Raw genomic sequence first — 267500 nt, 5'->3', positions numbered from 1 at the left:
CCCCTTTATTTTTTTAATTATATGCCTTCTTTTTTTCTGGAGTCATATTCTCGACAACCTTACCCATACACAACGACTCCTACACACAATCTTTTTGCTTAGAATTGTATCTCCGATCTAATATAAAGTGCTCACGTCTGTGTACACACGAAATACTCATATTTTCCTAAAGTATCATGAGTGGTCCTACGCCTGCTTCACTTCCCTACGCTTACCATGTGTAGAATTCATCTCCAAGCAATTAACTGTTCATTAGAAAAAGTTCATAAAATTGGTCACTAACATCAACATGGACTCATAAAGTGCGATGAACAGAAAAGTAATAACCGACATGATCATTAGTGAGTTAATGACTGAATTACGCAGTTTTTGTCTGCTGTAAAAATAACTATCCCTACACAAATATGACCATCTTCCAAATCTTGATATATCAACGTAGATTTACTCAGAATTTCTAATCTCACATCAGTGTTTGTGTATATCATTGCTGATTGTGCTGTAAGGAGAGTGAGGAAATAACTGTAGAGATAAAAGTATAACACTCTACAATGATAGAACAGTATATCTTTAAAAGACAATGAAGATTTTATAAAAGAAAGAATGCTTAAAACATTACGCGCATCGTTCTCAATTATATTTTCCAGTTACTTGAAACGCTCAATATACATCTATACATACATCCCACCATACGTTAATCCAATGACACACATATATATATATAATATATATATATATATATATATATATATATATATATATATATATATATATATATATATATATATATATATAGAGAGAGAGAGAGAGAGAGAGAGAGAGAGAGAGAGAGAGAGAGAGAGAGAGATGGTGGTAAGAGAGCTGATCCGCAATACTCCTTACCCAGCTGGAAGTAATGGTTAGAATGTTTTTTTTTTTTTTTTTATCCAAATCTGGATTCAACAGATAAAAGTGGAAGCATCATTAAAAATGTCAGGAAATCGATAAGTTAAAAGAGTTCAGTGCGCGAGAGTTGTATTTAATCGTATACTAATTATATGGATTACGAAAAAGGCCTATGAATAAGGTGTTGAGGGCGATAACTGCAGATGGTACGATACCATCTGAAAGATAAGAGAAGCTGCATCCAGATCGAAGAGTTTTAAAAATGAGTGGCGAACTGTCAATACGAGTGTAAACATAAGTGAGTATATTTGGGTACATGGCAGCCAGAAAGATGGTGGAAAAACTAAAGTAATTAATTTCATTAACTGCAACTGAATATGTGAGAAGATAAATCACCCAATAGGTGAGGCAAGGATGATGGCAATAACTGCAAAAGGTTTGAAAGACAGGTGTGTCAATACCGGAAGAAGTTGGAATGAATGGACAGTCATGAGCCAACTCTCCTTAATGGAAACATGCAAACATATATTTACATATACATTTGGCTGGCACAGTATTTTCTTGTATTTTCTTCTAGCGCCAATGCAGATGAGTTATCTATAAAACACTGACAACACTTCCAATATCTCCAGCACTTCCGTGATTCAACAAGGCTGCAGTTTTGATAGTAAAAACTGCTACTGAAAATTTAGCAAAAATTTCCATGTCAGAACGTCTGGAGAAATCATTTACGAAATAAGATGCATTACCAGTAACAATGTTTTGTTTTGCTACCAACTCCTTGGTTACCACCACTTCGATCACATTAAAAGAATAACTAAACAGTATGAACCCATTACTGAAAGCTGCACGTGTGTAAGAAGCCAGTATTGGACATTCAGAAACCATAAGTGCATCCCATTTCCCATGATAATTAGGAAAATGAAATATGTATATCAGCAGCAAAGAAATTAATAAACCAAAACAGATTTCGATATAACTATTTAACAACAAAATCTGAGAGGCCGAGAACCTCACAACTCAATCATTTCAAATGGCCAATCTTCAAGTCACACAACTTTGTTCCTTTCCTCCGGGGGCATTTCTTTAAGCTGTGCTCTCAAACGATAACTAAATAGAAAAATAAAAAAAAATTATGAGGGAGGTATTTTCTTACTAGCTTCTCACCACGGAAGGGCTTCCCTTTGGCTTTCAGTTCTACTTGCACTATTCACAACTTTTTATTTTATTTTTTTTTGTCATTTCGTACTGGCTGTCAATATCTTGTTCATATAATACACAGGCACAAGATTTAAATAGGTAAGACTGTCTAAAGCATCGAATATTTATTAGCGGAGACGTTATGACTTTCACAAACCGAAGCGCCCGCTCGCAAACATGCATACATAATTATACCCTAAAATAGCAAAACAACTGTTTACCAACTTTTTAGAGGCAAAATCTAACACAAAACGTTGCTTTGAATGAAATCGGTGAAAATGAGATCATCACCGAAAATAATGTATGAAGTACGATTTATAAGTGTGCACACACATTATATATATATATATATATATATATATATATATATATATATATATATATATATATATATATATATATATATATATATATATATATATATATATTCTCACATCTGGACCGGATGACGGTCTTTCAAATGTTCCTTCCCAACCTTTTGCACACTTCCTGCTACCTTCTTTACTTCACCTACTCAATCATTTCTCTCATCCTAAAATGCCATGGCATTTGATTTGATTTGCTTTATGACTCGTAAAACTTGCGTCACAACACCTATGTTATTGATGCCGTAATAAAATTTAACAGGTAAATAAATAGATAAATATATAAATTTAAAAGGGGTTTCATATAGAAAATCTCTAAAAATATATTTAATCATATCTGTAAATTCATACACACTAATTATACATACTGAGTATTTGGTTTAAAATTTGTTGAGGCCCGCCTCTCTCATAAAGATACATGTAACTGCTCTATATGACAATCCTCACGGAGAATTATAGCTAGGATAAAGCGTCCTTCTCTGTCACGTCCCCAGGACAGGAACCTATGTCTCATATTCCCAAGACTGGGACATTCGACCAGCAAATGTCTCCCAGTCAAGGGCACACTAAGTCACTGCAGATTGGAGGATTTTCACTTGACATCAAGAACGCATGAGTGAGTCTTGTACGTCCAATTCTTAGCCTGCACAACATCGTTTCTAGTCTCCTTGGCGTATAGGGATATGACCAAGGAGATATTGATGACGTAATACTGCGTATTTTTTATTCGTTGCAATAATTTCCCATAAGGACTGCCAAACCTTTTGAATTTTCTGACCTACTAGCGGACAGAAACCCCGATATGGAATTAAGTATTTTCTGGGTTCTCGGGAGGTGACTGCTGACTTAACAAGTTGATCAGCTTGCTCATTCCCAACCACCCCAACATGGGAAGGCACCCATCAAAAATTTACTTCTTTACCTCTTCTTTTCACAAAGGCAGCCATTCCAGAAGGTTTAAAGAGTTAAAAGATTCCAAAGACTGAAAAACACTTCTCGTGTCATGACATATAGTAAAACTGTTTCCATTACTTTAAAGACTTTAAAACTGCATGCAGTTCTGCTGTTAAAACAGATGCCACAGATGACAATCTCCCGCCTTCTTTCTAAATCACTCAAAAGCCAATGCCAGCATCTGACTTTGAGCCATTCAGGAAAACTGCTACGGAGTTATTATGTTGCGAGGAACCATCTAAAAATATTGAACACATTGCCTCAGCAGACATTTCTGTCTTTGAGAGTTAAAATATTTACAGAATTTTACATCTGGTAGGTTACGGCAGGAGGAGGAGGAGGAGGAGGAGAGAATAACCAAATACCTAGCTGGTAAAATCTCTGTCTTAGGGATGTTTAATTCACGGGTTATAAGGTTATAAGTTTCACTCTCAGAGCAAATGGAGGGGGTTGCTTGGGATGAAATTTATTTCTCTTCCACACGTGACTGCGTGTTGATTATTTCTATCTTATTCACTCAGAAGGGATAATTCGAATGAAATGCTGCCAATTGGGTCACTGCTGAGTCGGAAAGTTGGGGAAAACTCGCTAGTATGCAAGCAGTTAGCTTACCCAGGTAATTCCTTGGGTGCAGTTGCTCTCAGGTTCAGACTTCTTTTAGACTTGCATGGCCTAGTGGGCAGCATCCTTGCCTTTCAATTGAAAGACCTGGGTTTGATCCTGATGTGAGTCAGAAATTTATAATATATATATATATATATATATATATATATATATATATATATATATATATATATATATATATATATATAGTTAAAAAGTTAAAGTTCTCCTGGGCCTCTGTAGGCTCATAGGGCAGGCAGGCTGATCTCCTGTTTCTTAGGCCAACAGCCAGTGGGGGGCAGGTCCCAATACCTGTGACATGTGGCCAGTGTGTTGCTAGGCCCACTGTTTAACTCCCCAGCGCAAGGGCTGGTACCTATTCTCCTACTGAACCTCTGGTTTTTCAGACCACTAGGCTTACAGGCTGCCAGGTTTTGCAGTGGCTCAATCTGAGCCATCAGTGAGCAGCGGGATTTGAACGCCGGCCCTCTCAACTGGTAGCCAAGATTCATACCAATGCGCAACCACAGAAGCATATATATATATATATATATATATATATATATATATATATATATATATATATATATATATATATATATATATATATATATATATATATATATATATATATATATATATATATATATATATATATATAATATATATATACATATATATACATATATATATATATATATATATATATATATATATATATATATATATATATATATATATATATATATATTATATATATATCATATATATATATATATATATATATATATATAATCAGTGAAAATGTTTACAGTTATATATACTGACTTGCACAGGAGTTCTGCATGCAAGTATACTCAAAGTTGACATCAGACAGGTACTATGTGGTAGTCACTTCTGAGCATTAGAAAAAGGATTCCACCATGGCATGATCAGTAATATTTAAATGAAGATTCACCGGTTTTCCTCTATCCCTCAGTACCGCTGGCATACTCATACATATTGTGAGAGTGACGTAACAAAAACATACCTTTTACAAAAGCCATGGGTTTGAAGTCTCTAAATTATAGTTTCACGAATAAACTGTAAAGTATTAAAATAAATGTTCTGTGCATCTTTTAAATACTCGGTTCTCATACTTTTGTTACTTTGTATCTTATGCATGACTACAGTCAACTATCTAGTAACTTCACATATTAATGTAAATTATCTTATATATAAGCACAAAATATTTAACTTTATCCATAAGGATCCAAGGGATGCTAATAAAATTCTGCATGAACTTAAATTTACAGTTTTACTAGTTTGAATATGACATGCTCTAGAGAATTCCGACATCCTAACCAGTTTAGCTCTTAAAAAGACGTGGCCTGCTGTTCAACACAGAGACCAGTCTCAATTGACAACCGGAAGACGTTTTACTAACTGAAGTCCATACGCCGATTATGACTAGAAAACTATCTTTGATGAATTTAAGAAATAGCCTGATTTACAATTAAAATTGTTACAACGAAGCTTATAAAAACACAGACTAAACATTTTCCTCTACCAGTGTGGAAAAGTTCTTTATGTATGATTATTACCATATCTGCAAATAACATAAGCCAGAGGTACTCCTAAATGGACACATTTTTCCCATACCAACATTAAAAGTCTGTGCTTAGAAAACTTATTACGAGTTACGAGTCTATATAAAGGCCATATAGTCATTTCTCTCACTTGAACATGTTCACTTAATATTAAAAGTAAATGAGGGGGCTTAACATATCTATACAAGTGAAACACGACTTTCCATAAAAATACTCTTAGGCTGAAAGGAGTAAGTACAGGAGCCTGAGTGACTGTCAAATACACCAAAAGGAAAAATGGGGTTTCTTCCAGTGTGACCAAAATCGTGCCGCCTACAAAAAAAGATAAGCCTCTTAAACTAAGTAGGTTGCAGTCTATACAGCCATGTGAAACAAGTTGTTTCCTTTTACAAGTTATTCTTTTTTCGCCTTATTTTAATTCTGTTTATTTATTCTTTGCTTTTGACCCTGTATAACGTTCCAGTTTAACAAGCGAATGAGTAACAGTAATATCCATAGTAATTAGCGACGATAATTAGGAGGAGTCCCCTAATAGTTGATTGTTGAAAGTTAGGCTTAGAGTGTTTAGTTTCTGTGATGTGAACGTCTCCTATTATAGTACTAATTCACGATAATCAAACTATCGTAAACCAGCAGCTCAATTATTTTTTTACTGACACTAATGAAAAATACTCACTCTATTGACGGTATTATCACTTGCAATAGCCTCCAAACAAACTAGTTCCACTTTGTACCTCCTCCGTCCTTATCTTTAGTTCTGGCACTTGAACAAGATTAGTGAGGATTAGTTACATACTTTTGTGGCTGATATTCATTTGCGGAAATTTTCTTCGCTTCTAATGACATAACATTCATAAGTCTTTCTGACAATATACAAATCTAAAGACGTTTTATTTTACTTTCCTATTCTACAAGTGCTTTCCTGTGTTTCACTAATGCCAAGTTCTCTACTTTTTTTCTTTTTTTGCTAATATCCACTCACCATAAAAAAATTGATGGGAACAAAGCTTTTCAGTCTGATATAACGCTCAAATTTACATTCATTCGAAATTTCATTCTCTCCATTTCCCATACATAATAGCTGCTACACCATCACCTATATTTCGGTCAAACTTCTCTTGATTCAACTCTATAAAATTTCACTTCGTTAAGAACTTAAAAACACACGCCTAGATTTCCACAGTCATCTCTCTGTATAATGCATTTTGTCAAAAGAAGTGAGCTTCATGGAGCAAGTCTGAAAGATTTCTCTGCAGTTCCTTACATATTTAGGTCTGAGTTATGGCCACTTGGTCTTAATTCTAAATAAGATTTACCTTTTCCACAATATTATTAAACCTTGCTGGGACAGTAGTGGCATGTTCAAAAATCCTGTTTGCACTGACATACTTTTGCACAGAGAACATAATCCATCAACTTTTCATCAAGTAATTTACACATTTAGAAATCTGTGTTTTTATAAACTAAAATTTCCAAAATACTAACACATACACGCATGTATAAAAAATCTTATACATAAATATGAATTTCTGTCGCCTATACACGCATCTTCAAATATTAGCCACAACTATCGTTTCATGTCGAATTCCCTTTACCCTGGGAATAACACGCACACGCACACACACACACACACACACACACACATATATATATATATATATATATATATATATATATATATATATATATATATATATATATGTATGTGTGTGTGTGTGTGTGTGTATATGTATATGTATATGTATAATATATGTATATGTATATGTATATGTATATGTATATATATGTAACGTATATATATGTGTGTGTGTGCGTGTGAGTGATATTCCCAAGGTAAAGCGTATTCGATATTAAACGATAGTTGTGGCTAATATTTGGAAATGCGTGTATAGGCGACAGAAATTCATATTTATGTATATAAGATTATGTGCACACGGGTGCGCGTTTGTTTACAAATTCACAATTTCTAGCGCGACTAAAAAAAGAATAAGATTCGAATGTAAAACGTTTTTATACTATAAACATATCAATGGGAAAGTAATACAAGTTTACCACTCTGCTTTGAAAAGTGCGTGTCTGATGGATATCCCCATAGAAAACCTACTTAAAAGTTGTAATAAAATTCTTTAAAACATTTATAGTAACCTTCATCAAATAAAAAAAGTGCCTGTCGCAACATGTACAAGTAATATTTTCAGCAATAAAAAAATAAATTTTTGCAACAATGGTATATACAGGCAAAATAACAGACACAAAATCCTAAATTATCAGAATGATTACTGACGGGTGTTCGTCATCCTCATAATAATAATAATAATAATAATAATAATAATAATAATAATAATAATAATAATAATAATAATAATAATAATAATAATAATAATAATAATAATATTGCGTAGCAAGACCCCGTTCAATATCAACGGTTGTTATTGCTCTAAAACTAATCCACGGATTGTGCTCACGAATAGGCTTTCCGGGCATTTTTTCCCTTCCATAAAGCGGTAAACAATTGAAAAGTAAATATTAAAAAAATATTCTCATAGAGCCTATTTATCATCATAACAAAATACTTTCAATGCCTAAACGCTGCTGCTGTTAATAATAATAATAATAATAATAATAATAATAATAATAATAATAATAATAATAATAATAATAATAATAATAATAGAATTATTATAATTACTACTACTACTAGTACTACATTAAAAATTCTTTAAAGTAATTTGTATATCTAATGGAACATTTAAAATTGACCAAAACCTTTTACTCGTATCATAATAAAAAATAAAGAGTTGAAATTTATAAAGGCGGGAGATCTCGATAACCAGATCAGTTACCACCTTCAGCAAGAAATACTCTGGTTGATGAATAGGAGTTGAGCAAGCTCTTGAAAGCTACCAGCTTCACTATTTTTAAATCTGACCTCTTTTGTGAGTCTGAATTAATTTCCCCGTTGGTAATAATAAAGACACAAGTACATTATAAGGAAGCAGAGCAGATGAGCACACAGAGGTAATTAAATGGGAGGTCTATTGAAGGTAAATGGGAATTCTATAGAGTGCAGTTTTAGGGCTATGACACAACAAAGTATTGTGTAGGGGTATAAATCAAGAATAATTGCCAAAGAGAAAGAGAAAGAGAAAGAGAAGGAAAAACAGGAGCTCATGAAATGTCTGTGGTGAAACTGAGGGCTCTTTAGGATATTTATTAATGATGACGATGCTAGAGGTGCTGCAACAGCAGGGCTCAAAATATCTGGAAATTTGAATGTGTGAAGGACAGGAAATGACTGGCAATGTGTACGGTAACGCCATGTTGATAATAAGCATCCTATGCAGATATATAAAGTAGGTGTCAAAGAATTCTGCACAAAGTTCATCCCAAACCTCCCAGTGCAAAGGTGAATGTTCAGTGATGGTATAATTTTCCTCTGAACTCACTCACTATAAATAGTTTATTCGTGAAAACAACTCTGCATAATAACTTCAGTTTTTCTCCTCTCGATCTTGCCGCTGAATAACTTCGCAATATCAATATCAATATGACATGACTTTGTGCTGTAATGCAACAGGGTCGGGATATTTCCACCAGATGATTATTATTTAGACTAAATAACCCCCCAAAAAATCTATAGGAAATTAAGTTATTAATTTGGAAAATATATTATAATATGAGAATCGTCGAATGTTCTTCAAATATACCATTCCTCTGCTCTGAAATGCAGTCTCGGTGACATTAATCTTTTCATTCATGGCCACAGACTGTCGAAGAGATATGCCTGTTTAAGGGGAACACAATACACGAAGAATGACCTTGCCACTTTACATTACTTGTGCAAACTACGAACATGCAACTGCCATCTACACTGCCTGGACAGACATACAGAGAGAGAGAGAGAGAGAGAGAGAGAGAGAGAGAGAGAGAGAGAGAGAGAGAGAGAGAGAGAGAGAGAGAGAGAGAGAGAGGGAAATTTTATTTGAAGTGATGATACATAAATTTAGCCATAGATAAGAAAGCGTACGTTAGGGGCTGCATGTTATAATGTGAAGCACATTAGAGCTCTCTTTTACAAACAAATCTAAAAGACACAATTTATATTTACATATTATATATATACAGATATATATATGTGTGTGTGTGTGTGTGTGTGTGTGTGTGTGTGTGTGTGTGTGTGTGTGTGTGTGTACGCGCAAGCATGCTGGCTAGTGTGGAGTACATGGCCAACAAAGACAGAAGAAAAAAAGGAGCGCGAGATCTTGTGTCTCTATTCTACTATTACAAAGACGGCTTGGTTTTACAAACATCTAAGATTAGAACTAAAAGGAGGTTATATAATCATTTTAAACAAAGCCCATTACTCTTGGGGTAGGTCTTCAGGTGAAGAACAGCTAACCAAGATGATCTCGCGTAACTGGATAAAACAAGGAGGGGCAAGAATACTCTCACGAATTACAGATATTTTTCCTTTTTTATTCTCTTTCAAACATCTTGGGCAGAATGGGGTACGGAGTGTATAGACCTGGCCTCCAATTAATGGTACTTTCCCTTGTTAGCTATACTGAGTCGATAAGGTTTCGGAAAATATCTTCACATATTGTAGTACTGTGAGACCAATCAATTCGTCATTTTCTCACTTAGGTGTAAAAATAAAAGATGAAGGAATTATAAGACAAACCTTACAAGTGAGATTTGTTTGGATGAGGGAGAGGCTTTGAACGAACAGGTGAGAGAAACAATAATTCCACTGTAAGGATTCGAGGGGCATAACTTTACCCGGTTTACCAGGGAATGTACAACAAATGACACGGGAATTTTTTTTTTTTTTTGGGGAGGGGGTAAGAACACTGTGGGTTTAAACAAAGAATAAGGGTTACAGATCAAGCATTCATCCAATATCATGGAAAAAGCTGGGGAAAATACTGGTTAAAAGTTGTATGTGGTTTATAATAAAATACACCCACATGAAATGGGGAGATGAACTACGGCATAAAAGCTAAGTTCTGGAGCGAATCAAACTTTTAACGATGGAAGGAAAGCCGTTATTTAAACAACATGGAAGAGTGACCAGTTTGGTGCTGAAGTGAGTCTGAAACAAGATGTGCTATAATTACATGACTCTTGAATAGTCTTAAGATAATGAGTCATGAATGAAGGGTGGAACGGTTTTTGTTAGCAGATGATACACTACTGATCGAGTATAGTGATGGTAACAGGGAGATGGCAAATGATGGTGTAGGAATGTAGGAACAGTTGTTGTTTAATAAGCATCTGGGAGTAAGTTCAACGGATGATGATAAGATGAGAGTAGAAGGAAGTCACAAGTTAGATGAACAAAGGTTACAGTGTCTATGGAAGTCATGGTTGCATGTATAAAGGGATTGTTAGACCAAATCTCCTCTGGAAGTGAGGTGTCAATGTTGAATGAAATAGAAAGAAAGATTGAAGCTGTGGAGGGGAACTGCTCGCACTGTATAAGCAGTGTAAGAATTGAAATTATCAGAAATGTGGAGAGTCGGATTAGCAAAAGGGTTGGCATAGGTGGAACGATGGATCAGTGGTTTAAGATGGTTTGGTAACAAGGAAAGAATGAATGGTGAAAAAGACTGGTTCTCAGAAGTTACAAGTTACTAGAAAGTGCTAATTTGATAGGACAGGAAATGAATTTGAGGAAGGGCCTTAATATCCAAAAAGCTTGAAAGTGTATGCAAAATTAAAGTGAATGGTGCAGGTATTCAGGATCTATACACACGTAGGTGAAAATTTTCTGCAAAGGGAGTTCATCCACAATTCAACAGCTACAGATGAGGCAATAACTAGTTTATTACTTTTTCGCTGGAGCCACCCCTTGATGGGGGAAGTTTGCCTCATGTTTTTACACACACACAATATATATACAGTATATACATATATATATATATATATATATATATATATATATATATATATATATATATATATATATATATTATATTCAGTTGTATGTATTTGCATACTTCTTCGCAATTATTATAAATAAACTTTATATACAAACGCACTGCACAGGAGCGTACATAAAACATTTCCTCATCTCACATCCATCAACAAACACTGGTAGGCGAAACTAGAAACCACTGTTACATCGAAGTTCGTCCAACCCATAATACTCATTCAATCTTTCGATCGACCACAAACACAACATCGATATCCTATAATGATATCTAATACGTAATGCCTCAATAGGTTTCTTATGAGATGACGTTAGCAACCTTGAGCATAGACTGAAAACTCAAGAGTTCACGTTGTATTCAATCGTTGCAGAGCCAGAAGACAGTAAATGGTAGTTTCCATTAGAAAAAGTACATATACTCTCATAAACAAATAGTTATTTATTTACATAAATATTATGTAAATAACTGCGGTATTCCCACACCATACCACAATTATTTATCCTTGATTCAGAGCTCGAAACTACTGTAAAACTTTTATTACCACGATTATCCTTCTCCTTATACATAAGAAACGTACGACCGTTATAATATCAAAACAAATACCATTAAACTCCAGGACAAAACACTTATGTCATCATTTTAGGTTCACATTCTAAAATCTCACCCCAGTTTCGTATATACCATCACATACAGTATATTCCTGCTTTGGAATATACTGCTTATTATTATTAGTGTTTGCTTGAGAAGCAAACACTAATAAATATACTTATACCCAAGACTCATCTGCCTTGGCCAGTGTTCGAACCTGGATACCAACTGCTAATCAGATTTTGTACTTAGAATAGATATCAACCCATCTCCACCAAGACAGCTGATTGGCAAGTTTGTAAAACTCTGGTAATTATGAATATTTGTCACATATATACGCAGTTTCTTTTACATTCATCAATATTAAACAACAAATATTAGTTCACATCGAATCCACTGCACTTGGAAATGACTTTCCCCAAAAAGAATTATTGTTGATAAGTGCATCTGTCCGGGCCAGGATCCAAGCCTGTCCCTTTCATTTAGAAACAATGATGGTCGACTTCGGCCATTCAGCTATCAAGAGGTATAAGGTGATATCAACTGTGCTGTACACATTCCTATCGAATTCCGGTGCTGTACTTGGAGCCGATATCAACCCACCTCCATCGCGACACCTGATTGGTACATTTGTAACAATAGCTAATTATGAATTTCTGTCACTCAGATAAGCCTTTTTTATATATCTGCAGATATCAGACTACAAATATCATTTGTTACAAACTTGCCAATTAGCTATCATGGGGGGAGCAGGTTGATACAGATTTCAAGTTCAGAACCAGAACTTGACAAAACACGAACAGCAGAGTCGATACAAACGTACTGATAGCCGAATGGTTAAAGTCGACTGTCTATCACTGTACCTGAACTGAGGGTACCCAGGTACGAATCCTGGCCTGGGGCAGATGCGCTTATCAATTACAATTCCCCTTTGAATTCTTTTAAAGTGAATTCGATAATAAATAACGTTTATTCTCTTATTATTTGTGAATGAAAAAAAAATTCCACGCCTGTGTGACAAAAATTCATTAGTTTTATCATGGTGGAGATGGATTGTTATTGTTTCTAAGTACAGAACCTGCATTCGACAGAAATATGCGCAGCAGAGTCGACATCTTTTTTATATCTCTTGATACCAGATGTTCAAACGTGACTGATTATGATACCAGACTGTTTAAGCGTGACTGATTATCACAGTAACGAAGCTAAAAGTCACGGTTCGATATTTTTTATTTAATTTTTGCGATTGTGAAAAAAGTCGTTTGTGTTACATAAAATCAAGAATAATATATCTATCTATCTATCTATCTATATATATATATATATATATATATATATATATATAATGTACATGCAAAACGTGCATCTTGCAGATATGTCAAGTTTCAAGATTTGCTCTGGAGTTCTCAGAGGTATGAATGCCTTGTTTCATGGCAGTATGGATGAAAACTGGTGTTGTCTATGAATGACCATCTCAAATAAGTCACCTTTCTGGTCAATGCAGAGCTCTGCACACCGTATTTTAAAACAGTATCAGGTAAAACAATAACCTCAAAACAAAAATCCAAAGTCAAACTGTAACTTACTCTCTGGGACAATTTTTAATTGAGCTCTTACGTCAAAAAATATTTTATTTTATCCCTTTCTTCCCTGGTTACTTGCTCAGAATAAAACAATAATCTCTAAAAGATCACACCACTTCTAGTCAAAATGGCTGAAAAACTCCCCAGGACTCAGAGACCATAATTATACTGATACGAAGACTTCAAAATTGTAATCTTTCAGAAAGCAATACTTCACCTCAATTGATATTTATTTATTTCCAACCCTTTACCACAGGAGCTCTCCATGGAACATTTAGATTTGTATTCTTTTTTCTATAACTTTTTATACTTGAGTACCCAAACCCATCAGATTCCCAAGGCAAGTAACACGCTAGTTGTGCCAGAATACAAAACTTAATGTCTGTAATTGTACATAAAGAAAAGCAACTCGAAATCTACTGGCACAGTACTTACTTCAATATGAAAGTGATAACCAAAAAATAAACTCCATTCAAAGGTACGGTGACATGCAAAACTGAAACGGTTTTAAGAGCAAAACTTGAAATGCCTCATCAAACCTGCTTCGTGTGCAGCAGCAACTAATAAGAAACAGAATAATGATGGTCAATTTTATATGCAAAACTTTAATGTAAATAAACTTGTTCTTATAATGCGACTGTACAACAGACTTATGCATAACTTTATATATAACGATCAGTTTTTCACAAGCTGTAATCATATAACTTTACTACAAAGACAAACATTAATTATAATAGAACCGTGTGTTACAAATTAAAATTGCTTTTCATGCTGAAGATGTATACATGTGTCCATCTATTACTTTGAGAAACATTTCTCATTTCCCTAAATTTATCTTCAGGGTTGATATTTTGACGGAAAAGGCAAAAACTGCTACTCTGCTGCTGAATTTATTTACCCTTGTACCAATGGCTGTTTCAGCCCTAACCCATCGGGGCTATACTAAATACAATCCAATATATAGGAGATTGGTAAAAAAAAAAATTCAGGATTTATAACAGGAGTAAAAATTCAAGTTAACAAATAATATCACAAATCTGAAAACACGAAAATTAATAAGCATCACAGGAGACAGATATAAAAGGTTTTTGATGAGGCTCTGCAAGACCAGCGCCTTTGGTTTTAATGAGTCTTGAAGGCTTGAAGCCTGATGGACGGGAAAACATAAGCAGAGGACACCTGATTATTCAAAACAGGCTGCTGGGTGTGATGCTCAATTCTTCATCATCACCAGAAGCCCATAACCAGCTTCCTAAAAATCGTCAGTATCTCTAATAAGATATCCCAAAGGAGGTCTTTTTGCCACGTAGATTTACCAGGCGTGATGTATGGCCCCATTATTGCAATGAGCTTATAGTGGCCTCTTGAGAGTTGTTGTCATGTGGTTGACTGAGCTTAAACGGCTTACAGGCCTAACTTGAACATTTAAACTCGTAAATCATTATGGTTCTAGACTCCCTGAGTACCCTTGGGGTACTCTTCATCACCAAGGGCATTTAATAAATTCGGTGGCTGAAGACTCTCAAGAGACTTTCCCATAAGGTGCTTTTAAAGTCTAACAGTTTGCAAGTTTAAATGTTTAGAAAAAACATGAAAGCCTCTTGATATAAGCTATAACCGGCACAAGACAACCCTGAGAGGCGATTACAAGCCCATCACAATAATAAGACCATATATCAACATTGTAATAAATAAATAACAAAAATCCTCCTCTGAAGAAACTTCACTGAGATACTAAGCTAGTAAACCAAGAGGATAACTATGGGTGGCTGGTGTTTGTGGTTGCAAAAAGCGTCTTAATACAGCTGTACTCAGCTTCGTGTTCTCCCTTCCTGCAGACGTTACTTCATTCCTTAAAGCCAAAGGAGTTGGTCAAGAAGGAAAATCTCCCAGATCTGTCTCCAGTGATGTTTTTTTATTAATTTTCTTTCTCCGACTTGGGAATTTTAATTTCTCAAACTCCTTTTCCTAATATTTAATCATTTTTACTGCATTCACTCATATACTGGAGCACAGTTCCATCGTAAATTTAGTATTGCCTGATGACAGCCATAAGTCAAAGAATTAAAGATCTGTAGGCGCAGAATAAATAAATGACACAACATAGTAGTTTTTCTGTCTTTTCTTTCATAACTCAAAACTAGAAAACAAGAATAGGCTTCACCCCAACCAACGAACAACTCGAATGAAGAGCCTGTCCCCTGAAGATAAAAAGGATAGTTATCCGTTCTCTACTCTGGAATGGCAAAACTACATCTAAACTAACTGAAATAATCACTACGACAGCAAACAAAAATGAATACCAGACTGAATTAAAGTACTTCTGTAACTGCCCTGGCTTTCTAAACTTTGCCAATACCAGTGAAAAGCAACTGCAATGATAAAAGAAAAAATATCATATTCGTACCCCTCCGTGTATCCATGACCAACGGCTGTAAAATGTCCGAGCTTTAAAAAAGGACCCTTAATGTCGTGTATCATTACAGTTCACTGCCAGTCAAGCGAATCCTTTGAAATATTAATCAATATACATATAACATTTTTTTCCATGGACATATATTAAGATATGAAAATTTTGATGTTACATGCAAACTGCATAAACTTTCCAACGTAACTACATAGAAAACAGCAGGATGAAAGTCTCAAAGGCTTAAAAATATCCACATATTAAATAAATTAAATACCGAATAATGAAAAAAAACTAAAAGGATAACTCGTCCCTGATCACGAGTGTATACGCCTTTTACCCCTACGTATTATTAGATATCATACGTAAATACCCTTTATTGAGTTCACTGAAGCGGATAATTCTTATGTAGGAATTGCCAATGATCAAAACAACCATTGCAAATTAGCCTCAGCCTATAAAAATCTCAATAAGTTTATATTAAAAAGAGAGTAAATTTAGACACTCAAAAAGTCTGACCTTTTCATTTACTATAATAATTCACTAACGTTACTTATGAATCTACTAATATCGGATCGGCATTTTATGACAAGTTCCGGCGCCGAACAAGACTATCAACAGGAGAGAACTATTTCAAGAGGACACTTTAATATTTCTTTCATATCTTCAACATGCTTCACGTGATATTCAATGCGTTCTCACTTCATCACTGATTCCATTCTGCAGGGGATGACAGTCACTTACAGACATTAATAAAAGGCTTTCTTTAAAGCACAATTAACTCATATTACCTAACATTTAGAAAAAACAACCACTAAAGCTACGGAAAATGTGAAACCCAACTCACAACGTTAATAATTGCTTTAAGCACGGGGAAAAAACGTGTACATTTACTTTCTTGCGAGCGCATACATGCATTTACATACATACATAAGCACCCACACACACACGTATACATATGTATACACATAAACGTATATGTATTTACATACAGGATAGGAGAGAGGTCGTGGTGCAGTGTGGGTAGTAGGGTTCGATATGCTACTGATGGACTACTGAATGAAACAGTGAGTGAAATGGAATTTTTACTGCACAGGGGTTCATCCACTTTCAAGTATTATGAAATATAAATACAACAGCAATTTGTTTTTCTCTCAGAAGCACACTTTAAGGGGGATGATAAAACCTCGTGTGTGTCATATGTATGTATGTGTATATATACATACATATATATAATGTATGTATATGTGTGTGTTATGGATCCTGACTGGTTTCACCTTTTTTTTTTAGTAGGAATATGCAATTTACCTGCTGGGGTGACAGTACAAGTGACATAGTCAATGGGGTGACAGTACAAGTGACATAGTCAATGGGGTGACAGTACAAGTGACATAGTCAATGGGGTGACAGTACACGTGAGACAGTCAATGGGGTGACAGTACAAGTGACATAGTTAATGGGGTGACAGTACAAGTGACATAGTCAATGGGGTGACAGTACAAGTGAGACAGTCAATGGGGTGACAGTACAAGCGACATAGTCAATGGGGTGACAGTACAAGTGACAGTCAATGGGGTGACGGTACAAGTGACACAGTTAATGGGGTGACAGTACAAGTGACATAGTCAATGGGGTGACAGTACAAGTGAGACAGTCAATGGGGTGACAGTACAAGTGAGACAGTCAATGGGGTGACAGTACAAGTGACATAGTCAATGGGGTGACAGTGCAAGTGACACAGTCAATCTGACAAAAACAATAACAAGTCTGCATAAAGAGGGGTAGCCCTAACCTAATTTATGGCCGGGTGTGAATATTCATTAACATACCTTGTTCTGTGTGCACCTGGATCTCACAACCATGCTTATTCTTACTGCCATTGTGGTCAGCCTAACAACATTCCTTATAATCTAAACATTTTACATATTTCTTTTGAAGTAACATGATTTATATTATACAGGTTGATAGCCATATTCTTTCCACAACTTTCTTTTACAAAACTGAGGTCTGGTAATACTTTCCGACAAAATAAAAATTGCACTGTTATTCGGGTGATAAGTTTATACATTATTATGCGGTTCTATTCATTTTCCCCATTGGTTTCCGAATTCAACAAGATGGATATTGTCACATTACTTAGTTGGAATTTAGGATACGCATCCTTTTAAATTGTCGAGAGTTCTTTTTCTGTAGCATTATTGTTCTTTTAACTCTATACAAATGGAGAATACCTTCAAAGTATTGTTGCACTGCAGTACAAGCAGATTTTACGTGCTAAATGTTCCTGCTATAATCACAAAAGAATTTTTAGCTTCTCTTAGTGTAACGTCTAATACAGTACAAAGATACTTTGATTTCTTGACTGTATTCCTCTTTTCTTGTATTATGTCTTCATAATATACAGGCTTTATACACGTACTGTTCTTTAAAAAAAATCAATTTATTGCTGTGACCAGAATAAAAATGTACAAAAGCAGAAATATTGGTTAGTTTTCTTCATATAATAAATGAAAAACCATTATCACCAATCCAAACCCTTTATTAAAAACCCTTAATCAAATTACCTTCAATAATGCATTAACTTTGCTGTTGTGATTACAATTTACAATGTCTATGGTAATCTCATTTTATTTTTGTACATCACCTGAAAGATCAAATACAATGACGAAAGCTAACAAATATGATATATTAATCTTACATATAAGCGATTATGTAGAAATAATTAACAAACCTTCGTGATGAATATATACAAATAGAATTAAATATAAATCCCACGGTGTGAACTGCAATTTTAACAAAATGGTTAACTAAACAGAAATCAAAATTTTATTATTTTATAGAAACGTTTCATTTTTACGCTATACGCTTGGACTTACAAAAACATAAAAATTTACAACAAATTTTTCCCGCTACGCCTATAATTCAGTTTTACCCTGCTTTATATAATTTATCAAAAGGATGATGATATTCTCAACTTATTGGTTGCTACGATTTCGGATCCTAATACAAAAATAATAGTCTTAATTAAACAATGTATAGATTAACACTGATTACGTCTGGCGAGTTAAGGTGTCTCATTATTCCCTAAATTGCCTTTTGATGGTTTTTTACAATTTCGACCTTGGTCATAAAAAGTCTGAGCACCTGTAGTTACTTGACAGCTTACACTGCTTTTATATTATATATATATATATATATATATATATATATATATATATATATATATATATATATATATATATATATATATATATAATTTTTATACATATACATATATTCATATATACATAGTGTACACTGTATTTACGTATACACATACATATATACAAAAACATTCAAATTTCAACTTCTTTTAAGACCTGTGTGAGTGCACTGCTATTGCCTTGGCCTGTCATTTGAAAGACTAGGGTTCAGTCCCGATGTGAGTCAGAAATTTACTTCTGTGAATATGTTCTCACATGTCCGTTATTTCTATGTACTTGTGTGTGTATGTATATGTATATGCATATGCATATGTATATGTATATATATATATATATATATATATATATATATATATATATATATATATATATATATATATATATATACACATACATATAATCAATACAATGAATGAGCAGCAAAGCCCAAGCACTTTGCAATTCGGTGACAATCACTTTACTCAAAGTTGCACAGACACAACCATTCTCTTTCCCTGAACTCCAAAGGAGTTAAAACAAGACTACCATTAGCCTTAAGGGAGCATCTCAACCCACCAAGGGGTCGACAAAACTTCAGAACTTCCTAGTCCCTATGTAGGCTATGTGTTTGCTGTTGGAAATTTCCAGCCTCAGTTGTTTCACAACCATCTACTAGGCACTTCTCTGCCTTGAGACACAGTGCATTAGAATCCTAATCCACTGGAACTTTCTAGGGCAGCAGTGGCGAGGCAGTAACACTTACTACCACCATATTACAATATATATCAATCTACTGACATGTGCAAGTGTATCAGGTGGCCAATTTTGTGGAAGTTTAACTGCATAAGAAATTCATCCATGATTCAGCATTTGAGGAATGAATAACTCAGTGTTTATACTTTCAATCCCTAGTAACATGGCTTCAGAAGTTGCTATCCTTCCAATTCCCAAACAGTGTTCTTGGATGACATTAATAACCCCATGCACAATTACACCCAGGCTGTGACCGAACACGGTCAACTGACCATGTGGTAAATAATTCGTTAGGTTAATATACATGTATGTATATATATGTGTGTGTATATATATAAATGTGTCCGTGTTTTTTTATACGTTGTAAAAAGTTTCCAGGGAAACATTTGAAAATATATTAAACTTCTAACTCGAATCTTAAACATCATCATACCGTACAGTTACATTTTCACGTATGAAATTCTTTACGTCCAAGTTATTAAATAAAAACATATTAAAAGCAGTGAGAATTTCCAAAAGGAACATTAAATTATCTATGCTTCACAAGATTACAAAATACGTGAAGTAAAATCTAAAAATCACAGCAGCCACGAGGGGATCTTAGTAACAAATAATACTGAAAAATGAGTCCTTTTCAGGTAACAGCATGACTACAGTAGAGTTGAATCTGAAGTTCAACGTGAATTAAATTGTTAATGACCACCATAAAACATAAATTTAGCAGTATTTTGTTACTGCAAAAAGAAGGTATGTCGCACAGTGTGTGCAGAATCAGTCCTTCCGAAATCTATTTAAGAGTGAATGAATTATGAAATTTAAACTGCAACGCCAAATACTGGTCAGTTTGACCCATTCTGTGCTTAAGATAAGTGAAAGAGGGTGTCAGAATAGCTGGACACTATGAAGAGATCCAGAAAATAAAGAGGTACAAAGATCTAAAGGTGAAACTGGGAGAAACCAGATGCACTACAAATTAATCGTTAGAAAGGCTGGACAGCAAGATGGAAGAAATGAAGCGCGAAGCGGGAAACAAGGTAAAGTAAAAGGTCAAAAAGTGGGAGCACCCAAGGGTCGAAGGTACCTTGGAAGCACTTTACTAATGCCTGTAGGGGGTGCGTTCACGGCATTGCCCCACTAAAGAGCGAAATGTGGTACGCTCCATTCAAATCCGATGATTGATGAATCCTTCTTCATGAAATGTTTGCAGATTTCACAAGCAAACTTTGAACCGGCGTTCCCCAACATATAGAACAACAGCGCGTGATACTTATAGAAAATAAAAAGATAACAGCAAGTCTCTGAGTATCTCTGCCCTAAAAGAATCTAAGTTCACATTGTACCCTTAGGTAGTATTTGAACCACACATTTACCTCCGGATCGATTTCCTTCAAGGTTCTAAGTTTCTCATTATGATGAACTTATTCTTATCAATTTACGAAATGGAAAAATTGAGGCAAACAAAATTTATGAGAAATGAACACTCACGCATACATGCAGATGAAGTAATGCCTAACGTAATTAAACAAGCGTACACAGCACTTCTCTTTACTAATAATACAACGCATGTAAAACTCTTTGTTTCCGGCCAGATTCATAAGAAATGCCAACAAGTCATTTCCTCGGGTGACAACCAAAGCCAAGGACAAAGAATGGGGACGGAAATTATGGACGACACCTTAGTACTTCAACTAGGGTATTTTTTGTTTAGCATTTACTAGTCTTCCCGTATCTACTGTGAAGTTCGGAGTTCCTTGGATCTGTACAACAATGACCGTGGCTGTAAAATAATGGCTACTTGTGGTCACCGCTATGAAAAGGTATCCAATATTTACAAGAAATGACATGTTATAGCACAGGGTAATTCATGTTCATTATATCCCCTCATACAATAACAAAAAGGTAAGACTTCTAAACTCTTCTATCTTACTGATAAAGACGGGTAAGTATTTGTCTTTATCCCTCCTGCTGATAAGAAATGATAGCATTTATGTTGCTTGAGGAGTCATGTAAAAGCCAATCATAGCTAATAAAACGGTTTTCACTCTTTTCAGTTAAACATGTATATATAACATTTCTGTAACATATATGAAAATCTCGACCATTTTTAAATCGCCTCGACAAGAAAAGACCATAACGACTATACGTGAATTGCACTTGAAACACTGTGGAATATCACTAATAGAAACCGAATATAACGAAAAAAAAAAATGTTGACTGCGAAAAAATATTCAACCACATTTGATTTGTGCCGTCGACGGAAAAACACAGACAACTGCGCCTCATAGGAAACTAATATTGTGATGTGACCTACCGATAAATATTGGCAACTCACAAGTAGAAAGAACGCAGGATATTTCAGAATCATCCAAGGCAAAATTAAAGGATGGGCTGCAATACAAAGTGAAGGAAAACAGGCCACACATCGGAAATGAAGACTAAGAAACTTGACACGTAAGTTTTAGCCATAAGAGATATTGAGAATCTAGGTTTGAACTTTTTAGGTGTTCAAGATATTATAACTAATATTGTTCTTTCAGTATTTTCAGGATTATCAAGATATGATGAATATTATTATGTTATTACTGTTAGCGTTATGACCATGTAAGAAAGATAATTTTATAGCAGTACAGCGCGTCCGTCTTCTTTCTAATTTGATCAGGCAAAAGATTGCAGATTCATTCAAACAAGCTTTCAACCACAGAGAATCATACACACCTTTAGTTACGATTTGACATAGGATTCAAATACACATCTATGCTACAATTTTTGCAAACCATTTTTGTGAAGGCTTTTCAGTGCAGTAAGACACGATGGAAATTCTTTTGTTTGCACTAACTTGCAAGGCACCGGTCTAATTTGTTTCTACTGTTGACAAAATTGAAACGAGCAATTCATCATTCTAAACAGCGACTCTCTTTAACACTCAAATCATTCTAAATCATCTAAACAACATTCGTAGTCTCTCTGCGCCGAACTCTCATTAATGAACCCTCTTGTGATTAATAGGATATTTTATGGTAAGATATCCATGAAAACTAAAATAAATTTTTTTCTCGGGATCCATGAAAACTAAAATAAAATTTTTTCACCCTGAGAAATTCAGTGATGGGTATGTATGATGAAACTCATATATTCTTGACTCAAAGCTGGGCTCGAGTTTGTATGTAACTTGTCTCATCCTCACTCTTACACGGTTCTCTCTGGCCCAGAGAAGAAAAAGATTCGCCTTCAATAAAAAAAAAAGTTAAGTATACCTTAGTTTAACCAGACCACTGAGTTGATTAACAGCTCTCCTAGGGCTGGCCCGAAGGATTAGATTTATTTTACGTGGCTAAGAACCAATTGGTTACCTAGCAACTGGACCTACAGCTTATTGTGGAATCCGAACCACATTATAGTGAGAAATGAACTTCTATCACCGGAAATAGATTCCCCTTATTCTTCATTGGCCGGTCGGAGATTCGAACTCGCGGCCAGCAGAGTGCTAGCTGAGAACGGAAGCCACTCTCACAACGGATCGACTTCAATAGCATGAGCGAACAGTGTGTACGTAGAATGAGTATTCACAATGCTAATCTCTTCGGTGAAGGTAAATGCGAGTTGCTCGAAGACAAAAGTAATAGAGCAGATGTTGCAAAGTATTACCTAGTTATCATCCTCCTAGAAAATTTGAATCTGAGTATGATCGTTAGGAATACGTATATCAGAGGGTCAACAAAGTTGGCTGAAATATCAAAAACGGTCCAGGAGGGGAGACTACGATGCTACGGACACCTCTTGTGAAGGGAGGAAGACCATATTGGAAGGCATGCTATGGAGATGGAAGTGCAGGGTAGAAGACAAGGAAGAACAAGAAAAATGGAGAGACTGTGTGTTGAGGGAGGACTTGAGAGAGTAGGGACTTGACGAAGCAGAAGCTCGCCACGGCGACTCCGTATAGAAATGGGACTAAGCTGTGGTGATGATCGTTGTATCCTGCTGGATTCTGATAAAGAAAAATTCGTCGTCAAATCTGTTAGATAAGAATGGATAAGCTGAACGTCCCTTAATGTCGTCCAATTATTCTTCAACATTATCATACAATGCCACCCTGATAACGAGGCTAGAGTACAATTATTTTTGATATCCCAAATTTTAATTAAAAAATTATATAAAACAGTGCTTAGCATTGACAGTAATACATGAAAACCCAAAACAAAGATGAACAATTCCGAAAAAATATCAATATCCTATGACCCAGACTTCTACTTGAGAGGACGATCAACTTATGGATCTGACATAACTATAGGGCCCAAAAACAAATTAAGGCAAAGAACCACTCTGTCTTTTCGTTATTTTTTTTTTTTTTTTTAACCTTCTCTTGTATATTTACTCGACTTCTTTGTGCATTAGGTCACTCATATAGTGACTAAACTGTTTCCTGCGCAAGTGATTTTCTCCCTTCAATCCCGAATGTCATCATATAGCTACTTCACTCCCCAATGTCATCATATAGCTTGAACTACAGTACTACTCTACAAAGTTTATTCTTACGTCATCATATTTCCGCAGGAGCTGAAGTCTCCCGTTTCCTCACGATGTTTCAAAGGAATTCATGTATACAGCCAAATGTCACGCGATTGAACTTTTAAAAGAGCTGCACGAAGTCTCGCAGACTAGAAAACCAGACATTGGATGACGATGAAATTGATTTAGCTATACGTTACTTTAGTCGGTTTCATCTCATCTGTCAACTCACGGGTGAAGATGTGGCACCTGAGCATTTGTAACTCGTGACTGGCTTTTTGCAATAGATATTAAACATTTTTCAGTAACATATTTGACTGTTTATGTATACAAGAACCCTAACACCACTTTACATAAATCATGAATATTACGATTTTTATCTACAGTATATCTATAAAAGCACAAGAAAAAAGAGCTTGTATCACACAGTCTATTTATATCAAACTAAAACGAACGGTGGCCTCTTAATATGCTTTTTATCACTGGTATAGCTCTGACTACACATAGACCTGTCCTTACAAAGGGTTCAGATCACAAGATTTCCTTATCAATCAAACTTTACGTGCAATTTCATTGCATGAATCTGCAAATAACTTTATTACGATACCAAATGTGTGTCCACGTCTATAAACTGGAAAAATAACCTTTAATGATGTTGAAAAACAGAACACGCGAACAGACCTATGACATATATTCGCCCGATATTTTATTTTACTGCCCTTCCTTTAAGCACAATCTCATTTGATATCAATAAAATTTACGCTCTTATTGTACCCTTTATTTACTTATTCTATCTAAGTATCGTTCCAATGCCTTTAAAAAAATGTGGAGGCTAACCTTTAACACACACACATACACACACACACACACACACACGCACACACACACACACACATATATATATATATATATATATATATATATATATATATATATATATATATATATATATATGTATGTATGTATGTCATCAACACACAAAGGATGATGGGGAGCTCAATGATGTTTCAAACTTCTACTCGATAACTTATTTGACAAAATACACCTAAAATTGCCCAACCACTTTAGTATTATAACGATTTGAATGCTACAAAAAAACAATTATATAAATATGCAAAGTATTCTGAAGAAAAAACTGCAATACCATTGCCATGCACTTGCTAGAATTTCCCGCCTTCCAGCCAATATTGCATGTTGTTTCGAATATTAGCCTACTTCATGTACTTTAAATGCAAGAAACTGGTGAAATACTTTTTATTCACCCACGCATAGCCAGATGTCTTTTTATTAACCTACCACGAGATAATACACAATTATCGAAAGGCCATCGTTCGTTTGTGTTTGGTATGTGTAGACTATCTGACAGAAGTTTGTCTTTCATGTGCTTGTATTTTCATACTATCCGCATGATTATGATCTAAATAAAGCTGAGGGTTCTTCACTATATATATATATATATATATATATATATATATATATATATATATATATATATATATATATATATATATATATATATATATATATATATATATATATATATATATATATAATATAAATATATATATATATATATATATATATATATATATATATATATATTACTAGAGATATTTTTATTATAGTAAGCCATCGATATCCGAAACACTGATTTCAGCCAATTGAGAACTAGCTATGCGATTGCCACATTTACCAAAAACCTACATTTGTGACTGGACAGATGGAATGAAATAGACTACTGTAAATCTGCCCAGTGATGGCAATGGTGCAGTTCTTACATCTCCGTCGATTAGAACTTTACAACAATCTTTATCAGAATTATTTTTTAAAAAGGACCAAAAAATATAATGACAAATTCAGAAAACACAACAGCTATCTGCCAGGGAGAACTTGGTCACTGATTACAAAAAAGAAGAATATTTCTACTTGTTCAACAAATAAACCAAAGTAATTATCCGTTAGCTATGATAGCTATAATAAGACACGATACACCAGCCCAATGAAGTTTTTCAACGCCGTGTGTTATTATGCCAAAGAACAACAATGCTTCAGGTCGAAATATTTTCATGAAGACAAAGGTCCAGCACATATGTGCACTGTAAACGTAGGAATTTGTGCACATGCTCGCAGCATACGACCTCTTGCAGTGTTTAGCAATCTCGCAGGTGGATGGAATGTGACCTGGACATCTGATAATTCAGCACTACTCGTAGTCACCTTTGGATTTCTGTATGTCAGCAACACGTGTTTCGGGGCGGATCTTTCCATCTCTGTTTTGGATAGAAGCTTCTATAACTTTAATCCGGTTATGAATCCAAATTATGGAAGTGTCTGGAGGTGGCGTTCGTTCGTTCGTTCGTGTGTACCTAGTGAAGGGTTTTGTAGGGCAAGTGTTGAGAGTTTTGTGAAATATATTACTTTGCTGTGTGAGAAGCGGTGGTAGACAGACATTGGAAATTCCAGGTTCTGATTCCTTGCTGAAAGGATGTTTCGAAGGGGGTGAAAACCATAGTCAGTCATGGTATATAGCCACCTAAAAACCGAACTGATGACGAAATACACTCAGAGAGTTATTTGGAAATAGACTTGGATAATGTGGAATGTTTAGGGGACTTGGAGGGAAATGGGCATTAATCTCCACACATTATGTTTTCTTGCAACTGTTTAGTTTTGCTTTCAGGAATATATTATCTAGCAAGCATAATTTCGTTTTACATAAGTTGTTGTTAGACTCGCATAATAAACTTTATTTTTTGTAAGCTAGGTTTTCATTTACATACCTTAGAAATGGGAACAGAGTTCAGAGAGAGAGACAGAGAGACAGAGGTCTTCAAGGCCATAGCTACCAGGGTGGCAAGGTAAGTGTTCCCCTATCCTAGGTGTCTGGGGGGGGATAACATATACGACAATATGGTAAAATGACAACTTATGCAGAAGACATGAAGAAACATATTTGTGCTGACAGACAAGGGATAACAGTATTTCCTCTGCTTTACTGGACATAATTTTCCATTTTCAGGTTGATACAACACTCAGCCAAAAGGATTTGTTGTTCAATTCTTGTTTTACAATACTCTAAGTGCTACAGAGAGAAAAGTTAGATTAACATACGTAAATTAATATGAACACGCTTAGGATTTGTGACAGTCACCTCTTGAGTCAAGCTTCTCCCTACATTCCAAGGCTTGATGCAAACAAACAAACGGAACTCCAACACTGTCATTCTTGCTTCTCCCTACATTTGGAGGCTTGGTGCAAACAAACAAATGGAATTCAACACTTGTCATTCTTGCTTCTCCCTACATTTGGAGGCTTGGTGCAAACAAACAAATGGAATTCAACACTTGTCATTCTTGCTTCTCCCTACATTTGGAGGCTGGTGCAAATAAACAAACGGAATTCAACACTTGTCATTCTTGCTTCTCCCTACATTTGGGATTGATGCACACATACAAGTGGAATTCAAATGTCATTCTTACTTCTTCCTACATTTGGAGGCTTGGTGCAAACAAACAAATGGAATTCAACACTCATTCTTGCTTCTCCCTCCATTTGGAGGCTTGGTACAAACAAACACACGGAATTCAACACTTGTCATTCTTGCTTCTCCCTACATTTGGGATTGATGCACACATACAAGTAGAATTCAAATGTCATTCTTACTTCTTCCTACATTTGGAGGCTTGGTGCAAACAAACAAATGGAATTCAACACTGTCATTCTTGCTTCTCCCTCCATTTGGAGGCTTGGTGCAAACAAACAAACGGAATTCAACACTTGTCATTCTTGCTTCTCCCTACATTTGGAGGCTGGTGCAAATAAACAAACGGAATTCAACACTTGTCATTCTTGCTTCTCCCTACATTTGGGATTGATGCACACATACAAGTGGAATTCAAATGTCATTCTTACTTCTTCCTACATTTGGAGGCTTGGTGCAAACAAACAAATGGAATTCAGCACTCATTCTTGCTTCTCCCTCCATTTGGAGGCTTGGTGCAAACAAACACACGGAATTCAACACTTGTCATTCTTGCTTCTCCCTATAGTGCAGCAGATAATTGCATATTTCATAAGAATCGTTCAGATAGTGAAACATGCATGAAATTTTGCACAAGTGCTCTTTTAAAGTTCCTCTATCAGAAAAGGGCGCTGGCCACGCAAAAATTTAATATGGCGGCCAAATTCCAAGATGGCGGCCAGTATCGACAGATTTTGGCTAATTTTTTCACTAGAATGGCATGTATTTGCTTCTAGCAATATGGTAAAGCTCTTCCATACTATTTCTTGTGAATATTATGTTTCTGTAGCTTCCCAGTACAGTTTACCTTTAAATATGGGGCTATATGGCTGCCAAGAAAAGGTAGAAACAATAATTATAATGAGAAATAATGCCCGTTCAACAATTATCGTTTTAAGCATGGATCTTGGTTTCTGTGGTTTTAGATCCTAATGAGGACATCTCTTTCGAATAACTCATCAATTTTGAAGGAAAATTAATAAATGTAAAAGAGTGTATGTCTGCACACAACCAGGGCACACTGGTGACATCACTGCTGTGTAACTCAGCATGGGGTTCAGTGCCAGCTAATCCAGCTTTACTAATCCTGTAGTCTTAGACTAGTAGTTGTAGTATAGTTTCGTTTAGTGTCCCAAATGCTTTCTAACAGCCCCAGACCAGCTATAGTTAGATAGCCGCACCTGAATAGACAGGATGTGCCAGCGCGGGAGAGCCGAGCCAAGGGTATGGGGGCTGTACATGATGGTTCATGTACTTACCCGGATGGTGTACAGATCACACGGGACTTAAATGGCACTGGATGAATGATCGGGCTAGGTGTAGGGAGACCGAACCTAGTTGAATCCCATACAGGAATGTGTGCTTTGTTTAAGGTGGTAAAAGGACAACCCCTCGGCCTTAATCAAAAAAGTGAAATCATGGCAGAATGTGATGCCAATCAATATTGAGCAGTAGAAAAACAAACTGGGTTTGTGTTGTCTTTGTCAGAAGGACAAAAGAGGTGAGCACTTGACATCACCTCCAAGTCATCATGTCCTAGACCATGATGGGTACACAATGCTGGCAAGGAACATTCCCATGTTCAGTGAAATTAATGAAATGCCACTGATAATGGATCCAGCAAGGCTGGATGAAGGTGATGGCATAGAGGCCACTCTCAGGAAAAATGCAGCAAAATACCATGTGAACTGTTGCTTGTTGTTTAACAACACTAAACTGGACCGTGCAAGAAAGCGACAATCCAATGACCAGACCAGCAACACTGAGACTAGTCGTGCAAAACTGCGCCGAACCAGTCATGACAATGAAGTTTGCATTTTCTGTGAGAAAGTGGCACCTGCATCTGATCTCAGACAGGCTAGTACTAAGGGCCTTGACTTGAAATTGCGTGAATGTGCAGAGATACTTAGTGATGGCAAGCTCCTTGCTAAGTTGACTGGTGGGGATGTCATTGCACAGGAGTTTAAGTATCACCATGCCTGTCTTTGTGCCCTCTACAACAGAAAAGGTCCTACCTGAGGAGCCTTGAGAAAGACCAAGGTAGCACTGAGTCAGAATCAGATGTGTATCCACTAGTTCTGTCAGAACTGATGACATACATTGTTGAAAACAACCTTTGTTCAGATGATCCAGTCACATTTCGGCTGGCAGATATTTGCCACCTCTACCAACAACGTCTGGAACAATTAGGTGTAGAGTCACCAAGTGTAAATTCCACGAGACTCAAAGACAAACTTCTGGCAGAAATTCCAGAACTTGAGGCTCATAAATCTGGCAGAGATGTATTACTTGCATTTCAAAAGGATGTGGGAAAAGCACTTGCTCAATCATCTGATCTTTCAGAGGCAGTTATCATTGCTAAAGCAGCAAATATTCTCAGAAAGTCTATACTTGATCATCAGTCACGGTTTGATGGCACATTTTCTGAGGCTTGTGTGCGAAATTCTGTGCCTCCTCTCCTGCTCCAGTTTGTAGGGATGGTTGAGCATGGGGCTGACATCAAGTCACAGTTACGATTTGGAGCATCAAAGTCAGACCAGGCCATTGCACAGCTCATGCAGTTCAACTGCTACTCCCCCGATACAAAGAGGGAGCAACAACTCATAGACACTCCAAAGACAGAGAAACACCATTCCCAGTCTACATGGGACTCTCAGTCTATGCCAAAACCAGGAAGAGAAACCTGGTTGAAATGCTACATCAGTATGGCCTCAGTATCTCTTATGACAGAGTACTGGAGGTCTCTGCACAGTTAGGAGATGCCACAGTTAGCAAATATGTGGAGGAGGGTGTGGTCTGTCCCCCAGTACTGCGAAAAGGGTTGTTCACCACTGCAGTGATGGACAACATCGACCACAACCCATCTGCAACTACTGCCACTACCTCCTTCCATGGAACTAGCATCTCCATATTTCAGCACCCCACCAAGGAGAACACTGGACAGGAAAGACAGCAACTAAAGTTTGCACCTGAGAAAGTGAGGTCGGTGCCTGAATTGCCGGACACATTCACAAACATCTCACCAGCTTCCTTTCAAACAAAGAACCCTGTGCCACCAAACACTGCAATACCAAAGCCACCCACAGATATCTTGGGGCCACAGCTTGCACTGGAGTATCAGTGGCTGACAAGGTCATAGTCACCCAGGAAATAGATGATGCAGTGAATCTGACGTGGTCAGCTCATCACGCTTCAATGAAGAGAAGCCCAGAATTTGAAGTAACCATAACTTCATTGCTTCCTCTCCTGCGTGATCAGGCTCATTTTGTTGCTACGATCAAACACGTGATGCAGAAAGTGCAGGATGTCACTGATTTTCTGAACCCTGGCCAGATACCCATAATCACAGCTGATCAGCCAATCTATGCCGTAGCAAAGCAGGTGCAGTGGCAGTGGCCTGATCAGTATGGCGAAGACAAGTATCTGGTAATGTTTGGTGGTCTGCACATTGAGATGGCAGCAATGACATCTCTTGGTACTCTTCTTCATGGCAGTGGTTGGACAGGAGCTCTGGTGGAGGCAGGAGTTGCTTCAGCTTACCAAATGTGGATGCAAAGCAGGCTGTCGGGAAAGGTGCAAGTGCTACAAGCTGGGTCTTCCCTGCACAGCTCTGTGCACTTGCAAATGTGAAGTCTAGATAAATATTGCCCTCTCTTCAGTAGATAATCTAGCTTGAGCATCCAACGTGTCATGCTATGCCTACCTTCTTATCCTCGAATTTTTCAAAGGTGTAGGTTGAGAGACCTATACATAGATTGGTTGCGTTTAGTCCGTATTTCTCTTCTTTTCTTTTTATGGTTACAGTCTTAGACACAATGTTGTATGTGACCATACCATTACTATTTCAGTTGAAAATAGCATATTAGTTAAACTGTCTGATCACATGAATATACCATTAAATAAAAACAGTTGGTCTCTATGTCTGCTAGCGCTGTGGAAAAAAAAAAAAAAACTTTTATGGCAACCATTTTGTACGCCATCTTGGTTACAATTCATTTAGTAAGGGGTTTTCAATAAAATGTGTGGTATGGAACATTTTATAACCTAAAAGTCGAGGTTTAAAAAAAAAAAAAACTGGCATATTCCATCCAATAGATGCTCCCAAACCAGTGAATCTCAACATAGATGGCGGCCATTTTGAAAAATAGCCGCCATCTTGATTTTCAGGTGGCCAGCGCCCTTACTAAGAGAGCGTAGTCTTAGGAATGTTTGTGCCAAATTTCATGCTTGTTTCACTATCTGAACGATTTTTACAGCAATCTGCTGCACTACTACATTTGGGATTGATGCACACATACAAGTGGAATTCAAATGTCATTCTTACTTCTTCCTACATTCGGAGGCTTGGTGCAAATAAACAAATGGAATTCAACACTCATTCTTGCTTCTCCCTATATGCGGAGGCTTGGTGCAAACAAGCAAACGGAATCTCAACACTGTCATTCTTGCTTCTCCCTGTATTTGTAGGCTTGATGCAAACAAGCAAATGTAATTTTAACACTGTCATTCTTGCTTTTCCTTGCATTTGGAGGCTTGGCGCAAAAAAGTTAACGGATTTTCAACCTTCTCATTATTGCTTCTCCCTACATTCGGAGACTTAGCGCAAACAACAACGGAATTCAACCCTGTCATTCTTGCTTCTCACTACATTCAGAGGCTTGGTGCAAACAAACTAACGAAATGCAACACTGTCATTCTTGCTTCTCTTTAGTGCATTTGGAGGCTTGGTGAAAAACAAACAGAATCCAACACTGTCATTCTTGCTTCTCCCTACATTCAGAGGCTTGGTGCAAACAAACAAACAGAATTCAACACTCATTCTTGCTTCTCCCTACATTCAGAGGCTTGGTGCAAACAAATACACAGAATTCAACACTCATTCTTGCTTCTCCCTACATTCAGAGGCTTGGAGCAAACAAACAGAATTCAACACTCATTCTTGCTTCAACAGAATTCAACACTCATTCTTGCTTCTCCCTACATTCAGAGGCTTGGAGCAAACAAACAGAATTCAACACTCATTCTTGCTTCAACAGAATTCAACACTCATTCTTGCTTCTCCCTACATTCAGAGGCTTGGTGCAAACAAACAAACGGAATCCAACACAGTCATTCTTGCTTCTCCCTACATTTGCAGTATTGGTGCAAATAAACAAATGAAATTTCAACACTGTCACTGTTGCTTCTCCCTACATTTGGCGGCTTCATGCAAACAAATAAACAGAATTCAACACTGTCATTCTTGCTTCTACACACATTCAGAGGCCTGGTGTAAAAACAAACGGAATTCAAGTCACTCTTGCTTCTCCCTACATTCAGAGGCTTAATGCAAACAAAAAAACGGAATTCAACACTACCATTCTTGCTTCTCCCTACATTTGGGGTCTTGGTGCAAACAAGCAATCAGAATTTCAACACTCATTCTTGCTTCTCCCTACATTCGGAGACTTGGTGCAAGCAAGCAAATACTGTAGACTTCAACACTGTCATTCTTGCTTCTCCCTACATTTGGAGTCTTGGTGCAAACAATTAATCAAAATTTCAACATTCATTCCTGCCTCTCCCTACATTTGGAGTCTTGGTGCAAACAAGCAATCAGAATTTCAACATTCATTCCTGCCTCTCCCTACATTTGGAGTCTTGGTGCAAACAAGCAATCAGGATTTCAACATTCATTCCTGCCTCTCCCTACATTTGGAGTCTTGGTGCAAACAAGCAAATAGAATTCAACGCTGTCATTCTTGCTTCTACCTTCATTCGGAGACTTGGTGCAAACAAGCAAACGGAATTCAACACTCACTCTTAACTAGTGGGTATAGGAAATGGATTGCTTACTGACATCCTCCTGGGTCGTAAAAAGAATGTACAATTTTGTCTTGCTTTTATAATCCTGATATCATCAAAAATTTTATAAAGTGTGCTATAACGATACATCACTCAGTAGTGTTTGAAAAACAAAAGCTAACCGATCATCAAAAATTGCTTACTTCCAATCAGAAAACACATTAATAGTGAGAATAAATTGTTCTACAATCAGTAAATAGTACAAGAAAGGTTAATGAACATAACAAAATTTAGGATAATTCATGCAAATAGAAATGTAGTATCGTAAGAGATCGAAGGCCTGAACTGATGGCAGGATTATTTAGGAAACTTGATGAATGAGGAAAATGGAAACGAGACTGAACTGAATGATGCAAGAATGAAAGTTTGAGCATGCTTGTAGAGAGGACTGGGACTGTGAAGGATTTAAGTAAGGCAGTTAGTAAGGGAAAAATATAAAGACATCAAGTACAGATGAGATTGCAAGCATGTTGCTGCAGTAACCTGGGATAATGTGATTGAGTGGCTGACAAGGTTGGTAATATATGTCTTAAGAAAAGTTTCCACAGGAATAGTTGTGAAGAATAACTGTTCCCTTGTCTAAAGGCAAAGTTGACAAAGCCAACTGTAAGAATTATATGGCTACATTACTTACTTAGCATACCAAGGAAGTTGAATAGTATGATTTTGGTGGTGAAAATACCAAAGATAACAGTAGGATTGATAGAAGAATGGCGTGGGTTTAAACATGGAAGATTGTGTGAACCAATTATATTTTTTGTAAGAAATATTCAGGGGGGCTTGAAAATCAAGGATAAAAGTGTATAGTATGTGAGCCCAAAAATAGTTTATGGCAGAATTAAGAAAGGCAACACGGAGGAAGCTGAGGATATATGGTACAAATAAATAAGATGTTAACGACGATTTAAACTTTATACGATGGAAGCAGCATGTTATTATGAGGCAGACGGAGTGACTTGCTATGTTTCCATGGTTATTTAATACAATTATGGAAGGAGTGATGAAAAAAATTTGAGAGAGGTGCAAAGTTGTGAGTTAGATAGCTGTGAATGGAATGTGGAACGGCTGATGTTTGCAGGTACTATAGTACTGACTGGGATAGTTGAAAACTACCGAATCTAATGAGTTTGATAGTGTTTGCAGCAGTAGAGAGTTACGGGTAAATGTGAGCTGCAGTAAGGTTATGAAGGTATAAGCCCTCTGTATAGGTGTAGAAAGTGACTGTCGTTATAGATTTCTGAAAACTAGTTCATCCATAATTTTGCAGCTAAAGCACGACTGGATCACCCTGTGTTTACACACACACACACACACACACACACACACACACACACACACACACACACATATATATATATATATATATATATATATATATATATATATATATATATATATATATATATATATATATATATACACAAACACAAGCACGTATGTATATATGTAATTTGCCTTATTGAGATGGTGCCTCAAGCTGTAACTTTTCCGTCTCCCATCCAGTATTCTGGATGAGGTTGCTACACCCCCTTCATTGCCACACTGACTGGGATTCTTTGCAGCTGACTGACTACTTGATACCTGACTCACTGTATAGGTCAAAAAGGCATTGTGGGTAGCTAGAACCGAATATTATCCCTTTATCCTTTTCTAAAATTTTCATGCTGATCTTTCCCAAGTAAGATTTTACACACACACACACACACACACACACACACATATATATATATATATATATATATATATATATATATATATATATATATATATATATATATATATGTGTGTGTGTGTGTGTGTGTGTGTGTGTGTGTGTGTGTGTGTGTGTTACAAATTCACGTCAACAAATCCTTCACAACTAAATGATCTAAATTACATCAAAACAAACTATCCCAATGTCAGATTCAGTCTCCAATACAGTCATAATAGATTAAAACAATATTATTACATGTTTTGGTGAATATCTAGAAATAGATGTCTAAGGGAGAAAGGTAAAATGAAAAGTGGTCACAATATTATTCAAATACGTTTTCCCCATTTCTTTTCCAGTTTGGAGAAGTACACCACTGTGGCTGTAAGAGCCAAAATCTCCGTAGAAGTCGAACAGAGAAAACGCCTTGGGGCTTGGGGAAAGAGGGTCCTAGTGCTCGACGGGACTACGCTTTACGCTTATAAAACAAAGGTAAGAACTCCCGTGGCTTTTATTTTTATTATTATTTGGGTAACCATACTGTGAAAAGTAGCGATAACGTAAGAAGGACGCAACAGTAATTCCCTACTCCAGGGACGTTATGTACCGTCCCAAAGCTCAGGCCAGGGCACTTTCATTTTGCACTTATATACAGGCCTGCAGTTCTATCGATGTTAAACACAGGGTTACCAAGAAAAAAAAATATACACACACGCAGACAATGGGTTTTAATTCTGTAAGATTATTCCTATTATTATTCAGCGAGAGCATATCTTTTTGTTACTGACAACTAAATACTGGCTGTAAATATAATCCACACAGTTAAACTGTATGACTATGGAAAAAATAAATTACAGTACAATACAGTCCACCATATTACAATAACTATTGATCATCAGACCAAACCTAAAGATTCGCCTTTATTATAAGCCCTGTGGTTATAAGGAACGCTCCAATCATTTTAAATTCAAATTACGACAAAACTACCGAAGAAAGCATACATTATAGCAACAAAAACCAACTTTACCTCCTACAGCAGCAGAAAAATTCAATGCAGAAAATTTGGTAAAACTCGACAAAGACTGAAAAATTAATTATCATATTCGTTGTGATGAAGGAAATGAAATACTGTTACGAACTGACAGACATAAGAAGAGTGTTTAAGTAGCAGCGGATTCCCTGAGTGCTTGTGTGCAGACAACCTCACGGGCCAATCCCATCCTGCACGAGGGCACAGTTACAATGAGTTCTGTGACTCTTCCGAAGCATGAACATCAGTTTTTATTCAGTAATCTATAAATTTACAAACGCATTCTAGCACAGTAAAAAAAAAAAAAAAAAAAAAGTTATAAAATTGCCGTTAAAATAAAGTAACTTCTTCCTCAAACCTTTATTCTTCTCTGACATAATCACAGCTTGCTCGGCTAGGGGAGAGATTCAGTTCCATTTCAGTGTATTTGATAAAGGATTAAATTCCCTAAACTACCGCATCAACCACATTTCTTACCGCAGTGGCGTTACTTCATCCTACGGAGAATGACCACATTAAAACTCCATAGATGTAACTTGTCAAGGAAGTATCGAAAGAATTAAAACCTATGGATACGGCTATATATAAAACTACAATATGTATCTATAACTAACATTATATATATATATATATATATATATATATATATATATATATATATATATATATATATATATATATATATATATATATATACCAATATGTATGTATGTAATATATATATATATATATATATATATATATGTATATGTATATTATATATATTTATTTATTATGTACGTAAATATATATAAACATATATATATGTATATATTCCTGAACGTACATGCAGTGTGTATGTACATATTTATACGTGTGTGCGTGCAATATAATATTCATGTTCCAGAAAGTTTTGTTGCAATCAACAAAGCTTTTGCAGACATTAAGCATAAGAATATAGAAGCAGAAATACAATAAACAAAAAAACAACGTATTCAGTAGTTAAATTTCACGTATCAAACATGATGGAAAGTGATGAATTTAGAAAAAGTGATCAGTCCTAAACCTGCTCCATATAAAAATCCTCTGCGTATTTCACCAGATAGGTCACGGGTGATACATCAACCACCCCAAGCAATTCGGGCTGAGAAAAACCTACGTGTAAAGTAAACGGAGCTTATTAGATGGCTGGAGTGTACTCAATTCCGTCTTATTTATGAAGCTCTTTAATGAAATTATGACTTGAAAGCACAAAGTTTCTGTAGGTTAATATATCATCGATTTTATATTTAACTTGGCAAACTTTGCAATCCATGGTAGCACTGTGTTTAGGCCTTAAATAGGTTTTTACGAAACCTATTTAATTTTGTGGGTAAGGGGCTAAAATACATGCAAGCAATTATACTTTTATCCAATCTGTCGACGAAAACAGCAAGGCAACAACAGAGCACAGTACAGTATTGGACTATATCTACACCTAGTTTTAATGCACTTATGAAAGTTGATATCTAAGACGCAGCTGCTCTCGCTCTCTCTGTCTCCCTCCCTCTAACAATATTTTGTTCACATGTAATTTCATTTTTACTGAACCAGTTCTTTTATCTTTTATTTTCAATCGACTAGTTCTTTTAAAGTGGCATTGAACACCTGAAACATTAATATGCTTATACCAATAAGGAGGTTTTCGCTAACACGTAATGATCTTCAATTTGCATATTGTATACCTTTTTGCCAGTTTCATCTGATCTGATGAATATTAAAGAGAAAATTTAATTATTATAAATGGACCCATACTTGCATTCCAGGGTGTCTCTCTCTCTCTCTCTCTCTCTCTCTCTCTCTCTCTCTCTCTCTCTCTCTCACACAGACACACAATTTTTTTCGTTGTTTTATGCTCAGTCTCATTCTCCTACTACCTCCCTCTTCTCTAGGGAGTGTTAAGCCGCAATTTAATTAACAAAAGTAGTGTTCTGCTGCATTATTCATTCCCTAAACCTATAATCCCGTTAATTAACTATATTCTTCACTAAATTATTGCATATACGACCATTCGAATAATAAACGACAAGACTATCCTACATGAATCAGAACACATTGGTTGCCATGGTAAAGTCAGGACACCTTCCGCCCCGATTAAGTGACAAGATTCCAATCATTCCTTACAATACATGCTGTGAAACAAAGAGCATGTGGTCGCAATTAACACCAAGTGTTATCAAATGTTTATATTCATCAGGCACAGTGCAAATTGTGTAAAGCAAATCATGGAGTGAGAGCATGGTATAAAATCTTGGGTTTACCAGTGGCCCCTACCCCACTTCTATAATATTTATCTACAATAATATAGCTGGCTGTGACGTCTTTGTGCAATCGGGGGATGCCAATGCACGCACCAACAGTATTATCTTTTCTCTAACCAACAATCGTGTCACTAGTGAGATACTAAAACTAACAGGGATCCTGAAACACTCCTCTGAGGAACAGCAGAAAAGCTAGACCTTGCCTAACGTAAACAGCAACCTTCTTGCCACCGTACGCGATATCAATTACATATATTCCAGCACTTGAGCAACTAGTTGCATCTCCAAGGACAATCGAGAAGCAAGTGTCAAGATTCGAGGTACAAATGAGGCCATAAGGATCACCATTTATACAACCTTCGGAGATAAGCTAGAGATAAGGATAGATACTGGATTGCAGCGACTTGCAATCTACACTTGCTCATTCAGTTGGATTTGTTTATTTAATGCCTTGGCAGGTGCTGGTGTGTGAATACTTTGCAACTAGATCAACCTGAAAAGTGACGTTAATACAAGACCTTATATATAAGCTTCGAGTTGGTCTTTGAAAGCGGTATACAGTTTGTTCATAGAAGATAGGAACCCACATTACTAAATAAGCCTTTTAAAGATGTGATAGTTAAAATGATCTTGACAATATTGTAGATTATATAAAATGCTTTTAAAAAGTCCACTTCATAACGAATACATATGCTTTGGTAAGGTAACCTGGAGTTAACTCTAACACGGTCTTAGTCTATGTATGCAGTTATATTCACGCCAACCTAATTAGCAATAACAATGTTATATTGACCATACATACCACTGGCCTCTAAGGTACGGATTCCAAGTCGTTTTCTGCAAAACGTAAACACCACCAGATCATACCAGGACCCAGCTCATCTCTTCAACATCTCTGACAAAGAACAGAGGATAATTCATCAAGTGTAACTTGGACACATTCTGAGGAAGATTACCTTCTCTTCAGAAGATAAATAACTAACAGCTTCAGTAGTAGTAGCACCTAGTTCATATGAATGGGTCCCAGCATCGAAACTAGCAAGGCAATTCCATTTTACTGAAAGAGAATAATCATGCATTGATGAAGAGAGAGACGGAAAGAAATATCTACTGTATAAAGCTAGTCTCTTATATATGAAATCATTGGCTACTCTGTTATTGAAACGCACAGATAAGCAAGGCACATGACTGAGGGTCAAAAAGGCTGAAAATTGGTATCCCACAAGAACGGAGCTAAAAACAATTTTTATCGAGGGGATGGCTTGGAAGTTGGAATTTAACAAATACTGATCAAAATGGGTCATATAATTACTCCTATAATAAGGGACCACATGACGTGGAATGGAATGGAATAGAATATGTGATTTAGGCATAAAGCCAAGCACTGGGACACATGACTTGAGACTGATCTCAGATTATGATACAAATTCCCTTTTTTCAGATGATAACATTTGCAAGACAAGGAAAGAGGTTATTCAAAACACAGCATTTGGTTGATATGTTACATGGAAATTTTCAGACAGTTTATAAACCTGGATCCAAAGTTGTGATTAATGAATCAATGGTTCCATTTCATGGAAGGTTATCCTTTAGAAAGTACATCCTAAGAAAAAAGTCTTCAAGTATGGATGCAAAATATACAAACTGCACTTCTGGCGCCTATACTTGGAATTATCTCGTGTTTGTTGGTAAACCAGCAAATAGCTCACCTTTTAATCATATAGAAGCAATGGTAAGCCAAGTGTCCAAAAATTTGCAGAAATGCAAGAGAACAAATCTATGGAGATAGTTAGTATTCTTCAGTTGCTCTAGCAGAATGTTTGCTAGATCAAAAAACCTATTACCACGGAACTATTAGGAAACAACATTGCTACCCAAAGATTTTACTACGGATAGACTGAAAAGAGGAAAATTGACTAGCACCAGAGAATAGGAAAGGAGTGAACCTCTGCAACTGGAAGGTCAAAAAGTTCTAGTTCTAGAACAAAAGCGAGGACTTCGTCTAATTTCAGAATAAAAGAGGAAAGGAATCTAAGCAAAGAAAAGAGATGTGTATGATCATAATGGTTTCTTAGTAATAACATTCTTGCACTTGAATACTGTTCTTAGGTAACACAGCTGTTGCGAATGCCCCGATATTATACAAGAAGTCTTTGACGGGAAAACTGTACACGTCTTCGACTTCCAAAAATTACCCATCCCTTCCTTAGTAGAAGATTCTCAGACTAAAACTCCTAAAGCAGGGAAAATGCAGTTCTGCATTCAGAGGTCAACCAATTCATGCCTTGCAAGACGCTGAAGGTACTGACAAAAAATCTCTGAACCTTGCCAAGGATGTTATGAGATTTTCTCGGGTAACAGACTCTCTGACATGCCCATCACAAGGTTTATATTGCGATTCATGTGAAAGAAATCCATTTCTATGTCTACTTTTTTAAACTGAAACAAGATACTGGAAATATGTGAAATCGCAAACAATGGAGATTTAATATGATCAAGAAAAAGTCCTACTTTTTCAAGCATTTATTACTTTGATTTCATCTGTTTTATGAAAAATTTGTAAATAGAATTGCAATATTTAGTATTTTTTTGTATTAAATATTTTGTATAAAATCTTCATTAACTAAATTTGTAGGCAATTGCGTCATTTTTATTTACAGAAACTGAAATTTCGGTTACAAATGTCTTCCATTATTCATTGAAAGGTAGATTATGGCGCTTTAAACCCACAATTTTCTTATATATTTGAAGTTTTTTGAGATAAAGAAATCAAAATATTTTGGGCACTGGTGGGTCACCAGCAAGATTCTCGTTTTTAAATGACCCACAGGGGGGATCACTCAGCAAGAAACCTACTGATCTACAAATAGAATTGAATTAAATATAAAATTTAGGCCAAAGGCCAAGCACTGGGACCTATGAGATTATTCAGCGCTGAAACGGAAATTGACAGTAAAAGGTTTGAAAGATGTAACAAGAGGAAAACCTCGCAGTTGCACTATGAATCAACTGTTAGGAGAGGGTGAAAAGTAAGATGGAAGAAAAAGAATAAGAAAGGAGGTATAGGAAAAGGAACAAAAGGGGTTGCAGCTAGGGCCCGACGGCACGCTGCAAAGAACCGTAAGTAATGTCTACAGTGCATCGCATGAGGTGCACTGACGGCACTACCCCGCTACTATACCTTGGGAAAAACGTTCACCAAGGTTATTTAAGGCAAATGCACCCACAATGACTTTTCGGGTTGGTCTACGGTAAATAGTAACTTAACGCATTCGATCATAATTCGAACCGTAACCATTTCAAGTTGGTACATTAAGCCTCAACATTTTTATCTATTTATTTTTGCAGCATAAAAAAATCAATCATCTGGTAACCAATCTTGCCACTTGCCGATGTCATTTCCCTTTAAAGTAAGCATTACGATTTGCTGGCTTTGATTTTTCCATTATGTTCCCAAATTCCACCATAAATGTGTTTTCCTGATAAGTAAAAAAAAATCCAGTTCTAGCTACCATCAGGATGGAAATTGGGAGCTACAGTTCTATCAGCTTCTTCACAGGCTGTTACTACTGTAACTAGATGATACTGTGTGTGTGTGTGTATGTATGTATGTATGTATGTATATATATATATATATATATATATATATATATATATATATATATATATATATATATATATATATATATATATATATATATATATAGTGTATATATATATCAAAATGTTAGCAATGTTTCTTCGATTGGCAAATTCAATCCTATGCAGGAATAAGGACACCAGTGCTAAAATCCTTAACACTTTCTTTACTACTATTGGCAACGTTTAGGGAATTCTCTGTCCTCCTCATTTTGCTGAGAAGTGAAAAAAATACAGAATAAACAAACGTAATATTAAATATATCTGTATAAAGATAACAGCATGTAGGAGACATGCAATGTCACGGATTTTATATTTACAGTAAGAAAATAGTTATTAAAACAAAAGAAAAAAATTATCCAAAAATTCACTGAAGTTAATTATAATATATATATATATATATATATATATATATATATATATATATATATATATATATATATATACATATATATATTACCACACACATTCTCCTCTTAAGAAGAGGCGATGCTGGAACAGTACAGCCCTTCTGTTTCTAAGCAAGTCGTCTTGACACGAACAGGTGCTGGTAGACTCATATAGTTAAGTTAGGAGCGATCCAATCCAACAAATGTGATCCAAGCACCACTGTACCACAGCACCCATAAGCCTTTTGTCCTATCAGGTGTTAGTAAAATTATGTTTCAGTCCTACTTGTGTCTCCTGAGGTGCAACTGCACTCTACATCCCTGGTGGTGGTAACCCCAGTTATCGAACTTCTGGTACCCAATTCACTGAATAGTTCAAAATGGGCACAATGGGATTTAACGTGAACTTGAATTATGCCCGTCTTCACCCAGGAGTCAAGCTTGGGTAACCCTAGTAATATACATGTCACTCAATTGGCTGCTAGACTTGTTTCCCTTCCTGGCAACCTGGCCAGGTCGCGGAGCTAGCAACTAAATCCCTAAGCAAAAACATCATGACAGAGATACATAGCAAAGAATTAAACCCGTCGAGAAAAAAAAAACAAATATATACAACTCAGCCTTTGCTTGAGACTCAAAACCATTTCTACGAAAAACAGTTTCAGACCCTCTAACCTAATTAATTTTTAATCGACAGATTAAATAATAAATTCACTATACTATAAAAAACATGCATAATCAACTTAAAGCTAATAATTTTCCATGAGAAATCTGATTACACAAAGAAAGATATTCCAGTACATAAAATAATAAATTATAATTCCGCACTGAGTTAACTAAAAAAATTCACAATTACCAATATTTAATCAAGAAATTATTACACTAAGTGTTATTGTGAATTATTTTCCAAATACAATCATTGAAGCACTGATATGATTCGCAATTTCCCCCCAAAAAATCTGTGTTGGAAAAATAATTTTTAAAGTCACACTTTTTCTTTTTTCGTAAAAACTGAAGACAAAAAAGAATGTGCTTTCTCTTTCCATCTCTCAGGACAAAGGTTAAACATTCCTTCTGGCCTAAAATTGGGAGCTCCAAAATGAGGTCGTGCATGATTCTTCTCTAAAAACCAGTTAAAGAACAAGAGAAAGAGGTATTTAAAAAACGAGGTTACGCTATGCCTTTGCCCTGTGATTCCCTTCCTGCATTTTCTGTGGCTTCTCAATCCGCTTAAGAGGGATCTCCACTGAATAACTGGCTGACTTACTTACATATTTTTGGAAGCTAAGAAGCATGAAAATAACCTATTCGGCCTGCTGTGCCAAAACTTTAATTTTTCTCAACTGTTACTTTTCACTTGAAGAAATAAAAGCTCATTTATATGCCTTCCCTTAGTTCATTTCAAATTAATCATGAATATCAATCAACATACGCTAATTTCTACTGCTGGCCTCTGAGCGAGTATTTGGCCATTGTGCTAGTGTTTGGCAACAACAGTGTCTAAAAAAGAATTGCTAGTAACAGGAAAAGTAGAATCAGGAAGGAAATACTTTTCAAGTTTGGACGGCAGAATGTTAAAGTTGAGTGAGGAAGGCTCGTTTGCTTCTTGCTCTGGTTTCTCAGAATGGTGAAAGACTTTGATCGGCCCTGAAATGAGCTGAGTTACCACTAGCAGAAGAACAAATGCTAATGCATAGTTGCTGAAAGGTTATTTACACGTAAATGGAAAGGGGTAACAGACTACTAACGACACCGAGATTTAAAGCAAAAACGTCATGTGAAATTTGATATCAATATGCAATGAAATAACTACGAGCGATTAAAAAATTTCTTTTACGTGCATATGGAAATCTGAAAAGGTTACTATGTAGAACAGTATTTTCTAGAAACTTCGGTGGATCTCAGATAAAAAAAAAACTCAAAAACAAAGAAACCAAAATACAAGAACAACTCAAAATATGAAAGACGAGGATGTGGATCCGAAAACTGCCTGGGGATAGGCACTCATTATATGTAACCGATAGGTATTAATTAGAGTAACTGACACATTTTCGCTTATAAAAATTTTACTTGCATGAGGTGTGAGGGTGCCACCTTCAAGCAATGGCCCTTACTCCCCGAAAGTACATCACGCAAGACTGTTTTCCAAGAGCTCAAACACAAGCATGTGAACCTGGATGTTGTCAGCATTATCAAATCCACTCTGGTGCGGCCATGTTGGAACCGCTGAACACACACACACACACACACACACACACACACACATATATATATATATATATATGTGTGTATATATATATATATATATATATATATATATATATATATATATATTATATATATATGTGTGTGTGTGTGTGTGTAAATACATAAACACACACATATATATATATATATATATATATATATATATATATATATATATATATATATATATATATATATATATATATATGTATTTATGTATATATAAATGTGTAAACAAAAAAATTATTAAGATAAGAAAAAAGTTTATACATAAAATATCGCAATATGTATCTACTTTGGTTATTAGCATGTGGTCTTGTCCGATAACTTTCTAATATATGCCTAGCTGTTATATAATTGGAAAAGGAAGATGTCTTACCTAGATCCAGGTCACTTTAGTACACGTTCAACTCGTCATAAGCCATTTAGGATTAACCAAGTACATTATGATCTCAGTTTAAACAAGTAAAAAATGCGCCGAAGTGTCTTCGGCACAATCGAGTTTTCTGTATAGCGTATAATGCTGTATGAAACTCTCAGCCACACCGTGTAAGTGCAATGCATGGGTTATACATAGACATTATGGAAGAGGGCTAACATTTTCAGTTATGTCAAGATGACTGCAACTTTTGACCATAGATGGATAAAGAAAAAGTTTTCAGCTGGTGAAAATGCAAACTGTGCTGAAAACAGTCAGTCATTCCAAGTCAATTAACGTCAGGATGACAATAATCTCCATAGCCCATACAGTATTCTAATTGCCCTAATTCTTTTTAACCTAAACACAAACTTTACTATTATAATTGACAAGTTCATATAATCACCTTTTCAGAAATCTCACAACTGAACACGAGTTCAGAGGTCTGTTATATTATAAGAACAAGGAAATTCAGCTATTACGCCTGCACCGAAAACTCTCAAGTATGCAGCACACGAGCTGTAAAAATTTCTCCTGTAAATGTGTCCATTTCTATTAGCCCATACAGCACATTTGTGTTTACTCTTTGTTAAAAGGATACATAAGAGAAATGATTGGTAAATAAGATTTGATGAAAATTTAATTCTTCTTAACCAAAACACAATATTATATTCATCAGGCCATCTACTCAAGATTTATTCTGGGAGAAATCAAGTTGAGAGAAATCAACGAAAATTCAAACAGTTTCCACACGAGCTGTACAAATTGCTCATTCAAATGTGTCCATTTCTCCTAAAATATTAGAATCTCAGACTGCCGACTGATAAATATGAGTCAAATTTCTATCTTCTATTCTATCTTTCTTGATATCATGCAAACACGGACGCAAAATTAGAAAGGAATGGTGCAAATATCAAACATCATCCATCGAACGCTAGCAATTCTAAGCCATTTGTGTAAAAATATTGTGAATGTGTATATGCCGTGTATATATATATATATATTATATATTCTATTATATATATATATATATCATAAACATATATATAAATTAGAATATATATATATATATATATATATCCCAACATAATATATATATACATATAAACACTTCCACCAAACGCATTATCAATAAACGGTTGACATTAATTTTTGCTGTTACATACTGAATCTTACTGCTTACATTTTGAGAGAAAAATTAGATATAAATTTGGCGTAAAAATTTATCCTCCCTCGGATCTGTTAGTACATAATTTTGGTGAACTTCAACTGAATTATTACTGAATATCTTCGTCAAGGTTGCTCAAGTTATTTTGATTCTCACAGGGAGATGGTGGAAGTGTGGGTGGCTGGGCAATTGCTGGAGCTGATGTCCATGTCAGGCGAAGCGGTGACTCGAACAGGGAAGATGGACGGCATATTCTCGTCATTGCTCGTCCTCCGGTATACAAGCTTGTTTTTGCTTTCTCAACAGTCTACGAACAAGCCAGGATGATACAGGTATGTATATCAAGTTAATTTACGCTCTTAATTTACACCAATATAAACATTTATTTTACATACCTTCATCCCACCACAATAATGAAAACTTAGGTTTTTACAGATACCATTACCTGATATGGTTCATTCTTAATTGCCAACCTTTCAACTGAAAGTGACATGAATGTTTCATGAACTTCCTAGTACCTGTGCCGTTTAATTGGCATATCAAAGAATTTTAGCTGTCAGGGTTCTGCTCTCCCTAATTTATAACTTGCCAAGAATTACGAATTTTAAGGCTCTTGTCGCAAAAGGAGAATTAAACTCAGTTGAACAATCCAAAATAAACCACATTAATGAAGATGGCATTTGAGTTTTAACTACAATCATTATTCCTGTTATGTTCAAAGACCAATCGGACGAGCAAACAAATGCCTTTTTCTTGCACAGGCCTGAAGAAAAACGTAAAAGAAAAAGAAACGGAGAAAGGTGGGATTCATCCACGATGGCGGCAAGCAACCACTTTTTAAGGAAAGAACAGTTTTAAGTAACGGAAAGCAAAAGGAAATGAAAAAAGTACTATACAATTGGATACATTCCAGCTACTCCCAACAAGTTCTTAATTTCATCATTTAATCCGAAATATCTGAAGTTATCAAACATTGCAGATTAACTCATATGAAATCTAGGTCTTAACTAGAAAAGTATTTTGTATACAAAACTTCAGTCCATTAGTGGGCAGCTGACTTTCTGGCCACAAAGTCTGCAGACCCTTGCAGCAGTAAGCGTCACTAAATAATTCTGAATTAATGGATGCCTCGGTCTCAAGAACTTAATTTGACTGGGCAGCTTGTACAAGTCCTGATTTTTAGCAAGGTGGCTCCAACATAAAACAAGTAAAAATTGCACCGAAGTTTCTTCGGGGCAATCGAGCTTTCTGTACAGCGTACAATCAAAACACCGAAAATACATCTATCTTTCGGTGGTCTCGCTATAATGCTGTATGAGCCCCGGCCCATGAAACTTTAACAACGGCCCGGTGTCGCCTGTCCTATATCGTTGCCAGACGCACGATTATGGCTAACTTTAACCTTAAATAAAATAAAGAATACTAAGGCTAGAGGACTACAATTAGGTATGTTTGATGATTGGAGGATGGATGATCAACATATTAATTTGCAGCCCTCTAGCCTCAGTAGTTTTTAAGATCTGAGGGCGGACAGAAATAGTGCGGACGGACAGACAAAGCTGGCACAATAGGTTTTCTTTTACAGAAAACTAAAAAAAAAAAAAAATCTAATCCAAAGTCCTTCCATATGTCACCTCTTCAATAAACACAACAGTACAGAGATCCTGATTTTCCAAAGCAACAATAGAATTAGTTATGCCAATAGTGAATTCCATTTTTAATTAAATAGGTCAAAATTTCCCAGACATTAGATTGTTATGCATTGTTTGCGCTATCACAATAAAACCAATTCTAAGCTAATTACAGTCTAGCTGGTGGAAACAATTCATAAAAATCAAACGAAAGTCCTCTTAAAAGCAGTAAAACTACACATAAAAATTCAGAATCATGGTAATGCCCTTCTCTTATGACCTTTATAAAAAGGCCAAAGAGATCATTCTTGTCATTGTCACAGCAGCAGCACTGTAAAATTTTAGGTCAAAGACCTTAAATCTTTGTCTACCTCAAAAAACATTTTAAAGTTACTAGTAAAGCAAGACTACAGTTTAAATGGCTGAAATGATTTCTTCCAGATTCTAATGTACTGTCACAGAAATATCAACCATAGGAAAATTACTTATTAAATTCTCAAATCTTGGATTAGCATGTATAATAAAAAAAAAATTAAGTTAATCTTTGCTCTTCCACCACTGTCGTGTGCAACAGTATGGAGGCTACAATGCCATTTCGTCCAATATCAGCCCACATCAGTCATTAGAACTTGCTTCACTGTTGTAATAGCAGTTCAAGACATAATCAATAGATTTTATAGCACTAAGATGGGTAGTAACCATACAGTTCCCGTAACTGCAAGAAAAGTCGGTTCCTAAACTATATAAAATGAAAAATAGAAAAAAACTGTTGTCCTGAATAGAAAAGTTGAATATTGAAAATCAACACCGTTTTGAGCTTTAAACTTCATATATAACACTTAAAAACACGCATTAATTTTCCTGGTGCGCTAGAAAAATTTCAAATTCTTGTATATATGCAGGAAACCGAAAAAAAGGCATTTATAACACTAACTCGACCAGGTTGGTATGACATGAAATATATGTACTTGAAGCCAATGAAATATATGTGCTTGAAGCCAACAAAATATACTTATTCTGAACATACAAAAATTCTGTATACAACAACTGAGAACTAGTGTTTTCTGGAGAATAACCAAATTTTTTGCAAAAAATACTGCTGAAGGATTTCATTCATATGAAACCACTTTGCATTAAATAAAATGCTAAGCAACTCCAGAGTTTAGTTCTAAAATATCTAAAATCTGCTTTTCTTGGTGAAAGGCAGTTCGATGACCACAGAAGGCATCCTGCAATACAGTTTAAATGCCGTTTAAAATTCTTGATTAAGTCAGCCATCAAAATTTTTCAATGAAAAAAGTGTCACGTACGCATGAATGTGCCCTCAGTTTCAAAACTATTTAACACCCTCATAGAATATAGATAACATCGAAGGGAAGAACAACATTAGCAAGTTAACAATATTATCGTCAATACTACTATTATGTTTTAACCAATCACGCACAATGCTCATGCATTCAAACTACTCATCCCATTAAAATAAACTGAAAACAAAATTTTCAAGGACTACCATACATAAACATACATTTGATGACGTTGGCATTCCTTCCCATTCGCGGGAACATAAAATAAAGGATTTTAATTTTAATACTGTAACTTACTAACCTACAGTATATTCCCAGGGCCTTGAAATTTTCTAAAAAAAAAAAAAAAAAAAAACATTCCCTACACTCCCAACCCCTTAATCCCCATTACGCCAACGGGACAGAAGCATCATTTCATCAGTGTCCTTTTATTTATTTTGAGATTTAACAAGTCAAAACAGAAGGAATCTGCATGTTAAAATGCTCTGATAGTGCAGAAACAATGATTCTTGGAACTTATTTTGTGGGAGATCTTGCAATTTCTTGGTTGTAAACCCTATTTATTTTTCCTTATCACCACCAATTAAGTACTGAAGATCCACTGCTATTTCAAAGCACTAAACTGTGAACTAGCACAATCACCTGAAATTTTATGTTCAGACATACTAAACCATAGAACATAGTGGTTTTCAAGCGACAGTTTTGGCAGCTTGGAAAGAGCGTAATAATGTTCAAACGTACCTGAAGAGGATTTATTACCGTGCCCTAAACTTTCATGTTTCAAAATATTGCAAAAAGTGGTATTTGCTTGGCCGGAGTGGGTTCTCTCTCTCTCTCTCTCTCTCTCTCTCTCTCTCTCTCTCTCTCTCTCTCTCTCTCTCTCTCTCTCTCTCCTGAAATGATGTGGGTGGCTATCTTACCGGTAAAGAGTACGTCCACTTTCGTGTATAATAAGATATACATACAAAACCACCTTTAGTATTATTTGAATGTCAAAATAGAAGGGGAGTAATAATTTGGTTAATTTACTTAAGTTTCAACAATGATATACTGTAGAAGACAACTTTTTTATCAGAGCGAATAAGTACAAGAAAGTCTTTATACTACTGTACCATGAATTACAGGAATAAATTTTTTATACTACTGTACCATGAATTACAGGAATAAATTTATCATAAAAAGGATACCTGGCCTTGTAAAAAGTGATTCATCATAGTCCTGTTCTATAAATTATTTGAATACGCCTATGATAAAAAGAGCCTTTGAAACATACAAAGCATGTCGTTATGCGCTTTTATATATATATATGTTATAGGTTTAGATCTATGAGAAAAAGAATACCTGGACCTGCAAAAATGGTGCCATTATTACAGGCCTATGACACAGATTAACTGGCTATGCTCATTACTGCTGCCTGTTTATTTAGAGAACTTTTTCCTGTTAACATCATAATTATTGCATAAGAAATCGGACGCACTATTTACTGACCAGTAGGTTAACACGGCATATGTGTATTATTATTGACGCTGTCGTTACGGTTTCTTCAAAGTTATGTACATCCTAATTTGCTGTTAGTAATTGTTCAGTTTTACTAAACCATACAGCACGAGTTGCAAACACTACATTATTAACGTCCTCCTTCACAAGGGCAAAGAAATTCTCATTCATTTAAATATAATAAAATTCTTAAGTGACATGCGAGAGCACCAGTACAGGCGGCAGTCCGGTGTTTAAAGAAATCATTTTGGAAAAAAGCAAACGAACTTGACCTACTTTTTAATTCGGGAATTACAGTCATTATAGCCAAAACTATCTTACATTTCGACAGTGAAGGATTTAGTCTAGTATTAAACACGACAGTTACACTGGGGAGAAGAAAAGAAATAGAAGAGGCAAGCTATTACATTTTTACAAATTAGATTTAGTGGGGTGTGAACCTTTTTTTTTTTTTATTCATGTCCGCGGTGTTGGTAATAGATCGTAAAAAGCTGTTCCCTTTGTTGCCCACGTTAAAGCGGACCTGTCCGAAAACTTCACACGAACACAAAGATGTAAGCATTTGAGTGAACATACAGATATTAACCGAAACATACACACACACATATATATATATTATATTATATATATATATATATATATATATATATATATATATATATATATATATATAATATATGTGTGAGAGAGAGAGAGAGAGAGAGAGAGAGAGAGAGAGAGAGAGAGAGAGAGAGAGAGAGACTTTTAGTGCGCATGTTATATCAATTACGGATTACGTCGTAAAACAATGCAGTTTGGGTGACAAAAACATTAGTGATTTTACTCTCATCAGAACATTTTTATTTCACATAAAGTGTTATCAGTATCTTTTTAACATCCTTTCAATGTAAACGGCAGTTTTCCATTGTTTCAGGCATTATCGTCGTCTGGAGCAACTGTCACTGGACTGGATGCAATCATGCTTCTGAAAAACTTACGTCAACAACAGGAACAGGAACAGAAAGAACAAGAGGAAAGGAACAGATCGCTAAATGCCCAGACATCTGCAGGACAAGAAGATCAGGAACATACGTCAGAAGAGCAAGGTCAGGAGGGACTGAACAATGGCGAACCACCTCTGGAGGATAAGGAAAATGAAAAACCAGAAGAACTGCAAGAAATTGATGAATCGATCTATGATCAAGGAACAGGAACTGTGACAAACCCTTTATATGTCTCTACCGAGGACCTAAAGAAGGAAAAGCAAAATCACCTGGATGATGTTTCATCACCCATCTCGCCTTCCATCAATACTTATACGGCTTCAGACTCTGGGGAATCACACTTCCCGGGAGCATCGCCCGACAAAGATTCAGAAGACAAGGTTAATCCTGTTCCTAAGCCACCCCGGGTGAGCGTGAGTGAGGGAAGCCCTATAAGCAGCTCCTCAGTGCCTGATAGAGCTGGAAATGAGAAGAGTGTCTGTAAGACAGAGGAGGAAGCCTCATGTCAACAGTCGGACTTTACAAGTGACAGAGTGCAGCAGTATCTGTCAAGGGATGTCATCCCAAAACTTGTAGTGACAGAAGGAAATATTCTACATGATTATTCCTCAGAGTTCAACAACAAAGAAAATTTAAGTGAAAATACATTAGCAGAAACACCGAGCAGTTCTCATTCTAGTTCTGATGAAGATACCGAAGGTGAAGGTTTTTATGAGGTTAATCCTGACCCTCAGGAAGGACTTGATCTTCAAAAAACAGTGACAAAAACAGAAGACAGCAGCTTTCAAAGCCAAGATTTTGAAAATAACTACGTTGAATTAGTTAGCAAGATGAAGTTAGAAAGAGGATTATCCATTGAATCTAACAGTGGAGGATCAATCATTGAAGTTGAATCGCCCGAACGAATGAGGAAGCTTCTGGGAGATTCACCACTCAGCGATGATTCCATCAAAAGTCCATCGCCAGATAACGGGCCATGTGATAAAGAAACCTCTAATGTGCTCTGCAGTGACAGAGGGTACAGTGGTAAAAAATATAAACAAGGAGAGCCAAAGATTTCGGCGGTGTCCGACGACGTCATAAGTGATAATGACGAAAGGTTTGAGCAGTTATACCAAGAATTAAGTGGAAATGGTGACATTGATACACAAAATAATTTGCATACTAAGGATAACATGATTAACAACACTGCAAACACCATTCAGAGCCAAAACCTCTCAGTAGATGACGCAGTAGATGACAATCCAAATGGCAGTGCAGAAGCTGCAAATACAGAAGAAAATAAGGAAGAAGTCAATCAAGAAAAAATGATTCAAGAGGCGGCCACAAACGAAGACGAGGAAAATGCCGCAAGCACAAACCTCAAGAGAGTCAGTTCCATTATCAAGAAGAAAGGAGCTCCTAGCACCGGGAAATCCAAAAAAGTTCAGTTTAACTTAGACGCAACTACAATAGGCAACAAGGCATTCGATCCACCACCATTATCAGAGTCAATAACGAAGAAAAAACCAGATGACGGGCCAACATCTCCAGCTAAGAAAAGGGGCATTTTCTCTAACATTTTTTCAAGTCCCTCCAAAAAATCAGATGCGGCACCTCCAAAAGAAGAGGCTATAAATAAGAAGAATTTATCATCTAAAAAAGAGGATATCAGCAAAAAGGATCTACCTTTAACAAAAGTGGACGCTATTAATAAGGAACTATCTTCAAAAGTGGAAAGTGGCAATAAAAAGGACCCACCCTCTCCAAAACTAGATAAGAGCGGAATTGTCAAAAAGACACCTCCAGCCTCTCATGGAAACTTGAAAAGGCAGCCAACAGTCGATTTAACAGCCCCATTGATTATTGCAGGTAAAATAAGTTTGATTACTTTCTTATATAAATAAATACGGTTAGCGAAATTATCTTTATATAAAAAAATACGATAAGTAAAATTCTTTTATATAAATAATATTGGACCGGAATATTTGGCAGCGCAAGGTTTCATACTACAAATCAAGAAGCTATTTTATAGTATAAACTACTAATAAGATCTAATTTCAACATCAAAAATTCAAGAAACATTTCATGCTCATGGTTTTACGCACAAAAAAAAAAAAAAAAAAAGGCAATATTGCTGTTGTGAAACTTTCTATATGAAAAACTCCAGATCACTGACAATACTCTTGATATTCCTACAATAAGCTTATGGAACTACAGTAATTATTATATTTGGAAGGGGTGAAGAGTCAGGGGCGGTTCACGTTTAAACCCATCAAGCTCGACCACAGACACTTGTTCATGGGACTACTCTTTAAAAATTTTAATTTGTTTTGCAGCAAGGAGATAAAACTGTTTGTTTATAGCAACTTCGAACTGGGCGAAAGGTTTTTTTCACCCAATTATTTTCCACCCCGGTCTGAATCCCGAGCGAGGATTAATCAGTTAAAACAGGATGAGCCCCTGTAATCTGAGCAGTGAATTTTCTACCTGATATTTAGTAGATTGTAGAGGGCTGCTGCTAGGGTACAGAAGGGCATTGGGGTAGCAATCCTTTTTTTCATTATATTAATGGACAATGGAAATAGAACGCTTTGAGCTATCATCTCTTTAGTATAAAAATGCATATGAAAATTTATTATATACATATACAAATACATATGCGTACATGTGAGTGAACAAACGATTTTTGCCCAAGAGAAGTCTCCAGGTATTATGTTTTTATATTTTTTCTACTTTTTTCGTAAGCACTTGGAATGAGGTTTCTACCTTCATGGTGAATTAAACTGAAACCAAAATCAAATATCCAAAGTTTTACAAACCTTTAATCAACAATTACACACCGCATACAAGTAACAGGCATAATCCCAACTACCTTGTAAACAATCTGTAACCTGATTATTTCATTCTAACACCACACCGCCTACGCCAGTACAGCACACTTAGTGATCCTCTCCATTTTCACCAATTCATCTTCTTTCATGCTCTTTACAAGACAAAATCTACTCTGTGTACAATGAACCCCCCTTTTTTAACAATATTTTCTTCAGATCGGTATTTTTGCGTTTTTCACAATTTCAGTCCTTTATTCCACATATGCTTCAATATTTCATTCAACTTGATCTTTACCTCTAAAGCCCCTTCCATTATCATACTTCTCTTCCTCGAAAAGGAGCTGACGTAGCAAGTCTTTTACACTTGAAAATTTTTCCTCCTCCTGTTCCACACCTATGGCAATTTCGTTTCTTTGTAAGATTCACCTACCCTACTGCATAAAACTTATTCTAGTTCGTCACTTCACCCACACTAACATTAATATTTTTAAAGTTCTTCATTGGAGGGGTGGGTAGAGCTCTCGGCTAGCACGCTGTTGGCCCAGCGTTCGACTCTCCAAGCAGCCAATGAAGAATTAGAGGAATTTATCTCTGGTGATAGAAATTCATTTCTCGTCATAATGTGGTTCGGATTCCACAATAAGCTGTAGGTCCCGTTGCAAAGTAACCAGTTGGTTCTCAGCCACGTAAAATAAATCTAATCCTTCGGGTCAGCCCTAGGAGAGCTGTTATCCAGCTCAATGGTCTGGTTAAACTAAGATATACCTTTTCACTTATCTTCATATATTAAAATAGCTAATATTCTACTTCAGCACAATCTTCTTTCAACCGCTTGTAGACTTTCGGCGGTCTCTTCCAACAGTTTTCATTAATACCAATAAACAATGTAGTACCTTTATCCTTTACCACTCCAGTTGCCATTCATATTGTCTCCAACACTAATCCAACAAACTTTTATCTATATAAACTCTTCCCCACCGATTCCCTGCGTGTTTTTTATATTGTTATACAAATCAAAAGAGAAAAACAGGCAACCTTATCTAAGACCCACTCGCATTTATTCCCAGCCACTATGCTGTTTGGTCAGAAGTCATTAACCAATAACATCAACATTACACTTAATTCACTTCACACGCTGTGATTCTACCTATTCTATACTATGTATTCTTGTCGAACTTTTCCATTAGTCAATCCTCTCAAAAAAAAAAAAATTATAACACACCCGTTATACATACATGTAATTCTATACACAAAACCCTCCCTATTACCCCTCTCCTTATCATTCCTTTTAACATCTACAATATTTCTTGTTTTTGTTTAGTTTACAGAACATCCTCCCCTTGACCCTCCAAATGCAGTAAGCACATTTAGTTCCGATCAGTAATTCTCTATCCTTACAAACTTTTCATTTATACAGAGGGAGCCAGTCACTCATTTTTTAGCTCATTCATTCATTTACATTCTGAATTCATAATTATTTCTTCAACTGTTCTATGCCATAATTTCTCACAAAAAATAACTCTAGCGATCTTCGACCACCAACATATATAGCCCTCAAAATAATTCATGACCCTCAAATGTCTGTGCAAAAAGCATAAACATATAGAAAATATAAATGTGTGCGTGCCAAAACGAGACGACAGGTCTAACGTCTTTGTGAAAAGAGGAAGTTAAGAAAGAACCAGCAAACATCCGCCTTTCACGCATGATTCCTTTCCTGAAAGCATTCTTAGGTCTTTGGGAAGACCACAAAAGGACCAAGGTAATTAGCTGACTCCTTTCTGATTATTACGAAAATAAACCGAACCTGTTTTTCAGGCAGCTATCCCTATCAGGGTCCATTTGATTGAGGTTTTCATTGATGTTTTCCACATCCAACCGTAAACTTCATTTCTTCCCTTTTTCTTCCAAAAGCCTGACCCTTTAACGTTATATTTCTCCGAATACAAACCTTGTAACTGATTCAAATTCTATTAACAGCAGCTTGTTAGTAATCAGTTTATCACACCTTGCGTGACACACACACACACAAAGGAACATATAGTACTTATCTCTTCCGAGTTAACAGATTCCTTTCAAATGTCGGCTCACAACACACCAGAGGATTCAAATCAACAATCATCTTTTTAATCCATTTTTTACAGTGGCAGAGCTTGCTTACTGGCACTGGGATATGAATATGAGATCAAAATCAAGGGGATGGAAAGTAAGGTTTAATGACAAGGACGTTAGGGACTCCATCCTAAAAGCCTAGGACAGATTTGAATTAATTTGCACGTCTTGGCTTCACTAGTAAAAATAACAAATGGTATTCCCATTACGGTATGTTGAGTAACAATAACTTAAAAAAGCTAACTCACCTAACTTATTAAATTAAATGACGATAATTAACGGTCTCAAACACCAAACTACCAGTGCACACTAGAAGTATGGGCTTCTCTGTAGGGAAAGATGCAGATCATCCAGGTGCTGTAATAAACATAATGACTGTCATTTATGCCTGATTCGGAATAATCACCTCAATAAAGGATCAATTTCCTTGATGAATTAAACATGCTATCATCTCTCCCTAGTTCTGCAGCAGCACTGTGCTACGTTATTAGCATTTGTCTATTAACCATGCATAAAATATATATATATATATATATATATATATATATATATATATATATATATATATATATATATATAATACCTATGGTTAACAGAAACAAATACTAAAAATGTAGCAGTGCTGCAAAAATATAATATATATATATATATATATATATATATATATATATATATATATATATATAATATATATATATATATATATATATATATATATATATATATATATATATATATATATATATATATAAATATATATATATATATATATATATATATATATATATATATATATATATGTACGTCCTTCATTACTTCCACTTCCAAGAAAGTTAATTTTGTTCACTAAGCATTTTCGCAGATCCGGTTAAAAATATACGAACACACTACTCTGGTGTAACCTAACTGCTGGCATCAACGAAAAGCTTAATGCGTGTTATTTCCGAAGAATATTGCCGACTATCTTCAATGAGTGACATTATGACTACTAATTGGAAAAGCGCCTAATCCCACCATTAAACATGACGCGCACTTAATTAGCAGCACGGGTGTTCCCCCCGACACCTCCCTACATTCTTTCGCCATGATTAATCTCTTTCTCTCCAACAGGATCCGTGGAGATGGGAGGCAGCATTAGCGGGAAGGTCTCCCCCAGACGCATTGAGGTACGAGATGGGCACGTGTTGGCGTTCATGCCAAAAGCAAATTCGCCGACATCAAGACTGTCTCTCGTCGGCCTCTCCGTTACCCCCTTGGTAGGAGGTATACATTCCAATGCGTTATCTCTCGCGAGAGCTAATCGATGCATGATGGTCATCAAGGTGAGTTTTCAGAGTAATGACTGTTATCTGCTAATGCGCATCATCATTAGATACCAGACAAAAACTGATTATTCGGTTAATTTAACAGATCACTTATCTATAACCTTTAATCTTTGTGAAATTTAAAAGGGAATTTAGTGTACACACAAAAATATAGGCTAGCTATATATATATATATATATATATATATATATATATATATATATATATATATATATATATATATATATACATATATATACATATACATATATATACATATACATATATATATATATATATATATATATATATATATATATATATAATATATATATACTTATACATACATACATATGCATGCATTTCCCCTCAAAACAATCTTTCTGTCCATACACTTTCCACCATCCGTTGTCCCCGTCATAAAAACTTTTCATCGCCCTAACAATCTTTTATCTACATCATACATATGTGTGCCACATACAGCGCTTCCCTTTACTTTCAAACTTCTCACACAGGAAAAATATCATAAACACTTGATCCATCTATACACTCTTCATTGTTTAAACTACCAATGTTCTTCCCCTGTCAGTCTTTCTGTCATATCTGACATTCTCAATCAAAATCCTAACCAACTTCTTCCCTGGTATACTAAATTATGTTATGCCCCTACCATTCTTTGTCTTCTCTGTTACCTCTACACGTACACAAAAAATCAATTATTCCACTCACCCACTCTTTCAAATCTCTATATTTCTTCCAGCCAAACCTTAAACGGCCTGGTAGCCCACTTTTTCACACTTCCACTAGCTTACAGTGGAGTCATTGACAACCCATCAACTCTCAGTGCCTTTATGATCTCGATAGTCCAGGAAATTCTGAGGTTTAATACATCACTATATTTAACTAAATTAGTGAAGTGATTTAATCATACTAGACTCACAAGTTGAATGGTGGTCACAAATGCTGGAGGCCATTTCCCTTGACAAAATGTTACCAGTTCGACTGGAAACGGCAAAGATATCACTGGCCCTGGACTTCAGTGTCATCATGTTCTGGAAAACTTTATTCGTCCTACTTTTAACCCTTACATAAAAAATAAATCTACTCTAAAGTGTACGGGTCTTTGAACTACTGTAAAGCCGAAGAGATGAAGCTTTCGATTCATGAACATTCAGCCATAACCTTAAGTCTACAGGATACTAATCTAGACAATACTCCATACCCAAGTAAAAGATTTTCCAGTTGCGTTTTATGTAGTCCTCATGTAACTTGCAGTAAGAAAACAAAATTTTTTTAGGCACTTGAGAGAAAACCCAGGAAATAAACACATTTTACTCACTGACAAATAATATACCTAACTCGAAGTTTTTGCTATGGGGGACTGTTTAAGTGCAACTGTGGCTAATTTACTATGTATCCTACCATAAACAAAACTACTGTGCATTTCAGGGTCATGTCTAATAGATTTTCGTCGATAAAATCTTACCAAAGAATCGGATATGGATCGTATTTTGGAAATAGCTATTTGAAGCCACAGCCTAATTGGCAGAAATATGCAGTGATGTCCAATGTGGATAATTAAGGCACTTATCAGAGTAAATCAAAGAAATTTAAAGGGATACAGCTAAATATAGTAAGCACCCAGAGAGAGGCTAGTTGTGACGTAAACTATGACATCAGACGTAATAGCTGGGTTCCCAGTGGTATGATAATGATCGTGGAAACACAAATATTTGACCACCCTGTACAATACGCAATACCCCGAGTAGGATATGCAATAGTTATCGAAATTCTATTTTCTCTATTTCCATCGGAAGTTCTTCACTTATGGTCTGCTCAAAGCTCAAGACCCTGATTCACAAAAGGACGGCTTAATCTTAAACAAACAACAGCACATCATTTTACATAATTTTACATTACAATATTTGTTTTTTTTATTTCATATTTCCTTCAATTTCAATAAAGTTCAGTATAATCAATGGACTAGTGGATTTTAAAATTTTAGGGCATAGCCCAAGCGCTTGGACTATGAGTTATGAATTTCATTCAGCACTACAATGTAGTTATGATTAAATGAGATATATAATCAGAATAACTGAAAATTGAAAGAATAAATAACTTCAAACACCGGGAACACAGAGACTCACTGATAACCACTCAACAACTCTACTGTAAAGCAAACACTAGTGTCAGTTTCAAGTAAATGAATCAAGCGTATAGAAACAATAAAACTAACACAGAGGCACAAAAATAAAATAATGAAGGGGGAGTAGTGTGCTCTATCAAGCAATGTGGATTTATTATGGGACTGATCACGCATGAAGGAAGTTAAGGTTGGAACACTTGCGTTATGTTACATTCATTTAGCAGGACTAAGCAGGTACACGTGAACCGGAACTTTTGAGGAGACAATATGAAGCAACGGAAACTCCAGGGTAACGATGGTTGTTTTCACACAGTGTTTTACTATAAGACTTGGTGTAAATTTAAGTTAAAGGAAACGTGAATGCGCCATGGAACTGTATTAAACAATTAATATTCTCATTTGATGCACATTCCCTTATTGTACTCTACTTACGAGACATGACTCATCAAAAAGATGAGAGAGAGAGAGAGAGAGAGAGAGAGAGAGTGAGTATGCAGGGTAGGTGTCTGAGTGTGTGAAACAATATAAGAATTCCATATACTATACTATTCCTACTACTACCAACATGTGAGTCTTCATTCATAAAGTATATGGGCGAGGTGTCTAGTAAAGTGCGTCATACCACAGTATCAATGAGTGGAAGGTCCTTCAGTAATTACGTTTTATTAGCCTCTATCTACGAGCCTGCTAGATTTAGCTGAGTTTCCCTTTAAATTTCTTTGATTTACTCTGATAAGTGCCTTAATTATCAACATTAAACATCACTGCACGTTTTGCCAATTGGGCTGTGGCTTCAAATAGCTATTTCCAGAATACGATCCATATCCGATGCTTTGGTAAGGTTTTATCGACGAAAATCAATTAAACACGGCCCCAATTCACAGTAGTTAAAAGAGTGCTCACTACGGTACATAAACCACTCTTGTACAAGAGGTACAAGGAAGATTTTTTGGTCCTGAAGAAAGAGATTACTCTCAGGGTTTCCTGGAATACTTGAACACAAAATGATCCCAACTTCAAATTTATTTACCGTACATGAGGAAGAGAATAATGATGAGGAAGAGGATAGTACCTATAAGAGCAAGAAAACAACACAAAATTTCGTTTTCTACCACGCTAACAGTCCTAGAAAGTAATTTGTCTGTCACCTTCATGCCACCTGAACTTAGAAGAGTCTACATTTACAGGTTTGGGCATGAATTTTCAGTAAATATTAACATCATACTTTACTTAAGAGTTCTTCTGTGACAAAATTACGCTTCTTAAAATTATTGGTTATCCAAAGGATCTCATCTTCAACAAATGTAGAAAATTCATGAACAAGTTATTTGTTACCACAAAGTCAACTTTCACCGTTGAAGGAATGCCATTTCATCATAAGCTTTTATTAGTAATAATAATACATGTGATTTCTCAAGAATCACTACAAGTAAAGTATTGTCTGGCTATTCTCCTGACATGGATTTCAAGATTTTTTTTAAATCGAAAATCCAAGGATCATTTACATTACTTCCCCATGTGGACCCCAAGTCCATGGCCAGTAGCCTACTAATACTGCCCCTTAAGTTGAATTGGTAACATTCTAATTATGAAAATGGGCTCCAATATTCATGCCGTTTCAACTTGTGAAACTGGTATGGATTTACGTATGTTTTTACTACCTGAAAGAAGCATTTTGATATATCAACAATCTGAATTTCCCAGACCATCAACATCACAAATAAGAAAGCCACCTTGAACAGTCAGTGATCTGCATTTTCGTTATTTTTATTGCAACGTGTGCATGTGTGGGGTGGGGGTTGTTTCCTTGCGTGTGTGGGGTGGGGGTTGTTTCCTATTTGGTGCCTTCATTTTAGCTTTGTTTGTGTTCGCTTTTCAAATTCTAAGATTACAAACATTTATACATATATATATATATATATATATATATATATATATATATATATATATATGTGTGTGTGTGTGTGTGTATATATATAATATATATAATATAATATATATATATATATATATATATATATATATATATATATATATATAATTTGTTGTCACCTAAAATTTTACATGCCAACAAAATGTTTTGATATCAAAGGAAACATTGCTTTTAAGTTTTTAATTCTAATATGCATATGCATAAGTGTATATATATATATATATATATATATATATATATATATATATATATATATATATATATATATATATATATATAGGTCATTAATGAACAATTAACGCAATTAATTTCGGCATCTGTGGCTGATGTAATGTCTGATTTCACCTTCTTTACAGCTATCTACTCGTGAAGAAATGATGCGATGGATTAACGTCCTGTCTGATGAAGTCATCAAGTTGACCCCCGAGACTCAGAGAACAGGTCTTATCTTGTATCCATCGCCCCAAAAAGAAGTTTCAAAGGACCAGAGCGCAGAGACCTGCGAGGACAGCAAAGAACCCCATGAAATGGAGAAAACGGCGATTAAACATAACTTTGCAAATGGATATGCCGGAGCGCAAGCTGAAAAGGTCAATGCTAAAAACACATATTTAAAGAAACACAATCAGCCTGAAGATGAAGTAGCAGTTAATGGCAATACCTCTACAGCTGAAACAGATGAGGACACTGGCGATGGGTGGTTCAAAAAGAAAAAGCAGAACGTTGTCGAAGAATTCGAAATGAATGAACTGGAGAAAAAGGAACAAGCAAGAAGTGCCTCGATTAAATCAAATCACCAACATCACGAATTAGACAACTTAAAAGCAGAACATTCTCAAGAAGAAAAAGACAGTGTGAAGACCAGAAAAATTAACAAACTCAATATACATGAAATTTGGAAGGAGCACAAAGATACAACGAATGAAAAAGAGATTATCAACTCCCCTACCAGAAGGCAGAGTTTCGAAAACAGACAGCACCCACCTCTCAGACGCCTTTCTGGTCAGGATCACTTTATAAAAACAAAATCTGACGGGAATGATGTGGTAGGAAATCGCCCTTCAATCAATAATCCCGCTAAACGGGACTACCATGCAAACTGCCACCCACCACTAGAACGGCTCAGCAATCGCTGCCGTGTTCTGAGTGCAAGTGAATCCAATCTACGAAAATCTAGTGAGCTAAAATCATACCATACCCAAAATCTACACAGGTCTGGAAGTGATCTAGTACTGATAGAAAAACCAAAAGAAGCCAACATTAACTTGGATACTGGCACAAGTGATGCCACAAATGTTTTAGTATCAAGCCGCATAATCCGTAACCAGCCGTACATCAATAAAAGTTTCCACCAAAAGGGGCCATCGAATGGAATGTCACCAGCTGGTAGCCCACCTCATAACCGCTACAAAAAATCTGTCTCTTACGAGCCTCGGGAAGTAGAAATCATTGAATCTAAAAAGACAGACAGCCAAGAACTCCGAAAAGTTGATGAAGTACAATGGTATGAAGATAACAAACCTACACAACAACATTTAGAACCATCACAGGAAGACTTGCCTGGGATAACCTGGTCAGTAGCTGCTACAAGGGAAAAGTTTGAATTGCTTTGCTCCGTAAGTGGAGAGAATAAAAGTGGAAAACTCACCACAAAAACACCCATATCCCGTAAGAAATCTGTCAAGAAGAGGCGATCCATTGAAGGTGTATCTGGAAGACGATCTAATGCTCGATGGAGTGTAAGATCCTCTTCACAGGAAGCCAATGATCTGTCTAATTCTTCAACAACCTTACCAGCACACATGCATACCAATTCAGTCTCTGACCGCACAACTGGCAATACAAATGCTTCATCTTCCTCAAATAATGCTTATGATTTTAAACTCCCACCTGTCCGAGATCTCCGGAGAAATTTTGAGAAAGATGTCACAGATAGTTCCGATTCCTTTTTAACTAACTCTTCTTCTTTGGATTCAATAAGCGATGCCAGTACATTTAATGACACCAACAATTACGCAACAACACAGGAGCCTTCGAGTCCCCTGAAATCCCCTTTGCGACGCACACAGAATATCCTTTACACTGCAAACAGCCAATGTTCCTCACCGGAACCTGAATTCATCACAAGTAAGTTCATCAACAGCAGACCTAGGAGTAATATTCGAGAAGAGGACAAAGGTATTGTCTCGCGCTCCCTTATTAATCAAGTAAACCCTGAAAGAGACAGTGAAGTTGTTATTTGCTGGAGAGGACCCTACATAGCACAGGTAATAGTTAATCACCATCATTATACTAAACTAATTAAGTATTTCTATAACTATCTATCTACATGTTTTCTATTTATATATTTGCAGAGGTTGTCATAACCCATTAAGAGAGAATTGTTAAGGATGGAGTGAACATTTATACATGATCATTCACGGTGTCTAATTTTCAACTGAACTTTTCCATATTTTATCTAAATTCTACCAATACATTGCTTATCATATAATAAAATGGCCTCAATGTCCTTGAAAAATATTGGGTTACAAGTCAGCATATAAGAACAACATTAAATTTTCACAGGAGAAAGGAATGAACACAAACATGGAAGATAATGAAAGCTGCTTGACTTGCTGTAGATACTGTACTTATTCACTCATATCTGAAAACTGTTAATATACACCTGCCTCCTCCAAGTGCTTAGTTTACTGCATGTGTGTCAAATGTGTACGTTTTTCCATTTTATACTAACCTATTAGCTTATCTTTTGTACCAAGTTGGAAATACATATAACGACAGAATTTGCGCTTGGCAGGACTCGGACTCGGGCCAAAATACTGACCAGAGTGAGGAAAATCCGAAAAAGGACCGGAAAGAACGAAAGGTTGTAATAAGCAAAATTTATGATTATAGCCTGCATTGCTACTTTTTTTCCATATGCAGCTTGTCTTCACCTTTTAAACTTTTTTGCACGTAATGTTTTGTTTCAACCACCACAAGCTGCCACACCTGCCATTCAGTTTTAACTTTTCTTGATCTTGCATGCAAAAGCTTTTAAGTATGGTTGCTAAAGATGGTACTTTTACCCTTTCGTAAGTGCATCGCTCCCGTTCACTTTTGCTCTCTCTATTTTCTTTAATTTCCGAATGACAAGAAATTAAACGAATTTCTAATGAATGAAAGATAAAAACCACTGAATACTGACTTAACTACATTTCCAAGGAATAGGTAAGTGTATGACTGATTTATGGTACTTTTTAGAGTATTCGGAGATAAGTGTCGGCAAAACACCTTCCACACAGCAACACATCCTGCCTTCGTAAATCCGTAAGCACTACTACTGCAATTTAAGTCATCAACATATCCAACCAAGATGGTCTATTAAGTTTTTTTCCGGACAATATATTTTACTTCTTGTGTTTTAAATTTCAACTGGCCACCGTTTTTTTCTATGTATCATATAAATTCCGGTCAGTAAAAGAATTCCTATTTTATATGATGAAAACATTATACAGAACATTGAATATGAGAAAACATTAATCATTCGGTTATTTTCTTGCAAACAGAACCGTAATTAGCACTGCAAAATCCGTTCAGTATCAAACATACATTAAACTCCAAGAACATCTGTATGGTTTAAAGAAAAATATATATTCTGAACTGGGGTCCTTTCAATTGCCACTTCAACATACTTCCTTATATCTGTACCATGGCCATAGCCTCATCTTCTGCTTCCGTTTTTATTCTATTTGCTTTTGAACTGAATATGCTTCAAGCCTTCAGAGACCATTACACATGGTATAACCAAGACCTAAGCCTCCAATATCGAGGATAAACCAGCAACTGATATGCAACAAGACTAACTTTAATAATGTATGAAAACGTGTTCGAAACATATTAAAAAGTTATCACTCTCACTTCCGTGTTTTACGGAATCGTTTTATATGAATGTGTACTAAATTGGTAGCTGAAATTTATTTTGAACTATAAACTGATTTTAAACAATCACATAACTAGATATGGCAAATTCCTAACTAAGTTCAATATCTCCATTTCCTTTGTTGTTAAAAGAGCAAAATCGCCAAAAGCATTATACCTATTTTTCGAAGAGACTAAAACAATAGATACAGTATTATCTTGAAGTGTGCATTACGTTCTTTGCTACTGCCAATGGAGAGTCACTAAAGCAAGGGAAACTCATATATGAAAAAACATTTTCTTTTCGAAATAAAAAAAATATCAGTAAAGAATCAAAATTCATTTAGTAATTTCTTCACGACAACATTAATGCAGTCTCACTGTAAAAACTTGACGTGACTTTGCGACATAAGAGATGACTGGGGCAACGCGAATCAAAATTAATTTTAAGTGGGCAACGCGAATCAGCATTAATTTATCACTAAAAGCACCTCACCTTCATAATTAAATTATTATCGAGTAATTGACGTAAATCGATCAGTCCCATTCGAAATGGCGTAATTAAATATGGAAATATTCTAAACTGGAAACATTTCAGTGAGCATCGGACCCTCTTTCTCAACGCTTCTATTCTGCTTACGCCCTCAAAGATTATTGTGTGTGGTATCACTATGACATAATCACTTGTTATTGCTTTCATGTGCCGTTATTCGTGTTCTCTCTTTGCCAGAGAGAAGCATTTCCAATTTCGCTTCCTTCGAAATGTACTTTAGGCTTGAACAAGGATCCAAGATTTCACTGTATGTCATGGAAAGGCGTCCTACTGTTATAAAAAAAAAAAAACCACAGCTCTTCCAAACTAAAATAAAAAAAAAATAATCGTGATATATTTATACACGATATAAAGCTCAAGTCGAAAGGCAAGGCAACTATACCTACTACACAATTAATAACAATTGCACAGCTTTGGGAGTGTGGATACAAAAATTAATTAAAGAGAACATTGTTTCACGTTTCTTGATTTCACCACTTTCTGATTCGCGTGCAGTAGTTTAGGGGAGGCCATTAATTCTTAAAAAATCAAAATATAAAACGCCAAAAGTAGCTCACAATTTCTGCATACCTACAAGGCTAGAAATATACTTACTGGTAGGCTATGCGCAAGACCAGTAAATGCAATTCTCCAATTTCATGTAATATAAATCATTAATATATATATATATATATATATATATATATATATATATATATATATATATATATATATATATATATATATATATATAAAATGATGCACATTTAACGCTAGTTGTGGAAAAACGAATTCTCAACTCCTAGACATCAGCATAAAATACATCTATATTTTTATAATTTTTATCAAGCTATGGAAATGTTGACTTGTTAATACGATGTTATGTCCTTGTGCATCATTAGTATTTGCTTATTACACACAGGAAGCAGAACAAGCCGTGTTGTCCAACATCAGCAACGCCTTCTTGGCAAAGCGTCGTTTACTGTCCAGAGAAGTAGCCGCGGCCAGAATACAGGAGAAGCTGTCTGCGTTGGAGGAAACCATTTGGGATATTCAGGCCTCCTTGGCGGAACTTGATAAACAAACTTCGCCTATGAATGCCAAGTAAGTTCCACCTATTTATCCTCCGTTTAAGGTTGGCAAAACTGCACAAAACTACCTATTGCCAATTTTTTCTTTGCTGCAGGGGTGATACCAACGCTATATGACAATAGCAAGCCATTATTACATCTACCAGGTGTTCTTCTGGGTCATATATTACCTCAATATCACAACCCTGTTTTTTCTCCCTTTGCTGGATTTGATTGCACATGTGATTAGAGGAGTCAACTTTTGAGAGAGTGGTATACCTAAAATTGCAAGCAAACTCAGTTTAAGATGTCAGAATGAGACAGTAGGATAAAGCATGTTATGCTAGGCTCAAGTGGTTATTGAGGTAGCCAGTTCAAGCAAATCGATGGTGACTGTAATACACAGGAATTTTTTTGCCGATGATTACACCATAAACATATCCACTTAAGTGCAAAATACAGAGGTTATTTGGCCTAAATATCAGGTCGAGTCAGCAACTGGATCTCGGCCATGGGTTAGGAGGAAACACACCATATAAGTAATTATATAGGTAAAAGATACACCATAAGGAATGTGTAGACATCTCTAATTATTGGAAAGCTGCAGAGCAATTAGCTTGTAACATGCTAATAGAATTCCCTTGCAAAATAAAATTAAACCCTCTTGAACTAGATGTTTGTGAACTAAAACTCCCGCCACACATCAATTCATGGACTTATGGAGGGAAAACTTCATGCAGTGACACCTGTATTTAACAGATATTTCTACTAAAAAAAAAGACGAGGAAAGTATAGCAAATGAACCAATCATAAAATAAGTCCTTGGAGGTGTGCCTTTGCGCTCATTAGCTGGTATATTACAACTCAGAGGGCCATGGGTTTCCTTGAGTATGACATACAAAGAATTTGGGGATTCCTAACCTTGGAAGTCATGTGGAAATACAGGTTAGAGGCCTATACTGCTTGAAAAAGATATACGAAAAATTTTCCAGGACCCAAGATTTGTTCTAAAAACAGAAGGCCTGGAAAACGATACACCTCACTTCAAAGTATCATCTTAGGCTAAGTTCCTGTATCATCTTAGGTTAAGTTCCTAACTGTACCATCTTAGGCTAAGCTCCTACACAATCTCTCAATTTGCTAGGAAACTGGGGTCAATTTCAAAAGCTCAAAATCTTGCCCACCATGCAGCTGAAAGAGGATATGGGTCTCATTTGATTATTTTATCTCAAATCATTCTGCTTATAATTGTGACAGCTACAACAGAATCACCTTCCAGACTACGACTATACTAGCTGACAGCAAACTAGGGGTTAATCATTCACTTGTGGCTTACAGACTGTTTCATGAAACTTTAAGAAACTGCTCATCAAAACTTTCTTTTTCTCAGTGTGATGAAAGTTCTAACAAAGTCTAAACAATTTTATTCCCAATACGTTTTAGTCATTATTACTACATAAATCCTGAACGTTACCACTGAGAATTCTTGCTCTGCAAAAGGCTAAGATTACATCTTCAGATATTGAAATTTAGCAACATTTACTAGTCCCTGTACTGATTCACATTACTGACTTGAGTACACAATGATACTGCAAACTGGCATAACTGTTATATTCCTTAGGAAAAAACTATTGGGAAAAGAAATGTGCTCACAGAAGAAGCCTTGCTACTTTATTTACAATAATATTACAACAGTGAAACCTCCTACATGCAAATTGCGCCCGCCCTCCCCCGCCATCTACAGATTATATGGATCAAAGACATCCAAATTGAAATAGAATTGAAGAGATTCCCATTGGATTAGCAAGAGTCCATCTAAAACAATCTGAACGTCATATATGTAGAAATTGACAAATAGGAAACTGCTACCATAAAATAAATACAGGTGCACAACTAAGGAAGGTGGTTAAAAATTACTGACCAAAATTAATCTAACAAGCCTCACCAGGTGACAGGATTGTTCGTTCAACTAGAACACAGCTGCAACATACAATTTAAAACAAAAAATACCCCCTTAGCCGATTACAGGGGAAAAAAACAATATCCTGGTCTTGAATCTTTTGAAGAGATTGGAAGACTGCCACTTGCTCAGGTCAACTGAGTGAATTTCTCAGTAGTTGTTAACCATCTTAGTCAAACAAATAAAAATCCCCTAGAAATAAACTTTTTATCGTGTGTGGCCTCCAGTTCATCACGAAATTGTTTCACACTATAAGCTTCATTACTGGTCTGTTTGGAGGTGGGTGTCCCTCTTTGTGATTGGCTTGGTACAAAATTTCAGGAAAGTGTATACTCACTGCAGTGAGGACCTAAAAACCAATTGTTTTTAATAGAAAGGAACTACAACTCTTTTAGTAAACCTCGCTGTTATAATAAGACATCCATGAAAGATGGATCTTATGCTGTCCTTTAGTACTTTTGGACAGATTCCACAGTCCCAGCTGTAATGAGCTAGACCTGTTCAGAATGAATTCAGCCTGTACCAGCCAACGATGATGTCTGGTAGAGTTTTCACAGCCTATTGTTTCTGTTACTGCAATTATCTTTCATCACTGCTAGGACTCTAGTTGGACCTGAAATAAACTGAGTCTGAAAAAGTACTATGGGCTGTCCACCAGCCTAATGCAAAGATTTTACATTTACTCACAAAAAACTGATCTGGCCACAGAGGGAAACCTTGAACAATGATTTAAAATAACTACACAGTGGCAAAGCACTGCAGGACTACCCTACCTTTAGAAGTCCTCACACATGTTCTGTAATAAAAGTGTTTTGTTGCTATAATAACAAAACTAACTGCAATGTTAACAAAGCTCAGTAAGGTAAAAGCCGGTAAAAGAATGAGTGGATTTCTCCAGATTCTATGAAAACAGACATTTTATTGCCTTGTCGTCATACCAGAAATATGGGATATAAAAAATGTGCAATAGGCAAACAAATTATACAGCAAAAAACTAAATCAGAAAATTTTACTGTGTATAAATGAATGCTGAAGTTCAGAAAATACTATAAAGCAAAGCTTCGCCCAACAAACAGTTATTATGATTAAAATGAAAGTGTAGAAGCAATAAATTACATAAAAAACGCAATTATGACCATTAGCAGGTTGTTCATAGCATATGAAAGTCAAGTAACTAAATTTTTCTCTAACATTCAATGATGTAGTTAAACCCAAAAATATCAGAATAAACTAGAGGTCAAAATTGCACAATATATAAAAGGGGGTGAATATACATGATTTCTTTCTCTTCACACCACGGAAAGAATATTATTGAGGACTGAATAAACTCACGATCATAGTATAATGAACACTCCCTCAGCTTCTACGAGCCGATTGCTGCAGCAGACAAAAAATAAGTCGACTTGACAAAATGTCTGTTTAAAGCCTGTTTTGAGAACTTATAGTTCATTTCCTTTAGCTATAGCCTTTTTTTTAGGAAAAAACTAATTGATGAATGGAGTTCGTAAAAATCTTAATTTACTTAAGGATACTCTTAAGTAAATAAAAACAACAGATTTTAGGGGAAAGCATACTTTCAAAGTAATGAGGGATGACCTACGGTCTTTGGGGAAACAAAATGGACGACCAAAGACGTTAAAATGTTTGATTCTTAGGCAAACCGTAAGCAAGAAGAGAAGTAACCACGTATCTGTGGGATATCTAGAAACAAAAAAAACTAGACCTTCAAAGAAATACTTTTTATTTGTAGTTAATTTCACTAAAAAGAATATTTACTCAGAGAACAAACAAATTCCAAAATAGAATACCAATCACATTAGTTCATAATTACAAGGTGATGTAATAAATGGATAAATAACGTACAATACGTATGGACCCTCTCCACCCAATAAATGCAAAAAAACAAGAAAAACTATAAATTGTGAGCTTAGGAATAGTTGCCATGCCCACCTCAAGAAGTATTACATCAGTGGCGTAAATCGACTGTACGTGAATTAAATCGTGAATGAACCCCTAGGATGATGCAAAAGGACATGGATTTTCAAGTAGTTTAGCCAGTAACAGTGTTAATTAAAAAAGTTCCCGGATCCATATCAAACCTCTATTTCACATTAAAGGTAGAAATTCAGTTCTCCCATCCTGAAGCCGACACTACTGCCACCCAACAGAAGCTGGAGGAAATGGCATTTATCTAACCATCACACCATAGCTGACTCTTATGAAAAACCAAGGTAATAGAAAAAAACAAGAAAAAACAGGCACGAGAGAATCTTGACACGAGTGACAATGTGTTTGCAGAGTCGGAGTGGTTAGTCAACAAGAGTCCAACGTCACAAGCACCAGTTCCTGCTCTAGGATACTGTATACACCTTCCGATTCTACTAACTATAGAAGAATGTTTCAAAGGCAGTTTACTCAATTTAATATGGTATGTTTCTCGAGAAAATTTATTTCAACCTAAAGCTGAACATAACCTCGCTATTCCGCAAGAAGCTTGGCCTACTAAAATGATCTTCAAAGATAAACAAAAGGAAACAAACGGAATTTCAGGTGAGAGGACGAAAACTGTCTAATCTAGGAATGATAATTTATAAATTACAAAACATTAACGCTTACACAGAAATACATTAATGAATATAAGCATGATAAATTCGCTAATAATTCACGATCCGACTGTCAAGTTCCACAAGTCCGCCAATAAACTGTCAGACTTTGTAACACAATATAATTTTTTTTTCTCAAATTCCAGAGTGACATCGGTGTCATTCACAGACTTCCTCTGTTGACGAAGCAACCTTCACGACAGAATTTCCTCAAGGGGAGGGAAAAACGTCCTCGTTGAATTTATAATAAATATGGTTATGGTTAGGTTCAGAAAACTAAAATCAAACTTTTTGTAGTGGGCGTCATATTAATAGCGAAGTCTAAATGCACTTGCCATAAAATCTCTCCCATGACGTTCTACATTGCATTATCCACGGAAGAATTTACAAATGATTAGTTCAGTTTTTTCTCATTTAAGGGTAAAAAGGAATAACGACGCAGCAAAATAAGGTAAATAGTATTTGATTTACAAAGATCGCGAGTTTTCTCTTCCACTAAATGGAAAGTTACCTCTGCATTCATCGCTTTGATACGGGCAAAAAATAAAAAATAAAAAAAATTAAATAAGATAAAATAAAATAAAATACAATAAAATAAAGTAAATTCATACACGAGCAAAGCTACAAGGTTTTAAATAGAAACCGTCAGACTGAAAAATACGCAAAATTATGGCTATCATAAAATTTATTTCACTGATGCATCTGGTTTCTAAACGCTTCTGCCATCTTGTTTCTTTACTTCTGCCAAAAAAATACAGTACGGTTGTGTTCACGTACGGTACGAATTATCTATGCAATAAAAACCTCATTATGCTGTTCGTGCTCTTTTAGTAGTACTTACGTAAATGACAGGTTAACAGCACAACTTGTGAAATATTTTGAGCAATAATACATTCAACTTTGCATTGTACTACTATTTACCTCTTGGTAGATAACAGACCAATGCCCAAAGGAGTATACATAAATCTTTGGCTAATACGATTTTCATGGTGCAGAGTCCATTGATGCCACAGCTGAAGATCTCAGGTCTTCAGAAATGTTCAATAAACGTCGAACTCATTGCTTAGGCATTTTTTTATGTAATTTAGTAAGCACGTTGTTCACCTAATAAAACTATATTTACTTAGATTCCACTTTAAAAAAAATTCTTAATGAGAAAGTTTCGGAAATATGGCACGTGACAATTCGTGAATTCTCGAAACAAAATATGGAATCTAGTTATGCATGTGCAGCTAAATTTGTAATCAGGAACACTTCCCACACGTAGATGATATTCTTGTGTTCGTAATGGCTGTAATAAATGTGTACCGTGTATGTGCGTGTGTGTATGTACATGTACGCACGACGGCCTCTCTTTCCTTAAATGTATTTGAATATTCTTCTTTGGAAACAATGTATTTCAACCACGGAAGCTCCTTTCCCAGCACGTTATCATAAGACTAAATTCAATTATGCCTGTGTAATTATATATATGTATATGTATATATATATATATGTATATTTATATATATATATATATATATATATATATATATATATATATATATATATATAACATATACATATACATATATATAATTACACAGGCATAATTGAATTTAGTCTTATGATAACGTGCTGGGAAAGGAGCTTCCGTGGTTGAAATACATTGTTTCCAAAGAAGAATATTCAAATACATTTAAGGAAAGAGAGGCCGTGAGAAAATCTGTTTGGTTGTGTGTTCGCACAGAATAGAAGGAGGAGCAAGTTGAAGGATTCAAGTAGGAAGGGGAGTGGCAGGAGGTACATATGATTGTTTGTTCACAGCTTGCACTCATGAAGTCTAAGAGTAACGGAGGTGAAATGCGGCTGTAATTTTAATCAAGATAACTGAGTATGATAAAAGGAAGGGGAGAAGAGCCTATATAATAAAAACGGATGACCTGCTCGCTAGGGTTACAGACATGGAGGTGGAAGGAGCGCAGGAGACTTTTGTAAAACTCCTTAGTAAGGTCAGAGGAACAGCAGACCATTTGTGGATCTGGAAGGGTAGAAAGGAATAAAAACAATGAAGGTGGAATGAGGCTATATGAGGTTATCCACAAGAAAAAAGGAAATTAACACGAGCTGCAGCTGAATGACAGAAGACAGACCACATTATGCAAGTATACAAGACGATGGGAAGTGTAATTAAGAAAATAGAGAGAGAGAGAGAGAGAGAGAGAGAGAGAGAGAGAGAGAGAGAGAGAGAGAGAGAGAGAGAGAGAGTGGGCAAGTAATAAAATCAGAGGTAAGAATAAACTCTCTGGGAAAATAAAGTTCTACTGAGGAGTAAATGCACGGAGATTTGTTAAGCAAGAACTTCTGTGAGAATTAAAAGTTCTACCTGGAAAGAAAGTTAAGCAAGGCCTAGATAAGGAAATGTCCTATAAGGATGCGAATGCAGAAACACTGAGCAAAAACCTGAGGGAGAATTAAACATTCTTCACTGAACTGAATGCAGAGAGATCAGGTAAACAAGAGCTTAACGAAGGATGAGAAGTTCCCCAGGGGAACCTCAAACACAATGAGAACAGTTAAGCAAAATATTGTGGGAGAATGAAAAGTTCTATCTATGCTAACCCTTTTACCACTTTTTCTATTTACTTCCATATTCCGCGCCAGACCAATACTTCTTATGCTGCATTGTACTTTGAAATCAGCTCATCTCACCCGACTGTTTTCTTTCACGCCCACTCAAGATTCACACTTGCCTCAACAGAGGAAAGTTGGCTCAAATGGCCAAAGGCCTGAGGTTTGCCGCTCAATACCCTATACAGTACTGATACTGCAGAATTTGAGAACGAATATATTTATATAAATACGCATGTATGGTTTTATATATATATATATATATATATATATATATATTTATATATATATATATATATATATATGTGTGTGTGTGTGTGTGTATTTATATAATATATATATATATATATATATATATATATATATATATATATATATATATATATATATATATATATATATATATATATATATATATATGACATTTTTTATTACACCGTGATTTATATACAATCATGAAGCTACAATCATGTCGCTTAATATCAGATCCACGCTACCTCGGGAATATCCCCGATGGGGAATTATCACCGAAGGGGAATTTACGGAGTTGCTGGATGGCGCGTCTGTGTCGTGGGATCGAGACTCGGCAGTGCCCGTCCATTTATCACTTATAAATTCCCCTTCGGTGATAATTCCCCATCGGGGATATTCCCGAGGTAGCGTGGATTTAATATTAAGCGACATTTGTAGCTTCATGATTATATATATATATATACATACATACATACATATGCATATGTTTGTGTCTGTATAAAGCCAGAACACTTTTTTTCCTAATTATATGGCTCAATGCGTTAGCCACAGGCGTCTCAGCAAGTATGAAAGTTTAGGGATGAAGTTGCTAACCCATGCTCTTCTCCAGTCTGGCTTTGTACCAACCACAGTCCTCTAAGAGGTATGTATTTAACTGACTAGGTCAAAGGAGGCACAACAGAAATAAACAATGTTTCTGACGAGTTCTACCTAACTGAGGAATTAACCCAGAAGAGAGAGAGAGAGAGAGAGAGAGAGAGAGAGAGAGAGAGAGAGAGAGAGAGAGAGAGAGAGAGAGAGCGTCCGCGCGTGCCCTGGCAGAAACACCGGGGGTGACCAACAGATACTGGGTACCAACGCAGCCACTTTGACCTCCCAGTCTACTAATCATTTAAAATGTATTATTTTGTAGCCCTAACGTTAAAAGAACCATAATTCAGATGAATTTTACTATCTCTGAGCTTTCATGAATTCAATTGTGCATAAACTGCGTATGTCTAACATCGCGTTAATAAAGTCAGATTTGCATAAATGCACTGTTAATGGTTACCGACTGAATTCACGCAACAAGGCGCTGGATTTGGAGGGGGTTTTTTTTCGTTTTCAAGTTATTTAGGCAGCCTTTTTGAAATTACAGTAGTTGCAAGTTTAGCTATTATGAAATATAACCTTGTGTCTTTTACTGATGAATATTTTTTTTACCAGACCAACAAACAACTGGAAAACCTTGGAGAGATCTCTACATGCAGCAGAAGAGGACATGGTCTACTGGACGTCGCGCCTTGCCCAGACGCAGAAAGAGGCTGAACAGGCTAGAGAGAAATTGGCAGCAGCTCTCGTTACGGGCCTGTCGCAGTACAACTCCGGAGAAACCATTAAGCCTAAGCATCGTCAGCAACTACTAAAGAAATTCACGAAAGGCAGTTTCAGAGATGATCCCCAAGAAGACGAGGAAGACGAGGAGGTGGAAGAGGATGATCATAATGCCAAAGAGGAAGAATCCTTTGCTTGAAATCTACAGAACTATAACAATCTTACTTAAACCATTTTCCATGAATGCGGCTTAGAAAAGCGAGAAAAAGGGATTTACTGGGGGGAGGGGGGACAGACATACAGCCAATTCCATTAGTTAAGAAAAAAACGTGCCTCAAACTACAATATGCTTCGAAATCAAAAGACAACAGACGATTCATTTTTATGTATTAGTTTTCTTCCTCTCATCCAGAAAATGTTTAGTGCCCTAAATCTCGCTGTTTTTGTCTCAAATAGCTAATATTTAAACTCTTCATAAATACATGAGTTACTGTATAAGTTTTCTTCCGTTACACCCCAGTTAGCGTGAGTAGAAGCAAAGTGTCAGATGTTATTAATTTACACTGGTGTTTAAATTCCCATGGCATTTGTTTTTTTTTTTTTTATGTAAACAAAAACCTTTCTGAGCAAGTGCCAATGACAGACGAATAAACGTCATGGGCTGCCCCATGAACATGACCCTGCGCCAGCACAAGGTGGCCTTATTTGGAATGGCCAAAGGAATAAACACACTCCCTGATCGTTTAATGTCATGCGGTACTGTAACCCCCATGATAAAGAGATTGAATTATCACATACACAAAATTCACATCTATTCGTTCTGTTTAACGTGAAACAAATTATAAAATGTATATTGTTGTTTGTGTGTGCTTGCAATGTTGTAACATTTCTGTGTTGTCATTAGTGTATATTTAAACAAAGGCAAGAAGAAAAAATCGTTGTAACATTTTATTCAGAATCATTCACTTTAAATGAAATATTTTTACGCTAATCTATCTGTGTATATTTTGAGTCGAAAAATACATACGTAATACGTACATAATATCACATAAGCTTTATGTATATATTTAAAAACAGGTTTGTTTAGACTCTTTCGCTGTATAAATAAAATGGATTCATATGTGGTAGCAAGTGAGCTACCACAGGAAACGACGTTCATTGATACAGTTATTTACTCCTATCTTCTCCACCTCAAAAAGATAATCGTACATCTGAAAAAGACTTCTCACTTTCGGTTCTACTTGACATAAAAAGTCCTCTGTATTAAATACTGTACTTACATAGCATAATTTACTTATATACACAGAGGCAACATTTCATACATACAAACAAATAAGTACAAACAATTATATATACATATATATATATATATATATATATATATATATATATATATATATATATATATATATATATATATATATACATACTGCATATACTGTGTATGCATATTATGTATACACACACACACACACACACACATATATATATATATATATATATATATATATATATATATATATATATATATATATATATATATATATATATATATATATATATATATATGTATATATATATATATATATATATATGAGAAATATTTTCTGTTACAACAGGATTCCATCTAATAAAAGGAGCCCATAAAAACACCAAAAGGTAGAAAGTTACTGCTACTATATATTTCAGACAGGCAATGAATGAAAAAAAAAGCTACAGAAAAGCGGTCTTTATACCAAGAGTTCCAAATGTCAGCCGTTACATCTCTCCAGTTGACAGCTTCTCGTTAATCTTCTTAATTGCTGGTTGGAGGAAGATTTTATCTATAATATCTGAATCCCAACCTCCTTTTGAGAGGTTCATCGTATTTCTTTGTTTAATCGGTGCTAATTCTACCATCTGGCTTTTAAATCGACAACTGCTGCTATAAATTACGCTTGACTAATTCCAGTTAATTCTCTGATTATGGCTATTTATGAGCTCTGTTGGGCATACCTTACTGAGCGTTTATGTTGTATTAATCTCTGGGGGAGTGATTTACCTGTAAAACCGATGTAGGATTGGTCACAGTCGAGGCTGGGGATTTTGTATACTCCTGTGTCTTTGGGGACTGGCTTTTGTTGAGGGAAACAGTTGTTCCTCGAAATATATCATTAAATATTTTTATGGACTCCATTTAAATTTCTACATATATGTGTATCTTGCATTTTTATGGACTATATATATATATATATATATTATATATATATATATATATATATATGTATATATATATATATAATATATATATATATATATATATATATATATATATATATATATATATATATATATAATATACACAGTCGAGTCTAGTATGCAGACACTGCCGAGTTACAAAAATTCATAAAAGTAAGATCTGAAATAAATAAATAATTGCATCAATGTACTTCCTTCCTGTGATTAGCCGATCTGTCTCTTAATAGTCATCCACAATTTGCTAGAGAAGTGAACGGGCTAAACAAAACTGACAATCGTGTGAATATTAGGCCACAAGTAGAGTTTAATATCCATTTCACTATACTTTGAAAATATATTAGACCCAACGGTAATTCTAACTGATAGATTGCCGAGTGTTCTAAATTGACTGTTTATCGTTATTCCTACATCAAAGGCCTCTGTTCGAATCCTGGTCGAAGCAGAAGCCGTTATCAATTATAATTCCCTTTGGGTGTAAGTTAGAGTGAAATGGACGTTAAACGATATTTGTCGCTTAATATTAGTAAATCTAAAATAGTCACAGATGTACATGTGACTAAGTTAACCCTGCCCCACACACAAGTTATATATATATATATATATATATATATATATATATATATATATATATATATATATATATATATATATATATATACATACACATATACGCATATACGTTTCCCTTCTGGCATAAATTATTCTATATATATGAATTGGATATTAACAACATTTGGCTTAATACTTGTGAAAAACACGTTTCCCTTCTGGCATAAATTATTCTGTATATAGTGAATTGGATATTAAGCAACATTTGGCTTAATACTTATATATAAAATATATATATATATATGTATATACAATATATATACATGTATATATAATATATATATATACAATGTGTGCATATATATATATATAATGTATGTATATAATATATATATATATATATATATACTTACTGTACATACGATTATCTACAAGAAAAGCATAAACACGTATATGTATATATATATATATATATATATATATATATATATATATATATACATATATATGTGTGTATATATATACGCACAGATACATACATTCATACATTCCCGACTGCATGAGAGTGCCATATTGATTAAATGGATGAACACAAAGATGTAATATATACATATAATTTACAAAATCTGATTTACCTCTTATAAAATGTATTTGAAGAACTTACCGAGAATATATTTGAATGAATTTTTATACACTGATCTTTAATATCACCCATAACGTCCTCTTTAGGGAAATAGTTAACGTGATCCAGGAAATAAATATTTGTAAATTTCATATTACAATTATGTCTCAAACTGGGGGTTATGGACGACAGTTCTTGTGAATAAAAAAAAAATCATTACCTTGTAAGGAGGTATACATTATGTTTCGGGGGAGTTTTTATGGGTTTTAAAGTATATACACACATACTATTCATTTAAAATGGAAGGTGCATTCAGCCCAAGTGGAATGCTTCCGGCCTGGCGTCCACCCAGCTGTAAATGGATACCAGCAACTGTTGGCAAGAAAAAGAACGTGTGCCAAAAACCTACTCCCAAAAGATCCACTGAGAGACCGGAAGTACCTACCCTCCTGGCTCCAACCACCTCCGAGGCTATTAATTTTTTTTTTTTTTTTTTGATTTTTTTACTTCCAAACGTTCTAGTTGAGAATTTTAATTCTATGACAAGTTTAAAAATAAACGCGTCCGGCGAAAGGACTGCGGTAAAGTTAAGTAAAGAAATTCAGAATTAAGCCGAGTCTTTAGTAAAGGTCGAAAGTAGTATTTCCAGTCTCCGTCTTTCTATACATTTCTGGCAGTTGAGTTAAAGTCGTAACCACCAAATTAATCGGGAAGTTTTCGGCAAGATTGGCCTAATGGGTATGACAGAACCCGGCGGACAGGAATTGCGTGTTATCTGTCAGATAGAATTGTTTGTTATGCACAAAAGTTATTTGTTTTATCTGTAAATATTTCAAGTTAGTGTGGTCTGCGTAAAATCTTGCGGAGACCCACATTTTGAAGACCCCTGTATTAAAGCATGAAAGCGATTTATTATAAATATATCAATTTACCCTAATGATTTGCTACGCTCTGCACAAATCCACTCAAACACTATGGAAATGTTTGTATTTTAAGATAGTGAAGATTTCCTTAAATCTATTTCTAAGGAGAAAATAAGGTTCTGAAGATTTTTTAAAAGAGATGTGGAACCATCCTGGACTGCAGAAAAGGAAGAATTAACCTGAAACAGGATAATCAAAGGAGCGTATGCTTTACGCTTGAAGAAGACAGGTTTCACCCAAATCTGATCAATTTGTCTGAGACGACTTCGACAAGCGAGAAAGACATACATAAAATAAACTACCATCAAGAGAACAATCAAAATAAAATGGAAAAGAATAGAAAAGAGGAATTCCCACAATTACAGAAAAGAAACCCAAGATGATGTGCACATCCAGAAATTATATCCTCCAAAGAAAGAAATGGTATAACTACATAGGCTTTATTATGTCAACGTTAACAGACACAACTTTAAAATATTTAATTCTGACAATTGCTAATTTTTTTCAAGAAGTATTTCTAAAGCACATTTTGCGGTCTTGTCTATTAAAAGCTACTTATACCTACTACACTATTATAACCATGTTACTTTACTGAAAGACCTAAGGAACACGAAAAAATTATATCTGCTTTAGTTAAATGTGTGTAATCTGATAACCATTTAACCGTGATGAAGTGTGACTACTTATACTCTGACGAATAATTTAGAAAATTAATTTCCGCTTGTGAGATTAAATATCTACTAAAATGCGATGCTGGTAATTATTTTTTCTTACGTAGCACTAGCATGTTACAGTCTAAATTTGGTATGTCCACTCCAAAACCGAACAATAGCATGTTACCACCTAAAGAGGGAGAATTATCAAAACTGTGGCTGACCTTGAAGGCATGAGATTTTTAATGATGAATAAAAAATATTACGAAATACAGTGCAGCGCTTCCGCTACTTCCAGCCAAGTGTAATGGTCGTCTTCTATTTCATTAAACAAACACAAGCAACGTGTAAAACAACAAATGGGCCACTCACCAAGCTGTTGAATCAATAATCGGCTCTCTTCCAAATTTTACTGTTTCACTAGAAACCGATTACTTTGCTCTCAAACATAGCAAGCACACTTACGTTAAACTTTGTCTTGCAAGGTTACGAAAGTTACTGGTTCTCTTGACAGAAGTGGAAATCAAAATAATTCAGTCTCCCCCACAACAATCTGAAGAAATCTGAAATCCTAAAACGTTTTGAAGAATAAGATACATTTCATTTTCACCCTAAAGAAACTAAATCGTTCTAAAACGGCTGAAGATACATGAGCAGACACTACAAGCAGGCATTAAATCTGACAAATACGCGAGTTCTTCGTTTAGGTATTTTCTCAAGATCTAAGATAAAAAAAAAAAGATAGCAATTAGAAACAAGAGTATGGTCATGAGGATCTGAAAACAAGTTGGTAGTTTAATGGTTTCTTTCCTCTCGTGAGTAACCTAAGAGGAGAGAGCCTCATTATTTCCGACGTTCGTGGGTAGAAAGCATATAGCATCAGAGGACATTCTCTCTCTCTCTCTCTCTCTCTCTCTCTCTCTCTCTCTCTCTCTCTCTCTCTCTCTCTCTCTCTCTCTCTCTCTGTATATATATATATATATATATATATATATATATATATATATATATATATATATATATATATATATATATATATATATATATATATATATATATGTCATCCCTTCCTCTATCTGTCCCATCCACAGAACAGATGAAACTGAATTTGATTTTACCGAGAGCAGAGCCTCCCCCCAAAACTCCAACGCATATCTTCGATAGCTAATATTTCTATTATTATCGGTGTTACAATAATGGCAACAGCTGCAATAGGGGAAACAAATCTTACAGTTCTCAAAGAGCAGCAACTACACTTCACAATGGGCTGCTTGAAATGTCGATAAAAAGTCTTATATCCTTATAAGAGCTAAATTAATTAAACCAATTCGCTCCTAAACTCACACTATCGATTGAGGGGTCCCAAATTATTTGAAGGAATGACATTCCTCCATAACAATAACCCAAAAATGAACTGCCACAAAAAATGCACGGAGACCTTCCTATCTCCATGTTAATGTGTTGATAAGAAAATTCTAAAAAAGATGTCCTCATCCCTTACTAGGATAACATCCCCAAATCTGACATCTGAAGTTTGATTTTGACTTCTTAATTCCTCCATTAGGAAAGCCTGAGAAAATGCACTCACAAATAAGACATGCAAAATAACTGTTTCCGGCTGTTAAAAAAAGACATCACATTACGAAAGAAAAAACGCGACCATAACTTTGATATTCATCCAACTGGTCTGGTGAAACTGCACAAAGAGAAATACAATATCTGGTTCAGTTTTCACTTATAATAAAATGATAAGATCATTTACCGTCCAATGAAAATATCAGCGAAATTGTTTGAAATGGTGGCTTGCGTTTTCTCATAAACAGCCTACGTCATCTGGATGTAAAAATAACGATGGCTCCATAGGAGCTAAAAGGACATCTGCCAGGAGGGAAGGCTATCCTTAATTTATGATCAAAGCAGCAGCGGACAAAATAATATCTATAATGTAACAGGAAGGGAAATCACTGATCAGACATAATGCCACTGATTCTATCCTATTGAAATCATGACGAAGCATGACGGTCCCAATGTACAAGGACAAATAAGACATTATAAGGCTTCAATAAATGTGATGTGGAAAAGGACTTACATCTAAAAAAATACCCCTTTTTTACAAAGAAATTTCATAGTTTATACTTATCTCCGAGAGATGTCTAAAGTAATCAGAAAACCAAAAACGGAGATAAAAACCAGACAGTAATTAAGCTAGAAGGAAAGTGCACACAGCAAGAAGTGGAAATTGTCTTGGGGGCACAAAACTTGACAAAATTACAATATTCAACACAAATAATGTTTGCGAGATCAGAGTTACTATACAACTAAAAGCAGTAAACCAAAACCGAGTGTTAACAACAGAAGGCCGAGAGGTAGAGGAGGAAATATACCAAAGTTTAGATAAATTTCATTTTTCCAGGGTATATAAACCTTTAGTCTTATATGGATATGCCTTCCACGCAAGTAAAGTTTGATTGTTGAAGCTCGGTAACAAGGTAGTTGACAAGTGACAGATCGGCCACGTGGTTGGGGTACTATACAATTACCTGAGTGCTAACCTGGCCTTTTCCTTCAGAACACAAAGCCAAACATGGTTTAGTTAAGAGGCGGGATTCTGATTAAAGATTTCAAGTTTGTTTTTATTTATGAAAAATATTAATCAAGAATTGTGATTCATTCCTACTAGGATACAAATATTCAACTTTTGTATGGCAATCACTAATCAGGAAGGTTTTGTCTCATAAAACTTGACAAAACTATAACAAAATGACGGATTTTCAGCAACCACAGAAATGCCAGCCTCCAAGTCAAAGGTGGCTGGCAGCAAAAAACATCACCCCGGGAATAAATAATAATGCTATACACCTACCCCTTTTTCTAGCCCCCAAAAGCATTTTTTACCACAGGTGCTCAGATGTGCAGCTCAAAAGCATCAGCCAGACCAGCACGAACATGGGTTGATTCTTTGCCAACATGGGCCTTAAGTGAGATACTAAATTATCCAAAAGCAGCTCAGTTAGCTGCATAACAGCTGTCAGTCACACTTGTGACCATGAAACCTGACAAACATTGTCTCTGAAGAAGGGTTAGACAACTCCACAGTGTTTGTTAAAGAAGTGGGATCCAGGTATTCTCTCATGAACTTTATGCATGTTTACTGCTGTGTTCAGAACTGCCCATGCCATAACATCCTAGTGTCCATGCTTTCTACATGCTTGCACACTACCCTTGCATAGTACCACTCTAAATATATGTTCGTTTACTGCCTGTGTCCTGTCCATGGTCATACACAGCCCATGCCCGTTATTACTGTACTAAACTGACAAGTTTCAAAACGTTGGTCCCTAAACAGAAAACAACTGGTGTTTCTCCTACAAAGGGAACACTCCAGAGAAATTCTGAAGCTCAACTCACAAGAAACTCTTGGTCATCCACACCTCAGCAGCCCGTAGACTGGAGAAAACAAGAGACCTGCCGCCAAATTGAAGACCTACATGTCAACAGCTCCAATAGCAGAAAGGCCATTGCTAAAGCACGGACCTATGGGGAAGGGTTCTTGACTGAAGCCAAATCTTAACATCTACTTTACAAACATGATAAGTCTCAGTCTATGCTTTCCTTTTTGTTACATATAAGCATTCTGTCATGTAGGCCCTTTATAGATTCTAAAACTGGACATCTAAGTGGGAAGAGACCACATTAACCAATGAAAAGTAAAACAATGTTAAAAAGAAACCATTTGGTGTTGCCCACAGTGAAGCATGCAAAGTTCATTGTAGGCAATGTTCCCCACTGAGCTGGGGCATAAAGTAAATGTGGGATAAAAGGCATCCCACATTAAAGGCATCCCACATTTATTTTATGCCCCAGTAAAAGAGTATTGTTCCAAACGAGGACAGTTACATTTTAAAAAGCAAATAAAAGAATACAAAATCTTAGGAATTTTTTTCTATAAGCAGATTTAATCATTAGAAATTTTTTATTCCTCCAATCTAAAGCAATTTGATTCGCAAATTACTGACCGAGGGCAGTAGGCAAGATTACCACAAATTACCGAAGACCTATAAATAAATAAAAAATATTAGTTGGTTCGGTATCTCCGAATTTTCCTTTCGCCTTTCTTGCGAGTTCATTTTGTATTTTTAGATGCCACGGACCCTTCTGGTATTAGATGAAAATAGGACAAAACATTCTGAAGGCACTGAAATGAAACTGAAGGCTTCCCATTTGGATGTACTATTGGGGTCCGAGTTCGTGGACAATATTAATGAATGGCTACTTGAGGCTGGAAGTGGAAAACGAAGGATGGCTAGAATTCAACATTAATAAGGGGTATAATCGTTCAGTAATCGGTTAAAATGCATCTAAATAACAACTCTAGCTGTAAACTGCACTATGACCCCAGGAGATGCGATTAAATTTAAAGTGCGTAAACCTGGCTAGCCTATGCAAAAATAGAATGTGTAACTCAAAAGAAATAAGAAATAACTTAATTTCTACGTGCAATATCATACAATCGACTGAATGACCAGACTGACTCCCCACATTAAGAAAAACACAGCAGCGCACAATATGAGTGCAGGACCACGCACTGCACTACACTAGTCTGCCAGGTTATTTACATTTTCTGATAAAACCGTTTTCTTTTGTGTGTACAACTCTTTTTCACGGGCTATAAAGCGCCCATTCCACAACTACCAAACAAAAACAATTTTGCAACAAGACAAAAACTTTAAAACTTGTCCCTACTTCATTCACCACCGCCCTCTCTCCCTCGAAGGAATAACTAAAACTTAAAATATAAATAGCAATTACAACCACACCATCGACGCGCGCAAACAGACTCCATCCTCTTTTGGGTAAAATTGTCGAAGAGCAAATCCGGGAAATTCTTCACCTTTAGATGTATACCCTGATATTTATAATTGGTGGACACAGCCGAGAAATTTACATACTATTGGTTTGTCCTTCGGTTGAGTTTTTAAATGATTTTACACTTGCAAATAAGCTGAGAAATTATACATTTCATGTTGATTTATAACTTTCTTGTTTAACCTGAAATCGCTTTCTTTTTCAAGGAAACTTAAGTAGATAATAACCTCAAATCATTAATCGTTATAATTTTCATCTTTCAAAACAAAAACGCCCTCTCTTTGTGTCCTTTCTGGTCAACTGGCAGCCCCCTCTCCTCTCTCTCTCTCTCTCTCTCTAGCTGAATATTCTACACGTTCCTAGCTTTATTTCTTATCCTAAATTGGTACTTTTAGAAAATAAAGGTCTTTGGGAAAAAAATTAACATTTAATTTTCCCAACTCAGTCCTCCAAATTTTTTTTTATGTATATGGATTACGTAATCTTCTTAAACTGTAAAATACCTCATCAGTTATATTAACTGTCATATCAGCCTTGGACGAAGAATTCGGCACTTAGTCTTCTCTCTCTCTCTCTCTGTCCCAGAGTATGGACATTTTTCTTATATTTTTTTCATTATTTTCATTTCTATCACCTTTCACTCAAGTAAGCAACGGTCCTCTTTTAATAAGTACAGGTTTTAGCTTGTGTACATGTAGGCACAGTTACTTAACCCTCTCTCTCCCCCCTTTACTCATTATGTACTACTTACTGTATTCACTCACGAAACACGCTTGATGTAAACAAAATATTTAATGTTGTTTGTAATTTGGTTTAAATGTTTCACACACCGGGTCTCTTGATTACCAGCTCCAAAAACACAAGGGTGGTAGCTACCAGACCTAGGGGACTTAGTCGGAGCCTTCACTACCTCCTTCCTTTTACAGCAAAAGAAGCGTTTCAGTCTTCATGAGTCTTGCGCCAACATGTGACACAGCGGTGTGGCCAACCCCATGATCCTACCTTTTATCTGAAAAGATCTTATTCACTGATTTAATTTAAGCTTCCTGCTCTGTAAGGTTAATTTATGGTATTTTCGTTAACTTATGGTAACTTCGTTCACTTGGAAATATTTGAAGAAACCCGACTCGGTCACGTTAATATCTACGCAAAATTTATTTACAAAGCAGACAGGGGAATGACTGCAAGACCATGCCAAAAGTCTAGGAGGATGATTCCGTATGCATAAGTCAAATGTAAATTTTCAATTATCAGTAACCGATTACAGATTTACAACTACAGTTTTATTTTTCTTACTACAAAAATAAAGGAGGCAACAACACAAAACAGGCATCGATAACTCCTCAAGGAAACTTAACGCTAACAATTAGTTCAAGAAGCAAATGCATGGAAACAAAATCCCACCTTGGTGAAACATATCCTGAAAATACATGCAGTATCAAAATTAGTCACACTTCTAACTAAAGAGTTAAAGGACACCAGATGATGGCTTAAATAATTCCTTAACAGACTTACAAGAGGCCATGTGTGCATTCTAACTACTAATTTTTAAAACCTGAAATAGGGAATATGCTCTGTGCACAGCTAGAGGGGAGATTGGGGAGGGTGGCCTCCTGCCATTTAGGCCCTAGTATGCAATAGTAGGTCGAGAGGAATTTCTGTATTTCACTTGTGATTTATGGATTAAAGGAAGCAAGGCCAAGGCCAGGTTAGAACCCAGTTCCCTAGGTTAGGTTAGGATGAATTCTTGTATTTTACTCTGACCATTATGGCATTCTAGGTCAGGTTAGCATTACTAGCGCCATAGAGCAACTTAGGTTAGATAAGAATGAATGAATGTTTCTTTAGTTAATTTGGCGCCCCAACTATCCAAGGTCAGTGATGCCAAAACCAACTGTAGTTTTCCCAATCAAATTATACATTATATATATATATATATATATATATATATATATATATATATACACACATACACACATACTGGTATATATAATATATATATGTAATCCTCGAAAAGGGAAAAACATGTCAAGATAGATTAAAAAGAATATGACTGAAGTAAATATTTTAGCACTTTGGATAAAAAAAAAATATAGGAGTACAATATAGGAGTACAACAGACTGACTACATCAAAAACACCTTCCAAATCAATAATTTTTCCAAAAGATCAGCTTCTCTAATAAAACTAAAAATCTCCTTAAAGTTATGTCTGACAGTCCCCCGGCTCCTTAAAAATTCTGGCCCTACCTATAATTCCCATCTGTGTCCTTTCTGTCCATATGAAAGCGATTTCTCGGTTCAAGAAGACTAGGGCATTTAGCCAGCAAAACTTAATCATCACAAAAGTCGATTCCTCCAGCCATCTGGTAGCAACAGGTCAGCCGTGTATGGCCAATGTGAAGACAGCATATCATAACCTTCCATTACCTTGCCATCATACCATTATTCCATAATTTCATGTCTGAACTTATTTTTTTAATTGTTAAGCCCTACTTCAACACCACTGTTCCTGCTATGAACCCTGAATTGATTTTGAAATGCAGAGAAGGAAATCATGATTCAAATCAGCACATTAGCTGACATGCCCTGTGTTTCAATATATTTCACCTGAGGCAGAAACCCAACACAGTAAAACTGATTTCTTGGAAATGGTGCATAAATACCCATTATAGTATTTTCAATATTACTGGATGGTCAGTAATGAAAACTTTCACGAACTGTTAAGCACGCCTAGAATAAAAAAGAAATTGCGAAATTACAATTTGGGAGTTACAGTATGTTCTAATACTGTTAAAATACCATGAAGCTCAGCTGTGAAATTCTATGCCACATTAACAAGGATTCCCCTATGACTAAAACTATTAAAAATTCCATACGTCTTACACCACCACTGAACTTGGGAGCCATCAGTAATAATAAATACTGTATTTAAAAGTTCTAAAGTACACTAAAAATCACATGGTTTTAAAGTATACAAACCAGAGCCTTTTAAGTATGAGTATTCCTTATTAAAACTTGGTGAAAACATAGTCAACTGGTAGTAAGTTGGAGGAAACACCACTCGTCTATCGTCAGTGGTTGATGTGGGATTATGATAAAAGGCTATGGTTTGTATACCTATGGAAGATATGTGTCCCGAGTGAATGTGTCCAAACTGTCACCAGCATGATCATTAGCATGAACATATGTGGGGCAGTCGACAGTTCAGAGCACAGCACTCTGAAGTGACACACTGTCCCATCACAGATGAAATGACAAACATTCATAGGGGAGAAGTCAATGACATGTCGCCAGCCCCCCGTCACATTTTCCACCATGAGGAGATGACTGCAGAAGCCTGGAGAGCTATCAGCTGTGACACTTCTCCGGCACAGTCCATACCTCTGCTGACAGAGATGGAGATTTGGACTGGATCAGTCTGTGAGTAAGGGGAGGGTACCAGTCCTTAAAGTGATATATGCAACCTTCCCAAAGGACACAGACTACTCAAAGCTCACCCCCGTTCTGCCAGATTGTCCAATGGCCTGACAGGTACCCTGCTCCTCGCAGCAGCGGGAAAGGAGGACTGCCAACTTAAGCATCCTTCTATCTTCTTCCCCTTGCCTCCATTCTGGGCTGAAGCTTGGTTGGAAGGCTAAATGGACTGGAAAGACTCATGGCCCTTACCCAAGGAAGAATGCTAGGAACTTTATCAGACCTTAGAAGAGGTCTGGTCTTCTCTAGAACCTGATGCAATGGTGTAGCCACCCACAAAACATATCTAATTCCATAAAAAAATAATAAAATTATGTATTTTCTAATTACTTTCCACTTAAAACAATGAACATTTCTTCCCCAATAGTTTCCTCTCCGGTTCTAAAACTTCGACAGATTTGAAGAATTCTACGAAAACATATAAAAGCTGTATTAAGAAAAATCACACCCTTTTCGGCCATATTTACTTACTTCCAATGGGAATTTATCTGGCGAAAGCTTCACAAAATGTCGACTCCTATGGGAAGAGGCCCAAAGACGAACTGAAAATGAGACAAAGGACACCATGTTACACACTAGTAAAATTATTACTGATTATACCCTAATTATTTAAATTAAGAATGAATGGTTATAATTTCATTTGGCTGAATTAACTGTGAATATGATTTGATAACAAAATCACTCAAGGAATATCGCTACTCATATGGGAGCGATACGAACTTAATGATCTTCAGAAACAATTATGATCTTAAAAATAACTCCCAAATCAAATTTAAATATATTTTTAGTCTCTTTTTCAATGATTAAATAAATTCTAATATCTATAAGCATTATTTCCACAAGAAATAAAAAAAGAATCTTTATTTACTCACCTCATTTTTCCTTAGTAGACTCTCTGTCTATACTGGGTTCTTCCCTCCCCACCACCTTCCCTTCGGAAATTGTTAAAAACTAAAAGAACGTCGCAACGAAAAACTAAAATTAACGCGAAACCTAGCCCTGAATCTCCTTTCCTACTCTAGCAAAGTCGGGTTTTATTTTCGATATACGGCATTTTAATTTCGTCTTCTGAGAACATCTCTACTTCATGTTCATATAGACAGAATTCCAATTAATGTTGGTTAAGTGATACTGTTCTTTAAATGAAAGAATAAAACTCAAAGAGCAGAGTAACTGAGATGACGAGTGGAAAAATATCTATTCTAACGATCGAAGCTATCCGACATCGCAGAAAAAAAAAACCGCGTTCGGAAAAACAAATTCACATACCTTTTTTGGCCCTGTATCGATGAAAATAATTCGGCCACCCAGAATGGTACTAAAATGAATGCACATATATCGAGAGGGAGACATATGTTCAAGTGTTTAAGTTACACGAAAACTTAAAAATAGTTTTCGAGGATATGTTGCTATTATTGCTATCTGACAATTTAAACTTTAAGTGGAACTAAACATTCTAGGTAACCTGTTTGTTACACCTTGTGCTACCAAGCCAGTTTGCTAAATTCATATCCAAGCAAAAAATATCATAAACAACAATGGCATTTAATATACAGCAACTGTGAAAAATAGCAATGAAATAAATAACGCATGGAATTTCAGTCATAAAACACATGATTTACATCAAAATCAGACACAATAAAATCAAAGTAATATGGTGTACATATAATATAGATCAATAAAAAATTAAATCAATAAAAACCATACAAGCATATAGAGTAATGGCGTCTACAACAACAACTACGAAAAATAGCAGTACACTAAAAACACGTGAAATTTCATAATCATGAAACAGCATAATTTAACATCAGAATCAGACAAAATATGTAATATCAAAGTAATATAAAGTGCATACAATATATTTAGAAAATAAGCAGTAAAAGCCACACACGCATGTATAATTACAAAGCAACAAATATCACTTATTTTTAGTGCTCAAAAAATTACCTAGAAAATCAGAGAAATTGCCAAGCAATATCTCAGAAGTATTCCAATAAAATCTTGGGAAATAAGCGATATATTTCGAGGGATACGAATACACAGCAATCAGTTAACACTAGACCCATCATCAAAACAGCCGATAAAACACAGTGAGGGATGTAAGAGCCATACTGACAAAAACTTAAAATTCCATAATAGTAACTACGCCATGAGCTGCAAGACAATAACGTAATTAACACTAAAACTTAATTTAACGATAAAAGTAATTACGCTTAATCGTTGACTACCCATAAAATCTGCTACAGACAGTTAGTATCACAACCAAGGGCAATTTAAAAAATTTAGATCAAAATGTTACGCCAAAAGCAATTCGAGGAAAAACAACCTTTTCAATCAACTAAAAAGAAAAAAAAAGGCTGCTTACCGCGTACTACTCCAATTACCTTGTTACCGATAAGACAATGCCGGCGAACTATTTGGCAACTAACTTTTCAAACTGAAAACCTTGTGAACACAATTTGGTACGACATGAGACCATGTTCTACATCTATTACGCCAAAAGCTGCTTTACGCATTACGCTGATTAACTGAGTTTATATTCGTTTATTAAATTCTACGCCAAAAGCCGCTTAACCCTTGCACTAATTAAATAAGTTGATAATCATTTGTTAAATTATAGGAAAAAGCTTCTTTACACCTTACACTGATTGTTTATAACTGTTTATTAAATTCTACGCCAAAAATTGCTTTACGTCTTACACGGAATAACTAAGTTTATAATCATTTATCAAATTCTACGCCAAAAGCTGAAAACCAACAATGCAACATAATAGTCAAGGAAATTCTCACCTGAGCAATGAAACAGTGTTTAAAAAACCTGACGTTCATCAGGTCCAATAATACCACGGCTGGCTTGTAGCACACAGATGCAACAAATCTTACCTTGTGGCGTAACGAGACCTGTAATGAAAACGAAAAAAGTTTAGGCAGTGCCTTGCTGTTACAAATTAGTAAAAGAAAACTTGTATGTATACACACACACACACACACACACACACACACACACACACACACACACACACATATATATATATATATATATATATATATATATATATATATATATATATATATATATAAATATATATATGTATATATATATATATATATATATATATATATATATATAAATGAATGTATGGATATATATATATATATATATATATATATATATATATATATATATATATATATATATATATATATATATTGACTTTTATGATAAAATCAATTTTTTAGGTACTTACCCTACAACACAGCTTCATCTATGGCTACTTAGCGCAGGTTCGACAAGTAATAAAACTGAAACAATTGTTAACGAGCGAACGCTCCCCCCAAATAGTTACTCCCCCACCCTTTAGGGGGTGGGGGTAAGACAGCGAGTGTTTTGGTTGATCAGTCGTTTCTTAATCTCTTAAGAGTGGGAGAGGGGGATCTCAATGATGGTGGGTAAGTACCTAAAATATCGATTTTATCATATAAATAATTATTTTTGAGATGCAACTTGCCCTCCAACATTGTTTGCTGGAGGAGGGCAAGAGATTTCCCTATAACCAAATTACCAGATATTAGGAATATCTTTATTGCTGCTTACCTGATGCATACGATCCCAAGGCCAATTCTTGTCAGAGAGGATCTTCATCAGGTGAGGTCCACTACTGCAAGGAGGTGGAACGTGGACCCTGAATATAGCCATTGGTTGAGACTGCGCAATGCAGAATGGCAAGTTTGGCCTCTGTGCCTCAGGCCTGCAGAGTCGATGGGAACTAAAACCACAACTAAACATGATCCCTAAAGAGTTAACACCCACCTAGCTTGAGATGTTGTGGCATCTCACGCCCAAAAGAACACTACCAATTTTTTCCTGAAAAACTGGTTCTAGATCAGCTCAAGATAGCTTTCTCCAGTGAGGAGTAATGGCTCTGCAGCATAAGTCCAACATTATTTACTCTACTGAACTCTGTTTGTTTGTACCCGAGTTCGTTCCTACCTAGGAGAAACAATGCATTTACAACTAAGCACAATCCTGCAGTCAAAACAAAGAGTATGATATTACCAGGTACAAATTCCAATACATAAGGTTCCTCACTTAGCCAGGATGGGGTCGATAGTCAAAACCCATACCTGTTCGTAACACAAAAGGGGAAGACTAGTAAAAATCTCCCCTGCCGCAACTATAAGTGCTAGCGTACAGCAGTTCCTGCTAGATAAAGAAGGCTCTCAAGCAGTTAGAAGAGAACACAGAGTTACACCTCCACCATGCCAACAAGACTTGACAGTCTAGAGAGGTGCTAAAGAAAACTAATCGATGTGGTCGTCGGTCTGACATTGTGCAGTTTCACCAACAAAGGGACAATCCTCTGGAGACAATGCATGGTGAGCTTCCAGGATTAAGGATTAATAATGAAAATCGTGGCATCTACAACCTAGGAACCTAAGGATTCTTGATAGTGTAAAATAGGTTCTAAATATAGTTCTGCTCCAGTATGTGAACACCCTACTAACGAATAAATTGCATGTAACCCATTTACTCTTCTGATTGAAGCCACTGCCCCAGAAGGAGTGTTCTAAGAAAGAGTCTTGAGAGAAGCCTGTCTCTGGGGTAAAAGGAAAGGAGGGCCACTAAGGTGTCTTAAGCCAAAGACTATTAAAGCAGCTTAGCAGAACCTTCAGCAATCCAGCTGAAAAGCGTGAACAGTTTCACCAAAGTCAGCATGGATTATAGCCTTGATGTAAGAAATCAACAATTCTTTGTCAATTCTCAAGAAGTGCAGAGCTTTACACATTGTTAATCTTGTCAATATAGGTGTGCAGACAGACTGCCTCTGGGCTTGCATCATAACCTATACAGCTACAGCATTACTGACCAAGAAATTAGTATACTTTCTTCTTGTCATAGGGAAATGAAGTTTTCATAATAAAACTAATATTGTAATACTTACCTGAACACCTGAATTAGCCCTTAATCCCACTAGCCCGAACAACTCTCAACTACCCATCCCACTATAGTGGGAATTTTAACAGCCAGCGTTACCAATGCTGCAGGTAAAATCGTCACTTGAGCTACCATAACAAACGGTTGGCAACGCTGACACAGGTGTGCGCCGACACGCCCCATTTTTGTCAATTGCTTTATTCAAGGTCAAAATTGATATGGGGAAGGAGGGTGGGAATCATTCAGGTGTTCAGGTAAGTATTACAATATTAGTTTTATTATGAAAACTTCATATTGCAATACACTCCCTGAGCACCTGAATTAGCCAGATTAACAACATTTAGAGGAGAAGGGCTCAATTATATTGCACGCCACTTTGACAACCGCAGAGATGGTAGCTCACCAATCTGCTCTGCATAAGATATCCATTTAGCCAAACACTCACCATATCAATCAATGGTTTCAGTGAAGAGACATGTTGGAGAGTACTTTGATCTAGTCAGGTCAGTACTCTCAGCTAGGATACCTATGTAGTTAAACACTCACCTTATCAATCATTGCTTTTGGTGATGAGACATGATGGAGAGTACTGTGATCGCCCGTCAGGTCCGTACTGTCTCAGTCCGTCGACCTCCCATGTGGTTCTTCAGAACCTCTCATGTATGGAGGAGTACGGTGACCTCCCATGTGACTATTCATAGCCTCTCATGTATGGAGGGAAATGAAGCAGTGTGCCGAGCCGTTGATCCTCCGGATAAGGTCCGACGATCGACGAGCGAAGCAGTATCTCAGCGCTGACGAAATAGCCTAGCCTACTAGAGTACCCCCTTGGACTCTCGTAGGGAAACTAACAAAGACTAAGATACTTAAAACATACTAAACCTAAGTTCATGTGATTATATTATCACTGTTGCCTAAGAATTCTAAAGACTAGAAGGAATTCCTCTATCTGGTTAACCTAAGAGTCTCTTCACTATGCGAATACCGCATCAGCTAAATAAACGTCCCTAGATAATAGACTTCACCGCTAACGTGGCCTAAGAGAATAACCCTCTGCACTAAGCGAATACCACCTCAGCTAAATGAACGCACCTTACATAATAGACTTTGCCGCTACACGTGCAAAATAGTCCAACATCTCATGATCTCAGAGTCACTGGTGTTGCTACTGATGTACTACTACAACTATAAACTGATGAAGCCCCGCCCACAAAGTCAGGCTCGGACAGACTTCCTCAAACCACCCGACAATGTGTTCGACAACCAAATACCCCATTCACACGTCCGAACATCACTTCAAACACAGGTCTGTCAAACCATGTTCAACGAACCGTTTGACCCTGTAAACCCCCCTTAAGAGAATAACCCTCCAAACCTCCGTTAATACCCCCTCAGCTAAATGAACGCACCCTACGTAATAGACTTCGCCGCTAAACGCTGTGAGGCGAATCAAACATCTCTAAGTAAAATGAGTAAACACTGAGACGGACTTCCAAGTAGCTGCTCCCAGAATAGACAGCAGTAAATAATTCCTGGCAAAAGGAAGATGAATTGGACATACTCTGAATACTGTGCGGTCGGGAAAATACAGAGCTGAAGATGACGAAGAACAACCCTGAGAAGCCCTCCGAAAGTAACTAATCACTTTCTCTGACAGCAGACGGGAAGGATTCGCAGAGAGACAAGTGTGTGAGGAAGCGGAAGGAGTTTCGCAACCCTTGATAAATAGACTTTAATGCTCCCACCGGACATAAAGGTATCTCCACTGGATCACCAGTAATGAACACTTGCAGATAAAGAACTTTAAACGAACGAGGCAGAGTTTTAACCTCCAACTCTGTCTTCGCTGCAAATTCCGCAAGACAGACAAAGATGTATCCTTCTCGCACAGGAACCCAACCTAGAAACTGCCTGAAGCTCGCCCAACTCTTTAGCTGAAGCTAAAGCCGTAAGAAAAGGCAACTTCTCAGTGTCTTAACGTTATAGTTTCAATAGGTTCAAAGGCAGGGGAAAGCAAGATAAATATTGAAATACTGTACTTCCAATAAGTCCCACGAAGTCAGCAAAAACAGGACATTCAATCTTACAAGAACTTAATCAACGATTATCTTACTACTTGAAACTTCAGGAATGTGGAAACTAAATATACCACTAATCGTTGCGCGGTAGTCAGCAATGGCCAAATACGAAAGACACTTGATTTCCCAGAGGAATAAAGGAAAATCCGCTATTTAGGCACAGTTTTAGGGAGTCCGGACTGTTTAGCGGCTCTCTCTACAGTTGCCCTGCAACTAGGTCCAGCACGCGAGGGTTTGGATAATAATAGAAAGAATGCGGTCGTCTGAGAAGAGTCGTCTGAGAAGAAGTAGTTTTGCATTGGTAGGGACAACGGAACTTCCGTAGGGAGCTCTAGGAGTTCCGGAAACCAAGCGTGTTGTGGCGAGCAGGGAGCTATTAGAGTCAAGGTCGTCTCGCCACTCTCCCGCAATTTTTCTATTACCTGATTAATGAGACCAGATGGAGGAAAGGTGTACACTTGCATGGGATTCCAACTTGTAACGTCACCTTGGTGACTATTGAAATGGGGACACCCTTAGAGAGAAATAATCCGGAAGACGATGGTTTAATCATGTCGCAAATAAGTCGACAGTTGCTGGTCACTTCCGGAGAACCTGACATATTACTTCCAGATCCCTTCTGAGAAATGTTGAAGAAGGCAGACACCGGTCAAAGTCCACTCTCCCCGCCAATACCTGAACGAGGGCGACCTAGCGAATCTGCCCGCACTTTGGGACTCCCGATATAAATTGGGGAAGAAGAGACACTTTCGTTCTTTGCACCCTCTCAGGACTATAGTATTGAGTTCTGTTGAGCCTGTTCCCCTCCGAGTTCTTCAGATACGACACGGCAATTATGCTGTTGCTAAACATAGCCACTACTCTGTAGCGCACTAAGACTGAGAACAACTGAGGGCTTGCTTTACAGCGTTGATTTTCCCGAAGATTTAACGACACTACTGTGTCACCTACTCTCTAATGTTAGAGAAAACATTCAAGAAAAAATATAACCTCTCGCCATAGGTCTATACCCGTCGAAAAACCCCGCTATCCGTCTTATAACCCGCTTTCAGACTTACACAAGGCTTTGGGTAAGATGAGATACTTCTCTGTCTGGATGGGGCTGTTTGGTTCCACTAAAATGGCGTTTTTCTGAACAACTGATTGTAGGATATAAGGCTTGGGTCCAATATCTCTATAACTATTTATCTGATTCTATAGGAAAATCATATTTGTGTCTCGACAACTTGTGCAATCACCATAGGCCCTAAGGAGAAGGTATCCAGAAATTTGTGAGTGACATCCCTCAAGCAGAGTGAGGTTAAGTTAGTCTACCTACCCCAAGCACCTGCCCTCATTACCTGATATACCTAACAGTCCTTATAAAAAGTGAGGGACATGCACCACGCCCCTGAATTCATGTCTTCTCAAGCAAGAAGGGAGGCTAACCACCTCCTCAAAGGAGTCATAAGCCCACCTGACCACTCAAGAGGCCAGAAAAGAAGGGTGCTCTCAGATACCTTCTTGCACTTGCCTGTACTACTGATAAATCTTACACATTCTAACATTTGGGAGTACGTCCTTTTCAGTCATTAAGCATGAACCAGGCAAAGAAGCATCTCATCTAGGTCACCACCAATGGAACTTCAGATGTAAAGAACCAAGAAACTCAAATCTCCTTTCTGGAACAGACTGAGTTTTTGCCATGAACCCAGGCACAAAAGAAAACTAGAGGACTCCGTCCCTCCAAGTGCTGAATGAATAGGACAGTCTGTGTAACCCACAAATTTTCTTCAAGACTGACGCTAAGTGAAAAACAGTTTTGAGGGTCAAGTCTCTGTCCAAGGTTCACAACAGAGGCCCAAACAGTGCCTTGGTAAGGTTTTGGAGAACAAGTAAGACATCCCACTCTGGAGTTGCCCTGGTAAGGTTTTGGAGAACAAGTAAGACATCCCACTCTGGAGTCTGAAATTCTTAAGGAAAACACTGTTCGAAACTTCTCATTAGCATGGATACCTATCAAAATGGAGAGATCCATCCAGAGAACAAGTAAGACATCCCACTCTGGTGTCTGAAATTCTCAAGAAGACTGTACTTCTCCACAGTATGGATAACTCTATCAAAGTGGAGAGATCCAGCCTCTTCAGTATGAATACCTCCAGCAAGGCTGAACAATAGCCCTTTCTGCCAAAACTGTCTCGAAAAAAGGTAGATGAGGATGTCTGCGGTCCGTTAAACAAACACTCCAACCAGAGAGGTAACCCTTAAGACCAGTCACAAAGATGGCCCACTTTCCTTGGTACACTTCTAGAAAGAAAGCTGGTTACACTTGCAGCCCTGCAAGAAGAGCTTCTCTCTCACAGGATACACTGGATACTCCCCATGCATGAAGGTGCAGCAAGTGAACTAACTGGTGTTAGCTGTAAATGTGTGACTGACACAAGAGGGTGGGCCATGAGACTCCCTACACACTTCGACCAGAAGGGTCAGCAGATCTGAGTGCCACATGGCACTGCCAGTCATCCTGAGACCAGGAGTGATGCACATAGGTTACTGTTGATCACCATGCAAAGAAGGCTGAAATGAGGAACCCCATCACTGGTGCAAACAGAATGAACAAGGGAGATCCCTATAGCTTGAATAGCCTCTTTGCTACTCAAGGGTGGAAGGACCATTCCCTCCCTTCCACCTGAGTCTAACTACTGACTTGATCTACAAAGAAATTCCTCTTGCCAGGAATGTATCTGGCTGATAACTTGACAGCTTGGTGAACTGCCCACTTGGCCCCCGTTGTTTGCTGACATATGCCACTACGGTTGTGTTACAGCTTATCAATACTACCAAGTGTCCTATCAACTGCTCAAGAAATGGCTGCACCCCTAATTATGCTGCTTGCATCTCCAGAACACTGTTGTGCTGATGTGTTCTTCAACCAAACACCTCAAGTGAACTCTACTTTCAGGTGTGCACCCCAGCCCTCTTTCAATGTGTCCTAAAACAGCTTTTCTGAAGAGGAGTTCAGTGGAACTCCCAATAAGAGGTTCCTGCCACCTGGCCACCAACTATAGCCTCTTTGCCGACTTGACACAAAGGAACAAGTTGAGAGGAAGGATCTCGAAGAGCTGACCAATGGAACGCTAGTCACCGCTGAAGCTTTACCTGAGGCATGAGCTTCTCCAAAAATGACAATGTTGATACCAAGGACCACCTGCCAAAACTAGGCTGACTGCTCCTGCCAACACAGGAAATGCACAGTTACCTCTCCAAACTTGCTCACTCACTGCTGTTTAATCTTCGAGCATCCCCAGATAGTTTGCCTGCTGCTTGGGAATGATATACAACTTCCCCAAATGGAAGATGAACCACAACTCATGGTAAAAGTGAGAAGGCAATCACTGTCCTGGACAACCTATGCTCCTAAGAATACCAGGACCTGCCAATCAGATACCACAGTGCAAGAATGCCTCTCAAACAGGCCCAAGCGGACACCAAGGTGGAACCTAAGTAAACACCTGGGGGAGCTGTCATCAGTCCAAAGAATAACACCTCAAACTGGAATATGGGTTTTATTGCAGACAAAGCAGATACTTTACAGTGTGCAGCTTTCAGGTCTATGGAAACCATGAAGTCACCCTCCCTTATGGATCCCAGCATCAAATGTGCTGTTTCAATCTTGAAATGAGTCTGTAACATATTTTCAAAAGGGACAGACTGATCACTGGTCTCAAGACCCCAGTTCCCCTCTCCTAAAAGAAAAGTGGACTGTAAAAACTTGGAGGCTGGCATTCTACAACTTCCAAAGAAACTTTCTCCATCACTTCCACCTCTACTACCAAGGCCCAACACACCTATGAATCTGGAGGGTATGACCAGAACAATATCAGTGTCTGCAAGAGGAAAGAGTAGGATAGAATATACAATTTAAGCCAAAGGCCAAATGTTGCATTGAAAAGAAAATTTAGAGTAAAAGTCTACAAAGGTGTAACAGAAGGAAAACCTTCCAGTTGCACTATGAAACAATTGTTAGAAGGTGGGAAAGTAAGATGGAATAAAGAATATGAAAAGAGGTGCAGTAAGATGAATGTTAGGGGATGCAGCTAGGGACTGAAGGGGCACTGCAAAGGACCGTAAGTAATGCCTACAGTGCACCATGCTAGAGGTGCACTGACAGCACTAACCCCACTCAATAACGTTGTTACCATGTTTAACCACCACTCAAGATCACACTGAAAGATACTTCCATATAAAAGGTGATGGTTTGTATTTCCATAGGAACAAACTTCTTTTCTAACCGCACTCCCCAAATTTGTTAACATAGTTTTTCCAGTGGAAATGGAGGACAAAGCCACTAAAAATGTATTAGAATCAATATTCTTTTTTATTCTAACACCAAGTTTTGATATTGGATTTTTTGTTTCTTTTGTGCTCTATTCTTAAGTCTTCTCAATACTGTATGCTTAATACAATAAGTACACTGAAACATATAAAATTTGTTACCAAGATATTTACTGATGAATATTCCTAACCATTAGGACTTTTTTTTTAAGTGGGTCTCCTGAGCAGATTTTTTTTTCTTGTGCATTGTTGGTAAGTATGACTAGTGTATTTTCAATGTCTTTTGTTAACTTACACCTGGAAATGAGGGTATGTGGACAAGGCTGAAACCCAACTGGTTCCTTTATTTTAGGTTTCATGACTTAAGTGAGATTCTGGAATTACAGCTTTGTCTGATAAAATCAACTCAGTTCTTCATCAAGGCTCCTATGGTGTGGATGTATAACACAAAACACTAAAAAACTGCATTACAGCTACAGTATTTTTTGCTGTATAAAAAAAAAAAAATTTATCTGAGCATCTCGTTAGTTCCATTTTGGTAAAAAATTTTTAATTTTCAAGATACTTGACCCACTTTTATCAAATAATGCTAATTCTAAGGAAGAGCTCTGCACGGAGATACAGCTTAGTATAATTTTTTTAATGAACTACACAATGGTGTATATCAGTGGTTCTCAACCTTTTTATTGCCACGCCCCCTCTAAGAGATGGTCCTTCCCTTCATGACCCCCTTGCATCTATGAGTAAAATTCCCTCCCAGATTAGAAGGAAAATAAAAAAAAGAGAAAGAGAAGCAGTTTCGAGAGACAGGGAGGGAGGTAAATAATTACAAAATAATGGTAAGCCTAGCGAGTCCAACTAACGTTAGAAGGCGATACTTTTTCATTCTTTTTATAAACTTCTGAATATCAGTTCCTCACTCTTGTTAACAGAATAACGAATATAATTCTAGAATTTTAAAATTTTCCGTAGGCCTCGCGCCTCCCCTGGAAATTGCTGACGCCGCCCTAGGGGGGCGCGCCCCCCAGGTTGAAAACCACTGGTGTATATAATGCAGTGCAAGTGAGATAACTTGACAAATTGTAATAATTACCGAGAAAAGTTACAGTAACATACACCTCTCTTGTGGATGCTCATGAAATTTTTCCAAGTCCTTTGTTTATGTTAACACTGTCACGCAGATCAAGCTCCCAATCCACCTTGGGTGACTTGGCTCCACCCAACTTCCATGGGAGTCTGTTTTTAGTAAGCAAGTCTTATTTGCATTTTTTAACATTTTTTTCATTTACTGATACCTCATGGACTCCCAAAATATTAATGCCTATGCTTTAATTTAGAAAATTTTGGACCCTTCAGTATGCCACTATGCCATTTCAGTTTGTTTGGTGGCTCAACATGAAGGCATCTTGATGTAGCAGCAGCAGCAGCTCTGCACAGGGATATTGTTTATTAATAAAATCTTTTTACTGAATTACTGTCTTGTTACATTTTATGCAGAAAAACTCCACAGTACTACCAGTCCCTACTCATAAAAAAAAATGGTAAATTTCTCATTACTTAGGTAAATTTCTCAAGGTATCTCACCTGTACTGCATCATATAGGCTAAACCCTCCTCTTTAGTTCAGTCAAAAAATGTAATTTATAAGCAATATCTTAGTGGCAAAGCTAAAGATTACCCATATACATGAAGTATTTTAACAACTCCATGCTAAAAAACTGCAAATTCTGAAATGATTAAGGTACGGTATGGTTTACTAGTGAGGGCCTGGTAAGGACCAGGTGTCCTAAGTTAAGTTGCAACCCTCTTATTCATTCTAATTTACAGTGCCACGGGTTGTTACGTGGGTTCCAGGAATGTGAAGCCACTCCATACCAGGTAAGGTTAGGTTAGGTTGCAACTATTTATTTTAATTTATAGTGTCCTACATTAGGTTACCGAGGAATCACAGCCAGTTGGTGCCCATGGTAGGATAAAATAGAACATATACCAGTATTTCACTTTGGTGTTTTTGGTAATAATGCAGAGTAGTTACACAAACACACATACACAATCATTCTGCCATGCATGATGTCACATGGGGGGTGTCCTGGGGGAGCGGGGAGACTTGCCCCCTGCCAGGTAAGAGCATGGCACCCTATGAATAGTTAAGGGTAATTTAGGTAAGGATGCATCCCTACTGAAATGTTTGATTTGCTTTTGGGCAAGTCTCAATGAAAGGAAGCAGCCTAGGCCTATGTGTGCAACTCTTATGCTTTTACCTTGTTTTCTCCCAACCCGAAAACCCTGGTTCCCACTTATGCCCCCCAAAATTGTATGATATAAATGGGTTCGATACCTCTAAAATTACCCATTTTCTAGCTATATAATGAATGTAAAAACTAACCTAACCCCAGTTTCCCCATTAAGGTCCCCCATTATTCTTAGTTTTAGCGATTATGTAATTTTCGACGGAAATTTATATATCAAAAGTCGTCAAAATCACATATATATGAGCCTTTCACCAAAAGACTATTCCGGTATTTTACCTGCTATTGTTTGTAGTAGGTTGGGCCTAATAGGGATGAAATTCAGTATGCATAAAACTTTTGCTCTCCGTTTCCTTGAATTACCATAATGTACGAAAACATCAAAACTGGAAAGCAATAATTTCTTATGCCAGGTTCGTTTACTCCTAAAATTTCCGTAAATCTATACACCGTCACTTAGAATACTTTGGAGTAAGTTTAACCCAACCATTGCAAACATGATCACCATAGCCTAGGCCCTAGGTTAATGTAAAAGGGCACTTCAAATTTCTTACTGCAGTTTTCAAAATAGAAAGCACAATGCATATATACTTACATATACCACCAAAGCTCCACGTTACATCCATCACACAAAACTATAACCAAAAAATAATGACATAATGACATTTGGTTAACCATAATTTGAAGTTTGAGTGAGCTCAGTTCACCGATATCATCGATATGTCAAACTCTAACTATTATGAGTTCCTGTAGTTGTTGATAGCTTAATATGCTACATAATAATAAAAAAAAACTTTTAAGGAACTCTATATTTTGAGAGATAACTTATAAAATTTTATTCACTTTACGTAATTTCGTTATTTTCTATCAAAGAATTATAAAAATAGTGGTAAATATTATAGTTTTTATTTTCATTTTACCGACCTCCCTCTCGTGAATTTTAAAAGCGAATGAGTTGAACATCTCAAGGTGTTCTCCAAGTGGTATGGAAAATAGAATAAAATAAAAAGTGCTGCTTTATGGTATGTTTCTTAAGGGGAAAGAAGTTACTGCAAAAGATGGGTTAAAAACTGAATTGCTAAACTTTCACTCAACACCTCGAATAATGACAAATTTACGGATATCAAGACATAATCTCCGGATGGATGAAAACTCCTCATGCAGGAAACTTTTAGAACGTGAGCTTATACAGCTACAGGTATACAGTTATGAGGGTAAAAATTTATACGAATAAAAGACTTTTACTTGTGTTACTTGACTACAGGAGTTAGGCTTTGTTTTATATCCAAATTTTTGCCAGTGCTCCAATATATTTCAAGTCCTGATAGGAATACATCATGGAAGTACAGTGCAGACAATCAGTATTTTTGTCATTATACATGACAGATCTATACTTGTGGATTTAAAAATGTTTTAAAATCAGTGTCTTAATATTTGGTAGTGAGTGTCGGTCAATCAATAGCCTACAACGTTCACACTCTCAGAATAGGACTACTGACAGCGATCGTGTTTACCTTGCTTTAATTATGTTTGGTCGTTAGGATTTTTCTAAACATGCAAATGTATACCAGTAAACTCTCTCTCTCTCTCTCTCTCTCTCTCTCTCTCTCTCTCTCTCTCTCTCTCTCTCTCTCTCTCTCTCCACATTCATAGTTTAATTATTGGATTATAGCTGTACCCACTGTGCAGAAAACTTCCACAACATTAAGTACTTCAGTTACACAGAAGGCTCAGAAGCTTTTCGAGCCCCTCTAACACTCACAGTACTCTTGTCCTCTATCTTGCCACACTCGTGCTTCTTGAATATTAGGCTCTTTCTTTCCAGTACCTCTATCCAACCCTTTCTAGGTCCTCTTCTCCTCCCATCTAACACTCCCGAATTATATAACCTTTTACCAACTTGTCATCCTCCCTCTATTCATATGACCAAGCCATCTCAAAACCCTGATCATTCCTTTCACATCCGCTAAACTTTTACAATTTCTAAGTATCACTGCATTACCCACCTTTAAATCTAATGTCACCTACATTACATAAAAAGCTCATCTAAACAGTTTCAGTCTTTTTTAATTAAACTGAATATCCAAGCTTCCATTCCATAAAGGAGAGTTGGCTCACTAATCCCTTCATGTACTCTCCTTTAGTTTCAGTAGACTGGTTTTAGCACACGTCCTTTACCTTCCTTGCTTCATCAAGTCATATTTGTTTTGATCTTGTTTACATTACCATTATAGTCTTACTCTTGCTCACATATACGCTCAACTTTCTCCCCTTGAAAAAGCTTTCACACTGCTTCGTCAGCCTCTGCTATTTCTCTTCACTATTCCCAATAAGCACAGTATCAGTTGTAAAAATCAACCACCATACATTCCATTTAAGATCCATTTTCTGACTCGTTTCATCACTACACCTGTGAAGACCACAAACAGCTATGGAGACATAACCTACCCATCATGCAAATACACAGCAAAATAATCATTATTTTAAGATAACATTTCTTAGCATTTCTTTGGTCGAAGGAGTCCCGGACTACTTGAAGATCTAGGCACCACTAAGTAGGACTTAATTTCTGTAATAGTTTATATCGGGTTTAAAATGTCGTATGATAGACTTAATTCTCTGAAGCTTTGTCAACGTTATATGATTATTGCTCGATCATGAAAATGACCACTGGTACGGTATGTATCAGTGAGGCAGCCATTGATGATGAAAGTTCATTACTTAAATATCATTCGAAAACTAATAAATAAACTGATTAAGGAAGCAAAGGGCATTGCCTAGGAGTCTTTAATACACAAGAAATAATACCAAGTCTTCGGCAATACAAAAAACCTCAGCAAAGTCATTGACAACGGTAGTGAGAGAATGTCTTTGATTTTGAAAGAATGATGTCAGTCTGATAAACAGTCAGAAAGGAAAACGAGTTCTTCCTATTGATAACAAATGCCACAGTAAAAAAAAAAAAAACTATACTAAAAGCGCAACAGGTAAAAAATTGAAAAAGCTGAAATTTCAGCTCCATCCTATAGTCAACAAAAGTCAACAGCAAGGGTCCCCCCAGAAAGAAAAAAGATGATAAGGCTGTCGATAACATTTTGCTGATGGGTGTTTAGTCGGGTCAACGGATGCAAGAGCTGCGATATTGGAACCAATAATGCCGATTAATGAGTTGTAAACATAGCGGCGTAAGTAATGTATATGTATATATATATATATATATATATATATATATATATATATATATATATATATATATATATATATATATATATATATATATATATATATGCTTGTGTGTGCGCGCGAGCGTTTGTTACTCCTAGTCGCCCGATTATGAAAGCGGTGCGGAGCCTCGCTTACAAGTCGACTGATAAACCTTAACATTGGGTCCGTCTGGTCAGGAGTTAACATGGGTAATCACTTAGAAATGCCAGACCCAGTAGACAAAAATAACCAAATAAATAAATAAAAAATAAATATAAATAAACAAATAAAAATACTCTCTGGGCAAGCAGCAGCTGTGGACTATGAATATAGATACCAAATGAACGAAACACAAATAATTTCTCCTTGGTCTAAAAAGCCTCTCTGGAGATGAAGGAATACTGTATATCGTCATATAAGGGAAATTATAAGAAAATAGTCTCTGCTAATGATGTCACCAATTTAACAGAAATGAAAAACCAACTTAGTATATATATATATATATATATATATATATATATATATATATATATATACATATATATATATACACAGTATATATACAGTATATTATCTATTCGGATGAAAAATATGAGAAGGGAAACTGGGTGTTAGTGGAGATTTGGGGAAGAAAAATCACAAGAAAGATACTACTGTCGGAATTTCACTGAGGCCATTTGCATCACATGGCTTTGGAGGTGATGGCCATCATCACAGAGATGACCAAGCTAGTTTTAGAAAATGCATGAGTTACACAGATCAAACATTTGTGTTAAAATATAATGTGCAGCAGTGTATGAAATTTAAAAATCTTGTGAATTTTTTTTTTTGATAATTATAATTTTTGTGATAAACCATAAAAGTTCCTGAGGAACTAAGATATCAAGTTAAGTATACTTTAGTTTAACCAGACCACTGAGCTGATTAACAGCTCTTCTAGGGCTGGCCCGAAGGATTAGACTTATTTTATGTGGCTAAGAACCATTTGGTTACCTAGTAACGGAACCTACAGCTTATTGTGGAATCCGAACCACATTATATCGAGAAATTAATTTCTATCACCAGAAATAAATTCCTCTAATTCTTCATTGGCCCGCCGGAGACTGGAACGCGGGCCCAGTAGAGTGCTAGCCGAGAACTATACCGATTCGTCCAACAAGGAACTAAGATTAATTTTGTCAAGATGGGTATACAGTTTTTCACATATTTCAAGAAAATGAGCTATATGTAAAATCAAGACTGTACGGGCAAGTTCAAACACAGGGTCATCATAAGGCGTTTGCATGATTAAAGTGTTCTTCCCAATATGTAGCTGTGTATGAAATATGAAGTCATCCTTCCTGGCATTCGTCATCCTTCATGGCATTCAGGGTCATACAAATTGTGAAGGTCATTAAATTCCGCTCATGCCAAGATACATGATATCTTTTTCTTAAATAAATGTTTGAGCATGGGGTTTTCACATATCCATTAATAACTGCATCGCCAGTTGTCTTTCCCTGCCACAGTTTTTCAAGCTTGGGGTATTATGTATGTCAGTATGGTTCTGCTAATTATTACATTGCATTAGCTATCATCAGATGTTAATAAATGATATCTGAGGTGACAATACATACCAATTTCATAATCATTTGCCTTGTTTCAACCTGCGGATACTCGGTAATCCTTATCTCGAAGAGTTCAAAAAGTATACAAGATGGTGACACAAAAAGCAGAGTAATCGAGAGGGCATCTATCAACTCACCACCCACAGAAGCAGTAAACCAGACGACATCAACAACAAATTAGTTCTAAACGTTTTAACCGGCCATCACATCATAATGACTGCGACAAAAAGGATTATAAATTCGGACTGATATTAGTTAAGCATTAGAAAGCATCACGTGAAGGTTTACAACAGTCTGTGGACGAGGCCAAGGTCTAGAAGATATATCAACAGGAGGTCACTCCTGTTTATATGCTGTATCTGAAGATGATAGCAGGAGATATCATGAGTTCATCTGTTTATTATCTATAGCAGCAAATAATCGACTTATTTATCTTTTAACTTATGCAGACGGGACAGCAGTCATCAAATGCAAGGTAAAAGCACCCTCCCCGCCACCCCACCCCTTTGTTATAGGGTGGAACCAGTAAAATGTATTTAAAGATTTCCTTTTCTGTTGGTCTTCACAAACGGTGCGGCCACACCATTATTTTTTTTTTATATAAAGCTGCCGCTGAAGTAGATTCATCATAATTACTTTCTTTTACATCTTGTGCCAAAATGCTTATTATAAGCTGAAAAACCCCACCCCATGTAAAAGTAGCCCAGCGAATCGTTCAACTTGAGATTTTGGTTGCTCTCATCGGGCAGGCAAACCCGTCTCATGTGAAAGAGGACTGATCCTTCATATCTAGGACTGTTTTGACAGTAATTTATGCCCAGCCTATTTTGCACTAGCATTTGAAAAGCTGATGACCACAGCCAGTTATTTAAGATAAAATGTTTTCTTCAACATGACCTTCACGGTCTAACATCTAGGAAACTGCCACATGTCAAGAAGTATTGTAACCACACAATATAATTCACACTATTTTTAATCGTATCCAGGTGAAATTTTTATATAATAAAAATGTCCTTTTTCCAAAACGAGCAAATGTTAAACATCTTCAGAAAAGGTAACTGTTTGGGAGGTCATGTGTGTTGACATGTGATGTAGTTTGTCGGCATGCAGTTAGTCAGCAACAGGGCAGGTTCGTCTCTCGGTTGACTATAGTGGCGTCACTTCTCAAGCCGTGCATTCTCTGGAACTTGTGTTGGCCAACGTTTACGCAACATTTACTTCAGCTTTCGTTCCTTCATTGAGGTCTTTTTGTGTTTCATTTGCAAAGTCGTCGGCTACGCAAAAATTAATGTTAACCCTCAGTAGACAGGAAGGTTTCAATGTCGTATGGACCCCACCGCAAGCAGTGTTACCTTCCATTCCCAATAACATGTTTGCATGTATCCTTGAAAACTATCATGCTCAAAATATCTATTCATTTCACTTAAGTCTGCCTGACATGTCCATTGTCAGACTGGCTGATCAGGTTGTTTTTACTTTGAAATCTAAACATTTTCCCTCTTCAACGCTTTTAAATTTATTTGTAATCATCGCAGGAATCAATTCCCGTCAATATTTCTTTTAACCATGCACCGACAAAGACACGGTTTACGCTCAGTCTCACGCACACATACGAACGGGCACGCATTAAGAGAGAGAGAGAGAGAGAGAGAGAGAGAGAGAGAGAGAGAGAGAGAGAGAGAACGAGTTTCTGTCATAATTTCATTCGCATCGGATGTGTCATGGCAAACTTTGACAATGCTAAACTGGACTCATTAGAAATGCTGTTAGTTACAATGACGATGAAAAGAACAGCCAAGAAAAATAATTTTGGACCTCATCCTGCTACTGTTTATTCTAAAATAAATCTCCTTGAATCAACAGGTTAAATCTAACCAGCTTTTAGGAATGAGACGTCTTGATGGGTTGCTGCATTTGACAGAAATGAAGGCTTTCCACACTATTTTGAGGTTTTCCGCAACACCATTCGGTGCAAAACTTTCAATCAATATTAACCGTGTATTAGTCCACTGAGTAGGATTCACTTGATTCGTTTCGTATTTTTAGATTCATCGATATTATTTTTGCATAGTAAATGCTATCAGAAAATACTGTTAACGAATGTAAAGCATATTTATGTAGTTATAGACACGGAGAAAAAGGAAATGCAAGTTCTTTGTTTTGTAGCATCGAAAGTGACAGTAAATCATTCTTTTGTGACGCAATCAATGAAATCCGCCCAGGTGACCAAAGTCGAAATTACTATGATGACATATTTTAGTGACCCCTTCCGTAGCAAACACTTTGCCCGAGGGAATTCCAAACTTACTCAAAGGATTTTGTGGAAATCAGTGGGTTTAAACGTATTCAAAATAAAAATAGCAATATTTCATAATTTGTGGACACAGCGAATGACGTTCGATAGCCTTGCATTTCTGAATTCACATTGCAGCGTTGCCAAGTTTAATATGTCGCTATCTTAGCCATCTGAATTCGCTAAGAAAAAGTGCGAGTTACGGGAAGCGGTCAAACTTGGAAGATCGTTTAAAGTAATTTCACATAATCTCGACAAGACTATGCAGTAAATAATATACTCACCATGAGCAAGTGTTAATTGGCATTTACTGTTCTGATAGTGGAACACGTATCTCAAAAATTCGACATTTATTTTAGGTATGTTAGGTCTTGGGACTAAGACGCAGATACGAGACCGACAGCGAAGTCAAATAGGCTACCCCTGTAAATCTTGATAGAAGGCACTTTCCCTTTCAAGTTAGCAGTGAATAGCGATCATGAACATCTTTTTTTAACGCTACTGTAAGTTCAATTTCATTGCTCCAAAATCTTGAAAGAAGTAAAGTGATATTGTGTGTATGTGTAAGATAACAAAAATACACCCTACGCAGCTATTTATAGCGATGAACAAATGCATCATTTAGATCGCTCGACCCAGAAAAAGGGTAATTAATAATAGTTCGAAAGTGTATCGTCAAACAATTATTCTTCGAAAAGGTATTGAATAACAAGAGAAGGTGTAGCCTCTGAAGGGCTGTTATTAGGAGTTATATAAGAAGTCGTCTACTTGTTCTGCGGAATGATGATAAAACTTCAAACTTTCATCCCCGTAGTGATGCAAGGATAGTTTAGATTTAGGAAGTATGAAGTTTATCTACACACAGCAACCAGGTATCATACTCCATCTCTCAGTGTTTTCAGGAAGGCCAAATTTTATCATAAATGTTGAACTGACTTGACATTATCTGTTAAATAGTCTTGAAAACTAATGTTAATTTGTTGTCAAGTTGAATATTAAAGGATACAAAAATACAGTTGCTATGCGTTAGCGATGTATTGCAAACTGATCCTCATGTAAATACTGTAAGTCAGAGATAAGTTAATCATCATTTAAAAGGGCCTGTCGATATGGGAATTTCCCTTCCATCAGGTTACAAAGAAGTAACAACATACAACTAAATAAGGGGTTTATAGGTTAGCTCTGGCTGATAACGAGATATATATATATATATATATTTTTTTTTTTTTGTTCCTTATGACAAATTATATGACAGGGGTCAGTGAGTATTAGTATTCATTGTCCGCATACTGATACAACAATATCTCACTATAAGGTAAAAAAAAAAAAGTCCACGCAGAGTAACAAAGACCATTCGGGTATGTTATAGAGAATACTGATCGTTACTTCTGAGTCGCTGGTAAATGTTACTCCTTAAAATACCAGTGAAGATATAGTAAGAAAAAAATGGATACATGGCTCGAAATAAGTATGGGAGAGGAAGGACCTTAATATCTAGGAAGCGCGAGGAAAATACAATAGAAGTCACTGCCAGAGTCATATTTAACTGCTAAATTGTCGATGAATCCCTGTAAGAAAACTTAAACATACATTAGCTGCTTCTAACAACTACACAGAGAGCACATTATAGCAGCGCACTGATTCCCTATACACAAACTGCACCGTTAATCTCAGTCCTGCATACACTCTCAAACTCCCTGGATATTAAGGCTCTTATTTTCCAACAACTTTCATGACACCTTCTAGTGCTTTCTAGGCCTTCCTCTCCTCCTCCAACACTTCCAGGTTATACTTTTATCTGACATAACTTTCTGTATATTTTCTATGCGGCTAAACCATCCTGTTACTCATACTAACCTTTTACCACCTCTTCTGCACATCTCCACCTTTCCTGGTCTTCATGTTAAAACTGGACTATGTAAATATTTCATCTCAGTACCTTTGAATTTTTTTTTTTACTTAGAATCAACATCCACATTTCATGTCTACACAGGAGAGTTGGCTCAGCAATCCCTTAATATATTCATACCCAGGTATTCATAGGCAATTCAGCTCTCTTCTCAGCCTTTTGCACATATCCTGCTACCTTTCTTGTGTCACCTACTCTGCGATTTACTTCTTTCATCCTACAATCATCCATTACATTTACACTCAAATACCTGTAAGAATTAAATGTTTCCACTTTTCTACTATCCATATTGGCATTCATTGCTCCATCTTATTGGTTTCAAAATAACCCTCTTGGCCTTATTCTTGCTCTCATTTACTCTTACTTTTTCCCTTCGCAAAGAAATTCACACTCTTCTAACTGTATGAAGCTTTCATTATTTAACTCCACTCAAAATTTTAACATCTGCAAATATCAATCATTCTGCACTCTATTCATGATCCATTTTTTTTTATTCTACAGTTTTACACCTACTTCTATTGTTCTTCCTCTGACTTTTCCCATAGCTCCGCCAAGGAGGCATAACGAATCCTTGTCGAAGACTCTCTTTCACACTCAAGTCACTCTCCTGTTCACATTCACTTATACACATTTTAAATGAGGAGGAGGATATTTTGAGAAAGTTTTTCCTTTGTTACAAGTGTTCAAGAAATTTGACAGTAAAACGAAAAGGTATACGTGTGTACATGGACTCAGAAAAAAAGTTATCCATTAAATTAATAGGCATGATGTGGAAGGTGTTAGGACTGTATGGTGTAGATGGTAATTAGCTGAGAACGATAATTCTAATCATGAAAGTGAAACATATAGGTATATATGCAGGTAGGAGAGTCACTAGTTTGGTACAAAATAGGCACGAGACTAAGATCAGTTGTGTTCCATGATCATTTAACAGTTTTAGGAATAGCGGTAAGAAAAGTCAAGGAAAGGCCAGTTGTAGGTGAAAATCTGAAAGATGAGAAAATGTGTTGCTGAAAGAATGTTGCGTGGCTAATGTCTGCAGACGATAGTGTCGATAGATGACAATAAAGAGGAATCTGTAAGGACGATAAAGTCTTTGAAAGTGAAAGTAAATGCTAGTAAGAACCAGGCCATAAGTGTAAATGGAAGCTTTGAAGATGGAGTAATGAATGTTTATGTTGGTGGTAGAAAAGCTGATGTGATTGATACGACCAGGCATTTGGAACCAGATGCAATAGATGATGGTCAAACGAAGGAACAAGAGGAAAAAAATGAAGTTAGCAGGATCTCGGTAAAAGGTGTAGAAGATAAAGGGAATGTCAGTGGATCCAAGAGTTTCAGATATATGGAGAGAGTTTTAGACATTCATCTTCTACAGGCCTAAAGTATGAAATTCAGTATGACTGAAAAAAATGGCTTAAGATGTTCTGATTAATTGTCTTTTTTTAGATATAAGAGGGGTTGAAATTGGGAAAAACGTAGAGATAGGACAATGGTGTGGTGAATACATTACCATAGGTGAAAAGAAGTGGGTCGGTGTTGTATTGTGGCGTTGTCTTGTATAGAAAATGAAGACTGATAAGATGAGAAAACGTGGGTATAATTTTGAAATTTTGGAGTAGAGGAGAAGGGCATTAATAAATGTAAAGAAATTGTTGGGGAAAAAAGGGACATTGATATCTAAGAAGCGCTAAGGCCTTGTTAAAGGTTGATGTATTGCTGTTAAAGTCCTCTGTACTGACATGGAAAGAGGCCAGGGTCGAATTTTTTTGGTCTTGGAGTTCACCCTTGATTTAGCATTTAAATAAAGAATATGGAAATAATTATTTATTTGGTTTTCTCTGTTGCCATCCCTACTAGCAATTGACACACACACACACACACACACACACACACACACACACACACACACACACACACACATATATATATATATATATATATATATATATATATATATATATATATATATATTTATATATATATATTTATATATTATACGTGTGTGTGTGTGTGTGTGTGTGAGTGTGTGTGTGTGACGTGGCTTATGTTTTATACTGCTGTGGGCTCATTCCATTGATGATTCAGGTGTTAGAGGGGCAAATTTGGCAGTACCTGGAGCCACGAAAATTCAAATAGCAGGGGACATTAAAAAGTACAGTACTGTTAACAGACTAGTAGTGAATTTATCATAACGCATACACAAATATTTATTTATCCATTTTTCAGCACTTCAATACGGTTAAACATCGAGTAGCCTACTTATGAAAATTAGCCTATATGCCCTCCGGAGAAAACTCATCCGCATTTGACAACGAAAGAAACAGCAATTTATTTAAATGGATTAACGAGTTAAATTTTAGTAAAAACAGTAATTATGTCTAATGTATACATTAACTTTAATTTGTAGTTCGTTTCATGCCTCGTAACGTTGTTCTGTGGTTTACTACAAGACATCGATATTCATTTCCAGCACTAACCTTGTTTATTCCTGTGACGTCAACCCTGAAAGTTCGTTGGTATCGTACTGATAATCGGTATCATAGAACACTGTAATGTCATGCAATTAAATTTTCTTTTGGGCAGTCATAGTAAAGTTTGAGGGTCTTTAAACATGGAGCGGCTATTCGCCCAAGCGTTGGGCAAATGGGCTAGATATTTATGTTATTCCCGTAATCAACAAGGATCAAGTAATTTTTAAATATCCTTGTTTAAGTGATCGCGCAGTTAGCTTATAATCTTATTGTGCTGTACTCTTCAAAATGACCCTTGTGTGAGGTACTTGACTTGTATTTTAAGTTAGCATTTTCCATATATGATATACTAGATAAGAAATGGACTCTACATCGAACTCACATTATCCATATGACACAGAAAAGAAAAGAACCTCACTATACTGCCGAACAATTGGAAGAATAGCACAATTATTTTGAAGACATTCTCCTTCACTCAATGGTTGTACAGATTTTATAAAATATCAGGCCAATTTATTCTACTATTCAAGCAATAATATTGGCTTTAGCTGATTCAATTGGCCAGTGGCATTTTTGTCTCATCGAAATAGCAATAGCCAAATCCCTATCTAGCCATCAATTCGCGTCGTTGGCAACACTGGAATTTTAATCATCCTTTCATGCAAATTCAATATCATAACAATGTCAGTTTGATCAAACGTTTCAACATATCAACAACAATATTAATAGGAATGCCAGGAACATATTTTTAAAGCATAGAAAGTTAATTTGTATTTTAGTGTTTGTTGAGAATTGTACCAAAACAAAAAGGATCACAACTGTTGGCAGCCTACAAAGGAGACACAGCGAAGATGACCAGCACAATGAAAATTTAGTATTCACATAGTTTGCCGTTTATGCAAAGTCTGGCAACGAGTGTGGGCGCAGTGACCTCTGGTGTAGGTGTGGTGACCTCAGGACTACGAGCAGGCATATCAGGACTCATGAGTTTGGCAGCACAAGGGGCTTCTGACCCCTCCTCTAACGGAGGGGTCTTCTCAGTCAACTTCAACCAAGATTTTTCGTAAGTGGGCACCAGATCATCTGATCTTTTCGCGTATTTGGTGAAACATTCTGATGGCACAATGTTAAATAAAATCGAAAATATATTCGTTGATACAACGACCATAGCTCTCGTTGCTGCCATCATGAAGGCAAGTTGAAGATAGGCTAGGCTAGCCTAGGTTAACACTGTCCATATCATACCATGGTGACTTGCCCATAATCCATATTGCACGCTATTCTTTTGGTATAGATAAGCGAGAGTGCCTCCCATCTAAGAAAAATTGGGATAAGTTTCCTTTTCAGTGATTTATGTAACATTAGGCCAGAGCCCAGGCAAATATTGGCCAACCACCAGGCTAATTCTGTAAGAAAAAAAAAACCTGTCATAACCACATCCATTTATATAAAATTTTTAAAGGGACCATAGTAGGATAGAAAATGGTGTTTTTAGTGTTGGGAGTGCTAAATTTGTTCAAAACAGAGGTGCATCTTAAGCTAACCTTTCCTAACCTAACCTGGGCCATTGATTGATCAGAATTTGGGTATATTTTGAAATTAGAATAGAACCTTACTCAAAAATACTACAAGTCAGTCTAACTCAACAGCAGAATTATTGAGAGCATTGACCAGGTTGATTGTCAATGACATAAAAATATGTGTACATACTGGGAACCTTCTAAATTGACAGATATACCATATGTATATATATATATACACTTGTGTACCATCTGATGTTACGTATCATGCAGCCCTTAAAATTTCATCGCCAAAATATTATTTCAGTATACATCTAGCGTATCATGTGAGTTACATTTTCAATAGCCCAGATAACATTAGGCTAACCTCTTTCCCTCTATAATCCCATCTTCCTGTTAAATAAATGAAAGTAAAAAAAAAAAATTAAAACTAGGCCTTACTTACAGAGTGAATTTCATTTTCAGTAGATTATACTGTACTAGGCTATGATTGTAGATCAAATTTCATTTTCGATAGATTACACTAGGGCAGGCTTTCAAACAAGATTACCAAACTTATGGTTTATGTGACAGTTCATAACCATCTCTTATAATTAACAGCCATTTACTATTGCATGAGCACCATTTAGCAAAAACTAGCACAAACAACAGTGGTTTTGGCCATAAGCAAACTGAATCAAGAAACAGCTGTTTTGCGATTTTGGTGGATTTTAGTTTAATATATGTTAGTTTATGTTTGTATACCCACTTTGCATTTGTTTTATGTACAAAAAATGAAATAATTCCAGTAATAATTCATTTTTTTTAGCAACTATAAAAAGATTTTCCTAATTATTTTGGTAGTAGCCTATGCCTCAATTAGCTGATTTTTAGAAAGTAAACATTAGCCTAGCTTACTTAACCCTTAAATGCTGACTGGACATATCGTACGTCGACTAAAATTGTCTGTTGGGTGCCGAGTGGACGTACCATACGTTGACTACAAAAAATATCAACCTTCGGTCAACTTTGACTCGACCGAAATGGTCGAAAAACGCAATTGTAAGCTAAAACTCTTACATTCTAGTAATATTCAATCATTTACATTTTGCAATGAATTGGAAGTCCCTAGCACAATATTTCGATTTATGGTGAATTTTTGAAAAAAACTTTTTCCTTACATCCGCGCAGTAACTCGGCCGAAAATTTAAGAAATTCTTTCGTCATTTTGTCGTAATGTTTGCACCGGTTTATATTAGTCGTTACATAAAGTTTTATGTATGGAAATGTGCGCAATTTCATGTAGAATACAACTAAAAATAACTCATGGTTGTAGCTTCTATCAGTTTTGAAATATTTCCATATAAATCATGATAAGTGCCAAAATTTCAACCTTCGGTCAACTTTAACTTGACCGAAATGGTCGAAAAACACAATTGTAAGCTAAAACTCTTACATTCTAGTAATATTCAGTCATGTACCTTCATTTTGCTACAGATTGGAAGTCTCTAGCACAATATTTCGATTTATGGTGAATTTTTGAAAAAACTTTTCCCTTACCTCCGCGTGCGGTAACTCTGCCGAACATCTCAGAAATTCTTTCGTCACTTGTCGTAATGTTTGCACCGGTTTATATTAGTCGTTACATAAAGTTTTTTATATGGAAATGTGTGCAATTTCATGTAGAATACAACAGAAAATAACTCATGGTTGTAGCTTTTATCAGTTTTGAAATATTTCCATATAAATCACGATAAGTGCCAAAATTTCAACCTTCGGTCAACTTTAACTCGACCGAAATGGTCGAAAAATGCAATTGTAAGCTAAAATTCTTATATTCTAGTAATATTCAATCATGTACCTTCATTTTGCAACAAACTGAAAGTCTCCAGCACAGTATTTCGATTTATGGTGAATTTAAAAAAAAAAAAATTTTTCCTTACGTCTGCGCGCGGTAACTCAGCCGAACATCTCGGAAATTCTTTCATCACTTTGTCGTAATGTTTGCATCCGTTTCATTTTAGTCGTTACATAAAGTTTTATGTATGGAAATGTGCGCAATTTCATGTATAATACAACAAAAAATAACTCATGGTTGTAGCATTTATCAGTTTTGAAATATTTTCATATAAATCACCATAAATACAAAAAAATTCTACTTTCGGTCAACTTTAACTCGAACGAAATGGTCGAATACTGGAATTGTAAGCTAAAACACTTACAGTCTAGCAATATTCAATCAGTTACCTTCATTTTGCAACAAACGGGAAGTCTCTAGCACAGTATTTCGATTTATGGTGAATTTTTGAAAAAAAACTTTTTTTTATGTCCGCTCGTTACGAATTCATGCATCATTTTGTGATAATATTTTCTCTGTGTTGCTTTGATCATTTTACAATTTGTTATATACCAAAATCATTGCAATTTAGTGTACAATACAAAGAAAAAGAAATAACTCGTTAGCTTTAACCGTTTTGCTCACAGCGCGATTTGTATACAATTATATATGAAATTTTTTTTTACGCTGTCATATATTTCAATATTTATACATGATAATGATATTTTTTTTTCATTTCTGATGGTTGCATACTAAACTTCAGGCAATGACAAAAAAAAGGAGCCAAAAATGAACTCTTAATCTTACAGACTAAGCGTGCTGTGACTTTTTGAAAAAAACGTTTTTTCCACTTTGGCGCTAACTCCCAAACGCCGCTGGCATACGACAGACACTTTTGTAAATAGAGGCTCGGCGTTAGAGGGTTAAATGCATGTGGCGGATGATCAGTTTTTTTTTTTTTTACATTATGATGATGATGTAACATGATAATAATATTGTACAAATGGATTCAGTAAGTAAAATATCAGTTTCATTACCATTAACTTTATCTTCAATACAGCTGTAATAGCTTATTTGTCTTACGCAAATGGATACTGTAAGTGTAATACCCAGCCTAGGCCAGTAGTTTGCACAGTATATGGTGTGACACTCTTAAATCAGAAATAAATTTCCTTAAAGAAATTGTATGATACATGAGTATATATGTTAAGTACTGATCAGACTCTGACACCAGGCAGTTTGTGAAGACCAGAGGAACACTTCTGTCAGTACATCATATCCAATATACTGTACAGTACACGTGTAGAACCTTCTTGAGTACTAGCCAACCATCCCATCATGGCTTTAGAGGGCATGTTAATCACCAAAACAAAGTTGTTTTTAAGGAATACAAACCACTTCTTTTTGTCTAGGGATACTCTTAAAATAGAAAGAAACATTTTGTATATTTTCATGATTATGAGTTACATAGATAACAAGCATGTATGTCATTACAGTATTTACTTAGGTGTCAGACATGATAGTATGAAATTAAATTAGTTCTTTGTAAAGTATGAGGTGATTTTGGAATCTTACTATATTTCACAACTTGGTATTAACAAATAGGTTGAAACTCCCAAAATGGTATTAACAAATGGGTTGAAACTCCTAAAACACTAGTTTGTTCCTATGAGAATGCAAACCTTTGTTTTTTTATTTGTATACCTCTGTTAGAAGCTGATATTGTTGTCGAAGCTTGGTAATAAGGTAGTTAACAAGCAACAGACTATTAAAGGGGTGGGGAACCCCACCTACTCATTTGGTAAGTAGCATAATTTTTTTTCTCTTGCTGTGTTGTAGTGCAGATGTACTGAAGTACATTCATCATGGCTGTTGTTGGAGCTTATTAGTTAGTATTTCCATGTTGGAGTGGTTTACAACTTTTGCATGTAGGTAGACTGTACTTAGCCTGTTATGATTGTGATTAAAATATTGGTGTCTGACAAATTCTTCCCCAGAAGGAATGATTTGGAAAGATGCCCCAGTGGACAGTGTGTGCTAAATTATGTAACCTTTGATGACCCACCCTAATTTTTTTGTCTGTGACATGCAGAGGTCAGGTGTGTGCTGTCTCTCACACTGTCTCTTGGTTGCCTGCTCAATTTAAGGAGTCAGCCTATCTTTAGAGGTGGAAGGTGACAAAGAAAGTTCCAGAGGTGTCTTCCAAGGGCATCACTGCTAGTATCACTCCTTCCCTGGTCTTGCCTACGTTGACCCCTGTTGCCTCTGCTACTCAGTCTGTGTTGGGGTTTGCTGGGTCTGACGGTCTCTTGCCCGTGGAACCTGTGCAGTCCAAGGCAGAGAGACATTTCAATCTAATAGAAATATGTAGGAATATTCCTCTGTAGGAGCTGGAAAAGTTGTTGAAGTTCGGTAACAAGGTAGTTAATTAGAGGAAGGCAAGTAATTTGGAGGAACCCCCTCCCCCTCATTTGCTGGAAACTTTTTCTCCTGCCTTGGTCAGGTTCAGACATATCACTATGCTCTGACTGATCATCAAATTTAAACTATTCATCTTTTTATTGAATATTTATTTTTTGTTCAACATGGATTTGAACAATAAAAGTGAATAATGAGAGTTATGAGGGACATAAGTGGGTGAATGAGCATTTTATGCCCCTGGTGTTAGTGTGACCAGCAATTGTTATTCTGAAGGTTTCCTAGAGAAGTGTGCCGGCTGGTTTCCTTTGCCAGAGGAAAGGCTTGGCAGCCATGGAGGAAGATCAAAAGATGTCAGCAGTTTCTTTGAGTGGAAATACTCTTTTTGGTGCCTTCCTCCTGGACTTCTTCTCTGCTTGTTCTCCTCGGTTTGTATATGCTTTAGGGCAGGTGACCAGCACACACTTTGACACTGCAAATCCCAGTTTGTGTGCTGATCTCTCCCCCAGGTGAGACAGTGCCATTTGTTTTGTGGTTCTCCTTGGAGTCATTGGGGGTGGTAATGTGTGAGAGGGTAGGTGACCAGCACACAGTCCCTGACACTGCCAGTCAAGGTTTGTGTGGTGAAGTCTCCACAGGTGAGACAGTGGCCCTTGTTTTTTGGTTCACCACCACCCACCTTTGCTCTGTTGGTGGCTTCACTGGAGTACTATTGGACGTTTCCACCCTTGGTATTCTGAGTTAACTATTTTTTGCTATTGTTCCCAGTTAAGGAACTTACCACTGTTGATTCTCCTGTTAAGGTCATCATGCCTGTAGAGATAACTCCACTGTGTCAACTGATGTTACAACCTGTCTTTCCAGGCAACAGGATTTGCTCACCTCAGATGGGATGTCTGCCTTAAGTAGGGATGGTACTGGTCTGTTTGAGTCTGCTCATGAGCCAATTTTTCCCCATTTCCTTCCAAGGTACAGAGACTGCTCGAGACCTTTTCCTTGATAGTACATGTGCAGACAGAAGGTTCACATGTGACAGGTTGCTGCTACATGATACTGCTGGCATCCTGGTGATCTGCATGCATGTGCTCATGTAGACCCTTGGGTAGTGCCTGGTTTGTCCAGAATTCCTGATGTATATGTGAATGATTCCTTGATCATTTGCATTCAGAGGGTTCATGTGCAAAAGGTTGCCACATTATGATCCCGCTGGTAATTGAATTGAGCAGCATGCATGGGATCATGCAGACACTTGGGTGTTCGTGTTTCTTTCAAGACCTATGGTATGTGTGTGTTGGGGCGGACGTGTTGGAGGTCCCTCTCACATTTTTTTTTACAAAAAAGAAGGGCTTTATATAAGCTACTTATCAAGTAATTACATAGCTGTTAGTTTCTATTAACTGGCAGCTAGAATTTTGAAATTCGGCTGTAGCACTAATATTGTTTTGGGTAGGCGAGTGACCCCGCCCGCTTTCGGAGTAAGAGAGGAACCAGCTCAGCAAACGAACTCAATTTTTCTCTGCCGCATGATGGCTGTGGTTACAGTGATTGGCAGCAGCGATTTTATGGAATTTTCTCCTCTCTTTTGATCTTTGGAATCATTGGTGAAGTATTCTCTTTATGGTAGCCTTTTCAGCACAATGAGATTGTGTCAGGTTTTCTCAAAAGACCAGTATTACCGATATTGACTTTTGCTTTTTAACATTCACTCATGACTTGTTGGCAATGTCCCATTCGGGTTCTCAGTGTTTTAGGTATTGCAGTAAAGACTGCAATACTCAACTGACTAAAGCCTGCTGTGACCTTCATACTCTTTGTACATCTTGCAGGGGTCAAATATGTTCTTGTGAATTGACTTGTGGGGAATGTGTTTCATGTGATGGTAAAATGTGGAAGACTTTGAGTATTCATTTAACCAAATTAGACAGGGACAAAAAGAGGAAAGCAGCGGCAAAAGCTAGTAGTAAGAAGACTCAGCTAGTCAGGTGTCTGCTAAATTTTCTATTGATGGTAATTCTGGTTCCTTGCATATTGTTCCACCTAATCCCTCTTCTCAGGCTGTACTACACCAACCACTCTACACCCTGGCTCCCTTACTCCCGATCCCGACCCCATTACCAGTCTTGAATCTAGAATTAACCTTAAGTTTGGGTTATTAATTAATACAATGGAGAAAATTGATGCTTCTGTTAAAGTCTTGGTGGACAAAGTAAACATTAAAGTGATGGTGAAGTGTTAGTGGAGGAGGTGGCTGTCTGTCCCGCCAATTCTCCTTGGCCAAGGCCCCTGGCAAACTCCCCTAAACTTGGGAGGAGCCAAACTGGTAGCCCAAAGGAGGTCGTTGGGGTCTGCCCACAGGCAGTCGCCCCCTCAGTCGGGTCTGTTGCCGCGTCCCAGGTTACGACGGAAATCCACTGGAAAGGCGTCTCTATGGAAGTGGATTGTCTTTCATCTAGTGTTTCCAGCAGTGACTCTAGTCCTAGGCGCCAATGGCGTTTTCAGGGAGAATCTTGCCCTCTGAAGAGGCGTGCCCTGGGTGTATCTCACCCTCCTTCAGTTCCAGTTAAGAAGGTTAAAAGAAACTTCTCCAGAGCGACTGCCATCCTGTAGTTTTTGGGACAGTCCAGAGTGTTCCTCCCAGTATCACCCGGAATTAGTGGGACGGTTTCCTTCTACTAAGCCTGCTACTGTTCATAAATGCTCTTCTTCTAGGACCTCGTCTTATTCCAAGCGCCCATCCATAGTTTTGGAGGATCTGCCTGGGCATGTAGTGATGTCAGAGCGCTCTCCAGTGCCCATGCACCCAGCTTCTGTTCCTGTAGCTCCTGAACAATCAGTATTACCTGGATCTTCTTTGGCCTCTGGGAAGAAGTCTTTGGTGCCAATGCGCCCAGTGGCGCCAGAGCTTCCATTACCTGTTGAATGTGTTGCTCCTTTTTGTGTGGCTCTTTCCGAGCGCCCGTCGTCTTCTCTGCAACCATCGTCTCTTAAGCGCCCTTTAGCTGAGCGCTCATCTGCTCCTGAGCGGCAGTTGGCGCTCATGTGCCCGTCGGCTCCCGAGCACTTGCTGGCTCCCGAGCGTCCGTTGCCTCCCGTCTGCCATTTTCCGCAAGACAGTCTGTTGGCGCATAGGTCCATTTCCGCTTCTGAGCGCCCAATTTCTTCCGAGCCTTCTGCAGCGCCCGTGTCTTCGGTGCTGCCCACTCCTGCAGTTGCAGCTTCTCTCTCAGTCTCGTCTCTCTCTTTATCTTCTGCAGCACAACAGGCTTCTTCTTTATTGGATCCTTCATTTCAGTCGATCCATTGCCAATTGGATAATATCCTTGGCTTAATTAAGAAAACACCCTTGGCCCCTCAGCCTGTTGCAGAACTGTCACCTATTTCTTCTTCTGAGGGGGAAGTTGTGGATCCTGTTACCCCTCCTTCGGCATATGCCTCCTTACTCAGGAGGTTGATGGGAAGTTCCACGGGGTAATTGTCCCCTCAGTCGAACCTGTTGTATGGTCCCACGTTGCGACAGACAGCCACTGAAAAGATGTCTTGCCCCAAGTGTAGGGGACGAGGTGACTATCCGGCCCATCAGATTTTGTAGACCAAAGGTCACTGTCCTGCTCCCCTAAACCTGGGAGAAGGCCTACTTGCAATCCAAGGGAGTCCAAGGGGGTTTGCCTCTGGTAGTTCCCCCTCAGCAGAGCCTGTTGTCTGGGCCCAGGCATTGGCGGACAACCATTGAAAAGGCGTCCAAAATGATGTGCTTTAGTGATATAGATTCTGGTTTGGAAGTCCATGGTGCTTGTCTCCTGAATTCCCAGTTGTGGAGCGCCAGTATTTGGTGTCAAAACTCTCGTCCAGTGCCCGTAGGTGCCCAGCACCCGAGTGCCTAGCAATTTCCAAGCGTCCAGTGGCTCCAGAATGCCCCCCCATGCTCCTAGATGGAAGGAAGAAGATATTCCGAAGGTCCAAAGGAGGTTGGTAGGGTTTACCTACGGGAAGTCACCTCCTCATTAGAACCTGTCACTCACAGTTCGTGTAGTGGAAGACCCTCAGACTGCCAATGGAAGGGCTTCCCTTTCAGTGCCCACCAGTTGTCATTGGACTCAAATTGGCCTTGACAAGAGGCATTCTAGGTGTTTTTCACGGCGCGTCCCGACCCTTGAAGAGATGTACAGTAGTGACAACGAGATGTCTCCTATTACGTTCCAACGGAGCAGAGATTCTTCTCTCAGCAACGTACGACAGTCACAGTCTCCGAGCGCTCAGCGCCTGCTCCCGAGTGCCCGCTATGTACCTCTGTGCTCTTGGCACTGATTGCCAAAAGTTCAGCGCCAATTCCCGAGCTCACAGCACCAATTCCAGAATGCTCGGCGCTTACTGCAGAGCATCAGTATCTGTCCAGTACTTGACTCCTGCCTGTGAACATTTATCCCGCTCACAGACAGGTTTGTAGAACACACTGTTGTTCTTTCTTGAACGCCAGTTCCCGATTGAGCGCCTGGCTTTGGCTTTTTCAAGTGACCAGTGCCAGTTCCCGATAGCCTGGCACCAATTCTTCATTGTCAGTCTCCTGCATCTGGGTGCCATATGGAGAGCATTAGTCTGTGTATACAGAGGTCCACTTTTTGGAGGAGATTTATGTCCAGTATTTTTTACCTTCATGAAGAAAGCTCCCTCCTCTTAGACAGCAGGAGCTCTGGTTAAGAAGATATATGACTTCCAGTTTTTTAGTAGAGAGACTACCTTGGTTTGTCTCTGATTGTCTCTTGAGTCATATCCAGTGTGGGTAAGGACGAATGAGATGCCTTTTTGAGATCTCTGCTCTTTACTTTTAAACCTCAAGAAGAGAAAACTTAGGTGCTCTTTTACTGCTGAGGGAGTCGCACAATCGCATTCATCCCTCTTATTTACGCCTCCGGTTCTATGTTTCTTCTTCCCTCAGGACACAGTTGAGAGAACTGTGTTTCTTTTACAGAAAGGTTTGGCTCAGTTTGTCAAACCCATACTTATGCCTATGCTAGGTTTCTGTGTTTTCCGCATGTCTTCGGCCTGTGCATAGTGTTATTGAGTCCATAAGTCCACTCGAATGTCCAAGTGTCCTCTGACTGTCAAAGAGTCTGCAGGGTTGGCAGCTAGTCTGCATGGTGGTCTGCTGGTCAGGATGAGGATCTGCAAGTTCCCTTGGTTGTCTGCGAGACCACATAGTAGTCAGCTAATCTGCACGGCCTGCAATGCCCCTTTTTTCTCTTAGAATAGAAGATGAAATTCAGGATAGAGATAAACCTGACAATCCTGTCATCCACTTTTGAGTTATGCAGGAAGTGTCCTTCCATGTCCCTGCTGGACTCTGGGAGTATCTCAAGTCCTCTAGTGTGAGGATCTGTGTTCTGGCCTCTCTATGGCAAGCCTACTCTCGAGTCCTTGCTCCTTTAGCGTTTGGCTTTATGTTCTGGAACGTCATTGTGAGAGCGGGGGGTTACAATGTACCTGGAGCACCCAACACTCTCAGTGGGTGGGTCGTGGTCTTTATTTCAGTGCAGGTGACAGTGTTATCTGGTTTTTTCTTGGGGTACTGCACCCAGGGCAAGAGCACTTTTTGAAGTTTTGCTAGCCTTCGGTTAGCTCCTTCACTGCAAAACTTCCTGTTATGCTTTGCTAACCATCGGACTACTCCTTGGCTGCAAGGCTCCCACTTAGGTAGAGGCGCTCCACAGCTTTACCGCCATGCCACTACAGGTTAAGTTGAGCACCAATCAGAGGCAGTTTTCTACTGCAGGCTCTCTTAACTAATATGGAACTACAAGCATTGTATTCAATGCTAGCAACTTTTTTATTTCAAATTCATTGCATGACAGTGTTTTGGAGTAGAATATGTCCATGCATCCTACCTCCTGTCAGTGTGGGAATCTGCTATGTAATTACTTGGTAAGTTACTTATATAAAAGTGACATAAGGCATAAGCAGAATGAGATTGTCTGCTAAGTGGTTCCTGGTATTCCCGTTAGTGGGCAGGACCAGTTACCTGCACTAAACTTTGAAGCGTTACCTACAATTTTTGAATTTAAGCTGCTGTGCAAGTGGAAACTGTAGCTATGTAATTACTTGGTAAGTATATGTAGAACTTTATTTTATAAAAATGTCATTTTTATGATAAAAATAATTTAGTGTACTTACACTCTAGTAATGTTGTTTACAAAATCAGCGAGTTAGTGAGTTTCCCCGTGGAAAAGTGAATTATGTGTTCCAGAAAAATCTGCAACAAAATGCAGCGCAATAAAGTGAAGCCCCCAAAAGCGGGGTAGCACCGTATTTCTTTTTGTTTGATCCCATTTATCCCCCCATACTGAGCGATCTAAAGCGAAAGAAAAATTTTTTGCCTGGAACAACATTATCACTACTTGTCGCAAAGAATGATGATGACTACGATAAAAGGAAATAAGAGTGCCTTTTCCATAATCAGCACAAAAATTACTCTCTCTTTCTGTGCTGCAAATTCCATGACCATTTTGTTCTGGATAAGGGAAACCCCATGGAATTCCCGTTACTTTTCGTTCACCCAAAGGTGTGAAATTTAGTATTCAGCATAAGGGAAACCCTGTGGAGTCTTTTTTGAGAATTTTTTTTGATGACAAAGTCATGGAGCACGTTGTAGCAGTAACGAACAGATTTTCCATCCAGTTTCTAGATGTGTATATAGAAAGTTTGCCTACAGTATCAAATGCACTGAAATCATATGACACAAATGAAAATGAAATGAAACAATTCATTAATCTATTGACTCTATGTTTCAGGGAATGGCATTTGAAAGAATAATTTTTTCCCCTTTTGTGTTTCATGCTTATACAGTCGACCCCAAGTATTCATGGGGGATGCTTACCACTACCCCTGTGAATAGCTAAAATCCGGGAATACTGTACTTAAAACCCCTCTAAAAATGCTGATAACTGCCTATTTTGGTAGTTCAGAACACCAAAAGAAACCTGCTAAAAATGCTTATACTTGAATATTTTAATAGTTTTATCACAAGAAGTGCATTTAGTCACAAAATGCAAAATAAATTCTTACGTCTTCTCTTATACTACATTATTTATTATGCTAATATCTTGATAAAAAAATCAATATCAATGTAAAAACAATACATAAAAATGCATAAAAATTAGCATAGGCCAAATAACCTCTCTGCTAACTAGGGTATAAAAATGCAAAATAAATTCTTACATCTTCTCTTATTCTACATTATTATGCTAATATCTTGATACAAAATCAATATCAATGTAAAAAAAATACATAAAAATGCATAAAAATTAGCATAGGCCAAATAACCTCTCTGCTAACTAGGAAATGTGATGATACGGAGCAGCAACGTCTCTCATAAAGGATGCGTAACAGGACAGTGTACAGTACAGTATTATAAAGTGAAATTACAGTTTACTGTATGCATAAACATGTATTCATGTGTGGGTGATGGGCTTTCTCCCTCACTCAAACTTCCAGCATTCCTTTTGGCACTGGATTTGAAAAAACAGTTCAGCACTTGATCTGGAGGTGAAAACCCTCAAATTGATATTCCCATTTCGTACCGATATATCTGGAAGTACGGTATACCACGATCCATTATCTCGGTGCACTACTGTAATTCTGTATACTGTAATACTGCCTGATTTAAACATATACTGTACAGTGAAATAGTATAATCTATGACTCCCTGGTTAACTCAGAAATGTAAACATATTTCAAAGGTTAGTATCTTACTCAGTTTTAATAATTTTTGAAGAAAAATTTTGCACATCATATTTAAAACCAATATATGAACAGTTCAAGATACGAACGGCCGTCCGGAATGTAACTCATTTGTAAGTTGGATACACTATCCAGTTTGGTCTGTCTGAATTCTGCTGGACCTGATAGTCTCATTCCCATGGAACCAATGTAGGCAGAGTTGAAGAGGTCTTTTTTGCAAGGTAATTGAGCTCATTTATGAGGAAAGTGGTCACTTGGAAGCAACTACAGTAATGCTATTCGGTAGCACTGTATTCTCCATCTGGTGCTCTTTGGGGTTTCATTCTGGAGTTTGCACCATCTTTTTGGTTGCCAGGTTTGCTGCTTGCATGGGATGTTGTGGAGGAAATACGTTATTTTATCTCTGTTGAACTACGCAGTTCCAGAGGTCCTTTATTCCTCACATGGTTGGACTGTGTAACAGTCTCCCTGAGGATTTGCAATTAGAGCCTCAAAATATGTGGGATAATATGTAGCATGGTTACAGATTGCTTACTAAAGACCACTGCCATACCTACCCTCCAGGATCTTCCAAAGTTCTGGCCTTGTTGGCAAAAGTAAGGATGATGCTGGAAAATAATGTACTGTATAATAAATTATATATGACCCATCAGTGATCTTTTACAGTTGTTTGTTCTTGCTATAGAAATCACAGGGGGATTGGAGACCAGTCATCAGCCTTCCTTCATTAAATAAGTTTGTGCTACAGGGTCTGTTCAAGATGGATTCCATCAGAGAGGATGACTGCATGCTTGCGGAAGATATAAAGGTTGTATATTTTCTGATAACCATCCATGGGCATTCCACTATCCTTAGCATTCAAGAGAAACTCTGAAGTTCACGGATCAAGGGCAGGTGTCTGACACTGGCAGATCACCTTTATGTACCTCTTTCTACCTGCTAGACATTGTTCACAAACTTCACTGGGCAGAACAGCATCTTGTTTAAGGGGAGCGCACGCTTACATAGAAATAATGCTCCGATTTTTATGGAATTTTTATATGTTATACATATATATAAGGTGATGTTCCAGGAAAAATTTGAGAGTGATCGGATGATTATTTTGGATTTTATTAAAAAAATAAAAAATAAAAAAATTAAAAATGATTCACCTCCTTCATTTTTAGAGCTATTGCAATGCGGCTTCATACATAGAAAGTATATCACAGTATGAAAAAAATAATGGGAAGAGTTTTTCTACTTTTCTTTTTTTTTGGATGGGGCGAGGGGGGATTTTCCCCCCAAATTTGTATAATTTGATTATCACCAGTTCCTCGTCAACCTAAGAAAAAATCTAGCCCCAAACAAATATTCGTCTTTCTTTCCTCTTTCCAATGGTATATTTAACTTTAAAATTGGCCTAAAAATAAAAATGTAGTTTGCGTTTGAAGTGCAAAAAAGTGAAAACTGAGAAAAACGACCGTAAAGATCAACAAGTGGTTTTTTTTGGCACTCGTGGAAAAAACTTACCTTAGAGCATTATTTTGGTTGATTTCTGGCTCCAGGTCACCCCCTTCCCTCTATAAAAAGGGGTATTATTCGCTCGAGGCGAGGGTATCATCAAGTACCACCTGACTCATTGTTGCCTTGTTTGAAACTAAGAAACTAGAAGTTTAGTGGCTACCAGGCTGATATTCTTGACTCATTTTCAGTCGTTTTTTTCACTTGTTTGGTCTTTTTGGTCTTTGGAGTTTGATTTTCAAGCCTTTTTGTCTCTCAAATGAAGAACTACTTCTATACTTTCACTTGTGCCAAACAGATGTGTTAGCAAGTTGAATTTCTCATAGCCAAAGTTGTGTTCAATTTCCTCAATATTTATCTCACTCAATTGATGGTGCTGAGATTTTCCATTGCTAATTCGCTTTGCTGGGGCACTAACTGTAAACCTACACGATTGGCACTTCATTAAAATATCAGTATCCCATCTATTGGCAGAGAATTTGACCTGAACTTTACCCCTGCAATTTCCTACCTTGCACCTAATACCCGACACTATTTTATCTAACCGAGATTTGATATAATGAACTTGTCATCATATACTCCCTTTTCATCATCCTTTATTCATTTCATCAACTGTGAGCGTATTTTTGAAGGTGAAAGTATATAGATTGTATTTAGAGTTACTGGATGTAAAAAAAGACAGCAAAAACACTGCAAATAGCGAAAAAATTGCTCAGAGTAAAAAGTGTCCCACCACCCGCTTTCAACGTATGGTGGCAACCCTGTCTCCTACCACGCATTCACCAAGGAACAAGCCATTGTTGTTGCCAGACACTGCCAGACGTAGGAGATAAGGTGATATAAAAATCAAAATAATGAATAAATTAGGCGAATAAAGGAAAAAATGACAATAGTCATAAGGAGCCAAACGTCAGCCCTACCTCACTGTGTGGGGGGCGAAGGCCCAAAACCCCATCAATTTTAATATTTCGAAAAAATGCTTTGGTCACGTGATAACGAAGGTGTTGCTCATGTCTTACGGCCATTTAACCATTTTTTTTAAATTTCAAAAATATTCATAAAAAATCTAAGAGTGCGCTCCCCTTTAGGTACATGGTTGGCATAATGTCAGTTGCCTTAACGGTGATTGATTTCTTCTCTCTCTCTCTCTCTCTCTCTTGCTGTGTCTTGTCCAGCAATTCAGGGCCATGTGTACCCTGGTCTGGTCAAATGCCAAGACGTCACATAGGCCAAGCTGTACAGGTGGATACAAGAATCACCTTTATCTTGCCTATATACTTGACTGGGAAGCTGGCATTCCAGGTGGGTGGAACAACACCAGCAATGTTTTTCAGGCAATACCTCCCACCTAAGGAATGAGTCTATGTATGAAAGATTAAAGGTTACATCCTCACTGGAAAAATCACAAATGAAGGATAATGTGTACTGTATTTTTATAAATGTACTACAAACCTGAAGTTTTATATTATAATCCCAGCTGTAACCAATCCCATGTTTGTCTGTGTTGCTGAAGGTAAAAAATGGTACAGTCTGACCTCTTAAATCCGGCACTCCGTGGTCGGGCAACTCCCGTGATCTGGGACTTTTTTGAATCAGCAGCCATTAGTTCTTGAGTGGCTACGAGGGTGGTGCCACACGTCGTTTCAGTTTTTGGAGTTTTTAGATTTTCAGAAATGAAGGTTGCTTTGTAAATACACATGCACAGATTATTTCCAACGAAAACATTCTGTGAAACTAAAAAATGTAGAGCATACAAAAGAACCATAATTTGCGTATATACTCTTGCATCGTGTGATTATTAAAATTTCATCCAAAAACATGATAGAAAACAAACATGATTTCATCACATTCATCGTGTATAGTGTGAGACCTATTTTCAATAGATTACACTGGGCAGGCTTTCTATGCCTGTCTCAGTTTCAGTAGATATCACTGGTAATGTATATTATATCTGAGTTAACTGTTAACTGATAAATAGGCTTAGAAGCAAAAGCTCATTAGGCTAAATGCGAATCTTCATACAATACATTAAATCAGACTTACCAATCATGTGACATTTGAGAAATCATTATTTCTTTTAATAATTAGCAACACTTACTAATGCCTGCAAGATGCTGGCATAAACAATAGCAAGTACTGACATAAACAATAGAATTGAGAAACACCACACATTTATTAAGGGTTGCGTTTCAGTTTTCGACTTGTTAAAATTCTGCTAATTTTCAATGGTGACTTCTGTAAACAAAAATGAAATAAAGCTTTATTCATCCTTCATGAAATGGAGAGAAAAGTGTTATGAAAGTATGCTGCTAAATTTATGGTTGTAACTGTGGCTGAAGAAACGAATATGTGCGGGCCACAAAATGTTTTGAAAGAGGCAAAATCAACGTCTGATAACAGGCAGTCCCTAGTTAATGGGTGGGGTTCTGTCTGGCCAAGCACCTCTAACCAAAGATCAGTGATAATAGCACTAATAACCTGCTTAATGGGGCCATTAACTGGATATCGGCACCGCTAACCAGAGATTGGTGCTGCTAACTGGAGATTGTTGTCGAAAATCCATTTAATGCCAATGCTAGACAAGTACCATAAAACCAGATCATCGTTAAACAATGCCACCAGTAGGCGGGGACTGCCTGTACTGGTGAAATCACACCTTTACTTCATTTAACTTACTGCATTTAGAAATAAAGTTGCATTTTTAAACCATGTTTTGATAATTTAAAAAAAAAAATCTCTGAAATGTGTTTCATTTAGCAACTGATGGCTATGATGGGATCAGTAAAATGCAATCGGCTGATGGTTTTAAGAATGTAAACATAATGGGGATGCAAATGGCGCCTGAGTAGAATGTAAACATAATGGGGATGCAAATGGCGCCTGAGTGCTATGTTCATAAATTATAAGATGATAATATACTGCAATATGACAATAATGCATGAAATATACTTGCATGTAATATGTGAAACAGCAGTTTTATCAAAATTATGACTATGTACTGTATTCTTAGTACAAATGTATTATTTGACTTTTGCAAATGTATACCTGTCAGTGTAACAGCCTTACCGGGGGCAATAGTCTCTCTTTCTCTCTCTCTCTCTCTCTCTCTCACCACTGTACAGGTATCAAGAAACAGAAGCAGCACACACACATACGCACACACTGTGCAGGTATAAAGAAACAAAAGCAGCAAATTTTTACGTTTTTGCAGAAAATGAAAGCCAGAAAAGTTTGAAGTGCCAGAAAACATTGAAAGGTGCCAGGAGATTAGAATTCGACAGTGCGCTTATAAAGTGGTTAAAGCTTCGACGTAGCGAGAGTGTAAGTATTTTGGAGGAGATGCTTTTGGAGCAGGCCAGAATTTCCATAAGAACTAAACCTAATGAATTACAGCAATTATTCATAAGCTTTGTTCTACGTTTGATAACATCAATATGTATGTGGAATGAGCTGGCAAGACTTTGTTTACATAGGTGTTTTTTGAGAGCTGATTTCTGTCATCTGGGATTTTCTGTGGTCTGACAGTGGCCTGGTCCCAAGAGTGCTCGTTTTAAGAGGTGGGACAGTACTGACAGTCAAGTCAGTGGCTTGTACCCCACCCGTACTTGCTTGCTGCTAGTTAATGCCTTGTTACCAAGCTTCAATGACGGTGCTGCTTTCACCAAAGGTATACCCATATAGAAGATTTTGGGTTTGTATATCTAACAAATATGCAACTTATCCACAGTTTTCAGTTTCACTATGCTTTGTAAAAGAAAGGGTTTTAAATGATAAACTGAAAATTTTGAAATCAGAGAGACCTTTTTTACTATAGTACCATATATACAAATTACAGCCTTTTGAACAAGCTGCCTTTGCATAAGTGATGAGTTCTTTTTTTATGAATTAAGTACTTGACCACTGAATCAAGTTTCTACTCATAAGGCTGGTCTAAAGGACTACTGACTTTTTATAAATCTGTATGCACATGCTGTAAGTTTCTTATTTAATGTTTGCCCCTTAAATTTTCATTATTCATTTCCATTTCAGATCCTTAGGAGTTGGGACGAAAGTTGGTTATAAATTATTTTCCCTTAACACTGTAGATAAAGTTGAGCAGATATGTGATAATGGTAAGTCTGATAAGTAATTAATAACTACTATGTTTAATTTTTTTGAATATTTCAAAATAAGTGATGTTGTAGTTCCTGGCAAATGCAAACTTCTTCAACTTGTATATGCTTTGTCAAATTTTAAATGTAGAAATAGATCATTCCAAAGCGTGGTAAATGCCATAGAAGCATCAGCTGTTACTGCTTTGAAGGCACTTTGACAATTGAAGTTGCAGAAAATTCCCTCCTTTCAAATATTATTTTTATAGCTTATGGAGTGTCTGTGCTTGAGTTCTTTTGAATGCCTCATCTAATTTCATTATGCCTGTAGGTGACCAAAGGACCATGTTCTGGAATTTTGTGACCATCCAAAGTCTGGGTTTTTTTTTACCCCATATTTAAGGGTAAGGTCAAGCACATTTTCTTTGACTTTACCATCTTCCAAGGGTACACTGAAGCATATTTTCTTTTACTTTACTGTCTTCCTTTTTTTTTTTTTCAAAATATTTCTATTGAAAGTAGTTGTGTGAACTTGATTTGCTCATTGTTCTCATCTTCCATATGTGATCATTTCAAGTCCATCATAACTATTCTCCCTGGATGGTTGTTTGCTCTAACAGAAATACAGACCATTGCCTTTCATAATGGAGTATCCTTCAGTTGGAGATGGTTGTTGACCCTGATAACAAGGCACTTAACCAGTGGTTACAGAGGGTGAGTAAGGGAATAGCCTTCATTCTTGTTCCACCTCTAAGCATGTTTTCTTCTGACATCTTCTAGAGTGGATGTCATGCTGCACTCATTTGTACTACCTGTTGAGCTTTTGCTGAGTACAAACACACTCACTTAATGACTAAGTTCCATTCCTATGACTCTGATGGTAAGGGAATTGGTTGACTAATGAGGAGCCAGCCTTCACCAAAATTTCAGGCATACTGTACTGGTAATGGATTTGTGTCGACCATATTTAGATATTGTTACCTTTGCACCATTTATGACATTTTTAGTATATTTTTTTATGTTAATAGTGTACATTATACTCTCTCTCTCTCTCTCTCTCTCTCTCTCTCTCTCTCTCTCTCTCTCTCTCTCTCTCTCTCTCTCTCTCTTATATTGTATACAAATTTTTTGTAAGTTAGCTAGGAGTCGGGAAAATTTGACTCCTCTCAGTATTAACTCACAAAATGGGCTCCTGCATGCCACCAAGTGGTGGACACTGCGAACTATCCTTACACTCTGCCACAAAATTTGAAATTCTACCATTATTTTGAATTTTGCACTTAGCAGAGTATATGATTGCTTCAGTACCTGGACTATTGGATAGTCCTGGCAGAGTAAATGATTGCTTCAGTACCTGGACTATTGGATAGTCCTGGCATCCTCTTAGGCATAGTTTCTCCAGGACAGAGCCTGTGCCTCTCCTTTTGCCACAAGTTGGGGATTGTGGTAAGCTGGGAGAAGTTGGATCTCATTCCAGAGCAGCAGACTTAGTAGGTGGGTATGACCATAGACATGGCAGCAGCATGCTCTTTAGTAGAGAGATCAGAGAGATTCTTGCTTGGTGGCTCGGTGACAGGAACTTCTTAGCAGGAGTTCCATTAGGCTATAGTTCCTTATTGGATGGGTCGATATCGTACTCAACTAGCACTCTGCTAGACCCGCGTTCGATTCTCCGGCTGGTCAATGAAGAATTAGAGGAATTTATTTCTGGTGATAGAAATTCATTTCTCGGTATAATGTGGTTCGGATTCCACAATAAGTGGTAGGTTCTGTTGCTAGGTAACCAGTTGGTTCTTAGCCACGTAAAATAAGTATAATCCTTCGGGTCAGCCCTAGGAGAGCTGTTGATCAGCTCAGTGGTCTGGTTAAACTAATTTATTAATAATACTCCATTGGACTCCCCACCTTCCAAATAATCATAAATAATAAACTATTCAATAGAGTCCCCACCTCAAAGTCAAGATAATGTATACCAAAATGAAGAGAGACCGTAGTTCAAAATAAATACGTAAGGGAGATAATATCGACCATCTCCTGTGGTAGATATTATTTACCACCACCTTTGCTATCCCAACAAAAATTCATACATACATACTTTATTGACCTCTGTAATAGAAATAAGAATGTTACAAGACAACTTAATAACCAAAAATATCATAAAATAGAAACAGCAGACTTAGAAATTCATGAAAAATCAGCCATGTTTATCGCCATTTGATGTATTAATTTGAAGGAAAAACATATAAATGTTAGGGGTGAATTACTAGAAAAACTTAAAAGTGAAAGATCCCAAAAATTGAGGTTGTTAAATGAAGAATGCTAAATCCGTTGCAGAAATTAAAATCTTAACAAGTATATATGATAAATTTCATTTTCACTATTACATACATAACTGCTGATATGCAAGATATTTCATATAAAAACAAGGAAAACTAGGTGAAGATTTTTGTTTTTTCTAATTTGGACTGGTTTAGTGGTAATTTTCTATGAACAGTTCATACTTGCATAAGTATTTTTTCTTATTTTCTAAAAATGATGTAAAGTTCTCAAGAGATGAAATTTGAATGACATCTTTTAATGTAATTGGAATCTCAAAGATTTAATAATGATGACTTAGGTGTTTTCATTTTAAGTAGGTTTGAGTAAAATGGCAAATATCCATTTTATAGCAGTAGCATTTCCTTCAGAATTCTGTTTAATCATATTTATTTTCTGCAAGCAAATGACAGTGGAGTGTGAACACTACTGTCCATGATAAAATAAGAGTTTCAATAGAAAATTGTCCTCATTCCTTTCCAGCATGATTGATCATGGGTGCATATCTTTGAAGAGTATAGTACTTTTATAATCATTTGCGTCTGGCAAGAATGTTGAGACAACTGGACATAAATGAGCATGATCAAACCATAATTTTGCTTTGAATTCAGTGTACTTTCATGAACTATTTCATCATTTTATATTGTTGGTCTATATCTAAGTGAATGAAGCAGTGGTAAGTCCATTTGGAAAATATACTAAATTTTGCTGCTTTTTCTTTTCATAGTTAATGAAGATACGTGCATTGTTGAGCGACTCTTCTCCAGCAGCTTAGTGGCCATAGTTAGTTTATCATCGCCACGCAAACTCAAAGTTTGCCATTTTAAGAAGAGTTCAGAGATATGCAACTATAGTTACCCCAACACCATCTTGGCTGTGAAGCTAAATCGAGCTGTAAGTTCAAGTTTGCATTGTCAAGTAGCTTAAGAATTTTTTAATGTGAAGTATTCATTAATGCTGGAAATTTCCAAAAGAAAAAGTATCAAGTGAATAAGAAAAAATATCATAAATGTGTAAATAGCACTGTAAAAGCTTAGTTATTTTTGTTTTGGTAAATTTACTTTCCTGACAGGGTGGAAGAATGTGATTTTTGAAACCTGGTCATCAATCAAAAGATTTATTTTTTTATAATTGACAGTTATTTGTAAATATTTTCGGGAAGAATTGCATTTTTATGTTTTTCCATTTTTACTGATACTTTTGTAGTTTAGTAGTACTTACAATGTAATGCTTTAATTGAGAATGTATTGAATTCATTGATTAATATGTGAAGGTATTTAAAAGGGCACATGCATCCACCATCTTATTAATAAAAGGGAATAACCATAGTTAGGAGTTCTGTAGTCCTTGAAAAATAGAACATTTTTATAGATAGAGTAAAGCCTTAAATACAGGCAACCATTGCCATATCATTGATTGATATTTGTTTGATCACCTGTCTGACTGAAAAGTTTCTTAACCCAAAATATTTTTCCAGTGATCCCCTGAATTCTTTTGCAGTTGTATCCAATTTTGTTTTGTCTGGATTTTACAGCATGGGCAAAGTTTATATTTGTGTGCAATGAATATACTGTACTGTATAAAATTTAAAGTGGTTTGTGTGTGTGTGTGAAAGAGATCTTTAATGATTAGGTGAGAGAGAGAGTAGTGGTGCAATATGTAAGATATTTAAGAGAGAGTAATGGTGAAATACATATTGATCACTATAATGCTGTGCTAAGATTATGAGGTCCAATTTAGCAAGCATTTGTTAGTGTTCAATATTGCAATTTTCCAGGCATTTTTATCTTTCTAAATGTTGATTAAATTTTTCATGTATTATGTATCACTGAAAAATTTTCTATCTATATTTATTCCTGTGAGGATACAAACCTACATCTTTTATATGGGTTAAAGTTGGTTCAGTTGAAGAAGCTTGCTAACATTGTAGTTAACTGAAGGCAGGTGTGTGATGGGTAGGACCCCAGCTCCTTAACTCAACTCTTGGTGCCATTTTCTTCAGCCATGTTGCTATACAGACATTTGCACTCTATTGGGCTCCTTTTGGCTGTTGTTACTGAAGCTGTGTCTTCTTTTGATCAAATGTTTTTGACTTTGGTTTATGTAATGGTAATGTGTTCAATTGCTATGAGAAAGGTTGTGTCTGATTTTTGTGTATAGGAAGGTGATCAGCAAAGTTTTTTATGAGTTTGTACATGTCAACATTTCCATTCACCCTTTATTACAGAACCTCATTCATTTTGTTATTCATGCTTAGGACAGGATTGTCCATTGTTATTCAACTGCTCAGTATCTTTATTTGGTCACCTGCCCAGTTAAAGAAGTATTGTTGCAAGAGGAAGAGATCAAGGACAACCACTTTGCTGTCTTGTGAGAGTAACACACTTCTGTTCTCAACTGCCTAGGAGTGGTGATCCCTGGCTGGACTGCTGCTTCTGCCATGGGGTCGTCTTCTGCCCATTTTCCCCTTGCTCGGTCCTTTTGAGGAGAATACCATGCTGAAATCTCTTGGCATCACCATAAAATATTTACATTCTATGTTAAAGTCATGTGACAGGTGTGAGGGCTCTTGATAGTGGAATGTTTTTTTTACAGTGTGAATCTAAATATGGGTTCTTTTCTCCCTTTGTCATTAATGTGTCACCCTTCCCATTTCATATTTCAGTAGCTCTCTCTCATCCTTCTGTCCAGCATTCTTAATTACTACTCCTTTATTAATTCCTGGGAATTTTCCTCTAGTTATATCTTTTTATATCCTTACTCCACTCTTATTCCACCTATTTTGCTTCTCTTTGTGCTGTCCACCCAGTTATTGAGAACAGATTTTATTATTGGAATTGGAGCTAATTTTCTAAGTCAATATTGAGAACTCTAGTGGTCTTGTCAATCACCGGATAAAGTTTGGACCCAAGAGATATTAAAATGATAGTACGTTGCTGCCCCAAAGGCAGGACTATCTTAGAACTAGCCTGTGGATTCCAAAGTGGGATGGGTTTGGGGTTAGGACTCTTACCCCTCTGTCTGACTTGCCTGGTAAGATAATTAGGGTAATGATGAGCTGTATTCATGTAATGTTCTTACTCCCATCAAGTAGGTATGGCTAACACTTGAGCCACTGTAATCTTGTTGATGCCATTCCCTCCAGGGTAGGGCATTGTTGGAATTTGACATTGTGGAGTCGGCTCTTACTTGTCATTAGTGGAAGAATAAATTCCATGAAAGGCTGATGGTGTTCTTTTAAGATTTTAAGTTTTTCTTTCTCACCCAGTAGAAAAATCCAACCAAATGAATGTTGTGAAATATAAAACTAAGCCAGAAGTATTCAGGTGACTCAAGGATCTGATATATCTTATGACAGTTTAGCTTCTGCACACTTTAATCAAAGTGAAGGCCCTGGACTCTTACTTCCATGGCCTTCCAAGAAAAACTATGATTAAATAACCTTACTAGTTAGGAAAGACACTAAAACAAACAAAAAATTTGAAGAAAGTATTTCTTGTCCTGTAAGAGTCCTGTGGAGTGCCAGTGCCACTATGAAACCATGTCAGTGGCATTAAGATTTATGGAAGAATATCAGAGATAAGAGTGAACATAAGGAGTAGGGTGAGGAGTGGAAAATATGGATTTTTTTTAACAAATATGTGGAAGCGTTTAACGCAAGTTGTGACATCTTAAAAAATGAATGATTCAGAAGTTTCTGCAACGCTTGGTAATACAGCTGGAAACAGTAATCCTTCAATTTTCTGGATTGCTATTATCTGGAACTCATCATTATCTGGCACACTTGGACCAGGGACCAAAGCCCCAAAGATATGATACATATAAAATTTTAAAAATCTGAAAAAACCACTCTCCAGTGGTTTGCAAAGCTGCGTGGCCTCGGGAAGATATTGGTAACACTGCTTACGCTCATAAACAGACTGAGAAAGGGTTTTTGGGGATGTGGGATGCCTGGGGAAGTTCCCAAGGGGGGGCGGGGGTTGGACTGGATGGCTGGGCGCCTTGGGAGAGGAGAGGCAGTAAGGCTCTGTAGAGAAACTCACTAAGAGAAAAGGTTGTTTTGGAAGGTGGTTGGAGCTTGAGAGCAGTCTCCTACTCTGGGAGGAGTAGGGAGGGCCAAATAGACTCTGACTTGCTAGAGCTTTTTTTGTTTTTTTTGTTTTTATGTTTATGATAATTATATTTTATGAAAGGATATGTACAGTGTTTCACTGTAACTTGTAAAATTATATTTTATTAAAGGATATGTACAGTATTGCACTGTAACTTGTGATGAAGTACATCAAGCACAAAAATGGTATAGAGAGAGAGAGAGAGAGGACAACAACTTAGGTATCATTTATAATGAAGCCTATAACAATACACTCCTTCCCTTTTCAGTGTTCTGTAAAAGAAAAATATTGTGCCAGGTTTGTCTGTCCATCTGCACTTTCTTCTGTACACACATTTTTCTGTCTGCCCTCAAATCTTAAAAACTACTAAGGCTAGAGGGCTTCAAAGTGGTATGTTGATCATCCACCATCCAATCATCAAGCATACCTAATTGCAGCGTTTTAACTTCAGTAGTTTTTATTTTATTTAAGGTTAAAGTTAGCCATAATCATACTTCTGGCAACAATATAGGATAGGCCACCACCAGGCTGTGGTTAAAGTTTCATTGGGCCTCAGCTCATATAGCTTTATATCGAGACCACCGAAAGTTAGATCTATTTTCGGTGGCCTTGATTATACGCTGTAGCAGCTGTACAGAAAACTCGATTGCACTGAAGAAACTTTGGCACATTTTTTACTTGTATATATTTTACACTGTTCTCATTTATATTTTTACTTTCATTTCTCATTCTTAATTTTTAGAACCCAAAAGATAAAAGCAATTGTGTGTGCAGGGTGCGTATATACGCATATGCTCACTCTCATTCGCTGGTGTTGGTGAACTTGCTAGAGTTTGTTTTGTTTCATGTTTTTATGCGTGATTTTTCCACATTTCATTAAAGGATATGTACACTACTGTACTGTAACAAAGCAAAAAAAAAAAGACATATACACAGCATAGAGAGAGAGAGAGAGAGAGAGAGAGAGAGAGAGAGAGAGAGAGTGAGAGCAGTAACTGTCATCATTGAGAAATGTCATATGTACTAAAGATGTAAACACAGGTTGTTTTACACAAACAGTGTTTCCATGATAGGGCAAAATGAGTAAAACAAATGAAGTTGCTGTATATACTGTACTTGTGTATCATAAGACCTCTCGTATCTTGTGACTCAAAATTTCCTCCCCTAAACATGATTTCATCATATACATAACTCTTGTATCTTGCCAGTTGCATTTTCCGTAGCTCAGATAACATTAGTCTAACCTCACTTCCAAAGTAAAAATAAAAATAGTCTTTACTTACTGAACGAATTTAATTTTCATAACCATCTTTTATAATTACAACCACTTACCAAAGAAATGACATAAACAGCATTGAGTATAATGTAAACAAATGAATCGGGAAACAGCTGTTTTTCTATTTTGAGGGATTTTACCCTAACATAAAGTATGATAGTTTACGCTTGTATACTTGTTTTACATTTACGCTAAAAAAAATTATATTTCTAGTAATGGATTTGTTTCTTTTAGCTACTAAAAATTATTCTAATTTTTTCATTGGTAGGTTCCGTTAGCTGGTCCTGAGAATGTGAACATTGGCAGATGCAAATATTGTATGATCGTTTTTTTTTATGTAACGATGATGATACAACAGGATGATAATGCAGTATACAGTAATCTTTCAATTATCCAGATCACCATTATCCGGAACTCGACATTACCGAACACAACTGGACCAGGGATCAGGCCCCAAAGATGTATGATGTATACAGGCAGTCCCCGGTTTATGACGGGGGTTCCGTTTTTACACCGCGTTGTAAACTGAAAATCGTTGTAAACCGAAAAATCATCAAAAATCATCAAAAATCATGAGAAAATCATACTTTTAATGCTTTGGGTATACTGAGAACGATGTAAACTACATTTTTATTGAGTTTTTCATCAAAAAACCTCCAAATTTTTATTATTCTGCCGTTTTAGAGCCATATTTCTTCCGTTGGATCGGCATATGACGCGTCGTAACCCTGGAACATGCGTCGTAAACTGGGAAATAATTTCTGATGAATATATTTGAAAAGCTTCGTGACCTTGGAACGTCGTAAGCTAGACCCGCCGTAAACCGGGGACTGCCTGTATAAGTTTTAAAAAATTTGTAAAAAACACCTTCCGATGGTTGTCAATACTGCTTGTCCTCAAGAACATGTTGGTAACACTGCCTACACTCAGATTGATTGAGAAAGGGTTTTTGGGGGTGGGGGAGGCCTCGAGAATTTTCCATGGTTGGGGGTTGGACAGATAGCTTGACACCATCAGAGAGGAGGGGCAGTAAGGCTGGGTGGAAGAAAGCTCATAGGTGTTGTTTTGGATGGTGAGTGGAGCTAGGGAGCAGTTTCTGTAGCTGGGACGGGGTGGGGATGCAGTGTTGAATGGGTGAAGAGGGCTAGGTAGACCTTACTTGATAGGGCTCGTTTGGTTTTGTGTTTTTATGTTTATGATATAGTAACATATGTATGGCACTGAGAGAGAGAGAGAGAGAGAGAGAGAATTTTCTAATTTTTTGTTCTTTCAAACCAAATTAGAGAGAGAGAGAGTGTATTGTAATGATATGTGTGATAATCATACTTAGAATCAACTAAACTTGTAAACTTGTCTTTTACAATGTGTTTATTCAATTTGTAGGGTATCATCATTTGATTTTTATAACAAAAAGGTAACCATTTTTTCATTGTCACTTATTTTATTTTATAATCTTCCTGGTAATGCTCTCAATGGCAATACTGAGGAAGCCATTGTTCACAAGTTATTTGGTAGTCCACTAAAGTTCACTAACACACCCTTTCCCACTGCAGCAAAAAAAAAAAGACATGTATGTATGCATTAATTCCTTGGCATGGGTGACTTGCTACAGCCTGCTTGGTTTTTTCTTGCCTATGTATGAAATTTGCATTTTGAATATTATGGTGATTAGAGATTAAATATCATCAGTGATAAAGTATTATCATGTGTACTGTTATGATATGTGTGGTAATCATACTTAGAGTCAACTAAACTTGTAATGAAGTATAGTACATTAAATTGAGCAAAAAAAAAAAAAAAAAGACAGCACATATGTACACACTCATTCTTTGCTACAGCCTGTTTGTTGTTGTCCTTCCTACATATGAAATTTGGATTTTAAATATTTTTATGGTGGTTAGAGATGAAATATTAACATTGGTAAAATATTCTCTTGTGTACTGTTATGATATGTCTGGTAATGATACTTAGAGTCAACTAAACATTAAATGAAATACAGAACATGAAATCAACCAAAGTAAAAAAAACATGGTAACACGTGATACAGTACTGTAGAGGGAGAGTTAGCTTTCATGATGGCTTTTGGCTCAAAAGCTTGACATAACTGAACACGTCATGAAACTTTACGTTTATCGCTTGTTATTGACTTATATATATATGTTATCAGTTTAGGAACAATCATAGAAGGTGCATGGGTGGATAAGTACTACATCATTGTTGTTGTTTGATTTTGAATGGCTGATAAGACATGGTGTTATAAACATATTGTATGCTGATTGGCTACATCCAGAAAGTGTCAGTGCACTTTGTAACAAAGACCGTTTTCCCTCTTCATGCTTAATCATTCGTGTGTTTGAACTGTTTTTAAGTGGACTGTATTCCATATGCCTGTTATGGAGCACATGGCATTCTTAGCAGTGCGTACAGCATTGCAGGTCATGCTGCTGATTGTGTACAGTTTATGGCCCCACCTCATCCTAAGAGGGCAAGGAAGGTGTTGACCCTAACAAAAATTGGAAATTGTAGAGAGGATGTAGCAAGGCTGGACACCGGTCATGTATAATGGAGGAATATGGCATTGCCCGGTCATCTTTAGCGAGAAAGTCAGCACACACTGGTGGGAGAGTAAAATGTGTTTTTAAAGTGTTATTAGAATTGTTATTTGATTAAATATTGTACATTATCATATTGTTTTGCATACAAGAGAAAAATGGGTTTACTTTTTTGTGGACAATATGATGTATTTTACAGTAAATGAAAAATGGGTAGCCTACCGAACTTCATGTCGTGTTTGAAAGAAAAAAAAAGGGGTTGTGATTAATTTTGTTACAAGAAAGTATGAGAAAATAGGTACAAAATCAGTTTAAAGCATGATGATTGTTGTTTATAAGCATGAACTGTGTTTAGTGTTTACGGATGCAAATGAAAAGCGTGTAGACTACCAAACTACATGTTACACAGGAAAGAAAAAGAAACTTTTTTTAAGTGTCTGGTACAAGAGAAAGGGAAAGTGCTTTTTTGTTTTTAAGTGTAATTGTGGAGTTTTTGTTACAAATATTAGAAAATAAGATGTATAATTGCTTTTTGCATAAATTTTTCAATTTAAAGTGTGATGGTTGTTGTTTATAAGCATATTTAGTGTTTACGGCTGCAAATGAAAAATGTGCTGCCTTCCAAACTAAATGTCATGTACAAGAGAAAATACTTTTTTTTTAAGTGTATTTATGGAGTATATTTTGTTACAAATATGGGGAAAAAAGGTAGATAATTAATTTTTATAGAAAGTTTTCAGTTTAGAGTGTGATGGTTGGTTTATATAAGAATATTAAGTGTTTACCACTATGTGGTATTGACAGTGTTAGGTGAGGCAGGGTAGGGAGTTGCTTGCATAGCACACCCATAGATATTTTTTACTCGCCATTATCTGGATTTTGACATTATCTAATGGGCCCTCGGCTCAATTAATGTGAATAATTGAGGGATTATTGAATAGGTTCAGTAAGTGAAATATCAGTTTCATTACCATTACCTTTATCGTAAATACAGCTGTAATACCCTAATTGATTTATGCAAATGGTTACTGCATTAATGGTGATAAAACCATTGTAGGCTGTGGGTAAACACCTAGCCCAAGTCAATAATGTAGTTCACCCATATACATTTTGTACCTCATGTATGGTAATACAATATGGTAAGAACTGATAAGAAAGTTGCTGTATAAAAATACATTAATGGTAATAGAACCATGGTAGACTGTGGGTGAACACAGGTCAGCTACCTACCTACTGAATTGTGTCATTATAGAGAGAGAGAGAGAGGGGTTGCATTTTTTGTAGTGCAATTATGCAGTATATTTTTTTTACAGATATAGGGGAAAAAAGGTAGATAATTTCTTTTTGCGTAAAGTTTTCAGGTTAAAGTGTGATGGTTATTTGTAAGTATACTGAGTGTTTACAGTTATATGGTATTGACAAGGTTAGATGAGGAAGGGTACGTAGTTGCCCTTGAGCACCCCTAGATATTTTTACTCGCCCAAGTCCGGATTTTGTCATTATCCGACTGGCCCTTGGCTCTATTAATCTAGATAATTAAAGGATTACTGTTTTCACCATCCCGTTAACTGGTATGAAAAGAAATGTATATAGTATCCCAGAATCAATTTTCATCAAAGAAAATACCTAGACCACCAACATGGTTTATTACAATATCAAGAGGGGATGACTTTAAATAATTTAAATTTAGTAAATTCATCCAAAAGAAGTCAGTACCATAGGATGTGGAGACATTTCTAGGTTTGGCAACACATACCTGTTCATAAAATAAGAAAATAATTTGTGCTGAGCAGTATAAAGGTAGATTACAATGATAAGTTATGTGTGAATCCTCATTAGAAGTTTAGTTTTAAATGAAAATGCACAGATTGAAAATGCACAGGTCATGAAGAAGGTGCAGAATCTAAATACCTTTTTATCACTAAGATGCAGGGTGACCTCTTCATCAACAAGAAACTTAAGGTACTTGCATCCAGTACATATGATGTTTTGCCACCAGGCAAGATAAATAACACATCAAATAATTTAATTACTTTGGGAAACAGCATTGATATCACCATACTCATCAATAGTTCAGTTCACTCTTGAAGGCATCAAGAAAATTGTGAACCCCAACCTAGCAAGACCTGGTGTCATGAAAAAGTCGTAAGGGAATTGTAACCAATCAAGAAATTCTACTAGGAAGACTTCAGGAAAGAAGTCTTGCAGCTGATAAGACTGTATTTTCTTGTCTATCTTGCAGTGAAGCAACCAAGGTCTGGGGGCCAATTATGATGAGCTGCGGCTCTTCGTTCATGAATATTCACTTGTAATTATCTGCTTACAAGAACCATTCTTGAAATTCTTACCTTGTGCCCTAGTGAATATATTAGTTTAGAGCATTACATATTCCACAGGGAGGAAGTTGTGGTGGAAGTATTCTATATTCTCTCTTTGACATTTCCCAAAGTCCTCAGGCAATATACTGTACACTGCTCTTCAAGCAGGAGTGTGAAATTAATCTTGTTAAAAAGCATTCACTTTGTTTTAACTACCTCCTGCTGCTTAATAAGGGTTTACAACTACACACCATAAAGTCATCAACCTCCTAATACATAGTATCATGTATCATCTGAAATAATCTGTCTACAGCATGTTGCTTTTGAGACAATTCAACAAGGTAGGCCCTCTTGGCAGGTAACCCTCCCAAAGAGTAGAGGCAAAAGCCTGTCATTCATAGCTGAAGTGAAAGCAAGAATATGATGCTAGGCAACCAGGACAAGTTGTGTCACCCTTCACCTCTTGGAGACAAAGATCTCCTTTGCCTGGGCAGAGTAATAAGCTGTTCTAACAAGGATACAAGCTGGCAAGTGGATATCCAGGCTGTTTATCTCTACAGGTGGTCTCAGGGAGCACTATGAAGAGAAATCTCTGCTTGGGCAGGATGAGGCACCTTGGAGGAACACAATAAGGTAATGCATGATAGCTAAGCACTTTGTAACCTTTGTGTGCTTAAAGTTCTTGCCATTTTGGATATGGAGGTGAAATCCTGAAGTCAGCTCTTGACACATTTACAAGGAGATTCAAGATATTTGTAATCTTTGGATTAGGGAGGAGAAGGTTGATGCCCACACAACCAGGACTTTACCCTTCAGAATCTATAGTAGAAGTGAAACCTGATACTGTCCTAGTTGAAGGTTGGTAGATTTATTGTTTAACAAAATGTTGTCCTCCAAAGTGTTTCATGTTGGCATCCTTCAGGCCATCTTGTGTCATGTGCCATTTGTGTCTATGAGTATTTTATGGACTTGAAATTACAGGTTTATTGACCCAGCAGTACAGTGCTCCCCAATTTTAAATGCGGGAATAGGTTCCAGAACCTACTGCGGAAATGCAAAATCCGCGGAAATGCAAAAATCCCCTCTAAAAATACTTATAGCTGGCTTACAACTGCCAAATACCTTGTACCTCTTAACTAAAATGCTTATAACTGCCTATTTTAATATTTCGCTGCTTAATTTTAGATTATCATACTAAAACAGTTTAATATTTCAAACAAAAATACATCCCAAATCATCATCTCAAAACACCCAAAGTAACCTTGCATTACAGTACTGTCCTACTACTGTTACTCTTAATAGCCTATACTGTATACATCCCTAAAATGCTTATAACTGCCTATTTTAACAGTTCATCACCAAACTTGACAGTTCAAATAAAAATATAGCTCAGACTATCATCCCAGACCACCATAATATCTTTTCAGAAAAAAGTCATGTTGCAAAAGTAAGTTCAAGCTTACAACTGTTACTCTTACGTATCCCTTATCATTCAGACACGCACGTTTTCTTTCGCCTACATAACTTTGCGCATCGTTCTGCTCATATTGTATGCAGTGCACTAGCCGTATATTTTACATATATTTTCATGTGTTGTAAGATCATTTTGAAATGATATTTACTGTACGGGTATGTGTTTTAGGATAGTACTATTGTATGTAGTATATCCAAAATACGTGGGTAGTTTAGATCAACGGAACACATACATACCTCCAAACAGAATGCTAGATTTGTTAATTACATCATGTTAGTATTTTTGTGATTATGTACAAATACATTTGTGATAAAAAAATTATTTATTAGAGTACTTTGTTATTAATCTTTGAAATGATATTATTAATATACATTTAAAGTCATCTTAAACATTTTACCCTTAAAGATATATATGTATGAGAGAGAGAGAGAGAGATTTTTCAGTATCATTCGTAGCTTATTTTATTTAACCACCAAATGGGCAACATAATAATAATATAATGTAATTTTAAAATTTATGTATTTCTATAGTAAACTATGTGAAATTTTAAACAGACAAATACTTATTCCCAATCTTTTCCAAAGGTCTCAAGTGAGGGGGGAGGTTAAACTTGTCATATATGTCAGATATTGGACTGCCAGGGTTGTGGTCAGATATTTGACATGTATGACAGGTCAAACCTCCCCCCTCAATATGTATTTGTTTGTTTAAAATTTCACATAATTACCTATAGAAATACATAAATTTTTAATTACAGTATATTATTATTATTATTATTATTATTATTATTATTATATTATTATTATTATTCCAAGGAACAAGACCCTCTTTAAGGCAATTTTTGTTGAACAAAATGGCTGCATTTTGCGAACTGATTTTATACTGAGTTTTCTCAATTTTTCTAATGATTCGCTTTTCCTGCGCATCAGTATTAGTCAGTAATTGTCTAATGTTCATATTTCGATGGATGAAACAGTGTATTTCTTACAGCAGAAATTCAGTATTGTAAGCGTTAAAGCAGGTTACTGAAACCTGGGATGTAAATCCGTAGATTTTCCTGATGGTATTTCTTCAGAAAGAGTACTAAAAATACCTGATAGACGTCAGAAAAAGAAAAAAGAAGAAATACCACTGAAAATACCACCATGAAAATCTATGGATTTGCATCCCATGTTTCAGTAACCTGCTGTAATGCTTTAAAATCATGAATTTCTTCCGTAAGAAATATGCTGTTTCATCCATTGGAATATGAACATTGGATAATTATTGACTAATATTGATGTGTGGGAAAAGTGAATTATTAGAAGAATTGAGAAAACTCGGTATAAAATCAATTTGCAAAATGCAGCCATTTTATTTAACAATATTATTATTATTATTATTATTATTATTATTATTATTATTATATTATTATTATTATTTTGAAAATTAGTACTTATTATTAGGTAAATCATTTATTTATCATACAAACGTGGTTAGTACTTACCATCTCCCATAAATTTATTAAAAATTCTTGTTCTCTCTCTCTCTCTCTCTCTCTCTCTCTCTCTCTCTCTCTCTCTCTCTCTGTTATATTAAAAAATACAGTAATTAGTGAATACAGTAAACCTCCCGTATTCACGTTCTCACAGTTTGCGGACTCACGCATTCGCGGGTTTCTCTGTGGAACATATCTACCCATTATTCGTGGAAAATTCGCCCATTTGCGGTATTTTTGACTGAGAAATATTCATTAATAATTACTGTATTTTCATATAATTTTCTTGAATAAATGCACTTTTTGTGATAAAACTATTAAAATACTCAGGTATAACATTTTTGCAGGGTTTTTCTTGTGTTTAAACTATCAAAATGGGCAGTTCTAAAGTGTTTTTAGGGGGGTTTTAAGTATTCGTGGATTTTAGCTATTCGCGGGGGTGTTGGGGTACGCATCCCCCACGAATACAGGGGGTTCACTGTACACAGTGTTGCTGTATGAAAAAAGTGAATTAGTGATAATTTTAGAGATAAGGGCCAAAGAAAAGCCTCAGATTAGTGAAATTTCCTCCATGGACAAGTGAATGATGTGTTCCACAAAAATCCACAAAATGATACATGGAAATGTGAAACGCATAAAAATGGTGGGAGCGGGTGGGTGGCGCTGTATATCTTGTTCTCTTCAGAGCCTTGGGTTCCGTTGCTAATCTCATTTCTCTGAAGGAACATTAGTTGTATTGGCATTCTTTTAGTAGTGACTGTCATATGTTGGGCTGTTGAACTCACAGAGGTCTCATTAACACCTCTTCTGTTGAGGCAACTCTCTCTGTAAGGCTGCTCTTTACTTGTCTCATACGGAAAGCCGTACTCCCTGAGAGGGATCCAACTTATGGCAGGTTTACAGTCCAGAAAGGATTCTGAATCAGGTTAGAATGTTTATGGATTCATGTGAGAAACTTAAGTTCACTTGGCTGAGGGGATTATTTGTGTAGCTGCACTAGCCAGCATCCTTCTCTCAATGTGGGAATCAGCTATCTTTAACAGTAGGTAAGATTCACCCCCAAACAATGTAAATTTTTAAGATAAAATTTATTTCTGGGATACCTACCTGCTGTTAAAGTACAAGCCACCCGGCCTCCCTAATACTTGGCAAGTATTATGAGAACCAAAACATTCAAAACACACTTGGTGGAGAACAGGTGAGCTAGACGCTCACCTGGTCAGCCAAGCAATCTTTTTATTTTGAATGCTGACTGCACCTGCTGGCACAAAGATATAGGTATAGAAAATGGATGATATATAAAGATTATAAGTGGTTTGCCACTTTCTTGATTGCAAAAATATTTTGGGAGAGTGAGTGAGTTGCTGCATTGTTTTTCTTTTTCTCGCACTCGCAGTGATTGTGTCCCTGATTTACATGGAATATCAGAGACAGTGTAGGATATGTACATTTTTTTTAAATGTGCTCTTTAGCACATTCATCAAGGACACAGTAGTATGTACATACTTTAATTTTGTAGTTCTGTGGATTGATGTCAACAGTTACAGGATGTATTCAAAGAAATTTATCAACAGATGATGCTGTCAGATCCATTATTTTCAGTGTAGAGTTACAATACTTATTCAAATGACATATTTTATTCACTGGGTAACTATCTCCTCATGCATACCAATTATTGAACCCTGATGCCACCAATTCCTTGCATTACAATTTTAATTGTTTTTTTACCAGTTTCCAGCCAGCACCAGAAGATTTATCTTTATGTTAAGACCGCATGTTTGTTAACTATGAAAAATACAAATTAATTATAAATTTGTCATATTTACTGTACGTATTTTTACGATTTCTTATAAAGAATGTAAGCTCATTAGTCTGGTTAAACTATTTAATATTGATTAGCATCATCATCATCTTCAATCCTAGTGGGATAAGAAAGTTGAGGAGTGGATGTTGCTTCCTACCTGAATAATGACTTGGCTTGGGTAAAGTAATGTAAGAGGCTTGTACCTTGCAGAGTTTCTTGCAAATTTTTAAAATACTTCAACAAAGAAAGGAAATGGTGTGTTAAATGATAAAATGATATTGGGTGAGCTAGGAAATCTAGGGAGCCCTACAGAGTGCTATGCAAAATGAGCAAACCAGAGATAAAAATCCATTAGCAATCCTAATCTGGAATCAAGAGAATCCATTGATATAATGTGTCCAACTGTAAAGGATTCAGATTACCATAACTATCTTACTGGGAGTATTATCCCAGCCCTACCAGTTCAGATCTTTCTCACTGCATCTTCCTCTCATTAAGATGCTAATCTGGGCACTAGGGCATCATTAAAGCAGGGGTTTGAATTTGATAAAATTACTGATAATTATTTGAATATTGTGTATTGAAACCATTGCAGATTGTGATGATAGTACATTGTAAATTGTAGTGTGTGGTCCAAAGAGATCTGCTTTGTTCTTTGAAAGTATAATTTTGTTTTTGCAGAGGTTAGTGGTGTGTTTGGAAGAATCGTTGTACATTCATAATATACGGGACATGAAGGTACTTCATACCATCAGGGACACGCCGCCTAACCCAACAGGCCTTTGCGCCTTGTCTATTTCAAATGACAATTGTTACCTTGCATATCCAGGATCGAATACTATTGGTCAAGTCCAGATCTTTGATGCTCAAAATTTGGTAAGTAAGAAAGTTCCACTGACATTACTGTTTAGTTTAATATTTAAAAATACTGACATTACTGTGTAGTTTAATATTTAAAAATATAAAATGGAAACCCTACAATACAAAGATTTTCACAAGCATACAAAATATTACAGGAAGTAAAATTTTAGCAAAGTTGGTCTTCCTAAGTGCCTTTTAACATTAAAGTACATAATTTAAAATCTCCCAAAGAGTTATAGATGATAAATAATTTTTTTAGTCCTGGGAAATGCCTAGTGATACTGTACCTCATTACTGTAATTTTTCGTTATTGCATATCGTAATGAATGTTTTCCTGTCTTATCAGTTTTTGCTGCACTAAGCTACTGTTTCAGTAAATATATTAATTTTTGTTAGGAAGGAGAATATTATTATAGTTATACTTTTGGTATGTATTAATTTCTGGGTGTTTACATTTTTTTGGGGAGCATACTATAATTGGTAACATATTTGTCATAATCTTGAAGAACCTTCATTCAGATCTTCTTCTTCATCTTCAGCTTTTCCCATCTTTATATGGGGTCGCTGTTTTTTATTAGTCTTCTCCATCTTCTGTGATCATGAGTCAAGAACCTTCATTCAGATATGGGTTATTAAATAATAATGGATAAATCATAGCTTCTTTTTTGCTTAGTTCATACTTTGTTGATATATTCCAGTCAGATATATTTGTCAAATGTTTTATTCTTATGAGGTAAATACAATATTCACAGCCTCTACTTATTTCTACAGTTTTTTCATTGGGGATAGGTCTGCATCCCACCCCCATTAAAATGTTTTATTCTTCTGAGATAAATACAGTATTCACAGCCTCCACTTATTTCTACAGTTTTTTCATTGGGGATAGGTCTGCATCCCACCTCCATTGAAAGAGAATTGTATTGATTACTTTATACAAATTTTCTGGCTGCCATAGCCTAGCTTGTAAATGGTAACAAGTATCCATTACTTGCTTGAAATTGTAGAAGCATCTGCTCTTCAAATGAAGCAAAATATTTAATAACTTGGCATCACCAAAGCCAATACTTTACGTGACTTGTACAGTATTAGTATTGTACACTCCCTCATTCCATAATGGTAGGAAGAAAACAAAGCTTGCACTCAACAAGTAAAAGCACAATATAAACAAATAGTGGAAGTATAAAACAAATAGACTGATCTGTCAGAATCACTACATATATTCTTCATGTGAGAGAACATGATATTAAGTTGAGAACATGATATTAAGTTATTGCACACTCATCCCCCCATGTGTCAGATAATGAATTGGTGAAATGAAAAAACATCAGTTTATATTCTACTTCTGAGGTAAAAGAAAGATAATAATAGTAATGCACAATGTTAAATAAAGGAGAGAAAGTTTCCATTCATACATTATTATTATTATTCAGAAGATGAACCATATTCATATAGAATGGGCCCACAGGGACCATTGACTTGAAATTCAAGCTTCCAAAGAATATGTTGTTCATTAGGAATGAGTAAGAGGAGGTAAAGGAGGAAATACAGAAAGAAAAGATCTCACTTCTTAGAAAACAAAAAAAATGAATTAATAGATAAAAATGTATTAAAATTAAGGAGAACAGTATTAGGGTAGTAATGCATTGCATCCTTGCTTGAACTTCTAAAGTGCCAACTGCACGACGTCCTCGGGGAGGCTGTTCCACAGTCCAACTGTGTTAGGAATAAAGGACCTCTGGAACCGAGAAGTTCAACAGTGAGGCACATTTACTTCATACTGGTGCTGCTGTTCAGCAAATCTGGTTGCTCTCAGTAGGAAAAGGGGATCGGGAATCAATTGTGAATGTGAAAGATCTTTGATAAAATACAACTTATGAAAAAGTGACAAACAGGATACCATCCGTCGATGGTCCAAGTCATAACTGCTAATTTTAGGAAACAGAAGTCTACCACCACGAACCACTCTGTCTAAAAGATAAATCTCTGGCTGGAGCAGACATCCATACTGGAAAACAGTATTCTAGTAAAGGAAGGACAAATGACCTAAAACAGGTTGCATTGATTTTATTACTGTTATAAATTTATGAGACTTTATGAATAATACTTAACTTTTGTGTGGCATTTGCTGAAACTTTCATTAAAGTTTCTCAAAAGTAAGATGTGAGTCAAAAGTTACACCTAGTATAGTTAAAGTTTCAGACTCATTCAGTGAAGTCCCATCCACCTGAAGGGGAAGATGGGGTGGAAAATTTGTACGAGGTTTGCTGATCAACAGTGTTTTCGTTTTACTAGAGTTCAGCCTCCTACCTTACCTTCTATGCCATTCACTGATCCTGTCGTTCCAATTGAGGCTCAGGGCAGCTTCATTTCTCATAAGTGGAGACTTTACTACACCCACAGGTGTGGCATCATCAGCATACTGAACAATCTTGTTTTCCAGGCTAACAACCATATCACTTACATTCACTGACAATGTCAGTAGACCAGGAACAGCAACTTGCTGCTGCCAAAAACACATCCACCTACTTCAAGATTCTGAAGTGTATAAATAAGTGCCTTGTGATCTACTAAGTCAAAAGCAGCACTTAAATCTAACTGAATTACTCTGCACTCAAAACCCTTATCAAGGTTCTCTCAAAAATGGCATGTCAAGTCTTAAAGAGCATTGCAGGTACCAAACTGCTTTCTATATGCATATTGACTATTAGCTGACAGTCCTTTAGATTCCACATACTTATATACTGGTAGGTCCTTGACTTATGGTGGGAGATCTGTTCAAGCTCCGTGCCGTAAGTCTGTGTTTCGCCGTTATTGATGTTTGGCACCGTAAGTGCCGTTAACTTGATTCCCATTCTTGCCAGTGCTGGCACTTACAGCGCGGTAACTTGATCCAGCATCAAGTTACGTCCCCTGTAAAATGCCGCCGTAAGTCGGTGATGCACTGTAGTGGCTTAAGAATAAGTTTATCTACAACTTTGGAGAGCACAGGGAGAATAGAAATTGGCCTGTAGTTACTGCAGTCTTCAGATATGATATTCTTTGGCACAGGCACTGTATTACTAAGCTTGAGCTTGCGTGCATTCGCGAAAATACTACATTGACATAAAAATCTATAAAATCTACTAATTCTGGGAGACAACACACTAGAAACTTTTTTGAAAAACAAAGGGAAGAACCCTTCAGGATCTTCTCCACCCCAGGTGTCAAGATTATCCAGAAATTTCTTAACATCCCTGGAGTGAAATGCAAATTTTGTAAGAATAGGTTCAGGATGACAAGTATCAAGGAGAGAGACATTGTCAGCTGATTGCATAGCTTCAGAAGCTTGATGAAGCAGGTCAACCTTTTCCCTGTTAGTAGTGGTGAAACGGAAGACACCCTGACCCAAAGATAGATGATACCAATGTGGTCCACTACAGATAAGGCTGAGTAATTCCTTCAAGTTTCTTCTTCAGGGAATTATTGTAATTTCTCTCAACTGTATGGTAAGTTCTATTCGAAGCACGGCGAGACTCAACAAGAATGGTGTAATTTTCATGTGAATGATTTTGTCTCCATGCGTTGAATTTGGTCTGTTTGTCTTGGTCAGCCTGCCTACATGTATCATCAAACCGTGGCTAGTTATTTGTCCTGAATTTGACACCTTTCTAGGGACATACCTTATTAAAATAGCCATCAGCATTTCATTTAACTTCTTGGGATTAAGTGCCTGACAAGCTTCAGTAATACGATCCCAGTTGTCTCTAGATTTCAGCAGAACATTTTTTCCAATGGTGGTATTAGGACTGCACTGATTGACAGATATGTCCATCTCATTGGTGCAGTGATCAGAATTGCCTATATATTCACAGGCCTTGGACTTTTGAATATGAGGTCTAATCTATTACCAGAAATATGTGTGGGTCCCTCAGTTAGCTGGACAAAATTGGAGGATATACAGAACTCAAGAGCAGACCAACCACATTGATCTGTGGAATTTGAATTTAGCCACTCGCTGTGTTTTACATTTCGATCTCCATAAATAAAAAATGAAGCTTTTGAATCCTATGACTGAGTCATACTAGTCCTTTCCAAGAAACAGTCATATGTAGAATCCTCGATATTTGGATTGTAGTAAAGAGCAAATATGTAAACATGTAGAACTTTCTGAAAATTTTAAAACAAAAGAACTTCATGCAACTACCCTAATTTTTCTGATGATAGATAGATCATCCAGACTTAGTTTATGCATCCATACCTTGTGCATGTGGGATGTTATGACGATAAATAAAGTCAGGGCCATCAAACCCTGGAATTAAAATCTAAACCTATGACTTGTCACTGCTTACAAGTGTCTCATATAAAAACATCAGATTGTAGTTATTGGCACAAATTTGAAGATCAAGAAAATTTGACGTTAAGCCCTGAATATTTTAGTCAAGTACTTTGTAACTTTTCTTACTGTAATGAGTAATAAGTCCAGGGTTAATCTTAATGTCTCCCGAAAGAATTAGAATTAACAACATAAAATCAATACCAAAACTGATAAATAGACTCATAACAATAGTAACATTGTAAAAATCAACAGAATGATAAACAATAATAATACCATCAAAACAACAGTGTTTACATTATTTACAAAAATTCTGCTGAAAGCATAAATAAACAAGACCATATGTCATTGAAAAAAGTGCTGGAAGCAACTTGTTGACAAGGTAGGGCTGACACACCTTGCAAAGCAAAAAAGAAACCCACCAGGTTTGCCACCATGACCTGGGGGAGGACAGTCAGGATGGATTTAGAAATTATAAAAAGCTGAGAAGGAAAAGATTAGGTAAAGACGAAGGCACTTTCCTGATAATCCACCAAGCAACTTTTACCTTCTCATCAGCTTGTCCTACACACTTTTTGAAAAAACATTAAAGTGAACAAAAAAGAGAATGAATGCCTTATTATACCCTCAAGCAAGGGAACTCAAACCCAAGACTGTGGAAGGCCACAGTACAATGGCTATGGCACAGTCCAAGGTTGAAGAACAAGGCTTGTATTCAGAGTAACCTTCTCTTAGAAGGGTTGCCTTCCTAGGCTAAAGTGTCCCTTCTGAAAATTTTTCTAGCCTAACCTGTCCAAAAATACCTCAATTGTGTGATCCACCCACCTACTAATGTTGTTGTTCTTTTATTATGCAGTCTAGCTTACTACAGTGAAAACCATAAACCAGACTTACAAACCAAAATTACCGACCTATGACATCACAACAAGAACAGATACTTTTTAAACATGAAGAATGCTTTGCTGTAAAAACATCTTATAAAATTAAACGTGCTTTTTATACATTTTGTAACACCCATACCTTTCACTAATGCAGAAAATAAAAATAGAATAATGACAATTAACTTATAAAATTAGCATATAATCACACTTATCTCCATCTCCCTCCCCTCCAGCCTCTTCTTATCCTAATCCCCTCTAATCTCCATTATTCTCCAATTCTTTACCCTTATGTAATTTCTAATACTTTCTCCTGAGACTCCAGCTTTAGTCAGTACATCAGCTATTTGATGCTTTCCTTTTATCCATCTCACCTCCTTTATTACTCCAGATTCTATTGTTTCTCTTATTGCTGCAATATCAATTTTTAATCTCTTACTACTTTCTCCAGTACTTGATTTTGTTGTAGTCGTTAGGGTTTTGCTATCAGTTTTAACCAGTGCTTCTAATTTTCTCCCTCCTACTATCTCTTCCCACAAATGTTTGAAATATATCAATCCTTCTATGGTCTCTCCCACACTCAGAGCTTCTGCTTCAATGGTGGACTTTGCTACTCTTCTGGATTTTCTGGATTTCCACCATATGGGACTTCTCCTCTTACCATCTGTCAATGATATCACATAACCTAATTGTGTATGACCATCTTCAATGTTCCCAAATGAAGCATCTGCATATGCTTCCCAATAAATCTTTTCTTCTTCTAACTCACTTATTATCACTTCTCCCATTATGCTCTTAGTTTTTCTCACTATTTTAATCAGCTTTTTCATATCTTGAGTCGTTCCTTCTTTAAAAGCTTTACTTAATTCACTAACATCATATGATATTTCTGGCATAGTATGTAGCGATACCCAATTCAACTGTCCTACCACTGATCTATATTCTGTTAACTCCTTTTGTCCTAATACTCTGTTACCTGTAAATCTTCTAGCTTCTGGTTCTCTTATAGAATTTATATACTGCCACTGATTAAGACAAATTCAATTTTCCATATGCTCTACTATTACTCCTATATACTTAAAACTTTTACCTTCTTGTTCTCCTACTTGCAATTTCCCTTTCAATTTCCCAATTATTTCCTTTAAAAATCATCTACATGTGTACATAAAATACCATTCAGTTTATTGTCTTTCCTCCAATAGAATATATTAGGTTCTAATCTACTCCTCTCACCTTTAAGCTCCTCCACCACTGTTACCACCTTACAATACCATGCCTTTGCTGCATCCTTGAGCCCATAAACATTTTTCTTCAATTTCCATAAACCACTCCAACCATCTTCATTGGGTGGTTTTAAGTATACCGCTCGTATTTCATCACCTTGTAGATACACAGTTTTTACATCTAAGGTTTAACAATCCCAATCTTTCAGTTTTAGTACTGTCAAACAAAATTTAAAAATTTTGGCATTGCATCTTTTTCCCATTTGACTGTTTCTTCTTCAAAACCTCCAGCTACCAGTCTTGCTCTACATAGCCTTTCCCCCCTTTTACCTTTTCATTTATTATCCATCTTGTAGATATAGCTTTTTGTCCAATGTCGTTTACCTCCTCATATACCTTGTTTTCCCTCCAACTTTGCAGTTTTTTTCTTTAGCTTCAATTACACTTCCATTTTCAAATCCCAGCAAAACCTCTTCTTCATCTTCAGTTTTTTCTACATGACTATAATCTCTTAAGTTAACCCATCCCTTGTCACCTGACTGTGAGTCTTGTACATTGTATGAATCAGCCCAAGATTTGCTTGATCTTTTTCCTGCAAGACTCAATATAGTCCACTCTTCTACTTGTCCTGTATTTTTGTTTATAGCCCTAACTCTGTTTCCCTTTCTGAATTTGGGTACCTCTTCTATGAACTCATCTTCTATTACCTCACTTTCATCTTCTATTACCTCACTTTCTTCTTCTATTACCTCACTTTCCCCTTCATCTTCCAGTGTTTCCTCTGCCAAATCTCTTTCTGTAGTGTCTTCTATATCTGCATTCCTTCTCCAGCCCATTATCATCATCTGTCCTTCCTGCCCGTCTGTATTCCCTTCCTTTGATGCAAGGGATTCATCCTTCACAGTGTGTGTTTTGTCTATTTTAGGTATCTTTTCGTTTTCTGGTGATAGTCTTTGAATCCTAGTAACATGTATTCTGGCTACTTCTCTTAGAGAATCCCCATGTTTAACCACTAATGTTTTATCCGATACTCCCATTACCTGAGCAGGTCCTCTCCATTGATTTTCATTTTCTCTCTTATAGAATACCTTGCCTCCCACTACTGCTTCTTCAAATTTATGTTCTCTTATATTTTTGTTTAAAGCAATTCTTATTACAAGACTCATTCAGTGTATCCCTTACCATGCTTTCTTCCATACCTTTCTCTCTGCTTGCAGAAAGAAAGGTACTTTCTTCTCCCATTGAACTTTCTTCTCCCATTAAATTTGGCAAAGAAGGGTTTTTCCCAAATACTAATTGGTTAGGGGAGAAACCACCATTATTTATTAAGCAGTTCCTAGCACTCACTACCCATCTTAATGCTCTGGGCCAATCCACTTCCTCATCATCTTTCATCTTTCTTAAGCTTTCTTTGATTATGCCTACCGTCTTTTCACACAATCCATTGCTCCATGGAGATTCAGATGCTGTGGCTAATACTTGAATAAAATCCTCCCCCATTGTCGGATAATATTTTAGAAGGTGCTCCAAATATAGCAAACCACCTGTCAAAAAGTGTCTTTATAATAGTTTCTGGTTTCTTGTCTTTTATCCAAAAAGCCTGACAATACCTTGTTGCCATATCTACCATTACCAAGAACTTTCTCTCTTCTATCTCTCCCACATCCATTGCTACAACTTTATTAAATGACTTACTCCAAGAAAATCCCATTACTGATTTAGCTGGGTTTCTTTTATATCTTTTACATACCTCACAACTTGCAATTAAGTCTGTTAGTAACTTTTTTATTTCCTCTTTTTCTTTCTCTCTCAAACCATCTCTCCACTGTGCTTCTTCTGTTAAATTCCATATTTTATCTCCACTTCTGTGACCAAATTGTAGATGTAACTTCATCATTTCACCTTTAATTTCCCTTAGTATCTTTCCCTTCCATCCCTCCAGCAACAATTCTTCTTCTACCTTCCTCCTCAAAATTGGTATTCTTAAGTGGCCCTGTTTGTCTTCTCTTAACTTTACCTTCATTTTCCCTAACACTTCTATTTTAACACAATTTTCTTTTAAATTTATAGTCATACCCATTTTACTCATGGTTTTCTTACCTGTTAACCATGGTACATCACCCTGCAAAATTTCTGTCTTCAAATAAAACTTTTTGTTTTTCAATATCACTGGTATTTCCATTACTCCTTTTGACTTATATGATGACTCACCGAAGTCAAATACTTTATTACTCTTTCTCAGTATCATTCATTCTCCTCAACTCTTCCTGATTGAAACCCATGACACTGCGTGCTAGTCACAATTCCCCACAAATTCTATATTCTGCTGTATTCTATTGTATGGATCCACTTTGTATGACATGCAAAACTGTTCCTACATAAGTACTGTACAGTAGTTAAATGTAAAGTGTCCCTTTTTTTTTTTTTTTTTTGCAGCAAGCTAAAACAATGATTCCAGCTCATGACAGTCCATTAGCTGCCATTGCCTTTAATGCCTCAGGTACGAAGGTATGTATCATTTCTCTTTTACATTGTTTATATCTTTGTGTTCTGCATCATAATGTTGTGTTGGATTTAACATATAGTAGCTACTATATTCTGAGGCATGTATATATGAAAGTTATTGTATAATAGTCATAATACTCAAGTGACAGACAAATAATCAGTCTACCTAGTATCTCATTTTTAAGATAAAATTTTGTTGGACCACTGAATTGACCATTGTGGTAGAATAAACATAAACCCTGTAGGCAGCCTGAATATGGCTGTAAATATTGCTGGTAGGTAGTGGCTCATTGATAGTAATTTTTGATATACAAGAATTTTATTTTTGACTTCCAGATTGCCACAGCTTCAGAAAAGGGAACAGTCATTAGGGTATTCAACATCACTGATGGCGCTCGGTTGCATGAGCTTCGAAGGGGAATGAAGCGATGTGCTACAATTTTCTCTTTAGCATTCTCACCAGACTCTCTTTTCCTTATTTCATCGTCAAATACAGAAACCGTACATATATTCAAATTAGAAGAAGTGAAAGACACGTAAGTCAAGTTGAAGGGGAAATATGCTCAAGCTCGTATAGAGCCTGAGCTTATAGTATTCCTTATGTTTGTTACTTTTCCATACTTACCTTTCCTTTGTGGGAGGAGAAGAGTTTGTGGTTGGGCGCTCTTATTACAATGCTTTGAAAATGGTGTGTGTGTGTACAAAATACAAACCTCATGTTTCACAGTTTTGCTTTTATTTTGCTGATCTTGATAAAGAGACTATGTTCAAATTATGAAGGAACTGCTGGGTTAGACAGCTTGCTAGGGAAAATATACGTTGTTTATCTCCCAGTTCATCAGTTTTTTCTGGGTTTCTGCTGTGAAAGCTGCAACCAATAGTTTTAGTTCTTTTTACCCTTTTTTCACCTAACTTTTCATTCTTAAAATTGTTTTGCCAGATAATTTTCAAGTACTAATCAGTGAGGTAGCTAGTGGCTGTGATAGTCTTCTAAATAGGCTTTTTGTGCATGTTCCAAATGCATAGATATAATATGAACTAACACTCAACTGCTTTTAACAAGGAGTCTGCTTCTCCAGAGCTTCCAAGAATTACACGTTTCTGGAAGCGTCATAAAAATAACGGGCAAAGCATTTGGAAGTTAACCTCTCACACTAGGTAGAGGAAACTACCAGTATAATAGAGTGATTAGGATAGAAAATGACCAAAACCTCACAAGCTTGTTGGATATTATTTACATGATATCCTGTTACTATTTGTTTAGAAGAATAGCCAGTGACAGGTCACTTCGTCTTTTACCAGTGCGGCTCAAATCTAACACAACTAAGACAGACAAGGGCATATTGGTGAAGTAGTTGCCCTTTTCTTTTACTGCAAACCCACTAAATGTGGGAATGTTCAAAACTTCAAGTTAAAACATGACATCCACTTTAATGCAGAAGACTACATGTGCTAAACAAGTGCAGTGTTGCCCTTCATGCCCCACTGGGGCTTCATGAGACAGACAACTGATCTCTCATAACTTGTCTAGTATAATGCCATTGTTGGTATATAAATGGACTCATGGCAGGAAGGCTCTTTATCCTATCACCACAGCAACTAGGTCAGTGGAAGGAAATACCCACAAAGGACTTCTATGCTTATTATTTGGGATGAACATTACCTACTGTTAAATTAGCTTACGGTATACTTCCTGCACCAATAAGCGAGTCGGCATTCAAACAAAAAAGAAGATCGCTTGGCTGACCCAGAAGACTGTCTAGTTCACCTGTTTCTCCACCAGGTGTGTTCGAACGTTTTAAGCTCTAGTCAGAATTCTCCTTGCCGCCATTGCATATAGGCAATTGTTGGTATTCTGTGAAGTTTGGCTGTTTTGCACCTGTTTATGGTATTGTAATTGCATTTTCCTAGGATGTCTTCCACTGGAAGCAAAACCAATATCATCAGGCTATGTAGGAATGATTTTTGTGTAAGTGTGATGTTGAATTTGAAGTACAGTAGATCTACATTCAGTTTGTACCAGAGTGTGATCTCGAAACTAGTTGTGAATGTAGGGATTGGTCTGAGGACTTTATGCTTAAATTTGTCAGATATAGGAAGAAAGGAAGTTGGTAGATTGCGAAAGCAGTTAGTTAGTGTCCCTTCATCTGTAGCTATCCCTACTCAGGCTAGGCATTTTGATAGTGCTAGTGCTGTATTGAGACTTCCTTTGTAGCTCTACCTTCTGCTCCCCTTCCGGTTCAGGAAAAGCGTATTGAGAAGTTAGAACAGGATGGTAACATTATTTTAAGTTCTATTATAAGTTTAACTGAGTTCATGACAGGGAACTGTTCTGAATCCCCCCCATAGTGTGCATTCTTTTTCGCCTTCCCCTGTTAGGAGTAAGGTGTTGGTGTCCTTGCCTGTTCATAGCCTGAGCCTTGGATTGTCCTGTGATAGTGGGGCTTTGTGAAAGAGTCAGCTACCAGGGAACCAGGTTGGTTCTCGGGGTGATGGGGTTCTGTGCTCTCCAATACCTACTTGTCTGTTTTCACAGTCTTATTGACTATATTTAAAATTAGTATAATATACATATTAATATCCATCTCAAGGCAGTTATTTTTGAGTTCTCTCTCCGTTTTTCATGCTCATTGTCTCGTATAATGGGTTAGCCAAAAGATAGTTTTAGTAAACATTAATCTTTAAATCCTTGTCTGCTAGCCTATTCCCCTTCTCTGTCAAAATGCACTTGTTCATTCTTTGCATGCTTTTTCTTCGGCTATCGGCAAATCTCTTACTTCTGCTTCGATTAATATTTCTCTTTCCAAATCTACCGTAGTTACAGTATCTTCTGTTGTTTGCAAGCTACATATTATTCTAGCTACATAGCTTTCAAAAGATGCATCAGATGGGAATGCTCTTGAATATGTTAACTTGCTTTCAGACGAGGTGGGAGAATTGTTTTAGCTCCTCTTCCCCCCGCCTCCCAACATTCCCCATTTTCTTTTGGCACCTCATTTTCTTTCATGTAGCTGACTTGTGTGGACTCAGCTGAGTCGCTTCAGACTGTCTCCCTTTCATCGAGTTGTGGATGCGATGCAGTACCTGGCAGCTGTGTCCTCCTGTCGCTATCTGACGGAACAAGAGTTTGAATCGGAGGATCTCCTGCGGTTTGATTGGCGTTTGCTTGAGTGTTGATGTTTGTGTTTGCTGTATCCCCATTTAGTTGAGGAAGGAGACTACAAAGAGAATAGGTCTCGCTTGTCTTCGAGCATTTTGGCGCCCTTTAAGTATTTGGAGAAGAAAGCCCTAGCTTTCTCCTTCAATTAGAGCTTGTTTCATAACTTTTCTGATACTCAGGTGCATGAAGCTCCCTTTAGGTCTGCAGGGCTTGTTTTCTGGTTTTTTATGAGGTCGCCAAGTCCGCCTCTTGGGATACAGCTGTTTAATCGGCACTTAAACAGCCTTTGGTAGAATATTCAGTTTTCTTTTCTCTTTCCTGTGAAGAGACAAACTCAAGACTGATAAGTGCTTTGGACTTGCTGAAACATTCTGTTTAGATTGTTGAAGTTTTCATCTTTTATTGAACTTGCGCTCAGTATTTTGCTTCTCTGCATCAGCTTGAGAGGTTGAGGTGCCAACTTAGTGCATTTTTGGCTCCAGCTTAGTGTGTTTTTGGTGCCAGCTTAGAGAGTTTGTGGAGCCAGCTTTAAGGGTTTTTGGCCCTTGCAGGAGTTTAGCGATGAATAGCGTTAGTTTTTAACTCATTTCTGAGACTGCAGGCTATTGTTCTCATTCCTGTACTAACTCGGTATGGAAGAAGTGAGAACACTTATGCTCCTATCTGCAGTAAAAGCTTATGCTGCACAGGTGAAGGTGATAAAGGAGGATATATTGGTACAAGTCTTGTTTTATACCTTTCGAGGGTAAGTTCAGCCCTCAGGTTCTGGTAGATGGCCAGTTGCAAGCCTCCTGGCATGCAATGAAGAGACTTAGGAGCAGAGCCCCACATGGTGGAGGCAGTAAAGGAGTTATGATTCCTTTTAGGTTATCCCCTACTGGTTTAGTCTCCTATTGCTGTTCCTTTGTCTCCAGCAGAAGTCCCACTTTCTCTATTAGGAAGTTGTAAATTAGAGTGAATGAAATTGACCAGGGGATAATTCACTGGGTTTTTACCTATGACTTTTTTTTTTCCTAGCTCAATAAACAACTGGAGATTGGTGGCCATTAGTGGACACATTGAGACTGAATAACTTTACATGTCTGTCCCCATGCTTTTGGTTTTTCCAACATGGTTTTAGGGACTTTCCAAAAAGAAAGATCAGATGTTTTGGTGGGTGTGCAGGAGACATTTTCTCATATCTATACATCCTCAGTCACGCAAGTTCCTTCAAGGTGTATTTACAGAGGAGGTATTGCTGGTCAAGGTGCTTTGTTTTGACTCATGTACAGTGCCTCTATAAGTATTCACAGGGAATTTGTTGCCCATAGGTGGATGGTGTCGATTTTTAGGAACTAGAAATCTTTTCTACTGTGTCACTGGTTCCAGTTGACCAATTCTGTCAACAGTTGTTTCACGTGGCTCAGTCTCTGTGCATTATGATTTTCGGTTGACTTCCCTAACTTCCTCATTCTTATCTAGTGGTGTGGCAATGATACTTGAATTTGCAGGCTTGTCTGTCAGGAGACAAATAGGCACTTGCTTCTTGAAGAATTTTAGCCCTGAAGGAAGCTTCCTGAGTGGTAAGGGCTTCCTTTATTAGGAAACATGGCTTCACTGGGGATTTTGTCAGAATAATGAGGCTTAGTGTCGGCACAAGAGATGACTTACAGCTAATGTTCATTGAATTTGTAAGTAATCCAGGACCATCATTGTTGCCAAGTTCTGTAGGAGGAACTCTGTAACCAAGAGTTGACCATTTTGTTCGTAAACCTATGTCCAGGTTTTGTTTTTTCCCTCTTGTTGTGTAACACAAAGCAAAGAATTTTGACTAGCGTCATTACTCTTACATACAACATAGAATGGTCAACACCACCTGGTAAACTTACTAGATGTCAGGGCAGTGGAAAGACCTTCAAAGATGCCTAGCAGGTTTATCCCTGGTCAGGAGCAAACTCATAGTGGAAAGTTTGCTTCTTTGAGTGAAATGAACACCATGATATTGGTTTGATAATTCATTCTGTGGAAGGACAGTGTTTTTGGCGATTGGGGATTCAGAAAGAACAAACTACCCACAGAGTGACCTTTACATCGGCAAGTTTGACAGTTCCTGTGGGATTAGAGGAGCGCTCAAATGTAGACTTATTAGCATGCAGATGAACATTAACCATCAGTCGATTACTACTCCTTGCGGGCCTCCAGGCTTGAGCAGTGGATGTGTTTCTTTAAGTTTGGCCTGATTAAGACTCATAGGCCTTCCCCTTCTATCTACTATAAGGAAGTATTGAGCAATTTTGAAGTTCAAGAATTGCTTAGTGACTCTTCCTGTAGAGCCCTTATAGCCTCAGAGCAAATATTTTTTAACTTTCTAGCTCTCTCGGTCGATGTCTTTCTTACTTTTCTGTTAAGGGAAATTGACTCACACGGCAGAATTCCTTGCACTTCTGCTAACTTCTGCATCTCACACGTACCACTTGTAGGTAAATTCTTGACTGTCTCCTCCCGATAAGGGGATTTTCAAAGGTATCCTGTGTTCTCTCCTTAATCATGTGGAAAACAACCGTGGTCTTGTGTCAGAAGCAGTGGTTTGTGTTTTGTTCAGGCTGCCGTTCTAGAGGAATTTTCAGCACCTGGAGCCTTGTAGACATCAAATTTTCCTTGGTTTCTTTGATGTAGTAAGATTTTTTTGCTGTCTGCTTTCAAGGTTATCATTCCATACTTTCCTTGGTATTGTGTCATGTGCTGTTAGATCTGGTTGATGATCAGCACCTTAAGGTGTTGAGATCAGTTGAGATTGAAGCCCTTCAACTCAGTATCAGTCTCCTAGAATTTAGCTGCAGGTCTAAATTTTATCTCCAGATTCTTGTGAACCTCTGGAATGAGTTTCATTGATTTATTTACTATGAAACCTTCTTTTATTTAGCACTATTGGCAGTTAAAAGAAATTTATTGCAAGCTTTCACCTTAAGGCTGTTGTAAAGGGAATGCTATTTTATCATTTTGCCTTAGAGCTGAGAATGATGTTAAGGCTAAGTTTTTCAGAGAACTGTGAGAATTCCAGTTTAACCTCTTTAGTGGGGAAGAAGAGGAAACTTCTCCGTCCTGTTGGGGCAATTAAACTTACTTATATAGGTTAAGCCTGGAAGAGGCAGTTATCCTTGTGTTTTGTGATTTTAGAAACTTAAGATATTCAATTTTAGAAACTTAGAACATCTTCGTCAAAGGTTAAGCCTGGAGGAGGCAAAGTTAACCTTTTCTTTTGTAGTTTTGAAAACCTAGATGTCTTTGTCAAAGGTTAAGCCTAGAAGAGGCAAAGTTAACCTTTTGTTTTGTGGTTTTAGAAAACATAGAATGTCATTGTCAAAGATTAGGCCTGGAAGAGGCAAAGTTAACCTCCTGTTTTTTGGTTTTAGAAACCTAGAACGTCTTTGTCAAAGAACACAAGGTTTTTGGTGACATATTTGATTAGGCTAGTGCAGTGGTTCCCAAAGTGGGTACCTTTGGTGCGCCCCTGGGGTGGTGGATTGATATCGGGGCGGTGAGGCAAAAGGGGGTGGTTGGGGGCGACAGGGTGGCATTAAGAGCATTTAATTTTAAGCAATTAAAAGCAAAAAAAAAAAAAAACAGACTTAAAATTACCGAACGTGGGGATCTACGACTTCTTAGTGAGTTCCAGCCTGATGTGGAGAAACTGATATCCCTGCGCCAAGCACACCCATCCCATTAACAGTAATTGTGAAGACCAAGTTTACTAAATTAAGTATTGTTTGTGAAATACATCTTCGAGTTTAATATTGTTGTTTTCAATTTGAAGTTAACAAACTGCCCCCAAAAAAATAATAATACTGCGTGTGTGTATCGGGGGAGGGGGCGCTAGGAATCCATCTGGAAGCCAAGGGGGCTTCAGCCTGAAAAAGTTTGGGAAACTCTGGGTTAGTGCATGAGAACCAGCTCCATATCTGTTATCTTTATTGAAGGTAAACATTCATAATGTGAGAGCCGTTGCAACCTCATTTAGTGTTATGACAATTTGTCGCTTGAGGTTGAGATCAATGTGGCGCAGTAGAAGTGCAATTTGGTTTTGCCTGCTCTCTACCGTAAGTATGCAGAATCATGTTTGAAAACAGTTAAACCCTTAGTCCCACTACTAGTAGTGAGTAGTCTTTTCCTGAAACGAAGAAAGAGCAATCCTTTAAGCTCTTTGTTTTAAATCTTGAGTTTTAATATTTTGGGGAGCATGAAGGTACATATTTTGTATAGGAGCATAGTACCTTTGTATCATAAAGGTACTGTATTTATTTTAGTGGCTGTCGCTTTATAGGGCTTTTGGACCCAGGCACAGGGGTCCAGTCATGCCACTTCTATCATGCTGCCTGAAGAAGAAGCGGTTTTTTCCGCAAGGCTACTCTTAGCTGCACACACACACACACATGAGGGCCTTGCACCGTGAATGGAGTCCACCTTCTGGCAGCAGTATTACCTAGAGAGGATTCCAGATCAGGTAAGAATGGTTTTGGGTTTCATACAAGAAGCTCTTAGCTTGCTTGGCTGAGTGGAATTTTGTCTAGCTGCACTACTCTCCACCTTTTTCTCAATGTGGGAATCAGCTAATTTGACAGTAGGTAAGGTTCATCCCAAATAATATAAATTTTCATAATAAAATGTCTTATTTGGATACATACCTACTATAAATTGACATCCTGCCCAGCCTCCCCACATTTTAGTGGGCTGTCAAGGAGAATTGTGACTAGAGCTTAAAACATTTGAACACACCTGGTGGAGAAACAGCAGGTGAACTAGACAGTGTTCTGGGTCAGCCAAGCAATCTTCTTCTTTTTTTTTTTTGAATGACAATTTGAATGACAACTCCCTATCGGCGCAAGAGAAATAAACAAATTGAACAGTAGCTAAGTATCTAAATAAGAAATTTTATCTTGAAAATTTACATTTTCTGGGAAAATAGGTGGGTGAGTTTGAGGACTTACAGCGGCTATCGAAAATAGGTTTATCCTATGGAAAAACCTGTATTTTGGTATTGTAGCTCCTGCTTGTCTTTAAAGGAGCATATGAAAGAAATTGACTTGTGACAAGTGAGAAAGGATTCTCGCTGCCTTGATTTAAAATGGTTCATGGTAAAGTCATATCTTCTACTTAGGATCTCCTTTAGGAATTAACAATGAATAAAGAAGGGTAAAGAACATGCCTGTGAGTTAACTATATGACAGTTAGTGACTTACCTAACCATGAAAGGATAGAGTGCAGGATAACTGCACTGTCCCAGCAATATCCCAGAAGTACCATGGCATCAGCTCTCTCTCTCTCTCTCTCTCTCTCTCTCTCTCTCTCTCTCTCTCTCTCTCTCTCTCTCTCTCTCTCTCTCTCTCTCCTTTATACTAGGAGACTGGGACCAGGGATGCATCCTACCAACTGCTGAGAGGCGGTACTGTTGAACCTCTTCATCCTCATGGCAGAAATGTTTGAGGAACACTGTCTGTAATAAACACCTTTAAACCTGGGAACTATTTTAAAAGAAAGCCAGCTAGGTGCCCACCCTCTGGACATCATGCAACTTAGGGAAGCAGTTGGAGTCTGCATATTTAATTAAGGACACTGAGATAATTCTGAGCCTTGGCAGTGAGAGCAGCTTGTCAGTGGTAGAGTGTAAGAAAAGAGGACCATGTGGGAAGGTAGTCATGACATCTTTGTAATGCTGGAGAAACTGGACTGGCCAAAACATCTTATCTGTAATACTGAATTCCTGCAGAAAATTAGTGACTTTTCTCTTCAACAGTTCATTCTTGGCCAGGAATGACAGGACAGGGGACAGCAGCAAATGATGGCTAGGCATGCAGGTGATGAAGCCTTGTCCCTGTGTAGGAGAATTGAGCTCACAGGTTTGGGCTCCTGACGCTGGGTGGGTCGTTTTCGAAGTTGGACCAGTGAATGAAGGAGAAACAGGAGTCAAAGAACCTCTTTCAAGAAACCAGGGAATAGCACTCCTAGCAGGAGCAGGTCTTTGCATTGCAAAGGATCAGAGGAAGGAGTTAAGCCTCTTCATTCTAATGGCATTAATGTTTGAGGGACACTGTCTGTGATGACTACCCTGTAAACTTGGAAACTTTTTCAAGATCAACTGCTCTGCAGAAAGCCAGCGAAATCCCCACCTTTTGGACATCCTGGGACATGGGGGTCTGCCTTTAAGTTACGGACACTAAGATAACTCTGAGCCTTTGTTGAGAGAGTGGCTTTAGTGGTAGGGTGTAAGAAAAGAGGACCATCGATGGGAAGATAGTCGTGACATCTTAAGCAAAGCTGGTTTGTAATTGTACCATTCAATTAAGGAGACAACAGGAGTCAAAGAAACTCATGCAAGGATCCTCCCTTGATCCTCTCAGCCTGGTGAGGTCAGAGTCCAAGCTTGTCATTACTAAAGGAGCAGGAGGGGCATTCCTCTGGGAGTCAAAGTAAGATTCTAATGAGGGCCTAAATGACCAGCTCAAAGTTTTTGCCTTGGGCTATTTGTTAGCATGCCCCAAGGACCTTACATTCTCTGCAAGATTACTCATTGCAACTTTGATTGCCTTGGAGAACATTTTTGTCTTTGTTCTGAGGACTGAAAATGTCACTGTAACTGTGTCAAGTTAGGTACTGGCTGTCCCCACTTACTGGTGGCATTGGTTAATGGCATATTGGTGTTACAGCGCTTAGCTAGTGACGTTGTTATCCGGTTTTCGGCGCCATTCTCCAGTTAACGGCACCATTAAGTGGGGATTTTGGCGCTGATCTCCAGTTAATGGCACCATTAAGTGGGGTTTTTGGCGCTATTATCGCTGAATGGCACCATTAAGTGGGATTTTGGGCGCTATTATTGCCGATTTTTGCTTAGCAGCAATTTTCGGTTAGTGGTGCTCGGCCGGGGACAGAACCCCTGCTGTTAACTGGGGACTGCCTGATCTAAGACTACCCTGAATTTTGATGGGAATCTTCAGGAGCATCTTGCATATAATGGTGCTCAGTATCTTGAAGTTTGTGATGCTTAGCAAGGTCTTATGGATCTCCTTCCTAAACCCACACCAAACACCCACAAGAATTGCCTCAGTTGGTATCTCTATCTGGATGGGTTTGGCTAGGATAACTAGATTGCTGCCACTTGGAGTCTCAGGCAGAGGACAGGGAACCATAGAAAGAACAGGAATATCAGGGAGAGGAGGTGGTGTGTATGTTTGGGTCCTTCTCAACATCAGATTGTCCCATGAAAAAGCCTGGGAAAGCTCCTCTTCATGTGAGAAAAAAAAAAAAAAGGGAAAGAGGTGGGGTCCCTGTTGGAGCCTCCTGAATGTTGGATTGATTGTTGTGTGGGAGAGCCTGGATCTCCTTGTGAGGACTTTTTATACAAGGAAAAAAGGGTGGTGCCCCTAAAGGAAGATCAAGGGTCCCAGTGTCTTGGCAAGTTTGGCAGAGTATGGAATCTGCTCAGGATGGGGTGGGAACACAAACATTGCCATAGTTCTGCTAGGAAGATGCATCACCCCCTGCACTCTTACCGAATCCCTGAACCCGAAAGGATACTTAAGACCAAACCCTATAATTTTTTAGACTTGCTTCCAGGAGTGTGTTGCATATATAGCTCATATTGGACAACTACCCAAATTCATCTTTATGCCTTGCAAGGACTATGTCTATGGTAGATGGTACTGTATGTGCCACCCCAACAGGCAAAAAGTGGTTTGCATTGCACAGTTCCCTGTGGAGCAAGTGGCTTTTGGTTCGTGGTTAATAGCATTCCAGTGGCCAGGAAAAAAATGAGAAACACTTGGATGTGAGCCATGTATGCCCATCAGATGAGCAGAACGCACACCAGGATGAAACAGACTGACTTTTTTACAAGTACGAGTCCATGACAGCCAGTCAGGAGATAAGTTCAGTGGGTGACAATCTTTTAATATTATTGCAATATAGTTATTGGTTGTCACCTCTTTTAAATATTATGAAACTGAGGGTATTATTGTAAGATAAGACTAGTTTAATGTTAACGAATTCAGAAAAGAATTTTCCTTGTCTCTTTAAGAAAAGGAGTTATGTAAGCAGACAGATATATCTTTATCATCCTTTTAACAGTAATGTAATTATTGGGTGTTACCCTTGTAAATATGATTAAACTATTGGTATTAGTGTAAAGATGCAATTATTTTAATATATGCAGGGGTATATGAAGTTTTCAAATAATGTTTGCACTTTTAATTTTAAAATCTTAATTCCACATTGTGTCTGCCTACCAAGCTGTCAGTCTCACTCCCTAATTTTGTAGAATATTGTGAGGAGGAAATAGCACTGGTCCATCACAGAAGTTTTTTCTGCTGTAATAACCACATTCCAACAAATGATTGCTGTAGTTTTGGTTTTATAAAACTGTATTCATCATGTTTTAAAAATTGAAATTTTTATTATTAAAATTCTTTTGAACCAGGAAGATTGACAATGTAAACTGTTGTGTTCATTATCCAGGCAAAGAGTGGTAGTTGAAGAACAGCAAGGCCTCATGGGGTGGATGAGTAAGGCTGTGACGGCATCTGCGAGTTACCTACCTGCACCTGTCACAGATATGTTAAGTCAGGGCAGAGCCTTTGCAACCATCACTCTACCTTTTCAGGGAGTTCGGAATGTTTGTGCCATTACCACGTGAGTACTCTTATTTCTTTGTTTTGGTTAGTGTGACTTGGGAAAATACTACTAAGAAATTATTACATGAAGTGACAAAATTTATCTTGGATGAATTTTGTATGCGTCACAGCAGATGGTAATGCAATGTGTAAAATTATAATTTATTTTAATGATTACTGTTCATTTTTATCCTTTTTTTATTAGGAAATTATGTCTTTGACCTATACAGGCAGTCCCCGGTTATCGGCAGGGCTTCTGTTCTGAAGGCGTGGTGATAACCGAAAATCGCCGATTTTCGTTTATCAGCGCCTCTGTTAGGTATGTATTGGTGCCAATACCCAGTTATCGGCGCCGATCAGCGGAAATCAGCGATTTTTGTTGCTAGACAAGCGACGTAAAACCGGATTACCAATACCTGAGCCTGCTGATAACCGGGGACTGCTTGTATATGCTAGTGGAGAAGTGTAAATACTGACTGATATTAATAGATTATAGAAATTTATAATATTAATAGATTATAGAAATTTATAATATTAATAGATTATAGAAATTTGTAAAAAATTTTTAACTTTAGCCTTAAAGGCACTTTAATAGATTACGTAACTTTCAGATAAATTAGAATGCTTTGATGAATATTTACCAGAAAGTATATATGTACTGTATGCTGCATACTACATTGCATAAGGAAAAAAAATGTTATATTTATTTACACTCATGAATAATACATTTGGAATGTCTGTGAAAAGTAAAGAGCTGGAATATATAGAGGTGATGAGTAGATGTTGAATACAAAAGAGGGACAAAAGGTAAAACCTGTTGAGTGAATTATTTCTGAAGATGAGAAATTTAGTGATATGAAGATGGTGTAGATAAAAGATTAATAGTATACAAGATTAGTGGGATTAGGTAGTTTGGTCAAGTTGAAAGAATGGAGGATAAACAGTGTGTGGAAAGAGTATAATTCATAAGTTCATTGGGAAAGAAGAAAGAAAAATAAAAAGTCATACTTTGACGGGGTGATAAAAGGGCTGAAATAGAGGGGCTATAATATCCAGGATGCATGATTGTATGTAAGAGGCTTTCATCTTGCAGTGGAACCTTCTGTGTAGGCTTATGATATGGCTAACATTGGTGAAATTTTTGATGGATTGATTCATCCTTAACTTACACACACACACACACACACACACACACACACACACACACACACACACACACACACACACACACACACACACACACACACACACACATATATATATATGTAATCCTTCTGTTATTGGGATTAACAGACCACAGGGCCATCTGATAATGACAAAACACACACAAAAATCTAGGGATGTTCACGGGCAACTCTGTACCCTTCCTCACCTACCCTTGTCAATACCACATAAGTGTAAGCACTCAATATGCTTATAAACAACAACCATTACAGTTTAAACTGGAAAATTTATGCAGTAGGCAATTATCTACCTTTTTTCCCATATACTGTATGTATTAAAATACAAATACTACCCGACTTAAGAATGAGTTACATTCTGGACGGCCATTTATATCTTGAATTGTTTGTAAGTCTATTGTCAGTATGTAGTGCATAATTTATTTGATGTTTACATTTCTGAGTTAACCTGGGAGTCGTAGATTTTACTGTTTTCACTGTATTTTTAAATCGGGCAGTATTATAAAGGATTACTTTGGATGTTGGAGAGGTAAAAAGAAGAAAATAAAATTTAGATTAATGCAACATTAAAAATTTAATATTTTTTCCATGCTTTGAAAGTTATGAACATGGAGAGAATTTCACAGGAGCAGCATCTGACATTGGAAGTTCAGAATGTAACAATACACACTGCAATCTATGGACACAAATACATACTGAACATTATCTATGGGGAGAGGAAATATAGAAAATGGGAATTCATCAAAGAGATGAGTTAAATCAGGAAGATAGAAATAAGTAGAATATAGAAGTATGAACGAGCATTCTCATGATTGTAAGAAAAATACATGGTAGTTAATCACAAGATTATTCGGTATAATCAGGGAAGGGGTTAAAGGAACAGCTTCTTCTTCTTCCTAGTTTTCTTCTGTTCTTTGCAAAAGTTGTTACTGGTAGAACAGGCACACAGAGTAAAATTTGAGCTTAAGGGTGACAAAAGGGAGCACTCCAAACACAATTTTAACTTGTGACCCTGTCTGTTTGTATCTCTGAATGTTCCTAATACTGTATGAATGTTCTTAAGTAGGGTGGTGACTGTACACTGCATGCATTCACTAAAAACAAATGAAATCCCTTTTTCTTTTCTTTCATAAATGGCACAATTCAGTAGGTAGGTAGCCTGTCTGTGTTTACCCACAGCCTACCGTGGTTTTATGACCATTAATTTATTTTTATAAAGTAACCTTCTTAACAGCAGTTACCATATTACCATACAGGAGATACAGTGTGTTTATGTGTGAACTACTGACCTAGGCCAGGTGTTACACTCACAGTATCTATTTGCATAAGCCAAATAGGCTATTGCAGCTGTATTTAAGGTAAAGGTATGGTAATGAAACTAATAATTTACTAACTGAATCCATTTATTCAGTATTATTATTATGTTATATTATCGTAATTTATATAAAAAACCTATCCTCCATGTGTATTGACTAATGTCTGTGTTCTCAGAATTAGCTGATTGAGCCTGCTAGTGAAAGAATTAAGAGAATAGTTTTCAGTTGCTAAAAGAAACGAATGTATTCCTGGACTTAATGTTTTTATTTTTGTACAAAAATGTAAAACAGGTATACTTTGTTACAGCAAAGTCTCTCAAAGTTGCATAACAGCTGTTTCCTGATTCATTTCCTTATGTCATATGTGATGTTGTTTATGTTAGTTCCTTGGTAAGTGGTTGTTAATTATAAGAGATGGTTATTTATTTAACAAGATGGGATTACTGAGGTAAAGAGGTTAGTCTAATGTTATCTGGGCTATGAAAAATGCACCTTGCATGACATGAGATGTGTATATGATGAAATCATGTCTTGAGGACAAAATTTTGAGGGGTTGTAGGAGAGATCAAATGGTACACAAGTAAATACAGTATGGCATATTTCATTTGTTTTACTTATTTTGCCCTATCATGGAAACAGTGTTTGTGTAAAACATCCTGTGTTTTCATGTTTAGTAGCTATGATGTTTCTCAGTGACAACAGTTGTTGTTCTCTCTCTCTCTCTCTCTCTCTCTCTCTCTCTCTCTCTCTCTCTCTCTCTCTCTCTCTCTCTGCCATGTATCTCCTTCGTTTTTTCCGCTTTGTTACAGTACAGTAGAGTAGATATCCTTTAATAAAATGTGGAAATATCAAGCATTAAAACACGAAACCAAATGAGTTCTAGCAAGTTCACCGATGTCAGTGAATGAGAATGAGTGTGTGCGCAAGTACATACCCTATTCACACAATTGCTTTTATCTTTTGGGTTGTAGAATTAAAAATGAGAAAATACCTCAGTTGTTTCTCTCTCTCTCTCTCTCTCTCTCTCTCTCTCTCTCTCTCTCTCTCTCTCTCTCTCTCTCTCTCTCTCACCATCTTTGTGCTTGATGTATTTCATTACAAGTTACATTGCAGTATTGTACAGGTCCTTTAATAAAATATAATTATTATAAACATAAAAACAGTCCTCTTCACCCATCCCCACCACTTCCAAATCAGAGAAATTGTTCCCCAGCTCCACCCACCTTCCAAAACAACCCCTTCTCTGAATGAGTTCTTCCCCAGAGCCTTACTGCCCCTTCTCTCCCTTGGCACTCAATCACCCAACCCATTCCCCCACCTTGGAGACTTTTCCAGGCCTCCCAAACCCCAAAACCCTTTTTCAATCTGTTTATGAGTGTAAGCAATGTTACCAACATTTTCCTGAGGCTGTGCAGCTTTGCCAACCATGAGAGAGCATTTTTTTCAAATTTTCAGAAATTAATATATATCATATATCTTTGGGGCCTTGGTTCCTGGTCTGGGTGTGTTAGATAATGCTGAGTTCTGGATAATGGTTATCCAGATAATTGAAGGATTACTTGTATAAAAATGTATGTAGATAGATAGATAGATAAGTTTGTAGTTCTGTGGTTTATCCTTTAAATTCTACTTAAATTTTAGTGCAATATTTTGCAGTTTCAAACCCTTTGCTGCTTTTCTTTGCTGTAAGGGCAACCTTTTTCACTAATTTAATGATCTTCAGGTGGAGAAGATCTAGCTCAAGGGGCTTGTTGTCACTCAAATTTTACATTTTTATATTTTCCTCCATTTTTTCGACTTTCTTAATGACCCGGTTCCATGATGTACCATTGGCACGTTAGAAATTTTAAAGAGATGTCTTTCTTTCCCAGTATACACACTGCCAACCAGGTATTCGTGTAGTAGATCAACCATGTGTGTGTGTCACAACCAAAACTATTGCCATTTATATCTTAAAGGTTTTGTGGTACATAACTTCTGATAGGTTTTCTACTGCCCACTTTGCAAAAGATGCTTTTGCATTATCTGTTGCTCAATATGCAATGCTCTCTTTATATTATAACTATCATTTTTAGGAGCCATTTCTGTTTTTGTAATGGCTGAAACTTTCTCTTTGATTGCTTTAGCAATATACCCCCACTAACCCATCTTGGTTGTTTAATCACATTGTGTGTTATTTTTCTTTGCAGTATGTAGGAGTCATAAATTTGCTCTACAGAGAGAGAGAGTTATGTGTTTGTGTAAATATGCTACAAAATTGTCCTCTGCTAAGAAATAATGATATTAATAGAATTAGATAATACATAAATTTTGATAAAAATGTAAATGTGAGATGTGTTGTATCTTTGTAAGTGTAAACACTGTACACTGTATGTCATAAGCTCAGCACACCACGTTCATGTACTGTAGATTTCTCCTGATAACATACTTTCATTTCTTTGCTATGATGCATCAACTCAAATTAAGAGGAATATTTTGAAAAATTATTTGTTTGCATTGTTGGAGTCTTTGAGGTTGGATTGCAAATGACACATACCGAATGTGGCAATGAAATCTGAAAGAGATGAACAAGAAATTGAGAAATTGAGACCAAAAGGAATACACTAACAGTCAAAGGGATGCTGCAGAGAAGCTTTTGCATTGATGATAAGCATGTACACTTTCGAAAAGAGATTGCTTTTAATGGAAAGGAGGCAGGTTTTATTTTATTTGTTTTGTATTATTTCAGAATCCAGAAACAACCAAGAGTTGTGGTAGCATCTACAGATGGATACCTGTACATCTACAATCTTAATGTTGTCGAAGGTGGTGATTGTACTCTCCTAAAACAACATAGGTAAAGGATAAAAGTCTTATAGATTTAAGAATTTTTAAATTCTTTTATCAGATTTGGTGTTTAGAGTTAATGAGATAATAAAGATGATTTAGAATGCTTTTAGGATGAGCATATATTTTAAGGATTCACTTACCATACTTTTAAGATGATCATATATTTTAAGTTTTTGCCTATAAGTATCAAGCCATGAATACTGCATTGAAATATATTCTGTAATTCTCTCTCTCTCTCTCTCTCTCGACTACATTTGTTAACCTTCCAGTGATCCTCACAGGGATAATTGGAAAATGTTAAGTGTAATCGTTGGGGTAATTTTTTAATTGACAGTTAAAGCTTTATTGACTTGTATTATAAGCATATTTTAACAGTTGTTAAGGCTATACAGTATTCTATTTTTGTAATTCTTGATTTTGATAATGTAAATTCTGCTTAAGGCTTGATGGAAGTGGTGAAAGTTGCACTCCAAGCAGCGAAAGTAGTGCAATACCTGGACCGTATCCTGGGGCTGCTAAGAAAACAGAACCAGGTAAGTTCTCATTCTAGTCTTTTTTTTTCTGTAAGTTTTAAGGATGAGAACCTAGGTAAGTGCATTATTAAGTGCTTTGTTGTATTGTGCTCCATATTAGAGGCTGATAAGTTGTGAAGTTTCCTGTACTGTATATGGAATTGTTAGATCATGAAAAAGGTTATATAAAATGTATCCTGCAAAAGAACCAGTATTAAACCTTGTTAATATGTTTTGGGGGTGGTCTGTTCTTGTAATGTTCTTACTTGGCTTACCAGAAGAGCTAACTGTATTCTCCTAAATGGATCAAAGCCACTCCAGTGAAAATCCCAGGAATATCTATTAAACTGACCAATTTTTTTTAAAAGTCATTATTAACGCAACTCAAGAAATTACATTTTAAAGCATGTGTAACAAACTTGTATAGTCTTCATTTAGTAAGTTACTCAGTAATTTTTTGGCACATGTTCAGATCTTTGAACATTCTTGTCATGCTTTCTTTATGTTGACTTTAAAGAAAATGTGTTGTGTTTTTAAACTCTAGACTGGCATGGTGTATGTTCTGATAGGCTGAAAAGGTATTTATATTTTGAGTTAAAATATCAGGCTTCTTTGTTGGCAGGTCTCAGATGAGGACAGTTACTTTTTAAGTATCACTAAACTGAATTTTGGGAAGAACTTGTTGGACAAGTCCTGAAGTCATGGACAAAGTGATTATCTAAGAAAAAATATTCTGACTAACTGAAATGCCCCATAAATCAAGGTTTCTTTCCTTGTCCCTTACATTTTTGTCAAGTTTTCATAACATCTAATGTTTCAGCCCTAGTTTTCTCTTTGTTTTGTTCTCAGTCATCCCTGTTGTCAGAAATGATCTACAAATTGTCTGTAGAGAAAATGACTAATGGTATTTAATTCATAAACCATGAGTACTTCATAATACTTTGTTGTTTTAAGAATATAGGTACAAAATATGAAAGTAGCTTGTTCTGTCACAACCTCATTAATCATATACAGTATGTACATATTTGTTCCTAGTGTTCCCAGGTCCACCATCCTTGTTTGCTAGACAGAAAAAGGGAGTCTCACTATGAATGTGCCATCTTGATTGTCAGCCATTTCTCAGCCCCATTCCCTTTACATAAACCAGTAATGTGAATTTGTTTTAATTTTATGTGTATATACTGTCTCACTGTGTCCTAGCATATTTGTGAAGACCTTTCAGGCATGGTCAGTCATGCATTTATGTTTTACAACAGACACTTTCCTCATGTGCAGCAGCTAATGAGACATCTTGCAAGTGTTTGCTTGATTAGTTCCTTTGATGCTCACAGAGGATGATGTTTCAGTCAGGACTGTCAGATTATTGCTGATACTGCTTCTGATGTGTCTGCTACAGAGTCATCAGTTTCCAAGTCAGCAATTGAGTTTTTATAGTTGCTGGCCATGGTGAAGGATTACCAATCTTCAGATGATGTCTTGGCATGATCTTTGCATTGTGCTTGCATCTCTGCTCCACTCCTTATCTGCTTTGTCCATAAATGCTGCTGATGTGACCTGCTGCTTGTCATGCCAACTTTGTACGTACCTTACCTACTAATTGGCCTGCTGCCTATTCCGTGCCCACTTCACTCTTACCTTTTTTGTCTCGCTCTGCCTGTCCAATAGATCAGTGAGAACTTGCATGTGACTCTTAGCTATGCCTCCTCTTGGAGTGACTGCTGCCTTTCCAGGAAAATTAACCCCAACAGTAACTTCCACTCTTCTTTAGATGGTGACACACTTGTAGCTGTAGCCATATCATAGCCAAAGTTATAAGACATTCCACTCCTTGCCTCTAGTCATAGATCTCATCCCTAATGAACTGGTCGCCATTCAGGCAGAGATCCATTGAGAGCATCTTTGAGGAATTCTTAGAGATTGACATGCTTTTTGTAGATCTTTCTTGTCAGAGGTCACGCCTTTTGATCAGAAGACTACCAGCTGTGATGCCGCTAGACATGAAGACAGTGACTATCACTGCTCAGGTTGACTTTTTTGAGCTGTGACTGACTACAGCTGGGAGAATGACAAGAACTATGGAGATGGCAGTCAGTTGTTGAGCCTTCTGCCAAGATTTTTAGGAGTGGCTTGCACTTTCCTTTAGAGGAATCTTTTAGCTCTTGCGACAAGGATGATATTGGCAAGAGCAGGTTAATTTCTTTTGCCACCGAGATATATCAGAAAAAGCTTATTGATAGTAGTCAGCATCAAGATTCAGAGAGGAAACCTCTCCTCTTAGAAGGAGTGCCTTTGCCCATGATGCAAAAAGGTTTTGATGTATAATCTCTCCCTCATAGCTATTCTTCTAGTGTTGTATATTTGCAAGCAGCTTATTTGGTATCATCAGGGAGGAAGAAGGGGAGCTATTTATTGTCACCAGAGATTAGTTTGGCTCTTGCAACCCTGAACAGGAAACCAGCTGATTTCTGACCACCTATGCTGAGGATTCCAGCGTCTTCCAAGTAGTGGGATGCACCAAAGGCACCCACCGAGCAGGTGTGCTTTGTTTAGTTAAAGGAATGAATCATGCTTGTATAGCATCTGATAAAAATAACTAAAAGACAATCATGGCATCTGGATTTATGAGATCTTCAAATTGAACAGTTTCAGAAATCCAAGATGGAATCTTTAGACTTTGAGATTAAGAGGTATTCTAGTAGACATGACCTTACCAACCATGAGCTCAACCTACCGGTAGTCACTGCTAATTTGTACTTAGTCACAGAGGTGAAGGTTCAGCTGGAAGACCAAGGTACTGGCAAAGGGTATGACTGACCCACAGCGATGCCTCACGTTTTTTCGCTGTTGAAGTAAGTGGCTATGCTGCTACTTAAGTTACAAGGCTGTATCTAGCTGGCTTATCATCCTTTTTTGATAATGGAGCACACCCCAGCTTTCTCTCCCTCCCCCATCACTGTCACACTGACTACCGCAGAACAGTTCTCTTGGAGCTCTCTGCCGTGTTCAACTGAGAGAAACTGGTTGTTTGGTATTATTATTTCATTGCTTACGAGACATAATCATCAAATGATGTCCCTAAGGCTTGGAGGTTGGCACTTTTCCTTAGTTGTGCTTGATGCTTACATATTAGAATCATGTACCTTCTCTTTAATTGTAATGAAGAAGTGGCATATGGCAACCAGGGTCATATCTCTGACCTTATTTCTTTTTGATTAGATGTTAAGGATCTTGAAGTCTCTGATCCTCTAGATCGTTCCTGTTCCCAGAGTGTTGGTAAGGAGCTCTTGAAAAAGTTAATTTCGACAGTTGACCAGGTCAGTGACTTTTTTTCAGAGGCATGTTGTCATCTAGACATCAGCAGTGACACCTAGTGGAAGAATCCAATTTCCAGAATAATCTCTTCTCTCCGAGATGTAGGCAGCAGAGAATGCCTGGTATACCGTTAAGATCATGTCATTCAACACAGGGCCATAACTAGCCAACCAATAATTTGTGCCCAATAAAAAATTTAATAATTATTTTAGGCACAGAAAAATCACCAAACATCATAGTAGTTTTACATGGATACGTGATAATGTTTTTGCAGTCAATACTAATGCAGTAGGTGTAAGAATATAAAAAAAAATTTGCAAAAGGGTAATCAGTCAATACTAATGCAGTAGGTGTAAGAATATAAAAAAAAAATTTGCAAAAGGGTTAATGTGATAAGCAAACATCAGACATAATATTATAACTTTATAAAACTGATTGATTCTAATTAAACAGAGGCAGGTAATTATAAATTTTTTTTTTCAAAATGCAGTGCATAGTAAATACCTGATGAAATTATAAAAAATAAGTGACCTTACAGCTGTTTGATCAAACAAAATGACTCCTAGAGCAGAGAGCATCATTTGATATTATCAATAAAGGCATTCATCTCATTGAAACATGTTTTAGCACATGGATCAGTCACAGTAGTAGCCATGATGACTTAAAACTATTCTGAAGTAATTCATATCTCCAGAAGATTGCTCCTACAAGTACTTGGTAGAAAATCACTTGCAGGAAGAAGAGTGTTTTACGATTATTCAAGATAAATCTACAATAATTTAACTACATTGAACATTGTGGATGCATTTCTCAAATTCTTCCTGTTGAGAGAAACCCAGACAACATATGTCTTTTCAGTAGTTGGTTTTATCACAGATTAATAGATATAAATTTAGCATAACAAAACATAGCTACATTGACATTCAGATGTAGTTTCCATTTTAATTGATATTATCACAAGAAACACCTCAGATATATCAAAGACCTAAAATATTTCAGATATATTGAAAATGACTGCATTGAAACTAGTACCTAGGTATTCATAAAAAAAAAATAATAAAAAAATTTAGAGTTTTAAGTAATTAATTTTTCCAGAACAGCTATCGTGCTATATGTTGTCACAGTGAGTTTAATTATTTGTTAACTGTAAAATTTTCATGCTGTAGACACAGCCAATACAATTAGTCATTTGTACTGAATGATTAAAATTACACCAGTTTCTGTTGCTGTCATGCAATGTTTTATCTTTTTAAAGGAATGGAAATTGCATTGTTGTGTTGTTTAGTAAGATTATGCCAAAAAAAATTCTTTTAAATATTACAGTTTTTCTTTTCATTTTTATCACAGGCCTGTAACCTGCAGCACCAGAATGATGAAATAAATATTTAAATATAGTTGTGCAGCTTTCAGCATATACGGCTCCTGTTATTTTGATAATATTCAGTAAGAAATTACACTGCTGTATGAACCATTTACTTTAATGGTAATGAAAAGTTAAGTGTATTTTAGTTTTACCAGACCACTGAGCTGATTAACAGCTCTCCTAGGGCTGGCCCGAAGGATTAGACTTATTTTATGTGGCTAAGAACCAATTGGTTACTTAGCAACGGGACCTACAGCTTATTGTGGAATCCGAACCACATTATAGCGAGAAATGAATTTCTATCACCAGAAATAAATTCCTCTAACTCTTCATCAGCCGGTCGGGGGAATTGAACTCCGGCCCATCGGGTGACAGTCTGAAGCTCAACCGACTTAGCCAACGAAGGGCTTTAATAATGAAAATCAGCAACATTTGTCATTTTTATATGTGAGGCTCTTGTGTTGATCCCCCCCCCAACCTCACAATAGGAGTTTTGGGGATGTGGTAGCTGTGGCCTAGCTTTTATACCCAACAGGTCAACTCCATTAAGGAGACACTGGTCACCCTTTCAGGCCAGGTAAGGGGGGGATGTGGTAGTCTTCTGGCAGGAAGTGATGATGGTGCTCCTCCAGCAACAATTCTGCTGGCAGGGTTGTGATGATTCTGAAATAACAAAATATATCAACATTACATCACAATTTTATAAGCTTAAAGTTTAATGGGAGCAGGAAAATTATACACTAATCATCTCACTGGCATCTAAACTTAATGGACTTACTACCAACTTAGTATTTTATTTTACTTACGGGGTATGCTGTAGTCCAGTAAAATAAAATACTTTGTACCTAGTGGAATAATCCAGTAAGTATGCTAGACATAGTGAATGCTGAAATGAAGTTGGTAGACACTTGCCTGAAAAGAGCAAGTGTCTACCAAGTTCGTTTCAGCATTCACTATACCTAGCATGCTTTTCAGGTAGTTTTTTCATGTCTAGGGTAACTGACTCATCATCCCCCACTGTGCCTTTCTGCTAATGACTTGAACATATAGTGATCATTTATGCTTACTGTAATTCACTGTATAGCGACCTGGCTGAGTTAGTGCTATGCGGGTGTGTTTTTGCTGAACTATTCTTGGGGGATGCATTTTTGCCATGCTACATATTCTCCTAGTAGGAAAAAATCTGTCATTAGACTAGTTTTATCACAAAAAGTGCATTTAGTCATGAAAATGAGATGAAAATACAGTAATTAGTGAATATTTCTCAAGGAAAAATACCGCAAATGTGCGAATTTTCCACGAATAATGGGTAGATATGTTCCACAGAGAAATCCATGAATATGTGAGTCCGCGAATCGTGAGACCGCGAATACGGGGGTGTTTACTGTACTGCACTGTACATGTATTGTGTATGCTAGGTTACTGTATATGTATACGATATGCCATAGTGTAGGCTATGCTAATTCTTGTTTGTTATTCAATTTCCCTTTGTGTTGAATTATCATAAGTCAGTGTGCATGAACCTCCAGAATTAGCTGATATTAATAATTACTACACCTTATATGTATAGCATATACTGTACTGTATAGTGTAGGCTAGGCTACCATATATGTATAGATGATACTGAATACCCTAGTGTAGCCTAGGCTAAATTCGGAATACGATTTTTCCAACAAACGATGGGTTTTGTGGAACCTAACCCCATTGTTAGTAGGATAATACCTGTCCTGTCCTTGGACTCTAGTCATATGGCTTACAGGACTCTCATTTCCTCTGGGTATGTGGAAAAACATGGGAAAACCTAGGAATTGTCAGTCTGACAAGAGACACAAGCTTTTGTTCCTCTCCCTGGCATCACCTGGTGGTCCTGATGAGTTTATACCCAAAGTTGAATATGCTGCCAAGTAGGACAACACATCTTACTTTTGTTATCAAAAGTAAGATGGCAAACAGAAAAAAATCTTTCTCTCTAGCTTTGTGATGTATCAGATGAGGTTCCATTTCCAATAGTAGTCAGCCATACAGCTTGGGTGAAAACTCGTGAAGTCAGGGCACAGATCCATTCCAAGCATGTTGGGGAAACTCTTTGGAACATGGGTGATGAGGGCAAATGCCTGCAACATCAGACCACCCGTGCCTTATCCTACTTCAGAGACTTAACCCACAGGTTTCCAGACACCTTCCCTCTGGGACTATGGTGACTACTCAGCATGTTGTATAAGCACCCATTCCTTTCAGACAGAATAGTACTTCACTTTTGGTAATCGCAGAGCCTAAGGCTTGAGTTGAATAGTACAGTAGAGTGATTGACTTCTGTTCATTCTTCCTTTGTACTCCCTCTGTGCAACTCTGATGTGGTAGCACATGGTTCTTAAATCTTTTTCTTACTCAAGCAGCGGTCTTCACCTTCTGTCAGGTGCAGGGCCCTACCACTTTGTAATCCTTACGCCAGACAGAGTAAGAGGTTACAGGAGTCACTGCTCGTCTAGCTCACTTACATGACCGAGATTATGATATTTTTAGGTTTGTTTCTCAACATTTGGTCTGTTAACAGGGATTACCTCCCATCTAAGGACTTAGTCTCCTACACAAAGGGTAATGGTTTATATAGCCGTAAGAAGAGATGGCAAAATTTTGAAGTAAATTGTATTCTCTCTCTCTCTCTCTCTCTCTCTCTCTCTCTCTTAAAATGAAATAACAGCAAAATTTCAATAAAACCTTATTTCATTTACAGAATAAACTATAATATTGATCTATTATTATCGTAATATTTATAAAAACAAACATTGTCTCGATTTACTGAACCGTGCTTCATTACAAGTTTAGTTGTTGACTATATGATTATCACACATATTATAACAGTACACAAGAGAATATTTTATCACTGTTGATGTTTCATCTCTAATCACCATAAAAATATATAAAATCTGAATATCATATGTAAGCAACACAAGATTACATAAATTACTGTATCATAAACTTTTACGTACAAAATTAAAAATAATTCCATTAATAAATTTATTTCTTTTAGCAATTAAAATATTATTTTCCTAATTCTTTTGGTAGTAGTGAGCCCCAATCAGCTGATTGTCAGATCATAAACATTACAAATGTGGGACGACCTTTTTTTTTATACATATTACAATGGTAACATATCAAAATAGTAATACAGTATAAACGGATTCTGTAAGTGATATAACATATTAATGTGTTTACAGTAAGATTAATATTTGAAAATCAGTAAATCATTGTAACATGTACAGTACATGCACAAGATATTTTATCACTGTTGATGCTTGGGACGAACATTTTTCAAAAGACAAAAATACACTTTACAGTACATAATGATTACTGTATTTTGCTGTGTTTAAATTAATATTACAATATGGTACTGTAATCAGTTCAGTAAATAATTTTTTTATCATAAATGTATTCATTCATGTAAATACTAACATAAAAATACATACGTAGATTGCCGTGATGTAAGGAAACCTACCGTTTCGTTCGTACGTACGTAATGCACAATATGTACTAATGGTAGTTACATCGTTCTACAAACTACCCATGTATTTTAGATATGCTCTAAACTCATCCTAAAACACTTTACTGTACTGTGATATTTCAAAATCACACAGTTCTCTACTAAGACTTAAAGTGGCAGCTGTAAGCCATAGTATGTACGTATATATTTTTAAGGCTAGCATTGTAAGATGACTTTAAAATTATATTAAATTTATTTTATGATGATAGTTTAAGGTATATTTGGTGTTTGAACCATTAAAATAGGCAGTTATAAGCATTTTTAGAGGTGGGTCTTTGGTGTCTGAAGTATTTAAATAGCCAGTTATAAGCATTTTTAGAGGGGGATACCAACATTGCAAATTTTTGCTTAACGCGGTTGGTTGTGGTCCCTATCCCCCGCGATTACTGGGGACCCACTGTATGAGCATTTTAAGCAGATTTACTATGGTGTAGATTTAATTTTTCCCTCATATTTTGTCTTGTAATTTTTTAATATTGCAAATCATGTTTACTGTAAGCTATTTTTACCGTGGAAAAAACAGCTTTGGTCATTTTCTCTTCTCAGCAGTTTGTAGGAATGTTTTCAGTGGTCAGACTCACTAAAATTACTTTTTCTGTATGGTGATTATTTGATTTCAGTATCCTGATAACAGTTTGTTATGTTTGCTTGCATTTGTTACAAACCTTTTTATGGTGCCTTATTATACTGTAATGCCACAGTAAAATGTGTTTTTGCATGTAGTGGTTGCTTTATCTAAAAGCATGCATGCATGCTTTCTTTTTACTCTAGTAATTTAGATTTCTAATTTGATTAAAATTGCTGGTGATAAAATGAGTTTTGAAAAAATTTTAAGATTGGTTTTTATGAATAACTATTTATATAAATATTACAGTAAACATCCTTATGAAGAGAGTGATTTGGCTGGTCCCCTCTCTTTCTATTTTTTCTGTTACAGTGGACTCTGAGAAAGAGCCCACATATAGAATTTTGTGTAACTAGGAACTGATAATAATAAACTGCCTTTATGAATAAACCAGGCCCAAAGTTTGGAATGGATTTGTTTAAGAAAAGTGAGTGCATGTAATGTGCATCAAATAGTGGGAAGCAATACCTGTAGAACAAACAAATAGCATAGCCCAAGCTTGAATGTGTCTTATCACATTAAACAAAAGTATGTTTTAGTGTAAAGTTATATACTAAGAGTACATAATCCAAGAAGCAGCAAACCAGTAAAAAAATTTGTGTGTATTTATGCCCGTAGGACTTAGGTCAAGACGTGGGTTAAAAGTTTTTATTAAACATTAGCATTTCCAATCTTATGCAGCCACACCAGCTTCAGTAGATTTTAACTGTATAACAGAATAATGGTGAAAACCAGAATAATAATGGATTGACCACAAATGTGTGTATATAAATGGCTATTATCTCAGGACCCTGTATTCTACTGGTGACTGATCCTTCCTTAATATTCAGAGTTAAGGATTGATTTAAAAGTTGATCTTAATCACAGGTATAAATAAACTCCAAACTGTTACTGTATGAGAAAAACTTCATAAGCGAAGCAAACCAGGTGTGGTGTTGAAACACCAATAGAAGCTTCCTGGCTGAGAAGGGGTCTCAGGTAAATTACTTGCCCATGTTTGTAATCAATCCATCTTTATCCGTGCTTTCACCCTACAGTACTTAATACTAAGAAGGATATTTAAAGAAAAAATAATTTTACTTACCATCAGAACCAATTTTGGTCAGAGCTTATAAAGGGGGTAGTTCACATTTTGGGAACAGATGACAAACAGTGCAAATAGATGAGCTGAGGCTTTGAAGGTAACAGGGCTTAGAAGACTATTAGGTTGGTACCTTCTTGCCAACACAGTGCAAAAGGAAGCTATCAAGACAAGCATGTATGCGCTAATAGCAGTTGGCTAGTTTCATTAGTACCTTATTACTGTCAAAGCCAGTTGTGATAATTATTTTCATTAAAACAGAAATGAGAAAGATTAAATAATGGAGACCTTTGGTCTATCCATATGAAACCAAAATCAAAGAGGAGATACCTTAGATATATCCTGCCCAAGGCTTGTAATTAAATTATTGACAAAATAATTCCATTTGAATTTCAAAAATAATGGACGTATGTAGGGGGTTAAATAGAAGGGAATGAGGAATGGAATATTTTTATACATATCTGTTAAACTCAGAGCAAAGGTAAATTTTAACAGATGAGTGTCAGATGTATAAGTTTTTCTAGAAAGATGATAAAGAGAAGGGAAAAGTGGGACATGTGAATGTTACAATATACATTCTAATTTTTCCATCACCATATCTGCCTTGAATCCTTTAATAGGCTGGTCGTAGGAATGCAAAAATAATAGACTTCAGCTTATAACAGCCTGAAATACAAATGTAAAATATGTAATAAATTCAGTATTTTAAGATAATTGAAGTACTGTAAACTCCTATATTATTTTAGAAATATATTTACACCTATTCAGTCACCCAGTTATATTACAACTTTATGGTAAAGTATGGCCATCATATTTATGTAATGATGTATATGATAGCAATGACAAAACCTTTACAATGGCATGAACTTTTGCTGATCCTTGGCAAATTCTTCTTAAGAATTTCACAAAAAACCCTGCTTACCATGTTAGAAATTCTTGCCAAATCTCAGGTACCATATACTGTATGCCAAAATGTGATACTTCTTTTTTTCAGGAAAATGTCATGGAAATTCATAGTGTCTTATAAGCTGAAGGTCAAGTGTACTAGTTTAGCCCACCGGCTATAAGCAGTTAGTTTTAATAATAAGTAATAAATCCCACTCTTAGACATAAACTACATACTATGCTCTCTTATAACAAAATTATAGAATAAAGATATCCATGGAATGAGGTATATTGCCATGTTTTGTTGGTGCACTAGCATGTAAAATTCACCCTAATTTTAGGGAGCATATTTTGGAAAAAATATTTTAGGTACTTTAGGTTATTTTGAAGTGCCTTAACTACTGATATTCAAATACTGCTGTAAAGGGGAAAAAAGAAATGGCAAAACCTGTATTTTTAGGTATGTTGGGGGTTTATGCCAGAGTACATATGCAATTTTCTGAATTATACTGCTGAAAGCCTAGCCCACCATCTTTTGTCCTCTGTCTTCCTATTAGTGGGCATTTCTGATCCTGTAATTTTAAGACTGTTACAGAAACATTACAGTAGCATTGTTATTTTTGGCATGGCATACAAAAAGTTTAATTATAGCATCAAATGACATCATAGGTACTTGAACAATCATGTGAAATGAATTAACTTCACAATGTCTCTTGGACTAGCCCAAAAAATTTATCTTTACCAATATATCCCCATGCATGTATGTATATTACTGAAACTTTACTTTTAAGATTATTAAAGACCTATCATGGCATTATTATTCCTGTTATGTAGTACATGAAAAAATTATAATTATTTAGTCAAAACAATCATATGAATGAACTTATGCAATCAGATGAATACCTGCCTGTGTCTGTCTGTGTAGCCTAAAAAGATTTTCTTTCGTATATCACACACAGCTAGATATTGGATACTTGTATTTTCCATGTGTTAAAAGGTATTTACAGCAATATTATTATAAGTAGAATGCTATCTAAAAAAAAAAAAAGTCAGGCCATCATTACACCATGCAAAACACTTTAAGCTTCAGGATTTTGTTTGTTTCCCAAACCAAATGTCTGGTACTCCCCCTCCCAGCCTGGTGTTACTAATGCTATAATTATGAGCATATTGAAGATGTTTTACAATATTAATACAAATAGCCAAATATAAACTTCAGCATGGGGGGTTACAGTAAATACATTCTGATAGAAACTGCAAACAAAGGCTAACAAAACTCAGTGTGTTAGTAGATATGACTAATACATAACCATTGTGTTTTACACGTCTTGCATAGATAATATATAAAATCCCCTTGATTCAACAATGGTATAAATAAATTATAGCTGATATATATTGTAACCTCAGGTGTTATTCTTTGACATTTGAAGATAGCTAATGCAATGCAGGAACAGTAGTCATAATGACTGATGCATGAAAAAAGTGTGGTTCTGTTGATCTTAACAATGCATTGAAAACTTTTATGCTGAGACTGTGAAAAAAAGATTATGTATTGTTACTCTTGATTGATAGCAAAGTATCTGCAACTGCAGATTATGGTAGTTATTGATAACTGATAAAACATTCACCACCCAGGTTGGAAGTTATCATGGAATGGGAAATAAGATGTTTCAAGTTGCATATTACAGAAAAATATTTAACTGCATGACTTACACCTGTTGTTTAACTTGTTAAAAGTTTGTGTTCACATCTGTCTGTAGGTGGGATTTGTTACTCATTACCTAACTATTTGCTCATAGCTTGTAAGCTAAAACTTGCAAACTTCACCTCGGAATTTCTTTTACGTTTTTTATTTTATTATACTTACTTTTGATGCTCAAAATAAGGTGTACTGGTATCTCAGCTTGATGGACTTCAAAATGCGTAGGTTACGTGTGAACTATAGACCCAGGCAAGCCCAAGTGGTACACTCGTAGTATCCATTTGCAAAAGTCAAATACTGTAGGTTACAGCTGTATTTAAGATTTAAGATAATGGTAATGAAACTGTTATTTTACTTACAGAATCCATTTATGCTGTATTATTGATATATTATCATTGTAATATGTATAAAAAAAAAAAAATTATCGTCCCGCTGTTTGTAATGTTTACTTCTCAGAATCAACTGATTGAGGCTACTGCTGAAAGAAATAGGAAAACAATTTTCTATTTGCTTAGAGAAACAGATGTATTAATGGAATTATTATTTTTATTTTTGCACATACTGTAAATGTAAAATGGGCATACAAAGGTAAACTTACATATTTTTGCTAAAGTAAAATCCCTCAAAATGGCAAAACAGCTGTTTCGTAATTTGTTTCCCAATGTAAAACAAACTTATCTCTCTCTCTCTCTCTCTCTCTCTCTCTCTCTCTCTCTCTCTCTCTCTCTCTCTCTCTCTCTCTCTCTCTCTCTCTCTCACAATATTGTACATATCCTTTAATGAATATGAATTACTATATCATAAACATAAAAACTCGAAACTAAAATTCCAGGAAGCTCACAACACTTTTTTTTTTTTTGCTTGATAACAGTAAACAAGAGAATATTTGTTCCTACATGAATATAAACCCTCGGTGTTTACATATGGGATTAACTTTCAGCAAGCTGGAAGTCCAGCCATTAAACTTTTGCAAGGTTGGTCATGGTAACAGTTACCGATGGTAGGGGCGGAAGCACCATCCACCCAGTCAGCATACATTCAGTTTTGCCAAGTTTTTCCTTTGGTTGCAGTCTTGACAAGACGTGCTGCGTTCCTTTCTCTGTTCTGCCATTTGGCTTTCTCTTCTGTGTTTGATTTTATAATACTGTATAGTGTTTACATTTTTTGTTTATACTTTGCATATATTGATATATTGAAACTTTCCAATATGTTTTTCTATGTCTCTTTAATGATATAGTCACTTACTTTTGCAAACTTATTCTTGCTACAAAGTCTGCTTAAGTTTTGGGAGATGTTCTCCTTATATATCATTTTACTTTTTTTTTTATAATTACGCAAACTCAACACCTATCTCCTTGGTGTTTGTTTTGTGTATTCTGTGTTCATGAACAATGTATTTCATTTTCAAGTACAAAATTTCTTGGAATGTTGTAATATATTAGTCTTTCAGATATGTAGATTGAGAGGATAGAGACAATTATTTGTTTTTTGTTTTTATATTTAGTTTTATTTATTTAATTTTAATTTATTTTATTTATTATTTAATTATAGGCAGGCTTTTTGTGTTTCCAGGCAAGGGTTTCATTTTCAGTTTGTACAAAGATACTTCTTGGTTAGACCTAGCAAGTTTTTCCTCTTTCCCTTAACACGGAGGTTGATGTTGCTAGATCTTTGACAATGCGTTTGGTTCTGACCTGTTACTCTCCAGGACCAGGGGGGGTTCCTGTCTATGGTTCCTGTCTTGTTTCTTGCCCCGTCGTCTCTGGTTGGGGAAGGGTGTGAGTCAAAGGCTCACCCCCTTCCCCTCTGAATGTCATTCTTAGCCTCCTGAGCAGTGGAGGATTTTTGCCAAGAGGAAGCATCAGAGGAAGAAGGCGCCATCTTGGAAAGGGTTTTCTCCTCCTTTGGTAGCCGCTTCTCAATCTCCATCTGTTTCCTTTTAAGCATTCTTCCTTGAGTTGCTTCTTCTTCCTTGGGAGATTTTACCCTTTCCCATTCTTCCATAGCTTCGATTTTGGAAGTTTTGGGAGAGGGGGGAGAGGGGTAAGGAGACATTTTCTCTCTGGGTACCCCCGCTCTATCTGGGTGGGAGTTTCCTCCCCTGTGAGGGAAGAGGCGCAACATCATCTTGCTCTTTTTCAGGATTGAAGGCTCAGAAGACATCTGGATTTTTATAGGTCTGCCAGGAGTACCAACTTTTGGTGGCTTATTACCCTATTTCCTGTCCTCTTGTTTGACCGTGTCATCCACCTTTGACAGTTACCAGCCCTGCTCCTCTCCCCTAGCCTAGCTGTACCAGTGTTGCCACTTCAGTTTTTGGTTTACCCTGACCAGCGTTTTGAGTCAGTTGCTACAGAGGATAAACCTTTCTCCTCTTTGTAGTCCTACGGTTCCAGATCTGTCAGCAGCGTATCCCTCTCTCAGCTTTGGAACCCCTTCGGTGGTCTCGCCTCTACCCCTGCTATGTTGGCAGCGTATCCTTCTCGGAACTTTGGAACTCCTTCGGTGACAGTGGCTTTTCTCCTGCTCTGCTGGCAGTGTTTCCCTCGCAGAGCTTTGGAGCTCCTTCCGGAATGGTGACTTCTAGCACTCCCTGTTCTGATGCTCTCATGAAAGCAGTGGTTGACAGTCGACATCATTTTTTCTTACCTAACACGGACCCTTAGTCTTTGCATATGGGATTATCTTTCTCATATGTGAAGACCTTGGGTTTGTGTGTTAGGAAAAGTACAGATTACTTTAAAATTTGTCATTTTTCACTCCAAGCAGAGATTGGTGATCAGAGAATCTACAACAGTGTCATCTTCCCCCAATCCCCCTGTTTGTGTTTATAGGAAGGAGTCCATCTCAGCTGACATAACAGTTCGTGATACAATGGCTCTCCCTGCTCCCAAACTGAGAACCTCTACTGCGGTGACCAATGGCTATGAGGTGACGTCTTCTGCTCCTGCTCTTTCCGTGGAGTCTCTCGCTCAGGCTGTGATAACAAGGCTCCTGTTATGAAACTATGACAGACGTGAGAGATTCTGCATGGCCACGGTCATGCTTCCAGCCTAGGCTGTTGTCTCCTCATCGCTCGCATGTCCATGGCATTAGTTTCCATCATTCCAAGTTCTGTTGAATGTCCGAGTCAAGTTCTGTTGAATGTCCGAGTCCATGAAGACACGCACCTAAGTGTGGTAACTTCAATCCAGTTGGCCATTCAGCCTCGCTCCTCACATCACAGCCGTCACACAGGAACAGAACATTGACCTCGCTCATGTTACAGTTTCGAAAGAGAATGGGATGATCTACGGCCATGCCACATTAAAGAAGTGATGCCCGTCCAATCACTGCCCTGTTCAATTCTGTCAAGCAAAGAGCACTGATAGATCTTTGTTCATATGCGGAACAAGCCTGGGTCTTCACATTAGGATAGCGGGCGTCATTCTGACCGCGAACGTCGTTGTCTTGTAGATGGACGTAAGCGCCCTTGCATCCGTGGTCACGGACGTAGCTCTCCTGCAGATGGACGTAATCTTCCTGACATCCATGGCCTTTGGTCCTCTGCTGACAGACGTGGATAAGTCTTCCGCCCTCATCCGTCGCTTGCCTGCCAATGGACAGGTTCCAGTTGTGTTAGGAACAAGCTTTACTGACAGTTCTTCATCTCCAGTTCGTCCAGTGCAGGTTTGAAGAAAAGACGATAAAGCTGCAATCAAGAAATCCCGGGTAGAGGATCCTTCCTCAGTGCTCCCTTCTGGTCTTACTCACACCGAAAATCCAGACCACCTTTGTTTGAGCGCCCAATGATGGCCCTGGTCTCCTCAACATTCTCATTCACACTCTCCCAAGAGGTTCCGAGATCGTGATTCCTATTCTTACATACGTTTGGATAGGCATTTCCGTAATGATAGGGATTCTTCGCCTCACCTTCTTCCAGTTTCACATTCTCCTAAGAGAAACTGTGACCACCACCCTTTTTTGTTGCACTAAGACCATAGATTAGACAGCCGTGGACATGATTCCCATGGCCGTGAGCATGATTCCAACATCCAGGACGTGATGCAGACGGCGAGGAATGTGATTTGGACGACGGGATTTGACTCAGATGGCCGTGGACGTCACCCTAGCCATTCTAAACAACCCTGTAGTAGTCAATCAATTCTGATCATGCAAGGTTTTTTCCTGGTACAATCAGAATTATTTTCTAACCCTAGGTCTACGGATCAGGCCTACTCCTTGGTGCAACAACCTTAGTGTTCTCTTCTGCAGTACTCTTGTTAGTTAGGATGAAGATTAATTCTTGGAGATGGAAAGATGGGTCCTGGTCTTTGACAAGGTCTCCCCATTCCTTCCCACCCTCTCTCACAGAGGTGAGAGGACTTAGCCTAATGGTGAGACGACTACTACCCATTCCTTCCCATCCTCTCTTGGAGAGGTGAGAGGACCTAGCTTAATGGTAAGATGACTGCCCTCCAAATGGGGGTTGCACACACTTCCTCCAGAGATACTTAATGCCTCAAAGCATCAACCGAAGGACATTAACATACACTTGAAGAGGTTAGGTAAGTTGGGTACTTAACCTAACTTAGCCTAGCCTAACTAGTTCTAGTCTAACCTTACCAAACCTGCTTTTCAATATCCTGGAGCTACTTGTCTAATGGCATCAACCACAAGGTAGTCTTTTGCTCTACAAGGGACTAGGTTGGGTTAGGTTTGGTTGGGTACTTAGCCTAGCTTAACTAGTTCTAGCGTAACCCTATCAATCATGCACTTCATTATCCTGGGACTTCTGGTTTAATGGCATCGGCCACAAGGTAGTTAACCATTCTTCAGGGGTCTGGGTTCAGTTATGTTAGGTTGGGTTCTTAACCTAACCTAGCCTAGCCTAAATTAAACCTAGCCTAGCCTAGCTTGACCTAATCTGCACCTCAAGAACCTGGATCTTCTTAGATCTCCAAGCCTCTGGATCCGAGGATAGGTGTTCTGCAGTGTTGTTAAGGAACAGTACCATGGTAGTTCCTTAGTCAACAAGAAGCAGGGGAGCTTGTGTCCTATCATCTCTTCAACTGTTGGTGCGGGTGCACAGGTTTGCAGTACACTCAGCACAGCAGTCAAACAGATGCATTCCATTGGTGGTGCAGGTGCTCGGGTTTCGCAGTAGTACACTCGGTACAGCAGTTGACCAGACACACTCCAGGATGATGGATGTATGACAGACAAGTTCGGTTTTGCATCCATGAATCAAACCTTGTGCTTGCAACTTCCTGTTGTTTTGCCCGATTCACTGGGAGATCAACAACACCTCCAAACTAAGTTCCGATAACTTGTGTTTGGTTCCCGTTAGTCAAGAAGCGGTGTCTAGAAGCTCCATTTCTTTTGACTTGATGTATTTACACTCTTGTAAGTAGTGAGGGTTGTAAGCAGTAGCTGCTGCTGCTGTAATTAACAGTTGATCCACAACCTAAGGGGAGTATTATGTGGCTCTTAAGACAGTTTCAGGATTCTCAGTGTCCAAATAGGCACTCCTTTGATAGCAACGACACCAAGGTAGTGCCATGGTTACACTGTGCTCCTCCAGAGATTTTTTGTTCTTAGGAACATTGACCAGGACGGCAGTCTCCTACACTTCCTTTCTTGGGACTTGAACACAGTTCTTTTTAGACTTTCAGAAGTCTCAAGATCCAAGATAGACATTCCTCGGTATGGTAACAAAGACACCATAGTAGTGCCATGGTCAACAAAAAGTCCTAGTGTCCTTTCATCTGCTCTATTGCAGTGCAAGTACATGAGCAGACAGAAAAACATTCAGTGCAGTTGCCAGCCATACATCCCAAGCAAGATGGATGTCATTACAACATTTATTCACTGAAGTCAGGAGATAAGGACAGTTGATCTTGACACCTTGACTTCTAGATTCTTTCAGCCTCTAAAGAAGCTTGATCATGGTCCTTCTTTCTTGACTTACTGATGTTTTTGCTGTTCAGTTCTGTCTTCTCGCACCTTTGATACCTGTGTACATCTGGAAGCTTACGCCTTCCGTCATTGTACGTTTTGAAAGTGTTAAGTGAGATGGATCATTCCATTTCCTTGGTCCTGTGGTGCCAATGACAGTATGATGTCTATGTTGCCTCCGTAAAGACCAGACTTTCAAACCAATGCTAATGACTCGTTCGTTACCTTCGAGTTGGCTGAGAAACTGTGTCCAAATTGTCTTTTCTCTGACTAGTGAGATGATCAAATGAGTGTACCCCACAACTTCTTGGTGGACATCAGTGCTTTTTGGACTAGATCTTTCGAGGCCATGGGCATTGGTCTGTCCATCGCATTCAGGAAGTACAGCTTGGTCGAGTACTAGGGTGGAATGTAATTGTGCAGATCACATTCATCTCCTTTTGCCTTGGGACGTTGCCCATAGGTTCTTGGACTCCTTTTCCTTTGGATCCTATGGTGGATGCTCAACACATCATTTAGTTCACCCAGCTCTTGAGGGACAGGTTGCATCTTGCCTAAGGTGTGCGGCTGCTAGGAGAAGGTGTGTGTGTGTGGGACTGGTCTCCCTTTCTGCTGTCTTCCTTCCTCTTCCAGTGGGCAGAGGAACAGTGAACAAGCCGTCACGTGCTGGACTGGTGTGTATGCAGGTGATCTAGATGACTGAGTATCCTATCTACAGTATAATCTAACCATTTGGATTAGTAGATTCAATCCATCCTCCTCTCCAGCAACGGGAGAGAGGGACTGACTGTGAGCAAACTGGTTGGTTATTCTTAGCTTTATAGTCTCCGACATTGTGGGTTCATCCAAACCTTTTTTAATCAAAGATATTTATCCCTTTAATTTTAAATGCCCAAAAGTCTGACGATTGAACATCTCTCTTGTCCAATGGATCAGAGGTATGGTGTCCATCCTTTGCTCTTTCATGACCAGGAAGAGAGTACGCAGGTGAGCCGAACTACCAGTCCAGTTCAGAAGTTTACCCAGAATCCTCCCTCCAAAAGTAGGTCCCCTGTATGTAAAGACCACAGGGTTTGTATTCTTGTAGGAACAGATGACAAATTTATAAAGTAATTTGTATTTTTCCTAACATACAAACATCATTCTCTTACCTGGGCTGAAAGGTAAACTGCGCATAACTGGGCATATGTAGAGTAAACCCCCCGTATTCGTATTCCCATGATTCGCGGACTCACAGATTGCGTGGGATTTTCTGTGGAGCGTATTGATAAATTATTCGCGAAAAATTAGGCAATTCGCTGACTTTTTCGTTGGGAAATATTCACTAATTAGTGTATTTTGTTATTATTTTCATGACTAAATAAATTTTTTTATGATAAATGATTTACTAATTTTCAAATAATAATAATAATAATAATAATAATAATAATACTCTAAGATTAAATAATACGTAACTCAAAGAGAGAGAGAGAAACGGGTTTTCTTCCCTCCATTCAGGATGGACCTGACCTCATTAAAGCGAAGATAGATGCTGAATTGATACTGTTGAAATATTAAAACTATATTAAATTACTATTGAAATTATATTAAAATATATAAGTGTTTCAGGATGATAGTACAGTATAAGCATTTTTAGAGGGTACATTTTATGATAAAATAATGATTTACAGAACGTACTAATTTTCAAATATTAAGTTTAGTAAGATTAAATAACATTAAAAAAAATTAATAATTCTCTCTCTCTCGCTTTTAGATGAGAGGATTTTTCTGATGTAATATGTACGTATGTTTCGTTTGTATGGTACATAATTGATTTACCTAATAAGTACTAATTTTCAAATATTAATTTTAATAAGATTAAATAATAATAATAATGATAATAATAATATTAATAATAATAATAATAATAATAATATTTTCCATGCATTTATTTGTGTAGTAGATTTTTTAACATTTTAAACAAACAAATAGTGATTCCTAGTCTTTTTATGCTCGACTTAAGAAAGGAGGGGGGAGGGTAAATGTCAGTTTACTTAGCAGTTTTGACATACTGGCCGTAGGGGAAGGAGTATTGCCTGCAGAAGCTCAAGGATTTCAATCTTTTGATATCTAAGGAGTTATTCTCTCTCTCTCTCTCTCTATCTATCTCCCCCAGGAAAAGATACTGTTTGTGTGTGTGTGTGTTCATAGTGTTTTAAAAATGTGTAGTAAAGGTATTACATCTTTGGAAGACAAAAAACAAAAATATTTTTTGTTGCCAGAGAGATTAGAGAGAAAAACTCTTCCCTCTCTCTCTCTCTCTCTCTTTTTCTCTTTGTCTGTGCCCCAGCCAGCCTTGTTGAATATAAGTTGAACTGGTAACTCTCTTTCTCTCTGCTTTGGCTGGAAGGCTTAGAAATATGTACATATGTATTTTTAAGGGTACTAATGTTTCAGGTGACTTTGAAATTATATTAATAATATCCTTTCAAAGATTAATACAGTAATAGGATAATAATTTAAGGTATATTTGATGTAGGATGATACTTTAAGTATAAATTTGGTATTTGAATTTTCAAGGTAGGCAGTTATAAACATTTTTAGAGGGGGGGTAGCAAGAATTCGCAGATTTTAACTATTTGCAAGGGGTCTGGAATGCATCACCCACGAATACGGGGGGGGGGGTGTTTACTGGGTGGGCGGTGCTTCCACCCCTACCACCAGTAACTGTTACCAAAACCAACTTTGCAAAAGTTTAACGGCCAGACTTCAGCTTGCTGAAAGTTAATCCCATATGTAAAGACCTCAGGTTTGTATGTTAGGAAAAATACAAATTTCTTTAAAAATATGTCATTTTATCAATGTTGATATTTCATCTAATCTCTGTAAAAATATTTAAAATGCAAATTTCATATGTAGGCAAGACAAAACCAAACAGGCTGTACCAAGTTCACCTACGGCATGGAATGAGAGTGTGCATACATAAGCACCCTACACACATGATTGCGTTTATCTTTTGGTTTTTAAAACTTAAAAATAGGAGAAAATACAGTAAAAATATAAATGAAAAAAGGAAAGTACAGTAAAAATATAAATGAGAATACCGTAGCATAACGTAAACAAAACATTGTAAGAGTGTGGTACTGTATTAGGCTTTAATGTAAACATACCTCGGTTCTCTCTCTCTTGTATAACAGTACTGTACATATCCTTTAATGAAATATCAATTACTGTAACATATGTGTAAAAACACAAAAGTAAACAAACTCCAGGAAGTTCATGATGCCATTGAATATGTACAGTACTGCGAGAGAGAGAGAGAGAGAGAGAACAATAACTGAGGTACTGTATATTTACATCAAAGTCTTGGTGCAGTAACACACACGCCTTCACTTTTTATTTAAATTCTGTACTACAGAATTTAAATAAAATTTAAAAATATGTTGTCATATTATTTGCTTTGCCTGATTTACTGAAACGTATTTCATCAGAAGCATAGTTGACTCTAAGTATGATTATCACACATACTATAACAGTACACACGAGAATATTTTATCACTGTTGGTATTTCATCTCTAATCACCGTAAAAATATTTAAAATGCAAATTTCATATGTAGGCAATTCACAACACCAAACAGGCTGTAGCAAGTTTACCCACACCATGGATTAGTGCGTACGTATGTGTTGCCAATTTTTCTTTTTGCTTTACTCGCTTTAATGTACTGTACTTATCATAACAGTACACAAGAGAATATTTTATCATAGTTCATATTTCATTTCTAATCACCGTGAAAGTATTTAAAATGTGAATTTCATACAGAGGCAAGACAAAACTAAGCAGGCTGTAATAAGTTTACCCCCACCATGGAATTAGTGCATAGGCACATGTTGCCATTTTTATTTTTTGCTTTGCTTTGCTTGATATACTGTGACATATTTCATTACAAGTTTAGTTGATTCTAAGTATGATTATCACACATCATAACAGTACACAAGAGAATATTTTATCACCGTTGCTATTCCATCTCTCTTTCTCTCTCTCTCTCTCTCACCCTACACACTTGATTGGTTAATCTTTTGGTTTTAAGGAATAACAAATAAAAAAATATAGTATAAATATAAAAGAGAATACTGTAGTACAGAATTTAAATAAAAAGTGAAGGCGTGTGCGTTACTGCACCAAGACTTTGATGTACAGTAAATATACAGTACCTCAGTTATTGTTCTCTCTCTCTCTCTCTCTCTCTCTCTCTCTCTCTCTCTCTCTCTCTCTCTCTCTCTCTCTCTCTCTCTCTCTCTCTCTCTCTCTCTCTCTCAGTACTGTACATATCTTTTAATCAAATGTGAATTACTATATCATAAACATGAAAACAAAACCTAACAAGCTCTATAAAGTCAGGTCTACCTAGCGGTTTTTTCAGTTTTAAAAATTTATATATATCATAAATCTTTGGGGCCTTGAACCATGGTCTGGGTGTGTTGGGTAATGTCGATCCGGATAATTGAGGGTTTGCTTATTATTATTATGATTATTATTAATTAATGCATTCTACACATTCTTCTGTCTCTTATTGTACTTGATTATGCATTAAAATATTGCTTAATATTAATGTGCAGTTATCCAGTAGAGTTATTAGTTGCCTTTTTCCCCACCACAAAATACTAGAAGACTGACAGAGTACAGTCACAGTCATCATGCCACAGTATTACAACAACAGTGAATAATAGAGTAGTAGCAGTAGTAGTAGTGAGGTATACATTCCTGGAACAATAAATAGTTTAGAGAGCTTCTTACAGTGTGGGTGTAAATTTAAACACCAGGAAGGACATGGTGGTGTTTGAATCTGGTGTTGCCTTTGGCTTTGACATCTTGAGCTTATCTTCTTATGCCCTTCTTTCTGACAGGCAAAAGATTGGTGAATCTAGGAACACTCAGGACATGAATATTAGCCTATGTATGATGAAGGGTTTTTATGAAAAAAAGTCATATAAAAAGTGTTTTTCAGCATTAATGATCATAAATGATGTGTTGCCAGTTTGCAGTATTAGATCAACCAGTCACTTTGCAGTTTAAATAAAAAAGTTTGTACAGTCACCATGAGTATGGCTGTGGTATATCATGTTGGTCACATTAGCTTTCAGCTGCCTGTCCCATTTTGTGTTAACACATTTCTGAAGAAACTGTTCAAGTTCATGATTATTAAACTTCATACACAGACAAATCTTGGTGAGACCATTTCAACCTTCCAAAATTTGGTGATCTTTACCTTTCACTTGATACTGACCTCACGGTTCTTGATATTGTGCATAGTTGAATTTGCTGTACACCTTGAATGGTGCCTTGATATAATATCATGCACTTAAGCATCTTGACATGAGCCTTGTAACTATGCCAGAATTTAATAACTGTCACCATCTGCATGACCCTGAAAGCCATGAAGGATGCCTTCATATTTCATAAAAGAACATTTAAATCATGCAAAATTTTATGATGACATTGTGTTTGAACTGGCCTGTACATTCTTGATTTTACACATAGCTTATTTTCTTGAAATGTAAAAAATTGTTTATGTATCGACAGATATAACTGATATCTTGGTTTCTCAGGAACTATAAAAAATAAAGCCTCCACAAAACCAACTTAACTTTAATATTCGATGGAAATATGTGCTGCAGTTTATGGTTTATCACAAAAATAATTATGTTCCATTTATACAAACCTATTGCTTTACATAAATTGCATTCTGCCTACTCCCATTCATTTAGCATTTTGGCTATACAGTACACTTGGAGCAAATTAGTGATTATTTGAAGCAGGTAAGAGGTTCAGTTTTAATTAGAGAAGTCTTGTTTGTCATCATGTATTGTTTTTCTTATTTCTGATTAGGATTCAGTGCTTAGTGTGTCTAAAGACTAATAATACTGTACATTACATAGTAAATCAACAGGTATCTATGAAGAAAAAATAATACTAGCAAAGCTTGTATATTTTGATACAGATCACATTTAATGTAGCAGTTTTAACCTTATACCTATAAATTGTGTAATTATGGACTCAGATTCCCCTCATTAAGTCATAAGTGCACCATTGAAGGGTTTTGGGTGATTCCGTGGCTCCTATTATACTGGCGTATAGTTTTGAGGTTTACTTTGTTTTCTTTTCCATTATGAATTTCTCTTCTCACAAGTAGCAGTGAAGCACCCAATGAAACTCTGCCTCAGATTTCTTATAACCTTGCCTCAGATTTCTTATAACCTTTTTAGCTCATATCCATGTAACATTGTTTTAATTTCCTTATAAGTAAAATTTTCTGTGCTTTAGGTATTCATTTGGTAATGAAGGATAGAGCATTTTTCTTCAAAATTGTTGTGGGGTTTGTATATTAGTCTTCATAGTTTTTACATAGCATAATCATAAATTTAAGATTATATTTGTTTTTATCCAATATGTAAAATCATTGTTTTTTAGTAGTTCAGTTTGATTAGTATTTGTTTTCAGCATAGTTTTATTGTTTAGGCAAATACGAAAACAAACAGTTCTGTGTAACAATAGGAATTAACCTAAGAGTTTGTAAGAAAGTAGCTAGAATGGCCAGTCACATTTGAGGATTACTTGTATGCCCGCTTATCCTTGGTACTGACCTCTGTGGTCCCTGGCAGTGAACACGACGGGAAGCAGCTATGCGGGAGTGGTGAGGGGGCCTTCTGCTGGAGTCATGACAGGTAGTACATCAGCTGACATGCTTCCATCACTCAACCAGGGTAAATGATCAAATGTTAACTGGTCTTATTACTTATTGTTGTGGAGGGGTTTTGCTACTTTATATGCCACAGGGTGTTTGCTTGCTTTTATGCACTGGTATTGTAGTAGTAAAAGCAATTACATATTTCATAAGGTAGTTGCAACGTGGACCTAGTTACGGAACATCATTTACCCATGTATTTCACGAAGGAGTAGCACTTCAGAGAACTCCAGCTTGTCTAATCAGCTCATGCATCTAGAACTTTGGCATCACATTTGTAAATTTTGCACTCATTTTTTTTATTCATTATTCTTAAATGTTCAGAATGCATGGTTTGAACATTGTAGAAGTACTGTATGGGACCTTGTGGTTTCTGTGAATGATGCTATTGCCAGTCTTATTACTACACTAAAATTCTAGTTCTTGGGAAATGTTGAATTTTATCAAATTTAGTTGTAGAAAACTACTTTTTTTAATGCTGCTTGAAATTTAGTATTTGATATATGAAAATGAACCCTTTGTTAACCGTTCCAATTCGCACTTTGTTGAATCCAGAAAATGCAGTTCATTGCACCTATGAATTTTATATGAATTGAGACAAGGGCAAGGGTTCAGCATATACATATTGCAGTAACTTTTTAGGTAAGAGGTAATGCAGATACAGATGATTTATTTATTTACAATGACTAGGAATTTCAATGTTTCATCACACTTTTCTTGATTGCACATTACTGAGTAGATCTAGCAAATGTCTGAGCTATTTTGGGCTAAGCACCTTTTATAAAGAAAAATCAGTTTTTATTATATAGCCTTCCTGAAAGTAAGTGAGTAATTATTTTTGTCAGATAAATTAAAGATAAATACCTCAAGTAACTGCTCCGCACCACGTATAGAAAGCATTAGACTTCATTGGTGTGAAATTTGATTCATAAGCAGTTTTGCTGAATTATAGTATTTACACTTGTATCTCTTGATGTTTCTCAAATGTGGAACTCTAATAACTAATGCTGTATTGTAGCACCTTCACCTTTTATTTGAATTTTTTCTTCTTTTGTGACATTGTTATTTTATTATAAATGAAAAAGAATCAGCTGACCATGTGGGATTAGGGTTTTTAGCAACAAATGGGTTTAAAGCTTTGGTTAGCTAATGGTAGTCATTTTCACTACAAGTATATGGGTGTAGAATACTTTTCAGAACACCTAAGTAAGTTGTATCCTTGCCATTCATTACTTGGGCAGTAAACCCAGAATAAATTTAAATTACAGAACCACTTTGTAATAATCATAGCTTGTGTATATAATTTACATTTTTTGCATAACTTGTATGGTGTATGTAGCTTATTCAGTCTTATGAAGTGCTCTAAAGGACTGTAACTTTTGAATTGTTCCCTGAAAAAATCAAGGTAAGGAATGCTATTAAGTAACACCTCAACTTAACAGGTTTCTATACTTATCAGCAAAATTACTGTATTATTATAATTTTTTGCTATGCTGTTATTCTAGATGTGATGCATTTTAAAATAAATCTCAAATTGGATGTTAAATGTAAAGTAGAGGTTAGTTCAGGTTAGGAGATATGTAAAATTGCTGTTAGCTATAAGATATCTAGAAAATATTCAAATGCAGACTATAATATTTAGGGTCTTTGTTACTTACCAGAAAGCCAGGCCTCCAAAGTGTCTCTTAAGTTGAGGTTCTACTTATAAAAGATTAGTACTAATTCTTATGAACCAAAGATAGAATGTTGAAATCCTTTCTTAGTTTGGAGAAAACCTTTTATTACTATCATTATTATTATTCAGTAAAATTATATAAACCAAAGGCTTCAGCATGAAGTAACCAACAGAAGATTATAAGACAGAAAAAAGGTTTTAGTAGCAATTTTGTGATAGGTTTTAATTGATGCTTATAGAAATAACATAAGCCAAACAAAGTTATGGTGTTTGGAAAGGAAAAAGTAAAGTCAGGAAAACAGCTGTGTGGCTGCTGTGGGAAAGGTGTTGGGGGTGGGTATACGCATAGGATGCATGTGCAGTGTTGTCAAAGGACGGGAATAAAAGTTAAGATAACAGGTGAACATAAAGGTAAATTGATATATCAAAATCTGTGATGAGTGGACATGAAACAACATTTAGGACAAATGGATGCTAATCCAAAATGGTAAGGATTTGAAATACTTCAGAGAACCATTATTTCCAGAATAAATATTTACAATTTTGAAAATTATTATTTAATTGATTTTAAGAGCAGAAAAATATAAAAATAGGAAAGGAGATAAAAATCAATGAAAACCTTGTAAGCTAAGGCATATACCCTGCTTGGTATCATATATGTTTTTAATTTTAGCATTATGCTCTGTACATTGCTCAAACCTTCAGCATGTGGTTTCATGTACTTTTTTTGTCCACATCTTATGTGCAACTTGAGAATTTCTCGTCTTAAAAAATTCTAGGGTTGAACAAAAAGGGTATGATAAAAGTTGCTAAATTCATAGCCATTTTCCCCTACCTGAGGGATGTAAATGAAAAGTATATGTATTCTTCATTTTTTCTTAGGCTATGTAATCTTAATAATATATTTACTTTTAATATTTTTTACACTAAGAAAACATAATAATTATATACACTGGCTAAATCATCAGTGCCAAAAGGGCAAAATGAACTTGAAACTTTCAAAATATTCTTTTGGCTTTTAAGTTTTCTGCCTCTTGTCTACTCAGTGCCATAGCCTTTTGGTTTCACAATTATTCAGTGTCATAGCTTGTTAGCTTCATGTCCATATGGTGTCATAGGTTTTCAACTCTGTCTTTATAACAACATGTGTTTGGCTTCCTTCTATCATCAAACATGCAGACACTCTGTACTCAATGACCTTGCTCCATTCCTACAAACTGGTCAGTAAGCAAATTTATTGACAAGCAAGGAGTCCTCCTCTCTGTCACCTCAGCCTTGTATGGATAACTAGAGCTTAAGTTTGCAAACAAAATAGGAAAAAAATAGGTTAAATATTTAATGCAGTAGTGCAGTATTGTAACTGGATTAATTTTGTATACATGAATTTTTCAGTCTATATACAGTATTGTAACTGGATTAATGTTGTATACATGAATTTTTCATTGTCTGTATAATATGTACACATATGCACTGCATTAAGGAAACTATGTAAGTAATATTTGTATGCTTATCCCCCTTCTATCTAAAGTTAAATTCTTTTTGAAAAAAAAATTGAGAGAGAAGCAAGCATATGCACAGCAAGCGTGTGGTTTCCTCAATTCATTGCAAGAGCATATGTATGCATATACACAAACAAATATATATGTAACATTACAGTACTGTACTTCATTAAATACATTAAATAAATATCAGTAAAAATACTGAAAGAGAGAGAGAGAGAGAGGGGGGGGCACATTAAGTTTAGATGTACATATGTGCACTGCTTGTACATCTGCACACACACACACAGGTTAGCCAATATGCTAGGCTTACACACTAACTTTAAATAACAAAAACACAATCATTTACACAACTTCAATTATTCTTACTGAAAATCATTTAATAAACAAACATTTCAGTGATTTCTCATGTTTAAACTACAATTTTGTTTTTTGCTTTCATTTTATTTGCAAATTTAAGCTTTCGTAAATTCATTGTCACCATCTGAGTTAGACAACAAGGGCAGAGGAGATTGAAGGGAGTTGGGGGCCAGACTCCAGAGTAGCAGACAGAGACATTCATGTACAGTAATTGATTGCTTATGGAACCTGCAGTTTACATGTTTAGTTCTCATACTACCTTTACTACCAACTGGTCTGGGAGCTGGTCGTAAGTTAAACAGCTATGTCATTAGCAAGAAGTGTCTACATTTGTCATCTTGTCTGTGCTCGAAGGGGGATAAACTCTATACTGAATATGAGAGATTGTACCAAATGTAACATACGTTGCGACAAGAGCAAGTGGAGAACCATATTTTGGCAGATGGTAGGTCTAACAAAAGGGGAACAGATTGGATTGTGAAGGATTGTGATTCAGTGCAGTAATAGAGTAGCGATAGCCTGGATGAAATGGAAGGAGAAAGCTAGCCTTTTAAGAGACAGCACAGACTTGATGAAGAAAATGAAAAGACCTTTAAAAGTTGTGATGATAGAATATTAATATTCAGAAGAGTGCAGTACGATTGTAATATGAATGAGGAAGGTAGAGATATGGTAAATATTGGCTGGAAAATACACTTGAGATCTCAAAGATTGAGATAGTTTGGACATGTAATAAGGGGTGAGGAGTAGTTAGCATGAAAGGTTGTTGATATGGAAATAGCAGGATGAAGACCTTTATGGAAGCCAAGGAAGGAAATTAGAGGAAAAGGGACTGATGAAGACTTAGACATGATGAGGATTCAGGCTGACTCCCTCTGCCAGGAGCTATTGGAGAAAACTCATTTCATGTTCAATCCCACAAAGGGAAAAATTGATGTAAAACTGTAATGATACAGAGATATTCATAGAATACTTATAATGGTATCAGCATTTATCTATAAAATGTAACATATAAGACATATTAGGACATAATTATATAGTAGAGTTAGCAGGACATAATTGTACAGTACAGTCAGCCTTCCATTTTAACTAACTTTTGTGAGTTTGAGAACACACTTGAGAAGAATCCCCATGAAGCTCCAAAATGAATACACAGAAATTATTTTGACATAATACACAAAACCATTAGAATTGTGAGTATTACTATTATGACCTTCCTTGCATCATGTTACTATGTAACTACCAGTACACTTTACAACTTTAAAGTGGAATGATGACTACAGTATGTACCTTTATACAGGATGATGTGTATAGATTATATATGTATATTTATACAATCTATTACATCTACTTTATAAGAATTACTGGTATTTGAATCTTCACAGACGTTGAGGTGGGGTGTCTGTTCTTTGAACCAATCCCTAATGTAAGTCAAGGGTCAACTGTATATCTTTTTCAGTTGCTGTACCACTGTCATTAAAAAGAAAGACTGCAAAACATGAGAATTTAGTAAGCATTGTGCAACTTTAATATTACAACGTGGGGGCTGGTCATTAGTGCTAGAATTTTGTTACCATTTGAAACTAGTACTAACTTGAAGCAAAGAACAACAGTTGTAGGAGGGGTAGCATGATGATTGCATGAAATAATACAGTTGTCATTGAAACTTAAAATTTTCATAAGCTTTATTCATCCCATTAATTAGCAGTTAAAAAAAGCTGTGTGTGGTACCTTTTTTCTTAGACAAAATTATTGAAAGTGGTTAAATTTGCATAACAAAGAGTGAATAGTCAAGTTTAAGTATGCATCATCATTGGAAGTACCAAGAACAGTTCTTTCAGTCTACTGCTCGCTACAGTCCTCTTTATGTATGTTGCATTGGTGATATTGTTGCCTGAGATGACTGGTATGAAATTGTTTTATAAAAATTTCAGATCTTGTCCAGACTCACCTCCTTGATTGACAAATATACAGTATAAGCAGCAATACAGGTGGTAAATAAATCTGATATCAAACTAGATCTCTGTTGGTAATGTATCTACATGGTTTATCAGCTCCTCATCAGTAAATTAATAGTAAACATAAGACAAAGGGTAACGTGGAAAGTTATATTTGAAAATGTTTTTCAGGTTATCTGTGTATTTGCAAAATGGTGATCTAAACACGGTAGTTGAATGGAAAAAGTTTCTTTTGCTATTGTAATACTTGCTATTTTCTAGGAAAGATTTGATTATTCTTCATGGATTATGTAGTTAGTGTTGACATTTTGAAAATAGTTGTCGTTTACTTTAAAAGTTGAGATTATGCCTACTACTTCTCTGCAAGTTCCAACTGTTCTTCCTGGATAAATATGCAGATTATCTTATACCAATCTCTTGTTTTCCATTCCTTTGCATCATGGCTCACAACAAGCAAGGATGTCCTGTCTTTAGCTCTTGAATGAATTTTCTGCATGTTCTATCTCTCCAGGTTGATTCAAGGTTCTTCCAGTGCAGTTTCTGTTTTCAGTTTATCCTTAGTTTTTGTATAAGTACCTTGCCAAGTAATTACATAGCTATAGTTTCTAACTAGTATGACAGCTTAAATTCAAAATTCATGGCAACGCTTCGTTTAGTGCAGGTGACCAGTACCACCTCCAAACGGCAATACTAGGAACGACTTAGCAGTTAACCTCATTCTGTTTCTGTCATCCTCGATGTAAACATCGGATATTTGCAGCAGCTTTTTTCATCATTTGCCCGTTACCTAACCGGATTTTGGAGATGTATTATCGCCGATTTTGGGTAACCTTCAAGCCTATACTTTCAAGATCAGTATTTTGTTATTAAGATCTGATTCAGATTTATCATTTTTTGCAAATTGATTAACTACTTCCGTGATTTCTACGTAGTAAGTAGAAAATCTGCTACTACACTGTAGTGATATAGAAGTAGTCATTTTCCACTCAGCCTAGCATAGCTGGGCTATAGACTGTTTGCTGAGTAGAGATAACTTAGGCAGATTAGCATGAAGAGCAAAAGTTAGTTAAAATATCGGCTCTTTGCTGAGTAGCGTAATAATGAACATTGTGTTTGCTACCACCTTTACTGAGTAGGGAATAAAATGTAAACATTGCATTCACTACCATCTTTGCCAAGTAGCATAATAAAATGTAAACATTGTGTTCGCTACAGGACTGATATTTTCAGTACTGTAATGAAATGTATATATCTGCAAGTCTCAAACAATGTTTGTTAGAAGTTGAGATTTGTCTGTATGATGGTACTCTGTGTACTTCAAAGAATTAATTAAACATCTTATTACACTTTCCTTTGCAGAGAACTGAAAGTGTAAGGGCAGAATGTAGTAAGGAGGGAAATTGTGCTAATTTTGGTTGCGCTGACCTTTTGAAAGAATTGCCAGTTTTCATCCAGTTCTGAGGTTTCTGGCGAAGACTGAAATGCCGTAAAGTTCTTCACGGCCACTAAAGATATTCATGTTGATGATTGCTGTACTCTGCTTCCTGTCAGTGGTAAGGAAGCTAGCCTCTGACATCCTTATTGCAGTTTCGCTCTTTGTTGAATGACCTTAATTGGACTTCAAACAGAGAAGAGCCTTGCACCTTCTCAGACCTGCTTTCCTGTGCAGCTCCATTTTCCTAGCACATGGCGCTGTCTACTGAGTGCCCGGCACCTGTTCTAGAATGCTCGACAATATCTTTCTGGTGCTTGGATGCCGCCGCTGAATGCCTAACATCCGCTAACGATGCCCAGATTTCTGCGGTTATGGAATTCTTCAAGCCTTTCATAACTGTTCCAGATGATATTTTCCACCACGAACAGTTCTACACATGTTTTCATTCTGTAGGAAGGTGTTGTCGAAGTCCACGGAAGGTGTTACCAAGTTCAGTAATGTTGAGTCCACTCGGATATCGACGTGTCCTCATGGCTGTCTTAGAGTCGGCAGCTAGTCCGCAAGAGTGTCTGCGATTCTGCATGTGGATCTACAAGTTCACTCATTTCTCTGCGAGTCCGCTTGGTCATCAGCGAAAGGCATGTCCCACAGCCCCTTTTTTCCTTCGATTAGAAGACGAAGTTCAGATGAAGACAAACCAGACAGCCCTTTCCTTCAGTCTTCATGGCTATTGAGTGAAAGCCTTACAGATGCAGGAAGCACCCTTCCTTGTCCCTGCCAGACTCTGGGAGTACCTTAGGCCCTTCTTATGGGACAGGGTCTTCCAAGCTCGAGGATCTGTGCTTTGGCCTCTTTACAGGACAAGTCTTCTATGGAGTCCTCATTCCTCTTGTGTTTGACTTTTTTTTTTCAGGGTATGAATATTAATCCTCACCTGGACAACTGGCTTCTTCAATCCCTTGGCTGCTTCAATCCCTTCGATGGAAGATCTCAAAGGTTTTTTGATCTCAAGTCCACCTGGGGCAGGGAAACTCAGCTGGACACCTTTGTTTTTTCTCACAGCCTCAAATCTAGTTGGAACTACGGTGGTAGCTGTCTGAACATTTACTTTTGCAAGGGAAGTTCCTTCATCCTTGAGCATAAACCTAGTTTCAACGTCTCAGATTGAGGTTGTGGAGCCCTCTTGAGGAACCTGGGATTTTCCAGGACATTGTCCCCAGATGGACAGATCCTTCACTGCTTTCTCATAAAGCTAGAAGTTTTTTTACGTAAAGTTCAACGCCTTTTGACCTTACTACACTCCTAGACTGTGGTAGCCATTCATACAAGACCACAGTTTTAACGTATTTTTGTAAGCAGGAGTTGTGCCATGTTTCCCTGCCACCAAATAGTAAGAATCCTTTTTCTGTGGACAGATCATCAAGTCTTCTGGTCACTCAGTTCGTTAAGGGAATCATTCAGGCAACTAAAGTCCTAGCAGACGTACTGAGCTGTCAGAAGCATGTTGTCTTCATCATGGAACTCTGACCCCAGGTTTCCAGGATCTGTGGAATCTGGGGCAGGCCCTTTTTGAACCTGTTTGCCCCTTCAAAGAATCTTCGTCTTCCTCTTTTGTTGCCCAGCAGGTGCAACGGACACCATGCCTACAGACTGGTCCATCGGACCTCCTCTACTCACAAACTTCATCACAGTCAAGGAGGAGCTACACAAGCTTTAGGCTAACTGCAAGTTGCGTTGACATCTTAGCCCTATTCTACCCGTGTCATGGTTCCTGAACCTGCTCGCTTGTTGGTGGACTTTACAAGATTCTCCCCCAACTGTGTCTTCTCAGACAACCTCTCCTCAAGAGATCTACCATAGTGGTCTGCTTTTGCCCCAACAGGCTCCAAACTGCCTGGAGGCTTGTCAACTGAAAAGTCTTTAGTTCTAGACGTGCTGCAGCGGGTATTGCATGACGTAGAAGTCAATCTTATCTTTTCGCCTGCCAGGCCTAAGGGGCTATTTTCCGAAGTTGGTGTCTCAAGCAGCTATTTTCCAAAGTTGGTGTCTCAAGCACTGTGTCTCTTCTGTTGAGATGTCTGTGACCCCTTTGTGAATTAACCCGTTTCCTGCCGAGGAAACCTGGAATCTTGTATTCCACTATTTAGGGGTATAGAGACCCAGTTCTTTTGTCATCCCAATCTCAGTGACCTTTCAAGTCCTTGGCACATCCAAGCAAGGAAGAAGATGTGGGTTGCTCATTTTCCCTTGGATTTTAGCCAAGAACGAGGAACTGTCCAAGTCCTGGATCCGTTTCTTTCACCGTTAAGAATTTTACGGGGAAATTACCGACACCCCAAGCAGGGGTTCAGGTGCAGGCTCGCCTTCTGCCACAAGTGCCAGCCAACCTCCCATGGCAAGTGACTGCCCATCCCCGTTGGCCAACCCCCCATCCACCCAAATAATCAGCTTATTCATTTCCCATCTTCGTGAGTTGCCATGGACACATTAGATATAATTCTTGGAATATTTTTTTGGCCTCAAGCAGAACATTCCTCCCCTAAACATGTTCTGCAAAAACTTTAAAGGCATCATTGCTTTACAAGAAATGCTCCTCTTGCCTCATGACCTTCCCATCTGCGATTCAGTGCATGAAGACTTCAGAGCTTTCTCAACCTCATCAATGCAAGTTACAGATTCCTGTGGCACCAGTCGTTAAACAATATGGTGAATATGATGACCTGTAGGAGTGAGATTCCTGGGACTTCAAGTGACAGTAGGGAACTCTAAGATCCTATTAATTACTGTAATGTCTATATGCCCTGGGAAAAGAACAATTGTTTTGATAAATACTGCATGATTCTAGGTGAGTTACACAGCACTATTCACGATTCTACTGCTGATCATATTTGTATAATTGGGACCATAATTCTCACCCTACAAAAGTTTATAACGAACTTACTCGCTTGTCAAAATCATACTCTCCAAATTAGTGATGTCATGCTCCTCCCTCCCTCCTCCTATATCTATGTACAAAATAGAATGGACACAATTCCAACCTCCTGGCTGGACCACTGACTGTGTCATGTTCCCTCAACTTCATGATTCTATTGTGACTTGCAACATTCGCTACGATCTTGCAATGGGCATGATCACATCCCCCCTACAGGTGTCAGTCAGTACCCCATCCCTCCCTACTGTAAACCCCCTAACTGATCACCCACCTGCTGATAACTGAGACTTTAAAAACCAACAGAAAACCAGATCCTTTAAGGAAGCCACGGAAACCAGTCTGGTGGTCAATAGTTCAACAGGCAGACGCCTTACTGTGCACTAACTCAGAATGTAGCAATGACCATCACAGGAGAGATCTGAAAGAATTCTATTCAAATATAATTTCTGCTATGCTTGCCTCCAGCATGGATACCTTTAGATCTCAAGGCAACTCTCATAATATACCTGACTTGGTTAAAGATCTGTATACACATTAACGAGAAGTGGAGGCAAAAAGGTATCCTGAGGGAAGGACACTTTGCACTGCTAATGAGGCAGGCAAGAGCGCAGTTCAAACTTGCCCTTAAGAACTGCAGACTGAATGAAAAGCAACCAAGAGTTGAAGCAGTGTCTAGAAAATTTTAATCTGATGATTACCCTCATCTTTGAAAAGACATTCAATCCCTAAATTCCAAAACTAAAAAGGTATCACAGAGTAGGAGAAGCCATCGGTGACAAGGCTATTGCAAGAATGTGGGGCGATCACTTCAGCACTATCCTGAATTGCATAAATGACAGCACTATCCTGAATTGCATAAATGATCAAGACTCCCGAAGGGATGTAGATAACCTCCTTACTGATAACATTGTTTCATTTTGCTGATCGTATTACGCCAGGTAACATCAGCGATGCCATAAACAACATACCTAATAATAAATCCCTCGGCTGCAATGGTCTACCAGCTGAATTTTTCAAATTCTGCTAACCGATAATTTACATTTTGCTAGCTACTCTATTCATTGCATGCATAATTCACGTTTTTCCCAGACTCCCTACTCTTAGTTCATTTAATACCATTAATAAAAAAACAAGCTAAAGGATGCAGCTGGCCCTGGCAATTATTGCCCGATTGCAGTTACTAAAATTGCATTGAAGATACTTGAGTCTGTTCTTCTAGTGAGACTTCTCCCCTTTCTACACACTACTGACAACCAGTTCGGCTTTAAAGCAAACCACTCAACTGACACCTTCATCTACATCCTGAAAGAATTGCTGAACTTTCCTGTTTTCCTATGTTTTTTAGATGTGAGAAAAGCATTTGACAGAGTAAACTACCTGAAGTGCACAAACGAGATACACCTCTATCTAATTGGCATTTTATGTTCTTGGTTTCCCACACAGCAATTCTGTGTCAAATGGGTAACGTATTATTGTACACCTTCGGCTCCCTAAATGGGCTCCGGCAAGGGGGTATTCTTTCTCCATACCTGTTTGACACATACACAGATGCCCTGAATGTCAAACTGAACTCACTTCCAATCGGATGCACTATCAACGAAACAATAAAAAACCTCTGTTATGCTGACGATATGGTTCTGATTTCCCCATCAGTGCAAGGTCTCCAGTGACTCATCGACACTTGCCGCCAGTATGCAGTGGAATTTGACATCCTACACAGTAATACCCCGAGCTTGTGCGAATTCAGACACACACATTTTTCATTGGAACTAACTAATTATCAAACACGACTTTTTCACAGACACAAACATTTGCGAATACTTGAGAAACCCTGCAAAAGTGTTTGTTTAATTTTTTATGTAATTTATAACTTTTCAAGCTTTAATATGTATATTAGATAACATTAAATAATAAAAGTAATAATTTCTCTCTCTCCATCTCTCTTTTACTGAGATGAGAGAATTTTTATGGTACAAGTATGTTTATTTGTTTTGTATGATGAATTTTTTACCTAATAATAATTATTAATTTTCAAATATTAATAAGATTAATAAGATTCAATATTAATAATAATAATCATCATAATAATAATAATAATAATAATAATAATAATATAACTGTAATTACAAAATTCGTATGTGGTATGTATTTTAAACAAACAAATATTTTTCCCTCATCTTCTGTAAGAAGCTCGAAGGCAAAAGCTGTCAGACGTGTCACTTTAACATGACAAGAAGGGGTAGTGTTGCTGATTAGTGGTCAAAGGTTTCTTGTAATTCTCTCTTTCTCTCTCTCTGTCCATAATAATTCATAAAAAATTTCTCTCAAGTAAGGACAACTGTTATCTCTCTCTCTCTTATTCATAGTTAGGGCAACCTATGTATTACTGCTTCTCTGTATGTCTTTAACTGTACAGTAGATAATTTTAAATTGATCTAATTTTACCTGTACCGTTTACAAACTGTAAATGCGCGTTCTAAAACATAGAGACATAGAGCATTTCAGAACAAAGAGAAAGAGACAGAATAAAGAAGTTTTTAAAAATGAGGTTAAGAAGACTTCTAAAAATAGATCAGTGGAATGGGGGGAGAAAGAAATAGTATACTAATCATTGCACTCTCCTATATTCTTATGTTAACCATTTCTTTTTTTTAAGGGTAATGTATTAAGCTAACTTTTAAATGAATTACAGTAACTTTAATTTCACTTAAAAGTTAGTTTAATGATGAATTTCCATCTTTTGATATCTAATGTAAGAATAACTTCTCTCTCTCTCTCCATAATAATTCGTAAATACAGTGAAACCCCCTCCCCCCGTATTCGCGGGGGATGCGTACCACACACCCCCATGAATAGCTAAAATCTGTGAATACTTAAAACCCCTCTAAAAACACTTAGAACTGCCCATTTTGATAGTTTAAACACAGAAAAACCCTGTAAAAATGCATATACTGAGTATTTTAATATTTTTATCACAAAAAGTGCATTTATTCATGAAAATTATATGAAAATACAGTAATTAGTGAATATTTCTCAGTGAAAAATACCGTGAATGGGCGAATTTTCAGTGAATAATGGCTAGATATGTTCCACAGAGAAACCCGCAAATCATGAGAACGCGAATACGGGGGGTTTACTGTAATTCAACTTGATATTTCAAGTAAGGACACTATCTCTCTCTCGTGTTATTCTCTCAGTCTCCGTAATAATTGATAATTTCACTCTCTTAAGTAAGGACAACCCTCTCTCTCTCTCTCTCTCTCTCATAGTTAGCGCTCACACATTTTTACAACTTATTATTTCTCTGTACGTCTTTACCTTTACAGTAGATAGTTTAAATTAAGCTTTTAAATGAAATTACAGTAACTTTAATTTCATTTAAAAATTAGATTAATACTGAATTTCCATCTTTTGATATCTAACGTAAGAATAACTCTCTCTCTCTCTCTCTCTCTCTTGTTGTTCTCTCTGTCACTAATAATTCATAAATAATTTAACTTGATATTACAAGTAAGGACAGCATCTCTCTCTCGTGTTATTCTCTCAGTCTCTGTACTAATTGATAAATAATTTCACTCTCAGTAAGGACAATCCTTATCTCTCTCTCTCTCATTCATAGTTAGTGCTCACACATTTTTACAACTTATTATTTCTCTGTACGTCTTTACCTGTACAGTAGATAGTTTAAATTGATCTAATTTTACCTGTACCATCTATGAAGTGTAAATGCGCTAGTGTGGCAAATACGTTCTAAAACATAGTGACATAATAACTAAGAGTTGTATTAGTCAAAATAAAAAACACTGTTTGTTCATGAAAAAGCATTCCAGAGCAAAGAGAAAGAGACGTAGAATAAAGTTATTAAAAAGAGGTTGAGAAGACTTCTAAAAATAAATCAGTCGGAAGGGGAGAGAGACAGAAATTCCCTTCCAACTGTCTATTTTTACATCAACCATTTATTTCATTTTTAAAGGTAATGTATTAAGCTAACTTTTAAATGAAATTACAGTAACTTTAATTTCATTAAAAGTTAACTTAATAATTTGGGAGCATGATTAGGGTCATATTTAGTGTTTAAACTTAAGAAATAAGCATTTATTAGCATTTTTACAGAACATGCCAAACTTATGCGAAAATTCACCTTCGCGAGGGGTTCTGGAACCTAACCTCGTGCAAGTTTGGCCTATGACCCTACAACAAAACCAGGACCCAGGTGTATGTCGCTGCTCCCAAGATCGCTTAAACGTATTGAAAAACCATAAATTTTCCATGGAAATCATTGTCTGGAATTTGTGCATGAATTTTCATATTTAGGCCACATTATCACGGACGACCCAAAAGATATGGCAGAAATAGAACAGAGACATCGTAAACTATGTGCAACTGGCAACAAGATTGCAAGGAGGTTTGCCTTCTGTCACAGAGACATGAAACTGCTGCTCTTCTGCGGGTACTGCTACAGTATATATATGGGTGTTCCCTTTGGATGAACTATACCCGAGAGACCAAGAGACGTATCACTGTTGTACACAGTGACATTCTGAGACACCTCATAAACACTCCTCACTATCACTCCACCATGCAGATGTTCATAGAAAACAGCCTGGATAATTTAAAAATCATTATGAGGCGAACAATGTCCAGTCTGATCACCTGACTGAGAAACAGCAGCAAATTCGCTCATACAAAGCATCGTGAGCAGTGAGGCAAGATCATCTAAATTGTGGGAAAGATGGGTTAATGAGGCATCTGTTCCTTAATTGACTCATTCTCTAATTTTGCAATTATGAAGTGTCATCTTCAGAATTTGTAATTATTATTATTATTATAATTCTACATTTCTTGTTATTATTGGTATTTTCCTTTTTTATTACTACCGTGATTAATATCATTGTAGAGTTTTGCTATTTTCAATTTTTGTATTTAGCCTTCTGGACCTACTTTTGTAACCACATAAGGTCTCCTTAGCTGGAAATTAGTTGTCTGAAATATGTTTTTAATTTTTATAAATTTTAATGTTTTTTTACTATTATTCTCCATATAATTACTGTCATTACCAGTACAGTATTATGAATTCTATTTTTCCTACTTCAGCAACTGTGTGGATACTGCCGATTATTATTTTTATCATGCTAAGATACTTATGTATCTAGATTGTGTGTACTGTATTTGTATACTCCATGTACTGTATATGGCCCTGAGCTGAAATAAAGGATGTTATTATTATTAATTTATTATTATAACTTGTCTAGCACCCAGCTCTCCTGGCGCCATTATTTTTGCTGTGAACTCTTCAGTCCAGCTCTCCTGGTGCCAACCACATCCTGGCGCCAGCTTATACTCTGAGCACCCAGAAGCGCTCACTAGCTTTGAGGAAGGATAGAGCGCTCTCTGTCCAGCTGGAATGTTCAGGTAGTACCTGGAAGGGACCAGAAGTTCAAGACCATCCATACCTCTAGGGCATTATGACAAAAGTTTGCCTCGCCCTCTGATTAGATTGTCTTGTCCTTTATCCTAATGGACTTTATTTTCTGAGACACTCAGATTTAGGAGAGCATTTTCCCCATAAAAAGTGAAAGCTAAAGACATCAAAACAGCTTCTGCCTCATTAGCTCTCAGGCACTATTTGTCCCTTACGTCCATTCTACAGTCGTCCTTCTGGAAGTGTAATCGATCCTCGCTTCCCACTGTTTTCAGGAAGTGAATCAGTGTTAAAATTTGGCAGTACCTTACCTTTATTAGTAACTGGGATGGTGTCGAGGAAGGAAGCATAGGATTTTCTCCTATCTCTTCACCTTGTAGTGAGGTGCCGAGTTTTAGGAAGCCGAGGGGGTACAAGGTACCTGGAGCACCCACCACTCTCAGTGGATGGGTTGTGGTTTTTATTTCAGTGTAGGTTGCTTTTATTGCAGTACTGCACCCAGGGCTAGGGCACTTGTTTTTTATTTTGTAATGCTTTGGCAGCCCTCGGAGTACTCCTCGGCTGCAAAGCTCCCACTGAAGTAGAGGTGACCCTCAGCTTTACCACCGCGCCACTGCAGGTTACATTGAGCACCAACCACAGGCAGCTTCTACTGCAGGCTCTCTTAACCAACAAGGAATGACAAGCATTGTATTCAGTGGTAGCAACTTTTCTAATTCATTACATGACTTACTGTTTTGGAATGAAATATGTCCATGTATCCCACCTCCTGTCAATATGGGATTCAGCTATGTAATTACTTGGTAAGTTACTTGTATAAAAATGATTTTTATAATAAAATAAAGTTTTATATACTCACCAAGTAATTACATGATTGGAGCCCTCCCTGCTCCCCTGTGATGGACATAAGTATGATTGGAGACTCCCCTCTGATGGACATAAGCATAAACAGAATGGGGTTATCTGCTTAGTCGTTCGTAGTATTGGCGTTAGTGGGCGGTACTGGTCACCTGCACTAAAAAATCGAAGTGTTGCTGCGAATTGTGAATTTAAGCTGTTGTACTATTAGAAACTATAGATATGTAATCACTTGGTAAGTACAGTATATATAAAACTTTATTATAAAAATGTCATATTTATAAACTGGGAGATTCTTAGCACCTCTTTATGCCTGAGACTGGGGACCATTTCTAAATCATGCTTATTCATAGAAAATTCCTTGGCTAAATAAAATACACTGAAAGGATAGCCAGTTCCTTATAGCATACAGTCCCTAGCAGACTAAGGCTAACGATCCCTGCCGTTGTCTGTTGGTATTTAACAAGGGTTATCTGCTAGGCGGCCAGAATTTGAAGACAAGAAAACAAGCACTCTCCGGTTGAGCCTGTTCATCATCGTGCAGCTGGTGTTTCTGGCGCTTCTCCTGAGTAAGGCCAGTTTTCACTGTGGATACAGTATCTAAAATGGTGGCAACCTACAAGGCAGTAGGTGCTCATATTGAGTGCATTAACATATTGGGTATAAAGTCCATATTATACAGTTTGTATTGTGTAATCAAATTCTCCTAATAGAGTTGGGTTTTTTGTAATATCATGCAAGAAAGCAAGCCAGTTATCATAATCTGATAATGCCTATATTTTCATAGGAGTTGTCAACTGCAATAAAGAATGGAAAAAGTAGTCATCTACCGAGAAATTCATTGACTGCAACAACTCCATTAAAAGAAATGAGGATGCTGATAGATCAGTCAAACTTGGATTAGTTATGAACAGAACAGACATATCATTCCTGTAAACAACCTCACAGCAATACTAAAATCCATCCAATCCAAGTATTGAAGGCAATGAGGGTGCTAATAGATCAGCCAAAGCTGGATTACCTATGGCCAGAACAGACATTATCATTTCTGCAGACTATATAGCAGCACTGAAATCCATCACTGTGAATAATGGCTTACATCATGGAATGAAGAACTTAAAAGAAGTTGAGATTAATAAAAGAAGTCGAGATTAAATCATAGGACCATGGCATTCTTCATTTTACTGTAACTTCAAATTGGATATAATTGTTTGACCCAAGATTTTTGATAAATAGCCCATATGATTGAGTCCCAAGAATATAGGTTAACACATATGAGTGTACAAACTTCAGCCAATAATGTTTTATCAGAATCTTAATTTTTAAGCAAGCCACCTCTTTTCATTAAAAAAAAACTGAAATAAAGTAACATCAAAGCTGATATCAGAGATCCCATTGCAAAATCTTCAATATTTATAAAAAATCATTGAATGAAAGATGCACATAAGCTATAAGAAAGAAGCATTTTGTAAGCATTTTATGAAATTTTTCCTAGCTGGTTTCATTTTTGCCATGCAGTCTAAAACAGTCAATAGTTTTCTTTAATAGGAACATGCATATAGGCATGGTGTCAAGGGTTGCTGATATTGTATTTGTGGGTTTTTCAGAGGAATTAGTTATGTCTTTTAATTAATATATTTTTCTAGTGCATACAGATTTTGTGTTAGTGACTTAGAAAACGAGCAATCTTTGAAGGCTGAAAGTATGGGTCTTGGTACTACTGTATAACATTTTTATGCACTGAAGCAGTAAAGTATTGATTGTGGAGGACCAACTGAGAAATAACTTTGTTATCATCAACTTAATCATTCTATTGAAATTTCTTCAGTCAGCAGTCTGTCTTGATTTCCATATTCTAGTTTCTTTATGTACATCTTCTTAAAAACATTTATAAATTTTGAAAAATGCAAAAGTGAACTTATCAATACAATCAGCTACCTGTTTTTCATGTACTTTAATGTCTTTGTTTTATTTTATTAGTACATCTTCAGTAGACAAAAATAATTTTGGTAATGATGCTGCTGCTGTCTATGATCTCTATTTTTTTGTGGTGTTGATTGGTTGTTGTTCAGTTAAAAAATTTTTCAAAATATAATGGAATGATTGGAAAGAGACCTTCTTGTAAACATGTATAAAAATTATCACTGCTTCAGCTACATTTAGTTCAGTCTGTGAGTAATTATTCAACATTAATTTTTTTATCACTGGGGAAGAATACATGTACTAGGATTCCTTTAATAAAGAAATTAGTAGGTTTAAAAATTCAGGAAAGGAAGAGATCCATTGGGAAGGTGTGTATCATCAAAGATTTTGCTTCTAGGTCATCTAGACCACATTTTTCTCAGGCTCTGCTAAGTGTGATCACTTGAGGATGTTGCTGTGAAGACTGACCAAGGGAATCTGTTCCTACTTCTTTTATACAAGGAGGTGGCATCCTGATTGGTCCAAAATAAGGTACAGATTCTCAACTGTTCCAAGTGCTTGAGTATTGTCTGCCCTGCATCTGGTGGGGTATTACTCTTGCCTGGTAGTAATGTTATTTTCTCCACTTGTTGGGATCACTTCATGGGTGTGCTGCTGGTTTTCTATTCTGGATGTGTGGTCTTGTTAGGGCTGTGGATGATATGAATTACTGTTAGGATGGCATATGTTGGTGGGAAGAAGAAATGTTTCCTGCATTGTATTTTTCAGGTTTATCCTGCATATTTAGAGCTGTTTATATCTGTAGCCATCTTGCATCAGGGGTGCTGTTGATATACTGTACTTGATGTTGTTGATAATGACATCATAATTGATGGAGGTGTTGTGCACGTTTCTCATATGATTATTGATGGCCCTTGAACATGGTGGGAGATCTTCCTTGCTCGGAGCAATGTGATCATCCCAGTACTAATAGGAACTGGGGCATCCATGGACATAGTATTTATATTGGTAGATGGCATTTCTTTTGAGGGGGGTCTGTAGAAGGGGGCAGGGATATTTTTTATAAATAAATCTCTTGTTCTCTACAGTCACTACCCAACTTTTGAATGAGTTACATTCCAGACAGCTGTTTGTATCTTGAATTGTTCATAAGTTGGTTTTTAATATGTACTGCATAATTTTTGTTGACAAATTATTAAAACATAGTAAGATATTAAACTTTGAAATATAGTATGCCGTGTTTACTTTCCCAAATTAACTGGGGAGTCACAGATTATACTGTTGTCACTGTATGTTTAAATCATGTAGTATTATAAAGAATTACTTTGGATGTAAGAAAGGTAAAAAGGAGAAGAAAGAATTTAGATTTGTGCAACATTCAAAAATTAGTATTTTTTCCATGCTTTGAAAGTTATGAACTTGTAGAGAATTTCACACTGGGCAGCATCTAACATTGGAAATTCATAAAGTAAGCAGTGCACATCAGATTAACTGACAAAAATGCATACTAAACATTTCCTATGGGGAGAAGAAATATAGAAAATGGGAATTCATCAAAGAATGAGTTAAATTAGGAAGATAGAAATATAAGTAGGAATATTCTAGGAGTAAGAATGAGTAGTATACTTGTGATTGTAAGAAAAATGCATGGTAGTTAATCATGAGAATACTCAGCATAATCAGGGAAGGTGTTTAAGGAACAGGTTTTCTTCCTCATGGTAGCAAAAATTCTTACTAGGCAGAATAGGCACGCAGAGCAAACTGTGAACTTGAGGGTGGCAAAGGGGAGTTCTCTGAACACAATTTTAACTTGCGATCATGTCTGTTCATATCTCCGAATGTTTGTAAGTAGGGTGGTGGCTGTAATTTGTATTAAATTATCAAATTAATTATCTTTTGATTGTTTGTTTGAGTAACATTATTTGCATGAGCTCTGTCATCCTCTTCAGTATATATAATGCACTTTGCCTTTTTGCTAAAGGTTGATAGCATCCTCCTGCCTGATAGGTAGTGTTGGTCACTGCTGTACCACTGGTTCAATACTTTTAGACTATCAATATCTTCATTTGATTATCTATTGTAAATTAAGATTTGGGAAACTTGGTCCAGTTCTTTGTTGGTCTCCTGCTATGAAGAACATTGAGAGAGGACTCGCCTGAAAAAATTTTCAATGGTGGTCTTTTTGTGTCAGGTAGGATGCTCACTTTATTTTTTTAAGCATAGCTCAAGGTTGGTGAGTTTGGCATATACCACAGTACTGAATCCCTCTTCTGCTTAGGTAACCAGGATGTCTAGGAAGGAGAGGTGACCACTGTTGCTGAATTCAACTGTGTAATGTAGGCTGCTACATTTTTTGAAGATGCAGCAAAGTTGCATCAGTGTTCCTTGTGTATATGGACAGCTTCTAGATATGTGAGAGAACATGTTGCTTGGTCTTGTCCTTATAGAAAAAAAAAAACACACACACACACACCAAAGGCAATCTCCTGGCTACATCATCTTTTTGGCTATGCTAAGAAAGCCCCATCCACTGCTCACCGGACCAAATGTACATCAAAAGAGATATTGTAGCCATGGGATTGCTGTTTAGTTTTTTTTGTACATTTTTATATGGGAATGATCATAGAATGTGTTTTCTTCTGTATCCAGAAGCCACCCCATCTGTATATGGAAGATACACCGAAGATACATTTGTCAAGACCAACGGCAGTCAAAAGGTGGAGCAACAACAACCACTGTGCTGGGAAGACACCACCAACCTCTACTATACAGAGTTCATTATAAAAACTTCGAGGATGAGAGAGTTTTTGTGAAAACATTACTAAAAATGTCTCTCCAACTAGAAACCAACGGAAAATTAATTGGTAACTTAATACCAAAATAAGAGAACAAAAGATTGATTCATGAAAAATAACCCTCCCCTATAGGACCTTCTCAAAAGAAACTTTGTCATCTACCAATATACAAATGCCATGTCTATGGATGTCCCAGCTTCTATAGAGCACTGGGATGATGACACTGTGCCTAGAAAAGAGGCTCTCCTGCCGCATTCAAGAAGGGGCCATCAGTAACCATACTGTATGAGAAAATGCATAATACCAACATCACTTGTAATATATTATCAACCTAAGATAATCAGCAGTACCCCGAATGCAATAGTAGAAGCTCTAATTATCCTGAAGGAGAAACCTGACTTGAATACAGTGTAAGAAACATCTCTCCTTCCTACCAAGAGATGTCATCCTACCAGTAATTCATGTGGTCCACTGCCTCAACAAGACCATGCATTCAGAAAAGAAAACCAGCAACACACCCAGGAAGCACTTCTTACAAGACATACAACAACATACCCCAGGAAGCACTTCTTACAAGACATACAACAACATACATAGGACAGGTGGAAAGAATAACTGAGTAACAACCTGTAATTTTCTTAATAATCAGAGCACTGAAAAACTGTCCATATTTTGGACCAATCAGAATGCTACCTCTTGGTATAAAAGAGGTAGGATTAGGCTCCCCTGATCAGTCTTTACAGCAACATCCCAAAGTTATCATACACAAAACAGCCTGAAATTATAAATATCTTCGATTTACCTGACAACCCATGCCTTCTCCCTAGATCTTGCCCCCTCCTGAATTTTTTTTACATGATTTCTTTACTAAAGAAATCCTTGTGTGTATTCTTCTCAGATGATGAAGAAATGAATAATAAACAGCTACTTGCAGACTGAGGTAACAGCAAATATTAATTAGGAAGAATGAGAGCAGTGGAAAAATATTAATTAGAAAGAAAGTGAAATTACTATAAACTAAATGCAGCAGATGCTGTGGTAATTTTTAACACAACATACAACAGATTAAATTATACAGTATTTCTCTGTGGAACGTATTCACCCATTATTTGCGGAAAATTCACCTATTCGCGGTATTTTTCACTGAGAAATATTCACTGATTACTGTATTTTCATATCATTTTCATGACTAAAAGCACTTGTTGTGATAAAACTATTAAAATACTCAGGTATAAACATTTTTAGAGGGTTTTTTTGTGTTTTAAACTATTGAAATAGGCAGTTCTAAGTGTTTTTAGAGGGTTTTAAGTATATGCGGGGATACGCATCCCCGCGAATACGGGGGGTTTACTGTACAGGATTTACATAATGGAAAGCAGAGGTTCATTCCCAGTGACATTGTTGTATATACTTTCATGCATGTTATTTTGGCTTAGGTCAAATACCCTCCCCAGTTTATAAATTTCTTTTTGTAAGCATGGAATCTTGTACAGTCATACCCGAACTTGCGCAAAATTAGGTTCCAGACCCCCCCGTGCAAGGCAAATTTCTGCGTAAGTTTGGGAAGGTCTCTAAAAATGCTAAGTTTATAAATATGACCCTAATCATGCTCCCAAAGTATGAAACTAACTTGTAAATGAAATTAAAGGTACTGTAATTTCATTTAAAAGTTAGCTCAATATATTACCCTTAAAAAAGAAAGAAATGGTTGATGTGAAAATATAGGAGAGAGTTGAGATTAGTATATTATTTCTCTCTTTCCCCATTCCACCGATCTATTTTTAGAAGTCTTCTCAACTCGTTTTTAAAAACTTCATTATTCTGTCGCTCTCGCTCTTTGTTCTGAAACGCTCTGTGTTTTAGATTGGCGCATTTACAGTTTGTAGATGGTACAGGTAAAAAATTAGATCAATTTAAAATCATCTACAGTACAGGTAAAGACATACAGAGAAACAGTGTAGAGGTTGCACCAACTAAGAGAGAGAAAGAGAGAGAGAGAGAGAGAGAGAGAGAGAGAGAGAGAACAGTTGTCCTTACTTAAGAGTGAAATTTTTATGAATTATTACACACAGAGAGAGAGAGAGTATCAGAATAAAAGTACCGTCGTCGACGACAAAAATTTCAACCTTCGGTCAACTTTGACTCGACCGAAATGGTCAATTATAAGCTAAAACTGTTACATTCTAGTAATATCCAATCATGTACCTTCATTTTGCACAATATTTCGATTTATGGTGAATTTTTTTGCACGAAAATTTGAAATTTTTATCATTTTGTTAATTTTTGCACTGTTTTATATTAGCTGTTACAAGAGGTTTTATATATGAAAATGTGCGTAATTTCATGTAAAAAACAGCAAAATACAACCCATGGTTGTAGCTTTTATCAGTTTGGAAATATATTCATTTAAACCACGATAACTGCCAAAATTTCAACCTTCAGTCAACTTTGACTCGACTGAAATGGTAAAAAAACACAATTGTAAGCTAAAACTCTTACAATCTAGTAATATTCAATCAAATCATTTATCTTCATTTTGCAACAAATTGGAAGTCTCTAGCACAATATTTCGATTTATGGTGAATTTTTGAAAAAACTTTTACCTTACGTCCGCGCCAGAAATTCTTTCGTCATGTTGTCGTAATGTTTGCACCGTTTTATATTAGTCATTACATAAAGTTTTATATATGGAAATGTGCGCAATTTCATGTAGAATACAACAGAAAATAACTCATGGTTGTAACTTTTATCAGTTTTGAAATATTTTCATATAAATCACGATAACTGCCAAAATTTCAACCTTCGGTCAACTTTAACTCGACCAAAATGGTCAAAAACGCAATTATAAGCTAAAACTCTTACATTCTAGTAATATTCAATCATGTACCTTCATTTTGCAATAAACTGGAAGTCTCTAGCGCAATATTTCGATTTATGGTGAATTTCTGAAAAAAAAAAAAAATTTTCCTTACGTCTGCGCGTGGTAACTCGGCCGAACATCTCAGAAATTCTTTCGTCACATTGTCGTAATGTTTGCATCGTTTTACATTAGTCGTTACATAAACTTTTATATATGAAAATGTGTGCAATTTCATGTAGAATACAACAGAAAATAGCTCATGGTTGTAGCTTTTATCAGTTTTGAAATATTTTCACATAAATCACGATAACTGCCAAAATTTCAACCTTCGGTCAACTTTAACTCGACCAAAAGGTTGAAAACTGCAATTGTAAGCTAAAACTCTTACATTCTAGTAATATTCAATCATTTACCTTCATTTTGCAATAAATTGGAAGTCTCTAGCACAATATTTCAATTTATGGTGAACTTTTGAAAAAAACATTTTCCTTACGTCCACACGGTAACTCGGCCAAACATCTCAGAAATTCTTTCGTCATGTTGTCGTAATGTTTGCACCATTTTATATTAGTCGTTACATAAACTTTTATATATGAAAATGTGCGCAATTTCATGTAGAATACAACAGAAAATAACTCATGGTTGTAGCTTTCATCAGTTTTGAAATATATTCATATAAATCACGATAAATAGAAAAAATTCGACTTTTGGTCAACTTTAACTCGACCAAAATGGTCGAAAACTGAAATTGTAAGCTAAAACACTTACAGTCTAGTAATATTCAATCAATTAGCTTCATTTTTCAACAAACGGGAAGTCTCTAGCACAATATTTCGATTTATGGTGAATTTTTGAAAAAAAAAAATAAAAAATTTTACGTCCGTGCGTTATGAATTCATGCATCATTTTGTGATAATATTTTCTCTGTGTTGCTTTGATCGTTTTACAATTTGTTATATACCAAAATCATCACAATTTAGTGTACAATACAAAGAAAAAGAAAATAACCCATTAGCTTTAACCGTTTTGCTCACAGTGCGATTTGTATAAAATTATATATGAAAATTTTTTTTTGCAGTCATATATTTCAATATTTATATATGACAATGATATTTTTTTTATTTCTGATGGTTGCATACTAAACTTCAGGCAATGAGAAAAAAGGAGCCAAAAATGAACTCTTAATCTTAAAAACTAAGCGTGCTGTGATTTTTTGAAAAAACTTTTTTTCCGCTTTCAGGTGTTAACTCCCGAACGCCGCATACGGGAGACGTTTTTGTAAATAGAGGCTCGGCGTTTAAGGGTTAAAATACATATCACATACAAATTTTGTAATTACAGTTATTATTATTATTATTATTTTTATATATTATTATTTAATCTTATTAATATTTGAAAATTAGTACTTATTATTAGGTAAAAAATTTATTTATCATACAAAACAAATAAACATATAAATGTACCATACAAATTCTCTCATCTCAGTAAGAGAAAGAGAGAGAGAGAGACAGAGAGAGAGAAATGATTACTTTTAGTATTTAATGTTATTTAATTTACACATAGCAGCTTGAAAACTTATATATTACATAAAAAATTAAACATAAACACTTTTGCAGGGTTTCTCAGTATTTGCAAATGTTCATATGTCTATGAAAAACTCGTGTATGACAATGAGTTAGGTTCCAATGAAAAGTTTGTGTGTCTGTGAATTCACGCAACTCTAATTGTGCAAGTTCGGGGTATTACTGTACATACATTTTTTAAACTTTTATATACAATTATTTTTACATTAACATGATCATAATTGCAGATCACTTCTTAATAATTCCTTAATTACATTTCTCCTGGATAGGCCATTACTCTAGATTCTCTGTACATTTTAAACCTTAGATATTTTTAAAATTAATTCTTAGACAAATGGCTTTTTAGAAAGTTCCCATCCAAAGGAGCTTTTGAATTATGTTTGTTGTTTTTCTGTTTGGATATCTATAATAGTTTGGCCAGCATATCATCTTGAAATAATATTGAAAGAAGGCATGTTTTGGAAACACTTATTTCCAAAGAAGATGAGTGCACAAGTTAAGATCCACAATACAATATCTTGAAATGTGATGCCTATAGTGGTCAATCTAGGAGTTAGTCTGGGCAGTGTGCTGTCTCCCCACACTGCTTGCTTGCTTGTCAAATCACAAACACAACACCTTTTATTGGAATGTATCGCAAGTAGGAGACTTGAAAATTCATTGTTTTTAATACTTTTAATGAAGAATCATTGTTAAGTATTAGTCTTTTGAAACATTCCGCAGTAGTAATTATGATTTAGACTGTGTTAAAAGATTTCCTTTTTGGCCATTTCCCAAAAGCTTTTATATGTGGGTAACATTCAGTCATCTTCAGTGGTAGTTCATCTGCAGTTACTGAGTGCTGTCACTTTGTAGAGCTTGTAAGTTCATATGAATGTGTACACATCATGAATGATAATATGTATCAGCCAGAGTGAAACACAACTTATTATAGCATACATTAGTCGTAAGCATTGCAAAATCACAATTTGTTTTAAGAAATGAAGTGAAGACAACATCTGACCATCCCTCATTCCACTTTCTTGATAGGTTAAGGGTTTTCCACCACAATACCAATCAACCCCAAATCCTGGATCTCTAGGTAACACATTCTAAGTATTTGGTAGATTGATAAATTTGGTAATGCAACTACACTGTGATCAACATTGAAATTTCCTACAGTATTGCATATACAGTATAGTAATTTAAAGGGAAAAAATGCTAGTCTTACCTCTTAAAACGGGCATCCTTGGGACCAGGCCACTGCCGGAGTACAGAAAATCCCAGTTATGACAGAAATCACCCCTAAACAACCCCCTTCACAACAGTCTTGCCAGCTCATTCCACGTATATACTGCTCCGTTATCAAATTTTGAACAAAGCTTGTGAATAATCACTGTCATTCACTAGGTTTAGTTCCTTGTGAAAATTCTGGCCCGCTCCATAAGCATCTCCTCGGAAATGCTTACGCCTTCACTATGTTAGAGCTCAAACCACTATATAAACGCACTGTTGAATTCTGATCTCCAGACCCCTTTCAATGTTTACCGGCACTTCATACTTTTCGGGTAGGTTGTTACACTGACAGATATCCATTTGCAAAAATCAGATAATACAGATGTATTAAGAATAATGATAATTTTGATGATAATTTTGATAAAACTTGTTTTACATACTTTATGAAATTATATTTAATGCATTATTGTCATATTATCATCATATTGTAATTTATGAACATGGCAATCAAGCGTCATTGCATTCTTTTAATGTTTACATTCAGCTGACTGTTTTACAGACATCATCGCAACCATAGGTGCTAAGTGAAACACATCGGAGATTACTTTTTTTTTTCGTAAATTATCAGAGATGGGTTTAAAAATGCAACTTAATTTATGTATAAACAGTAAATTAAATGAAGTAAAGGTATGATTTCACCAATATCAGATGTTGCTTTTGCCTCTTCCAAAATGTTTTGTGGCCTGTGCATTATTCGTTTCTTCAGCCATAGCTACAACCATCAATTTTGTGGCATACAGTTACTTTCATAACACTTTCCTTTCCACTCTGTGAAGGAGGAATGAAGACTTTTATTTGTATGTATAGAAGTCCCATTAACAATTAGCAAAATTTTTAACAAGTTGACAACTGTAACGCAACTCTTCATAAATGTGTGCTAGTTATGGTAACTGACATTGGGAAACAGCTGTTTCCCAATTCCATTGTTTATGCCAGTACTTATTGTTATTCATGCCAGTGTCTTGCATGCATAGTACATGAATTCTTAGACAAGTCACAAGGCTGATAACCTGATTTAATGTATGAAAATTTGCATTTAACCTAATGAACTTTAGCTTCTAGGCCTATTTCTTAGTTAAAAGCTAACTCACATATGCATTATCAATGGTATCTACCAAAAATGAGGCAGGCATAGAAAGCCTAACCTAGTATAACCTACTGAAATTACATCTCACACTATATGCAATGCATATGATGAAATCATGTTATTGGACGAAATTGTAATGATCGCATGATACACGAGATTTTTTAATCAATTTGTATTTTTCATAGCTAACAAACCTGCAGTGGTAACTTATAGGGCCCACCTCTAGCCACCCCTCAATCAAGTTACCTGGGCTAGAAGAAACTGAAGCGTCATCTCCTCGACTCATACGCGAAGGAGTTTGACAGTTGCCATCTAGGCCTATCAGCCTACCTCGTTGCCACCAATTCCTTTTTTCACTTTCTTTTTAGCGGTTTTCTAGCTGGCGCTAGAAGAATTATCCATAAGTTAAGGCCGCAGGTTTTTTAGCTATGAAAAAACAAATTAATTAAAAACTTTGTCATATTAGGACAGAAACCTACCACTGTTAACCACTCTATCTAAAAGAGATAAATCTTTGACAGAAGCAGACACCCAAACCAGAGAACAGTATTCTAGTAAAGGAAGTACAAATGACCTAAAACAAATTGCATTGATTTTATTACTGTTATATAAGTACGTATAAGAGGCCTTATGTACAATAACTAACTTTCATTCAGCATTTGCTGATACTTCATTAGATGTTTCTCAAAAGTAAGATGTGAGTCAGAAGTTACACCTAGAATAGTTGAAGCTTCAGATTCATTCAGCAAAGTCCCATCCACCTGAAGGGGAGGATGGGGTGGAAACCTGTATGAGATCTGCATATCAATAATGCTGTCAATTTACTGGAGTTCAGCCTCATACTGTACCCCCACCAAGTACACCATTCACTAATCCGGTCCCTGTCGCATTTGAGACTAAGGTCAGCTTCATTTCTCATAAGTGGAGACTTTACTACACCCACAAGTGTTGCATCATCTGCATACTGACCTATCTTGTCTTCCAAGCCAAAAACCATATCACTTGCTTACACTAAAGATAACAGTGGACCAAGAACGCTACCCTGTATAACTCCAGACACAATGGGTCTTGGTTCATTAAAGATCTTATCAACAGCAAATCGCTGCTGCCTACCTGTAAGGAAATCTTAACCTAAAACATATCCACCTACTCCGAGATTCTGAAGTCTATAAATAAGTGCCGTGTGACTTACTTAATATTATTATTCATAATGGTTATACATTTATATGAAAAGGCTGCACATCCAACTTTTACAGAATAAAACATTAATGAACAAGAAAAAAATTTATTATTATTGTTATTATTATTATTATTATTATTATTATTATTATTATTATTATTATTATTATTATAAGTTTAATCAAAACCCTTGAAATAGATTTCTAGACTCCCAGGACTTGCCAAAAGAATGTTGTTTTTTAACAGTTTCTTTTGTTTTTGAACAGTAAGTGAAAATTGGATTAAGGTTTAGTTGAAGTTTGACAGCTAAGTAGTACAAGATGGCTGGAATGGACGAAAAGTGAAATGCAGAATGCTGTGCAGTTGAGGCTGAAGGGATCCTGCAATAAACCTATAGTACCAGCTACAGTGTGCAAGTTATATATTGTTCTCCCTGAATTATAATGAATTCTTGTAATAATACATAAATGATAAAAAGAATCTACAATTAATAACAAACTAAAGAACTTGAATCACAGTACAGAGACAATGGCACAGCCTTAAGTTTGAGAACACTGGTCACATGATCATAACCAACATAATTAATAGGAGGGTATGTGGATCATCTCTGCACTACCAACGGTAACTCAGCAGTATTATATATTAGCCTAACTACTGTATAGAATGTAAGTTTTTTTATACGTAATTCTTATTCATTTGCACAAAATCACACTCCTGTAATTTAAAAAACAAATTTTTCTTGAATGTTTCTACCTTAACAATTGGTGAAACTTGAGGAGGACAGTGTACCGATGGCAGAAGGTACTGAGTGGGAGTTACTAAAAGTGTTGAAAATAAAGAGGACCTAGTATAATATTTAGAAAAGTAATATGTTCATTTATTTTTCAGAGTTATTGTGAAGGAAATGACAGATCTGATAACAAAGGACAGCACCTGTTTACTGATAGTATTTCAATTACAATAATGTTATTCTAAATTTTGGTATATTTTGAAAATTGCTGAAATCTCAAAATTATATGCATAATAAATTGGCTTGTTTTTGTTATTGGTATAAATTTCACAGGAAATACATTTCATCATCACCCTTACTACATGTCTGTGACATTTTTCAAGTTAATGAAAACCCCATACTTGAAACTTGTAAAAAAGTTACATTATCTAATTATTTTTGTAATACAGTATTGCCTTTATTTTGACAGATTCAGACAAGATGAACGAAATGGCAGCTGCTTGTGAATCTCCTCCAAAGAGTGTCCTTAAGTTCGATGATGAGAAAGAGTTCCCACCAGTGTGAGCAAATTTTTTGGTTTAGTAAATAAAAAAAAAATATCTTTTATATTATTATTTTGGGCCTACATTGGTCAGATTTTGGTTAACCTGAAGCACGGAAGTTTCTTTTGTATTTTCTGAATAGCATTTAGGATTTTTAAGGTATGTATTTTGACCGTTGGCTATTCCTTTGTACATTTGTAATATTGTGATAAAGCCTTCCTAACAGAGGAAATATATGTAATATTAGTAATTATATTCACAGTAGAATAAGAGCGGCACTCATAATTTTATATTGTTTTTTCTTTACATTTTTCCATAACATCAGAATGTTTGCATTCATTCAGATTACAGAAATTAGCAATGCAAGGTGACATACTGGGAAGGATTGCTCAAGTATAGGTACTGAAAATTTGTACACCTCATGCTTTGTGAAAGGATGTAAAGTAAGGTTTTAATTTTTTTTCCCAGGACATTGACAAGTCACAGGTATGAAAAAGGTCTTGTCATTTAAAAATAAACATGGAAGATTTAAAGGGCTGTAGTGGCATACTCATTAGACAATCAGCTTGTAGTCTTACATGCTGTCACACTTTGTAAATTATTCATTGATAAAGTTGAAACTTCCCATTTTACTGACTGGGTTAAAATAAGAAGATACTTTGGATGGCCAAACCATGCCAACAGTGATTGTCGTTATTAGATACAACTGTGAAAGCCAAGATTCAAAAGTTGATATATTTATAAAAAAAAAATGATGTTTTTACAGTAAAACATGGTTTTGATATAAACCCATTTATCATAAATAGCCTTACTCTATGGAAATGGCTCTCAACCACACAAACTTAATAGATCTTGAAAGAAGAAAGGTCTCAATGCACATGCCAAGCTAACTCTCCAATGGCCCTGGAGGGCTAGACATTGTTCCTCCAAGGCTACTTGTTTCAAAGAGTTGGGAAAGGAGAGCACTAGAGGTTTATGAATAATGGGTCTGTAAATTTTATTCTGACAAACCTATTAATGATAAGTATCTAGAATCTAACTTAGGAGGGCGTGATGAAAAGGAGCCTTGGAAGAGAAAAGTAGACCAACATGCAAGGAGTTCAATCCCTTTTCTATCTAATGCCAGGCAGTAGAGAAGTAAATGAATCATTCAGAATTATGGCATTTCTGTAAAGCATTGGATTTGCTGTGGAAGACAGTCCCAACATAGTACTGTACTCCCTCTATGTGCTCAGACGCAAAGGTAAGATTTAATGAAACACATGTCTCCATGTGTGCCATGGTCATGAAGGGTGAGATCATGAAAAGGATGAAGATGACTGACTCTAATCCCTATCAGATGGTTAAATATGACTCAGCAACCATTCATCCTACAGAACAAACTGCAAGGTCAATTGAATTTTTGGAAATTTATGCTGTCAAGCCAAGCACTGGGTCAGTTTCAGCCATTTAGCACTTCGGACAGCAAAAAGAGGGGAGTTGGAATGATTGGACATCAAGCTAAAAAGATCCAGAAAATAAATATGAAATACAAGGATCTTAGATGGAACTGGGATAAAAACCCTTAAAGTTACACTTAAGAAGTAATAATTAGAGAGGTTAGACAACAAGATGGAAAAAAGTTGGAGTGGAGGTTGGGTAAAAGGCTAAAAAAATGGGTGAAGTTAGGGGCAGACAGGATGCTGCATGCACCCTCATTTTAATGCCTACATTGCACTACTAAGGTGCACTGATGTCACTACCCCCTACTGTGGACTGGAAGGTAAAAAGTCAAATTAAGTGATGAAACTCATTTACAGCTATGCACAACACATCAAGGTGAAGCAAATTCATTCATTTACAAATGTGCACAACACATCAAGGTGATGCAAGTTAACTAAGAAAATTTGTGATTAAAGTCAATTGAATGGCATGTCACAGTAATGCCAGAAAGAGGTTATAATCCTGGAAAGCTGAGCTGCTCTCATTAGTCACATAAAGGAATGACGCCTCTCTTCCTAGGCTTGTAAAGTGTGAGCTAGGCATGTGCAGTGGACCTTTCTTTCAAGATTTATCAAGTAGGTGTGTCTGGGGGCAGTTTGCACAGAGTAGCTATGGATGATTAGTATGTTTGAAAAACAAATTTGTATTATATGGTAATAGGGAGATACATAGATCATTTCACTTACCCAGTTGCATTATCAAGCAAAGAAATTATTTTAATATAGCTGTTCCATATTCATAGTTTGGTTGAATACTTTGACTGAGCAGCTGTATGAAATTGCATTACAACAATAGCTATTTTAAGAATTCAGTGTTGTTGAAATTTTATTTCTGAAGAGTTTAGCATGTCTTATTAAAGCTAGATATTTTTAGAATTTGGCTTCAATGGCTTTGTTACAGTGGGATTGGATAGCAATGTACCTTTCATGTAAATGTGCATTTATATTAAGAAAGCATCATTTATACTTCTAAACCTTTTATATTTCAATTACATTTTGTGTATATTAGTATGATTATGGCTTGGCATAATTAATGGAATTGTTAAATCTGTTTGCTTATTGTGTACAAAAATGCTTTTTATTCTGTATATTGTACAGTGTATCATGATGAAATATTTGAGATAAAGTTTAACTTCCATAGCATTGTTTTATTTATATGTACTGAGACAAACTTTTCTGGTATGAAAAGTTGTCAAATTGATTCTTCCCATAAAAAATTAAATGTAAATTGGCTAAGTGAATTGCATTAAAATGATTACTTTGAATGGGGTATACTTTTTATTACATCAATATTGCCAGATATAGCTATCAATAAAAATTCAGATAGCTACAACCATCAACCATAAAACTTATGACAATCTGATAATTATACTAGTACGGATGTAAGACAGTACAGTATGGTGTAAAGTTACAGCCAAGATTAAGACTAAGAATTTTAATTCAATATACAGCACAAAAACAACAATATAAGGATTATATATGACCTATACATTTTTCTGACTAGAGATTTAATCACTGTTGTTGATAAAAAAAAACCATTGTAAAGGCTGTGAATGTACATTTGTGGTTGTAAAATTATGTATTCAAGGCTATACAAACTAAACATAAGTAGTGGAGCCTTGTACAGAAATTTTAAATTAAATGCCTGGTATGTTATCACCACATTCCAGTAGTATTAGCTAAATCTTAACATTAACTTATCTGTAGAGGTGTTAATCCTTAATAATCTAATACCATGGTAATAACAAAACATTGGGATTTTTAATAAATGCCTTGTGCTGTAAGGCTGTCATAATGAAATGCACCTCTTTCCAAAGTTCCTGATTTAAATTATTTAAGAACTTAGCCAGATCATTACCATTTTTAACAAATGGCATAACTGAACTAGAAATTTTACAAGAATAACAATGTTATTCATCATTATAAGCTTGAGAAAATATTTATGAGAAAATATCTACAAGACTTGCCATATATTTCTCTTGGTTCATGTTTGAAAGTAGGAAATATACTTAAACTCAACTTGTTTATAGTCTTATAAGAACATATCAAATTTTTCACAAGTAATCTATTTACTGTAATGCATTCTTCATTCTAAAGTACACCTGTACTGTGATCACTTCCACATGTGTTCCCTTGTAGATTACCATACACACTTTTAATGATTCCAAGCAACTTTTTTACTTTGACAGATTTTCAAAGGACACTATTTCTAGTGTGTTCAAGACCTACAGTATGTGTATAGTATTTACATATTTTTGTATTGTGAAAACTGGGGAGTATGTTGAACATTTTGTGTCATTTGAACTGAGGTGTGCATGCAGAAAGATTTCAACATTACAAACCTGTACATCCATTAAATTATAGCAGTAATACACATCCTTACTTTTGGGGTGCAAAGCCTGATTGAATAAATAATTGCTAATCAAACAGCTTTCCAGCTTAACAAAATGCCCTGAAGTGATAATTTAATGTAAGAAAATTTTTTTATACTGACTTTTAAACTTTTCCTCACAGTAACTAATTTAATTATCAATCACTGGCATTTGGTGAAAGCTGTCTTTAATTAGTAGAGTCCATGCTTAACCTTAAGCTGTAATCAAATTCACGTATGATGGGAGGAAGAATGTTATGCCTGCTAAAAATACCCATTGTCTATAAGGGATAAAGTACCCTTCTTTCAAGTTTATGAGGATTGGGAAATGCTCAGTATATGTACATAAAGTGCTACTAAATACGGGACTAGCCATATCCTGCATTTTAAAATTTGTAGCTTGATGTTTACAGTGTCTTGTAAAGTATGCCACTCATTTATATGCTGGAATAAATATGTAAAAACTATATGTTCAGTATAGCATATATAAAAATGCCAATATTTGTTTTAAACAACTGTAATTGGTTTCATACTTTTTGTAAATATTAATTATGTGCATCCTCTGTTGAACCAGCTTACTATTCCAATAGTTACTGGTGATAAAATTACCTTCAGGTAACCTGTCTTACCTTGAATATTATGTACTGTACCTGGTCATATATTAAAACTCAGATGTAATTTCCTTTCATTTGTTCAAAGCAACAATAACAATCACAGTAATTGGCAGACTACTTTCATTTTTTGCACTGTACTTGAGGTACGTTAGTGTTTCAACTTAATTAATCTACTGTTTATGAAATTTCAATTACTTTTATTAGCTCTTTCCCAGTGTGTTTATAGGCAAGCTTATAGATTTGAATTTTTATTTCACATGATAATGAATGTGAAAAAATGTTATGAGATCTATCACCTACTTAAGTGCAACTTGCATTTCTACTGTCGTTTTCTTTTTCCTCTATGCTGTACCTGTAATATGACATGACTATATGACTATGATTAAAGAAAGATTACAAAAAAAAAATCTAATCACAATAACCTAAGTTCTGATCTGCAGACTGATTTGTTTCAAAAAAATTATCTGGTGTCACAACAAAAACGTCATTGACTTCATAAAATCTATAAAATGGAAATTAATAATTCATAAGTTATAAAGCAAAATTAAAATCATAAAATATAAAACATCTGGTGTCACAACAACAAATGCCATCAACAGTGGAAAACAAGTTTATGATTGAAAACTTTCATGAATACTTGCACACACTATCATAGAAGACTTCATGCAACCTATAAACCTGAGTGAAAAATTAATATAAACTATAAAATCAAATTAAAATCGTACAACTCCCAAGATAGTTTTTATAATGGTAAATTTTAAGTAACTATATACTATATTATCATAGTATTTTGTTAACAAGTTAACTCCTCCTATAAACCTGAAAATGCTCCTCAGGTCAAAGGATATTTCCTCTCCAAGCATACTGGGGGAGAGGCAATTCCAATGACACCCCAAGATTCTAAGAGGAAACCCTTCAGGGTCCCTAAGACCAGGACATTTGGTCAGCTAGTGTCTTGTACAGTTAACAGGCCCAGTTAGTCATCACAGGATGGTTGTAGATTCCCAGCCATTAGAGATCCATGGATCAAATACATGTATTCAGTCGTGAGCTCTTTTGATAATTCCTATTACACCTGTGAGGACTGGTACCCATGGAAATTAATGCCTATACTGTACTGTACTGTACCACATAATTAACTTAAAACTATCCATTTTACAGTAATAATATTTCTAAGATTTCTGAGTACTTAGTATTAAACTTCCCAGGGATTGCAGTGCAACAAGTTAAAATTCTGGAGTAAAAATTGATGAAAGGTTGCGCATTGAGTTACTGAGCTCATTATCTGTGAAAACAGCAACACTGAATGTTAGCATCAGAGTTGGAGCCATCAGTATACACTAGCACAGCACTCTTGTGCATCAAAGTGTTCTAAAAGGATTGACTGATTAATATATGTAGATGGGAAACATCAAAGGTCACAATGGCATAAGAAGACTTGTTAAAATTTATATATACGTATACATACTTATGTACTTCTTGCATTACAAAGATTACACACAAAAAGTTATGAAAATGACAATTTTATAATAAAGTTTTATATATACTTGCCAAATAATTACATAGCTATTGTTTCTACTTTACGCTGCAGCTCAAAATTTCAAATTCATGGTAGCGCTCGTTTGTTAAAGGTGTAGTTATACTGACCCGCCCACTTTCAGAGAAGGATAGTTACAACACAGCTAAAGAGCTCAGTTCATTTATGCCCTATGTCCATGACAGGGGAGGAGGGAGGGCTCTGATCATGTAATTATTCGGTAAGTACTGTATGTATAGAACTTTATTTTATTATAAAATGTCATTTTTATATAATGTAAATTACCAAAATAATTACATAGCTGAATCCCACATTGACAGAAGGTGGGAAACATGGACAAAACTACTAAAAAACACTCAGGGATGGTGAGGAATCTGAAATAGGAAATTTAGCTAACGTCGTGAAATGCTTGTTGTAACCTTACCTGGTGAAGGAGCTACGGCAGGTGGGTACTGCCTCCAGTCGGAGCTCCTCTCGACCTGTAGTGGCGTGGCGGTAGAGCCAAGAGTCGCCTCTACTTCAGTGGGTGCTTTGCAACATAGGAGTTAATCGCAGGTTGCCAAAGCTAACAATCCAAACAAGACATCGAAATGTGTGTGTGTGTGTGTGCCCTTCCCCTGGGCGCAGTACAAAATATGACCAGAATTTTAAAACCTACACCACAAACTTGTTAAAAATCAAACCAACTGATGGTACTCACGACACAGCACCAATCAGGCTTCCCAAGAAAACACCAATCCTCATTCAAGGAGAGTGGATAGAGGAAAAATAAGAAATTCCTCCTATCCCTCTTTACCCAACACCATGCCAGCTACAAAAAATGGGCCTAGAGTACTGCAATTTTCGTAAGTTGTTTCCACATCATGCAGGTAGAACATTGCAAAAACTGATTTGCACCTCCAATACATGGATTGCAGGAGAGAAGACAGCGACAGATTGAGCTTGAAGGCCAAGGACGTCGCTACTGCTACTGCTCTAATTTCCCTTGTATAGAGGAAAAACATCCTCCTGGATCTTGGAGTGTGATTCAGAAATCCAAGTTCTTAAAAAGAATGTTAAGGCATTCTTGGATAACGTCCGACTGGGGTTTTTAACTAAACACCACAAATTCAGAGAAGGGCCTCTAACTTCCTTGGTTCTTCGTAAATACTCGCGAAGAGAAGGAACTGGACAGAGGAGTCTTTCTTGATCTGCTTGGCCTGAAATGTTAGCCAGGCTCTTGACTGTGAAGGAGTGTGGCCAGGAACTAGAGGGGTCTTCGTTCTTCACCATAAAACCTAAGGTCAAGGAGCAGACAGCATCACCTTACGAGAAGCCTACTCTCTTATCAAAGGCATGTAGCTTGCTAACCCTCTTCGCCATCACTAAGGCCATAAGAAAAAGCATCTTTCTTGTCAGATCTTTAAGAGAGGAGGATTCTAGAGGCTTAAAGGGAGGGCCTGAAAGCCATTTGAGGATGACATCCAAATTCCATGCAAGAGCCAGGTTTCTATCTTGCTTAGTAGTATTCAGGGACTTTATTAAATTCACTTAAGTCCTGGTTTAATGCAAGATCTATTCCTCTGTGCTTGAAGACAGAATTCAACATAGATCTGTATCCCTTGATGGTTGACATGGCTAGACCTTTCGAGGATCTGAGGAACAGCAAAAAATCTGCGATCTGAGCTATAGTTGTTTGAGTAGAGGATATATTTCTGTCTTGACACCAGCTCCGGAAGACTGTCCACTTCGATTGGTAGACTGCAGCAGAAGATCGTCGCCTACATCCTGCAATAGCTTCTGCACCCTTCCTTGGAAACCCTTTCACTCTAACAAGTTTCCTGACAGTCTGAAGCCTGTCAGAGTGAGAGTGGGTATGCCTCGGTGAAAACGAAGAAAATGGGGCTGTCCGAGTCTTCTGAGGCAGGAGCCTTGGATAGTCTACTAGTAAGCTTAGAAGGTCTGGGAACCACTCCTTGTGCAGCCAAAAGGGAGCCACTAGGGTCATTGATACACTACTGTGGGTGTTGAACTTCCTCAACACTTCTCTTCCCATGTTGAAGGGAGGAAAGGCAAAGATGTTGAGACCCGACCAATCTTGCAACATGGCATCTGTCGCCCACGCTTGTGGATCTGGAGTCAAGGAAAGCACAGAGGGAGACGGTGGTTTCTTGATGTTGCGAACAGGTCTACCGTCGGCTTTCCCCACCGTTTCCACAGGTCAGTGCACACCTGTGGATTGAGTGTCCATTCCGTCGGTAGAACCTGTAAGCCATGACTTAGTTCGTCTGCGAGAACGTTCATTTTGCCCAGAACGAAGTGTGTCAGAACGATGGTCCTGTTGTTCTGTGCCCATAGAAGAAAGTCTTTGGCTGCTTCGCATAGCGAAAAAGAGTGGGTTCCCCCTTGTTTCTTTATATAGGCCAGTGTGGTCGAGCTGTCTGAATGTACCGCCACTGTTTTCCCAAAGGTCTCTGTCACAAAGGCCAGGTGTATCACCCTCAATTCTTTCACATTTATGTGCAAATCTCTTTCGGTTGGGAACCATAAACCTGATACTTCAAGCCATTGAGAAGGGCTCCCCAACCCAGATCTGACGCGTTGGAGTACAACATTAGGTTGGGGTTCGCAGGAGACAGTGACATCCCTTTCTCAAATCTGTCCTCCGCCAGCCACCACCGAAGGTCCTCCTTGATTTCGGGGGTGATTTTGAAGATGAACGAATCTGGATATATTTCTCTGCCAGCTGGCTTTGATATAGAACTGAAGGGGTCTGGTGTGTAGTCTGCCCAGAGGTACAAACTTCTCGACTGACGACAGAGTTCCCACAAGGAACAGGATGGAAGAGACATGAATTCTCGAACTTTTGCAATGCAGTTGCGAATCCTTTGTGGGGATGGAAAAGCCCAAAAATTCAGAGAATTAATCACTATCCCCAAATAAAGAATCGACTGTGTGGGAATTAATTGTGATTTCTTGAAGTTTATCAGCAATCCTAGGTCTTGCGCAAGTTGAAGGGTCTTCTGAAGGTCCCCCATGCACTGGGCTTCTGATGGGGATCGTAGGAGCCAATCGTCCAGGTATAAGGACATGTTGATTCCTATAAGGTGTAGCCACTTCGCTAAAGTAGTGAGAACCCAGGTGAAAACTTGAGGTGCCGTGGAGAGGCCGAAGCACAGGGCCCAAAACTGGAGGACCCTATCCTGGAACACGAATCTCAGATACTTCCTGGAATCCTGGTGAACTGAAATGTGGAAATAAGCATCCTCCACATCTATTGTCACCATCCAATCCCCCTGATGGATGGCTGACAGGACCGACTGACTCGTTGCCATCTTGAACTTCATAGTTTGGATGAAGAAGTTCAGCACACTGACGTCCAGGACAGGTCTCCATCCCCCTGATGACTTGGGGACTATGAAGAGGGGGTTGTAAAATCCCTCTGTGCTCGTGTCTTTGACTTCCTCCACTGCCTGTTTCTTGAGCAGAGCTGACACTTCTCAAGACAGGGCTGAAAACCTCTCTGAGCCTACATAGTAGGCTGTCAATTTGATGGGAGAGGTTACTAAGGGAGGTTTCTCCCTGAAGGGGATCGAGTAGCCCTCTTTCAAGACTTGAAGCACCCAAGGATCTACTTTCCTTGATTCCCATCTGTTCCAAAAAAGAAGTAATCTTGCTCCCACCAGAGCATGTAGGACAGGTAGCTCACTTGCGAGAGGTGGTTTTGTTAGAGGGGTGTTTTGTTAGAGGGGTGTTTGTTGAGTCGCACTGGATGCAAATTAGTTCTCGGACGGGACTGGACGCGACCTCTGCTCCCTCAAAAGTGTTGCTGAGGAAAAGGAGAAGTATTCCTGGTCAGAGGAACTGCAGTGGAAGAAGGACATGTCGAGATCTAGTCCTCTTGGTGGACTGAGCGAGTAAATCTTAGGTGGATTTCTTCTGCAATTCTCCTCCCACCAGTTCTAAAGTCTCTTGAGGAAATAGGCCATTGCCATCCAAGGGAGTGAACAAAAGGGAAGAATGTTGAGAAGGAGTGGCTCCCCTAGAGGTGAACGAGCACCATAAGTCTCGTTTCTTCAGTACACCAGTAGCAGTGAAAATGGTGGGTAGTTCATGGGCACCGTCCGTCACTGCACGATCTGCACAGGCCAGAACACCCAGCCAGTCCGAAGCAAAATTCTCTTGAAGTGATGCGAAGTCTTCCATCTTCTTCGCTAGCGCACCAACGGTCCAATCGAGGAAACTCAGAACCTCGAAAACCTTAAAAATATCTTTCAGCAAATGGTCCAGTTCTGCTGAGGTAAACAAAATCCTGGCGGATGAGAAGGCAGACTGACAAGTAGCGTCAATGAGACTGGAGAAGTCCCCTTGAGAGGAGGCAGAAACTCCCAAGGATGGAATTTCCCCAGTAGAATAGGACAAATACTTCTGACGTATCAGACGAGAAGGTGGCGCACAGAACACAGCTTTACCAACATCTCTTCTCTGACAACCATATGTTGATACGTGTGAAAGCTTTCCTGGATGAAGAGGACAGGACCATATGCGGCAATTTAGCCGTTCCTAATGGTTGTCGCACCATAAATGCCGAACCTGGAGAAGAAGGGGTAGCTGGAGAAAAGAAGTACGGGTAGCAAACCAGGAAGAACCACAACAGGGCCGCATAGTTCAAAGTAGGAACGTCGTCCTATACAGGTTCTTCTTCGGAAGAAATTGGGGACATTGGAGGATCCGAAGGCGCTTGAGTGGTTGTACAGTAGATGGGTTCTGCAGCAAGTTCAAGATGTTATCTAAACGTCGATGAATATGGACTAGGGAAGGATCCTGAACCGCAAGGGGACAGGCGTGAGTCGCACCAGAGACAGCAAATCTCACCTGTGGTGCCGGATGGACACTGGAAGGCGGACAAACATCAACATTGGTGCCCGCTAACACTGGACATTCGGTCCCTGGACATCTGCTCACTGATCCGGCTGACATATTTGAAGTCTGCAACTTGTACAATATACTTCCAAAGGGAGGACACTTGGCAGCTGGGCATCCATAAGATGGACACACAGACACTTGATGTCCAAGCACAGAAAGATCTGACAAAACACAATCACTCTCGGAACGCATGGACACTGGATGTCCACTTGTTGGATATGCGGATGACGGACATTCCAACGAATGCCACTCAGACACTGATTTCTCACAATCGGGCATGACACTCTCGGACTCTGGATGTTCGGACACACGATAACCATACATTGAACTAACAGACACTTCTTTACACACTTTGTGGCACTCAATGTCCATTGAAAGGGAATGAGAAGCTTGAGGAGACTCCCAAAGACTACAGGAGGCCTGGGACTATGAGCCCTATCCAATGCTCGCTTACAAGATGGGGGAACGTCCTCGTCCATTTTTCACCCCTTCTCCTCCTATTGACGGCCATGCCCATAGAGGTGCTATAATTATTGTACTTGATTCTTTGCAGCACTGTCTCCTCCTATTGACGGCCATGCCCATAGAGGTGCTATAATTATTGTACTTGATTCTTTGCAGCATTGTCTTAAACATTTCTTTGCAAGGCATGGTTACTTATGTAATTCTAGAAATTTTAGACAACCATTTGACATTCAGAATTTAATAATACAGCTTTCCACTGACTTCCTACTACTTGACAATTTCAATGGTCATAATCCTTTATGGGGTGGTGATGTACAGGATTCAGAAAAGATATTATGAACAAGAATCCAGTGTCTGTATAACATTAGGTCAATGACCTTTCATAACACCTACAGCAATCACTGATCCGCTGTATAGTATAGACTTGAGCTAATACTTTTCCAGCTCCCGTGTAGATTTTCTACAGCCAGTCAATTACATTAGTCTGGGTGTTACTCTAAACAGACAATATGAATCTTTTAACTGACTTTTTGAAGCTTATGATTTTTCACTGAAGCACTTTGTAAAGCACTTATGATGCTTTACTAGAAACTAAAAGGAAACCTCAAATATCTGCAATTCCAAACAAAGCAAATAGTGCCTGCAGAAATTTAATTGAAAATTCTGGTAAATTTTACTTCACCAGTTTCCTCTTATTTTATTCTATGACTAAATCTTCATCTTCAGAGTGCATAAATAACACTACTCTTTCATTCTGGGTCTGAGAAAAGTGAAAATGAAAAATTTTTCTTTACAGTATACGTATGGACCTTTTACAGTATCATGAGAGTTATGTTGATATCAACTCTGCTGTACATATTTCTGTTCAATTCAGTTTCTGTACTTAACATTAATATAAACCCATTCACCAAAAGATTCCCAAAAAATTATGAAGTACTGTAGATATAAGAATATAGTGGCTTTCTCTAAGTTGAAGTATTATTAAATATTCTAAGATTCATGGAGGTACCACATGAATGGAATCAGTTCTAAGACCCAAAATGAGAAAAGATAAAAAAAAAAACTTTGTGGTAGGTATGTCTCTTCTCTATTATCCATTTTCAAAGTGAATGATAGTGATCAGTGATCCTTCTGAAGTTACTAAGGAAGTAGGCCAACAATTTTTATGCATCTCAAAGCTCAAAACACAATGCTCTTTAGTATCAACAATTTCATGAGCCTCATTTGGATTTGGATGTTAGCTCTAATGGCCGAGAAATATATGTATAAAGTTTTTTCTAAAAGAATCTAGAGATGTTCTTTCTTCAACCAATGCTGCAGCCCCTAGGAAGGTAAAATATTATATGAGATGCTACAGTATCTGCTAAGAACTATAAGATCTCTCTTCTGAAATTCATAAATATGTGAGACTGGTATATTACCTAAAAGCTGGAAAACTGCTATTATTCCAGTTAAGAAACCCTAAAAGGATGCCTCTGAATTCACTGGCTACAGGATGACAGCTTTAACTAGTTGTGTCTGTGAGCTGATGCAAAAGGTAATTAAACCAAGCTAGTTTCTTATTTGGGATACGTATATAAATTTTCATAATAAAATTTATTACTTTGGATACTTACCTGCTGTAAAAGATAGCTTATATCTCCGCACCAATAGGTGAGTCAGCATTCAAACAAAAGAAGTTCGAAAGGCTGACCCGGGATGATTGTCTAGTACCCCTGTTCTCCATCAGGTGTGTTTTGAATGTTTTAGCTCTTGTCAGAATTCTCCTTGACAGGCCACTAAGTTGTTAGATGTTAAGTGTAGTTTACTTTAACAGTGGTTAAGTATCCAAATATCAAATTTTATTATGAAAATTTATATTATTTTGGATGAATCTTACCTACTGTTAAAAACAGCTGAGTCCCACATTGAGGAGAGGAAGATGGGTAGTGCAGCTAGAAAATCTACTTAGTCAAACGTGCTAAGAGCTTCTTGAATGAAACCCATACATTCTTACCTGGTCTGGAATCCTTCCTGGGTAATACTGCTGCCAGAAGGTGGATTCCTTTCAGGATGCCAGACTCTCATGTGAATGCAGCAAGAGCAGTCTTGCTGAGAAAACTGCTACATCTTCAGCCAGAATGAATGGACCCCTGTACTTGAGTCTGAAAGCCCAAAAAATAACAGTCAACTAAAATAAATACTTAAAAATACAAAGGTATGCTCCTATACAACAAATGTACCTTCATGCTCCCCAGAAAATCAACACCTGAACACCCGGGATTAAAAATTAAAGAGCCTACAAGAATGCTCTTTCTTTCGGTTCAGGAAAAGCCTTTACCCATTACTACTAGCGGACTAAGGGCTTTATAGTTTTTGAACACAATTTCTATACCTTTCAGAGAATGAGTGACAAAAACTGCTGCATTAATCACATCCTCAACAGCAAATTCTTCAAAAACTAAATGATGTAGCAACTGCTCTTACTCTACGAATATGACATTTTCATAATAAAATAAAGTTTTATATATACTAAGTAATTACATAGCTACAGTTTCTATTAACCGGCAGCTAGGATTTTTGAAATTCGCGGTAGCACTACTTTGTTTTGGTTAGGAGTAAGAGAGGAACTAGTCCAGCAAAAAGAGCTCAATATGTTTATGCCTTCCTGTCAATGAGAGGGGAGGAGGGAGGGCTCTGATCATGTAATTACTTGGCTATATATGAAACTTGGTTTCATTATAAAAATGTAATTTTTATATAAGCAACTTACCAAGTAATTACATAGCCGAGTCCCACATTGAAGGAGGTGGGATATGTGGCTCTATCTATTCAAACACATTAAAAATTGTAATGAAATGAGAATAGAAAAAATGCTAACATTGGTATAATGTTTGCTAGTTCCTTACCTGGCGAGAGAGTTGCTACAGGAGTACTGCCTCTGATTGGCGGTCATCTCAACCAGTAGCGGCATGGCAGTATAGCCAGGAAGCACCTGCTACTTAGTGGGATTCCTCACTGCGAAGAAATTTTCCGATGGCAGATGAATTAAAAAAGTTGCCCCTGCCCTGGGCTCAGTACCATACACATAAAAACAACCAGAGTAATCAACGTAGTTGCCTAGACCATAAATTAAAAACCACTACCCAACAGAAAAAACAAACTGGAGGGCACTCCACGTACATAGTACCCCCAGGCTCCCCTACAACTCAATACCCGTATTTCATGGTGAAGAAAAAAGGTATGGAAGGGATACGTCCTACAGTCCCTCTCCCATCACCATGCCAGCAACCGACAACAGACCCAAGTTACTGCAATTCTCATATATGGTTTTGACTTCGCTCAAGTAATGAGAGGCAAATATTGACCTACACTTCCAATATGTTGTCTGGATAAGTGAGGAAAGCGACAAATTATGTTGAAAAGCCAAGGATGTAGCTACCGCTCTCACTTTGTGTGCTTTCACTTTCACTAAAGGTACGTCATCAATCTTAAACTGCGAATGAGGCTTCAGGATAAGATCCTTAAGAAAAAATGCCAGAGCATTTTTCGAGAGAGGAAGCGAAGGATTTTTCACTGAGCACCAAAGGTTGCTGGATGCACCACGAATCTTTTCAGTTCTTTGCAAATAGAATTTAAGTGCCCTTACAGGGCAAAGGGTCCTCTCCTCTTCCTCATGCCCTAAGACATCTACCAGACTTTTGATAGAGAAGGAACGAGGCCATGGATTGGAAGGGGTCTCATTTTTTGCTAAAAACCTAAGAGTAAACGAACAAGCAGCATTACCCTGAGAGAAACAGATTCTCTTATCTAATGTGTGCAACTCGCTAACATGCTTAGCTGTAGCCAGTGCTACCAAAAACAGAGTCTTCCTTGTTAAATCTCATAGAGATTGAACTTAGAGATTCAAAATATGGGGCTGACAACCACTTTAAGACCATGTCCAAGTTCCAAGCTACTAATTTCTCTTCCTTATGTCTGGTCATATCAAACGATTTAATAAGACCAGACAAAAACTTATTAGAGGAGAGATCCACTCCCCTGTGTCTAAATACAGAGCTCAACATTACTCTGTAACCCTTAATAGTTTAGGAAGATAGTCCCCTAGAAGATCTTACATAAATCAAGAAATCTCCAATGTCAGCTACAGTTGTCTTATAAGACGAGATGTTATGCATTCAGCACCATGAACGGAAGATTGTCCGCTTGGCTTGATAAACATTGCTTGAGGACTGGAGTCTGCATTGAGCAATAGCATTTGCAACCGACCTTGAAAATCCCTTCAATCGCACCAGTTTTCTGACAGTCTGAATGCAGTCAGGGCCAGAGTGGACAATCCTTGGTGGAACCATCTGAAATGCGGTTGTTTGAGTAAATTTAGTTTCTGAGGCAACAGCCTTGGAATGTCTGTCAGAAGCTCTAACAAGTCTGGGAACCACTCCTGGGTTGGCCAAAATGGAGCTATTAGTCACTGTTACATTTTGGTGATTCTGGAACTTGTTGTTTACTTCCCTTATCATCTTGAATGGAGGGAAGGCATACAAATCCTCGTCCGACCAGTCCACAAGCATTGCATCCGTAGCCCATGCTTGCGGATCTGGGGGCAGCGAACAATACAGAGGAAGACAAGAGTTCATTGCGGTTGCAAACAGATCCAGAACTGGCTTTCCCCACAGTTTCCATAGTTTTAGGCAATGGTGTCGGAATTGGGAGTAAGGGAGTCGGGGAGAGGAGATGGTGGAACAGAATGAGAATTGGGATTAGGAGGAACAAAAGGTAAAGAAACATTATCAGACACAGACTTGGCAGGAACCTGACTAGCTAATGTCTTTTTACTATTGGCTCTAGAAGCAGCTTTCCTCTTTTTGTCTCTGTCCAGTTTTGATAAGAGACTATTTAAAGTTTTCCATATTTTGACATCCCAATGTTCACATTCATTTCAAGTCAGTCTGGTGAATAAATTTGACCCCTACAAGATGTGCAGAGAGTGTGTGGGTCATAACAGACTTTAGTTATCCTGGTATTACAGGCTTTGCTGCAATACTGAGAGCCTTCGGAACCAGAATCAGACAAAGTTGACAAGTCAAAAGTCAACAAAACTTAGAATGTCTAAGATCAGAATTATAACAGTCAAATTTGGTAGTTAGGTCTGAAAAAGAACCTGCCGCTGTCTAAATGTGCCGAAAAGGCTACCATAAAGAGAATACTTCACCAACTGTAATACTACGACCAGCTGAGAAGCTAAAGAAATCCAAAAATACGCTGCTGCTAAGGACTGAAGTACAACCATCAGCCAGCAGAAACATATTGAGCTCTTTTTGCTGGACTAGTTCCCCTCTTACCCTGAAAGTGTGCAGGGTTAGTCACCTAACCAAAACAAAGTAGTACTACTGTGAATTTCAAAAATTCTAGCTGTTGGTTAATAGAAACTATAGCTATGTCATTACTTGGTATTGGTAAGTTACTTATATATAAAAATATACCTTCAATAAAGGTAAGAGAACTGGATCCAGTTTTTCATGTGCTAGTCTTATAAAAAGCTTAAAAAAAAAAAAAAAAAAGGCATGGCATTCTTACACAGGGGAGAGTTAAACTTTCTAACACCACAAAATAAATGGTTAACTTTGCCTCTTACAGGCTTTAACCTATCTAAATATATTTTAACTGCACTAACAGGACAGAGTAAAGCCTCACCATTCCCCACTAGCAAGGTTAAATTAGGAATCCTTACCATTCTCGGTAATAGCTTTGCTTAAGCATTATTCTTAGCCCTGAATAAAAGCACAAATGACAAAATAGCATCTCCTTTACAAAAACCTACCTTATTGGAGAATGCTTGCAACTCGCTCTTTTCGCTGTTGCTAGAGCTATCAAAAAGTGTCTTCTTAGCCAGAAACTTCAAAGAAGCTGATTCCAAGGGCTCAAAAGGATCTGCAGATAAAAATGTTTAAACTGTCTAGGTTACATGACAAGAGATTGGTACATACTGAACTATGGGAACTTCAATCTCAATTATCATCATTATTAATATTTCAGTGATGAAACCTGTTCACATGGAACAAGCACACAGGGGTCATTGGCCTGAAATTCAAGCTTCCAAAGAATGTTCATTTCAATCTCCCACTGCATATCCCACACTGCAGCAGTAATTGATCATGATACGGAGCCGGTGATTTTTCATCAACCTGGGGAGACGCGAACAAGCAACATCTGCGTGGCATGCCACGACATTAACCACTATACTAGTGGACCAGCAAATGATCTAAATGCCTCATTAAGGTCTGGATTATTACAGATATCCAATTGCACATGACACAAAACTTAGGAAAGCATGGATCTATACCCTCCAGTAGCAACAACCAAAAGATTCTTACTGTACCTGAAAAAGTGAAAGAACTTAATGATGTTGTCTATAGAGGTACACGTGCAGGAAACGACACCAAGAGCAGTACACAACCCACTACCTCTGATACAAGCCCAAGGTTGTCTCTCATCTTGATTTAAGGATAGATTTCCGAGATACCTTAGCAAACCCACTCGCTCAGAGGACATGGTCAACAGTCTCCAAGTGGTTAAGTGTAACAGGCTGAGGCTTCAGTGGAACCATGTGGAATTCGATTGTCTGAGTAGATCCTTCCTTAACAGAAGAATCCGAGGGAGATCTACCAAAAGGGCTAGAAGATTTGGAAACCATTCTCTCTGAGGCCACCATGGTGCTTTGAGTTACAATATTCTGCAATTCTTTGCTTCCTGAAACTTGGTCAGCATTTTCCTTATTACTGTGAAATAAGGAAAAACATAGGCATTATGTTGGACCAATCCTGAAGAAATGCATCCACTGCTCAAGCATGAGGGTCCTGGCATGGCAAACAATCCACTGGTAGTTTCTTGTTCATCAATGCTGCAAATAAGTCTACATTTTGCACTCTCAACAGACTCTATAGCAACTGGCAGACTTGCAGATGTAGCAACCACTCTGTGGGCAGGACGTATCCTTTCCTGCTCAATTGATCCACCAGAGCATAGTCCTTCTCTGGAATGAACTGTGGAACCAAAACGATGTTCCTGGCTTCAGCCTGTAGAAGCAACTTCTTTTCTATATGAAACAGTCCCCAACCTCATGCTGCCCTATTCCTGACGTATGCCAAAGAGGTCGTATTGTCTTGAAAACACTGCTATAATCTTGTCTCTGGCCACGTGTTCACATTGAAACAAACTCTTCCATACAACTTCAGTTCCAGGTTGTTTATGTGCAGCTCCTTCTCTTGTGGTAACCATCTCCCAGACTTCTCTAGGCTGCCTAGATGCACTCCCCAACCTGTTATTGAAGCGTTTTGAACACAAGGTGAGGTCTGGGTTCACTATTCCTAGGATTGAACCCGTCAGAAGTCTTCAATGAGCCTTCCACTATACTAACATTTATCATAGACTTAATGGGACTGAGACTAAATAAGAGTCTGGCAGAGACTTCCGGTTCCAATTTTCTTTCAAATAAAACTGAATTGGCTGTATCCTGAGCCTCACTAATCTGGCTAATGATGCCATGTGTCCCAACAGACAAACCCACTTTCTTGCAGAAAGCTCCCATAAGGCCCAAAGCAATAAGAAGTCTTGTACTTGTTTCTCCAATGGGAAAGCCTGAAAATTGTGAGTCTATCCTCATCCCCACATATAGAATTGGACTGAATGGGAATCAGGGCAGACTTATGAAAGCTGAACATGATGCCCAGTGACTGAGCCACACAAAGTAACAGATCCTAGGCCCTCAAAATTTCATCAACAGGCTTGGCCAACATTAAACTGTTGTCTAAGCAGAGAAGAATTTTTGCTCCTAAAAGGTAGCACCATCCCCTACTGGTGCCAAAATCCTTGTGAATACCCAAGGCACTGAACATAGGCCAAAATCAAGGGCCCTGAACTGAAATACCTTCCCTGCAAATACAAAATGAAAGAACTTTCGGAACAGGAATTATTGGAATGTGAAAATATGCAAACCACATGCCAAACGATATCAGACAGTTGTTCTTCTGACTCTCCACCAGCACTGTGCTGGATGATAACATGGAAAAAGGGGATAGGTGAATCAGTTTGTTGAGTCTAGCGCTGGGCGCCAACCTCCAGGCACCTTTGGCACTTACTTTATTACATTCTTTTCTAACAATGATACCACCTCTTTTTGAATTACCAGATACCTCTTCTGCTGATGAAGATAAGATGGAAAAGCTATAGGATACAGCAGAAAAGAATTGTGTAGGCTTCCTTCAATACCTCCACCACCCAATGTTCTGCTCCTAAGTCTTTCTAAACATGCCAGAAGACCTGTAGTCGGCCTTCTACCAGAATCTGAGGGCAGAAAACTTCATTTCTTCCTAACACAGTAATCCTAGCAGCTTTACTCTTACCAAAACCTGATGTGGACCTGCAAAAGGTCTCTGCAGCCAAAGACAAGTCCTGAAATGAGGAACCAGTCTTGACTGGAGTGCCCAAAGGAAAAGAAGGAGCGGACCTTTTCATGCCTGTCTAGATTTTTGTATAAGGCATATTAAGGAGACTCCAATATCAGGTTGTGGTATTAAAGTAAAATGGTACACCTAAGTGTAAGTTCAGGGAGAGTGAAGCCCCCTTTCCCAAGTAAAGACCTGATACCCTCCATAGGTTAAACTAAGGAATGTCTGATTAGGCTACATCGCAGTAACTCACTTTGTTATACTCCTAGTATTTTTGGTATACTGCTAACCTACTGTTAATGCACACAAAGTATTTTTTCACTTGAATATGTTGTGATTTATTCATTTCCTATATTTCTGACTAATATACAACACTCCTTAATGTTCTCCCCACTTAAAACCCCAGTTTCCAAGCCTAAGCTAGGCTACATGTCAAGAGACAGCCCTGGGAGTAAGAGTAACAAAGAAAATACCAATGATTAGCACAAGTAATAATAAGGTAGAACCATGGGGTTGCTCTGCATTGGGTATTAACTTGGGAACTGACTTTTCCTATAGTATTTTGGTTGCTTATTAAGAATTTACCTTTTATTTTTTGTCAGTTGACAGTAAGTTAACCTGTAATTAACATCAGAACAGAAATGTTTTTGTATGCTGGGCACCCTGGAATGCTATCATGCATGCGCAGTGTTATAGGGGAGCTTTTGGTAAAAAGTGGAGTTTCCTTCAGTAGGGGGTACAGGGGGTGGAGCCCTGACTAAGTAACATGGCCTGCTAGGTTAGGTTAGGGTATGTTAGGTTAGTATAGTTCCTTTTATAATCAGTTTCCTTAACCAATCCCTTCTTGAACATATGGCCCCCTAATGACTTGCGCATACGCGGAACCATTCCATAACAACAACATGGCAGTCCGGTCTTTCTCCCAACCATTTCCCCCACCCAAAACCCTGCATTCCTAAAGGGTCCCCAACCATGTTGGGTAGATATGAGGTTAATAATAATTGACCGACAATAAACAACACCACTTCCTTCAATAGCAACACTAAAAGTAGAGGAAAAATCAATTTCTAAGGTAACAGTCCATGGGGAGTTAGCCTACCCTGTAGTTTTATCAATAACAAAAATTATGCATAGGCCTACATCTCAAGATAATCCCGTCTGATAAGGGTATGATTATGTCTGGGGACAAATCCACTTGTCAAATATTCAGCCTACCCCAACTACAAACGTGAAGACACCACCATATCCAAGGCTTGAAGGCAATCACATGCCTGAAGACACCACCATATCCAAGGGTTGAAGGCAATCACATACCTGAAGACACCACCATATCCAAGGGTTGAAGGCAATCACATACCTGAAGACACCACCATATCCAAGGGTTGAAGGCAATCACATACCTGAAGACAACACCATATCCAAGGGTTGAAGGCAATCACATACCTGAAGACACCACCATATCCAAGGGTTGAAGGCAATCACATACCTGAAGACACCACCATATCCAAGGGTTGAAAGCAATCACATACCTGAAGACACCACCATATCCAAGGGTTGAAGGCAATCACATACCTGAAGACACCACCATATCCAAGGGTTGAAGGCAATCACATACCTGAAGACACCACCATATCCAAGGGTTGAAGGCAATCACATACCTGAAGACACCACCATATCCAAGGGTTGAAGGCAATCACATACCTGAAGACACCACCATATCCAAGGGTTGAAGGCAATCACATACCTGAAGACACCACCATATCCAAGGGTTGAAGGCAATCACATACCTGAAGACACCACCATATCCAAGGGTTGAAGGCAATCACATACCTGAAGACAACACCATATCCAAGGGTTGAAGGCAATCACATACCTGAAGACAACACCATATCCAAGGCAGTGAAGGCAATCACATACCTGAAGACAACACCATATCCAAGGGAGCGAAAGCAATTTGCAAAACTAGGGAGGCCTGTTTATTTTTTAAATTCACCATTAGGCCTACTTATTAATCAAACCTTACCCCCTTTTTTTATGGTATCGTCAAGCTATAATCCTAGCCTTTGAAACATGTTTTTGTGGGACACACACACACACACCTCAAACTCCATAGTGAATGCGGACTTAACGATGGGATCACATATGATAGCCATCTCATGTTCGGACTGAACGTTGTGATCACATATGATAGCCATCTCATATTACGTCATCAAAAAATTTGATTAACGTTTAGGAAGAGAAGTGCGCCTAATAAAAAAAAAAAAGTTTTCCCAACATGAAAATGAAAAAATCTCAAAGACGCTTACAAATTACTAGTTGTAAAAAAAAAGCTAGAATAACTGCTGTCTAATTAGTACAGTAATCTATGAATGTGTTGATGTCCGGGGGGAAAGGAAAAATAAGGTCAGTTCAAGAACAAGTTTAGAAAAATCTTTTATATGGCTGTGTCACAAAAGCCAAACCAGTTGCTTGCATATGTATCCTATATGTAGGGGTTCTTGCTTGTAAAGAAGCTCATGGCATATTACATGTGGCTACTTGAAAGGCATATTTTAGCATCTTGACGCCAACTTTTTACTAACTGGCAAATATCCGGATGAAGTGGGCATATCACTAGTGGATGAAAGAAAAAAATTGTTGAAGCTGTTGAGATTAGCCTTTGCACAGCACATAAACTGTAAGAATTGAAAGGATGAGAAATGTGGAAAAACACAGAAAAAACAGTAAAATGCGAGCGTAGGTCAAAAATGGCCCTGAGTGCTGTGAGATACTTAAGTCTTGTGAGCAATATGATAGATGATAAGTGGTTGAAAGAATTGTTCAGTTTGGAAGTGCCAGGAGGGAAGTGGAGAGGAAAGCATAGAAAGTGCTGCAGAGATGGCATGAAGGAGGTAATGTAAGGGAAGGGCTTCAAAATCAAGTAACTACGAGAGTGTGTGCCAAGTAGGTGTAAATAGCACAGTTCATGTAATATGTTGTGAGTGTGTTTGATGTGATCCTGACGAGCTTCTTTGTAGGCTTGTAATGTCAACAATGCGAAATGTTCTTGATAGATAGTTCATCTGCGATTCTGTAGTTGAGTATGGATGTAGCAGTGACTGCTGAGTTGCTTTCCTCTGTAGCCACCTCCTTTTAAAAAACTAAATAACTGAAATTAAATTAAATATATATATATATATATATATATATATATATATATATATATATATATATATATATATATATATATATATATATATAATGGTATATTCTAAGTATTAGCTCCGCACCTGTTTTTACCTTGGAAACTGGTTTTTTCTACACTTTTAGAGCTTCTGATACATGCGGTGCATTTGTTTGTTGTTGGCCAAATGGAATGTCCCTTCGCCGTGTTTAGTACTGGCCCGGGGGGGTTACCCATACGTTAACAAGTTATTGCACTTGCCGGACGGATATGAACCGTTCCAAACAGACGTGCCCGCGCTCGTCTTGCGAAGATCGCGCATGGAAACCCCTGTTGGATGGACTTCAGGGATTAATTACAGGTTAATTATATTCGTGCGACAAAAATTGAAGGTAAATCCATAATTAGCAACCAAAAAACTGTAGAAAAAGTCAAGTTAGAAGGAAATCGCCACCGCGGAACTACTGCTTAGACCTACTATATATATATATATATATATATATATATATATATATATATATATATATATATATATATATATATATATATATATATATATATATATATATATATATATATATATATATATATATATATATATATATATATATATATAGGTGTGTGTGTAGATACACACCCCCATTATTCGAATCCCTGGCGAGGCCGGAGCGACGTAAGCAATCGCTAGGTAAATGGACTATTGATGCGGAACACTTCGAGAAGTCCAATAAAGCCCTAAATGGTAATTTTAACTTGCTAATGAGATGGCAGATGTCTTATCAAGTTGAAAGTGTCCATGGGTCATCAGCATTAACTTTCCCGATCTACTATAGTAATCTAAAATAACATGTTAAGCATTTTTAAAGAAAGGATATTTAATACTTGAAAAAAATATATAATTGAGAAAACTTGCTCTCAAGCATTAAACAACTGCGACTGCATTGAAATCTTTTCTGCGAAGACAAATTGGTTTCATTATGAATAATGACATGGCGAACAGAAAGGGTAGGGCCACTCGGGCCATCACCCCACCCCATTGATAATGAATGATTATATTACTCTCGTTTTTTAATTTATCACGAACTAGCTGCTTTTGTCTAAAGAATGCAAAGAACAGTGCGTGGTTCAGTTCATGTTACCCTCGCCTCGAAGGGAATCGCTCCAATCGAATTTGAGGCTCAATTTTAGCGCATGAACTCATTTCTCTGTTTTCTGTAGATTACTTCGTTAGGAATTACTAAATAGAAGACTTGTTAACTCGGGCACACATCGTATCGCGATCTGTTTCTTCTAGCCTACAAACATGCGTTGTACTTACATAATTATAGAGAAATGCACATGATCATGCAATAAATGCTTTACATGTCTCTGGGATTATATATATGGCGAGGAAGAGAAGGGTGACCAACAAACTCTTGTGCAGTGATATTGGTTGTCTCATACATGAGGGTGTGTGTTTTTTTTATAAGAGAGGAGACCATGTATAGGCTAATAGCTCCATGTAGGTCTGCTCGTCTAGTCTCAGGAAACTGGAACAGTCACCAGGTCCAAGTTTCCGTTCATAAAGTGGACAATCGCGAGATAATTAATTTCTCTTCTTCAACGATAGCTGAATCCATGTTTTGCTTTTTGCTAGGGTTTTCCAGTTTTAACTGCAACATATGCCACAGCCACTGCTCCAAAAGCGCAATATATAGCGTCATCGCTGAGCGAAGCAGTCGTGTCCTCATTCTTACGGTTATGACAAGTTCCTGGGCCAGATTGATGTATGATGACGTAACATGAAATGGCTGTAACAGTATGATACCTATCTATCAACTTTTCTCTAAAGTATCGCGACGTCATCTAATTAGTGAACTTGTGACTGTGTTCGTGCGAAAAACGTTTCTAAGCTACTAAAATATACAAGTCCGTTTATTTTGTTAATAAATGGTGATGAATGAAAAGTATAAATAGGCTGGCTACTAAAATATGCAAGTAGGTTTCTTTTGTTAATAAATGATGATGAATGAAAAGTATAAATAGACTGGCATATTTTTTTAAAACTATGTTGGATATCTTATGGTTGTTGGAATTGACTTTTGTGACTCGTGTCAATATGGGATAAATGACCAAACTCATGAATCTTTTACATGTACCAGACTTACTTATCCTGTTTTTTTCGTGGTTAATTATTATAGGTACAAATCATTAAATCATTATTGCATAATGAACTTGAAAATATAATTTTTTTAATGTTTTAATGTATGCTTTGAAATTCTTATACTAAATCAGTAGCAAATAGGCCTAAGTACTTTTATAGCTCTGACCCCACTTTACATCCCACCATGTGGCGAATCGAAACAATGTTTTTGGGTGAAGGAAAACACAAAACGAGTGAAGTACAAGGACAGGCCCAGGGACATTAATCCCACTGATAGTGCTCGTTCAGATTCAAGTATAAATTTATGGAATGTTTTAAAACTTAATATTGTGCAGCAAGCTTGGACCTGGTACCGTTGAATAGGTTAGGTTAGGTGTGGCTGATTGTCTTTTGCTAACAAATGAACTTCATAGTATTAAAATCACACATTAAAACATATGTAAATGTAATTTTCATGGCCAAATGCTATAATGTAGGCCTACTATTGGTGACAATCATTGGTATTCCTTGTAATACCTGAACTCCCAAGACTTTAGGCCTAACTTGACATGTAGCCTATGCCTATGGGGCATTCCTGTTGGAAACCGGGTTTTTTTTTAGTGAGGATGGGAGGGGGACTCAAATGCCATGCACATGTAAGAAAGGTGGGAAATGTTTAGAACTACCCATGATATAAAGTAATCATCAGAAAAGATGTATATAAACAGCGGGCTAACAATCAACCAAAAATTAAAATATGCCCCAGCAAGGAAATTTTCTGCAATTTACTGTGATACATCCTAACCGAACATTCAGGGCATTAGATCCTTACTGGGTTGGGGTCGGGGAGCTTCACCCATCCTGAACTCATACTTGGCCAGACCAAGAATTCTGTAAATTAAAGAGCAAACTGTGCGGATGTAACCTAACTTACGTGAGAGTGCTGGTCCATGTTGGTCAGGGAACTTTACCCCTTAGATCCCCCTAACCTGGCCTAGGGTACCATTAATTATAAAAAACACGAGTTTGCTTATATACCTTGGTTATTTGTTGTCCACATTGTTCCTCCCCCGTAGGGGGTAGTGCTGTCAGTGCACCTCACACTGTGCACTGTAGGCATTACTTGAGGTTCTTTTTAGCATCCCTTAGCTGCAGCCCCATTTATTCCTTTTACTGTACCTTTGTTCATATTTTCTTTCTTCCATCTTACTTTCCACACTATCCTAACAATTGTTTCTTAGTGCAACTGCAAGGTTTTCCTCCTGTTACACCTTTCAAGCCTTTATACTGTCAATTTCTGTTTCAGCTCTGGGGGACCTCATAGGCCCCAGCACTTGGCATTTGGCCTAAATTTTATGTTCCATTTCTCATTGTTCCTCATTTAATCTACCATGATCATACGATTAGTCTATAGTTTCCCATTGTGGTTCCCCTGTAATGGTGGACTTAATGGAAGGGTGGTGTTGTAATAGGAAAACCAGTCCTTCCCCATTTAAATGAAAGTCAATTCCATCAGCATCATAGTAAAAAGTTTAAGAAAAACCGAATTAGGCTACACATTTAAAATTTATGACTTCTTAGGTATTAATGTTTTTCAGAACCTAAACACATCTTAATCTAGATATGATATTGTTTCCATGTGAAGTAGTCAAAATTGCATCAAAAACTCTCAATAAGGTGTAGCTTATTTCACATATAAAGTCACCTTAAAATTAGGCTTTGGTATTCAGAGCCTGTCTACAGCCAGACTGGTTAGAAGTGGGTCATTTTATTTCCCCAAATAACACGAGATGGTGTAGATTTAGTTTTTTAAATAAGTTTTTGCCTTGCACACAAAACAGTCTTCACAAGCTCGCTGAATAGGGTTATGAGGGTTACCAAATACAGTATTCTTAAAGGTCTAACATTTGCCATAGGCTAGGCACTAGGTAATACAAAATTAACTAGCAAATTAGTACTAATCTTTTGATCTAAAAAATATACTCGTCTGTTTTTTACCCATAGTGACAATGTCTGGTGAGGCAATATTGGTGAACGGATGGAACTAAAAGCAAAACCTGATTCGTCATGGTCCTATTGACATTCTATAACTACATTCAAGAGTATAGAAAGGAGTAGCTTGTTATATGATTCAATAGGCCGCGAGGTGTCAACATCTGACAAGGAAAAAACATGGCCCTTCAATGAGAGGTGAGGTTTGTCATTGATATTTTAGGTAGTTGATAGTTTTAAGGAGATTGTCTCATGTATGTTGTATTATTTACATTCATTTGAGTACTGTTAACCAGAATAAGTTCTTCAGCCTAAATATTTTTTTTTTTTTAGTTATGTAGAATTAGCCTACCTTACATCCTGATCTAATGTAATTGACAGCATAGGATCATACCTCACTTATAGGCTTTGTCCTCTTGGACCTCAGCTGCTGCCTAACCAAGGGCACAAGGTCATGCCTGGCTGGGGTGGTTTTCTCCTCCCCAACTTGACTCCCCCACATTTACGTTATTGAGAAATGATTTTGTGTCCATTGTAAGGCTACTTTATTACCTAATGTACGGTGCTAGTGAAGGGCGATATTTGCATTACGGACAATTATTGCACTGACTGGGTCCTTATGCTAAGACCCCTGTATTTGGGTAACACAGTACTTTAACTCTAGTCAAATAGGCTATATGAATTATATATTATTTTTTAGACAGGTTACCTTGTGTTTTGTGGATTTCAGCCCTATTGTTTTTGCAAACTACTCATTTTTCTGTTTGAGCCTTCCCTCAATATCCAGTAGCTAAGGGGTGGTGGGAAACTGTGGTGTTAGGGTGGGGTAGCCTAAATCCAAAATTGAGTGTAATGCGCCAGTCAGACAGGTAGAAAATGTGTTAGTCACATCATAATCAGTCAAAATTGCATAGTTTGTGTATATCAGTAGCAGTGATCTGCAAAACATTCAGCTTATATTGTATGAAAATGTAGCAAATGACAATTACAGAGATGCATCCTATTTAAGCCCCCTTAATCTAACCTAAGTCGACAGGTCCTTATCAGCTGTGGGCCAAACTAACCTAACTTATTCTAACCAAGAACACTAACCTGCCCAGAAGTACTTTTCTCCAATCCTATCTGCCCTCGCCCCCAACCTGACTGATTATAGTGGGATGCATTCTAATCTAACCTATGGCATCTGGTCTTACCTGGCCTGTAAGCCATGGCACGCCAATCCCAGCCTAACCTAGACTGCCAAAAAACAAAAACAAAAAAATCACAGGACATTATCTCTTACTAACTTGGCACATTGAATCCTAGCTGTAATCAGTGGAAGGGTTTACCTCACTATCCATATAATATATATGACTTAAAATCTCCATCAATACTTTTTACACAAAAGACAGCAATTGTTAAATTTAAGAAGCTGTGTGTGAAAATTGTGAGGAGTCAGAAGACAATCTTGAACTTCAGCATAAGAATACATAAATTTTTAACTGGTGGAAGTCAATAGGTTATTAGCCTATTACAAAACATTAAACAAAAAAGCTCCCATAAGCTCTATACTCTATAGTGTATTCACATAAAATACCTATCATCTGTATTTAGCCAGGGTCCAGGAACTAATTGAAGGAACATTTTCAAAACAATAACACTGAACTTAGAAAATGATTTAAGCTTTCATATTTTTGTTGGCAAATACAGACCAAAATCAATGTATGGAGACAAAATCGTTCAAATGAAAATTACACCATTTTTGTTGTGTACTGTGAATAGAAAGTTAAGTATATCTTAGTTTAACCAGACCACTGAGCTGATTAACAGCTCTCCTAGGGCTGGCCCGAAGGATTAGATTTTATTTTTACGTGGCTAAGAACCAACTGGTTACCTAGCAAAGGGACCTACAGCTTATTGTGGAATCCGAACCACATTATGACGAGAAATGAATTTCTATCACCAGAAATAAATTCCTCTAATTCTTCATTGGCCACTCGGAGAGTAGAACACTGGGCCAACAGCGTGCCAGCTGAAAGCTCTACTACCCCTCCAATGAAGAACTACTGTGAATAGAACTTACCATACAGCCGAGGGAATTCACAATAATTTCTTGAAGAGGAAACTTGAAGGAATTACTCGGCCTCATCTGTGGTGGACCAAATTGGCATCATCTGTCTTTGGGTCAAGTCTGTCTTCCAATCCACAGCCGCTAACAGATGGTAGATTGGTTACTGACCCTAGGGAAAATGCTGAACTGCTTCATAAATCTTTTGAAGCTGAGCAATCAGCTGAGGATGTCCCTCTCCCTGATGCTTGTCATCCTGAGCCTGTTCTTACAAAATTTGCATTTTGCTCCAGGGATGTTAAGAAAATTCTGGATAATCTTGATAGCTGGGGTGGAGAAGATCCTGATGGTTTCTTCTCTTTGTTTTTAAAAAAAGTTTCTAGTGTGTTGTCTCCCAAGATTACTAGATTTTATAGATTTTCATTTTAACATAGTATCTTTGTGGATGAGTGCAAGCTTAGTATAAGTGGTTGTTCTAAGAGTGGCATATCTGCAGACAGCAGAAACTACAGGCCACTCTCCATTCTCCCTGTGCTCTCCAAAGTTGCTGAAAAACTTATTTTTAAGCCACTATATAAGTACTGTAAGTAGAATCTAAAGGATTGTTAGCAGATACATACAGAAAGCAGTTTGGTACCTGTGATGCTCTTTTAGACTTGACATGCCATTTGCAAGGGAACCTTGATAAGGGTTTTTAGTGCAGAGTAATTCACATAGATTTTAGTGCTGCTTTCAGTTTAGTAAATCACAGGGCACTTATTTATAAACTTCAGAATCTTGGAGTGGGTGGATATGTTTTAGGATTACTTCAAGATTTCCTTACAGGTAGGCAGCAACGAGTTGCTCTGGATGGAATGTTTAGTGAACCAAGACCTATTGTGTCTGGAGTTCCACAGGGCAGAAGTTCGTGGTCCGCTGTTTTTTTAATGTTTATAAGTGATATGGTTGTTGGCCTGGAAGACAAGATTGTTCAGTATGCCGATGACACAACACTTGTAGGTGTAGTAAAGTCTCCACTTACGAGAAATGAAGCTGCCCTCAGCCTCAATCAGGACTTGGACTGGATCAGAGAATGGTGTAGTTGGTGGGGATGAGGTTGAACTCCAGTAAAACGAAAACACTATTGATTAGCAGATTTCCTACCCCATCCCCCCCTTTGGGTGGATGGAACTTTGCTGATTAAGTCTGAAGCTTTAACTATTCTAGGTGTAACTTTTGACACACATCTAACTTTTGAGAAACATCTAATGAAGTTTCAGCAAATGTCGCACAAAAGTTACGTATTGTTCTTAAGGCCTCATATATTTATAATATAACAGTGATGAAATTAATGCAACCCATTTTAGGGCATTTGCACTTTCTTTACTGGAATGCTATTCTCTGGTGTGGATGTCTGCTTCTGCCAGAGATTTATCTCTTTTAGATAGAGTTGTTCGTGGTGGTAGGTTTCTGTTTCCTAATAGTAGCAGTTATGACTTGGACAATCGATGGATGGTCTCTTGTTTGTCACCTTTTCAGAAGTTGTACTGTATTTCAACAGAGATATTTCACACTCACAATTGATCCCTTATCCCCTTTATCTGCTGAGAGGAACTAGATTTGCTGAACAGCAGCACCAGTATGCAGTAACTATTCCTCGCTGTCGAACCTCTCAGTTCTAGAGGTCCTTTATTCTTCACACCGTTAGACTGTGGAACAGCCTCCCAGGGGATGTTGTGCAGTTGGAACTTCAGAAGTTCAAACGAAAGTGCACTGCATTACTACCCTAATACTGTTCTTGCATATTGATAAACTTTCATCTATTTATTTATGAATTTATTTTTTCTTTCGTAAGTGGGATCTCTTCTTTCTGTATTTCCCTTTACTTCCTCTTACTTCTTCCTAATGAACACATACTATTTGGAAGCTTGAATTCTTAGGTCAATGGCCTCTGTGGGCTTGTTCCATATGAATAGGTTTCATCTACTGAATTATATAACAATAATAATGTTATATATGTGTTACCAAGAAATTATTGCGATAGATATACGTAAGAATGCCCGGCGTGATACTATCAGGTTATGGGACTTTTGGGATAGTAAAGAAATCAAGGCGAATTTCCAAAAAGAGTACAACTTGATTCATGACCACTGTATATTTATGGATCAAAAAGTGAGGACGGTTTTAGATTAGCTGTAGTTGTTTCACATTCATATGTAAGCAGACGACTTTCAAACAAAGTTAGCAATTTTTTTGCATGACTGCTTGCCATAGTAATTGCCATTCAGCAGGTAATTACATTAAGCCATCTGTTATTGTAATTGTGACCACCTTACAGTCAGTGAAGCTGTATGCTGTATTGATTGCGTTTCAACAAATAATGACATTGAGCCAAGAGTCCTCTTACAGTATGTGACTTGCTCAGTTCACTAATGATCTTGGAAAGCTATAACCCAGACCACCTTATCATTAGTGATACATTGGGCAGGAAGCATATCACTTCAGTAACAGTAGTGCAAACAGAGGTGAAGTCTGCCATGTAGGTTACCTAGTCATGTAGGTGTATCAGTAAATGAGGTAGCTGATGAAAAAGCCATATCAGCATTATGGAAGAAGTGTTACTAATAAGACAATGCTGCACTTACATTATTACCTTACAGTAGATATAATGTTAAAGATGAATTGGCAGTCAAAAGTGAGAAATGTGAAGAGGAAGAAATTCAGTGAGATTAACTAATAATAATAAAATGGCTGTCATCAGCGGAAGAAAATAGGTTTTAGGAAATGGTTCTAGCTAGACTTTTGTGCCTGCATTGGTTAAACATAGTTACCTTATGGAGGACAGACCAACAGAGTATCATTTGCTTTGCATTATGATATGTTACATACTCGTCGTTTTTCAGTACTGTAATGTCAATTGCATTCACAGCATTGGTTTAGAATTGATGTGTTTTCATTAACGTTGAAAATGTTGTTAGGAGAATCAGGCTAAATTTAGATAAGAAAGATAATGGAACATCTGCAAGACATAGGTGCTATAAATAAGATTTAAATAGGATAGGCTCTGTTAAAGTATAAAGCACAATATAGTCTTACCAAGCTTAATGCTTTATTTAATTTTATATTATCTTAAAATATTGGAGACTATATTCCTCCAATGACTGTGAATATTCTTAATACCAGAGATATTGGGGGCTTGAGACTAGAATGAGTAGATTAGCGATAAGTCATACTCAGTGAACCCACATGTTGATACTGCATGGTGATTAATTATCATTGTGTGATTTTTATGATATCCTCCTTACTGTGGAGCACATATTGAAGAACGGTCCCAAATACGTAAGTGAAGGAAGGCAACACATATTAGGTTCCATAAAAGAAATCTTAAATAATGACACTGATGGTGATATCATTTTGGAATTTTTAAATAGTATATTAAGTAGCATTTTGGAAATTTTAAATAGTTTTAAGATTTTTTAAGGTAAACATTTTTAAAAATGAATTGATTACAGTACTGGTCATTACTTTATCACTGTTAAATGTTTAAACCATCATCTTAACGGTGCTGAATAGCTTAAAGGTTCTAGTGCTAGGTCATCTAATTAAACTCTTAAATCAAATCAAATCCTGCTGTTTTGAACAGGGTTATTAACCTGTACAGTACTTTTCCATCATGAGGAAGAGGAACCATGCTAGGTGCTGAAGCAATCTGGTCCATTTCAGAGTTGCTAAAAAGGACTAGGTTGCTAGAAATTAGGTGCACATCACAGCTTGAACTCTGGGATGTTAAGACCTTTGTGTAGAGGTCTTAACATCTGGGATGAGTCAGAAGCATGACCATGGGAGGAGAAGGAATTAGCTTATTCTAGTCTCTGAGATTAGGCACTGGATGAGTATTGCTTCATGGAAGCATTATCCAAGCGTTATGCATGGTGGCAAGTGTGCTTAGAGCAGGAATGGTCGGAACGTGAACTCTCAGTATCTGATGAGGTGTGCAGTGCTACTACTAATTCATGGGACTTAGTGGCTGTAAAGGCTAATGGTAAAGAGAAAATGGTAGCATGAGGTGTGTTAGTATTATGAGGTTATTTACTAATTGAATGCAAGTGATGCACCGTGGGCATTACGTGAACCTGAGCACTTGCTGATAGTACTTGTAGACCATCAGGAGAC

The 267500-nt window shown here is 36.9% G+C and overlaps 2 protein-coding genes and 1 long non-coding RNA gene across 15 annotated transcripts in view; 2 read left to right on the top strand and 1 right to left on the bottom strand.

Moving 5' to 3' along the window:
- The window catches only part of LOC136852537 (serine-rich adhesin for platelets-like), a 140863-nt gene extending 63525 nt beyond the window's left edge, over positions 1-77338 (top strand). For 2 of the 10 annotated variants that reach the window (XM_067127266.1, XM_067127267.1), the window contains exons 2-10: positions 22091-22490; positions 35959-36091; positions 46928-47101; positions 52115-54035; positions 58220-58431; positions 62849-64759; positions 65290-65358; positions 67847-68028; positions 76626-77338. In XM_067127266.1, the coding sequence (XP_066983367.1) occupies positions 22468-22490; positions 35959-36091; positions 46928-47101; positions 52115-54035; positions 58220-58431; positions 62849-64759; positions 65290-65358; positions 67847-68028; positions 76626-76932 (4932 nt within the window). In that variant the 5' untranslated portion in view covers positions 22091-22467 and the 3' untranslated portion in view covers positions 76933-77338. Of the gene's footprint in view, positions 1-22090; positions 22491-35958; positions 36092-46927; positions 47102-52114; positions 54036-58219; positions 58432-62848; positions 64760-65289; positions 65359-67846; positions 68029-72071; positions 72211-72252; positions 72383-76625 lie in introns of those variants that run through there. The other 8 variants (XM_067127271.1, XM_067127265.1, XM_067127272.1 and 5 more) reach the window with 8 other exon arrangements.
- A 38202-nt stretch (positions 77339-115540) lies between these two features.
- Positions 115541-236844, top strand: Atg18a (Autophagy-related 18a). Of its 3 annotated transcripts, none has more exons than XM_067127275.1 (11): positions 115781-116185; positions 134137-134219; positions 137242-137408; positions 152209-152403; positions 161238-161309; positions 161643-161842; positions 172951-173124; positions 178331-178438; positions 178873-178964; positions 204030-204092; positions 234153-236844. In XM_067127275.1, exons 1-11 carry the CDS (start codon positions 116019-116021, stop codon positions 234245-234247), a joined length of 1416 nt encoding a protein of 471 aa, XP_066983376.1. In that variant the 5' UTR covers positions 115781-116018; the 3' UTR covers positions 234248-236844. The 3 variants fall into 3 exon arrangements, with proteins under 3 accessions (XP_066983377.1, XP_066983376.1, XP_066983375.1); XM_067127274.1 differs by having other exon boundaries at positions 115809-116185; positions 204030-204131; XM_067127276.1 differs by lacking the exon at positions 204030-204092 and having other exon boundaries at positions 115541-116185.
- Positions 182666-257050, bottom strand: LOC136852539 (uncharacterized). Of its 2 annotated transcripts, none has more exons than XR_010857179.1 (4): positions 256048-256150; positions 251399-251508; positions 247595-247742; positions 182666-184281 (listed from the first exon to the last, which is right to left on the bottom strand). It is a non-coding gene; the product is annotated as an uncharacterized lncRNA (long non-coding RNA). The 2 variants fall into 2 exon arrangements; XR_010857178.1 differs by lacking the exon at positions 182666-184281 and adding an exon at positions 236966-239043 and having other exon boundaries at positions 256048-257050.
- Between the last annotated feature and the right edge of the window lie 10450 nt (positions 257051-267500).

This window comes from Macrobrachium rosenbergii, chromosome 25, assembly GCF_040412425.1.
Source record: "Macrobrachium rosenbergii isolate ZJJX-2024 chromosome 25, ASM4041242v1, whole genome shotgun sequence".
In the NCBI taxonomy this organism is placed as follows: Eukaryota; Metazoa; Arthropoda; class Malacostraca; order Decapoda; family Palaemonidae; genus Macrobrachium; species Macrobrachium rosenbergii.
This window is presented reverse-complemented; position numbering and strand designations above follow the sequence as displayed.

Coding starts and splice junctions, on each gene's coding strand:
- Atg18a (XM_067127274.1), top strand. CDS start 116,019: ATGCAAAGTCTGGCAACGAGTGTGGGCGCAGTGACCTCTGGTGTAGGT. Junction 161,310..161,642: donor TTAATGCCTCAGGTACGAAG/GTATGTATCATT, acceptor TTTGACTTCCAG/ATTGCCACAGCTTCAGAAAA. Junction 178,439..178,872: donor ACTCTCCTAAAACAACATAG/GTAAAGGATAAA, acceptor ATTCTGCTTAAG/GCTTGATGGAAGTGGTGAAA.